At 43.2% G+C, this 243793-nt stretch overlaps 5 protein-coding genes and 1 long non-coding RNA gene across 18 annotated transcripts in view; 5 read left to right on the top strand and 1 right to left on the bottom strand.

Moving 5' to 3' along the window:
* Window positions 1-11958: 11958 nt before the first annotated feature.
* Window positions 11959-19161, bottom strand: LOC133379135 (uncharacterized). Its single transcript, XR_009761122.1, has 2 exons — window positions 18885-19161; window positions 11959-12084 (listed from the first exon to the last, which is right to left on the bottom strand). It is a non-coding gene; the product is annotated as an uncharacterized LOC133379135 (long non-coding RNA).
* Window positions 19162-19268: 107 nt separating this feature from the next.
* CDC37 (cell division cycle 37, HSP90 cochaperone) lies at window positions 19269-44046 on the top strand. Its single transcript, XM_061613766.1, has 8 exons — window positions 19269-19461; window positions 26771-27052; window positions 34003-34111; window positions 36216-36331; window positions 37330-37452; window positions 39489-39671; window positions 40900-40971; window positions 43524-44046. The coding sequence occupies exons 1-8, from the start codon at window positions 19360-19362 to the stop codon at window positions 43674-43676; spliced, it is 1140 nt and encodes a 379-aa protein (XP_061469750.1). The 5' UTR covers window positions 19269-19359; the 3' UTR covers window positions 43677-44046.
* A 7734-nt stretch (window positions 44047-51780) lies between these two features.
* Window positions 51781-133375, top strand: TYK2 (tyrosine kinase 2). Of its 6 annotated transcripts, none has more exons than XR_009761121.1 (25): window positions 51949-52046; window positions 77450-77654; window positions 83928-84051; window positions 92289-92442; window positions 93665-93828; window positions 98594-98978; window positions 105198-105386; window positions 107519-107676; window positions 107775-107892; window positions 109019-109211; window positions 113629-113735; window positions 114196-114372; window positions 117609-117696; window positions 118090-118217; window positions 118938-119073; window positions 120398-120549; window positions 121409-121559; window positions 122828-122925; window positions 124733-124925; window positions 125633-125751; window positions 126017-126189; window positions 126831-126948; window positions 127476-127586; window positions 129840-130779; window positions 132969-133375. XR_009761121.1 is itself a non-coding variant. In XM_061613760.1 (24 exons), the coding sequence occupies exons 2-24, from the start codon at window positions 77471-77473 to the stop codon at window positions 129972-129974; spliced, it is 3555 nt and encodes a 1184-aa protein (XP_061469744.1). In that variant the 5' UTR covers window positions 51781-51891; window positions 77450-77470; the 3' UTR covers window positions 129975-133375. The 6 variants fall into 6 exon arrangements, 3 of the variants coding, with proteins under 3 accessions (XP_061469744.1, XP_061469743.1, XP_061469746.1); XR_009761120.1 differs by having other exon boundaries at window positions 129840-130810; XR_009761119.1 differs by having other exon boundaries at window positions 129840-131333.
* A 22585-nt stretch (window positions 133376-155960) lies between these two features.
* On the top strand, window positions 155961-215989 carry RAVER1 (ribonucleoprotein, PTB binding 1). 3 transcript variants are annotated; one of them, XM_061613764.1, is made up of 15 exons: window positions 155961-156389; window positions 179097-179163; window positions 183080-183549; window positions 185038-185229; window positions 188387-188516; window positions 194774-194874; window positions 195461-195544; window positions 197245-197359; window positions 201878-202113; window positions 203018-203111; window positions 211174-211316; window positions 211576-211653; window positions 212424-212549; window positions 214068-214151; window positions 214259-215989. In XM_061613764.1, exons 1-15 carry the CDS (start codon window positions 156171-156173, stop codon window positions 214403-214405), a joined length of 2286 nt encoding a protein of 761 aa, XP_061469748.1. In that variant the 5' UTR covers window positions 155961-156170; the 3' UTR covers window positions 214406-215989. The 3 variants fall into 3 exon arrangements, with proteins under 3 accessions (XP_061469748.1, XP_061469747.1, XP_061469749.1); XM_061613763.1 differs by having other exon boundaries at window positions 195458-195544; XM_061613765.1 differs by lacking the exon at window positions 195461-195544 and having other exon boundaries at window positions 155966-156389.
* Window positions 215990-229030: 13041 nt separating this feature from the next.
* FDX2 (ferredoxin 2) lies at window positions 229031-235120 on the top strand. 2 transcript variants are annotated; one of them, XM_061621648.1, is made up of 5 exons: window positions 229031-229330; window positions 230437-230476; window positions 231212-231318; window positions 232672-232759; window positions 234360-235120. In XM_061621648.1, exons 1-5 carry the CDS (start codon window positions 229210-229212, stop codon window positions 234514-234516), a joined length of 513 nt encoding a protein of 170 aa, XP_061477632.1. In that variant the 5' UTR covers window positions 229031-229209; the 3' UTR covers window positions 234517-235120. The 2 variants fall into 2 exon arrangements, with proteins under 2 accessions (XP_061477632.1, XP_061477633.1); XM_061621649.1 differs by lacking the exon at window positions 229031-229330 and adding an exon at window positions 229457-229570.
* Window positions 235121-242377: 7257 nt separating this feature from the next.
* The window catches only part of ZGLP1 (zinc finger GATA like protein 1), an 8995-nt gene continuing 7579 nt past the window's right edge, over window positions 242378-243793 (top strand). The window contains exon 1 of one of the 5 annotated variants that reach the window (XM_061613754.1): window positions 242378-242642. In XM_061613754.1, coding sequence (XP_061469738.1) covers window positions 242482-242642 — 161 coding nt within the window. In that variant the 5' untranslated portion in view covers window positions 242378-242481. Of the gene's footprint in view, window positions 242643-243101; window positions 243509-243793 lie in introns of those variants that run through there. The other 4 variants (XM_061613756.1, XM_061613755.1, XM_061613758.1 and 1 more) reach the window with 4 other exon arrangements.

The following is a 243793-nucleotide window of genomic DNA, read 5'->3' as shown; positions in this document are numbered from 1 at the left end:
TAACTTTTCCAAGCTCTGACTTTGGGCTAAATTATATATGACTGTGTAGACACGTGTGCTTAATCTGGCCGTTGTTGTTTCTTTTGGAGAAAAGGCTCCAGTTAGGAATGTGCTCCTTGTGTGGATATGGGCTCCACACTGGTTTTCTGCTGAAAGTCACCCCCTTTTTGATGCCCCCACCCCACAAGTGCTTTTTTTGCTATGAACAGCACCTTCAGGGACAAATTGCAATCAGGTGGGAGGCTATTTTTAGCAGAAAACCAGTGTGGCCTCAATCCAAATCTGGAGCATATTCTGATCAGGGCACTGTGTGGCTGCTTTTGCTCCAAAATAAAAGCATCTAGGTTAAGCATGTTTGCTGAAGCATCTGACTACTGCCATCACATGTACTGTAGCCCTCAGGCTCCTCCATTTCTGAGCCCTTTGGCATGCAAGTATCATATTTTTGTTTTTCCTTTGCAACCATGTGGATGATCGAAACCAGGCTTTCCCAACCTTTGTGCCCCCAGATGTTGCTGGACTACAATTCCCATCATTCCTGACCATTGCCCATGCTGGATGGGGCTGATGGGAATTGTGGTTCATCAATATCTGGGGGCAGAAAGGTTGGGACAGGCTGATCTAGACTAACCTGGTGCCCTCCAGATGTTTTGGACTACAACTCCCATCAGCCGCAGCCAGCACACCTCTTCTATTTAAGATATACAGAGTACTGTAAAATAACATAAAATTAAAAGCAGCAGGAACTCATACAACAATCAGGCACACAATTGCAATTGTAAAATGGGCTTCCCTGGTCAGGAAGTTCCAAGTGTCTCACCTTTGAATTGGAGGGAACCCAGACCACAATCTCTTCTGCTTGCTTCAGACAACAGGAGGACTATGTGGGAGAAGATGCTGCTTCAGACACACAAGGCCAGGTCATTAGGGCTTTAAAAATAACCACCAGCACCTCGAATGGGGCCAGAATCTAGCAGGCAGTTAATATAGATGTGCTAGAATATGTGTTAACAAATGGGACGTGCAACTAAATGTTGCAGTTTAGAGTGCTCCTGTTCAGGGTTCTAGACAGTCAACCATGCTATTTTCCAGAGTACTCTATTCCATCTCTCTCTCACCTCCCATGTTCTTGTGGAATGTAAAGTATTCTTGATTACTGTGGGGGATTTTCCATTTGGCCATTGCTCCTGCTGAGGCCCTCTTAAGCACTTTTCCAATGCTGTGGGCCACCTGGCCTTTCTGGGGAGCTTTGGTAATGAAGCAGGCCAGACAATGATTGGAGCATGAATGGTGCAAGTCTCACAGTAAAGATGATTGAGCAATGTGTTTATCATGTGGTAGTGTATACTGTGTGGTGGTGGCATCAAAAAAGCATATTTTGATGCAACCAGTGTATTCTCAAATAGCCATTCAGCAGAGGTTTTTTAGGGAGGCTAAAGGGCTCGTAAACTCTAGTTCACAGTTAAAGACATCTGCATCCTCTTTCTGCTGTGACAATTTGCTATGCATTTTAAGGATGGAGTCATTAGTCTTCACTCTGGCCTTGATGTCACATTTTGTATAGGACCAGAAGAGATTCCAGAGTACTGTTTGGTTCAGTTATTTGGGATCATTAAGTTATTGTGGCACTATAGGGAGTCCAGTCAACCACCTTGTTCCCTTGACCCTTATCCATCTTGGCTATTAAAAAATAGCTGGAGGGGACTGGTTGGGTGGTTAATGCCTCCTTGAGATATGAGATGGTGCCAGACACCTAGAAGAAGGTAGTGGTCCCCCCCCCCAGTGGATCCTTAGGTATGGGATAACTACCACTAATGTCCCCTTTTGGGGCAAGCTGCTTGAGAGGTTGGTGGCTGTACATCTTCAAACACACTTGAAAGAAACAAATTATCTTGACCCATTTCAGTTTTGCTTCTGGGCCTGTTAAGTAACCAAAAAAAGCTTTGGTCATTCTGGTTTAAGATTTGCAAAGAGAGAGAGAGAGAGGAGGTGTATGAGTGTCCTTGATTTCTGAGTGGCTTATTATACCATTAGCCATGATATCCCCCTGGAGTTATATCTGTTTTGTGTGGTCTGCATTGACTCCATCTATGTGACCGTGCTCAAACTAAGAGGTTAATGTTGACATAAACAGCTCTAAACAGCTTGTGACCCAAGTATCTGTTCGCGTTACCTATCCCTCTACCACATGACCACCACCCTTCCTCTTGTCCCATTGGTGGGGATAGCTCATTGTACAATAACACAGGATAGGGCTTTCTCCATAGTGGGCCCATGGAATTCCCTGTCCTTAGAGCTGCAGTTAGCCTCTGTGTTGATGAGCATCCAGCACCAAGTAAAAACACACTTGTTCAGCCAGGCTTTTGGTGGTACTGATTCAGCTCTGTAAAGTTTCAGAGTTTGGGGTGTATTACGCCTGCTGTTGTATTTTTGCCTGTATTTTCTGCTACTTTTTGTCCTAATGCTTTAAATGGTTGTTTTATAGCTTTGGAGTGAAGGCAAGGGAATAGATAGGATGTGCTACTGAGGGTGGGACTATACATTCATTTTACAAAGGGTGGTCTCCACTTTTCCTTGCAAAGTGGGGCCAAGAGGGTTGATTTCTAGCAGAAAAGCAGTGGGTGATAGAAGGGCACTTAACCCTTCCTTCACTCACTACTTGTCCTTTCCAACTCTTCCCCCTGACTGCTTGATCCTGAGAAGATGTTCCCAATCCATGTTTCCATTGCAAAAAACACATTGGGATCTTGAGCTGATGGAAGAGATCAGGTGGAGGGAAGTTGGAGGAGGAAAACAGTGGGCAAGGAAGAGTTAAGTGCCCATTTCCCACCTGATGCTTCTCCATTGGAAATCGAGATTCTCTGGCTCTACTTTGCAAAGAAGAAGCGGCAGCCAGACTTGAAGGAATGCATTGAAGACAGAAGATATAGTTCCAACCTGAGGACTAAGCCATAGAATCATAGAATAGTAGAGTTGGAAGGGGCCTATAAGGCCATCGAGTCCAACCCCCTGCTCAATGCAGGAATCCAGATCAAAGCATTCCCGACAGATGGCTGTCCAGCTGCCTCTTGAATGCCTCCAGTGTCGGAGAGCCCACTACCTCTCTAGGTAATTGGTTCCATTGTCGTATGGCTCTGTTAGGAAGTTTTTCCTGATGTCCAGTCGAAATCTGGCTTCCTGCAACTTGAGCCCATTATTCCGTGTCCTGCACTCTGGGACGATCGAGAAGAGATCCCGGCCCTCCTCTACGAGACAACCTTTCATGTACTTGAAGAGTGCTATCATATCTCCCCTCGGTCTTCTTTTCTCCAGACTAAACATGCCCAGTTCTTTCAGTCTCTCCTCATAGGGCTTTGTTTCCAGTCTCCTGATCATCTTTGTTGCCCTCCTCTGAACCCGTTCCAGTTTGTCTGCATCCTTCTTGAAGTGTGGAGACCAGAACTGGACACGGTATTCAAGATGAGGCCTAACCAGTACTGAATAGAGGGGAACTAGTACTTCACGCGATTTGGAAACTATACTTCTGTTAATGCACCCTAATATAGCATTTCCCTTTTTTGCAGCCACATCACACTGTTGGCTCATATTCAGCTTGTGATCAATGACAATTCCAGGATCCTTCTCACATGTCGTACTGCTGAGCCAAGTATCCCCCATCTTATAACTGTGCATTTGGTTTCTTTTTCCTAAGTGTTGAACTTTACATTTATCCCTGTTGAATGTCATTCTGTTGTTTTCAGCCCAATGCTCCAGCCCATCAAGGTCCCTTTGAATTTTGTTTCTGTCTTCCACAGTATTAGCTATGCCCCCCAACTTTGTATCATCTGCAGATTTGATAAGCATGCTTTGTACCTCCTCGTCCAAGTCGTTAATAAAAATGTTAAAGAGCACTGGGCCCAGGACCGAGCCCTGTGGTACCCCACTCGTTACTTCTGCCCAGTTTGAGAAGGAACCATGGATAAGCACTTTTTGAGTACGATTCTGGAGCCAACTGTGTTTCATCCAGCCAACATTTAGCTAGTTTGCTAATCAGAATATCATGGGGCACTTTGTCAAAAGCTTTGCTGAAGTCGAGATATATTATGTCCACAGCATTCTCACAGTCTACAAGGGAGGTTAACCGATCAAAAAATGAGATAAGATTAGTTTGGCAGGATTTGTTCTTCATCAATCCATGTTGGTTCCTAGTAATCACTGCATTGTTTTCAAGGTGCTTACAGACTGACTGCTTTATAATCTGCTCCAGGGATTGATGTTAGGCTGACTGGTCTGTAGTTCCCTGGTTCCTCCTTTTTGCCGTTTTTGAAGATAGGGACAACATTAGCTGTCCTCCAGTCATCCGGCACTTCACCAGTCCTCCATGATTTTGCAAAGATAATAGATAGCGGTTTTGAGAATTCTTCAGCCAGTTCCTTCAGTACTCTAGGATGCAGTTTATCGGGCCCTGCCGATTTGGACTTGTTCAAAGTGATTAGATATTCCTTGACCATTTGTCTATCAATCTCAAGCTCCAATCCTGCCCCTTCTATTTCATGTTTCCCGGGAGGCTCATAGACCCTTCTTTGGGAGAAGACTGAGCCAAAGTAGGAAATGAGCACTTCTGCCTTTTCTTTGTCATCTGTTATCATTTTGCCATCCTCATTGAGTAGCTGTGCCACCATTTCTTTTCTCTGTCTTTTACTATGGATGTACCTGAATAAAGCTTTTTATTTGCTTTTAGCATCTCTCGCTAGCCTCAGCTCATTCTCAGCTTTAGCCTTCCTGACACCATCCCTGCAATTCTGTGATACCTGCCTGTACTCTTCCTTTGTGGCCTGGCCTTCTTTCCACTTCCTATATGTGTCCTTTTTGGTTTTCAGGTCATCTGTAAGCTTTTTCTGAAGCCACATTGGCTTCTTCTGTTGTTTCCCCCCCCCCTTTTTTTTCCTTGTTGGAATGGCTGCCATTGTGCTTTTCGAATTTCCTTTTTTAGAAACTCCCACCCTTCTTGGACTCCTTTTCTCCTTAGTGTGGCTTGACATGGAACTGTACTTACATGAGTTTATTAAAATCAGCTTTCCTGAAGTCCAGGGTGCACGTATGGCTACTCTCAGCTGTTGCGTCTGTTAAAATCAATTATTCAAGTATGGTGTGGTCACTTTCCCCCATTGTTGGCTAAATGGCCATTGTGATTAGTATGCTATTCAGAAATTCAGATATTTTGTATTTCCATCGGCGAGAGAGCAGCCACGGGGGTTTTTTTTTTCATTCTTTGGTCTCTTTGTTTGCTGTGATGCTGACAGTTTTTATGAAAGGAAATTTAAAGTGAATTGTTATTTCTTTGAGGGATTGCTTATACAAATTAAAGGTTATGCCTAAAATGTTTCCTGCCTGGCTAGGATAATGGGATATTTAGGTAATCAAGGGTCTGTTTGGGATGAATTTTGAATATCCTTTCCACAATATTGCCTGGTTTCATTATCTACCCATCTGCATATTTAATTAGTTATTTAAGCCTTGGAGAAATCAACTGTGGGAACCACAGGGTCCAAAAGTAAATAGGTTAGGATTGGTTGTAGTCAAATATTTAACTGAATCTTTGATCCTGGGAGGAGGGAACGGCTTTGGTATTGGCTTAAGAAACACTGTAATATTCATTATGTCAGCACCTTACATTTCCAGACAGAGACTTTGAATTTAGCAGAGACTCAGCAGGACTACTAGGCTGTATTTCAGATGATATTCTGAGAGAATGGTGACTGCCAGTCTATCGCAAAGGTCTACAGTACCTTGGACAGCTCCATGTGGTAGTTCTCTGGACAGCAGTGACGTTATTTCAACATCCACAGCTGAAAAATACTTTTGTTAAGACCAACCAAATTGTCACATGATAGTGTGCAAGCTTTTGAGGTCTCCAGAATTCTTCTTCAGGCTGGATCAGGCAACACTGGGAGTGTGCTAACAAAAATTAGCTCACTGTTGTAGCCATGCACTTTATGACATAAAGTCTGACTGAGACTCAGTCTCAAAATGGAGATTGCAGATTAGCTTGGATTAGTCTCTGCTATGTGTTGTAAATCTCAGGATTCTGGGACAAAGAAGCTATGGCTGACCTCCATTTTTGGAAACTTAAGTCCAGCAGTTACCTAAATCTGTCTCCAGCCTTAAGTGAACACACAGGTTCCTTGTTAGGTAGAGAGGTTCCTAACAAGGAGCCTGTATGTTTAAATTGACTAGTGAACTTCAGCCCATCAGTAGAAGACCAATGCTCTAGAGCAGGATAGACAAACATCTTGCTTGTGAAAGTTTATTTTTCACTAGAACTCTTAGGTCCATCAACAGGCACCAAGTACAAAAAGGTGACTCAGAGTGGTAGAGCTTACTTAGAATTAAGCAATAAGGTGCCATTGAACATGTTGGGAAGGACTGTGGCCCAGCAATGGAGTGCCACAGGGTTCTATCCTCTCTCCCATGCTATTTAACATCTATATAAAACCGCTGGGAGCTATCATCAGGAGTTTTGGGCTGCGGTGTCACCAATATGCTGATGACACGCAGCTCTACCTCTCTTTTAAATCCTCACCGGAGTTGGCTGTGGAGACCTTGTCCAAGTGCCTGGAATCCGTGAGTGGGTGGATGGGAAGGAATAGGCTGAAGCTCAACCCTGATAAGACCGAGGTGCTACTTGTGGGTGACAGGGGAAGGTTGGGTGTTGTTGACCTGAAGCTTAATGGGGTGAGTTTACCCCTGAAGGATCAGGTCCGCAGCCTCGGGGTTGTTCTTGATTCCAAGCTGTCCATGGAGGCTCAGATTTCAGCAGTGAGCCGGGCAGCTTGGTATCTACTACACCTCATACGGAGGCTGCAACCCTACCTCCCTATTCATCAGCTCCCACTGGTAGTACATGCCCTGGTCACCTCTCGATTAGACTACTGCAATGCGCTCTATGGGGGGTTACCCTTGAAAACGGTCCGGAAACTACAACTGGTGCAGAATGCGGCGGCTCGGTTGCTTACAAACAGCCGCCGCCGCGATCACATCACACCAGTGTTATCTCATCTACATTGGCTTCCAGTTGTTTTCCAGGCCCAATTCAAGGTGTTGGTGTTAACCTTTAAATCCCTATACGTCTCGGCCCAGTTTACCTGAAGGAGCACCTCCAGTACCACCAATTAAGCCGCCCGACTAGATCAGCCACGCAGGGCCTTCTCTCAGTCCCACCAACGAAAACAGCTAGGTTGGTGGGGACTAGAGAGAGGGCATTTTCAGTGGCGGCCCCCACTCTCTGGAACTCCCTCCCGTTTGATCTCCGCCATGCCCCTTCCCTGGATACATTTCGCCGAGCCTTAAAAACTTGGCTCTTTGGACAGGCCTTTGGGATCTCCGGGGTGGGCTAATTTCTCTGTGATTGTTTATTGTTTTTGTGAAAATTGTTTACTGATTGCCCTACATAGTTTGACGGCTGCATTAGTGTTGACTGCATTGTATTTTATTCTGTATTTATATTGTATTTTATTGAATTTTAATGTGTACGTCGCCTAGAGTGGCTTCGGCCAGATAGGCGACACAAAAATTAAATTTATTTATTATTATTATTATTAAACAGATCCCTTTAAAATATGAGGGATGGGCATCTACAGCTCTCTTGCATGGTGTTCAGACCACACATCCCTGCCTCCCACCTGAGCCTTGCAAGTCTTCCTGTCTTATGATACCATCCCCATGGCAAAAAGGACTGATATTCATTGCTGCCTTTGGTCCCGCAGCTGAAGGGAGTGTCCACTCATCACCAAAGCAATAGAGCTGCTCCTTGTGTCAAACCAGTGCATCCAATAGTCAGCCTTCAATGTCTCATCTCCTATGCCACTGGCATTCTGGGCCTTCTGCAGGCCAGCCAAGGACCTATAGGGCAAGGGTATCCTCTAGTGCTGGCCTTAGTGTTGTCAGCTGAGCCCACAGCCTGACAATGGTCAGCTAGCCTCCTAAACTGGGGTAAGTCATGTAACTCAGCCCTCTGCATATTTACTGTATCCACTATCTGTTTGCAAACACCTACTAAGCCTCCAGGCTCAGGGGCTACATGGTGCAGCTGCTAAATGTTGCTCATCACTTGTTTGTCTCCCACTGACCTCCACGGACTGTTTTCTCCCAGGTACAGGATTTACCCCCATCTCGGCCTTTTATATATATATATATATATATATACACACACACACACACACACATGCAAGTATACATGCAAACATGATAAACATTGTAAATACAAAGAGAAGACATTTCCAAAAAATGTTCAATTTACAGTTCCCCTGTTATCACATAAGGGTGTTACGACACGTGTCCTTGGGAACCTGAGTGCGTAAACCTGCCACCCATGTGTCCCATGAAACACACCTCCTGGAGAGGAGGGGGATCTTTTGCTAGGGATAAAACAAGCGCTTTGCCCTGAAATGTGCCTAAATGGTGCATGTATAACCCAAGAAATGCAGGTCCAAACCAGACTAAAGCAAAGCTTTCTTTTATTGAGAGAAAAAAGAATAGCATTACAAACCTACTGGGTGCGTGGCAGCATTAATCATTAATATCCTAACCCATTCATAACTTTAAAGAGAACAAAGGACCCTATGACTATAAGGAGTGACAGGTAGGAGAGATTACCTATCCTAGGCCCAGGAGTGGGCAGTGGAATGCAGCTGAAGTGATGTGAAAGAGCTCTGACCCAAAATCAGGAAGGAATCTGTTTGCCTCAAGGCGCGTGCTGAGACACAGAATCCCTTCCTGGTTCTGTCCCTGCCATCCTGCGTTGCGTTCTTTGAGAGCATCGTTACACATGTTGGAGCTAAAATTGCCATTACCCCCCTGAACTCAAGCCTCTCTTCTTTAAAAGGCATTTTTTCTCTCTCTGCTCCCCTGAAAAGGAGGGGTCTGGGTATGAGGTGATGTTGTGTGTGTGTGTGCATGTTTCTTGCTGACCCTGAGAAACTCAGGCTACTTTCCTAAAGCTTTCTTTGAACAATTGGATGATTCTGCTAGGCATGAGGAAAGTCTGCCAAGGAAGAAGATAACAATTATTTCCGTTTCTCTTGGTTATATTTGTTCCTCCCAGGATGACCTTGTTGTCCTTTACACGGTACCTGAGGAATGCATACAAGGGGATGTAGGGTGGGAGTTATAGTCCGGCAGGCTCCAGGGCCTTTCACCTCATAACAAGGGTTAACTTCATCTTGCATTTTTGAATTCCAGTAAGAAATAAACAAACTGGTGGTTTGTGTGCTTATTTAGTTGTTTTTATTCCCTGTCCCATTGTGTGCTGGCCATGAGGGAGGACCACCAAGACCAGCCGCAGTAACAAGACTCCTGGCTATATGGTTTCCCCCCGTCTATTTGTTCCAGGCAGAATCCTACATCCTGGCAAACTCCACGACAGACAGTTATGCAACAAGTGAAGGTGTTCCTGTCATGGATCTCCTGTGAGGGACACTGCACTTGCCACCCTACTGCCTGTCAAGCCATTGCCCGAAGAAGAGGAACCCTGCTTGGAGTGACCAGTTGGCAATCCCAAATGTCTTTCACTTTCAGAATACACTCCACCCCAGATACTGTTAAATAAAGGCTTTGACAATGCCACATGTGTTGTTTATTTGTTGCTGGGGTGAGGCAGACAGAGACCCTTTTCCCACACCTTAGTATGATCTGGCTTCATGCAACTTCAGGGGGGAGTGGTGTACTTGCTTGAGATGACATCTTCTAAACTCCAGCTGCCAGGGCCTGCTGGAAGCTGCCCAGGATCCGGATATTTTTGTCTAATCTAACTCAAAATGTTTGAGTCAACTTCCCTTATAAGCCCCAGTAATTGTTTAGATTATGGTGAAGGGAGGTACCCTACTGTCAGGGAGTGTTCCCATCAACTCATTATTGACACTCTCTGCGTATGAGTGTCATATGGGCTTTATCTCTGGCACAGCCCCAATTAATGGGATTTGGTGGTGCTTTCATGGACTCTAAGGGGCATAGTTGCCATGTTTGTGCTGTTCTGGGATTTTCTGACTCTGTGTTTTCTCTTTATTGTGCTGGTATAGTAGCGGTAATGTGTAGGACTAAGCAGCCAATATATTTATACACATTTGTGGAGAATAAGGCTATCCATGGCTACTAGCCAAAATGGCTATGCTCTTCCACCACAGCCAGAGGCAGTATACCTCTGAATACCAGTTGTTGGAGAGCACAATTGGGGAGAATGCGTGTTGTACTTGTGTCGTGCTTGTGAGTTTCCCATATGCATGTGGCTGGCCACTGGGAGAACAGGATACTGGACTAGATGAGACACTGGCTTGATCCAGCAGCATTCTTTTTATAAAGACAAGTAGAGGCCAAACGCAAACCCAACTCAGCTGTACGGCTTCAGGCTACTACCTGCTGGTTCCAGTTAGGATTTAATTTCCAACAGAGCTTTCCATCCACTAGTGCAACCTTTCAGACTCTTTCTGCTAATGAAAGCTTCATCCTTCGCTCTATTTTTAAACATAGGATTGCTTTACCTTGAAGCAGACTTTTAAAATACGTAGCTGGAACCCAAATGAAATGTATTGGCCTCCATAAAATACTGCTCTGGATTTATACATCAAGTATCTGCTGGATATTCCATAGCCAATGTTCAAGGTCCATGAAAACAAAATTTGATTCTAAAGGAACATTAAGCATGCTTAACTCTGTGATGGATTGTGGCGCCTTTGTCAGTATATGATATGCAGCAGTATTTGGTATTTCAGTGTTAGATAGATACTCACAACTCTTTTCAGGCATTATAGTTGTGAAAGAGCAACACTCATAGAACAGGGCTGTGAAAATGCACCTTAAGCTACTCCTACCGCTGTCCCCTTAGTCACACCATGCTGGCTTCTGGTGTAACTTCTGTAATGGGGAACTTTTTCTATTTGCGGAGGCTGCCTGTACAGTTAAGAACCCCGATGTTCCGCAAATAGGGAAAATGTTTCCTGTTGCAGAAGTACACCAATAAACAGGGAAGGCAAAACAAACCTTGCAAAGACAGTGGTCCCATAAAGCTATCTGAAAATGCAAAGAACTGGGCCTGCTGCTATCTGCAGAACCCTACCCCTACCTTGAAGAGCAGCACCCTAGATTCTGTTTCTTGGACCTAGATTTCAATGGGGTAGTAAAAATGCAGGTAGGGATATACCAGTTCCGACTGTAGGTAGGAGAAGCTCACATGATGGAATGCCCCTCTGCAGAAGTTCCTTGCGTATGAAATATAGCTTGATAGGAAGAAGGGTTCTTCCCAATGATATCTTCATTTTCTATGCTAGAGATATATACTTTTGGTTGAGCCTGTGGAGGAGCATTCCATTAGAAGACCCCTGTCTGAAATGGAACAGCCCAGATATTGGTTTATCACCTCAGTAAAACCTATATCATGCTATAGCAACCATTGCCCATAATGGCCGGAGCTGATGGGAACAACTTCTGGAGAGTGCTGTGTTGTCTACACTGCATTTATTGGCTTTTATTTGTATTTTGTGACCTGCCTTGGAAAGAGAAAAGAGACACTGAATACAATTAAAGAAAGTAGTTGTCAGCAGGGGTCAAGCTGTGAAAATTTCTGGGTAAGAAACCTTTATATATCCCTCTCTTGGGTTTTCAAATATTGACATCTAGGATACATATCAGGGATGAAAAACCACCAGTCCCAGGGCCATATAGAGCCCACATGGCCTCTCCATCTAACCAGTCTCCCCTCCCAGGCCCCACCCCCTCTCCTTGGCTCCACCCCTTCTCATGTTCAAGTGCTCTGTGCACATGCTCCTGTGTTGCCCCAGCTTCATCTTAGGATGTGCTCAGGCATTCTTATCAGAAGCAGCTGATCATTCCCAGAAGCATTCATTCTTGGAAGCACAGTTCAACATCAACTCCACTCAGGGATTTTCAAAAGTGCTCTGCTTACCTTGAATGAAGCATTTTTCCCAGTCACAATTTAATTCCTGTTTATTTTTAATCTAAAGCCAGCTTCACATGTGCCTCCAGTAAAAATCATCAGATGAAGGACACACACCTCTGTCCGTGGTCTTGAATCATTTTGTTGCTGTCTTGTCCCTGCATTCAGCCATTATTAAATAAACACAAGATAAATGTTTGTCAAAAGACCAGGCCTCGTCCTTGGTGGGAGACAGAAAGGAGATGCATTTTGTGCCAGAGGGAGCTGCTTCTTACCCAGCAATTCAATTATGAGTAAAACTAGCAACAGACCTATAAAAATTGAAATTATAAAAAAAAGTCAGGAGGCATTTCTCCCAACCCCACCCGAATAATAACCACATAGCAAAATCTTATAGGCAAGATCTAATGAACAAACTAGCTTTGATAGCTAAGTACAATTGTTTGATCATTATGCTAGGCATGGCAGCAAAGCCTCCCACATATAACTGGTCTGTTTGTTTTGAGCAGAGTTCACCAATGCTGCTTTGACAGTTTGGCAGCTGAGGCTGAAGTGGCCTTATTTCTAGGGTTCTTTTTTAAAAAAAATAGTGACAGATTTGATTGACATCGTTTTGGTCTTATGGTGTGTTCCCAGGACAAAAGCAGTTAGGCAGAGATGACAGGCAGTCTGTCTTGCTCTTAATGCCTTGCTCTTAACTGAAATCAATCCAAATACCCTCAGGTGCATCTCTCTGGCAGGAACAGGGTTTTTTTTGTGTGTGTTTTGCAACAAATGCCACAATTTTGCTTGTGAAGGTGATCCTGATCTATCATGCATTGCTCTCAAATACTGGAGACTCTTCCTCTTCCCCTTGCCACAGGGAAGACTCCAAGGGTAGGGAATGGAAGTGGGTGCTCCCTCCAAAGATTTCTCACTCTCCCAGCTTTCAGTCACATTATAGTTGCATTTCATGTATACAGCATGCTATAGTTGGAGGCTTGACTTTTTCCTACAAGGCCTTAGCCAGGACCATCTGGGAGCAGCCAGCTCGGAAGGCTCCAAGTCTTGGGCCGTGGCAACCCTAGTGACCTCAAGCCAGAAAAGGAAGGGGGGGGAAACAAGCCCCCAAAGTTCCACAGCTCCCAAAGATGAGATGGAGTCTCAGACCACCATCCTGCTGTTCAAATAAGAACGTCAGCTGGAGTGTGACATGGAGGGAGGACAGAGATTGACAGCCAGAGATGCCCAAGGGAGACCACAGGTATGGAGGGCTAGTGTCTTGGATGGCTGCCTCTGGGAGGATACTGAGGGGGAGACTGCATTTTGGGGTGAGTGTTTTGTGGATGTTCAGGCTGAAGTCCTAGAGCCTATGTTTTGTTGAGGATAGCAAGGGGAACTAACTGCAGCTGGAATAAAATTATTCTTGACATTATTGTATCCAACATGTAGTTTTATTATTTTATATAGCATTTTATATTTTATATTGTGTTCAATACTCTATATATTATTTTTGTTTTGTATTGGAAGCCGCTTTGAGTATTATTATAATAGAAAAGTGGGGTATAAATATTAACCCTAATCTAACCCTTGCTCTCTTAATAATGGCCCCAAAGTAGTTCTTCTGGAGATGCCCCTGCTTTTCCAGGAATATATTTTGCAATGTGCTTCAGTGACAGTTCTCCTGCTCAAGGTTTGGGGTTACTGTTTCATCTGAGGTTGTTGATTCAGGGTTGCTATTCTGATATAACACCCCTTCTCTACATCCACAGGAAATCACAGGCTACACAGCCCTTTGCTCTATGTATATAGCGAGTGAGCACAAGAATGTGAGCTACAGGAACTGGTAGGCCCTTGGTTCAAGTATCTCCACAGCTATAAACACTCTAGTTCAGGGGTGGCTGAATTTGATGTGGGTGGCAAAAAGTGGAAAAATGGGGTGGGATGGGATGGCAGAACAAGTGAGAAAAGGGGACGGGGAAAAAGGCTTGCCTCACCCACCTTTGGCCCTAACCTGCCCACCCCTGGCTTCATATCCAACAGATTACCCATCAGGGAATGTGACCCACCACAGGAAAATGTTCTCCACACCTGCTCTCACTATCTTAGGTAAGGCACTATTCTTCTTAGCCTGGGGCACCTCCATCTACAACATGGAGGAAAGAAAACTGGCCTACCCTACAGCACCTGCACATGACAAGCTGTGCCTGCTAGAAATTCTGTTTTCTATACAACTGTTAAAGGTACATGAGCCCTCTTTTCCTTTGTGTCTGGCTCTTCAAGTTGGAACAGAAGGACTGCCATGCTGGATCAGATCCAGGTGCTGTCTAGCCAACTAGTCTGTTCCCTATACTTGTCAGCCTGATGCCTCAGGGTTGTATTATTTATTTATTTATTTATTATTATTATTTATTAATTATATTTCTATACCGCCCAATAGCCGAAGCTCTCTGGGCGGTTTACAACGTAAAAACATCCAGTATACAATTAAAACATATATCACGACTTAAAACAATGTATCAAAATAGCTAAACATAAATTAAACAGATAAACAACTACAACACAATCCTAAAAAAAAAAAAATTTAAATATAAAAACATATTAAATCAGTTTAAAAGTATTTAGATGTAAAGATGTTAAAAAGTTAAAAATTGCTAAAATATTAAGATTGTAGTGTTAAATGTAGGTGTAAAAGTAAATAACCCACACAACTGTGACAAAGAGGTTAACTAAAGAACTCAAAGGCTGGAAGAGGAAGGTCTCTGTCCACAGGTCCTGCTCATTCCCAAGTTTCCAGTTTCCAGGGGTTTATACAAAAGACCTTTAGATTCAGCTAACTACAGACTTCAGTAGCCAATAGCACTTAAAGACATATCATCCATAAATTTGCCTAATCTTTTTTTGGGGGGAGGAGCATCTAAACTAATCACCATCATGACATCTTATGGCAGTGAGTTCCATAAAGTTGTTTCTGCCAGATTAATATCCTAGTCAGTAACCCAAGATACACCTCCCACTAGAGTCACCCCCCCCGGATTACCCACCCAGAAACACTTGGGACAGTCAGAGAAAGATTAAGAGCCCCCACCCCAAAGCATACCCCTAGCAATGTCTCCAAGGACAAGCTGGCCACATAAGCTCCTGACAGCAGTAATTGCCCTTTGGTATTAATATATGAAAAGAAAGGAGGAAAACTCTGTGGAGACTTAAAAGCCTAATTGGAATGTCCCCAGATAAGCATGCCTACGACTGCTATAACCCTAGTTTGTCTTCTTTGTGAAAACCATATTATTTATTTATTTATTTATTTATTACATTTATATGCCACCCCATAGCCGAAGCTATCTGGGTGGTTTACAGCGATTAAAAACATTAAAAACAAATATACAAATTTTAAAACACAAAAAACAATTTAAAAACATGATTTTAAAAAAATTAAAAACAATTTAAAAACGCATGCTAAAATGCCTGGGAGAAGAGGGAAGTCTTGACCTGGCGCCAAAAAGTTAACAGTGTTGGCGCCAGGCGCACCTCGTCAAGTGCATCATTCCATAACATTACCGTTCTCTGCACCATATAGCCATGGAAGAGGCTGTTGGTCAACTTCGGAGGAACCTAGCCAATTTTAGGATAAGATAGCTGAAAGTCGGCCAGAGCCTCCTGCCACAACCATTCTGAAAGATGGGGTCTTGGGGCACAATGACCAGATTTCAGTAAGAACTGCAGAATGCGTTTTAACTTCTGTCTTCATCAGCAATTTGTTATTTTTACAGCATGTAGAACTTTGATTTATCATCTGCAGAATATATTCATAAAAGATAATTCATAGGTTCTTTGCCTGCAAAGAAACATTTTTGCTATTCCCAGGAAGCTTAAAAGTGCTAGTGCTTTCAGTTGTAGGTAAAGCATAAAATAAATAAATTCTCTGAATGGCCTTTCCCAACCAGTGTGCCTCCATATGTTGTTGGACCACAACTCCCATCAGCCTCAGCCAGCATTGCCAATGGTCAGGAAAGATGGGAATTGTGGTCCAACAACATATGGAGGCACACTGGTTGGGAAAGGCTTAACCTGAAAGCTCTAGCTTTTCTTTGTAGGAGAAACAGCCATTTTTCTTTGTGGGCAAAGAAGCCCTGAATGTTCCTGCATGCTATAAAATAGCTGCTGATGAAGGTGGAAGTCAAAACATATTCGGCAGCTCTCATTGGATCAAGTGGAATTCTGAAAATTAATTTGACAACTGTTTCATTTGTAAAACCTTTGCTTCAGCAGTTCTTACAGGATCAACCTGACGTTTATGAACCGCCTTTAAGCCACTTTCTGCACAGCAGGAAAGCAAAGCATGTTTGCAAGCAATTAGGTACCACTTAGAAAAAGTAATTTAACAGTGCAATAATCCTGTATATGCATCTACTCAAACATATGCCCCATTGAATTCAGTGGGGCTTACTTCCAGGAAACTAAGTTTGCAGCTTAACTTCAATCCTTGCTAGGGAGTAAGCCCCGCTGAGTTCAATGGCACTTGCTTCTGAATAAGCATGCATAGGATTAGTCTTCATACACATATTCTATGATTTTCCAGTTCTACATTTGAATTTCCTTGACACAGGGTTATGAGGGATAAGGGGTTGTGGGACACTGTGGTTGAATGACTGCATTTATTTTTGTGATAGAGAGAGACCTCCAGTGGCTGCAGACTTAACCAACTTTTTATTGTTAAAAATGTTGATATAGCTGTTGAACTGCTGTAAAATTCACTAACATACTCTTACACTTCCCAGTAGGAAGACTAGGTGTTAAAGAGAACAAGTCTCCTTCTGTACTTTTAACAGTGGTGTAGAACAAAGACAGCAGTGGTAGCTTGCTTGTAGCTTGTTGTTTTTGCTGCAACAGGCTAACACAACTACCTATCCTTCTGGAATATATCAAGTATGTATGCGGTGCAGCAATTGTACAATAAGTACAATGAGATTAAACATTTTCTGTTACATTTTTCTTTATAAAGCATACTTATTATGGTCAGTTTCCCAATATACATTTTTGCACATTGTAAACTTATCAATGTGCAAGATTCTATAATCAATATTTGTTATTTAGAATGTTTGTAGGGATGGGAGGATGCAATTGCACTCTGAGCTTTCTTTTTTAAAAAGCCTCTAGCCCCACTAGAAGGAAGATTATAATACAAAATGTGCACACACCCTTTTAAGTGATTTCTGTGAGATAAGCTAGCCTTGCTGTTCCCACTTTCAATATTTTTAGCCCATAAGTGAAGTCAGAACTGTGATTAATGAGTCAGTTATTTGTATACCAGGCTATAGAGATCGCTGGAGTCCTAGAGCTGAATTCTCAGAGTACTCTGGGAAAAGGGACTGACTGTTAAATAACTCTGGCAATTGTAGCTCCATGAGAGGAAGAGGGGTCTCCTAACAACTCTCAACACCCTTCACAAACTACCCTTCCCAGGATTCTTTGGGGAATGCCATGACTGTTTAAAATGGAGTAACAGCAGAATAAACATATGGTATGAATGTGGCCCTAGGTGTGTGAGAGATTGGACTACCCTGAGAGTTTGGTACTACATGCACCCAAGATCCCAACAGCCAAGTCTTATGAAGTTTATTAAGAATCAAGAAGAAAGGAAGAGGGCAAATGGAAGAGGCAGAATGTTGCTTCAAGAAACTTACAAAAGAACATTTTAGTTAAGTCTAGCTATCCTAATGTTGCTGGTTACAAATAGGATTTCTGATCTCCTCATGTGTAATCACATAGTCAGTTGAGGGACAAAAACTGTATGTCAACAGTCATCTTTTAAAGAGTTTCTGGGCCATGTCAGTCTTGATTGACAGGAAGTTGTATCCACCCAATCGCAAGTTAGGCACATCAAGGTAGACAGTCTAACACCTTTTGGACGTTGGTGCTATCTGTGTTAATTGCCACAGAATTTGGCAGAGAGAGAGAGAAAGAACCCATCCTGTCATTTGTGGATTCAGGGGGAGTCAGGTGTGTGACAGGTGTGTGTTGTTTAGGGAAAATGGCCTTGTGGTCAAATTGGGGAGGCCTGTGGGGCCAAGTATGGCCTGTAAGCTGGAGATTCCCCACTCTTGACTTAAGACCTAGAAAGGCCCAGATTCATAATAAAAGATATTTAGGAACCATCAATGAAAAGGCATACACCCCTTGTTCTTATTAGGTGGTTACTCCAAAGGGCAAACTTAAGATGAAATTATTTCCATTTGCACAAGCCTCCTGAAAAGACAGTGTACAAGGGCATGAAAATGAAAATCCAACTGAGGTTCCACAGGAGGAGGAACTACAAGAATCTTCTCCTTCACTATACAGAACAAGGAATGGAAATGAAATTCAACCACCACAGAGGATGGAATGAAAAAACTCTTTGGGATAGAAAAATGTCAGTAATAATTGAGGAGGAACTTTTGGGCAGCAGGGAGAGAAGTATAGGGGAAATTCTCAGTCCAGGGGCAGGTGATGGAGCATAGAAGAACGAGGTAGATCTTAGGAGTGTGCTACAGTCAGAGCTTTGTTTTGTAGTGGTTATTCACTTTTTGTTTTTGCCCCTCAATTTTTTTTTACCCAAAAAGCACTAGCTATAGTTGTTTGCCCTAATAAATTGTTAAATCTCCTGACAAAAAATTCCTAATACAGTACTTATTTCCAAGTACCTGTGTTTACCACCAGGATAGAAGCTAACCCTGTTGTATTTCTGCAGTAACGATGTTGCTATAAAGTGAGCAAGTTTAAAATACAAAACTGCACATGCTCAGAGTACTAGTTTTTTCAAAAACAAACTGTTTTTGTTTCTTTGCTGTAATATCAGATATAGATTAGCAGTTGTAAAACATCGAATGGGGGGGGAGAGGGAAGAAGATAAATGTGAATTATGTGTTTCAAAACTTAAGTAATACACGTGGCCTTCTATAGGCGTTCCAGTAAGATTAAGCCCTGGGTCTAAAATTACCTGGCTGCATTACTGACCAACAGCTACGTATTCCTCTAGAAAACAGAAATTCAACATTTCTTCTTCAGCAAGCCACTCAGAGAGCAGGATCATTCGGTGTGCAAATAACCTGCCTGGGGTTTGCGCGTGCGTAAGATGCATCATCATCTTCAAAGCATTGCAACCAAAGGGGGGGCTCTCTGAAGACGCTCAGCTCGATTTAAATGTGTTCCTTACATTGTACTTCCCCCACTCTCACTCTACACGCGACAGATTCGGAGAAAGCGGAAGTGACGGCTACGTGGAACTCTTACGGGTGTTTTTTTGTAATCCTCTTTTCGATAGGATTACAGAGATATGAAAACGGCTACGAGGGGGGAGGAGAAAGAGGAGGAGTTAGCGATGATGACGATCATTCCGGAAGTGACGTTAGCGAGAAAGCGGATGTCTGTATAGAAGGAGGCAAAGCAGACAGGCCTGTGGGAGTAACAGTGCCATGGTGGATTACAGCGTCTGGGACCATATCGAGGTGTCCGATGATGAAGACGAGACTCACCCCAATATCGACACACCCAGCCTTTTCCGATGGCGGCACCAGGTGAGGAGAGAGCCGTCCACGCTCGGCCCCGCCCCGCCCCTAGGTCGGCCCTAGCTGCCTCCTCAGCTGCCGCCTCGATCTTGGAACGGCGTGGAGGAGGAGGAGGAGGAGGAGGAGGAGGGCGACCCTGACCCTGACCCTGACCCTGACCCTAGAAGGCAGCGCGGTGTGTGAAACTTCTACAGGTGTAGCTTCTGTCCCTCGAAATCACAGTCGGGGGAAAATGCTCCCGTACCCGTAGAGTTTCTGCCTGTCATCGCCCCCTGGTAAAAAGAATGGGATGTATTGCTCGAAGTCAAACACTGCCTTGCTGTTCTGATAAATTCAAGCCCCTGAAATCTCCTGCACTTCCATTAGCTTTAGAAACCCCTACTATTATTTCGTTGCCGTTGTGAGAACTCCCGCCCAGAACAATTACACAAAGTGTATCCACCTTCTAAAATGCTGTATTGAGTTGTAAATTAACATGTTTTAATAAACAATGATGCAAATCTGATTAAGAAATATGTGAAGAACTGTAAGTGAACAAACTTGATATAAATCAATCCACTCTGATTAGAGGCGTCTAACTTTTAGTTAATCATCTGTTTTTCAACTGATTGGCTGCAATAAAATCCATTTGTGTACTACCTAAACTTCAAAATGCCTTTCTGAGAAAGCTTTTATCTTTTTAAATGTTAAGTTACTCCTCATTTAAAGGTATATCAAAAGTTGTTTTTCATCACTATCACAGTACCAAAAAAGAAGCAAAACAGCACACAAAAAGTGTGCTCTTAGTCCACAATTCCAAACAATTAAAAGCTTTTTTTATCAACCAACTAAAGTCAACATTAATATTTATGTAGCACAATACATGTACACAGTGTTTTACAGAATAAAAATAAGATAGCACCCCCATATCCAAGGAGTTTACAATCTAGAATTTGACTCAGCAGAAGAAACCAAGGAAGAGATAACAGCAAGAAAATATATTCAGTTCAATTGTATTTACTTAGTTTGGGCTTAAAAGGATCGTGCTAAATACTCAAGAAAAAGTGGGTTTGACAGGAGAGAGGCAGCATACAACCTGAAAGTCCAGAACTTCCAAGAAGCATGAGTTTGTAGTTAGGCTGGGCAGAACCATTTTCATGAGATGAAACACTGAAATGAATGCCCATGTTTGACTGTTGGTAACCCAATGTGTATGATTGTGATGGAAATGGAAATGGGCTGCCTTCAAGTTGATCTCGACTTATGGCTACCCTGTGAATAGCATTCTCATGGTAAGCAGTATTCAGAGGGGGTTTACCATGGCCTCCCTCTGAGGCTAGTCCTCCCCAGCTTGCTAGGGCCTGCTCAGCTTGCCACAGCTGCACAAGGCAGCCCCTTCCTTGTACACAACTGTCAGCTGGGGGGCAACTGGGCTCCTTGGGACTATGCAGCTTGCCCACGGCTGCACAGGTGGCAAGGGCACGTAACCCCTGAGCCACTCACTATGGAGGTGATCTTTAGCTGGCCCTTGACACCCAGGAGACGCGAGTGGGGATTTGAACTTGCAGACTCTGGACTCCCAGCCAGGCTCTTAATTCATTTTTATGAGACTGTAAATGTAGGTTTAGCATGTTTGTAATTATATTGAATTCAGTGAGAGAAATTTACTGTTTTATTGCGGATGTACTCTCGGATGTACTCTCGGAACCTCTTGCCATCATCTTTGAGAAATCCTGGAGAACAGGAGAGGTGCTGGAGGATTGGAGATGGGCAAACGTCGTCCCGCTCTTTAAAAAGGGTAAAAAAGAAGATCCGGGGAATTACAGGCCGGTCAGTCTAACTTCAATACCGGGAAAGATATTAGAACGGATAATAAAAGAGTCCATTGGCAACTATCTAGATGACAATGCTGTAATTAGTAGGAGCCAGCATGGGTTTGTCAAGAAAAAATCCTGTCAAACTAATCTCATCTCTTTTTTTGATCGGGTCACTAGCCTAGTAGATGGTGGAAATGCTCTAGATGTCATCTATCTAGATTTCAGCAAAGCGTTTGACAACGTCCCCCACGACCTTTTGATTAGCAAACTGGTCAAATGCGGACTACGTGGAAATACTGTCAGGTGGATTCACAACTGGTTGGAAAACCGTACTCAAAGAGTGGTCGTTGGTGGCTCTGCTTCGGACTGGAAGGAGGTTTCGAGTGGAGTGCCACAGGGTTCTGTCCTGGGGCCGATACTCTTCAACATTTTTATCAATGACTTAGATGACGGGGTGGAGGGAAGCCTTATGAAGTTTGCGGATGATACGAAACTGGGAGGGATAGCTAACACAATGGAAGACAGGAATAAAATCCAAAGGGACCTGGATAGACTAGAAAATTGGGCTGAAATTAATAAAATGACATTCGATAAAGACAAATGCAGGATTGTGCATTTAGGCCACAAAAACAAAATGCATGGGTACAGGATGGGAAATACCCAGCTTAGCAGTAGTGCGTGTGAGAAGGACCTTGGAATTGTAGTGGATCGCAAGTTGAATGTGACCCAGCAGTGTGATGCTGCAGCAAAAAAGGCAAATGCAGTTTTGGGATGCATAAACAGAGATATAGTTTCCAGGTCGAGGGAAGTAATAGTCCCACTATATTCTGTATTAGTCAGGCCTCATCTGGAATACTGCATTCAGTTCTGGGCGCCTCATTTTAAGAAAGATATAGACAAGTTAGAGCGGGTTCAGAAGAGGGCGACGAGGATGATAGCCGGTATGGAGAACAAGTCTTATGAGGAAAGGTTGAAGGAACTTGGCATGTTCAGTCTGGTGAAGAGAAGGCTGAGGGGTGACATGATTGCACTCTTTAAGTACCTGAAGGGCTGTCATATAGAGGAGGGTACAGATTTGTTCTCTGCTGCCCCACAGGGTAGGACTAGGTCTAATGGTTTTAAGTTGCAGGAGCGTAGATTCAGATTGGACATTAGAAGGAACTTCTTGACAGTAAGGGCAGTTCGGCAATGGAACCGACTGCCTAGGGAGGTGGTGGGATCCCCTTCGCTGGATGTCTTCAAGCAGAGGCTGGACAGCTATAATAATAATAATAATTTAATGTGTCGCCTCTCTGGCCAATGGCCTCTCTAGGCGACGTACAAATCAGTAGTAAATGCAGCACAATAAAATACACATAAAATACAATATAACAAGGAAACTATAAATAGGAATGATAACAGTTCAGAGTAATAGGCAATTAGTCCTGAAAATTAACCCTCCCCGGAAGTCCCAAAGGCCTGTCTGAAAAGCCAGGTCTTCAAGGCTATGCAGAATACGTTCAGGGAAGGGGCATGGCGGAGATCAAACGGGAGGGAGTTCCAGAGAGTGGGGGCCGCCACTGAAAATGCCCTCTCTCTAGTCCCCACCAACCTAGCTGTTTTAGTTGGTGGGACTGAGAGAAGGCCCTGCGTGGCTGATCTTGTCGGGCGGCAGAATTGGTGCATAATATCTGCGGGAGATGCTCTAGCTGTGGATTTCCTGCTGTGAGCAGGGGGTTGGACTCGATGGCCTACAAGGCCCCTTCCAACTCTAGGATTCTATGCTTCTATTAAATGTTTAAAAAATAAAAAAATCAATTTAAATAAAAAATCAGATTATTTTTTTAAAGTACTGGGTTTTATCCAGTCTGCCTAATATTTATCCCCAAATAAACCAATATGCCAAAAGAAACAAATAATTTAGTTCATTTAGTATTGTAGATGATACTGCATATAAAACCCTTCACTCTTGCATGTCTGCATCCTTGACAGGTGGTTCATCTGTATAAAGTCCAAAAGCATGTGGACAATGCCAAATCACTACATGTTGTTCAGCATAGTTTGCATTGTGTTGTTTCTGATACTGGCAAAAGTATGCGGACATGAACTTAGAGGCCTCCCAAAATCAATAGTTATGATATGCTATATGTTTCTGCAACTCTCAAACATCTCACAAGTAACTACCCACTCATAAGAAGCCTCCTCTAACACATTTTGTGCCTTTCCTTTATGAACATGGCTGGTTTTCAGCCAAATAAGAAAGTGGAAATCATATTATCCTACCCTAGTTGGCGTCTGCCCAAAAATAATTTGGGTTTTGTATTATGGGCCTATTATGGAAATACTTAATAAGGTTACTGTTTTCCATATGGGAGTGAGTACATTTGGTGTCCAGAAATCATACAGCCATAAAGAATAAATGCCAAAGATATTCTAAATGCCTTGGTATTTTCAGCAGCTCAAATTGTTCCAGTTTCTAGACTCCATTTATAGTCTCAGAAGGCAAGCAGCCCTACCTGTATTAAGACTAATATGTGTTTGCTGCTTTCTAACGAGAAAGTAGAGCAAGTTAAAACGGCAAGAGTGAGCCATAGTTAAAGGCAACCTCACACCAAAAATCCTAGCTTCCGCTATTCATAGCGCATGAGGTCAGACGAGATGATCATCTGTTCTGACCTATGTAGGCTGGGGAATTAATCCCACTAGGCTAAAAGCGTATCTTTTACACACAGGAGCCTCTGTCTAAAGCTTTGCAAGCATGAGCTTCATGTAAAACGCTTGGATTTTGGAAAGGCATATCAAGGAGAGGTTGGTTATTGCAAAAAGAGCCAAGGTCTTGAAATGGTAAATACATGATGACTGTCCCATTTCAAGGAAGAATTACCTCATGCTGCTGCCATGTTTACATTTTGTTTGCCCACTTTAGTTGTAAAACTCTTACATTTGTAATTATGTCTCCTTCCTGTACTGCTAGGAATAGAGGTCCCCATTCCCTTGTAGAGACAAGAATTTGTCAAATGGCATGATGTTGCCTTTAAAACTATGCTTTATTCACTATTTTAACTTCTTCTTGTTCCTCCTTAGAAACTGGCAGACATATTAATCTTAATACTGGCAGGACGGCTTGCCTTCTGAAGCTGCATGAGGGAAGGCTAGAAATTAACAGTTTGAGCTGCTGAGAATACCCAGAGTTTCAGTTACTGGTTTCGTTGGCATTTAGTCCCTGTGGTTGTACACACTGCTTGAAATAATGTAGGCCAATGTTCAGTGAGTGGCATTTTTGGGGATCATATGGAACAACTCCCATATGAAAAATAATATCTGCCAAGGGCTTTTGTTCAGGACACCAGTAGTAAAATTATAGTTAAATAAAATTTAGTGAAAAGATGGGCACAAAATGTCTTATTTGAATGTTTAAGCAACAGTGTCCTCAAAAAAAAAAAAAGGTACTGGTGAGGATTGTAAAGAACTCTATCTGGGAGGACTTAATTACTTTGAGCAGTAAATTCGTGATAAAATGCTAGGATGAATGCACCTTTTGCAAACATGATGTAGTCGACCTGTGAAAGAAAATGTAGATTCTACAGCCAGAGCTTACTCTTCAAAGGATTAAATAGTACCCTTTGGCAGTTTCAAGACTAACATACTTATTTGTGGCATACGTTTTCACGGAGCCCATTATGTCTTGCATGAAGTGTTGTCCTGGATTGTCAGATATGGAGACACACAGATGGGTATACTGCAAGCAGTAACAATAAATCTGTGATATTTTGATACAGAAACAAAATGTGTGCAAGATCAGAATTAGTGGCTCATTAGCAATAGCAATCACTGTTGATATTGCTGTATTTTTTGCTATGGTGGGAAAGATAACTGATAAATCTGCATTGAATATCATGAAATTTGCTGATAAATACTAGTTCAGCAATTTGATGATGGAATTCTCCTTTGACATCTTCCTGTTGTTGAAGTATGATGACTTGAAGATCAGGATTAAGATTAGTATTCTCCCACTAATTACTGAGTACTCCCACTTGTGATATCGGATTTGTGTCAGCAATGCTTGGAAAGCATTGCGGTCTCCCTGCCTGGTCTGCACAACTCCCAGTGACCACCAAAGCAGCTGGGCACAGAGTCAGGCCAGGGATCAAGGTTAGCACAATTGGTGGCTTTGGATCGCTGTGACTCCCAAACGTCTCAAGTGACAAACAGCTTGTGTTGAATTGTAGTGGAAGAAGAGCACTAAGGCTTAGGGGAGAGGCAATGTAAGTCTCTGTCCACAGAGGACTGCTGCGTGCTGTAGCTGGACAAGCAGATGGCTGGAGTGCTGGTGACTGAGCAGATAGCTTGGGATATTGCTGCCATCTCTGCCACCTAGAGTGCCATCCCAATCCTTGCTATCAGGAAACAAACCTGTATGCAAATTCTCTAGCTTGCTTTGCAAAGACAATGTAGTGTATTTTTGTTGGTGGCAGAGGCTCAGATGTCCATTCTGGCTGCTCCACCAACCCTCTTTGTATGGCGCTCAGTGGGAGAGAGAAGTTGTTTGTAGGTATGTGGGCAGCAACTGCTTCCGCTGCCTGCCTTCTTTGTGTGGCACACATTTATTAATACCATTGCAGTTTATTTATATACCACTTTTTTGCCAAAAGGCTCCCATGATGAACATGTTAAACCTAATATGCAGTAGAATACAATAAAATGCATTAATCATCAAGCGAAACAGTACATGACAGCAAAAGCCCAACATAGGAGGGCCAAAAGGGAGACTTCTAAAACTAGAAGATGAAAGGGTGCTCTTAACAGCCCTATTTCCTACACACTTGGAGGCTAGAATCCTGAACAGACAATGATACATTCTCAAAATGCTTATTCCAGCTAGAAGAATTAAGGGTGGTCCCACTAACCCCACCATCCTGTTCTAACTATTCAAGGTGAACAACTAATCTGTGTAACTAATTGCCAAAGAACCTTTTAAAAAACAAAATCCAAAAATAAAAATTCTAATACTCACAATATTAATGGTTGCCACAAAAAGAAAAAGTCCCTATACCTTGCTTTCTGAACAGTTGCAGTCCCCCAGAAACTTAGGATAAGTTTATGTGGTGTGGTGGAAATGGAAAATTGCTCATCAGGCTGCAAGCTGCAGGCTAAGAGCCAAAGGTCATTAGCTTCCATTGTTCAACAGCTTTATGTTACCTTGCAGAGAGGAGAAAACAATTGGGAGATTTAAAAAAAAAATTAAGTACGTCAGCTGTACTGCAGTTGGGGTGATGGGGGGGAGAGAGACTTTGTCTCTTGTTTCTGTGTCAGCTAGCCTTTTTGTGAAGTCCAGTTGACAGCTCTAATCTAAACTAGAAGTGAGGTATGCTTCCTTTTGTATTAAAAGATGCCAGATGGCTATATTTCATACAGGTAACTTGGTATGGCTCATTCTGGGTTGGAGGTGTCCCAATATTAGCTTGAAATACTAAAGAGAGTGAGTGTGTGGTACCAGGGAACCTCAGTTAGACTATACAGATTGAATAGAACCTGTTTTCCAGGCCCGAATCGAGAGGATGGAACAGTTTCAGAAGGAGAAAGAAGAAGTGGACAAAGGGTGTCGGGAGTGCAAGCGGAAGCTAGCTGAGTTTCAGAAGAAGATAAAAGAGCTTGAGTTGGCCAACGAAGATAGCACCAAAAGTGAGCTGCAAAGGCTGCAGGCTGAAGCACAGCAACTCAAGAAAGAAGAGAAGACCTGGGAAGAGAAGGTGGAGGATCTCAGGAAGAAGGAAAAGAACATGCCTTGGAATGTGGACACTCTCAGCCGAGATGGCTTCAGTAAGGTGGGTCTAGTCACTATCCAGCTTTAATGGATATATACTTATTTGCTATGGGAAGACTCAGTGTGACAAGCCTTAAACTAAATTACGTAAATCACACAGATTTGCCCCTTTGTAGTCCTCAGATGACTTTTTCCACAAACCCAAAACTCAGGATGTGCAATGGTAATTTCAAAAGCAAGTTAAAAATCTTGTTTAAGATATAACTTGGGATCCGGTTACTTGAACCCTTTCTCCCGTGTAGACGTGCCCAGACATTATTAAGATCTTTAGGGGAGGTGCTTCTGGTAGTGCTGCAGCCATCTAAGATACTTTGGGAGGGCTGTCTTGATGGTGGTGTTCCATTTACGGAACTCCCTTCCCTCTGAACTTTTCACTTGGGCATTTGCCGGACATTAGTGCCTATGCCTGTTTTTTGGTTGCTGAGAGTGATATGTCATATTTATGTTTTGTTGTATATGTTGTATATTAATTTTTTATGTCGCTCACTCTGGGATTGCTATTGCAATGAAGAATTGGTAATAAATATTTAAAATAAAACCTATGGTATTTCATAGGACATTTTATAACAGACATTTTATAGATAAAAATGGCTAGGATTCAAAGAACCATGAACCCACTGGGCATTTCATCTTTGTTTTTCTCGAACAGCAGTCCCTTCCATGCCACATCGCAAACTGTTTCTGAAATGGAGAGCATTTCAAAAGCATTTTGTGACATGACATGGGATGCTGTTTGGTTGAAGAAGATGGTTCTCGCTGGGTTAGAGCAATCCCCTTGCTGGCATAACTCTTTCCCTTTATGGCTGATTAAGGCAGCTAGAGGAGGCTTAGTTAAGAGGGGTACAGACCGCCAGGACTTAGACTCCAGTGTTATAGCAGGTGAATCAAGCGAGGTATCCAGAGCACAGCCTTGTCCCTATTTTTTGGATGAGTTTCAGTTGGTGCAGCTTGAGGACGTTGACAAGGTGCTTGGACAGGTTCATGCAACCACTTCTGTGCTGGATCCTTGCCCTTCTTGGCTAATAAAAGCTAGCAGGGATGGAACAGCCGGCTGGGCCAGGGAGGTGATTAATGCCTCTCTGCGAGAGGGGGTGGTCCCTGGCTGCCTGAAAGAGGCGGTAGTGAGACCACTCCTGAAGAAACCCTCCCTGGACCCAGAAAATCTTAATAACTATAGGCTGATAGCAAATGTTCCATTCCTGGGCACGGTCCTGAACGAGTGGTTGCGGGCCAGCTCCAGACACTCTTGAATGAGACCGATTATCTGGATCCATTTCAGTCGGGTTTCAGGCCTGGTTTTGGCATGGAAACAGCCTTGGTCGCCCTGTATGATGACCTTTGTTGGGAGAGAGACAGGGGGAGTGTGACTCTGTTGATTCTCCTTGATCTGTCAGAGGCTTTCGATACGATCGACCATGGTATCCTTCTGGGGACACTGGCTGAGTTGGGAGTGGGAGGGACTGCATTGCAGTGGTTCCGCTCCTACTTGACAGGTCGCCTCCAGAAGGTGGTGCTTGGGGAACATCGGCACCCTGGACTCTCCAGTATGGGGTTCTGCAGGGGTCAATTCTGTCCCCCATGCTGTTCAACATCTACATGAAACCATTGGGTGCGGTCATCCAGAGCTTTGGAGTGCGTTGCCACCAGTATGCTGATGACACGCAGCTCTATTTCTCCTTTTCATCTTCTTCAGGTGAGGCTGTCAATGTGCTGTGACAATGGACTGGATGAGGGCTAATAAACTGAGGCTCAATCCAGACAAGACTGAGATGTTGCTAGTGGGTGGTTCTTCTGACTGGATGGTGGATGTCCAACCTGTCCTGGATGGGGTTGCACTCCCCCTGAAGGAGCAGGTTCGTAGCTTGGGGGTTCTCCTAGAATCATCTCTGTCACTTGAGGCTCAGGTAGCCTCAGTGGCACGGAGTGCCTTCTACCAACTTTGGTTGGTGGCCCAGCTAGGTCCCTATCTGGACAGGGATAACCTGGCTTCAGTTGTCCATGCTCTGGTAACCTCTAAATTAGATTACTGCAATGCACTCTACGTGGGGCTGCCTTTGAAGACGGTTCAGAAACTGCAGCTTGTGCAAAATGCAGCAGCCAGATTGGTAACAGGGACCAGACGGTCCGAACATATAAAACCGATTCTGGCCCGCTTGCACTGGCTGCCTTTATGTTTCCGAGCTCGATTCAAGGTGCTGGTTTTGACCTATAAAGCCTTACACGGCTTGGGACCACAATACCTGATGGAACGCCTCTCCCGATACGAACCCACCCGTACACTACATTCAAGATCAAAGGGCCTCCTCCGGGTGCCTACTCCGAGGGAAGCTCAGAGAATGGCAACAAGGGAGAGGGCCTTCTCAGTGGTGGCCCCCAAATTATAGAATGATCTCCCTGACGAGGTGTGCCCGGCACCAACACTGTTATCTTTTCGGCACCAGGTCAAGACTTTTGTCTTCTCCCAGGCATTTTAGCATGTGTTTTATACTGTTTTAAATTTTTTAATTGTGTTTTAAATTGTTTTTTAAAAGATGTATTTTAAATTGTATTTGTTTTTAGTTACTGTAAACCGCCCAGAGAGCTTCAGCTATGGGGCCGTATACAAGTATAATTAATTAATTAATTAATTAATACATAAATAAATAAATACATACATACATACATAAAGAGAATGGTAAATGCCTCGTTAGAAGAAGGTGTAATTCCATGCAGCCTGAAGATGGCTGTTGTCAGATCTTTTTTTGAAAACCGGCCCCCCACAACTTTGTCTGGGTTCCACAATGTTGGATAATTTCTGACCAGTTTCAGATGTGCTGTTCCTGGGTAAAGTGCGTAGTGATGTCTCACTCAATGTCTTGGATGAAGTGGATTATCTGGACTCATTTCAATCTGACTTCAGACCAGATTTGGGGACTGAGACAGCTTTGGTTGTCTTGGTAGACAAAGGGAATACATCCTTGTTGGTTCTGCAGGACCTCTTTGCAGCCTTCGATATCATTGTCTGTGGTGTTCTTCTGGTTTGCTTAGCTTATGAGGCTCAGAATCTTAATACCTCAAGGGCTGCCACATGAACCAACTCACACCCTGCATTATTCATCTGAGAAGAATTGTGGAATGCTCTCCTCGGTGTAGTATACCGGGCACCATCATTATCTATTTACCTTCCTTTTTACCTGGGCTTTTGGCCCTTAATTTGAAGGGTTTTAGGTACCAATGGCCTCTTTTGATGTGGTAGGTCTTGCAAGACCTGTCTTTATTTGTACTGATCTATTTTTAGTTTGTGTTATGTTTGCTTTAATGGGTGTGTTATAATTGGTTTTAATCTTATTATTGTAAGTCTCTTTGCTTTGCAAGGAAAGCGACTAATAAATAATAGTAATAATTCCAGTTTCCATCAGCCCCAGTCAGTGTTGCTGATGGTTAGGGATGATGGGAGTTGTAGTCAGCAACATCTGGAGTAGGGCTGTGTGCCGGATTCAGCTGAGGCCCAAGCCAAATCGGACACATCCAGACATTTCAGGTCCTCAGCCAAGGTGGGTTCTGACAGCCATGCATCACTATGGGTCGGATTCAATGACTCAGAGCCGCTTAGGGCTGTCAGGCAGGGCATCAGGCAGGAAGAAGAGGCAACCACAATTCTACTTCCTGCCTCATGAGCAGAGGTGGTGATTCTAAGGGTGCAGGTGCTGGCTTGCAATAAGCTTTTCTGCAGGAAAACCCTTTTCAAAAACAACATATTGTAGGATAAATTGACCCCACTCTCAGTTGGGGGGGGAGGAGACTTTGTGTGTCCCCTTCTCCCCTCTGTATGTTTAATTAGGGTTTTTTACATTAATTAACCATGTGTCCCCCTACCCTGATTTGGGAGTGGCTCTGAGTTGGGATAGCAGGCCCTGGTCAACACAGAGTGGGTCAGCCTGATGTCCCCTCCTCTGGATTGGAGCCATGGGGGGGAGTGTGTACAGCCCTAATCTGGAGGGTTGAGGTTCTTGATCCCTGATCTACCTGGAACCACTTGGAGACATCACTGGGGATTTTGAATTCAGAGTCTTTAGTCAGCGTGAAAATGCAGTGGACTGTCAAAAGAGAAATGGAGCCTACTGCATTTCTAGCCTGTGCAGTTTTTTTACCAGCCTTCTTTTTACTCAGTAAAAAGCAGGTGAGTAAAACATTTTGCAGGCAAATAACATTTGGGGGCTTAGTATTAGGGCTTCTCCAAGGCCTCTTGTGGGATGAACATCTTTAGAAAATGCTGTTTAACTCTCTTGTGGATGAAAGTGAGCTCTGCAGAAGTATTTGTTACCTCCTAGGTCCTGGGATAGCATCCCAAATGGTGGATCTTCTTCCCAAGTAGTTAAATTGAGGGAAGCAAGAATGGGAATCTGGTCTTAGAAATGTCCTGGAATGGACCTATTTGTTACAGCCCCAGGTTATTATGAGTAGAATTCTAGGTCCTGAACCTGTCTGTTTATATCCCACCCTTCCTCCCAGAAGGAGCCCAAGGCACCAACCCCCCTCCCACTGAAAGCACTTTAAACGTCTTAAAAACAAAAGACATTAAAACATATTAAACAAAACATCTTTTATGTTGTTGTTATGTGCCTTCACGTCGATTAAGACTTATGGCAACCCTATGAATCAGTGACCTCCAAGAGCATCTGTCGTGAAGCACCCTGTTCAGATCTTGTAAGTTCAGGCCTGTGGCTTCCTTCATGGAATGAATCCATCTCTCATTTGGCCTTCCTCTTTTTCTACTCCCTTCTGCTTTTCCCAGCATTACTGTCTCTTCTAGTGAATCATGTCTTCTCATTATGTATCCAGAGTATGATAACCTGAGTTTCATCATTTTAGCTTCTAGTGATAGTTCTGGCTTAATTTCTTCTATCACCCAATTATTTGTCTTTTTTGCACTCCATGGTATGCGCAAAGTTCTCCTCCAACACCACATTACAAATTAGTTGATTTTTAACATAATAAAACAAAACATCTTAAACATCTTCTTAAAAAAAGCTTTAAAAACATTTTAAAAAACAATTCCAACACAGATACAGACTGGGATAAGATATCTACTTGAAAGGGTTGTTGCAGGAGAAGGTCTTCAGTAGGTGTCAAAAAGGTAACAGAGATGGTGCCTGCCTAATATTTAAGGGGAGGGAATTCCAATGTGTCAATGCCACAACACTAAAGTCCGCTTCCTATGTGTGCAGAATGGACATCCTGGTAAGATAGTATCTGCATCTGCAGAGCTCAGTGATCTACTGGGTTAAGATAACTAAACTAATTCCATATACTATCCACTAAATGCTTTACAGCAGTGATGGGCAATTTGTGGCCATCCAGATATTGTGGAAGACTCTTAATTCCGATCCACCTCAGCCAGCATGATCAGGGATGATGGGAATTGTAGTGCAACAACTTCTTCATCCCTGGCTTACTGAATTGCTTTAGGTGTACAGTTGTCCCTGATCTTTTAATTAATTTATTAAAATTATATCCCACCCTTCCTCCCCAAAGGAGCCCAAGGCTGTACTTTTGAAGCTGCTTTGTGTGTCAATTTTTTTGCTGGAGCCTTCCTTTTTTATTGGTATTCCAGTTCTATTCTGATTAGCAAGCTATGATTTGCAATGATATTCTGATTAGCAAGCTAGCTAAATGTGGGCTGGATGGAACAACTATCAGGTGGATCCACAGTTGGCTCCAGAACCGTACTCAAGGAGTGCTTATCAGCTGTTCCTTCTCAGACTGAGCGGAAATAATGAGTGGGGTACCACAGGGCTCAGTCCTGAGCCCTCTTCAACATTTTTATTAACGACTTGGATGAGGAGGTACAGAGCATGCTTATCAAATTTGCAGATGATACAAAGTTGGGGGGCATAGCTAATACCGTGGAAGACAGATTGTGAAATTTGATTTTAGATTGTGATGCTTTTGTATTTTCCTGTATTTTATTGTATTTATGTTCATCGCCCAGAGAGCTATTGCTAGTCGGGCGGTATATAAGTTTTAAAAATAAATAAAATAAATAAACATTCAAAGGGACCTTGATAGGCTGGAGCATTGGGCTGAAAACAACAGAATGACATTCAACAGAGATAAATGCAAAGTTCTACACTTTGGAAAAAGAAACCAAATGCACAGTTATAAGATGGGGGATACTTGGCTCAGCAGTACGATATGAGAGAAGGATCTTGGAATTGTCGTTGATCACAAGCTGAATATCAGCCAACAGTGTGATGTGGCTGCAAAAAAGGCAAATGCTATATCAGGCTGCATTAACAGAAGTATAGTTTCCAAATCATGTGTAGTATTAGTTCCCCTCTATTCAGCACTGGTTAGGCCTCATCTTGAGTACTGTGTCCAGTTCTGGTCTCCGCACTTCAAGAAGGATGCAGACAAACTGGAACAGGTTCAGAGGAGGGCAACAAGGATGATCAGAGGACTGGAAACCAAGCCCTATGAGGAGAGACTGAAAGAACTGGGCATGTTTAGCCTGGAGAAGAGAAGACTGAGGGGAGATATGATAGCACTGTTCAAGTACATGAAAGGTTGTCACATAGAGGAGGGACGGGATCTCTTCTCGATCGTCCCAGAGTGCAGGACACAGAATAATGGGCTCAAGTTGCAGGAAGCCAGATTTCGACTGGACATCAGGAAAAACTTCCTAACAGAGCCATACGACAATGGAACCAATTACCTAGAGAGGTAGTGGGCTCTCCGACAGTGGAGGCATTCAAGAGGCAGCTGGACAGCCACCTGTCGGGAATGCTTTGATCTGGATTCCTGCATTGCGCAGGGGGTTGGGCTTGATGGCCTTGTAGGCCCCTTCCAACTCTCCTATTCCAATATTTCTATTATTGTGTTTCGCCTATCCTGCCCACTCTGTGTTGGTTCGGCCACCCTTGACTGCAGTGAGGTTACGGTTGTGGCTCTGACTTGCCTCCTTTGTTGTAGAGTGTCTTCAATGTCAAGGGTGAGCAGCAGGATGAGGAGTCTGAAGAACAGAAAGAGAAGAAGCATAAAACATTTGTGGAGAAGTATGAACAGCAAATCAAACACTTTGGTAAGTTAAAACTGTGCACTGATCCGAGTGTATTCTGGGTTACACGCTTCTTTTTCTATGGCTAGAAGCACGTAGGATCCGTGGGTCCAGCGGCTGACACAGTCTTTATGGATTGATGCTTATTTGCAGTTGGGTAGATTCAGTGTGACTGCTGGAACCTGCAGTCATGCGTATCAGGAGCCATTCAGTATTTGTACTCAGTATGGTGTCTTTGTTTCTTTTGCATGCAGGAAGGCAAGGTAGCCAAACATTTATTAGTTCAGTGCTCGTGACCCTCTTCAATATGGTCAGATAACTCTCACTGTAGTTAGGAGACTGTGTATAGAATCCTGACTGGTCACTAGGACAAACGCAGAACTAAATACGGGGGTGGCATGTTCCATGCCCCAACTTGTCCCCATATTTTACTACAATCTCTTCTGGTCCACCTATACTAGGGGGACAAGGCTACATCTTAATGTTTGCCTGTCATAGAATTGGATTAGACCGTGTTCTGGGATGGGAGATAGTGTGGAAATCAACATAGCCATGTGGCTGATCCCTTGTCATCTACAGGCTATTGCAAGAGGTAACTGGATCTTTGCCTGGTAATTGCTTACCCCTTCCTAGCAGAGTCTGCATGCCATGATAACAGCAACAGAGTGAGTCAGTAGGAGTGGTCAGTAGTCCAGTTGGCAGCATTGGTTGGATTGGGGGCTGCGAATTGCCAGCTCCCACCCTGTCAGTAATACATTGGAGGAATGTATCTAGAAAAACAAGGACATGAGGATGTAATATTCCATGAGCGGCTTACTTATGGAGCTCTTCTGGATCCCATGATGATGATATGCAAGCATCTGTTTTACTCATCCTGATGTTTGCCTTCCCCCTTGAGTTGCGAAGTTCAAAACAGAAGCGTTCTGAAGGACACAGTCTGCTGACTATTCCGGAGTAAATGAATTCTGCCTCCAGTGGCTGAAGTAGTTTACTCTTTTCTTTTTGAAGATTCTGTTTAGCTCTCCGGTGCTTTTACCTACTGTGAGCTCCTTAAAAATTTGGCACAACTTCTTTCATTACCAAAAGTAATGATTTTTATTTTTTGTAATGAAGACATTTTTACATTAGCATTTGAAGTGAAGCTGAAGGTACTTTGCTCATATATAGTGGCCGGGTTTGCATGTAAATCTAAACAGCAATTTTGCATTATGTGCTTGAGCCTTAGGGCTCATGTGCTGCCCTCCCTTTCTCCAGCTCAGCCTTGAGGAACAGTTTGGATACTTTTGCTCTGGTTTTCAACTAACATCTTGCTTGTTTTGTCCAAAACAGGGCAAAATCTGTTTAGTGTTTCCCTCAAGCAGGGTTAACATCTCACTATAGTTTGTCCTGGTTCACACATAGCAAGTAACTGTGGTTAGTCAAAAGTGGATGCAAAAGCTTCTGATTGCCTCAAAGTCATCCTTGGTGAAGAGAGAGGAGGGGAACATTTGAGCCCTTGCCAAGGGTTGCTCCTTTAGTTCTAAACTGGCTTAGTGCTGCTTTTGAACACAGCCCTACATGTCAAGGACTAACAATCACATTTTGCATTGAGGACTGTGATCACACAAAGGCAAGCCATTCATCAGTCCTTTTTTTAGGGCTGATGTGGAACAAGTTTCTTATATTTAAGAATAGTCCTGCTAGATCATATAAAAATAGCGATAAGGCCTTGCTGCCTGCAGACCTTATGTGAACATCTGCGTCCAGTGTTCAGGTTGTATAAAGTGGGCATTAGAAATAAGAATCCTTTGCCCTGGTTCTCATTGGCCATATACAGTCTTCTTTAATACTCTTTTTATCTATGATATAACTTTAATATTTATTTTTATTTGATGATTATTATTATTTGATTTATATTTATGCATGTTCCCAAGTCAAAAAAGCTATTTCCTTTCCCCTCCATCACAATCCTGGTTGCCCCAGGTGCTTCTCCTGCTGAACACAAGTTAGTTGTTCCATGTTATCTAGCTACAAAATGTCAGAGTTCTTTATAGTGCTGTCATTTGTGTGCCAGTCCAAAAGCCTGGTTAGAAAAAATGTTCCCCTTGGAAACTATCTGACTTGATGCTGCCACTCTTCTGTTTCAAAGGAATGCTGCGGCGCTGGGATGACAGCCAGAAATGTCTGTCTGATCACCCATATCTTGTGTGTGAAGAAACGGCCAATTATTTAGTCATCTGGTGTATTGATCTGGAAGTAGAAGAGGTGAGCGGAACTGATGTAACTACTCCAGAAGCTGCAGTGGAAAAGGCTGAGGACTGCCGTTCTAATAGAATACATTGGTGGTTTGGCTCACTGAAGTGTGTGGAGAGCAACAGTGGCTTCTAAAGACACCTAGTGCAGGGCAATCCTGTCTGGCCTTCAAGTAACTTGTGTGTAGTAACCATATAATTCTGTAAATTCTATCGAACTCCCTCTGTTCATTAGAAAAAACAAAGGGTTTTTATGACTCAATGTAGGACTTAAAAGAAATGAGGACAGTTTGTTGTTTTTTAGAAATGTTAGTGACTGTATGGCAAACCTCCCTGTATTTATTTCAGATGTTATGATATCCAAATGTTGTTTATTTATCAAAGGATATATATACTGCCCTCTCGCAAAACATCAGGGCGGTGCACAGCAATATAACATTGATTTTGAATACTTGGATCTAGCTTATATACTAGCAGTGCTTTTCCTTCAACCTGCAGCAGTCACTTGGTGCAGTTTAATAGCTGGCTACTTTGTAAACAGCTAGCATGGTTCTTCTGCCACATTTAACAAGGTTGCCTGGCCCTGCTTTAATTTTCTCCTGCCTGTGGAATTATTTCAGCTGTCATTTTGTATCTGGTATGGTAGCAGCTTGGGTCTTGCTGAGCCAGCTCACTGTCAGCTATATGCCCAGAGAAAATGCTGACTAGAGATAGCCTCATGAATTTGTTAAAAGACAATGCTGAAGCTTTATACAGCCCTGAGATCTGGAAGGAACAGGGTGGCCAGAAAGGCAGAATGCTGTAGGCTTGATAAACATGGTTCTGGGCCATCAGGCATCCTAGGATGTAGCCTTGGGAGCCTGAAGCTGAGATGGGGGAGAGGCTTGGGAGTGAGTTTCAGGGATAGATAATGTGGATGCCCTTCTTTTTGGGCCAGGCTCAGACAGATTTGATATTGAGGGTGTGTGTGTGTCTTTAAAAGTGCAACTGTTCTTCTGTCACCTTTCTCAGAAACACGCCCTGATGGAGCAGGTGGCGCATCAGACCATAGTGATGCAGTTCATCCTGGAGCTGGCCAAGAGCCTGAAGGTTGACCCCAGAGCATGTTTCAGGCAATTCTTTTCTAAAATCAAGGTAAGACTATTGCCCAGGTAATGGAGGAAAACCTTCCCTTGAATCAGAGATAGGGAAATGGATCTGGCTGGTGGGCCAGATCCTTATCCACCTCACCCACCCCTGAAAAATTTTGACAGGTGAGCAGGACCACCCACCTGGGCTCATAATGACATCAGGTGATTGAAACCGTAACAGTTCAAAGGAGGTTGCTGTAACCACTGATCAGTTGATTGGTGGTTACAGCAACCTCCTTTTGAATATGAATTTTTAACACCAATCAGTTGCTTGGTACTAGTGTGCCTTCAAAGAGGCACCCTGTGATCACCAATCAGCTTTGTTGTTGTTGTTATGTGCCTTCAAGTCGATCACGGCTTATGGCGACCTTATGAATCTTTCGAATATATTCATAGGGTTTTCATGGTAAGAGGTATTCAGAGGTGGTTTACCATTGCCTTTCTCTAAGCCTACAGCACCCAGTATTCCCAGGCGGTGTCCCATCTTTATCAGCCGTTATAGGCAGCCGTGTTAAATCTGCTGAGGGAAAAATGCTTCTAAAAGGGGAGCATTTTCCTCTCTGCAGATAAAGCAGTTTGTATTCAAAGCACCAGCTCCTTGAAGATAAACTGCTTCCTCTCGAAAGAGAAAAATGCTGTTTACAAATGGAGCATTTTTTGTTTCCATTGGAAGCTATTTAAAGTGCTGGAGGAGGCAACATGCTTCTGAATACCAGTTGCTAGAAATCGCAGGAGGGCCGAGTGCTCTTGTGCTCAAGTCCTGCTTGTGGGCTTCCCGTAAGCACCTGGTTGGCCACTGCAAGACCAGGATGCTGGACTAGATGGGCCGCTGACCTGATCCAGCAGGCTCTTCTTATGTTCTTATGTTATGTTCGATCTACACTGGCTTCCAGTTGTTTTCCAGGCCCAATTCAAGGTGTTGGTATTAACCTTTAAATCCCTATACGGTTTCGGCCCAGTTTATCTGACGGAGCGCCTTCAACGCCACCAATTATGCTGCCCGACAAGATCAGCCACGCAGGGCCTTCTCTCAATCCCACTGACAAAAACAGCTAGATTGGCGGGTACTAGAGAGAGGGCATTCTCAGTGGTGGCCCCCACTCTTTGGAACTCCCTCCCACAAGATCTCCAGCATGCCTCTTCCCTAAATGTATTCCGTAAAGCCTTAAAGACCTGGCTCTTTCATCAGGCCTTTGGGATCTCCGGGGAGGGTTAATTGCTATGAATGAAATGCCTCCTACCCTGTTTTAATATTGCTGCTGCTGTATTGTTCTTATAGTGTTTTTATATTGTATGTTGTATTTTATCTATTGTGTTTTAACTGTTTTGTACGTCGCCTAGAGTGGCCATTGGCCAGATAGGCGACACAGAAATTAAATTTATTATTATTATTATTATTATTATTATTATTATTATTATTATTATTATTATTATTATTAACTCCCTTGGCTGCACTAGGGAGTTCCCAGAGGGAAAGCCAATCACAGCTGCTTGTCAGGGCTTTGGTTGTGGGGAGCTCATTTCAAGCACAGACTATCAGCTGATCCACAGGTGGGTTTGTCTTAGCAAAAAAGGCTGGTGGGCCAAATGGGGAGGCCAAGTGGGGTTTACTAGTCTCTGAATAGTAGTCACTTTTGGCTGACTCACCTTACATGCTATCATTGCAGAGCCAGCAGGGTAACACTAAACTTCCTTTTCTTTTTCTTAGCGAAAGCTCTGTTGCAACTGATGAGTTCTAAGTGAAGTCCAGCTTACACCTCACATGTCCTGGAATAATTATTGGCAATAGCTTGCTTAGCTTAGAAAACTTGCTTCCTCTGGCGGTTTACCAGAGTGCTACATTGAATATACTTGAGAAGTCATGGGTGGGCATTTTATAGGCAAAATAAGCAAGGCATGAAGGGGTGGTTTGGACAGAGCAGCTTATTGTGATCCTCTGTTGAAGGGCAAGGTATCAGTTCAATACCTTGTTCTCATGGTGCGTTGGTGTGTGTGTGTTTGTGTTTTCTCCTGTTTGCCACCTTTTCAAATTCCGTCCAGACTGCTGACCAGCAGTACATGGAAGGCTTTAATGATGAACTGGAAGCCTTCAAAGACCGGGTCCGGGGCCGAGCGAAGGCACGCATTGAGAGAGCCATGAAGGAGTATGAAGAAGAAGAACGGCAGAAGCGGCTGGGGCCTGGAGGCCTTGACCCTGTGGACGTGTATGAAGCACTCCCATCTGTGAGTAACTCAGGAAGCTGCTGTGTAGCTGATGCTTCTAACTACTCAGAAATTAGTTACATAAAATAGACACTTTTGTTTCACTATGCCTCTGTGTGCATATGCTTATACCAGGGATGGCTAACTTGTTTTGGGCCTGAGAGTCGCATTCATCCTTGACCTACTCTCTTGGGGGCGGTGGGTGAGCATGCAAAGTGGTGGGTATGGCCACAGGATACTTTCCCATACAGGCACACAGCCTCATCTCCTCAGCTGTTGCATGCACATCACCTTTTCCCAACTCATAAAATGAGCAATCTGATGACTGAGGTGGTGGTGGGCAATTTTCATCTCCATCAGGATGCTGGATCGAGCAGAGAGGTTTAAGTTTCTCTTCCCACCCCAGTGCTGAGTCTGCTTCATTTCCCCCCCTTATTGCTACTGCCACCAAAATCAGTGGGGTCTATGGAGCTCAGAAAATAATTGTTTGGGGAGGTGGGTATGGCCCTCAGACCAGGGATTATCCACCCCGGCTTATATTGATTTTTTTAACCCTATGTTAGCCTAGGGGCTCTAACCATTTGTATTCTTATCTAGCTGCCACTGTGCGACAGAAACTCTTAATCTAGCTATCTAAATATTCCTCCACAGGAAACTCTTCTACAGTCATGCCCTTGCTTGGGAGTATTTGGAGCAGAGCAATTCCTTGAGGGATCAGATTTGCAGCATGTCTGATTCCGTTGGCTCATACTCTGGTGGAGCTTCAGGTTCTGCAGATGAAGGGATATTGATATATGAAGTTGTCTTGTACTTCCTACTATAACTGCCATTAGCTCCCCCAAGTTCTTAGGCAGAAGTTCTTCCCGGCTCAGCTGTCTGAAATCCTTTTAACAGGGGATGCCAGTAATTGAACCCGGGATGTTCTTCTTGCAAAGCTTGCAAGAACTTTGGATAGCCTCTGCTGTTCATGCGACAGGATTACTGTGAAACTTTTCATTCCTTCCCATGTATAAACACTTGCACACACTCTATCTGAATGTGTGTGCTTTGGAGGGGCTTCTCTTGTCTGGTTGGAGGCTCTTGTACAGATGCTATCACAATGGTCTGATGTGCATTCTCCTAATTTATTAATTGATGGAGCTGGCGTGCAACTGTCAGCCTGTGATTGATTGACAAAGTAGTGTTAGGAATGGGTTGCTTGCCGAAACGGATCCCCTTTGCTAACTATACTACCATTTCTTCTTCCCAGGAGCTCCAGAAATGCTTTGATGTGAAAGATGTGCAGATGCTTCAGGATGCTATCAGCAAAATGGATCCTGCTGTGAGTATCCTCAGAGTTGGGTTAAGGATTAGACTTGGAACTGTGCATCTAGATTGGTCTAGGAGATGTTAGTTTGTGTTTTTATACACACAGATATACATTGCTGCTCATCCCTGCTCCAAGGCTTGGAGACATGTTTACACCTCTGTCACAGTTGCTAATTAGCTTAATTCCCTCTCTGCCTTGGAAATCTAAAGTTTCTGTAATTTTCCCAACAACCCACTTTGGGAATTTTGTACTGTTACAACTACTTGTTTGTATTATTTGTACTAATAATAGCATACTGCAGGATCCTGATCAACAAAGATTCTGTAAACATTAATGACCTTACAGTACAGACCTTGGCCCCATTAGCTGTGTTTGGTTCTCTGTTTAAATCTGGCATTGCATCCTGGCTCTAAGCCTCAAAACCTTGTAAGCTACTGAAATACAGGAATACCTCTCATTAACGTACTCAATGGGACCAGAGCGAGTACGTAAACCGAAAATGTCCTTAAAGTGAAGCACTACCTTTTAAAACTCTTTTTACCTCTCCTTCATGCGGAGCCTCAAAGCCCTGCGCTAAAGCCTCTGCTGCTGCACTGCCGTGCCTCTCAGCTGATCGTGATCGCGCCTCCCAGCTGATCTGTGGCGGCGCGATCGCATCTATTTCCAGCCCCACGCACCGTTAAGTGTCCGTAAGTGTGAAGCAAGTGTACGTAAACAGGGGCATGGTGGAGTATGGAGTATGTCCGTAAAAGCAAGTGTACGTTAAGTGAAGGTCCATATAGTGGGGTATTCCTGTAACCACCTGTGTGTTTACATTAGGAATCAGACATGGGGAAAATGTCTTTATCCTTCTAATTAAAATGTCCCCCTTTGAACCAAAATTTCCCTTAAGCGTAGAACCACTGAGAGGAATGTTATCATCACTACTTTAGCAATAAATCCATCCCAGTTGAAGCTTCCCTTTTACTTGTGAAGCATTCCCAGCACCAGCGGTCAGCCAAGTGAGGCCCTGGCTAAGGGCCCCTCCTTAGGTTGGAAAGATGGAGCTCTGGCTCCACAATCCACACCATGCAACCCCCCCCCCACAGGTGGCATGGGTTTAAATAATTCCGCCCACCCCACCTACCTCCTGTGTCAGTACATTGCATGCTGCACGTGCATGCCTGCCATCATTTAGGATGGCAGTGGGGGAGTCCCTAAAGGGTTGATGCCCCCGATGACATCTTGTGTGATGCCAGGTGTGCGCTGATGTAGGTCAGTAAGGCAGGTGGCCTACTTAAGCCCTATGCTAACTGCATCAGGAGAGGTTGTTTGGGAGTATGATGCTGCAGGCCTGGGGCAGGCTGGTGCCAGACCTTCTGTGAAGCACCCGCTGTTTGTTGTGAGTGTACCTCATTCCTATTGCATCTTTTGCCCTTGGAAACTCTACTGCCAATTTGTTAAAACTACTTCCCTTAAAGAGTATTATTGAAGCCCAAGGTCCTGCTTTATTTTCTAACCTTTCATTTTACAATAAAATACGTTCAGAGAGTCTTGCTTAGTAACAGATGAGCTCCTCTCAGCTCAGTTTGGAATCAGAATTTAATCACTTTCATTGCAAACCCTTTTTAAAAGCTTGTCCATTTTCCAAGAGATCTCTCCTAGTTTGTAATGTTAGCCCATCTGCTGCTGATGTTGTGCAGACAATATGCAGTATTGCGTTGCCTTCCAGGAAATTGTAGTTTTGGCTAGATACCGCATATATGGCTCAAATATTCCTCTAGTCTAGGGGTGGTGAACCTGTGGCTCTCCAGATGTTGCTGGGCTATACCTGCTATCATCCCTTATTGCAGCCTTTCCCAACCAGTGTGCCTCCAGATGTTGTTGGACCTCAACTCCCATCAGCCTCAGCCAGCATTGCCAATGGTCAGGAAAGATGGGAATTGTGGTCCAACAACATCTGGAGGCACACTGGTTGGGAAAGGCTGCCTTATTGACTAGGAATGATAGAAGTTGGCAGGCCCTGAATGTTTTGAACAGGCATTTAATTTACAAAATATTTTGCAATTTACATGTCTGTTCAAAAAATTCAGCTAGTTTCAGAGTAATCAGTGTGCTGTTCAGTAAAGGTAAGGGATGAACCTTAGAGAATTTCTGTGCATGTGCCTATGAAGCAGTTGGCTTTGGGTGCTAGGTCTGCTGAATGCTGACAGCAACGCTTGTGCAGAGTTACAGCTTTAAGTTCTGCGTTGGAAAGAACACCTGAGAAAAATAGTGCTTGATTTGTAATACAGATATTATGAGCTGGATAAATATGTATGCTGAACCAGGTAATTGTCAATTTTGGTGCTATCTGTTGGCTGTCTCTATTACTACCTTCCTCCCTGACTACATTTATGCTCTTTAAAAACAACAACAACCTCTTTATGTGTTCCAAGCATTCTGTTAAGCTTTAGGTTATAACGGTCATTTCCATTGCTTAGAAGCTCAAAGTAGGCCCCAAGAATTCATTCAAGTTGTTAGGCCATCTAAAATGCAACATGCATATGATCCTGAAGCGGAATGTGTGTTGTTTCTCATTGTAGGAAGCTAAATACCACATGCGGCGATGCATTGATTCTGGCCTGTGGGTGCCAAATGCCCGAACAGCAGAAGGAGCAGGAAAGGATGACAAGCCAGAAGGTGTCTATGAGGAATTTAAGAAGAAGAGCTGTGAAGAAGACAAAGGGAACCATTGAACCAGATGTCTTTAAAGCAGATTGCTCCTGTCAGCCTCTGTCCCTTATTTCTTTTACACCAAACTGTTCAGCGTTGATGTGCTTTTACACACTTCATGAAGTATATGAGCTGCTTCCTGACTGGCTCTTTTGCTCACCACATCGAAACACACCAAGTCCTGCAGAATTGTCAGGAAGCTGTAGGGAGCCCCAGTGTTACATTTTAGGGGACGGCATGCGGCACAGTGCAGGCTCACAAGGGCTTGGCGTAGCAATTCCACCTTCTCTGTCTTGTGGTAATGCCAGTTGGTGTCATAGTTACAAAACTGCTGTTATATCTTTTTGTTTGGCAAGCAGTTAAGGCTATTGAGCAAATAAAAAGATTGAAATAGCTGAGTGGAATGGAGTCAATGGGCACAATGTGTCTCTTCACTTGGGAGTCAAACCATTCATTTTGTTATTGTTTAGTTCCAGGTCAAGATTGACTGCAAGGAACAGGTGAGGGTGCATAGTCCAGTGGCAGAGCACATGTAAGGTCCAAAGTTTAACCCCTGGCATTCTCCAGTTAAAGGTTCTTGGATGGTAGGGCTGGAATATTGAGAGAGCTGCCGGGCAGTCAAATTAAGCAGTACCAGGCTAGATAGATCTGAATCAGTAAAAAACAGCTTGTGGTACATATCCTGAGTTCCAGTTTGGGCCAGTAAAGGCTTGATAGCTGATTTTGGACTTGTCTAATGACATATTTCTGATGTGCAAAGTGTGGTGGGGCAAGATAACATGTCTAATTTTGGTACTTCCCAATCTGTTAAGAGCTACCTGTAGAACCCATGGAACCTGCTTCTCCTTGCTCTGCATGGCACCCTGCAGACATCTCTACCACAGCCTTGCTGTAAGGAAACTTGCTTTTAGCTATTTATTTATTTATTGCATTTCTGTAACACATTTTTTCCAAGGAGCTCAAGGTGGCATACATGGTTCTCCCTCTTAATTTAAACCCCACAACAACCCTGTGAGGTAGGTTATGCTGAGAGACAGCGACTGGCCCAGGGTTACCCAGTGAGCTTCACATCTGAGTGGGGATTTGAAACCTGGTCTTCCAGGTACTAGTCCAACACTACCCATTATACCACACTGGCTCTCATATGCATATCTTGTCCTTTTAAAAGGTCAAAGTTTAGAAATATAATGCTTCAAACATCTATAAGAGCAACAGAGACTGAGTATTCAACCATAGGGAGGAAGTTTACAGTGCATAGACAGGCCGTTTTCTACCCTTCTAGTTCTCTTCAGTCTGCCACAGTGAACTGGAGCCTTAGGTTAAGAGGCTTTCATCCTGTCTACACTTTCCCAACTCTTGAAATAGCAAAACAGAGAACATTTGGCTACCCCAAGATGTGCAACAATTCTCTCAGATGCTGGTTTTATGTGCTCATGTGTCATTCTAATTGAGACTGGTGGGTGTAATATCAAGTCAGTATTTTAATTGAATCCTTATTCTGAACAGATAATTGATTTTTTTGCTTCATTTTTGTTCTGTTTGTGTCCAACAGCTGGCTTCAAATAATGGTTCATATGGCTTGGGCTAAAAACCTAAAATAAAGATTCAGTCTGGTTCTTGGTACAGGCTGTGTTCAGCCAGCCTCTGCTGCTAACCTAGTGGGAACATGGATTTGGGAAGACCAACCCCCTTCAGCTCAACATCATTCGTTGGAATAAATTGTATTCTTGCTTAAATACATTGTAAACAACTGTTTAGCATTCTACAAAACTTGCAGACCAAAATAACCAGCTGCTAGCACTCCCATGGGGTTTCATACCATAGGACAAGGACTGTAGGCCACTATAGATGCCTGCAAGTTTAGCTACAGGGAATTAAGTAGCTGTTTTGAAATAGAAGCATATTTTAAGTTGTATTGGACATTTTGGGGGGAGGTTGAATATAGATCATATAAATTAATTTGGCAGATCAGTATGGTCATTTTATAAATGCCCCTCTTTTCAGGCACTTTCTTCAAGACCAATTTGCTCTGAGCATGGTTCAAGCATGGGTAGGAGGAAAATGGGAACAGTTTCCTGGAGCCTGGGGAGGGAGCTGGCCTGGGCTGTAACCCTGTTAACATGAGGATAAAAAAAAAGGCCTGACCATGACTGAGGATGTTCATGCAAACATATTTTCCTGCATATACAGATCTTATGACATGTGCTGGAGCCAACCAGTAGCAATCTTAGAGAATACGCAGCTGCTTCCCTAAGCCTTCCAGCAAAGAGAGACCGTTTGTACAGGAAATTCCAGCATCTATGCAACATGCATACTCAAAAACTACAAGTCCCAGCCTTCCTTAATTCCTGCTCATACTTACCATGCACAGCCATGAAAAGCCAGCTGGAGGAAGAGATAATTGGGTGGCATAGAAATCCTACTGACAGTGCTGATGAGATAATATACAGTTCTGGGACTTATGGGAACAAGCGAATTGGGTCTCTGGTCTGCGTAGAAGAACTGACACTATGTCTTAGGGACTGGGGGTACTGTGGAAGGTTGTGTAGTCAATATTTATGTCATGTAGCCGTGTGTAGTTATAAATACATATTGGCCAGCCGGAAACTAAGGTTAAACAAAAGCAACTGAAGTTGAGAGGCACTAAACAGGCCTCCAGTTTTTTAAGGTTAGAGGCTATGGGGAATGTTACAAGTTTGTACTGGGCCCAGAGAAATTATACGTGGGCACTGGCTGTGAGGGGAAGGCAAGAGAAGAATCTCAGGTCAAGAAGCTCATTCAATCAGTGACCTGAGAGATAAGCTGAAGTACCCGCTTCCACATCTGACAAAGGGGAGTGTGTGTGGATAGGCTTGTCATTTCGTTAGGAACTCCGGGCGATGAGGATTCTTTGTTTGGAGAACCTTTTGAATGCATAGGCTCTCCTCTTCAAGTGCCATAAAAAACATGTGGACATGGGGGGGGCAGTGGTGCTGTCCTGCTTCTCCCCACTGCACATTGGATATACATGTGTAGGGGACTTTTCTGAGCAGGACTGCTGTCCATTGAAATACGTGTTGGTTTTTATCAGGAACTGGAATGTGGCAACTATGATTGTCTGCTCTTGTGCTTTTCTGTGCTAAGGATTCACATTTTGTGTGCCAAGCAATAGCAGAGACTGAGATGGAACTGTCAGCCTGGTCTAATTCACCAGCTCATCCTGATAGTATGGTTTTCCTAGACTGTGAATTTGCTAGGCAGATAAAATGAGGTATGAATAGCTAAGAAACAGCCAAATATCTATGTTGTGCACTGTAGTGCCAGAAGTGCCAACATAATGGCATCTTCACAAACACTACTTTGTGCAGTTGTCTCATACCTGTTGTTGCACAGTGAACTGGAGCTGGAGTGGATACTGGCTGTGATTTCTGCTAAATGTAGGTTTGGTCTCAGCCTTTGTTGTCCAGCCTCTAAATTAGGTGTGGGGAACCTTTGGCTCTGTCCAGTTGCTGAACTCCAGCTCCCATCATCCCTGGCCATTGGCCATGCTTCCTGGGGCTGATAGCTGTTGTAGTTTGGCAAAATCTGGATTGCCAAAGGTTCCCCACACCTGCTCTAAACCATTTCAAGGGCACACAAAATCTACTGATGCAACTGCTACCCATCTTCTGCAGCAGGAAACTCATTATGCATTGCCATGAATCTCGGTGGCTGGGCATAATCAGGGCTTAGAGTTCTACTCTGTGCTAAACAAATAAAATGCAAAATAAATAAAATGCAATCCTATGTTCAGAAATACAGTATTCTGTGGCTATGCATAGTTTCTCATTTAGTAGGTGCTAAGGAGTCCAGGAAGTCTGACAGTGATGTTGGTGCAGCATGGTGAGCTGGGAATACAATGAAGCATCCCCCCCCCAAAAAAATACACCCTGTGGACAATACATTGCCTGTATTAACTTATTTGTGTCCAACAGCACTTAAATAACACCAATAATGTACTGAGCATGTTTTAATTATTCATAACCTCAGTTTCACTTTTAATGTCTTCTAGAGGTCACATGCAAAACACTGTCGTTCTCCTTGCTCAGCAAACTACTCCACCAGAAATCCTGCTCCCTTTCAGGCTCTTGAGGCTTGTTCTCCAAAGAATTGCTCCTGTGCTGTCCTCCCAATGAAGCCAAAGTTAATGCTATACTGAGTAATCCTGAATTTTTATATATTTCGGTATGAGAATACAGGAAGCTTTATACTTCATATGGTGACTCTTGATTCTCAAACAGGGATGGTGATTCTCAGACCTGTGCCTGTTCTAGCCTTGGCCTGTTCTTTTTATTATTATTTATTTAATCTATTGCCTCTCCCCACATTGAACACTGAATGTCACCAGTGAAGTTTCTTGGCCTTCATGGGGGGGGGGATGTTAAATCAGTGGATCTAATCAAGGCTCATGCATACCATGCCAAATTCTGGCCAGTGCATCAAATCTCATTGGATCCTTTCAGTCCAAATTCAGTTTGCTCAGTAGCAACCTAGTGGAATAAGGAAGACCAGAGAAAAACCACAAACTCAAAACTAACTGAAATGAATACACTGGTTTATTACACAAAGCTTAATACAAAGGGGTAATAGAAAATAAAACAAATATAATACTTAGAATAAAAGCAAGAAAAGTAACTATATATACCCACACATACACACATATTTGCATAAGATAATGGTTAAAGAAATCAACTAAAAATACAGTAACGGAAATATGAACCAGTAACATTAAAATTCCAATTAAATATAGCATTAATAAACCAAACTTTCTAGATAAATAATTGTTTTCCACCTGAATTCCTCCAGCTCCACGACTTGTATACTGGCTCTTAAATTTCCAAGAATATTAGATTAAAGAAAGTCATAGTTACCTATGAGTGGGTAGGCCTGAAGACTTCAGCTCAGCAAAGCATGTGAAAGCAGGATAGAGCAGATAGCAAGAAAGATTAAAAAGTAATCAAAAAGCAAATCCCCACCCCTAGCCCAAGAAAACCTAACTAACTCAAAATTTGAATACAACTTTTATATTAACCAATAAACTGAATCAGAAGGTAGGAATTAGCCAACAAATGTACATTATTTTCAATGAATGTGGGTGGACCCCCTATACATAATCATTTGTTGATTACCATAATCCAACTGGAGGAGACAAAGTGCAGTCAGGCCTGTTACTCAGTTTTTTTCTGGAAAAAAAATGTTACGCTTTCACTTTTGTTCCATCTTCACACAGCTGTCTACTTCAACTCCTTATCAGGTTGCCAGAGATGCACATTCCTCTGGCTGGTCGCAGTGACAATGCTTTCAGAAATCCAAGCAGCTTGCAAGAATAACACAGACAGAACCATGTGCCTTCCATCTTGATTAATCATGGCTGCTCTATTCTGCACATTCACTTAACTGCCATATGCAGGACTAGCAGGGACCAGTAGAAACCAAAGTAACGGAGGAGGTGTTTGTTTTCTGAGAGAGACTCACTGTATCAGTCTGAGAGTCTCTGTTTTAGCCCACTAACATTTGACTTGCTATTTGTGTTCATTTTCCAGATGGGATATTATAACAGATATAACAACCAGACCACTTTCTCTGCACAATGTCTGGTTTGCTTGATCTTCAGAATCCCTTGTAATTTGTCTACATGGTTAATGGCTCCTCTTGGAGACATGCCCATCTTTCAGTGTGCCTATGCAACACATCCTCACAACCTAGCAAGATTATTTAGCTATGTAGATTCATAACTTTTTTTTAAGTTTTGTTTCCCTTACCATCATTTTGACTTGCAATCATCATCTCTGCTAAGTGCTTGAATATGTTCCCATTGATTTTACAAAGATTCCCCCACAAATTCCCTCTGTCATCATTTCTATGCTTCTTCCCCACCCACGTGCATTGTATAGTGCAGAAGCTACAAGGCCATCAGACAAATGAGAGGAGAATGCAGGGACTTAAGTAATTATTACAAAACCTCTTTGGAATTATCTGCAAGGTCTTTGTGAGCTGTGGGAAGAATAACAGAGCAAAGATCGTAAAATTCTTCACAAGGCTTAATCAAGCCTAGAAACTTCATTTAGGCAGTAGCATGGACAGTTGGCTAAACATACTTTTCTTAAATCCATTGGACAGAGTTTGAGCTCATGCAGCATACTGATTCAAGAGCATGAGCTTTAAGCAAATAACTTTCCAAGCCTACTCTTGCATCTACCATAACTCATTGGTTGGCCTGAAGTCACCCATTATTGGCCTCAGATCTTATCTGCAATATTGGAAGAAGAATGTTTTACACATTTATTTATTTGTAAGGGCTACTGAGGGAATGTATATGAAGTGTTCTGGACATTTAAGTGCTAAATCTTTACCAGCATAACTACATAGATACAAAGAGTTCTGCTGAGACAACCTGAAAGTACTAGCAATTCAGTATTGCACTTAACTAGGATATGGTGGGGAGCCTGGATTGTTAGTTAAAGCTGGTACAGCAAATTATATTTTTGTATCCCAATCCTTTTCATCATCACAGCATGCACCAGCAGAATGGCATGCTCGCTGACTGAGAGCTCTTGTGTGGGTGTAACATTATTGTGCACAGCTTTCATTTGTGCTACTACACAGCATCAATGTTGTTCATGTCCAGCCAAAACTTGGTGATGCTGTACATGTGTATTACCCCACAATTAGGGTGTGATCAACATGATGGTTTCTAGCATGGAAAACTTGAGATGAAGTCTTGTTGCCTTCAGGTTCTTAAGAGAACTTTATCGATTCTACCCTTCCCCATTCAAAACTGTTGTTTGGAGTAGTGGGATGGCCATAGACATTATGTTTTGATTTCTATAGGATACATCAGCTGGCAGGTATATGTTGACTACTCTTAAAAGTATGTTGAGCCCATGTTACTAAGCTGTTTCTATCTCTTAGGCACCTACATTGAGGTAGAGATTGGGTGCTGTATTCTGGCCATTGTAGTAAACATCCGTCCTTATTTTTAAGTGCCTTTTTATGTAGCCTTAACACTGTTAGCCCTTTCCTTTGCAAAGGAGTTATTTGTATTCTGTAGCAACCTATGCATGTTCATTGTGTTGTGTTTTTGTTTTTTTTACAATATGAACAAGATGGCTGTTAGCGGTCCTGCTTGCAGGTCTCCATAGGCATCTGTTTGGCTATTGTGAAAACACGATGCTAGACTAAACCAGCAGGTATTTTCTTATGTGGGGTTTAAACTGGCATCTCTCAGCTGTTGAGAGGCAGTCTGTTTTTCTCTACAGCCAAAAAAGTAATGATGGTGAGGATTAAGGACATGGGGGTTGGTGGGTGGGTTGTAAGTTAACATAAAATAATAAAATCCATACAAGGAGTCTTATTTGATTAAATGAAAAGGCTTTATAGTACTATTTATGTGATTTAAATTATAAGGCTTACTCCTAAATAAGTGTGCACAGAATTGCAATGTTACTTGCTTAAATACGTTTAATAACATTTACATTTAATACATTAAGTGTGAGGTCATTGTCAGTGGAGGGGGGAATCATAGATAAAGCATAGTGTGCAGAATACCGTGAAAACTGGTAGGAAAGTTCAGGATTCATTATACAATTTTAATGTTCTAATGCAAGCTGTATCTCTACAGCTGTTTTAAGAGGTCTAAAGTAAGCAAAGCTCTCAAATCATGACTAATATATATGTGCTGAAAGGTGGTTTATTAACACCAACCATAACAATTATATAGTGTGAGTGACAGAGAGGGCGAAGCCTCCCTCAGATCAGCGCGTGACTGAGGCTACGGATTGCACTGATAAAGATACGTTTCTCCTGCAACTTCTCAGCTGGCACACATCTGCCATGGGTTACAAAGTAGCTGGCAGAACGGTATAGGCAGCAACAAACTACAAGTGCCAAGACCAGATGCTCTCGCTCGCACAACCTCGAAGAGCCAATCATCTTCAAGGTCTCCAATCGGGCGCAAGTTATCTAGCAGCCAATGAAAAGGCACGCGCTCCGGACTCGGCGAAGCCAGTAAGGAAAAAGGAAGGGGGGGGGAAGCACTAAAAAAACACAACTAACGGCAGACAGTGAGCCAATAGGAGAAGACGTCTCATGGAACCAATGGCAAGCTATGACTCGGTCTGACGGTCCAGACGGGATTGGAGGGCGTGGGCTTCAGCTGCCTCTGACGACCTGAGTCAGTTTCGGCAGCAGGAGGGAGGGGAGGCGCCCCCAGCCTGCGAGGTAAGCGGCGGGGGGAGGCGGCGCTGCAGGAAGGAGGGGGCCGGGGGGAGTAGATGAATGGTCATGGAGACTAAGAGCAAGGAAGACGGGCTTTAACACTTAGATGGCTTTTTAAAATGTCTTTTAAACTAAATCCATGGAGGAAGGCAGGAGAGGTCTGTCAGTGTTTCTGCGAGCCGTGATAGGTGATAACGGAACCTCCATATATAGAGGCAGTGTACCTTTGGAAAACCAGCTGCTGGGGGCAACCAATAAGGGGAACCATCGCCAGAGAACTAGCTAAAGGGGTCGGGGCGGGCCAACTGCGATAAAAATACTACCACGATGGCCGGGGGCGGGGGCTGTCACAGCCACTTGAGCTTGGATGGCTTTTGTATTTAAATACAGTGTCAGAAGGAAGGAGCATCAATGGATGAACCCTCTTAAATTATATACTGATACTGTAAACTACACTGGTTGTTTACTGCTATGCAACATTTCTCTGTAATGTTGTAATCTAACTAAAATGTGACTAGATGTTGAACAAAATATGGAGTATCAGAAAAAATAGATCACATTTGCATTAACTGATTTAAGCAAATGAAGACAGTATGTGAGGAAGATTAACTGTTGAGAGTAATGTGAATAATGCAGCAGAAGTTATTTGTTTATGATTCGCTGCTATTCTGAAATGCATTTTAGTAATGTGAAGAACTGATTTTAATATTTATTGAAAATTGTATTTTTTATCTGTTTACACAGTTTATTGTGTTTTGTTTACTTAGAGAGCTGTAATATATTCACTGAGAAAAAGAGTGTGTTCAGGGGAAAGTTTCACACTGAGTTAATGAAAAAGAAGAGATCTTTCAATGTTTCTATTAACCATAATAAGTAAAAGTGGAATATGAATGTTTAGAGGGAGTTTGAAAGCTAGAGGTAGACTATAATTTAAAACAAGACGTCATCTTCTCAGGTATCTCTAGCTGGCTGCTTTCGGAAATCAAATAATGGTCCAAATGGGTCTTTGGTCTGATCCAGCAAAACTGTTCTTATGGGTAAGGTGTGTTGAGGAAGTAGCAATGGTGGTGGTAGCAAAAGGGTTAATGAAGGATAGCTGTGGGGGACATCTGGAGGCTGGAGAGAAGCTGTGAGAAGCAGGAAGCTTTGAAAAGGTGGTGGATTCACCATTCTGTTTTATAAAAACTCTTAATGTTAATTGGTGCTGCTGCAAGACAATACTTACAGTACATCATATGGATCTCAAAGCACTTATTAGTTGTTGTTGTTATATGCCTTCAAGTTGATTGCGACTTATGGCGACCCTATGAATAAGTGACCTCCAATAGCATCTGTTACAAACCACCCTGTTCAGATCTTTTAAGTTCAGGTCTGTGGCTTCCTTCATGGAATCAATCCATCTCTTGTTTGGTCTGCCTCTTTTTCTACTCCCTTTTGTTTTTCCCAGCATTGTTGTCTTTTCTAGTGAATCGTGTCTTCTCATTATGTGTCCCAAGTATGATAACCTCAGTGTCATCATTTTAGCTTCTAGTGATAGTTTTGGTTTAATTTGTTCAAGCACCCAGCTATTTGTCTTTTTCATGGTCCATGGTATCTGCAAAGCTCTTCTCCAACACCATATTTCAAATAAGTTGATTTTTCTCTTACCTGCTTTTTTCACTGTCAAACTTTAACATCCATACGTAGAGATCGGGAATACCATGGTCTGAATGATCCTGACTTTAGTGTTCAGTGATACATCTTTGCATTTGAGGACCTTTTCTACTTCTCTTATAGCTGCCCTCCCCACTCCTAGCCTTCCTCTGATTTCTTGACTATTGTCTCCATTTTGGTTAATGACTGTGCCGAAGTATTGATAATCCTTGACAAGTTCAGTGTCTTCGTTGTCAACTTTAAAGTTACATAAATCTTCTGTTGTCATTACTTTAGTCTTCTTGCTGTTCAGCTGTAGTCCTGCTTTTGTGCTTTTGCCCTGCTTTTGTTCTTTCCTCTTGTAACTTTCAACAGCGTTCGTTTCAAATCAATCCTGGTTTCTGCTAGTAGTATGGTATCATCTTAAATTATTGATATTTCTTCCTCTAGTTTTCACACCTCCTTCATCTTGGTCCAACCCCGCTTTCCATATGATACGTTCTGCGTATAGATTAAAGAAATAGGGTGATAAAATACACCCCTGTCTCACACCCTTTCCAGTTGGGAACCAATTGGTTTCTCCATATTCTGTCCTTACAGTAGCCTCTTGTCCAGAGTATAGGTTGCGCATCAGAACAATCGCATGCTGTGGCATCCCCATTTCTTTTAAAGCATTCCATAGTTTTTCATGATCTACACAGTCAAAGGCTTTGCTGTAATCTATATATAAAGCACAGGGTGATTTCCTTCTGAAATTCCTTGCTCCGTTCCATTATCCAGCGTATGTTTGCGATATGATCTCTGGTGCCTCTTCCCTTTCTAAATCTAGCTTGAACATCTGGCATTTCTCACTCCATATATGGTAAGAGCCTTTGTTGTAGAATCTTGAGCATTACTTTACTTGCATGGGATATTAAGGCAACCGTTCGATAATTACTGCATTTCCTGGGATCCTCTTTCTTTGGAATTGGGATATATATTGAATGCTTCCAGTCTGTGGGCCATTGCTTTCTTTTCCATATTTGTTGACAAATTTTAGTCAAAATTTGGACAGATTCAGTCTCAGTAACTTGTAGCACCTCTATTGGTATGCCATCTATTCCTGGTGATTTGTTTCTTCCAAGTATTTTGAGTGCAGCTTTCACCTCATATTCTGAAATTTCTGGTTCTTCATCATATGGTTCCTCCATGAATGTCATCTTTGCATCTCTTTTATAGAGTTCTTCAGTGTACAGGCGGGCCCCGCTTATACAGCAGGTTCCATTCCGGACTGCTGCCGAAAAGCAGAACCCATTGAAGAGAATGGTGCGCGTTGCGTGAAAATGACTCGAAAATGGCGTGCAATGAGCAAAAACCACCGTAAAAGCGGAAGAAGTGCCTTAAAGTGGGGACTTTCCCTAATTGAAAGCTGCCGCATTAGCGGAATGCCGAAAGGCAAAGTGCTGTAAAGCGGGGCCCGCCTGTATTGCTTCCATCTTCCTTTTATTTCATCTTGGTCAGTCAGTGTGTTCCCCTGTTGATTATTCAACATCCCTACTCTTGGTTTAAATTTCCGTTTAATTTCTCTGATCTTTTGGAATAGGGCTCTTGTTCTACTTTTTTGTTGTCATCTTCTGTTTCTATACAATAACTACTGTAATAGTTGTCATTGTCCCTATGTACTAGTTGCTGTATTATTGCATTTAGGGTTATGTCCGCGTTTCTATCTCCTTTTGTTTTGGTTTTTTTCTTTCATTAACCATTTTCAGAGTTTTGTCAGTCATCTACTGAGGTCTTTCTCTCTGGTTAGCTAGAGCTATTGTCTTTTTGCATTCTTCCCTGATAATGTCTCTGACTTCAATCCATAGTTTTTCTGGTTCTCTGTCAACTAAGTTTAAAGCCTCTGTTCCTTATTTGATCTTTATATTCTTCTGGGATGTTATTTAAATTGTATTTTGGCATTACGATTGCTTTGTTCTTCTTTAGCTTTACTCTGATTTTTGATATTACTAGTTCATGATCTGTACTGCAGATCATGATCACTTATACAGTCTTAATAATCCTGATAATACCAATGCATGATATCCAGTAGCATTATCCTCATATTGCAGATGTGGGTGCAGATGCTAAAAGAATAGTCCACCTAAGGCTATCTGGTGGACTTTCTGACTCAGTGAGTGCACTGCGAGAACCAGGGGATTAATGAGGAAAGTTTTGTATTCAAAATTTAGGTGCCCTTTAACTAAACAAGTTGACAATTAGACTTACAACAAAGTCTTTGGCTAGTTGGTGCACTGGGGGATGATGCAGGATAGAGGAGCTGACTTTGGCAGTTGGAGGCAAGGTAAAAGAGAGAGATTGGTGTTTTGGGAGGTTCTGGATCCAATGGACAATTAATGAGATCCGTGTGCTTAGAGCGTTGTCTGGAAACAAGAGCCAGAGGTCTGAGTCTACTGTATAGAAGAGTGGGTTGATTGAGACAGGGGCTTGACCAGAAAAAGCTTGCCTTTGGTTATTTATTTATTTTATAGGCATTTATAGCTCACCCTTCATCATGCAGTCTCAGGGGAGAATCATAGAATCATAGAATAGTAGAGTTGGAAGGGGCCTATAAGTCAACCGAGTCCAACCCCCTGCTCAATACAGGAATCCAAATCAAAGCATTCCTGACAGATGGCTATCCAGCTGCCTCTTGAATGTCTCCAGTGTCAGACAGCCCACTACATCTCTAGGTAATTGGTTCCATTGTCATATGGCTCTAACAGTTAGGAAGGTTTTCCTGATGTCCAGTCGAAATCTGGCTTCCTGCAACTTGAGCCCATTATTCCGTGTCCTGCACTCTGGGACAATCGCGAAGAGATCCTGCCCTTCCTCTATGTGACAACCTTTCATGTACTTGAAGAGTGCTATCATATCTCCCCTCAGTCTTCTCTTCTCCAGGCTAAACATGCCCAGTTCTTTCAGATGAGGCCTAACCAATGCTGAATAGAGGGGAACTAATACTTCACATGATTTGGAAACTATGCTACTGTTAATGCAGCCTGATATAGCATTTGCCTTTTTTGCAGCCACATCACACTGTTGGCTCATATTCAGCTTGTGATCGACAATTCCAAAATCCTTCTCGCATGTCGTATTGCTGAGCCAAGTATCCCCCATCTTATAACTGTGCATTTGGTTTCTTTTTCCAAAGTGTAGAACTTTTCATTTATCCCTGTTGAATTTCATTCTGTTGTTTTCAGCCCAATGCTCCAGCCTATCAAGGTTCCTTTGAATTTTGTTTCTGTCTACCACAGTATTAGCTATGCCTCCCAATTTTGTATCATCTGCAACTTTGATAAGCATGCTTTGTACCTCCTCATCCAAGTCGTTAATAAAAGTGTTGAAGAGCACTGGGCCCAGGACTGAGCCCTGTGGTACCCCACTCGTTTCTTCCGCCCAGTTTGAGAAGAAACCATTGATAAGCACTCTTTGAGTACGATTCTGGAGCCAAGTGTGGGTCCACCTGATAGTTGTTCCATCCAGCCCACATTTAGCTAGCTTGCTAATCAGAATATCATGGGGCACTTTGGGCTTATCCAAACAGAGCGGGATAATCCACGGTTTCCATATTCAGTTTGTCATCTGATAGTCCTCACTTTGCCTTTTAGTTCACTCTTTCCCAATTAAAAAAAATGCTTTTTTGCACCCGCACATGCAGCAGTAAGACCCCTGCATTCTTTTTGCTTTTTCCAAGCTCCACCTCTAAAACCTCCCCCTATCAACCAATTGGTCAGCAAAAAACATTACGTATGCTCCTCTCCCCCTTTGCAACGAAGCACAATATGGCTGTAAAGAAGGAGTTCTCGCCTGGGAAGGAAAGGCTGCTGGTCGGTTTCAGCCTTCCTTCCTACAGAGAATGAAATTGACAAAGCTTTCTGGAGCAGGCTTGAAACCGACCAGAAGCCCGTATTTGTGATATTACACTTAAACGAATGTATGCTTTTCTGCCTTTATTGATATTTAAGGAGATACACACGCTGGCAATTGCACTTATTTCTCCAAAAAAGCAAGAAACGTGTCACCCCTCCTCCTCCCTTTCCTTCCCACAGAGAATGAAATTGACAAAGCTTTCCAAGCAGGCTTGAAACCGACCAGAAGCCTGTATTTGTGATATTACACTAAACGAATGTATGCTTTTCTGATTTGAAGCAAAAACCCCAGCAAGTAGAATGAAATTGATAAATCTTTTGGAGGCAGGCTGAAACCGACCACCACCCCTTTCTCGCTTGCTGTGCATTGCAGATCTCACCCAGAGCGGCCGCCCAGTTTGCAGGCTGGCAAAAAATAAAATGCATCTGCGCAGTAGTTGCAGACCCCCCCCCCAGCACCCCACCATTGCGATGATTGGTTCAATTTTCCCGGGCTTATTCTCGCACATGCGCAAAAGTGCAGATACGTGATTGGCTGGAATGAGGAGAAGGGGCAAGGGGAAACGCCCAAGAACCGCCCATCAGCTGTAAAGTCTGTGGTATTGCATTCTAACTCCTGAAGGCACAGCGGATGATTCCCGATTTTAAACAGCAAATCGCATTTTTGCCGGTATTGCAAGGAGCGGATTTAACCCGCGAAAATGCGCAACAGTGCGAGACGTCATTTGGACGACCGAAAAATAATGAACACACAGCGGGCGTGTCACACATTTTGCAGTCGTCTGGATGAGCCCTTTGTGAAAAGCTTTGCTGAAGTCGAGATATATCCACAGCATTCCCACAGTCTACAAGGGAAGTTAACCGATAAAAAAATGAGATACGATTAGTTTGGCGGGATTTGTTCTTCATAAATCCATGTTGGCTCCTAGTAATCACTGCATTGTTTTCAAGGTGCTTACAGATTGACTGCTTTATAATCTGCTCCAGAGTTTTTCCAGGGATTGACGTTAGGCTGACTGGTCTGTAGTTCCCCGGTTCCTCCTTTTTGCCCTTTTTGAAGATAGGGACAACTTTAGCTCTTCTCCAGTCACCTGGCACTTCACCAGTCCTCCATGATTTCGCAAAGATAATAGACAGCGGTTTTGAGAATTCTTCAGCCAGTTCCTTCAGTACTCTAGGATGCAGTTTATCGGGCCCTGCCGATTTGAACTCATTCAAAGTGATTAGGTATTCGTTGACCATTTGTCTATCAGTCTCAAGTTCCAATCCTGTCCCTTCTACTTCATGTTTCCTGGGAGGGTCATAGACCCTTTTTTGGGAGAAGACTGAGCCAAAGTAGACTTCTGCCTTTTCTTTGTCATCTGTTATCATTTTGCCATCCTCATTGAGTAGCTGTGCCACCATTTCTTTTCTTTGTCTTTTACTATGGATGTACCTGAAGAAAGCGTTGTTGTTGCTTTTAGCATCCCTCGCTAACCTCAGCTCATTCTCAGCTTTAGCCTTTCTGACACCATCCCTGCAATTCTGTGATACCTGCCTGTACTCTTCCTTTCTGGCCTGGCCTTCTTTCCACTTTCTGTATGTGTCCTTTTTTGTTTTCAAGTCATCTCTAAGCTTTTTGTGAAGCCATGTTGGCTGCTTCTGCCGTTTCCCCCTTTTTTTCCTTCTTGGAATTGCTTCCCATTGTGCTTTTAGAATTTCCTTTTTTAGAAACTCCCACCCATCCTGGATTTCTTTTCTCATTAGGGTCACTTGTCATGAAACCATACTTACAATTGTTCTGAGTTTATTAAAATCAGCTTTTCTGAAGTGCAGGGTGCGCGTATGGCTAGTCCCAGGTTTTGCTTCTGTAAAAAGCAAGAATTCAGGTATGGTGTGGTCACTTCCCCCAGTTCCTGTAACTGCCACTTCATCCACCAAATCATCTCTATTGGTTAGAATCAAGTCCAGGATAGCTGATCCTCTGGTTGCTTCCTCCTCTTTCTGTAGGAGAAAGTTATCTGCAACACAAGTCAGAAATTTCTTGGAGGGGCCATGTTCAGCAGAATTTGTCTGCCAACAGATACTGGGATAATTGAAGTCCCCCATTACTGCTACATCATGCCTCCTCGAAACGTCGGCAATTTGTTTTTCAAAAGTTACATTCTCATCTTCTCCTTGATTGGGTGGTTGGTAGTAGACTCCAGGCACCACATTCTTTTTACTACTTGCCCCATTAATTTTAATCCAGATACTCTCAGTGGAACTACCAAGCTCATCTTCCTGTATTTCTGTGCAGGTATATATATTTTTAACATATAGTGCGACTCCACCTTCCTTTTTATTCCTTCTGTTCTTTTTGAACAAGTTATATCCTTCAGTTGCTGTATTCCAGTCATGGGAGTCATCCCACCAAGTTTCAGTTATACCTATGAAGTCGTAATTACTCTCCTGTATTAAGAGTTCAAGTTCGTCCTGCTTGTTTCCCATGCTCTGTGCATTAGTATACTGACATCGAAGACCATGTGATTTGTGGCTTGGCTTCCTTACTACTTTTTTCTGAGGACTGTTACTGGGCCCTATTAGAGCTGATCTCTCTGTTCCCGTTACTGTGCACAAGCCTTTATCAGTCGTTACCACCAAGTTTACGTCTCCCTCCCCCTTAGGATTCAGTTTAAAGCCCTCCTGATGAACTTCTCCATGCTGTGGGCAAACACATTCTTCCCAGTCCTTGTGAGATGCAACCCATCACTTGCCAGCAGTCCATCTTCTAGGAAGCATAGCCCATGGTCCCAGAATCCAAATCTCTCACGTCGGCACCACCTTCGTAGCCATTCAGTCACACAGAGTATTTTTCTTTCACTTTCTACTCTTCTTCTAATTACTGGAAGGATGGATGAAAAAACTATCTGGGCCCCAAAGTCCTTGAGTTTCCTTCCCAGAGCTTCAAAGTCTGATGTGATTTCTTCATAGCTTCGTTTGGCAGTATCATTTGTTCCCACATGGATGAGGAGAAAGGGATACCTGTCGGTGGGCTTGATGAATGATGGCAACCTTTCTGTCACATCTCTAATCCGTCCTCCTGGTAGACAGCATACCTGTCGAGTCCAGGATCTTCTCGGCATACTTGGGTTTCGATCCCATGCAGTAGGGAGTCTCCCACTACTAGCACTCTTCTCTTTTTGTTGTGGGGCGTGGTTTCATTGCCCCTGTTTGACTGAGCTTCAGCCTCTTGCTCTTTGTCGCACGGGGTCTCCTGTAATTCTTCCACCACAGGCTGTCCTTCAGTGTCATCCTCGAGTAGTTGAAAGTGGTTCCATAAAAGGACACATACAGGTAGGTTACATACAACTCAATACAATTAAACAAGAAAACATCTTCCACCCCCCTCAAAGTCCTGAGCAGGGGAGAGGCCAAATGCATCTCAGAAGGGAGGGGTTTCCACAATATGAGGGACACCATGGAAAAGGCCGCCTCATTCATTTCCACTGCATGAACTTCACATGATGGCAGAACTGTCAGCAGCTCTATATGGGAGGAAAAGCTCCTTCAGATATTTGGGGCCCAATATGACAGCACTGATGCCTCATAAGGGTTGACAAACCAATGAATTGGGAAGCCATGAACTCAGTGGTTTACAGCAAGTGAATTTCTCCCACAACCTCACTTTCCCTTCTGCAATATGGAGATGGTAGTACTGACCTGCCGTATAGGGTTCTTGGAACAAGAGAATGTAATCTGAAGACTTGAACATTCTAAGAGTACTATCTAAATGCTAGGTAGTAATATTGGAAAGAAGGGAATTACTGGGCTGCATAGAGATTTGGGCAGAAAGTTAGTAGGCTGTTTCTGGAAAAGGTTGGTTTACTTTGCAGGATGATGGGTTTGTGGGATGGAAGGCTGGAGAGGTGGGGTCTGAGAGCTGTTTGCTAGAGTTGTTCTAGGACAGGGGTTCCCAAACTGTCATCCATGAGCTTCATTCAGGTGGTCTGCAGTGTGTCTGTAAAAATACAGTTAAAAATCTTACAACATAATCTGACATTTAAAGGGTTGATAACTTTATGTTGATTGCCACCAGAATCACAATTACGCATCACTGGAAGGATGCAGGTAGACTAATTATTGATAGATGGTCTATGAAACTTGGCAGTATTGCCTTATTTGAGAAATGACCTATAAAGTTCGAACCATATGTGGTAAATCATTGTTATTTGGTGTTCCTTTATTGTTTATACTGTGGGTCCTTTTTTTTTTTTCAATAATTTTTATTCAGATTTTCATAAAACATACAAGACGAAATCATAAAACATTCAAAGACAAAAAACAAAATCAAAAATAGTTAAACAAAAAGAAAAAAAGAAAAAAAAAACAAAAATAAAAAATAAAGAGTAAAATATTGACTTCCCATTTGTCAAAGATCAAATCAGTTATAAGTCTATAATATATAACAATCCTGTCTCTTAAGTCATATTATAAAATCACTTTCCTCCAGTAGTTATCTTACTTAATCATCAAATCTCATAAACATTACTTTATTCTTTCCACAAAAAGTCAAAGAGAGGTTTCAATTCTTTAAGAAATATATCTATCAATTTTTTTTTCCAGATAAGCATATCGATTAATCCATCTCATTACTAATTATGATAATCTTATTGTCATAACCATAGTCAAAATAAACATTTCAATTAATCCATCACATCAGAATCTGTTAGGTTCAGTAATTTCAGTAGCCATTGTTCTATTATCCCTATTAGTTCCATTTTCCATCTTCCATCTTCAGTAGTCTTGTTAAGTCCAGTAATTTCAGTATCCAATCTTCCATTATCAGTATTCCATAATAATCTTGCTGTCAAAGCCATAGTCATATAGTAAGAGTCTGATGGGAATTACCTCTATCCCAAATATTTTCTTGCCATCCATTCTGAATAGGTTGCTGAAATACTGCTGTAAAATCATATCTCTGTTCTTTTTTTCAAAATACACTGGGTCATCTCTTGAAAGTTTTTCCATTGTCACATGGCTGCAGTTAATTCCATAGATTTTCTCTATATTGGGCTCCATCACATCATTCCAGTCCAGAAGATTATCCATGCCATTGATAACTTTATCTCTAGAATCTTCATTAATTTCTTCAGAGATAACATTGAGTTCCAAACAATAGATTTTATTTCTAAAGTCCATAGACTCCAAATCTTGTTCCTGTTCCACGTTTGTTCCAATCTCCGGGATCTCCTCTCTCACAGGGACCCCTATTCCAGTCTCCAGGGTCTCCTCTCTCACAGGGACCCCTGTTCCAGTCTCCAGGGTCTCCTCTCTCACAAGGACCCCTATGTCTTTAATCTCCTGTGTCTCCAAACAATAGATTTTGTTTCTAAAGTCCATAGACTCCAAATCTTTTTCCTGTTCCACGTTTGTTCCAATCTCCAGGGTCACCTCTCTCACAGGGACCCCTATATCTTTAATCTCCTGCTTCATTTTACTCAATTCAATTTTCAGCTCCTTACAACCCTGTCGCAGGTTTTGTTTCGTTATCTCAATCTCATCCATTATTTTCTGAAACATAGTTATTTCCAGATTCTCAGCCACTTTCTTAATTGCCATTTTAAAAGAAAAATATAGGAAAACCACTTCTTATTTCAGCAACAATTGGGTTAATACTCCAAACTTGGTGACATCACAGTATAAACAGAGCAGACAGCCTTATCTCTCCATGCTTAAGTAAACAAAATGCAATTCCCAGGATCGAAACAATTAATGGCGGTCGTCAGGAAACAGATTCGTCAAAATAAAATAGACCAAAAAGAGAGTAGTCTCAGACAATATAATATTCTTCAAAATAAAAATCTGGAATAGAAATCCCTCTTCTGTGTATATCTTTAGAATGCAAATCCAGGACAGCTTTTTGCAACAAAAACAGAGATAAGCTATTAATTAGTGAGTAGCAGAGAGAAGTTATGACTCCCCAGTGAGATGTCAAAAACCGATCAATCTGGCAAATCTCTTTTAAACAGCAACAATTTAAGTCAAGTAAAAGAAAAATATAGAAAGAAGGGTGCTTGCCTGTTAGTGCGTTCTCTCTTAGAAGATAAGATGAACGTTCGCTTTATCAGATAGAGCTTGTTGTTGAAAATCCGTCCCACCTTCGTCGGCTGGACCTCGTCCCATAAATTAATGAGATCTGGTCGTCCCAACAAAAATAGGCTTTGAGGTTAATCTCTTCGTTTCTCCCTACCCGGGAGAAGTTTAATCAGTCAAAAAAAAAAAAATCTGACTGATATATCTGAATAAGCTTCTTTTGAGGCAGGAGCCCGTCTCAAAAGCAGGCACAGGCTAAGTCACCCTTCCCGGAAGTCCTTTTATACTGTGGGTCCTGATGCAATGAGGCATCCTCTGTTTCATAATATGGCAGTCTGGATCGCTTGATCTTTTCATTGGTTTTCTTTTGTGGGAACATTAATTATAGTGCTGTCTCCTTCAAGTGTTCTCCCTAGACATACTTGCAAGGTCTGTTGACAGATTTTATGTTATCACAAGTTGTAACCCTATCTTTTTTTATAAGTTCTATTTTTGTTTTGTTAACTATCCATTATTGTGTGTTCTCTTGGTATGTAGAAGTTGTAATGCTTTGTTTTCAAAAATTATTTTTTTAGGAAAAATCTTATCGCATCTAGCACACCTCATTACAATGGCTATAAAAGGCAAACAACAACAACAACATTTAGTGACTCACCAAGACCCTCAACATTCAAGTGGTCCATGGGGGGAAAAGTTTGGGAAGTTCATAAGATTTATAAACGTGTTGAAACTGGTATAGGTTGAGTGGTGTTGTAAAAGGGGCAACACAAGATGTTTTTACAGGCTTTTGTATTACAAGGTTTGGGTTGAAATAAATGGTGTATGCAGGTTGGAGGAACATACTCATGGATCATGCTAGGCTTGCTGTATGGATATGAGAGGCAATTGAAGGGATGTGTAAACTCAGGAACATTACTGCGGAACATTTCTGGGGAGAGGAAAGGAGATGGTCTAGACAGGCTTGTCTTCCATCTCTTGCCTTTAAGGTTGTCGTTTCATTTGCATATGAAGGGGCTGGGCCCGCATAGAGTGGTTTGATCTATTTATTTGTTTATTTATTTATTTATTAAATTTATTAGTCGCCCATCTGGCTGGTTGTCCAGCCACTCTGGGCGACGTACAAGATAAAAAACAATACATTAAAACGTTAAAATTTAAAACTTGTCGAGGTGTTTATAGCTCTTGGTATCTTGGCAAGAGTTTGTTTTTCTTCTTGATCTTCTCCCTTGCCAAATGCTTGGCTCATGGGATTACAATATTTGCTGGGGTGTAATTTTGTATTCTTTAGTTAGCATAGAAGAAGAGCCTTGTAAAATGTGAGGCAAATATCTTAATTTCTTAACTTCTCTGAGGTTATTTTCATTGCCGAAGTATGAGATAGCTAGCTGCTTGACTTCTTGGGTATACAGTAATCTTTATTATATAATAAGGCAAGTGTTGTTCTGGGAAAATATTGAAGGTAGTTTCTTAGTATCTTGCATGTTTCATGCGAGCCTAATAAGAAAAAGGGATCCAGGATGTTTGTTAGGCAAATTCCTCTCACAGATGCACAATTGAAAGACCAAAATTGGTTTTAGAGCATCCTGGACTCCAGTGTGTCTGAAACATAGATAACCTTAATGAGGATGAGAGAGAGAAAGCAATGCTGATGCATGTGTTATGTGGTTCCCCTGTCATAATGCCTTTTTTTGGCAAGCAGTATTCCTAAATAATAATATAGTCTTAGTTTGAATGGTAACTGGTTAGTTACGTTTGTATTCCATTTGCTTTGGGATTAAGTTGGGACCAACAGTTATGTCAGATAGTGTGTTTTTAAATTGCCAGAAATACTTGTATTATGTTGTTGGGTGGAAGAATATCTTCCATTCTTGAAATCTCATTGTGTATGCTAAAATTCTTGTTCAAAAAAATGGAAGTCCTATATTGGCTTCTGAGATGGACTCTGAAATATCAGTTTAATGATCAAAAGCATATCAAACCACAAATTTTGACAGGAGCTGATAGTTTGTCTCCTATTGAAATAGATCAGTCTTTTTAAATTTTATTTTTACTGCCCATTGTAATTCTGGGGATTTCTCTCATTTGTTTGTTTCTTATGATTTGTAGCCTTGTCTTAGAATTTTTTTAAAATAGGGACACTCTGAGCATGGACATTGTAGGATGTCGTAATTAATAGCACTGCATTTTATAGGAAGCTGTAAAAGACAGTGGCTTTACATTGCTTTTTTAAGAGGCAAAATCATCATCATCAATATATCACAGGGCAGATATTATAGCAATAGTTAAAATACTTTCTTTTTTATTTACCACCATAAGATTTTGCTCTTTCTACATCAGACAATGCAGAAACAGTCACTGCCCAGGCCACATTAAGATCCTTGGTGCCACAAGCAATATATAACTTGAAAGGGGTCACAAGAGTAATTCAGCAATCTCTTTGAAAATGTTTCCAGAAAATTCATACTAGCATAAGGGACATTTAAATACCCTAACCTACACTGAAGGTAAAAAAAGAAAAAGAAAAAGAAAGGCATCTGGCCACTGTGAGAACAGAATGCTGGACTAGATGGGCCATTGGCCTGATCCAGCAGGCTCTTTGTGTGATCTTACATTCTTAAAGAAATGAAAAAGAGGGACAGAAAGCCTGCAGGAGTTCAGCTTACTGTACATTAATGTAACTTTTTGTTAGTGTATTGGATGTATTTTCAGTAAATTGCTAGTTGGCAAATGAGGCTGACTGGTTATTAGTTCCCAGTTCCTTATTTGAAGCACAGCTGAGCTGCATGAGCAACCTGAATAAAGAGCTAATTGTTTTATGCCCATGTACCTCAAAGTAAGCCTTGGGCCACCCCATAGCTGCACAGCATATATCTCCATCACTGAGAGATTATCCCCTTCAAAATGTGTAAGTGTTGTCTCTACTTGAAAATATTGTTGCCCAACATGTTTTAACTTGCAATGATCCCTGGTGACAGAAATAAGGAACTGGGGATGTTTCACCCCGCAATGAGTGTTGCGCCAAATGAAGCATCCATATCACCGAGAGAGTGTCCTCTGTGAGACGGCGTAGCATCGTGTCTGGCCCAAAATTTCATTTTGAACGTAAGAGCCCTGCTAGATCTCATCTGTCCAGCATCCTCTTTTCCCCTGTGGTCAACCAGATTGCTGGGTGAAACCTGCAAGTAGGACATGAAAGCAATTGCCTTCTGCTGCTGCTCCTTGACCACTGGCATTCAGAGGTATGGTCCCTCATGACTAGCAGTAACTGATAGCCTTACTAGTTTGCCATCAAGTGTGCTGCGCCCATGGCAATATATGTAGATGTAGAAAATCAATAAGGAACTGGCAAGTGCATCTCACACTAAACTTTCAGCTATTTTAGATCATATATCCACAACTGCAGGAGAGTGTCTTCTTTGAGACGCCCTGTCCTGTAGCATCTGCTCTTGGTACAGGGGCAGTACTTTTGACAGCATCGTGTGCCAAAATGAAGCACTGGGCTGTGCATGATGCTAAGGCACACTCCTGGAGGTGTGGATATAAGGTTTCGGGCAGTTCAGTGCTTATTTTGGGGTTACAGGTGCCTATAAAATTCAGCTCCTTATTCAGACTGGACATGCAGCAGTGTTTCAAATAAGGTTCTGGGAACTAGTAGCCAACATCAGCCTTCTAGCCAGCAATTGGAAGCCCATTAACTTCCTGCCTCCCCGTCCCACCAAGTGAACTGCTGCCAGCAAGCAGCTGCTCTCCAGTCTTCCTTTTCTCCCTGGCCTCTAGTTTTCCTTCCATCTTCTCTTCAGGGATGACAGGAAAGAACAGAGGCGAAAAGCTTTGTTGCCCAAACTTTCTTTCCCTTCCCAAAGAGAGAAAGGGGCATGCAACAGATCCTTTCCCTTCCTGGCGTTGTCTGCCTGCCTGCCTTCCCAGGGGCAAGGAGGAGGGTTCCTCTCATGTGCCATCTGGTCTCTTTCTCTTTGTCCTTGAAGGAAGGATAGAGAAGAGACTGGCACACTACATGCCCAGATTTGGCATGCGGGCTGCCAGGGGCTGATCCTAATATAAGTAGGTGAAGACTCTAAATTAGAAACAAGTTCTCTTGCATTTATCCTAAAGAAAGCCAAGTATTCATTTTCATTTTCATTTCATTTTATTAAATTTATATACTGCCCATAGCCAAAGCTCCCTGGGCGGTTCACAACAATCAGCATAAGATACAATGAAACGCATATCTAAAACAGTTTTTTAAAAGCTTAAAATATAAACTTAAAAACATAAACATTTTTACACATACTAAAATGCCTGGGAAAAGAGGAAAGTTTTAACCTGGCGCCGAAAAGATAGTAATGTCGGCGCCAGGCGTACCTCGTCAGGAAGACTATTCCATAATTCGGGGGCCACCACTGAGAAGGCCCTCTTTCTTGTTGCCACCCTCCAAGCCTCCCTCTGAGTAGGCACCCGGAGGAGGGCCTTCGATGCTGAGCGTAGCGTATGGGTAGGTTCATATCGGGAGAGGTGTTCCATCAGGTATCGTGGTCCCACGCCGTATAAGGCTTTATAGGTTAAAACCAGCACCTTGAACCGGGCCCGGAAACATATAGGCAACCAATGCAAGCGGGCCAGAATCGGTGTTATATGTTCGGACCGCCTGGTCCCTGTTATCAATCTGGCCGCTGCATTTTGCACGAGCTGCAGTTTCCGAACCGTCTTCAAAGGCAGCCCCACATAGAGCGCATTGCAGTAATCTAGTTTAGAGGTTACCAGAGCATGGACAATTGAAGCGAGGTCATCCCTATCCAGATAGGGGTGAAGTTGGACCACCAAACGAAGTTGGTAAAAGGCACTCCGTGCCACCGAGGCTACTTGATCCTCAAGTGACAGTGAAGGTTCTAAAAGAACTCCCAAACTACAAACCTGCTCCTTCAGGGGAAGTGTAACCCCGTCCAGAACAGGTAGAACATCCACCATCCGGTCGGGAGAACCTCCCACTAACAGCATCTCGGTCTTGTCTGGATTAAGCCTCAGTTTATTAGCTCTCATCCAGTCCATTGTCGCAGCCAGGCAACGGTTCAGTACATTGACAGTCTCACCTGAAAAAGATGAAAAGGAGAAATAGAGCTGCGTGTCATCAGCATACTGATGGCAATGCACTCCAAAACTCCTGATGACCGCACCCAGGGGCTTCATATAGATGTTAAAAAGCATGGGGGACAAAACTGACCCCTGTGGGTCCCCATACTGGAGTACCCAGGCTGTCGAGCAGTGCTCCCCAAGCACTACCTTCTGGAGACGACCCACCAAGTAGGAGCAGAACCACTGCCAAGCAGTGCCACCAACTCCCAAATCAGCGAGTCTCCCCAGAAGGATACCGTGGTCGATGGTATCAAAAGCCGCTGAGAGGTCAAGGAGAATCAACGAAGTCACACTCCCCCTGTCTTTCTCCCGACAAAGGTCATCATACAGGGCGACCAAGGCTGTCTCTGTACCAAAACCAGGCCTGAAACCTGATTGAAATGGATCTAGATAATCGGTTTCATCCAAGAGTGTCTGGAGCTGGCTGGCAACCACTCGTTCGAGGACCTTGCTCAGAAATGGGACATTTGCTACCGGCCTGTAATTGTTAAGATTTTCTGGGTCCAAGGACGGTTTCTTCAGAAGTGGTCTTACCACCGCCTCTTTCAGGCAGCTAGGGACCACTCCCTCTCGCAATGAGGCATTTATCACTTCCCTGGCCCAGCCGGCTGTTCCATGCCTGCTAGCTTTTATTAGCCATGAGGGGCAAGGGTCCAACTTAGAAGTGGTTGCACGCACCAATCCAAGCACCTTGTCAACGTCCTCAAGCTGTACCAACTGAAGCTCATCCAAAGAATCAGGACAAGGCTGTGCTCTGGATACCTCATTCGATTCAACTGCTATAACATTGGAGTCTAAGTCCCGACGGATGCAAAAGATTTTATCCTGGAAGTGCCTAGCAAATTCATTACAGCGGGCTTCAGATGATTCCACCGAGTCCCTAGGGCCAGAAGACAATAGCCCACGGACAACTTTAAAGAGCTCCGCTGGACGGCAAATAGATGCTTTAATAGTGGCAGCAAAATATTGCTTTTTTGCTGCCCTTATTGCCTCTGAGTATAACTTAGTATAGGCACTTACCAGTGCATGATTGCATCCATCAGGAGTTCGCCTCCATCTGAAAATAAAAAAACCCACAAACTCTGGCAAAAGAAATGCAAGAAGACAATAAGGGATGCTAAAAAAGAATTTGAGGAGCACATTGCTAAGAACATAAAAACCAACAACAAAAAATTCTATAAATACATTCAAAGCAGGAGACCATCTAGGGAGGCGATTGGATCCTTGGATGATAAGGGAGTCAAAGGTGTACTAAAGAACGATAAGGAGATTGCAGAGAAGCTAAATGAATTCTTGCATCTTTCACAGTGGAAGATATAGGGCAGATCCCTGAACCTGAACTAACATTTCCAGGAAGGGATCCTGAGGAACTAAGACAAATAGTGGTAACGAGAGAGGAAGTTCTAAGCTTAATGGACAATATAAAAACTGACAAATCACCGGGCCTGGATGGCATCCACCCGAGAGTTCTCAAAGAACTCAAAGGTGAAATTGCTGATCTGCTAACTAAAATATGTAACTTGTCCCTCGGGTCCTCCTCCGGGCCTGAGGACTGGAAAGTGGCAAATGTAACGCCAATCTTCAAAAAGGGATCCAGAGGGGATCCCGGAGATTACAGTTAGCTTAACTTCTGTCCCTGGAAAACTGGTAGAAAGTATTATTAAAGCTAGATTAACTAAGCACATAGAAGAACAAGCCTTGCTGAAGCAGAGCCAGCATGGCTTCTGCAAGGGAAAGTCCTGTCTCAGTAACCTATTAGAATTCTTTGAGAGTGTCAACAAGCATATAGATAGAGGTGATCCAGTGGACATAGTGTACTTAGACTTTCAAAAAGCGTTTGACAAGGTACCTCACCAAAGGCTTCTGAGGAAGCTTAGCAGTCATGGAATAAGAGGAGAGGTCCTCTTGTGGATAAGGAATTGGTTAAGAAGCAGAAAGCAGAGAGTAGGAATAAACGGACAGTTCTCCCAATGGAGGGCTGTAGAAAGTGGAGTCCCTCAAGGATCGGTATTGGGACCTGTACTTTTCAACTTGTTCATTAATGACCTAGAATTAGGAGTGAGCAGTGAAGTGGCCAAGTTTGCTGACGACACTAAATTGTTCAGGGTTGTTAAAACAAAAAGGGATTGCGAAGAGCTCCAAAAAGACCTCTCCATACTGAGTGAATGGGCGGAAAAATGGCAAATGCAGTTCAATATAAACAAGTGTAAAATTATGCATATTGGAGCAAAAAAATCTGAATTTCACATATACGCTCATGGGGTCTGAACTGGCGGTGACCGACCAGGAGAGAGACCTCGGGGTTGTAGTGGACAGCACGATGAAAATGTCGACCCAGTGTGCGGCAGCTGTGAAAAAGGCAAATTCCATGCTAGCGATAATTAGGAAAGGTATTGAAAATAAAACAGCCGATATCATAATGCCGTTGTATAAATCTATGGTGTGGCCGCATTTGGAATACTGTGTACAGTTCTGGTCGCCTCATCTCAAAAAGGATATTATAGAGTTGGAAAAGGTTCAGAAGAGGGCAACCAGAATGATCAAGGGGATGGAGCGACTCCCTTACGAGGAAAGGTTGCAGCATTTGGGGCTTTTTAGTTTAGAGAAAAGGCGGGTCAGAGGAGACATGATAGAAGTGTATAAAATTATGCATGGCATTGAGAAAGTGGATAGAGAAAAGTTCTTCTCCCTCTCTCTCATAATACTAGAACTCGTGGACATTCAAAGAAGCTGAATGTTGGAAGATTCAGGACAGACAAAAGGAAGTACTTCTTTACTCAGCGCATAGTTAAACTATGGAATTTGCTTCCACAAGATGCAGTAATGGCCACCAGCTTGGATGGCTTTAAAAGAAGCTTAGACAAATTGATGGAGGACAGGGCTATCAATGGCTACTAGCTGTGCTCTGTGCTCTGCCACCCTAGTCAGAGGCAGCATGCTTCTGAAAACCAGTTGCCGGAAGCCTCAGGAGGGGAGAGTGTTCTTGCACTCGGGTCCTGCTTGCGGGCTTCCCCCAGGCACCTGGTTGGCCACTGTGAGAACAGGATGCTGGACTAGATGGGCCACTGGCCTGATCCAGCAGGCTCTTCTTATGTTCTTATGCACTCCAGCCGTCTCCTATACTGTTCCATCGCTCTCAGTTCTGGAGTATACCACGGGTCTGCATGAGCTCTACACAGGAGAGGGCGCACAGGAGCGATCGTGTCAACTGCCCGGGCCATTTCTGCATTCCACAGTTCAACCAGGGTTTCGACAGGAGCACCGGAAAACTCCCCAGAGCCCTTTGAAAATCATCAGAAGTCATAAGTCTCTTCCCAGAGATTGTATAGCAGCTGCTTCTCTCCCACCCACCCCCCTTTCAGGCACCTCAAGGACAGTAACATAATTAGGGATTAGCTAAAGTTCAGCTTCTACACTTTGTGTGTCAGAAAGAGGGTTGTGAGAGTACACTGTTGTGTATTTTGTTGTGCTTGTTTGTCTTAGCAGCAAGGCAGCCATAGGATGGATTCCTGTTTGTTCTGTCCACGCTTGCTGAGACTGAAAGAACTTCTTGTTTTACGCTTCTTTCCCTCCCTAAAAAGTAAATAGAGCTCAATTTGCCCGCAAGCTGCAGACAATCTATTTATCTGAGTCAACTAGGAGGGTCATTCAGGAGGATAGTCTGGCTTTAAATCCTCTTTTTCTTTAAATAGTCTCCCAAGCACTTAGCCACACGTTATCTAGTACAGCAGATGTGCGGATACTGAATGTAGTCTGTTAACTTTAGTGCCTTGTAGCAAAGTCTTGCTGTTTCTTGTAATACTGATGAAGACATTCTGAAGTTCAGGCCTTATTCCATGACTTGTATTGCCAGGCATGGATAGTGGCTACAAATGCACCTATACGATCCTGTTACATGGAAGATGCACCTGTTTCTCTTGGAGTGGAAACTACCTCTCGGAACTGTTGTGGTGCCCTGGATAAAATAAACTGGCCTTAATCTGAGAGATGTGGCTACAGATTACTGCACAATTGTGAGAGGCTCACTGTTGTTGCTCTGGGCAAACTTCAAACAGCCTAAGATACATTATTTATTACTTTTATGTCTTGCTTTTTTCTCTGAGGAGCTCATGGCAATGTACATTGGTTTATTGTCACAAAAATCCTGAGAGGTAGGTTAGGCTGGGAGACTGACCAGCCTATGCCATCCAGTAGGCTTCATGTGGAGTGACAGTTTGAACCTGGGTTTATCCATGCCTAGCCCACTTTAACCCCTAAACCCTACACATAAGCTTAAATAAGATAAATTAAAATGTGCTTTGCATGCTGAATAAGAAGTGCTATCAGAATAGTGATACACATTAGTTCCTGGCTTTTGGAAGCAGAACCTTTCCTCAAACGTAATTTAAAAAATGCCATTGGGAATGAGGACTTAAGTTGCAGATGGGGAGCTGGGGCTGAGAGGTGACTGCCTAAGGCAACCTGGGAGTTCGCATCTGATGTCAGATTTAAACTGAGATTTTTCCAAGTCCCGCACTTCATCTTACTACATAATGCTGACTCTCCCTGCCCATGATACCTGGTACACGACATAAAAATTGCATGGAAAGAAACTTGGTATCTTTTAAAGCACATTTATTTGCTTTTTCTTGCAGTTAATGGAATGGTTGTGCCTCTGAAACCCTTCTAATTTCTATTGAGGTGAAATCCTTGGAATTGAAAAATGGGGCACCCATAAAAGAGGATGATTTAACTCATCATTGTTCTGCACCCTTCCTCTGGCCTGCATTCCTGCCCAGTGGCCTCTGAAAGTCTACTTTTCAAATTTACCATGGGTTGGAGTCCTCTTCCCCAGTCCCTTTTTTGTGAAAAAATATTGGAATAAAGCTTTCCAGGTTTGGGGAAAGAAACCTAGATAGCAGAACCAATATAATTCTGCAGTTTGATTTTTATTCAATAGTAATAGTAGGAATGTTTGTCAAGAGGAAAAGCCAGGAAGTCTTAATAATAATAATAAATAATAAAATTTTATTTATGAGTCGCCTATCTGGCCGAATTAACGGTCACTCTAGGCGATGTACATTTACATATTAAAATACAATAAAAACCAATGAAAACCAAAACAGTAATTAATGTACCAATATTAAAAGCAACCTACCCCAGAGATCCCATAGGCCTGCCTGAACAGCCACGTCTTCAAGGCCCGGCGGAAACCTGTCAGGGAAGGGGCATGGCGAAGATCAAAAGGAAGGGAATTCCAGAGGGTAGGGGCCATAATCGAAAATGCCCTCTCTCTGGTCCGTACCAGCCTCTCTATCTTAACTGGTGGGACCAAGAGAAGGTCTTGTGTGGCTGATCTTGTCAGGCGGCATAATTGGTGCTGCTGGAAGCGCTCCTTCAGATAAACTGGGCCGAAACCGTATAGGGCTTTGAAGGTCAACACCAACACCTTGAATTGGGCCCGGTAAGCAACTGGTAGCCACTGTAGATCTACTAACATCGGAGTGATAACTAACCTTTGTACCTGTATATGTCCCGCATGAACTGGAGATGAACCCCTTAAGCAACTTTCTTGTAATTTTCAGTGGCAGGATATAAATGAAGATATAGTCCATGTAATCATTAGACCATGCGGATCTTAACAACTTCCGCCCAGTCTCTAATCTCCTCTTTCTGGGCAAGGTGATTGAAAGAGTAGTGGCTGTTCAGCTTCAAGTTTTCCTGAATGAATTGGATTATCTAGACCCTTTTCAATCAGGCTTCAGGCCTGGTCATGGGACAGAGACTGCCTTGGTCACCCTGCTTGATGACCTACGCCAGGCATCAGACAGGGGGAGTGCATCCCTGTTGGTGCTGCTGCACCTCTCGGTGGCCTTCGATACAATCGACCATGGTATCCTTCTGGACCGTCTAGCTGGGATGGGATTGGGATGGACTGTTTTACAGTGGCTGTGGTCCTACCTGATAGACAGGATCCAGAAAGTGGTGGTGGAAGACTACTGCTCGACCCCCTGGCCGTTCGCCTGTGGGGTACCACAAGGTTCCATTTTGTCTCCCATACTCATAAGAACATAAGAAGAGCCTGCTGGATCAGGCCAGTGGCCCATCTAGTCCAGCATCCTGTTCTCACAGTGGCCAACCAGGTGCCTGGAGGAAGCCCGCAAGCAGGACCCGAGTGCAAGAACACTCTCCCCATTTATATGAAACCGCTGGGAGAGGTCATCAGGAAATTTGGAGTACAATGTCATCAATATGCTGATGACACTCAGCTCTATCTCTCCCTACCACCTGATTGCAGGGAGGGAGTGCTCATCCTAAACCGGTGCCTGGAGGCTGTGAAGGGCTGGATGGGGGCTAACAAACTGAAACTTAATCCAGACAAGAGACAGAAGTACTGCTGGTCAAGGGAAAAACGGCACCAGGGATGGGGTTGCAACCTGTTCTGGATGGGGTTGCACTCCCCTTGAAAGAGCAGGTCTGCAATTTGTGAGTCCTCCTGGATCCTGCCCTGCTGCTTGAATATCAGGTGGCTGCGGTAGCCAGGAGTGCTTTTGGCCAACTCAAACTGGTCTATCAGCTGCATCCATTCCTGGAGGCAGTCGACTTGGCCACAGTGACGCATGCACTGGTGACATCGAGGCTTGATTACTATAATGTACTCTATGTGGGGCTTCCTTTGAAAATGGTTCGGAAATTACAGTTGGTTCAAAATGCAGCAGCCAGAATGTTAACTGGAGCATGGCGCAAGGAGCATATCACCCATGTGCTTTATCGACTCCACTGGTTCCCAATTTGCTTCTGGGCCCAATTCAAAGTGCTGGTTCTGACCTTTAAAGCCCTAAACAACCTTGGGCCAATGTACCTGAGAGACCGCTTACACCCATATGTACCTGCCCGGGATTTAAGATCATCTGCCTCTTGTCTCCTCTGCGTGCCTGGAGTGAAAGACGTTAGACTGAGAGGCATGCGGGAGAGAGCTTTTTCAGCTGTGGCCCCCAAACTCTGGAATGCCCTACCCCAAGAAGTTTGCTCTGCTCCCTCCCTGATGGTTTTCCGGAGACTTCTGAAAACGATCTTGTTCCGGAGAGCCTTTGGGAGAGATTGAAGGTAGAACCTGACACTGATTTTATGTCTTCTATGTTAAATTTTACCTTTGTAGGCCCCTTTAGTACCACTCCCTATATGTATATATGTGTGTGTGTATATATATAAAATGTATTTTAATTTGTATTTTATGTATTTTATTTTAATGTTTTTGTGATTTTATTGTTTACAATTTTGTTATGTACATGTCTGATTTTATTTTTGTAAGCCGCCCTGAGTGCCCTATTATAGGGTAGAAGGGCGGGATAGAAATATTTTAAATAAATAAATAATTGGTGACGCTGAAGTGACTCAGCCTCCTCTTTGCAGACGCCAAATAGCAGGACTGTTGTTGTTTTGTTTTGCCAGGAGCAGAGAGAGACAGTTGGGTGGATGGACAGAATTCTGTATGAACAAAGAGTTAGCAAGAAGCTACATTCCAGACTGGAATTTTACTGCTGAGTAGTATAAGTGCCTGGAAGACCTGGCTGCTATTATGATCCATTGGTCTCTTTTTCATGAAAGAAATGAGATTGTTGGCTTGACTGGATTTTTGAGCTGATGTTTGCTATCCCTGCTCAGCTATGATTTCAGTTGGCTTTGGTATGAAGAAACAATTTTTTTTTTGTACCTGAATAGAAAAAGTGTGAGAGCCAGTGTGGTGTAGTGGTTAAGGTGTTGGACTATGACCTGGGAGACCAGGGTTCGAATCCCCACACAGCCATGAGGCTCACTGGGTGACCTTGGGCCAGTCACTGCCTCTCAGCCTCAGAGGGAGGCAATGGTAAACCCCCTCTGAATACCCCTTACCATGAAAACCCTATTCGTAGGGTCGCCATAAGTTGGAATCAACTTGAAGGCAGTCCATTTCCATTTCCAGAAAAAATGTGCCTTGAAACTTTTGGTTTGGGATCACTAGTGAATTGGAATCAGCCTCTGTGTGGTTCACTGTTAAGAAATACTAGAGCTATAGAGTTAGGAAAAGACTTTCTAATTTAGACCATGTTAGCTGACTCAGTATGGAATCTTCTGTTTTTTTGTCTTAGTTTTTTAAGAGAAGAGATGTTGCTGTTCTTTAGAATGGCTTCTGTTTAAGGCATTGTGGTAGATTGAACTGGTTGATGTGTGAAGCCCATTCTAGTTTTTTGATAAGACTCCTGTGTAATGGACCCTTCTCTGGAATAGCTTCTACCAGCTAGAACAGTGCGAAGATGAATTTGGATCTTGTGCCCATTTCTGTCTTGCATGATGGTTGAGAATCTGCTTTCTTTCTCATGTGCTGGTGGGTAACTTAGAATCATAGAATATTTGGCCATCGAGTCCAACCCTCTTCTTAATGCAGGAATCTAACTTGAACCATACCCAACAGGTGGCTGTCCAGCTGCCTCTTGAATGCCTCCAGTGCTGGAGAGCCCACCACCTCCAACTTCACTCTTACCTGTGCTTTGAACCTACTAGCAAGGGCTATAAACTGAACTGGTTGTTTGGAATCTGTGTATGTTGATTCTGGAAGAATGTAACAATTTGTATATGCCCCACTGAACCCTTTGCCTTGAGCTGCCTTTCCTCTACAAACTGAACTCTGACCCCCTGTTCCTCTTGTTTGATTTCATGTGTTTAGAAGGGGCTCTTCCTGATCCTATCAAATAGGAAATGGGACATGTGTGTGTGTGTGTCTCACGCACATTTAAGCTGTTCCTGAGAATATTCTTTGCTGAAAATTAGGTTTGGTTCCTGAAAACATTTTGAGTTTCCTTAATAAGGTATCTGTTTATCTGTTTCCTCCCACCTAGGGACCTAGCAGAATTGGCAAAATGCCGCTGTGCCATTGTGCAGTGAAACACAGTGAATCAGACATGGATGGGTGTCATTTTTCACCTGCTGGAGGGCTGAGGGTGTATCTCCACTGGAAGAGTGAGGAGGAGGAACAGTACCAAACTTATATGCAGGGGACTCCTTGCGCTGAAGAGATCTGCATTGATATTGCACAGAAGATTGGTAAGCATCCAACAGGACCCTGGCTTGTTTAGATATACTGTTATGTGGGAAATATGCAGCCCTTGCTCTTCTAAATAATATCCTGGAGAAATGTCTCAGGGTTCTATCCTGTGCCCCATGTTTGATATCTACATGAAACCACTGGATGAAGTAATCCAGAAGTTTGGGCTGCGGTTTCATATGCAGATGACACATAGCTCTGTATCTCATTTTCATCTAATGCCAGAGAGATTCTGGGAGTCATTTGGGAGTGGAATATCTGGAGGGGTTTTTGGTGAATAAGCTGAAGCTTAATGCAGACAAGACATAGCTGCTGTGGGAGGAAAACTGGCTGATCTGAGTGGAGGCTTGCAACTGGCCTTGGAAGGCGTTGTACGCCCCCTGAAGGACCATGTTTGCTGTTTGAGGGTCCTCTGAGACTCAACGCTCTCTGTGCAAGCGCAGATGGTGGCAGGAGTGCCTTCTATCACCTTAGGGGTTTAGCTGGTATACCAGCTAATCTAGAGATGGCAGACCTTGCCTTGGGTACCCATGCAGTAGTGGGATCCAGACAAGGCTACTGTAATGGTACATGGACACTAGAAGGGTGGAATATAATTTTGTGTATAAATAAATAATATGCTCTATGTGAGGCTGCCTTTAAAAGATGGTTTGGAAACAGTTTGGTGCAAAATGCAGGCATCTAGATACTGGTGGAGGCAGAGCTATTGGAGCATGTAACATCATTCTTATGGTGGTTGCACTAGTTGCCAGTGTATTTTCAAGCCCAATTTAAAGTGCTGCTGTTGACCACTAAAGCTCCCACAGCTTTACAACTGCCATCACCTGTATGAACTTCCCCATGCTTTAAGATGACTTTAGAGGCCCTGTTTATGTGCCCACCAGTAGGATCAATTAGGTTGACAGGCATGAAAGCTAGGGCCTCCTTGGTGGTGGCCCCATCTCAATGGAACTCCATTCCAACTAAGGTACCTATGGCCCATCAATTCAGGCCTTTAAACAAGCTTTAAAGAATTCATTTGTTTCAAGATGCCTTTCTAAAAGATATGATCTTACTGGCTTAAATGGGTACTGGAATAGTGGAAAATATAAATCTTTTATTGCTGTTGAATATAAGCAAAAACTCTGCAAATATTTTACCTCTTTTAATTGGATTATGTTAACCTATTATTGAGAGCCAGTGTGGTGTAGTGGTTAAGGTGCTGGACTACGACCTGGGAGACCAGGGTTCGAATCCCCACACAGCCATGAAGCTCCCTGGGTGACCTTGGGCCAGTCACTGCCCCTCAGCCTCATGAAAACCCTATTCATAGGGTCGCCATAACTCAGAATCAACTTGAGGGCAGTACATTTGCATTTTAAACCTGATTATTGATGTTGTAGTTACTCTAATTATTATTAGATTATGCTATTGTTTTAATGGTGGTTTACAATTTGTATTATGTATATTGTAGATTTTATGGAAGCCACCTTGTAAGTGCTTTTGCTCTAAAAGGTGGCCTAAAGATTCTTAAATAAAATAAATCAAGTTTGAATATTCCTGTTTAGCATCTAGGAAACTGTGGCCCAAAGAGAGAGCGTAAATTGCCTGTACTCACAAAAGTAGGAAGGAAGCCCAACTTTCCTGGGCCCAAACTCTCATTGTAATCACTGTGAATTCTGACCCTGCTATGACCGCTAGTCCCTCTTAAATTCTGCAATGCCAGGCAAAGACAGAGAAACCTCATGGGTAGGGAACTGGATGGCTGTTTGTTTGACTTTTCCAAGGCAGTAGGAGTTCCCTGGTGCCATCTTGGACCAATGGTTGCTTCCTTCCTTCTCCCCCATTTCGTCTTCCTTTTGTATTGTGTTTATTAGTTGTACTGTTTCTGTTAGCCTGCAGGCAGGGTCTGCCTTATCTTTTTATATCTGTACAGTTCTTTATTTTTCATAAGTGTTTAAACAATGATAAATAACAGTGGCTGGGATTTGCTTCATTTGGGGCTAGATCTTTCCTTTCATATTCTTGGAGAACTTCTCATTTATCTCCTGTTGCTGCCTTTAGAAACCTGATATCAAGGTCTGGTTGGATGTGAAAGGTGCTGCTCTGCCTGCCATAATGATCAGGAACAAGTCAGAGAGCAAAACCAAGAATGAGAATCAGAAGTAGGCATTGTTCAGCCAGGAGAGCAGAGTTCAAGTTAAACATGAGGGCTGTGCTTGGACCGAGATCAAGCTAAGAACAGAAGCAAGTGAAGAAACAAGGAAGAAGGATTTCTAAACACAGCTGGGCTTGAGCACAGGGAGCAAGCAGGTTAATGGACGGTCAGCCTCAGTTGCTAGGAAAAGGAAGTCAGACTGGACCTCATGCAAGATGCTTTTTCCTAATCTGAGAATCCCACTCTTCTGCGTCTCCATTTACCTACCCTGATGATATCTCAATACTAGAGTTGTAGCACTTGCCATTCAGGGAATCTTAATTATCTCTGACAGCTGTGGGAGGTGCTTGTCCTAGTGCTAAATTTCTGAAATGAAGCAGTGCGATTCAAACCTTCCTGAAAATCGTATTTTTGCCATAGAAAGCTTTTGCCTCTAATCATAAGAACATAAGAACATAAGAAGAGCCTGCTGGATCAGGCCAGTGGCCCATCTAGTCCAGCATCCTGTTCTCACAGTGGCCAACCAGGTGCCTGGGGGAAGCCCGCAAGCAGGACCCGAGTGCAAGAACACTCTCCCCTCCTGAGGCTTCCGGCAACTGGTTTTCAGAAGCATGCTGCCTCTGACTAGGGTGGTAGAGCACAGCCATCATGGCTAGTAGCCATTGATAGCCCTGTCCTCCATGAATTTGTCTAATCTTCTTTTAAAGCCATCCAAGCTGGTGGCCATTACTGCATCTTGTGGGAGCAAATTCCATAGTTTAACTATGCGCTGAGTAAAGAAGTACTTCCTTTTGTCTGTCCTGAATCTTCCAACATTCAGCTTCTTTGAATGTCCACGAGTTCTAGTATTATGAGAGAGGGAGAAGAACTTTTCTGTATCCACTTTCTCAATGCCATGCATAATTTTATACACTTCTATCATGTCTCCTCTGACCCGCCTTTTCTCTAAACTAAAAAGCCCCAAATGCTGCAACCTTTCCTCGTAAGGGAGTTGCTCCATCCCCTTGATCATTCTGGTTGCCCTCTTCTGAACCTTTTCCAACTCTAGAATATCCTTTTTGAGATGAGGCGACCAGAACTGTACACAGTATTCCAAATGCGGCCGCACCATAGATTTATACAACGGCATTATGATATCGGCTGTTTTATTTTCAATACCTTTCCTAATTATCGCTAGCATGGAATATGTCTTTTTCACAGCTGCCGCACACTGGGTCGACATTTTCATCGTGCTGTCCACTACAACCCACTTACATGATGGCTTGTTGCAGTACGAGGGGGAAAGTATTTGGGAACTACTCTTCATGTTTTCCTGGACTGAGTTCTGACACTGAAAATAGATATCGAGACCTGACACCTAGCATATATTTCATTTCCAGGGTTAAGCTTGGAAAACGCCAGTGCTGCAAACCTGCCATGAACACTGGCTGTGTGTGGCTCTGATTGGCTGGTGGCTATGATATCACTAAGAAACGCCCCTCCCTGCCCAAATAGTTTTGCACTTTAAGAAAAGTTCTCTTTACCGATAGGACAGGGATTCTTAACACATGATCCATGGACTCCCAAGGGCTCCATGGATGGGCTGCAGGGGGTCCATGAACCAGGTGCAAAAACCCCCACCACCATTCAATTTCTAATGAAATAAAATATTTATTTATTTATTTATTTATGGGGGTCCCTATCTTTCATCATATTCTCAGACAGGTCCATGACCTAAAAAAGGTTAAAAGCCACTGTTAAAGGGCAGCAAACAAATGGCTAATCTTACATCTGGAGCTTGAAAAAGCAGTCAGTCAATCTAAACATGGTGGGGTAGGGGACAACAACACAGATGACTCGGCCAGTGTTAGATTAGTTGGTGTGTACACTTGGCATTTCAGGTGCATGCTGAAGGGGCGTGTTTTTATATCAATCTTCTCACAGATTATATTAGAGTATATATTTAGCCTTTAAAAACCTTATGCAAGTTAGCACCCTTCTGCTTACCAAAGCCTGTTTTTTCCTTCTTTTGACCCCTAAGTAGTTCTTGAAAGCTGTCTTCTTTGTTTCAGACCCTGCTACAAAGATTGTTAAGATATAGGGGGAGTCAAATATAGGGGCTGTGCTTCAGCAGTACTGTGGCAGAGCCCATGCTTTGATGCTATAAGCTCCTACGTTCAGTCTCCAGCATCTCTGGGTAAAAAAAGATCTTTGATAACAGCGCTAGAAAACACGTGTGCCTCCTGGGTTAGATTGATCAGTGGTTTCATATGATTTCCTGCAGCTCCTTATCTTCACTGTATGTATACATATAAATATAAAATAACTGTATAAATCTACAGCAAAGATTAATTATGGAGAAGAAGTGTGATAGATAACACTGAAATGCAAACCACATTATTATTATTATTATTATTATTGTTGTTGTTGTTGTTGTTGTTGTTGTTGTTATTATCATTATTTATACCCCGCCCTTTTTCCAAACTGGAACTCAAGGCGGCTTCCAGATAAAAATAAGTACATATCATTAAGAACCTATAAACATATAAAATCAGCATTAAAACAGGATTAAACTATTAAGATGTTAAAACCAATTAGATATACACTTAAAATACTGCAACCCAGTTTAGGAGCATACAAGTAAAACAATAACATGCAGCACCCTCTTCAATCACTACCCTTAAAGCCTTCAGTTCCAAAGGCCTGCCGGAAGAAAAAAGTCTTTAGCTGTCGGCGGAAGGACTACATGGAGGAGGCCATTCTTGCCTCCCTAGGGAGGGAGTTCCAGAGCCTAGGGGCAGCCACCGAAAAGGCCCTATCTCGTGTCCCCACCAGTCGCACTTGTGAAGGTGTTGGGATTGTGAGAAGGGTCTCTCCTGAAGATCTCAGGGCCCGGGCAGGTTCATATAGGGAGATAAGGTCTGACAAATAGCCTGGACCTAAGCCAGCAACATCATCCGGAACTAAAGGTTTGAGAATTCTGCCTGTTTTTTTAGCTTGGCAGGGCCTTATTCTTGACCCCAAAACTTTGGCTTCAATACATTTTGTGGTAGGCTTCTGGTTAAATTTTCTGTGCAATGTTGCCCTTTTTATATTTATTTGTTTTGTTTTTATTTAACAATATTTATATACCACTTGAATGTAAAGATCTCTAAGCGGTTTGCAAATGTATTTGAACTGAAACCTGGTCCACACTTGTCCTGAAAGGAAGATTCTGACATCCTGAAGCCTGAACTTTTTTTAACACCAGCTTTCAGGGACTAGAAGAGTTGCTCCTCTCCCCACCCCCTACATATTTCTAATTATACAGCTGTGGGAGTGGCTGTATACTATAGCCAGCATGGACTTTTTGCATTCTGCAATGTTAAATTGAAAATACTCCCATGCCATTCTGCTGCTTCCCGTAAGCTCATTTCAAAATAAAACCTTACAAACTTATAGTGCTGAACTCAAACGCTTGCTTAACAACCCTCTAAGTGTTCATAACACACAAAATACTCAGAGAGAATCAAGAGTTCAAAGCATAACACGAGAGAAAAAATCCAGACCCCTGTTGGACTTTTTTCTGTCAGTGGTCTCAATTTGTTCAAATTAATTAAAAATCAGCCTTGTTTAGAGAGTACCTGTAATCCTATTACTGACCTTTCCCTATACTCTGGCCTTTATCTTCTGCAGTTTAAAAGTTAAAAAAATGGCTGGCTGATTTTTAATTAATTTAAGAAATTTAACATTGATGTCTATTATAGCATCAGGCATGCTCAGTAAGAACCAACTGTCAGTGTTCTCTGTGAACATGGCTGATTTTTAATTAATTTTGACAAATTGAGACCACTGACAGAAAAAAGTCCAAAAGAGGTCTGTTTTTCTCTCTTTTTACATTTTGAACTCTTGATTCTCTCTGACTATTTTGTGTATCGCCATGAAAATTTAGAGGGTTGTTAAGCAAGCGTTTCTGAGTTCAGGACTATAAGTTTTGTAAGGTTTAGTTTTGAAATGAACTTAGGGCAGCATCAAAATGGCATGGTGGTATTTTCAATTTAACATTGTGGAATGCGAAAATCCATGCTGACTATAGTATACAGCCACTCTCGTAGCTGTATAATAAGGGGAAATGTTTTTCTTCAACATTTCTCAGTAATCTTTTTGTCTTCCACAGGAATTACGCCAATCTGCTACAGCTTGTTTGCACTCTATGATCCACAGGCCAAATTATGGTTCCCTCCTAACCATGTGTTTGACATAGACAATGGGATTAAGTTAACTCTTCATTTTCAGATGAGGTAAGAACGGCATCTCCACGTATGTTCCACCTTCACTTCCTGCAGTTTTGTAATTACAATACTTATTAGAATTTCAAATGTGTGCTTGTAGAGAGTGTTGAAGAATCTGTGTAGCTGGAATGTGCTGGTCCCTGAAATATGATGTTGACCATAAAGAGGAATTATTAGGTCAACAGATTGTTATCAGATAGTGCTTAAAACCAAACCAGGAGCAAAAGCAAGCTGACTCTCCCTGCTTTGTGATTTGAGTTCTGTGCAGAGTTCAGATGACATAATATTTGAATGCTTTCTCTCATTCATTTAGAAAAGTAAGCAGTTGCTACCTGACACAGAGTTAAATATTTTCTGTTAAGTCTGTGTCTACGCTTTGCCAGGGTGCCTCTGTGTCAAAGGGGCCAGGTGAAACATAAGTATTGTCTGCTCCTCATTACCTAGCCCCAACTTTGGAAATCTATACTAAATTTGTATCAGACAGATAGGACATGCCTCAGGATTGAGAGAGCTGCTCAAATGCCGGTCACTTTTCTTGGAATAATTGGTATGTAAGAATCTTCAGTGAGAGAACCAGTCTATTTCTGCCAGATTCTACTTTCATGCATCATGTTGTATCTTTAGGTTAGTTCTCAGCTAAGCTTATAAGAATAAAACCACGGTTGTTAAGTTTTCTTCAATCCTTACTTGATAGCAAAAGCTGTACTAGCTGAATTCTACGTTTCACTGTCTGTCAAGGAGACCAAGAGGGACTTTAATTTCTAATTGATCCTTACTTTAGATCTCCTGTAAGTAGGTCTGAACTAAATGACTTCCTGTGTCATCCTAGGGCATGCATTAAATTAGAAACAGTGATTTGCTTTTTATTTCTTCATCTTAATTTTATGTTCTTTCAGTATGCTAAGCAATAAACACAACCTCTTGTTTAAACAAACCTGTATGTTCTGTTTCAGAGAATTCTTTTTATTATAATACCTTCAGACACATTTTTGTCTTGTTTATTTATTTTATTTATTTATTTTCATTTCTAGACCGCCCATAGCTAATAGCTCTCTGGGCGGTGTACAAAACGAGATTAAAATACAATGTAGAATAAAATCAGTAACAGAAAGGAACACATTAAACTAAAACATTAAACATAAAACATTGAACATTAAAATGCCTGGGAGTACAGCCAGGTCTTAACCTGGCGCCTAAAAGAAAGAACCGTAGGCGCCAGGCATATTTCCTCCGGTAAGCTGTTCCATAATCTTAACGAGGTAAAGAAAACCCCCCAAGAATGATTAAAGACATAAAAGAGAAGTAGAGGTTACAAAAATCCAGTAATTATTTACTCTAAGAGCATATGTTTAATAAAAAGTTCACACATTGCCTCTATATGGTAATTAGATGTAAAAAGATTTACATAGCAAAGAAGGTCACGTAACAGAAGGATCCTCATCCATAATGGGAATAAACAGGTACCATTTTGCATAAAAGGTATCTGGTTCAAGCACTTGAAGTCTAGGGTCTAATCAAACTCATCTAGCATTTTAGGGTTTTTTCATTAGCCCAATTTCACAAATATGCTGATACCAGGCATTCATCTTAAGCAGATTCACTGCTTTCTATTGCCAACAATTTTCAGCTGTGATAAGTGGTACTATGAGTGTAAGTCCTTTTAACTCATCAGGGAAATGCCCAGCCTGCAAGGCTATTCTGAGTATGGAGTTTGCAGCTTTTCCAGAAACTAGTAATATAACAGGACAATTCTGGCCTCAAACTCTGGATATTACCTCATAGTCCAAGCCCCTGTTGTGAGGGGTTCACAGAGGTTTGTACTGTCACCCATTAGAGAGGAGCGTCATCGGTAGTTTGCCAAAGGCTTCAGTGCCTCTTTGCCTGGATCTGCATACTTACAGAGCCACCTCTCCCCATATGTCTCTTCCTATCTCACTGTGTAAAGTCAAGTCAACCTTGTTAAGGAGAAGAGCTTGTTAATGGTGGCCCTGAATCTGTGGAATGGTTTCCTAGAAGAGGGTCACTGAGTCATGCCACTGGTGGGATTCAAAAGAGACTGCACATCCTTATTCAGAAAGATGTTTGAAGACAGTTGAGGTGGGGTACTTGAAACATCAAAAACAGTAGCAGTTATTTGCTGTAATTTTACTTTTGGTAATAGTGGGTGTTTTAACTATGGTTGTAAAGTCCCCCTTTTTATGAGTTGGGGATACATTGCAACATTTTTCTGCAAGTTGTCATAAGCATAATAATTAGCCCAGATAAACCTACTTGAGCATAGCCCTGGAGGCTTTTTGGACACCCTGTAAGAAGGTTTTTATTAAAGAAATGTTTATAAAATCTTAGATAGTTCCAGTAGGTTGAGCGGATGTTTGCATTATTACCAATAGAATATTTGGGGTATTGTTAGTATTAAATGTTTTTTAATGGACTGTTTGCTATATTGAATGTTAGCTTCTTTGGCGTATTGAACGGCAAGACGTGAATGCACTAGATTTTGAATTCATAATAACTTTCCCTTGTTCTAGAAGCATAACATATGTACTTCTCAGTCAGTGTCTTCTACTTTGAATTCTGTGCAAAATAACGATTTTTGAATAAAATTAATACATTGATTTAATAATGGGAAAACACTTTATGCCAGTGCTCTTGGTGTCAAAACTAAGTTGTTTTCTCTTTGCTCTTCAGCACACTTCCTCAAGTTATGTGCATCTGTGTCTTAGTCAGTGTGGTTTGGCTATATAATTTAACAGAGCTGGTTGCTTCTGCTGGAAAGCATCGTACAAGTACAAAAATAGCATCCTGTCTGCTATACCAAAGCAACACTGGTGTTTGAAAGTAGAGGGGGAGATCTTAGCTTGATCTTCTTTCAACATTCTCCAAATTTAATTTTCATAAGCATTTTGTATGCTGAAGCCCTTTGGGCTTCAGAAATATATTCAGAAAAGCAACAGCCATCTCTGTTATCTTTTCGGCACCTACTGAAAGCCTTCCCCTTTCAACAAGCCTTTTAAGTAGAGACCTTATCCCAGTCTGCTTCTGTGTTGGAATTGCTTTTTAATATGTTTTTAAACCTTTTTTTTTTAAATGGTGTTTTTAAAGCTTTAAAAAAAAAAGGTTTTGAAGATGTTTTGTTTTAATATGTTTTTAATGGTTGTTTTCTTTTAATATATTTTAAAGTCTGTTTTTATGATGTGTTAAAAGTGTTTTTAGTGCTTTTGTTTGCTGCCCTGGGCTCCTACTGGGAGGAAGGGCGGGATATAAATCAAACAATGAAATAAACCATACAGATACAGTAACTTTGGCACTGGTAGAGTGGAAGGCAGGGAGATTAACAGTAGGTGGAGCCAGAGCCAATGACAGCCCAAACTGACTGATTCTAGCTTTGCCCCCATGCTCCAACCTGCTGAGTTCTACAAAAGTAACATTGAGAGTCAGGAGGAGGAAGCCGACAGGGGGTGCCCTGGACTGGATGTAAGTCGGTTGGCAGACAGGCTAGCTGTGGGGGACTGAGGCTGGTGGGGTGATTCCCCATTCATCCTAGCCTCCACAGCTAGTAGGGCATGGCTCCCTTCTCACATTTTAATAACACAATTCTAAGCATGTTTACTCAGAAGTAAGCCCCACTTAGTTTAATGAGGCTTGCTCTCTAGTAAGTGGATTTAGAATTACAGTCTCAGTCTACTTGCTGTGTGTATTTTGGTACAGAATACAGTGGATCCTTCAGATACTTTTGCATACATGCAACTGTGATCTAAGAAGGAAGTGAGTAGGAAGGAAGTGGGTAGTACATCAGTGAAGAGAACATGCTTCAGTTTGGTGCCCTGCTGTAAATGCTGGGGTACTTTTGGCCTATTCGCTTGGTTTCTCTGTGGTGTCAAATATAACCAGATCATACTGCTTTAACATCAGAGCAGAATTGCCTTTTCAGGAGATATATAGCCATGTTTTTGAGTAGAAGCTTCCTTTCAATCAAATTTTCCATGACCACATGCTCATTTAGCTTGAAACACATCAGTTTTCCTATATGGTGAAAAAATTCCATTTCTGCACTGTCCCGGAATCATTTTGATGAAGGCTGATATATATATATATATTCCCATAACAAAATGTTTACTCATTTTCTTTCTTTCTTTCTTTCTTTCTTTCTTTCTTTCTTTCTTTCTTTCTTTCTTTCTTTCTTTCTTTCTTTCTTTCTTTCTTTCTTTCTTTCTTTCTTTCTTTCTTTCTTTCTTTCTTGTGTTTGAGTGCCATTCTCTTATTCTGCTGCTGACAAATAGCTAATTGGAATTTACTGCTTTAATATGAGGGTAGGGTTGTAAGGATCGATATTATGTAAAGTGCTTTGATAATATGATTAGGCAAGGACTGAGTAGTGTGACCACAGCAGGAGCCTCCCATGTCCTTGATAGATCAAGGCCTCAAGTGTGTCACTTGGCAGGCAAGCATGCAGTGGTGTACTTGATGGACAGTTGGCATCATTAACTTGTTTTGCCCATGGCAGCTACTACTGAGCAGCTGTTGAGGGAGATCCTGCCGCCTGCTAATCTCCAAGTCTCATTGCCCAGCTATAAATTCCTCAAGATGTTTGCCAGTGTCTGCTGCTAATGACTACTTAATTGCATGTTAGCTTTCGTATATGTGGAAAAATGCCTTTAGGCCAAAAGGCAGTTTCCCATTGCCTACAAATGGATGCTAAAATGCAAGAACCTGTTTTCCTTCATGCAGAGCGGGGCATGGAGATAACTGCTGTATATGACCATAACTGTTAAAGAGCATACAGATAAATGGAAGAATATATATTGCCTTTTGTATTGTTGGATGTGCATGTGCACTGGCCCTGAATTTTCCCCCAGTACAATAGGAAAGAGAGAATACTGGACCCTTTCTGTTTGTGAGTGGAATTGTCAGAGTCTGCAAGTTGTTTGGTGATATGTGCAAGCCTGTTTGATTTGCTGTAGGTGGTTTGAGATTACAGGCTTCTGTAAGCAAGGTTTTGAAGACCAAGAGAATAGCACCATGTGACCACATGAGAGTGTCTGTGAAGGCAGGCTACCCAGATAGGCAATTGCTACAGCACTGGAGTTACTAGCAGAATGAGTCGTTGGTATTCATCATTTGCTTGTCTTGGAGTCTGCCAGGCAAAAATCAATAGATAGCATTGTGCCAAGTCAAATTTTCACAGCAATAGCTATGAGGCTGAAATGGCAGGACAACTACCAAGGGAGCATCTTCTGCTTTCTTGCTTATACATGTACAAGCAGCATCCTTGTTTTTCTTCTTAAGTCATCCCTGCTAAGTGGCCTTAGTTAATCTCTTGGAAGAGTGTCTACATGGCTCCATAGTTCAGGTACAACTTTACCTACATCTATGGCCAGGATAGCGTTGATCACACTTGTTGAGAAAACAGATCTTAGCTGTCAATTGAAGTATCTTGGCAGAGCCTTGACAATGTTTATCTCAAATAAACAAGGAAGACTTGCTATAGCAATTATAATTAGCATTTATCCAGTACTGTTCTTAAGTGCTCAAAACACTTTACAGTCATGATACCAACTGTGCTTACATCAGATATGTTGGGTAGGCCAGTATTATTTCCATGTAATATTGCAGGCTGAGTGAGAGTGGCTTGCCTACGGGTTTTGTGGCTAAATTGCCAGCTGGTCATGAGATTATTTTAAAATCATTAAGATTAGGATTTTGCTGCTATACGGTAGATTTTTATTACTTACATTTCTGATTGTCCTCAGCAAAACCTGCTTCTTGCTAATCAAGACTTTGTATAGAGATTTTTTTTCCCATTTTGGTTAGGGGCTATTGGATTTTTATCTTTCTTATATGATTTTTGATTGTATTTATCTCTCAGTCTTTACTGAATGGGGTACTGAATGGTGCTGAATGGGGTACAACTGCCCCTAAAAGACCAGGTCCGCAGCCTCGGGGTCATTCTTGACTCTCAACTGTTCATGGAAGCTCAGGTCTGGGCTGTGAGCCGGGCAGCGTTGTATCAACTCCATCTGATACGGAGGCTACACCCCTACCTTCCCAGTCATCTGCTCCCATCGGTGGTACATGCCCTGGTCTCCTGTAATGTGCTCTACGTAGGGCTACCCTTGAAAACGGTACAGAAGCTGCAACTGGTACAGAATGCGGTGGCGCGCCTGATTAAAGGCAGCTGCCGGCGAGATCACGTAATTCCAGTGCTCAAAGAGTTGCACTGGCTACCAGTAGCTTGCCGGGCCCAATTCAAGGTGTTGGTTTTGACCTTTAAATCCCTACACGGTTTCAGCCCAGCCTATCTGAAGGAGCGCCTCCAGCATCATCAGCTATGCCGCCTAACAAGATCGGCCTCAAAAGACCTTCTCTCTATCCCACCAGTCAAAACAGCTAGACTGGTGAGGACTAGAGAGGGGGCTTTTTCAATTGTGGCCCCCACCCTATGGAACTCCCTTCCAAATGATCTCCGCCAGGCCCCCTCTACAATGAGTTTCCATCGGGCTGTGAAGATCTGGCTCTTCAGGTAGGCCTTTGGGGTGGGCTAGATTTTAACATCATTGCTTTTAGATTTTAATGTTATTGTATTGATGTGTCATTTTATGCTATTTCGCTTATTTTGTACGTCGCCCAGAGTGACTGGTTAGCCAGCCAGATGGGTGACTAAGAAATCCAATAAATAAATAAATAAATAAATAAATAAATAAATACTTATTTCCTTTCTCCTTAATTTCCCTCTTATGCCTTATTTTCTTGACAGTACAAGATCTTGTCTTTGCTATTTTTGATTACCTTTTGTTCTTGATGTGTATTTTATTAATGTTAAATAAATTAATTTAAAAAAATTCTAGAGGGGTCGCTGTTTTAGTCTTCTGCATGAAAAATAGCAGTCGTGTGGCTCCTTTAAAGACTAAAAAATAATTCATGCATCTGATGAAGTGGACCGTAATCTATGAAAACATATGCCACGATAAATGTGTTTTGTGACCTGTACTGATGGCTTTCCTGTTTGTTCTAACTGCTCTTTTCTCACTGAACTAAAAGTCAGTTGTTATAGATTTCTACCTAGAACTATTGTACTAATGGCTTCCTTCATTAAGTGTGTGAAAAAATCAAAAGGAGATTTGTAAATAGCCATTCAACGCTGGTGATCAGGTTAGGTAACTAATTTTATCTGGGCGATCAGGCAGAGAAGCCCTTTGTAAGAGTTGAGCTCCCCTCCACTCTTGTCAGACTACTGATATTCCTCAAATGTCTAAAATATGTATTTTTGGAAAAGTGGCTTAACAAATTGTGGGCTGATAAGCTTCTGTGAAACTGTTAATTGGGCAACTCAAATGTATAGAGGTAGTTGCCACCAATTAGCAATGGAAGCTGTAATAAAAGAACATCTGCCAACCCTAGGTCTTGCCTTCTTTGAGGAATATGCACCTTGCTTGGGCAAAGTTGTACCATTCTTATCTCTTAGACACCATGTGAGATGTGCATGTTTATTCTCTCTCTCTCTCTCTCTCTCTCTCTCTCTCTCTCTCTCTCTCTCTCTCTCTCTCACACACTCTCTCTCTCTCTCTCTCTCTCTCTCTCACTCACTCACTCACTCACTCTCATACCCGGAAATTGCAACTTACACAGAATGCAGCGGCGCGCTTACTTACCAACAGCCGCCGCCGGGACCACATTACGCCAGTATTATTTGATCTTCACTGGCTGCTGGTTGTTTTCTGGGCCCGATTCAAGGTATTGGTATTAACCTTTAAAACCCTGTACGGTTTTGGCCCAGTTTACCTGAAAGAGCGCCTCCACCGCCACCAATTATGCCGCCCAACTAGATCAGCCACACAAGGCTTTCTCTCAATCCCACCAACCAAAACAGCTAGGTTGGTGGGTACTAGGGAGAGAGCCTTTTCTGTGGTGGCCCCCACTCTCTGGAACTCCCTCCCATATGATCTTTGACACGCCCCTTCCCTGGATGTATTCCGCAAGGCCCTGAAGACGTGGCTATTTCAACAGGCCTTTGAGGTCCTTGGGAAGGGTAAATCTCCATGATTTTGTCATCTATCGTATGCTGCTAAAATAATTGTTTTATATATGTATTGATGACTGTCCAGTATTTATTTTATCTACTGTTATTAATGTGACTGCATTTGATATTATTGTATTTTAATTCATTTTAATGTACGTCGCCTAGAGTGGCTAATTGCCAGATAGGCGACACACAAATTTATTATTATTATTATTATTATTATATACAGATATTATTTCCGAAACTGGCATGGGACAAATGAGAAGGAGCCAGTTGTCTGTCGCAACATTCCTCGCCCAAATGACTTGGAAGACAAGTCACAGAAGGGTGACCAAGGCAGTGCCCTGCTGGATAAATCATCATTTGAGTATCTCTTTGAACAAGTAAGTTGATATTGCTCAGGTGAAATTAAGGCTGCTATGCATCTCGCAGCCCCCTTCCTTCCTTCCTTCCTTCCTTCCTTCCTTCCTTCCTTCCTTCCTTCCTTCCTTCCTTCCTTCCTTCCTTCCTTCCTTCCTTCCTTCCTTCCTTCCTTCCTTCCTTCCTTCCTTCCTTCCTTCCTTCCTTCCAGTTTCTGTAGGATTCCATGGATGTGTCTGGCAACTTGAATAGCTCTTCATTTGTGTTTTCAAAGCTGTAGAGGCCAACCCCACATTGTAAAGTTGTTCCATCAATTCCTTAGCTGTCCCGTGACCAACCTGTGCAATCCAGACCACAGCCTGCTTCCAGTAGAAAGAAGAGGGCAACTGCAGTGAATCTTGCAGAGTGTTGTCTCCAGTGCAGAGTTCAGTCGTGGTCCTGCCAGTGCAAGGATTTTCACTTGTGCAACAGGACTGTTCTAGGAGTTCCCCCAACCCTTTGGGGCAGATTTGGGGAGGGTGTGGGGGAGGAGGGGGGACGTTCTGTTGCAAAAGCAGAAATCTTTCTACTGATGGGATATCATCCAGAACAAATAATTCCAGATGTCGGGCACTTGGCATCTAAGTGTCTGCCAGAATAGGTTTGGTTCTAACTAGTATTTCAGGAGGATAGAACTGCAAGGCAGACACCAAGAAATGTAGGTGGCAGGGCTGCAGGAAGCAGGAGCAGATAGAAATTGTGAAGGTCGTTGGTGAGTTCCACAGATACTAAGCCAACACAAGGGAAGTAATGAAATGGGGCACAGCAAGAAGGGGATTGGCAGACCCCTCAGTCATCAGGTGCCTGACTGTAGGCTGAAGTTTAAACATTCCCCTTCTCCCTAGGGAAATGTGATATAGTAGTCAAACTCCTGCATTCTAGATCTGTCATCAGAGATCTCCATGCAAAAGAAATGAGCCACATTCCACAGAGGAAATTGGATCCCCCCCTTTCAAATATGGTGTCCACTCAAACCCTATACATGAGCAGATCTGAAGAAGCGAGATGGAAATGTTTCTCTTTTGATTGCATGGTTAGACAACTACTAGTAGCTTGCAGCAGGAAGTATGCTTGAGAGTGCAAGTTGGATCCCTGGTATAATTTTAGTTTAAATCTCCAGTAACTGAACAGAAATCACCCCTTGGCCAAAATGCTGGGGAAATTAGTTTGAGAATGCACCCCCATAAATTTGGTTCTTTTTTCCAGGGGAAATATGACTTCATTAATGATGTTGCCTCCCTAAAAGACCTACACACTGAGCAGGAGATCCACCAGTTTAAAAATGAGAGCCTGGGGATGGCAGTCCTGCACCTCTGTCACATTGCCCTCAAGAGAGGAATCTCCCTCGAAGAAGTGGCCGAGAGAACCAGGTGACTTCTGTGGTGTGGGACTAGGAGTTTTGTTTATGGTGTGCTTCTTTTCAGAGGGTTGTGGGTGTGAAACTGCTGAACAGTAGCGCTGCCCCAAGCATGATCTCTGTTGGAACAATTCTCTTAAGATGCTGTTAATGATTGCAACTGTTTCCCCAAAGACAACTACAACAACATGAGGTGTGGTACATCTGTTGCCATTTAGGCCTTTAAGGAGAAACTGACTAGATGGAGTCTATCCCATTGCTGCATCTCACGAATGTCTACTTACTCATCCAATTTAATAGACTTCCCTGCTCCACTAACCCAAGCTATAGTTCATTTGGAAGTAGTGGGGGAGATTTCCCATAATCCTTCCAGCCTATTGTGTATTTGCTATTCTAAGAGATATAAGATCTGCATTACTGTATCACAAAAGGATCCACCTAGTTCAGCATCACGTTTCCAAGAGTAGCTGGCTAGATGAGAAGCTGGCAAGCTTGTCTCATGGCAATTGACGTTTGGAGGTAAATTACTTCTAAAACTAGGTGACAACTGGACAGACTGGGGATTCTGGTGGTGTACCGCCCACCCCACTGCCCAACAGACTCCCTAGCTGAGCTGACGGAGGTGGTCTCGGGTGTACTGTTGACATCCCCCAGACTGTTGGTTCTGGGGGATGTCAACATCCATGCCGAGGCCACCTTATCCGGGGCAGCTCAGGATTTCATGGTCTCCATGACAACCATGGAACTGTCCCAATATGCCATTTGCCAACACATGTAGCAAGGCATACTCTAGATCTGTTTTTTGCAACTGGACATGGAGTTGGTGATCTGAATGGGGGGGCCTTACATCAGTCCCTCTGTCATGGACAGATCACTGCTTGCTGATGTTAGACTCACAGCAGGTTTTCTCCTCTGCAAGGGTGAGGGACCTATTAAGTTGGTCCGCCCCCAGAGACTAATGGATCTGGATGGTTTCCAAAGGGCTCTGGCGAGTTTTCTGGCTGACAGGGCTGGTGCTCCTGTCGAAACCCTGGTCGAGCTGTGGAATACAGAAATGACCCGGGCGGTTGACATGATCGCTCCTGAGCACCCTCTCCTGTGTAGAGCTCGTACGGCTCCATGGCATACCCCAGAGCTGAGATCAATGAAACAATATAGGAGACCGCTTGAGTGCAGATGGAGACGAACTCCTGGTGGATGTAATTACACACTGGTAAGTGCCTATGGTAACCTGTATTTAGGGGCAGTAAGGGCAGCAAAAAAACAATATTTTGCTGCCACTATCGAATCATCACTCTGCCACCCAGCGGAGCTCTTCAGGATTGTCCAGGGGCTATTACACTCTGGCCCCAGGGACAAGGTAGAACCATCTGAGGCCCGCTGTAATGAATTTGCTAGGCACTTCCAGGATAAAATCTTTAACATCCTCCAGGACTTAGACTCCAGTGTTATAGCAGGTGAATCAAGCGAGGTATCCAGAGCACAGCCTTGTCCCGATTTCTTGGATGAGTTTCAGTTGGTGCAGCTTGAGGACGTTGACAAGGTGCTTGGACAGGTTCATGCAACCACTTCTGTGCTGGATCCTTGCCCTTCTTGGCTAATAAAAGCTAGCAGGGATGGAACAGCCGGCTGGGCCAGGGAGGTGATTAATGCCTCTCTGCGAGAGGGGGTGGTCCCTGGCTGCCTGAAAGAGGCAGTAGTGAGACCACTCCTGAAGAGGCCCTCCCTGGACCCAGAAAATCTTAATAACTATAGGCTGGTAGCAAATGTTCCATTCCTGGGCAAGGTCCTTAACGAGTGGTTGCTCTTGGATGAGACCCATTATCTGGATCCATTTCAGTCGGGTTTCAGGCCTGGTTTTGGCACAGAAACAGCCGTGGTCGCCCTGTATGATGACCTTTGTTGGGAGGGAGACGGGGGGAGTGTGATTCTGCTGATTCTCCTTGATCTCTCAGCGGCTTTCCATACCATCGACCATGGTATCCTTCTGGGGACACTGGCTGAGTTGGGAGTGGGAAGTACTGCATTGCGGTGGTTCCACTCCTACTTGGCAGGTAGCCTCCAGAAGGTGGTGCTTGGGGAACATTGCTCGGCACCCTGGACTCTCCAGTATGGGGTTCTGCAGGGGTCAGTTCTGTCCCCCATGCTGTTCAACATCTACATGAAACCGTTGGGTGAGGTCATCAGGAGCTTTGGGATGCGTTGCCACCAGTATGCTGATGACACGCAGCTCTATTTCTCCTTTTCATCTTCTTCAGGTGAGGCTGTCAATATGCTGAACCGGTGCCTGGCTGCGACAATGGACTGGATGAGGGCTAATAAACTGAGGCTCAATCCAGACAAGACTGAGATGCTGCTAGTGGGTGGTTCTTCTGATGGGATGGTGGATGTCCAACCTGTCCTGGATGGGGTTGCACTCCCCCTGAAGGAGCAGGTTCGTAGCTTGGGGGTTCTCCTAGAACCATCTCTGTCACTTGAGGCTCAGGTAGCCTCGGTGGCACAGAGTGCCTTCTACCACCTTCGGTTGGTGGCCCAACTATGTCCCTATCTGGACAGGGATAACCTGGCTTCAGTTGTCCATGCTCTGGTAACCTCTAAATTAGATTACTGCAATGCACTCTACGTGGGGCTGCCTTTGAAGACAGTTTGGAAACTGCAGCTTATGCAAAATGCAGCGGCCAGATTGGTAACAGGGACCAGATGGTCCGAACATATAAAACCAATTCTGGCCCACTTGCACTGGCTGCCTTTATGTTTCCGAGCTCGATTCAAGGTGTTGGTTTTATTTATTTATTGTATTTATTGTATTTATTGTATTTATATACCGCCCCATAGCTGAAGCTCTCTGGGAGGTTTACAGTAACTAAAAACAAATACAATTTAAAATACATCTTTTTAAAAAAAATTTAAAACACAATTTAAAGATTTAAAACAATATTTTGACCTATAATGCTTTACACGGGTTGGGACCACAATACCTGATGGAACGCCTCTCCCCATACGAACCCACCTGTACACTATGTTCAAGATCAAAGGCCCTCCTCCGGGTGCCTACTCCGAGGGAAGCTTGGAGGGTGGCAACAAGGGAGAGAGCCTTCCCAGTGGTGGCCCCCAAATTATGGAATGATATACCTGACGAGGTGCACCTGGCGCCAACACTGTTATCTTTTCGGCACCAGGTCAAGACTTTCCTCTTCTCCCAGGCATTTTAGCATGTGTTTTATATTGTTTTAAATTTTTAAATTGTGTTTTAAATTGTTTTTATAAGATCTGTTTTAAATTGTATTTCTTTTAATGTTTTTAGTTACTGTAAACTGCCCAGAGAGCTTTGGCTATGGGGCGGTATACAAGTATAATAAATAAAACAAATAAATAAAAATAAAATAAATTATTTTAGCTATCATGAATTTTTCTAGCACTATTCAAATGTGAAGAGGACTCCACACAGTGGAAATGTTCCAAATCTGGTTCCCAGTGCGATGCCCTTGAGCATTTGTGGGCCTGTGTCTCCCCTTCACATTTTGCATTGGCCTTCTACGTACACCCTTTGGAACATAGGAAGCAGCGTTATAGCAAGCCACACTCTTGGCCCGTCTAGCTTGCTATTGCTAGTAGTGGCTCAGCAAAGTTTCAGACAGGAGCCTTTCCCAGCCTTGCCTGGAGATGCCAGGGATTGAACGTGGAACCTTTGGAAGGTAAAGTGTGTGCTCTACCACTGACCTATGACTCTTCCCTGATGGGATGCCTTCACATTCATGAATCTGAGCTGCTGTGTGAAGAAACGTTGAGACTCCCCAGCATAGGAAATATAGAGAACAAACTTCATTTTGTGATGGCGGTAACAACCTTGCCCTTTTATTAGCAACGTGGTGCACATGGATTGTAGGTATTGGAACGTTTGCCATTATGTAATTTTTATCTTTTCACATCCTCAGTAGGTTAACTCCTGATTTTGTAGAGGCTGTTGACCCAGTGGTCAAGAGCTGAAGTCCAGAATATATGTCCTTGGACTATGCTGGATGGGCATTTGTTGAATTTAAAAAAGAGTTTCCTTTTGGTGTTAGTCCTTCCAAGCTAAGTCCTGAACTTGAAGGCATGCTGGTTGGGTTTTACGGCAGCTAGAATCATAGGTCTGGTTTCAGAATGGATTGGCTGTGTGCATTCCAGAGATACAGCTTACTGAGTAGAATACGTTAGACTGAGAATCAGAGCTATTATTTCAAACTGTGGAAAGAGTGGGCACTAGGTATCAAAGTTAGGTGACAGAACTAGGAGAGGAGGTTTCTGCTTCTGCTTTACCTCTGTATAGTGGCAAAGTGAAGTGGCAGAGTACATACTCCAGATGCAGAAGGTCCTGGATTCAGTCCCTAGCTTTTCACTTGAGTGAAGAGACCCTGGCAGTCAGAGCAGCAGTTCCAAAAGACTGGAACAAATGGGCTGATTCTGTGCAAGGCAGCTTCATGTGTTCACGTAAGATATGAGTTACATGGTTTTTAACAGAGAAAATCAGAGGAAGGGATTTTGAAACCCTTATTTATTTATTTATTTATTTAAGGCACTTATGACTGCTTTTCAGGCAGACCTCACAAAGTGTTTTATATAAAATTACTACAACAATTTTTTTTTTAAAGTACAATAGTTAGATTCATAGGTGGCTTGCAGCTGGAGCAATCACCATAGTAGGTCTGTGTCATCCTTGTTTTCTCATGTATTTCGTTTGAAGCGTGGCATTAATGTACATGAAAGCTGGTCCTGCTAACTGTCTGTGTCCCTTGCAGCTTTAAGGAGTGCATCCCCCGCTCCTTTTGTCGGCAGATTCAGCAAAACAATTATCTGACTAAGTTCCGCATGAGGAATGTTTTCAAGAAATTCTTACAGCGTTTCCAGCGGCACACAATGAGCACTGGCAAGCTGACAGAGCAGGACATCATGCACAAGTACCTGGCAACCTTGGAGAACCTGGCTCCATGTTTTGGGAGTGAGCAGTTCACGGTCCTCTCACTGGAAACAGTTTCAGAGGGTGAGAAGGTGCCTCTTTACATCAACGGCAGGCACCCTCATCTGGAGAACTCCCATGCCTGTTCTCCCAGCAACAGGCCTGCCACCCACGAGGTCCTGGTCACAGGCACAGATGGTATTCATTGGCGTCCCATCTCTACTGAGGTAGGTTCACTTGTGAAGTCATCACCATCTCTCGATCATGGCCATCATTATCAAGCTTTCTATCCTTAGGGCATTTGGATTCTCTTCTTCCTCAATTGGGATCTTGGGTACTTAACTTTGTTCAGTATAATATATTTATTTTGCTTTGGCTTATAGCTCACTTTTCAAGGGTTCAGGACCAGTTAATAAGTTAACTAAAACCCCAAATTACCAATATTTAAGAAAAAGTCAGGTCAAGCCAACCTGAATTACAGAGTTATCCTTCTCTTGTACTGGAACAGAAAAAAAGAAGAAAAGGTTACCAGTTCAAAATAAAGGTTTGACCAAATAAAACCTGATACTTGGCAGGAATGGCAGTTGAGGGGACTCTTCCGTATTCGAGACTTTTTCACTAACAACCAACTAATAACAGAGCAATCTTTTAGAGATACGCTGGGTGACATGAATTTTACTTGGATCCAATGGTGTCAGATGCATGATTTTTTATCAAGGACCCGAATCAAAGAACAGGCTTGTTGCCAATTAAACCCTTTTGAACAACTGATTGTAGCTGCAAATTAATGGTGAGAGAGGCATTGTTTCTCAAATATACTCAGTGCTGCTATCACTTGAAGGCTGTGACTTATCCAGTCTCAAGATGCAATGAGAGAATGACTGTAATATTTTCATAGATGAAGGGGTGTGGCGTACTTACTGGCAAAAACCTATAATAAAATCAGCCTCCAGCCAACTACACGAACATATGCTAAAATTGGTGCATAGATGGTATGTCACTCCGGTGTGGCTGTCCCGAATAAACCCAGCAATGTCTGGACTTTGTTGGAAGGACTGTGGGGAGCGGGGCACATATTTACACATGTGGTGGTCTTGCCCTCGGGCCCTGTCATTTTGGAATCTGGTATTTGAAGAAATCCAATTGACTGTGCCTGGGCCCGTGGCCAGGACTCCGCAAGTGGCACTCCTTAATCTCCTCACCGATGTAGATGTGGATGAGAGGGACAAACCATTAATTGGACATCTACTTATGGCGGCCCGTCTAACAATAGCAAAACATTGGAAAGACCTAAAAGGTGCAACGATACAATATCGGTATCACAATATCTGGTTCCTTGCCTTTATGGAAAAACTAACATACAAACTAAGGGCTGCCCGTGGTATTTCTAAAACTGACAAATTTACCTCAATATGGTTTTCTTTTATCCAATATGTTAACAATAAAGAGCACAATCAAAATCCGCCATCTTATTATGCTAAAATTTGGAGCGACTAACGTTAAAACATCTTCTCCAGGAGAAGGGCAAAGCATAAATGGCAGATCAATAATCATCCCATTGAATAGGTTGCATCTTATGTCTATCTGGGTGTAACTTTCCATGCATTGGGCTCCTGGAGAGCACAATCAAAAGATGCTACTGGGAATGCTCAGAGGAGTATAAAGGCCTTGCTCCGGTTCTTTTACACAAAGAGGGACCAATATGTGCCTTCAGCCCTCCAGGTGTTTATAGCAAAGGTTATTTCAAAGGTGTTATATGGCGCCCAGTTATGTGCATATGATAACTTTGCCCCCTTTGAAGTCGCAGAGACTAAGTTTCTGAGAGCGGTGCTGGGAGTTCCAAGCTGTGTGCCTAATGTGCTGCTTCGTTTAGAAGCGGGGCTAATCTCTATTGAAGCTCGTGCTTGGATTCTTAGGCTTCATTATTGGTTGAAGGTGATTTTTTCTCCTATGGGTTTGGCCCCTTTGATTGTTGCACATCAGTCAAGATGGAAAAGCTCGCTGTTTAAGAAATGGCAAAATCTGGGATTCACCGCTTGTGCTCTTCTCGCTCTTGGATATGCTAAAGCAAAAACCACTATCCAACAGCAAATTTGGGATATAGAACTGCATTTGAGTCTTGCTGGTAGGCATCCGGAGTTCAGGGATAATGGTAGGGCACTGGTGCCTATGCATTACTTAACAAATTTGAATGTTCCCAAATATAGAAGAGCTTTTACAGCTGCCAGGTTTAATGTACTTCCATCCGCCCTCTTGGAGGGAAGATATAGAAGGGTACCTTACTGCTAACGGGTCTGTCCATGTGGAATGGAGGAAGTGGAAACTGTAGGTCACGTTTTATTGTACTGTACCTTTTATAGGGATCTCTGCCACTCTTTTATTACCCCAATTTTACTAAGCAACCCAGACTTACCTAGTGAGCTGTACCTAACACACTTATTGGCAGACAGGAGCCCACAGGTTACAGGAAGAGCAGCTAGCTTCTGTGCTGCTGCTATCACATGTCGGAAAACTGTTGCGCTGTGTGTAGTTGTGTTGCTTAATTTCATTTAAAAGCAGCACCACAGCAGCAGAGGGTAACAGCAGATGTTGAAATGCGAGTATGCCAGCGTGTGCGTGTGTTTGCCTAAGAAAGCAGGCTTTTACCCTGCATCAGCATCACTGAGACTGGAGACTTAGTAAAATAAGAAAAGCTACTTTATTTAGAGAAATACATTGCAGATAGAAAAGGCAAACCTAGTTCTAACTAACTAGCTAAGTTGGAGGCATAACTCCCAGGTGTAGGAGTCAGCCCCATGCTTGGAGAGAGAGCAGAGACAAAGGGATGTCTCCTCTCTCCTGGACAGCCGGAGGACAAAGGAATGGAAAGGGCGGAAGGAGGAGGGGCAGGTAAGCTTCCCTAAAGGTGTCACAGTCTAACAACAGAAGGAAGTCAGTCAGAGCATCCCAGGTAAAGGTAAACAAGCCTATCCATCTGGAGGACGCTAGCTCTATCTTCCTTCTGGAGCACAAACAAAAGAACAAAACAGGAGTTGCTCTTGCCCCACTTCCAACAAAAACAATGATAAATGATCTTACATAGGAAATTTGAGACTGATTTTAATTTTGTACTTTTTATTCATTTATGGCTTTATGTATTCTATATGATCTTGTCTAACCACACTTTTTATGTACTGATCTTTGATTGAAATAAATTCTAACGTTAAAACAAATTTAGAATTGTTTTTGCTCACCTGTTTCATCCACCATTGTTTCTCCCCCTTTCCCCCTTTCTGTTTCCCCTTTTTTCTTTTCTTTTTCCTGTCCCCCCCCCACATCCCCTTATTCCTTAAGTAATACCACCTGGTGGGGTGGAGGGGGGTTGTTTGAGGGGCTTGTAATTAGTTGCATTGAAGTTGACATTTGTGTAAAAGATGCATGTTCTCAATTAACTACAATGTGTGTTTTACCCTCTTAGAAGAAACAACAAAAACGTCTGTTACATCATATTGTAAATTTTATTTGGAAAATCAATAAAACATTATATACAAATAAAAACAAAACCTGATGTAGTAGTATACCCCAACTACAACAAATCATGAGCAGGTGAAATTAAAGTCTAGAAGGGTTTTGTGCATTTTGAGTTTGTCTAGACTAATTTGTCTTTTTTGAGAATCATAGAATCATAGAATAGTAGAATTGGAAGGGGCCTATAAGTCCAACCCCCTGCTCAACGCAGGGATCCAAATCAAAGCATTGTGTGCAGGACACAAAGCCACACACTTTGGCTGTCGTTACTAACCAGCCAGAATTTGTTCGTGCTGTTGATCCTCCATTTTCTCTTGACTTTGGAGGCAAGAAGGTGTTTCATCCTGACATCATGCTTAGCTTCAGAGGTGCTTGGAAAGGAGCCTGAAGACTTTGTGCTGAGCTTCTGGTTTCCCATCATGTACTCACCAGTAGTGAACAAGTGCAGTGTAGTTGACTCAATAGTTGAAGATACATACGCTGGTGGTATGACTGCCTGCTTCTGATTGGATAGCAGCCAGAAACTGCAGTCTTCAGGCTGACTCAGCCTTTGAAGAGCAATCCCAGCTTCTCAGGGCAATAAAAAAGAATGTCTAAGTAGCAGTAAAATCTAACACTGAAGGCAGCCACAGTGGATGCATTTCTGTGTGCCTTCACGCAGTTGATAACAAAGGCATGTAGTAGAGGATGTAGTTGAGCACAAGGACAGAGGCATGTCCCTTAGGTACACTGGACCTGAGCTATTTAGGGCTTTGGCTGTAATCAACACCATGAATTGAACTAGAAAGTCACTAGAGAACCAGCACAGATGCTGGTGTGCTGGTGCAATGTGCTCTCTAATGACCGACCCACAGAAGAAGGCAGGCCACAGCAGACTGCTGCCACGGAAGCTTTCAAGTACTCACCAAGGGCAGCCCTATGTGTAGAATTCATTACAGTGGGCCAAATTATTATCTGCCTCCCCCCACAGGCCAAGTTTGACGGGGGTGGCTGCACCAACCTGGCAGTCACCTGGTGTCACAATGACATCACATGATCCTTTTTAGCCCGCAGAGTTTGAAATGAAACCATGTGGGCAAAGGCACAGCCTATAAAGGCTCTGACAATCAACTGATTGTCCAGTCTTGCGGAGCTCCTTGAAAAGTGCTTTTGGCTGAGCCAAGTCTTTACCTGCCCCACACCTGGTGGCATATACGATGTAAGGTGTAACTTGGCTGAAACAGCCTCGTGAGCCAAATGAGGAGGTCTGGTAGGCCTCATTAGGCCTGCGGGCTTTAAGTTCCCCACTATTGACTTAAACATTCCAGCAGTTTCCAGCTCTCTCAGCGTTGAGCATTTCTGTATTTAGGATTTTGGATCCACTGCAGCCTTCCAGTTTCTTTCAGCTCTTTCTTAACAGAACTTTAACTCTATCTAAAATTTCGGTGTGTACACATATTCTTGCATGCTCTCTTAAAAAGTCTATCTAAAGAACTCATTCAATGGTTACATGCAGTTATCACACATGCAACTGTCTCATTGGATAAATGGTATGATTATGTGTGACATCTCATTTTATTAAAGAAGCTGACTCATAAATTTTCAGTAGTACAAGATCACAGCAGGAGAGACACTTTGTTTTTACTGTTCGGTTTGATTTTCCTGATTACACAACCTGGAGGGAACACAGATGATTGCCACCGTTTGCTTATCTGAGGCAATGGATCCTGTCACCCGCCCTGCTTCTTTATTTTGGGATGGTTAAATAGATTATTGTTGCCAACTTGGATATATCCTCAAATTGTATGTTCCCCCCCCCTTTCCCTCTTGTTATGATAGCTGAAATTAGTGTTTACTTTGTATGTTTATATATGTTGGGAAATTTTCAGTAAATATTTTTAGAAGTCTCACCTTTACTTATACAGTAGGGCCCCACTCATACAGCGGGTTATGTTCCAGAACCCCACGTAAAGCGGTACTCATTGAATAGAATGGCACGTGATGCCCGAAAACCGCCGTAAAAGCGGAACCAGCACCGTATGAGTGGGGCTTGCATCTAATTGAGACCGCTGTATTAGCGAATCGCTGTAAAGCAAAGCGCCATAAAGCGGGGCCCTACTGTACACAGTTTCTTCTCCCCCTCCCAATCTCATGGCCATTTAGAAAGGCAATCGAGTTCTGGTTATTAAGTTTCTCTCTTCTATAATTTTTGGTATAATTTCCCCCTTTTGGTTTTAAGGAGAAAATGAAACCTAAAATGAAACCTCAGTTCTTGGGAATTTGAGCCTCCTGGCCAGAACCAAGGACGGTATTCAACAAAGTGCTTCCATGAGCGCAAGGATTTCTGCTTGTGCAACAAAACTTCTCCTTCTCCTCTCTCTGCACCCCACTGTGCCCTTCCTGTATTTGCTCCAGCGGGAAACCCTAGAACAGATTTGGGGGGGCAGGAAGAGCGGGGGAAGTTCTGTTGTGCAACCGAAAGCTTTTGTGCTAGTTACAAACAACAAAGAAGAAACAAACATTGAATGGTGGAGCAAATGCATTCCTTCATGGGTATTATGCTACCATTGCTGTTCTGTACTTTCCCTCCCCAGGCTGTGATGGACCAACATGGCTACCTGCATGTTTTGTCTCAGCGGTAGGACATGAACAGTGGCCAAAAGGATTCAGAGGCTTGGAAATCTTCAGCTTCTGGAAAATGCTAGTCAGCCAAACATTGCGGGTCCACTCGGTGTATAGCATGACCTATGTGGCCTTAAAATCCTCAAAGTTCTGTAGTAGGATTTTTTCCCTGTCTTTAATCCTGAAGCTGTCATTGGAGTATAAACATAGTTATCTATCTGTTGATTGATGGGACAGATGATCCAGGATCCTTCTGCCATGTTGTGGCATGGTAAGTAAGCCATGCTGTAATGTAGGAGTCCAGACTGTTTGGCTTTAATTCTGTCTTTCTCTTGCAGAGATTGGAAGGCCATCCCCATAGAGGTTATTTGGGAAGAAAGGCCAGGGCTAAAGACCACAAGCAGCCTTACCAGCCAGTGGAACGACATGACTCCAAATGGGTACACTTCTGTGACTTCCAGGAGATCACACACGTTGTTGTTAAAGACTGCAAAGTCAGCATCCACCGTCAAGACAATAAGTGCCTGGTAGGTGGGAATGTGTCCCTCTGCTACTCATTTCTGTTATTTTACACTTATTTGTATCAACTGGCAGTGACTGACCAGGAATGAGACCTTGGGGTGGTAGCAGATAGCTTGATGAAGATGTTGACTGTGAACAAGGTATATTCCATGTTAGGGTTGGTTAGGAAAAGGTTTGAAATTAAAACTGGCAATATCATAATGCCTTTATGGTGCAATTGCACTTGGAATGCTGTGTACAGTTCTGGTCATCTCACCTCAAAAGGGATATTGCAGAACTGGAAAAGGATCAGAAAAGGGCAATGGAAATGAGCAAAGGGACGGAGCAACTTCTCTATGAGAAAAGATTACAACATCTGGGCCTTTTCAGTTTAGAGAAAAAGTTGGTAATGGGGAGAGGACATGACAGAGGTTTATAGGTTTATGCATGGTGTGGAAAAGGTGGATAGGGAGATGTTTTTTAATAATACTGAAACTCGGGGCCATCTAATGACCCGGAATGTTGGAAGATTCAGGAAAGACAAAAGTGAATACTTCTTCACACAGTGCATAGCTAATCTATTTGTGGGAATTCAGTCCCTCAAGAATTAGTGCTGGCTACCAGCTTGGATGGTTTTAAAAGAGGGTTAGGAAAATTCATGCTGGGTAAAGCTATACTTTGTTTTCACTGTCAGAGGCAGTATGCCTCTGAATAGACAGTTGCTGTGAATTACGAACAGGGAGAAGGCTGTTGCCCTCAGGTCCTTTGTTTGGGCTTCCCAGAGGCATCTGGTTGGTCACTGTGAGCACTGGGTGCTGAACTAGATGGGCCATTGGCCTGATCCAGCAGGGCTTCTCTTCTGTCCTTAAATGAGATTTCTAAGAATTATGTGCATATGGAGTCTCAAGGCCATGATTCCTGTTTATTAGGCTATAGTTAGACATTGGGGGTTTGCATGCATGTTTGATCGCCCTATCCACGTGTCCTGATGCCATGACAATGTATGCTGCACATCACTGGCTGTCACTGAGGGCAGGGCTGGGCTGAGGGCAGGGGAACACACAGTGCCATGACATCAATTGCCCCAGATGTTTCAGAGGGAGAAAAGGGAATTAGACTGCTACATGTTTAATATCTTGTTCTGATTTTACTTTTTTATATTTTTAACATAGTTTTCCTCACAATCCTCACAACAGTCCTGTGATGTATGTTAGGATGAGGGGTAGTGACGGATTCACGGTCACCCAGTGAACTTCTTGCCTGTGTGTGGATGAGAGACTGGGCCTCCCTAGCCAAAGTCTAGCACTCCCTTATCTACCCCACACACTGGCTTTCTAAGAATCACAGCTATTTTGGCTAGTATGGTACAGTATTTGGATGTGGGAGATCAGTTCCCTGCTCAGCAACAAAGCTCTTATGGTCAGGAATCTTCAGCAAGTCACTCTTTTTCAGTCTCTGAGTTTTGAATCTCAAATGACAGAGTGTTTGCAAAGTGCTTTATACTCTGAGTATCATGTAAAATCAGGTGTTCCTATCTGGAGAAAAATTGCACGATAGGCAAGGCTTGTTTCATTGTGTAGCTGATCTGCTGCTTCTGGAGCTGCTGGGTACCGACCCGTATAGAGTCAAGAAGCTGAGCTGGGTAGATTAGCTGTACCAGGAAGAAGCTCATGATAGAGCATCTGCTTTGCATGCAGGAGGTCCCAGGTTCAATCCCCATCATCTCTAGGGCAATGTCCCCTGTCTGAAACCCTGGAGGGCTGCTGCCAGTCAAAGTCGACAGTGCTCAGCTAGATGGACCAGTGGTCTGGCTCTATATAAGAGAGCTCCCGATGCTTCAGAAAAAAAGCTGTGCTGTGCTCTCTTAGCTTCTCAATCAGGTAGACCCTATTTATAGTGCTTTGTGTATACCCTTCTACAGTATGTGTCCTCTTCTTTACTCTGAGCCTCTTTTAAACCTTTTGCAACTTGGGATATGGTGGCTTTGTGTGAGCTACAGTGTAGTATTAATGGTACAGGGTGGAATTAGTAAATGGCGGTAGAGCAGTCACATAGCTGAGAGCAGCATAGCTTTCCCAAGGGCCTTCAGCCCAGCATTGTGGCTCAGGATTAATGCCTAATGCTTAATGACTATGCTTTTAAAAACATTTCTATCTAGGATCTGACTCTTTCCTCCTACGAGGCTGCCCTCTCCTTGATTTCACTGGTGGATGGTTATTTCAGATTGACAGCTGACTCTAGTCATTACCTGTGTCATGAAGTAGCCCCGCCACGGTTGGTTATGAGCATTCAGAATGGTATTCATGGACCCATGCAGTAAGTGGCCTCTATTTATGTCACCCAATTTCTCTTCTCAGAACACTTTTGGAACAAGGATCACTACAGGTTGTATCTAAAATGTGTTGTTTTCCTAGGGAGGAATTCATTTTGGCTAAACTGAAGCGGGAAGAACAGGAGGATGGCCTGTATGTCCTCCGCTGGAGCGTCCTTGACTTCAATAGATTGATCTTGTTGATACTGAAGAGAGGCCAGGTGAGGTTTCGGGGAGTAGCTAAGGGCTAATTGTGTAGATTCTCCCCAAACAGTGGCCTGGTCCTGATGCTCTGTGGAGGAGTCTTTTCCAAGTATGAGCATGCAGCTCTTGATTCCAAGCAATGTGATGAAAGTCTGGATGGGCCTTTATGTTAAATGTGTGCTGGGCTGCAGGCAGGGTTTTGTCCAATCATAAAGATAACGGAAAACCCCTTGAGAAATGGGCCTGAGCTTGCTTTTAGTATATTATCTATAAAATGGAGTTGAGCAAATGAAAAATGAAAGCAGATAGCAGCTTTAAACCATGGTTTTCCTGTTGTGTGCCTGGCAGCTCAGATTGGCTTGGTGTGCTGTCTCAATGGATTCACTTAATGGTTGCATCAATAAGTCAACTAAAATTACTTGCCTACTTTCCCGCAACAGAATTATATTAGTCACATGTGTCCTAAAAGGCTGGGCTGATGGTGGAATGTTAGTTTTTTTTCTCCCATGACTCATCATTTGGGGGCGGTTCTTACTCGCTGCAGGCAACTGGAGGAGTTGTTATTTACAAAACTTAATTAGCATGAATGTACTTCTAGGTAACTTTAGAGATCATTAATGCTATTGAATGAGCAGTACTTTTAACTAATTATAATGTATAAATACTGTATAATATAATCTGTACATTATTATATTTGATAAAATGTATTGGTTGGATCCAGAGTTAAGCACATGTCACAGGGTTATCAGAAGCTGACTTTCTCAATTCATGCTCCCCACTGCAGCCTCCCAGAAATGCTCCTCAGAGAGTCGATAAATCCTGCTGAATGGGGTGGGCTTTTGCATGGGGAAGGAAGAGATCTCCCAAAATCAGATGGATCCAACTTTTGCAAGCGAGAGCTCTGCTCTTGGAATGTGCTTTGGGCTGATCCAGCTGGGCTCATGTTTGTCATGAAGATGGAAAGAGTAAGAAGTATGTTCCTGTCTTCCACTGACTTGTGATCAGTGGGACAATAGGAGGCTATAAAGTCTGAAATATCTAAGTGGCATGCTTCGTGGTCTGCTTGCTTCATGCACTGCTACTGGTTGGTCATGCAGTTAGTGTCAGTCTCTTTTTCTCTCTCTTGCTGCTTGTTTGCAACAGACCTTCCGGATCCAGGATGCCACAAGCTACAGACAGTTCCGAATCCAGAAGAAGGGGAATTCCTTTGTGTTAGATGGCTGGGAGCAAAAGTTTCCTAGTGTCCAAGAACTGATGAATGCTCTCAAAGGCTGCACGCTGAGATCTGGAAATGAGATCTTCATTTTACGGAGGTGTTGTCTCCCAAAGCCAGGAGGTATAAACAAGGCCACATGTAAAGGCAGTTCCTTTCACTGTGACATAGCTCAATAGTAAAATTCTTTCTAGAGAAGGAAAAGATGAACTGGCTATATGAATACTGTATAGGAAGAGAGGTGGGTCTGCCACACAGCACAGGGCCTTTTTCCGGCCACAAGGCCTGTAATTATTTAGCATTTTGCTGCATATCCTACACTTTGGTGGATCCAAATGTTCAGAGCATACTTGGTGCTGAAGTTGTAACTCACAGTCATATATAATCTAGACTCCACCTTAAACAGAAGGGATATGTGGCCACAGTAACCTGGTGATGTTCAGCCGTATCTATGCCGAGGGCACTTACTACTTTTGGATACCAGTGGAAACAGTAGGTGTAGTCTGCGGTCTTCACTGTGGGTTAAGAATAAATGTTTTTTATATGTTAGGTATGTTTAGGTAACAATCAGCAAATAAGTTTAATAACTAACAATAATAAAATTGGACTTCTAGTATATTTATAGAGATATAACATCAAGAACAAGCAACCACAAACCTTAGGCTTATGTGCTTCCCTTGCCCGTGAGGAAAAGACCTAAAGCTTCCAGTCATCATTTCATTTTTTACAAAACTGCAGTTTCTCATTCTCCCAAATAGAGGAAACTGTGGTTTATACAAACTATAATAGTGAAGAAACTAGGATTTCAAACCAGGATCACACTTTGGTTTGATATCAAGGTTTCTTGACTATGGTTTGCATAAACCAGTTTTCCAGATTCAGATTTATTTATTTATTTATTAAATGTTTATCCCATCCTTACTCCCAAAGGCGTCCGGGGTGGCAAACATATTTGTGATAAACCAATAGCATTAAAAATAAAAATAAAACATATTTAAAAACAATTAAAACCATCTGAAAGCTAATTGTTCCTAAACAATTAAGGGATTCATGTACCAATAGTAACAACTTGAACTTTATCTGGTAGCAAACTGGCAGAGGGGTATATGCTGATAGACTCCTTCCTTCTGTCAGTAATCTTGCTTCAGCTTACTGCAGTTTCTGGATTCAAGTGTGGGCAGACCCACATAGAGTGCCTTGCAGTAATCTAGTCTTGAAGTTACCAATGCCTGAACCACACTGGTCAAGCTGTCCTGGTCCAGGAACAGTTGCAGCTGTCTTACCAGCCAAAGCCTGTGAAAGGCACTCCAAGCTATTGAGGCCAGCTGGGCCTTCACTGACAAAGCTGGATCCAAGAACACCCCTTGGCTGCGTACTTGCGCCTTCAGGGAGAGTGTAACCTCAAACAGACAAGGCAATTGACCAGTTTCCCAAACATGAGAACCACTCCTTCACAGAGCCTCTGTCTTGCCACGATTCAAATTCAGCTTATTTCCCTTCATCCAGTCCACCACTTCATCCAGACACCAGTCCAAAGCCTGCACAGCCTCTGCTGATTCAGAGGTTATGGAGAAGTAGAGCTGAGTGTCATCAGCATACTGATGACACCTTGCCTTGAAACTCCTAATGACTGCTCCCAGCGGCTTCATGTAGATGTCAAACCGCATTTGGGGATAAAATAGTGTCCCACAGCACTCCAAGCATAACTGCCAGGGCCCTCTCCCCAAACCGCCTCTCTGAACTCTGCCCATAGGTGTGACTGTGGAACCATTGTCACACTATGCCCCCAAAACCCAACTAACATGGTTAGTGGTGTCAAAAGCAACAAAAAGATACAAAAAGAGAAGAAGGAACAAAGTTGTACTCTTTTGGTCTCCCCATGGCTTGTTCTGTCTGTCAGGCCACTGTATGAGAGTGTAGCAAGGGTTGCCCATTCTTTCTTGCCTCAGTGTTTTCCAGAACTAAAACCTCTTCATTAGTTGTGGATTCACAGTGCCATGCACAAGTAATCAAACCCCTGACCAATGCTCTCATATTACTGAATTATAAATGGTACATGACCACTGTTGTCCATGCACTGTTAACCTCCAGGCTGGATTACTGTAACGCACTCTATGTGGGGCTACCCTTGAGGTTGGTCCAGAAGCTGCAGCTGGTGCAAAATGCAGTGGTGAGACTACTCACTGGGGCAGGGTATCGCCAACATGTCACCCCGCTGCTGAAAGAATTGCACTGGCTACCTATTAGCTACCGGGCTAGTAGAGACCTTATCTCAGTATGCAACTGTGTTGGAATTGCTTTTTAATACATTTTTGAACCCTTTTTTTTTTAAAAAAAGATGTTTTTAAAGCTTTTAAAAATGTTTAAAGATGTTTTAAAATAATATATTTTAAAGTCTATTTTTATGATGTGTTAAAGTGATTTTAGTGATTTTGTAGGCGCCTACTGGGAGAAAGGGCGGGATATAAATCTAATAAATAAATAAATTCGTTCTGTATAATTTATTTTGAAACACTGAAACTCAAAATCAATTATTGTTTTTATGTTGGGAAATTTTTGTAAGAAACTTAAAAAATTAAAACATGTTGCTTGCCAAGTATTCAGCCCCCACACATTAATATTTGGCAGAGCCACCTTTTGCTGCAATAACAGCTTTAAGTCTTTTGGGGTAGGTATGTACCAGCTTTGCACACAGTGTCGGAAGGATTTTGGTCCATTCTTCTTGGCAGATTTGCTCCAGGTTGTTTGGATGTCACTTGTGGACTGCAATTTTCAACAAGTGCCACAGATTCTCAATGGGATTGAGATCAGGACTATGACTGAGCCACCTTTTTGTTCTTGAGCCACTCCAATGTTGCTTTGGCCTTGTGCTTGGGATCATTGTCTTGCTGAAAAGTGAATTTTCTCCCAAGCTTCTATTTTTTAGTGTACTGAAGCAGGTTCTCTTGCAGTATTTCCCTGTATTTTGCTCCATCCATTCTTCCTTCGATTTTAACAAGATGCCCAGTCCCTGCTGATGAGAAGCATCCCCACAGCATGATGCTGCCACCACCATACTTCACTGTAGGGATAGTGTGTCTTGAGGCATGGGAAGTGTTAGGCTTGCGCCACAGATAGCACTCTGAGCTTGGGCCAAAAAGCTCTATCTTGGTCTCATCTGACCACAAATTGTTCCCCACATCGCAGCTGGGGCTCTCTCATGCTTTCTAGCAAACTCTAGACATGGTTTCAGATGGTACTTTTTGAGTAACGGCTTCCTTCTTGCCACCCTCCCATACAGGCCAGTGTTATGCAGAGCTCTTGATATGGTTGACTGGTGCACCATTACTCCTCTCCCAGCCACTGAACTCTGTAGCTCCTTCAAAGTGATTATTGCCTCTCTGGCTTCTCTCACAAGACTCCTTCTTGTTCGAGCGCTGAGTTTTGAGGGACAGCCTTTTCTTGGCAGTGCCTGGGTGGTGTGATGCAGCATCCACTTCCTGATTATTGATCCAACCATGCTCACTGGGATATCCAAACACTTGGATATTAGTTTGTACCCTTTTCCTAATCTATGCCTTTGTATTACATGATCTCTTACTTCTGTAGAATGCTCTTTGGTCTTCATTTTCCTTCACATCTGCAGCCTGACCAGTGATCCTTCAACAGTGGGGTTTTTGTCCTGACAATGTGACAGCAACTTGAATGGTTCACAGGTGGAGGCCAATGGTAAATTAATTGTGTCCTGGATAGGGCAATTTCTTTCCTCTGTGTAAACTGGGAGCTTCCACAACACAGGGGCTGAATCCTTATGCAAGCAACATGTGTCAGTTTTGTATGTTTCTTACAAACATTTCCCAACATAAAACCAATGTCACCTTACAGTAATTGATTTTGAGTTTCAGTGTTTCAAAATAAACTATCATACAGAATGAAATTACAATGTACCATTTGTAATTCAGTAATATGAGAGCATTGGTCAGGCGTCTGATTACTTTTGCAAGGCACTGTATCTTATTTCACAGTCAAGCGGCATACAGGACATTGCCTGACCTTTTCAGGTTCTTTGTCTTAGCATCATCCCTTTCAAGGCACTCTGTCTGGGAAAGCTTTAAAGCATCTCGACTTCTGCATTAAGATAGTTCCCAGTAATTCTTATTTTTTTCTCAGAAACTGCACATGCCCATCACTTCTCTTCTGCTGAGCTATTAATTGAAGTTAATTTATGGGTATGTTGAAGTGGCTTGCTACACGAGAAGGCAAGGTTGCTAATTCTCAGCAGCAGTGTCTTGAAAGAAACACTGTTTGTTATCAAAAAGAAGCTCTCTTCAGGGAGGCCGACTGATTGAACTCATTTATGGAATGCCATCATTTAATAAGATTCTAAACCTCGTAAGTTTCCCTGGGCTACAGCACATCATAATTATTATACTTTACCAAATATAGTGTTAGTGAACAAAGTTGCCAAATATTTTCTTATAAATAGTCTGCTTCTGTGCAATTTTTTTTTTTTAGTGTGATTTCCTAGATCTGAACTTTTGGGCTAATCTCTCTTGTACAGAGGTCTCAGATCTGCTGATCACACGAAAAGTGAAGGACAGCACCCGACAAATTCTGAACTTGACCCAGCTGAGCTTCCATCAAATCCGAAAGAATGAAATCACCCAGGTCAGCATATGGCTTGTACCTTTTTGGGGGATGAAGGATTAGGATTACAAAGGTGTATCAGTTTGGAAAGGATTTAGCATTCTCTCTTCATGCAAGGAACTTTAAGCCCCAATCTCATGTCCATGGAATGTACTGATTCTGATGTGATGCCAAACCGTGGCTTAGCCTATTGGACAGGTGGCTTAGATGTTACTAACATGTCTAGTCTGGTCACTTCCTGTTTGACTTCTGTGCCTCCCAGGGGGTGGAAATGGACTTTACTGGATGCCTAACAAGGAGGATTACTGGCTGCTTTCCCCAACTCTGGGAGACAAAAATAAGATTTACTGATTTATAGGAGAGCTGTGAATCCTGACCTTAGTTCTTGGTGGAATGAAAGATTCAGAGGAAACCAAGGTGAGTTGTAGGACTGGGAAGATGGGATGTTTTAGATAACAGGCATGTCTTAAACTTCCTCCAGAGAGCCCACTTGGGACAAGGAACATGCACCAACATTTATGATGGTGTGCTGTGTGTGTGCGGTGCAGCTAATGGGGATGACGAAACAGAGTACTTCTCCACTGAGCAGAACAACAACAATCGTGAGATGCACGTAGTACTCAAGGTGCTTGACCCTAGCCACAGGGACATTGTCCTGGTAAGTAGGCATCTGGAAACAGTAGAGGGGGAGCCAGTAGGCATTCTGAAAGGACAGCATCCTAACGATGTGCCAGTTACTTGAGTGAAGGGTGAGCTTGCTGGCTCCAGAGGCCATAGGCTATGCCAGCAGCCTCCTTTGGCTGTGTCCCGTTGTTTTCTCAAACATAAAATCTAATTCAGGCCAATGGTGGAAAGTGAGAATGGCTTTGAAGACCATTCATCAAGGCCGCTTCTCACACAACACAATCTTCACAAACGTGGCTTCCCACATGTGTATTTGTGGTAAAATAGGCACTTGCATGTTCTTTCCATGTGCTGATGTATCCCATTTTTGTCTATATAATCCTAGAGACACGGTAGAACCATCTGAGGCCCGCTGTAACGAATTTGCTAAGCACTTCCAGAAAAAAATCTTTTGCATCCGCCAGGACTTGGACTCCAATGTTATAGCAGTTGAATCAAAGGAGGTATCCAGAGCACAGCCTTGTCCTGATTGTTTGGATGAGTTTCAGTTGGTGCAGCTCGAGGACGTTGACAAGGTGCTTGGACAGGTGCGCGCAACCACTTCTGTTCTGGACCCTTGCCCCTCATGGCTAATAAAAGCTAGCAGGGATGGAACAGCCGGTTGGGCCAGGGAGGTGATTAATGCCTCATTACGAGAAGGAGTGGTCCCTGGCTGCCTAAAAGAGGCGGTAGTGAGACCACTTCTGAAAAAATCTTCCCTAGACCCAGAAGATCTTAATAACTATAGACCGGTGGCAAATGTCCCATTCCTGGGCAAGGTCCTAGAACGAGTGGTTGCTAGCCAGCTCCAGACACTCTTGGATGAGACCGATTATCTGGATCCATTTCAGTCGGGTTTCAGGCCTGGTTTTGGCACGGAGACAGCCTTGGTCGCCCTGTATGATGACCTTTGTCAGGAGAAAGACAGGGAGAGTGTGACTCTGCTGATTCTCCTTGATCTCTCAGCGGCTTTTGATACCATCGACCATGGTACCCTTCTGGGGAGACTCGCTGATCTGGGAGTAGGAGGCACTGCTTGGCGGTGGTTCTGCTCCTACTTGGTGGGTCGTCTCCAGAAGGTAGTGCTTGGGGAACACTGTTTGGCACCCTGGGTTCTCCAGTATGGAGTGCCGCAGGGGTCAGTTCTGTCCCCCATGCTTTTTAACATCTACATGAAGCCGTTGGGTACGGTCATCCGGAGCTTTGGAGTGCGTTGCCATCAGTATGCTGATGACACGCAGCTCTATTTCTCCTTTTCATCTTCAGGTGAGGCTGTCAATGTGCCGAACCGTTGCCTGGCTGCGACAATGGACTGGATGAGAGCTAATAAACTGAGGCTTAATCCAGACAAGACTGAGATGCTGCTAGTAGGAGGTTCTTCTGACCGGATGGTGGATGTTCAACCTGTTCTGGATGGGGTTGCACTCCCCCTGAAGGAGCAGGTTCGCAGCCTGGGAGTTTTCCTAGATTCATCCCTGTCACTCGAGGCTCAGGTAGCCACGGTGGCCCGGAATGCTTTCTACCAACTTCGGTTGGTGGCCCAGCTGCGCCCCTATCTGGACAGGGAAAATCTCGCTGCAGTTGTCCATGCGCTGGTAACCTCCAAATTAGATTACTGCAATGCGCTCTACGTGGGGCTGCCTTTGAAGACGGTCCGGAAATTGCAGCTCGTGCAAAATGCAGCAGCCAGACTGTTGATAGGGACAAGGCGGTCTGAACATATAACACCGATTCTGGCCCGCCTGCATTGGCTGCCTATATTATTTATTTATTTATTTGGTTGCATTTATATACCGCCCATAGCAAGTAGCTCTCAGGGCGGTAAACAGCATAGGATAAAATACATACATCGTAATAATAAAATCACAAAACATATATGACATAAAGAAAAACAAAATACAGTTAAACAGAATATAAAAGATAAAGGCTTAGTATACAAGATTAAAAAGCTAAAAAGATTAGAGTGATTAAAATGCCTGGGAGCATAAGAAGGTCTTTACCTGGCGCCGAAAAGATAATAGTGTAGGCGCCAGGCGTACCTCTTCGGGGAGGCTATTCCACAACTTGGGGGCCACCACAGAAAAGGCCCTATGTTTCCGGGCTCGATTCAAAGTGTTGATTTTAACCTATAAAGCCTTACACGGCTTGGGACCACACTACCTGATGGAACGCCTCTGCCGATATAAACCTACCCATACACTGCGTTCAACATCGAAGGCCCTCCTCCGGGTGCCTCCTCAGAGGGAGGCTCGGAGGATGACAACAAGAAAGAGGGCCTTCTCAGTGGTGGCCCCCGAATTGTGGAACGATCTTCCTGATGAGGCACGCCTGGTGCCAAGATTACTATCCTTTCGGCGCCAGGTTAAAACTTTCCTCTTCTCCCAGGCATTTTAGCATTTTAGTATTTTAATATGTGTTTTGTCTGTTTTAAACTGTTTAAAATTTTGAAATTTTGGATGTTGTTTTAAATTGTTTAAATATGGGTTTTAATTGTAGATGGAAGTTTTAGTTTGTGCACCGCCCAGAGAGCTTCGGCTACGGGGTGGTATAGAAATTTAATAAAATAAATAAATAAATAAATAGAGAAAACAATTTGCCTTTCAAATCTGAGTTTCTTTGCTAACCAGCTCTTACTGTGTTTTCATCTGTATACTGTCTTGTGATACTTTATATGAAAATGCAGTTTATAAATATTTATATTGCTATTTCTACTACTGCTACTGCTGTCAGTATTATTATTATTAGTAGTAGTACAAGAGCAACTTTTAATTTTATTACTTAGTTGCAAAGTTGATGGGGTGTTTTTGTTTCCTGAATTGCTGTCCCCTCTTGCTAAAATAAATAGGGCAGCAACTCTAAAGATATATTTATGTAATAATATCAAAAATATTACAAAAATGTAAATGCAAAACACATTTGAACAAGAACAGATATCTAGTTAGCTCTATTACAAAAATGTGTGGGTTTACGAAGTTTATCTTGACAACAATACATTTTAGAAGTCATAGTGAAAACAAAATCGTAGATAAGAAATTAATTTTTGGTGCATAGCAGTGAATTATTATTTTTAAATGAGTGGAGAAGGTAGCAAAAGCCATACAGTGGCATTCCCTCCTCTATTTTCAGAGCCCAGCCACTAGTTGTAGGAATCCTGTGCTTGGATTAAAGTGTCCCAGTTGAGTTACTTGGATGACAATCCTCATGTGATGGCCTCCTTGCTATTTTCTGCAGGCATTCTTTGAAACAGCCAGTCTGATGAGCCAGGTCTCCCACATCCACTTGGCTTTTGTGCATGGGGTTTGTGTACGGGGCTTGGAGAGTGAGTATTAAAAACTTCATGCTGCATGGCTTCTCCCTGCCTTGTTTGGCTCTCTGAAATATAATTGTCTTGCCTTCTAGGCTGCCCCTCAGGTTTCAGTATTTTATTCTTGCAGTTCTGTACTTTATTTTTGTCTCATTTTTAATTTGGGAAAACAGTTCCAAACTGACACCACTTACCCATGTTTAATCATGTCTCGACAGATACCTTTGGAGGTCACTTGCCTTCCATTCCCAGCCTATGGTTCATCTTCCTTTTGTGGCTATCTTAGATGAGAGCAATCAAAATAGCCCTTTCCCAATCATGTTTTACAGCCTGTAACCCACTGTTGTGGAGCAAGGATTCTAAACCTATTATGTTTCAGGTTTATCACCTTCTTTGTCCTGCTTTCAGATATAATGGTGGAAGAGTACATTGAGCATGGCCCCTTGGATGTCTTCTTGAGAAAGAACAAAGGGCAGATAACAGTGGGCTGGAAATTTACTGTTGCTGCACAGTTAGCTAGTGCCCTGAATTACTTGGTAAGTCTCCTGTGATAGGTTTGGAGCTGACCTCCTAAGGGTGTCTGAAGGTTGTTTGGGCCAGATCTCAAGTGTATATCTGTCTTATACCACTTTAATTGCTAGGGCTTCCCTTAAAGCAGGGATGCGGAGTCTGTGGCCCTCCAGTTGTTGTTGAACTCAGTCCCGTCAGCCCCAGCCAGCATGGTCAATAGTCAGGAATGACTAGAGTTGGGAATTCATGGTTATGTGGCATGCCACAGGTTCCTCACTCTTGCCCTAAAGAATCCTGGGAATTGTGGTTTAATGAGGGTATTTGGTTAGACTGAGATCCTTCCCTCGCCGCCCAGAACTGCAGTGCTCTGAGGAGATGAATAACCATTAAACTAATCCTGCCTTGTAAATTATGACCTTGAAAACCACCTTGAGAGGAGCAGGAGGGGCAGAATTGTACACTAGGGATCACTTTTAAGTTCCACAACTAGATAGATGATGATCACAGAACTGGAGATGGTTATCCATTGTGAAACTATTTAAAACTTGAACTTGTTTCTGTTAACATGGTGATTCTGAGGCACAGAGTTCAGACAGAAGTCTTGCACAGACTGGAGTTGGAAGCTCCAACTTCCTGCTATTAAATTAACTCTTCCTTTTAGAAATGACTTCTGAAATCTGTCTGACACAGGCGTGTCAAAGACATGAGGTTTTTCACAGACTTCCTTTTTGTATTTGTCTAAACAGGAAGGCAAAAACCTGGTGCATGGCAACGTATGTGCCAAGAACATTCTGTTGGCCAGGAAAGGTTTGGAAGACGGCTTGATGCCCTTCATTAAGCTCAGTGACCCTGGAGTCAGTTTCACTGTCCTCTCCCAAGAAGGTAGACCTTTCCCTTCAGTACCTGGGGGCTGGTTCCCTTTCCATGGTTGCTTTCATTGAAGGTACATGGCTTTGGGGTTGGGTAGAAGGGATTAATTTGGACACATTGGCCCCATCTGCATGTCATGGTAAGCCATAATCTGCCGTTTCCTATGAACAAGCATTGTGCTAGTTCATGTTGCTATTTCACACTGCCCTTCTTGGAGCTAGTAATAACAAACCCTGAGTGTCAGCTTACCATGGTGTGTGTACTGTGCTCGTGGTTTGTTTCTAAACTATGATGATAAGCCAAGAACAAACCATGCTCACAAATGATCCAGTAGACACCATTCCCTGAGAGCAGCACAGCATTCAAAAGCAGCATAGAGGTGGTGGTGGGGTTCAAGACAGGGAGCAATTGATTGCCTGTGGCCTGCTTCCAGTGTCGGGCAGCTGCACCCTAAGTCTTATGCTGCATCTCTTGCCAGTCTTTTGGGGATTATTCATTTTATTTATAAATAAATAGCTTTTAGTTTAGTCCTAAGTTGCATTTGTCTTAATTAAAATATACAGTGATACATTTCTTTAAAAACCTATAGACAGTGCTAAAGACAGCAGCTGCATGATTTCCATTAAAACTCAATCTTATTTGCAGCATTGCATCTAATATGTGAGGAATATGTCCTCTGTTTGTCTATTCATCTTCTTCGGCTTGGCATTATAGCTGACCCCTTTGCAGTTTTCCAAGTAAGTCTTCAGAGGCCCCTTGACAGGTGAAAAAGGCATCCCAGAGAAATTCCATAGATGCCTGCCCAGCTTTGTCAAGTTTAGTAATACTGAACTGTATCTTGTAACAGCCAAAGCAAGTGTCTAGTTAAGACTCTTCCTTGGATAAGAATAGTCATTTTGTATTGGAGGAACAGGAGTGTACCCTTCCCTCTAAGGCTGAGGCTTCCTGTGCTAGCCCAGCCTTCCCCAACCTCAGGTCCACATATATTGTTGGACTACAGCCACTGTCTTCCCAAACCATTGGCCGTGATGTCTGGGGATGATTGGGGAAGGCTTGGCTAGCCCATGCAATTTTCATTCCCATATTTGAGGGCAAAGAATTGCACACATTAACTAGCTAGGTGTACAGGCCTCCACATGGAGTGCCCACACTGCACGTTACATCCAATAGCAGCTCATATGAACATTGCCTAGGTAAGTGTCTGAACTACCCTTTCAGGGTAGTTCATATCTTTAGCAGAACTCACATTACACATGCCAGATGCTGCCTGCCGTTTGTGTTTACTTGTATCTTTTCCACAGAAAGATTTCTAACTCTTGACTTTCCTCCTTGAAAGAGCGAGTTGACCGGATTCCATGGATTGCTCCAGAGTGTGTCAAAGATGTAAGCAACCTCAGTACAGCAGCTGACAAGTGGAGCTTTGGAACCACATTGCTGGAGATATGCTTTGATGCGGATGTGCCACTAAAAGAACGGACCCCTTCAGAGGTAGCATTCTCCTTCTGCTTTTGTACCTATGAAAGGCTGCCCCATCTTGTTGCAAGGTTTTGAACAGGCTGCCTGTAGAAAGCAGAGTCCAGAGCCTAGTCAAATTCTGGGATGTATCTGCTGGGCAGGAAACAGATGTGCAGAGAGTGAGCTGTGGCTCTTCCATAGGAATGTTGTGCCAGTTTGCTGTTGGGTTTGGTTTCCTCAACTTACAGATACATAATTTTTATACCCAAAAGCAAAGCAAAATCTGTGACCAAAATACATACATTAAATTAGTCTTAAGGTTGTGAGTCACGTAGGCCCCCAGTTGTGAACTTGCCTTATGTAAGCTACTATTCTTTCACCCTCATCTGCAATAGGGTGCTTACAGGATTGTTGTAAGGGTTACTAAGATTAAAGCTTCATGTACGTTAACACTTCAATAGCAAGTCCTATTGAATTTAATGGAAATGACTCCCAGGTACATGCTCTAGGATTGTATAGATGCTAAGTATTATTGGGTAGAGAAATAGAAAATTGCTGAGTTTGCATTCTGTTTTCTGATTGCAAATCTAGTTGGGGTTGTGTGGCTTTTTATGTCCCCGCCCCCATAACATACAGTGGGGAGATTCCATCAGAGACTCGAATAACAGAGGGTAATGGAGGGCCAGGATGCCTGGAACGGTTCTCATGGCCATAAGAAGCAAAGCCATGGAACTCTGTCAGCTCTTTGGACCTTAGATATGCACTTCCCATTTTAGGTGTGAGAGCCCAAAATATATTTTTCTGAAGAGTTTGAAGATTTTCCATTTGTAGCCTGGCTTCACTTTGCAACTTAGACTCCTTTGTCCATAAATGGCTGGACTTCTTTTTGCAGAAAGAGCGTTTCTATGAGAAGAAACATCGCCTTCCAGAACCATCTTTCAAAGAACTTGCTACCTTAATTAGCCAGTGCCTGAACTATGCTCCTGGAGAGCGGCCTTCCTTTCGGACCATCTTGCGAGACCTCACCCAACTCCAGCCACATAGTAAGGATTCCAGAAGCCTCTAGGATGCTGAGATAGCAGTTGTTTAAACATATGAAAAAGTGTGTCTTCTTCCCCCCCTCCCCAGGAGTCTCAGAGTGCCATAGAAGGGGTTGATCGTAAACCAGGGCCAGTTAAGGTGTGATCAGGATAAACAATCCCGCTGTTTGTTGCCTCATCACAGTTGATTAAGTCTGAGTACCAGTGCAGACTGGGAATGCAGAAATTAAAATGTAAAACTTTTAAACACAAACCTCAGAATAAAATGTTGAATATGGAGCAAGGTATAAAATTCAAGAAAAGAAAAGGTAACAGTTAAATGTAGTGACTGCACTAGAAGTACAATATTATTTATTTATATATATATATATTTATTAGATTTATGTCTCACCCTTCCTCCCAGTAGGAGTCCAAGGCGGCAAACAAAAGCACTAAAAACACTCTAAAACACCATAAATATTACAAAACATCTTTAAAAACATATTAAAACAAAACATCTTTAAAAACATCTTTAAAAAAAAGCTTTAAAAACATATTAAAGAATAATTCCAACACAGATGCAGTCTGTTTTATATAAGGCACCATGAAGAAGCGTACAATTGCCTGGTTGTCACATGACCAAACCATGGCTTAGCTTGAGTGTATGGGCTCCAGAGGAGGAGATTGTGGCTGCTGTACTCCTCCCTGGTTATTTTGCTGCTGTGCTGAGCAAAGCCATTGCTTTCCCTAGCTTGTTGTTCAAACCTGGACTCATGGTTTAACTCTCTCCAGATAACCACGAGCTGTAACCTATGTTTGTTCTGTGGTTTATGGCTCATGGCTTGTCTGGGAGAGCTAAAGCATGAGCCTGGGTTTGGACAACACTGTAAGCTAAACCACAGCTTAGCATGGTGCAGCAGCAAAATGACCCAGGAGGAACAAAGCAGCTGCCATCTCCTCTCTAGGAGCCCATGCATTCCCACCAAGCCATGGTTTGGCTTAACATAACGTGATAACCTAGGGTAAAACTAACCTAAGAACTTGATGCTTGACTCAAATGGGGAACAAAAAAGTTGTGAGACAACAAAATCTAGTGCCGCTCAAATATTAGACTCCAATAAGGATCGCTTATGACTTGCATGACACAGTGTGCAATCTTGTTACCTTTGCTCTCTCTCCAACCTTTGTGCAGGTCTCCTGAGATCAACCGGTGCATTTTGCTGTTTGAATCTATTACCTTCTAGCTAGTGTACATCTCACTTTGTGTTTCTCAACTCCTTCTTGTTTTTCAGACCTCCTTGACATCACCTCTGTGAACCCTGAATTCCCTGTATCTGATCCTACTATCTTTCAGAAGCGCTACCTGAAGAAGATTCGAGATCTGGGTGAGGTAATTCACCCTTGTTAGTGAAACATCATCACTAATTTTCTTTCTTCAGTTCTTATCAAGTAAGAACTGAAACAGAAGAACAAAGCCCTTTGTAATTTATCTGTTCCCTGGCTGTACCATTTCCAATGGCAAGTGCAGAATCAAATATTTGAATCCTCACCACACGTCAAAAAAATGCATACAAAACTAGTCTATCAGGCAAAAGCTGACACAGAACCTTCTCCCTGACATGGTGGGCTTGTATGTATAGGGAGCATTTCAGATGGGGGATCATTCAAACATCCAATCCCAAACCTGCAACCCAGCACAAATTCAGATGGGGGTCTGACACCATATTTCAGCTATTGTAAGGGATGTGCAGACATACCCACACATTCGGTGAACACATGAGGAAGAGTGGGATGACACCCTTTAGCCAAGCCAGTGTGGCAACATATCCTGTTAGTTCAGATATATAGCTGTATGCGCCTAAGGGTCCTCTGTTTGTTCATCCCCTTCACACTAACACTGAATATGCAGTCACTGGGGGATGAAATGCTGGTGTTGGGGGGCATGGCTAGCAAGTATAGTCTCATTCACTCTTCACGCATTCCTTGAAGGGGTGGGTGGGGTTCTGAACACCCTGGTAATGAAAATAGTGAAAACCCTGGTGTGAGAACAGATGTGTGTCCTGCAACATAGATGCTCAATTTGTATCATGGTAGACCATGGTTTGGAAGCCAAGTGGTCTGGCAAACCGTGGTTTAGGACTGCTTGGTTGTTTTCATTTTCTTTTGAGAATAGTATTCCCATCTATAGGAGCAGTACCCTCCAGAGGCAGAACAGTAACTATAGTTTTTCAATTCAAACATCATGCCAAACCATGATTTGCAAACCCACTTCACACCATGTGTTTTTAATCTGACTTGCTGGCCAATCACAAACCATGGCTTAGTCAATTTGGACACCATGCCAAACTATTGTTAAGCTTCGCTTATATTCAGGATGATTTTTGTTTTTTGCAAGTCATAAACTATCTTTCCGAGAATAAGTGCACACTATGTCCTTTTTAGGAGGTGTTGCCACTTTTTGTCAATCCACCTCCTTAGTGCCATCCGAATGCTATATTGGGCTCATCTGGCTTGATTATTCCATTGGTAGAACAACAAGTCAAGCCCACTTTGCCTGAAGAGGCTGTGTGGAACATGAAGTAGGATAGCAAATGGAGAAGATTGGTTTTAGCCAGAGAAAAATCTAAAGACAAAAAAAGATGCAGATAGATATGGTTCCCAATGCATTTTGAAGTAAGTTTTTATCAAGGGAAATACAAAAAGACAACATCCATTGTAATAAACTGTATTAAATGTACTACAGTATTTAGCCTATATGTGTGTGTCTTAAAAACTCAAATATTTAAACAATATTTAACAGCCAGACATTACTTCTAGATAGTTTCCTAAAACTCCATCTGGAACCATATCTACTTGTGAAGCTGTCTTTTTGCTTTTGTTGCTAGCAATGGAATCTTTGGGAAATGTTGCTCAGTTCAGACTTGCTTGTGAAATCCAGTCTTTGGCTTATGCCAGTATGTCAGCAGAGCTGATAGGGATATTGGGCAAAGTGATCTTGTTCTCAGATTAATTCCTGCCCTGGTTTGTGGCAAGGGATTGTTCCACCGGAGAATGTTCTTGGAGATGAGTCCTCCCCCTGGAGAAAGTGACGTGCCCTAGCCAAATGCAGTGTAGGCTCTGACGAAGTAAAAGCTGGAATGGTTTTTCTTTTGAAATATCAAATCCTTGGCTTGCTTGTTTTTCTCTCATTCCACTAGGGTCACTTTGGCAAAGTGAGCTTGTACTGCTATGATCCCACCAATGATGGCACTGGTGAGATGGTAGCAGTGAAGTCATTGAAATCGGGCTGCAGCCAGCAGCTGCTGACCAGCTGGAAAAAGGAAATTGAGATCTTGAAGACCCTCTACCATGAGAATATTGTCAAATACAAGGGTTGTTGCAGTGAGCAAGGTATGGGATCTGCTAAATTGGCTCCTCAAGGGCTGGATGATGGTTAATTAAGCATAGGAGTGCATTGGGGGGAAATGCGAGAGAGGATATGACAATGGGATCATGTTCTCTTCTATGACATTCCTTTCTCAGTTACCTTCAGAACTCTCACAGCTTGATGGACCTTACAGAGTGCATCTCCTCTTCTCCTACTCTCCTCCCAAAGTTTCTGTTTTAATCCTAGCATCAGGGGAATTACTGCTTGAGAAGTTTCTAGGAATTGTGGGAAATCAGTTGCAGAATCAGTTCAGATGAGAGAGTTGCATTGCTTCTGTCTATCTAAGGAGAGGTGACATGGAGTCACAGTAGGGACTCGAAGAACCCTCTCTTGTAGAACTAATCAGGGTGGAATAATAGAAGGGGACAATATATGAATATTTTTAAGAGGTTGGGAATGTAAAGAATGTAAAGCAAAAGTTCCTGTTCCATCCCTGCACATTGTATTTCACCATACAGCTACATCTGCTGTGTGTGATCCTACTGATAGACTGGACTTGGACCCCAAGAGTCCTTGGTTCATATTCCACCTCAGCCACAGGCATACACCGTGGCCTTGGTCATCACTATCTGTCATGCTCCCATGTCAGGGCTTCTAAAGACAGTGAAGTATCGGCAGGTAATGACATTTCCTTTTGGAGTAATATAATTGTCTGAAATTTCAATTCCAGGGGAAAAGGTTGTGCAGCTTATCATGGAGTATGTGCCTTTGGGGAGCCTGAGAGATTATTTGCCCAAGCACAATGTCAGCCTGGCTCATATTCTCCTCTTTGCCCAGCAGATTTGTGAGGTAAAGTTTATCAGCTTTGGACACAAAATTCATGTGGCTGCTTTGTTTTGGAATTATATTCTTATGGTTGAAGCAGGTTAGGGGATTGCTTAAATGGCTGCTGCCTGGCTCCGGGAAGAGAATGTGTGTGCTCTTAAATTAAATCAGTGTAAGCTGAGATTCAAGATTCCTCCTTTGATTCTGAGTATAGCCCTTAACTGTTGGACGTTTTGGCTTCCTTGGCTGCAAGGTTGGTGGGAAGTAACACTGTATGTGTTCTCCGCAGGGAATGGCTTATCTGCACTCCTTGCGCTACATCCACAGAGATCTGGCAGCCAGAAACGTACTTCTAGAGAACGAGAATGTAGTGAAGATTGGAGACTTTGGCCTTGCCAAAGCCATCCCTGAAGGACATGAATATTACCGTGTCTGTGAAGATGGAGACAGCCCCGTCTTTTGGTAAGACAGTATTTGCAAATGTTCATGGCTTTCAGAGATTAGAGGGGTTTAACTGCATTGTAATCCAGTGGTGAAACATGGCAAGTTGTTCTTCTGAATACACCCATAAACGTCTCTTAAGAGAATTAGCTGCCCTTCTACTTTGTTATCCTTTCTTCTGGTTAATATTGCCATGCGTTTACCTTCTTCCCCTAATACATGCAGGACATGGCAGCAGCGGTGTGCTTCAGTAGTTTCCATGAGTGAACTCTAAAATGGAGCTCTGAAAAATAAGGACTTTAGTCTTACATTGTATAGAAGAATGTCAAAAGTACATGGCCTGTTTGTGAGCTCTCAGAGGCATCTGGCTAGTTGCTGTTGGAGACAGAAATTGGACTGAATGAACCTTGACTTGATCTAGCAAGGCGGGCCATGATATATATCTGCCAGGAAACCATGATACCTAAACTGTACTTACATGTTCAAGAGGTAGCATTCTCCCTGGGGGATAACCTTCACGCCCTTGTTGTAAGCTTTTCAGAAGCTACACATGTTCCTGTTGGGACATGGATTGCTAGACTAGATGGACCTTTAATTGAATTTTACATTTCTTAATTTGCTTTTCATCAGCTCGGTTTTGTTGTTTTTCCATGTGCTTGCAGGTATGCTGTGGAGTGCCTGAAGGAGTGTAAATTCTACTATGCTTCTGATGTTTGGTCCTTTGGGGTTACTTTATATGAACTTCTGACACGTTGTGATTCTAGTCAAAGCCCCCCAACGGTGAGTCCAGTTACTGGGGTTACAAGGGAGCTTAAAACATCTGTTTAGCAGTGCTGTGGCATGTAAGGCTCCAAGCCTATGAATATCCATTGTGTGTTGAGATGCAATCGAATAGTTCCACATCAGGAGACTGGCTATGCTGTTTCATTTGCAGTTCAGTTGTCCAGGGTGCTTTGGCCCATGCTGGCCCTGCGGCTAACTGCAATTAGAGCAGAGCCTGTGTACACTATACAGTTCCTACGTGTATATAAGGATATTCAAGGGGATTAAGCAATATCTGCTTTATCCTGGTAAGCTTCTTGCACTCCTGATTAAATCCTCCTGTATCCAGCTGAAAGTATGAGATGCTACTGCATAGCCACGCATCTGGAGGTTTTTTTCTGGAAAATCTGCCTACAGTTCCTCTGTTGTGTACATCTGTTATGTACATTATGGATTCCTTTGAAGAACAAAGAACTTGCTATGTATGGCATCTCCCTGTCTCTTTGCTAAAGTGCTCATTAACAGATTTCTTCCTGTTGTCTTAGAAATTCATTGAGATGATTGGAGCAACTCAGGGTCAAATGACGGTGCTGAGGCTTATAGAGCTACTGGATAGAGGGAAAAGTCTGCCCATCCCAAAGGACTGCCCTTGTGAGGTAAGTCTGGTTCTCCCTTGTATCTTCCTCTGATTACTATTTCTTGCAGAATCTGTAGCCCAGGGATCATTTGGCTACATGTGTGTGTGCATGTGTGTAATCTCTCAGACAGAATTTAGAAGCTCTTTAAAAGTTTGTTTCTAGCCTTCATTATTTCTATTAAAGCTCTCTGGCCCACAGAGCTAATTAAGTCCACCAGGCCTCTGAATTTGATCCAGAAGGCCATTTTGGGCAAACCACAGCCACCTCATCTCCTATGTCAGATGGGGAGATCTATTTTCTCCAATCTTAGCTCTAAGCACCACAGAACTAAAATTGGAGATAAGACTCTCTTTTTAATAGGCAGAAATCTATTTCTGATCTTAGCACCTTTGCACCACATTGTGAGGATCAGAGATAAGCCTCTGTCTGCTTCTTTGGCTTGAAATTTAATCATCTGATGTTATGTTTGATTGACAGGTGTGTGACCCCACCCACTTCTCAAAATGGTCCACAGAGGTGGACCCAGTTCTGGATCTGGCCCTCCTGATATAGCAGAAACATTTGTTTGTTAAATGGAACTGGAATTTGACCCTGAGCTCCATTACATACAAAATACAATAGTCAAAATTAATATTTCATGAAAGATACCTCAACATTAATTTATGTCTCTAGTTGTAATTCATTTCTAGAGTACAATAACAGGTTGTGAGGGTCAGAGTCATCCATTCCCAATTGCTAAAGGAGGTTGGCAGAAGACCAGTGGATACAACATCTGGGACTAACATTTCCATGGGGTGACCTGAGAAGTCCCAAAAAGATTTAAGTTCTTCCCTGACCTGTGGCAGTAAGAAAAGGAGAGGTTCTGTATTGCTTTGAAAGCTAACTGGTTCCTAAGACTAACCCCTTTGTGGGCATGAGCCTAATCCATCCAGTGTTGCAAATGCTCTCGTTCCTACCCCTTTAAGTTCAGCAAGAGTTGCTATAGCACTGCTTACAACACAATCCCAGTCATGTCTACTTGGAAGTATTACTGAGTTCATTGGGTTGGAAGTGATTGCAGCCATAGTATTGCTCACATTCTTTCACAGGCTACAGCACAGGTCATGTTAGACTTCTGGTGCTTAAAGAAGATGGCAAACATCTGAAGACGTTCCCAGTCTGTCATAAGTTCTGGATTGCTTCCTGTTCTAAACAGAGCAGTACTAAGAAGGGTTGATTATGTTTTATAATTAGAAAAAAATGAATTCTGGAAGAATATAATAAGAGCAATTGAAATAATTACATTACCAGTGGGCCCTTTAAATATTATTTGGGTTGTATCAAAGACTTAGTATTTGTAATGGGCAGGGAATTAGTACCACATTTACTGACTGCTGCCAGCATAGCTATTTGTTAGAACTGGAAAAAATGAGAACACCAACTTTGGAAGAATGGGTAACTAAAGTATGCCCTAGAGCAGCCTTTCCCAGCCAGTTGTTGGGCCACAATCCCCATCTTTCCTGACCATTGGCAATGCTGGCTGAGGCTGATGGGAGTTGTGGTCCAACAACATCTGGAGGCACACAGGTTGGGAAAGGCTGCACTAGACTATTGTATGGATGGTTAAATTAAAAAATATGGTCAGAGTTAGAGAGGGAAGCAAAATCCTTCCTTAATGGAAAAATTGAGTGTTTTCATTATTTATTGGTGTAAGAAGGCACAATATAACACAGACCCACACAAGTTATTGGGGGCATTAGGAGATCTATATACCTCATTAGATTATATATTGGTAATTTAATGATTGTTTGTATATATGGTTGCCTGTTTTATGTATATTGGATTGACTCTTATATTTACTTAAATTTTAAAAAAAGAATGAAAACCTATATACTAAACATATATTAACCACTGTATAGTTTTCTATAAATGTGATATACAAAGGATACTTGCTAGCTGTGAGGACTTTGTGCCCTGCGGCAGTTAATGATGTAAACTTGAGTCAGAGATATAAGAGAATTGTAGCGGCTTTTGATTGCTGCTGTTTTACACCTCTCCATCTCCCAGCAATGGCTCTTAGAGCAAAAGCCATAGAGCTGTCCACCTGTTTTGTTTTTACCATCCTTAGAATAGCTCAAAATGGCTTACATATACATTCCCATCCACAAAACTGATGACAGGGCCAGAGCAGCTTCAGCGGTAGAACTCCAACTTGTATTTTTAGACCATTCTCTGGGGTAACTTTCTCTTATTGTTCTGTGTGGCATTCTAAATGTGTGTCTTTTTCTGCAGATTTACCGCCTAATGAAAAACTGTTGGGAATCGGAAGCTTCATTCCGCCCAGCCTTCACAAACCTCGTGCCTGTCCTCAGAGCCTTCCATGAAAAGTACAGGTCCCAGGCCCCCTCAGTTTTCAGTGTGTGTTGAACATGATGCAGAGGATCTTGGTCAAATACCATGTTCTTCTATGTACTCAGTGTCTTGATGCTGTTTCTGTGTGCCTAGAAAGCCACAGTGCCATGGACGCTGTGTCAAAGGGTTGGCACACTTTGAGACTCCTGCTGTTTTGGTATCTAGAGCCAGCATAGAGCATTTCTGCCTTTTTGCCCTAACCAAATGTGATGGAACTTGGGTACAAAGTTTCTGTCCTGAACAAAGGCAGAGGCTGTTTATGAAACAGAGTCTGTTGCTGTACCCAGCCCATGCCTGAGTAGTCTGGAAGGCCAAGGGACTTGGTCTGAGTATGTGACATCACAGGTATAGAAAAGTGAGTGACACTTGAGTTCTTCACTGTCTTTTAATGGACTCCTGGGCCTACTGGTCTAGTGCAGAGAGAGAGAGTATGCAGCTTGGATTAAAAGGACACTGGGAAGGAGGCTAAAGTTAGTCAAGCGCAATGCTCTGGCTTACTATAGGAAATAATTGTCTTGGACAGAATGTTAAGTGCTGCATCTGCTTACTGAAGAGACGGAGGCCATCTGGTCCTTTCATGTTCCTTGGAAAAACGTTGCAAGAAAATGTTCTTTTTCTGAGACTTGCCTTTGGCCTTTTTTCAAAGTAACTGCTTTTGACTCCCAAAGATGTATGAACTACTCTTTCCCCCACCACCACCTGGTTTCTAGGTATTTCAGAATTTCTGGAGCCTTTAGATATCACCATCTTCCACCTTTAGTATAACCATCTTTGCACTTCCTCTTTGGACAAGGCCCTCATCTACCCATTGTGGAGCCAGGTATGGGCTCAGCTGATTGGATACTAGAGAGGTGAATGTCTTATCATATGTAAGTTGTCATACCTCTACACTGAGGGGATTGCTGCCAAAAAGCTAACTTTGCTTCATCCCAAATGAAGAAAAGGTTCTTCTTGTTGTCCAGATATACACCCCCACTAATGAGAACTCACCCCATACAGTAAACACCTCACTTGTTCTCTTGGAACGCCCTCAGAGCCTGCTGTCAAGGTTATAAACAGACCTGCCTTTTTGTTGTACCAAGACCCATTCTCTTTGTTGTTGGTTTTGAGCAACCAACCAATACTCTGTCCGTGCACAACCCGTCCTCAGATGTTGCCAATCAGAAGCTGTACATTTAAAGTGAGGAGGAGGTGAAAAGGAAGCCTCAAATTGTATTGAAATTGAAGATGATTAATGCGTTTTGGCCACTAACTTGGTTACCGTTGCCCAATAACCAAACATGTAGTGAAGTAACAGTGGCTTCTGCTGGCAAGGCCACATCCTGGAAAAGCCAGCTGTCGCATACGCCTCAGAGGGACTCAGATGTGACCCTGGTCAGTTTTTTAAAATGCCTTCTTTCTAAGCCATAGGAGCTATTATTTTCATTCCAAGTCTTCAGGGTCATTCTTACCAAATCTGTTTTGAGCAGAGCCAACTCTATTTCCATAGATGCATTTCAGATCCTGTTTGAGAGGTGCTCTTGGCTCCAAGTTATGGGCATGCTCTGTAGGGTGCTACATGGCCGTTATGCTAGTTTGCCTTCAATACTAATTCCTCCATTGACAACCTGCATTCTCAGGCAGCGGTGTCTTCTCCATATTGGGGACTGGTGCTGACTGCATTTGGTTAACCTGAGACTGTAGAATATTGATGAGCCTGTCCCACACTGGTTCTCTTCTGACAGAGCCAAGGGAGGTGGAACCAGGCAGTTGTTGACACACTTGCCTCTTATGTGGCTCTTTATATCGTTAAAGACTGCCTTTAAGAATGAGCGGGTTCTGCAGTATAATCTCCTTTTGGAGGGGATGGGCATATAATATAAAGGAACAATATGTCCAGATTGTTTAAAATCCTTCATGCATTGCTACCTGTGCTGTGAAAGCCAGTTGTGCATTTGGACATAAATCAATATGATGCAACTGCTTATTTCTTCATCGGTCCAGTTCTCCAAAGGCTAAAAGGAACCCCTACCCTGCTTCTAGATGGCCACTTAGCTGAGGTATAACACTTAAAAGGAGGTGATGTAGAGGAAGGGAATGCAAAAGGAGCCAGCAAGGCCCCTGAGTATATTGCCCATTTTACCTAAGCAATTTAGGTCTTCAAACTCTTTGGCTGGTGTCCAAGTTGATGCACAGCTCTTAATACCAAATGTCCAGAACTGGAGGTGGGATGTGTGTCTTAAAATGCTTCATACAATGTGTTTATTCTCGGGGGCTTTAATCGGCTACCTTTGTACCAAATAGGGTGTGATATGCATGATTATGTCTGGGTTTTTGATGGGTACACCTGGCAATCCCAGATGTAGACTGACCAAAAAACCCCTTTGTTTGACCTATCTTGGTGGCCTGCTCTTAATCACCCAATGATGTTTGGCAGAATATATTATTGCATGAGTATGCCTTTCTTTTTTGGCTTGAAGGCCAAATATATGCCAGAATAGTTCAGAGATGGCAAGTGGAGCACTGCTAGGATTTTTGAGCCAAAGGTAAAACAAGTCAAATGTACCTATCAGGAACTCCTAGAAGGTAGGTAAGGGATATGTAAATCCTGTCCTGTCCCACCGCTGGCAGACATGGGCAAGACCCAGAAAACTGTGACAGTAGAGCCTAAGGGAGCAGGGCAGCACGCTCCTGTGCCTGCTTGCTTAGACGTCTGTCCTCTTGAGCTTAATAGGGTGACATACAAATAAAGTTCTATAGGACTGCAGCCTTAGGTTTGTTTTTATTGAACATTATCCCCCATGTTCTTTAAAGTGTGTGTAGCATTAAGGGGATGTGGTTTTCCTTTCAACTGTGACTTTATAAAGACTTGTATGTTAGTTCTCAAGTCTGTGGGACCACTTGGCATAAAAAACAAGAGAGGTGTTTGGTGTTACATCACTTTTTATTCTTTTGGAGGACTGCATGCACAACTATGGGTAAACATGTTTTAAAACTTGTCTTATCTCTCTCTCCCTCATTGCACCCAAGCCTGCACTACCAGCCCTGTCTCTGGAGTGTGGAACAATGCCACCTGTCTTAGCTAGCAAGTTATCTTTGGCCTACAAAGCTAAACTGGAAAACTTTACAGCATTGTGCCTTTTGCATCTGGAGCTGCACTGAAGATTTGAGGCAAGGACTCCTCCCTCCACAGGAGCGTGGGCAAGCTTCAGCTCCGTCTCCCTTGCTTTTTCTGCATCCAAAGCTGCTCTGTGTGTGTATGGGTGTGTGTGAACGTATATGTACAGAGAGAATGAATGTGAGTTCTCTATTGGAAACCTTGCTCTAATGTGAATGTATTCTGTACTAGTCTAGCAGCAGCTAGAGTCATCAACCAAAAGTAATATGCTGGTAATGCCCTTTAAATTTTCTTCAATTAAACAGTGTGTAACTTTTAATGGCGCTATGGAGTCTTGATTACAGTAGGCTGTTTGCATAAAACTTACTGTTACTAGAAAACTACAATCTAGAGTATATAATCAAAATGTGACGTTGAAAGCACACACTGAGAGGTTATAAGGGTTTTTGTTTATAGCACCATCAACAAACATAAACAATCTTGTGGCACCTTAAAGCCTCTATGATTTATTATGCACAAATTCTCGAACATGGATTCCACTTCATCAAATGAGGTAGATCCTAGTCAACAAAATCGTATGTCATAATAAATCCATTAGTTTTTAAGTTGACATGAGACTCCTTTTGGTTTTTTATTTTTAACTGAGTTTTTTCATTGATAAACAGTGAATAACAAATAATCCACTTCACCCCCTTCCCCACCAGGCTGTTGTTGTGATGTGCCTTCAAGTTGATTACGACTTGAGGAGGCCTATGAATCAGCAACCTCCAGTAGCATCTGTCGTGAACCACCCTGTTCAGATCTTATAAGTTCAGGTCTGTGGCTTCCTTTCTGGAATGAATCCATCTCTTGTTTGGTCTTCCTCTTTTTCTACTCCCTTCTGTTTTTCCCAGCATTATTGTCTTTTCTAGTGAATCATGTCTTCTCATTATGTGTCCAAAGTATGATTACCCCAGTTTCATCATTTTAGCTTCTAGTGATAGTTCTGGTTTAATTTGGTCTGACACCCCACTATTTGTCTTTATCGCGGTCCATGGTATCCGCAAAGCTCTCCTCCAACACCACATTTCAAATGAGTGGATTTTTCTCTTATCCACTTTTTTCACTGTCCAACTTTCACATCCATACATAGAGATCAGGAATACCATGGTCTGAATGATCCTGACTTTAGTGTTCAGTGATCCATCTTTGTATTTGGGGACCTTTTCCAGTTCTCTCACAGCTGCCCTCCCCAGTCCTAGCCTTCTTCTGATTTCTTGTCCAGAGTATAGGTTGACCATCAGGACAATCAGATATTGTGGCACCCCCATTTCTTTTAAAGCATTCCATAGTTTTCCATGATCTACACAGTCAAAGGCTTTGCTGTAATCTATAAAGCACAGGGTGATTTTCTTCTGAAATTCCTTGGTCCGTTCCATTATCCAACGTATGTTTGCGATATGATCTCTGGTGCCTCTTCCCTTTCTAAATCTACCTTGAACATCTGGCATTTCTCACTCCATATATGGTAAGAGCCTTTGTTGTAGAATCTTGAGCATTACTTTACTTGCATGGAGTATTAAGGCAATAGTTTGATAATTATTGCATTCCCTAGGATCCCCTTTCTTTGGAATTGGGATATATATTGAACGCTTCCAGTCTGTGGGCCATTGTTTAGTTTTCCATGTTTGTTGACAAATTTTAGTCAAAATTTGGACAGATTCAGTCTCAGTAACAGAGCTTGGAAGATTACTTTTAAAAAGTAATAAATTACAGTTACAATTACATGGCCAAAAAAAGTAGTAATTACCGTTACAATTACAATTGCTCTGAAAGTAACTGATTACTTTGCTTTTTCTCAAAAGTAATCACTACAGTTACATTTCAGTTACTTTTTTAAAAAAACTGCCTACAAGGTGCTGGCTTTGGCGGCTGCATATCTAAGTAACCTAAAACAACATTAAAAACAAACACACAGAGAGAAGATAGTAGAATCATACTTTTACGAATTCTTCAAAACTCAGTTTCATGGTATCCTAGAACATTTGCAGCTCCCATTTTATTCTAAATCAGGCCCAAAGTATTAGTGCTGGCAAGTCTGAGCTTAAGCTGACAATGAACGTAACTTTGTCACAGTCTAACAGAACTGTATGTCCTTGTGCAAATGTTATATTCAGAAAGAAGATGACTCTAAAAACTCCTATTTAAAGTATTTAGGCAGCTACTATGTCTTTACTGCCCAAACGCAGAACAAAACCTATTAATTCTGACAGTGTCCTATATTAACTTATCAGTAGTTCAGGGATAATATGCTAAGCAAAAAATAGCCAATTAATCTCAGCTATGGAATCAATTCCCGACCTAACTTCAGAGCTCTATACTATACACATATGCATTTGCATTGCTCAGTGTGCTTACAATTAATTCAAAATGTTACAAAGAATGTGGAGGCACACACAAGCTTAGTTAGGATCAAACCTCTTTAAACACAAGCTAAAACAAAAGACAAATATTTACTTTCAGAACATTATTTTCATTATAATTGCTTTTATATACAGTTCATCAGAAAATTAGAAGAGTAGTGAATGTGATCCCTTCAGCACTTCACAGTGAAATGTTCCCCTCTTCCTACAGGCAGCTAGAAGTCAGCATGACCATAAAACCACTTCTGCATATCATCAATGATTTACAGCCAATTCTGGACAACAATACACCCCTCCCACAGGCCCTGGGTGCTACACCTGTCCTTGCTTAGAAACAGCCCTGTAACCTTAAACAGCTTCTTACCAGCAATAACAGAGATACAAATGGAGGGACCAGATCCTGTGGCAGACCCAGATGCCAGTTCTGACCTCAGTGCTGTTTTATCTAGCGGCACTATTGCAGGACCTAACAATGTCACCCACAACGTAAACATCAATAGGACTATTACTGGCTGGGAGGTAGACACCAACCGTAACCTCCCTAACCTTTTTCTGCTGCACCTCAAGAACAGCAACCTGTTGCCACAGCTGTAGCTGGTTTCCAAGGGGCAAGCCTATTTGGCAGTAGCCAGCAGGACAGCCCCAGCCCAGGGAAACGCCAAAGGAGAGTGTCACTCCTTTGATTTGTTCCCTGAGGTAGTGATGAGAGTGAGGGAACCTCATGTGGATCATTGGCTGTGGATGAATTTGCTTCTAGCTGAGAGATTGGAGAGGGGCAGGGGAATGTGACTTAACCAGACTTACCAGTAAAAGATGGATTGTTGGCTTCTCCAACAGGCTGCTGCTCTTGAGGTGCAGCAGATTTTGATTACCACAACCATTACCAGCCCAGAGAAAGGTGGTTGAACTATATCTACCTATACAATTCAATGTGACACAGACAGAATATGTTCTTTGTAGTTAGGAACTGCTTTGTCAAATCTTGAGTAATGACTTCTGAAGCTCTCTAACAAGAGCACTGTCTGGGCTATAGCTCAGTGGTCAAGCACATGTTTTACATATGAAATGCCCTAGGTTCAATACCCAGCATCTCCAGGTAGGATTGAGAAAGCCCCCTGCCTAAGATCCTGGAGATACACTGATAGTCAATGTGATATGATAGCTGACTAATAGCCTGACTTATTATAAGGCAGGATCCCCTGAAGATCTGGATCTGCTTTACTATCTACAGGCCCATGTTGCCAGTTTAAACCTTGAAAAGTTTCATTGATGAGTACATCTGTTCACGCTCTGCCTATGACAGTTACTATTTAGTTATAGCCTAGCTATGTGAAATAACCTTATGCCTATTTAATGGTAAACTAATAAGCTATTTGAACAAAATTTAATAATTTCATGTTAAATATTTCAGATCAGAAAACACTTTAAATTAATGTTAGATAAAAGTAATCCTGTTTAAACTGAAATGTGTTTCCAAAAACTTGAAATTAGTACATCATCTGTTATTTTTGTCCATTTAACATAATTATTAAAGCATTCACCACAGGTCTCCGAAGAGGGATGGATATAAAGGAGGACAAAAGGAAATACACACACAGTCTTTCAGGAGTTATTGTTTCTCATGTTATATGAAGTCATAAAAAAATCCAGAAAAAGTCATAAAAACAGAGAGAGAAAAAACCCTGTCTCTGCCATTTGGGCTCCTGCTGGGAGGAAGGGCGGGATATAAATCAAATAATAAATAAATAAATAAATAAATAAAATCTCTGTAATTCAAGAGTTTGCTGCCAAGGACAAATTGTGGTTTGGGGTATGATGCTACCTTTAATTCCTCTACAGCAAGACTGATAAATGCCCAGTTATTCTACACACACGAAATCTTTCCTTCTTACAAGACAGCTTATACAGCATCATTACATCCTTGTAGAACAAAACAAAAATGTTCTTTTTTAAGTGAAACAAAAATGTTCTTTTTTAAGTGAAACAAAAATGGGCAGAAAACCAACACAGCAGCTTCAACACTTTCCAAGAAGGGAAAGAAATGATTAGAGAAGAAAGTGGAAATTAAAGCAAAAGAAGCCAGCCTACAAGATCAAGCCAACGAAATCTAAAACTGACCAGCTCTGGCTACAGTTCTCTCAGTTTGTTAAGTGGTCAGCTTGGCTTCTGATACAAGATCAAACAAAGCTCTTTGTAATTACAGATATATATGAACGTAATTGTGATTAACCAAACAGAGGTTTTTATTGTATTAACAAAACGTTTCAGCTTCCGCCTTCATCAGCTGCCAACATACAAATGCTGTTACCAAGGTGGCAGTTATAGAGCTTTGAGGATGGAATGCTCAGAGGGGCTTCATTTGCAGAAGCTAAGTAGTGGTGGTTCTGTCCTCCAGGTTCAGGCCATGTGGGGCCAATGTGTCCAGAGAGTATATCCAAAAGTTTGGAACAATTTAAAAATTACATCAACTCTATCCATCCCTCTATTAAGTTTACATTTAATAGTACAAATGACAATCCGCACATCCCTTTTCTGGATGCCTTTCTCACCACTGAAAACAACAAAATAGCCACTGATCTCTACAGCAAACTCACTGATGCCCACACCTATTTAAACTGGAAATCCTGCCATCCTAGGCATATAAAGAAGAACACTGTGTATAGCTTAGCTCTGAGAATCAAACTTATTTGCAACACTGAAGATAAATACCAGAGAAGGATCAGTGAACTTAAAGAACACCTTCTTCTAAGAGGATATTCTCCACATATTATCAATTGCAACATCCACCGAGCCTCCATTCTGTCCAGAGAAAACCTCCTCAATCATCCTGAGGTGTCAAAGGGCAGACAGCAACGGATTTCATTTGTGGTAGATTTCCATCCAGCATCTCCTAACTATCACCGAGCAATCAGGAAGAGCTACCCATTGCTAGCAAACTCTGAACATCTTACCAGAGCCATCAGCAGGCCTCCTGTTATAGCATTTCGCCAATCTCCTAATTTGCGCAGACTGTTGGTGAGAGCTGTGCTTAAGCCACCTATCACCAATCCAGGGTCTCATCCTTGCCACTCCAAACGCTGTATCACCTGTGTGTACCTCAGGGAGACAGCCACTTTTACAAGCACTAGGACAGGCAGGACATATTACATCAAACAGAACATCACCTGCAGGTCCTGCAATATAGTTTACATCATCGAGTGCAAAAGACCAGGATGTCATATCCAATATGTAGGAAAGACCACAACTGACCTGTGCACGCGCTTCAGGAACCACAAGTCAGCAATCTTGACAAAAAAAGTGGAGCAACCAGTTGCAAAGCATTTTAACATCGAGGGTCACAGCCTGTTGGACTTTTCCATAACAGCGATAGAGATGCCAGCAGATCCAGCCGCATTGACCAAAAGGGAGAACTTTTGGATTTACTCTCTGGACACATTGGCCCCACATGGCCTGAACCTGGAGGACAGTACCACCACTACTTAGCTTCTGCAAATGAAGCCCCTCTGAGCATTCCATCCTCAAAGCTCTATAACTGCCACCTTGGTAACAGCATTTGTATGTTGGCAGCTGATGAAGGCGGAAGCTGAAACGTGTTGTTAATATAATAATAATAATAATAATTTTATTTATTGGTCGCCTATCTGTCCAGGTTAATGGACACTCTAGGCGACTTGCAATAAAAAACAATACATCATATACAATATACAAAATAAAAAACAGTTACAGTCAATTTAAAATCAGTTTCCAATTAAAACATCATAAAACTAACCCTCCCCAATCCCATAGACCTGCCTGAATAGCCAGGTTTTTAAGGCTCGGCGAAAACCTGTCAGGGAGGGAGTATGTCGAAGATCAAGAGGAAGGGAGTTCCAGAGGGTGGAGGCCACAATCGAGAAAGCCCTCTCTCTGGTCCGCACCAGCCTAGCTATTTTAACCGGTGGGACCGAGAGAAGGTCTTGTGAGGCTGATCTTGTCAGGTGGCATAATTGGTGACTCTGGAGGCGCTCCTTCAGATAAACTGGGCCAAAACCGTTTAGGGTTTTAAAGGTCAATACCAACACCTTGAATTGGGCCCGGTAGACAACTGGTAGCCAGTGAAGATCCATTAACACTGGAGTGATGTGATCACGGCGACGGCTGTCCTTGATCAAGTGCGCCGCCGCATTCTGTACCAGCTATAACTTCCGGACTGTTTTCAAGGGTAACCCCACATAGAGCGCATTACAGTAGTCCAAGTGAGAGGAGACCAGGGCATGTATCACTTGTGGGAGCAGATGAACAGGAAGTTAGGGACGCAGCCTTTGTATCAGACGTAATTGATACCAAGCTGCCCGACTCACTGCTGACACCTGAGCTTCCATGGACAGCTGGGAGTCAAGAATGACCCCAAGGCTGCGGACCTGGTCTTTCAGGGGTAATCTCACCCCATTAAGCATCAGGTCTGTAATACCCAGCCTCCCTTTGTCTCCCACAAGCAACACCTCGGTCTTGTCAGGATTCAGCTTCAGCCTGTTCTCTCCCATCCATCCACTTACGGATTCCAGGCACTTGGACATGGTATCTACAGCCAACTCTGGTGAGGACTTAAATGAGAGATAGAGCTGAGTGTCATCCGCATATTGGTGACGTAAAAACCTCTGTTTGGTTAATCAGAATTACATCTATATAAGACAGTTTTGAAAGCAACAAACAGCAACATTTGATACGTATGATTTGAAGAACATACATTCGCCAGGAACTGCAGCAAATCGATACCTGCTGTTTGATCAGTGCAGGAAGGACAGGGGTTGGTGGGCAGGGGGTGTATCTTCAGCAATGGGCACTCTGACTCCAGCCCCCCAAATATTTATTTTCATACAACTACATCTGCAGCGCATTTTCCTGAAGAGATGGCTTAACATTTCAACCACTGCAAAAGAAGGCTTTTGTCATTATTGCTTGTTTAGTACCGAGGGAGGGTTTGTTAATTCCTAAAGTTTTCAGAGTTTTGCTGAGATCATGGGAATCTGGCCTCACTGGAACTGGCTAGAAGAAAATTGGTTTAATTATCAAAGCCAGAGATCACATCTAGGGGTGTAGTCATCAGGGGTCTTGGGGGTCTTAGACCCTTTACTTTTTTAGTAGCAGGGTCCCAATGTCTCCAGCATCCTTAGTCAAGTATATCAGGATGCCGACAGTTTGATCATGATTCTCTAAATGCATCCCATTTGTCAAAATTGTTCAACACCACCACGGTCCAATTCCTTTTACTTTCCATAGAAAGACGGGCTGAAAGGCGACACTTAATAATCATACTACTTATCCTAATACCGAGGAGGAGAAAAAACACCCACGAGGGAAGCAGCAAAGGGAGAGTGTTGGGAGGGAGTGCCCAGATGCGGTGGCGATGAGCACAGAGGAGGAGGAGGAGGGCAGTGGTGGCAGCAGCAGCGGAGGCAAGCGAAGGTATCAGGACAAGTGAGGGAGTGTGTCAGTGCGGGCAAGAGAGGCGGTGGGGGTGTTAGAAGGAGTGAGGGAGTGTGCAAGAGGGGGTGGCTGAGACAGCGCGGGCAAGAGAGTGGGGGTGGGAGTGTTAGCAGGAGTGAGGGAGTGCAAAGGGGTGGCTGAGAGCGCAGGCAAGAGAGTGGGGTGGGGGTGTTAGGAGGAGTGAGGGAGTATGCAAGAGGGGGTGGCTGAGCGAGTGTGGGGAAGAGAGTGGGGTGGGGGTGTTAGGACGAGTGAGTGGGGGTAAGGCCAGTGTGCTAGCAGGCAGGTGGCAGGGGGAGTAAGTCCGGAGATCACCCCTGAAAGCCAGAAAGGTCTGGTAACCCTCACACATACACAGCTCCAGTCCTCACCTCCATTCCTCTAATTAGTCCTCTAATTAGTCCTCTGATCACTCCAAAATGGCGATTAGTCTCAGACGTGTTTTTCAGTAGCTCTACTTGCAATTTGTTTACTTTGGTTTTTTACTGACTGCAAAACCCTAATTTACTAGAACTAATTCACTTAGATATTTCTAAGCCTTCAAGACTATTTTCTGTGCCAAAAACGAATGGATTTGTGCTTCTGAAGGTCATAATACAAGATAAAACCCTGCAGTATCAGCAACAAGCTCAACAAGCCTACGGAAAATCCTGCTACGGCAGCATTGAAAAAGCCTTGGAAAAGCCTTGAAAAACTTTGAAAAACACTTTGGTTATCTGCAGCTGATTCTCCGATAAAAACCTCCCGGTAATGACTTTCATTATTTGAGAAAAAAATGGTTTTAACTAGAAATTCATATAAAGTGTTGGGTATTTTACCTACTAACCCTACTGCATTTACCTCAGAGAGGAAAGAGAGGAAAGTTATGAATGACTATGGGCAGTCAAAGATTACGCAATATTATAAAAAGAGAGAAGCAACACCACCTATTCCAATCAGAACTTTTAATCTAGAAGAAAATTTGGATGGGACAACTTTAAATAAATCCTCTTCATGCTTACAGGCTACTACAGATATTTCCCCTTTAAGAGCACAAACTTCGGAAATACCTTGTTTAAATCTTTCCCAAGAGATAAGAACGGTAGAGGAATCGGAGACAGTCCCTTCTGGACTTGTTATAATTACTAAAGAACCAATAATGAATTTGTCTACCCCAAGCTCTATGCCAACATTGGAATCTTCATATACTGACCAAGTTATTGACTCATTATGCCATATAGAAGGGGTTGAAAGTACAATAAACCAATTAGAATCATCTCTACAAGGAACTCCTTTGGATATGAATGCTCTTAATTTTACACAGTTTATGGATAAAATTCTTAAAGAAACCGTAGTAGGAAATATTTCTCCTTTTAAGTCTTTTAATTCTACTGCAAATAAATTTAATTATGATACAACTACCACTCAGAAAACCCATTATATAGAGGGGACCTGGGCAACAGCGGTCACTCAATCCCTCTCACAAATATCGAATTTTGTGGCGGAGTCGATTTCTTTATTATCAACCTTGACAGATCTAATTTTAAAAGCTCAACCCCACCCGAAGTTTGAGAAAACGTATCCAACTCGAGCATCCCAGAGTTCTCAAACTGTGATTATGGGATCAAAATTCTGTATGTGCAGCAACACCACTAAGAAACAACAAAAAAAGTTACACGAAAACAAGGGCAAAAAGACTAAGAATTTCAGACCATAATGTAAATCACATATGAATTTTGGGAAGCTTTTTACTTTACTGGATACTCCAAGACTTTCAGGAAAAGCGAAAAAGAAAAAGAAAAAAGAGAAAACCCAAACAGCTAAAAACACAAAATATGAGCGACAATCTTTCAGTGGATATGACCATTGTCTCCCCTATTAATGATGTATGCTGCGAAACTCTCCTGAAGCCTATCCGAGAGGAAAGTCCAGATCAATTGGATCCCTCCCAATATACTCCAAAATCTGTAAGTGGAGATATAAAATCGTCAGTAGAGGCAACCCATGATCAATTTGACTTCTCCCAATATCTACAACAACCTGTTAATGGAGACACAACAATAAAATCAAATATAGACCAATGGAAACTTGTTTTAAATAAAGAAAAACTGGTTATATTGAACCTCTCAAAACCTACCAATTGGCTTAACCATAGAGGTCGAAGGCAACATCTTTGGGAGTTCTTTGAATCCTTACTGCCGGGTATGATTGAATTTAATAAAATAAAATCGGTACACTATCTTTCTTCTAGCTATACGGCGATTAAAGCGTTAGTAACTTTTCATACTCCCACTGCAGCAAACCTTTTATATGAAGAAAGACTCTTTTTAGCATCTCATCATATTGAATTAATAAGAGTCTTTGAAAATCAGGCACCACCTCAAAGCCTTTGTCTACCTTATTCAAAGACATCTATTCGACAAATTTTGACAAAGAAAGTTGGAAAACCAGAGAACACCTCTCAAACAAATTTACAGAAAACAAAGACGTGTTCTCGTTTGTCGGAGAATTTAATTTATAGACCAACCAACAACGCTGCCAACCAAAGGAAATACGACAACTTACCTGAGGAGCAAACAAATGTACAGAAAGTAAAGACATATTTGCGTCTGCCGGAGAATTTAGTTCACACACCAATCAACAACATCGTTAATCAAAGGAAATATGATAATTTACCTGAGGAGCTTTTCCTCCTCGATTCCTACAAAGATTTTACTGCAGATGAGCAGACTGAACTAACCACCAGATTAAAGCAACTATTGATCGCTCTGGGAAAGATCTCAGAACCTTGACTAGAAACAGTCCCTGAGAATGATGGAAGCCAATTGTTTATATGTGTGAATGAGGGAATAGTGGAAGAGACCCATGGGACGGCCATCGAAGTTTTGAAGGACCGAGGGAGATACGCCGTTGGGAGACACTTATCTAATCAAACTAGGGAAGAATCCAACAGAATGTTGGTAATCCCTAAGTTGCTCTCTCATTCAGATACCCTGGATAGCCGTGGTGACTATTCCCCCGGGTTGAAAATGCTGCTCGTGAACGCCAGGTCAGTGAATGGTAAATCTAGTGCTATCCAGGAATTGATTCTGGATGAGTGCGCTGACCTGGCGTGTATTACAGAGACCTGGTTGGATGAGGCTGGAGGAGTTAATCTCTCTCAGCTTTGTCCCCCTGGTTTCTCTGTACACCAGCAGGCTAGACCTGGGGGACGGGGAGGTGGAGTCGCAGTGATCTTTCGAAATACCATCTACCTGACCAGGTACCCTCTTCCACAGTCCTCAGGGTTCGAATGCGTTTTTTTGAAGCTGGGTGCTCAGGACAAAATAGGGATTCTGTTGGTGTACCGCCCACTCCGCTGCCCAACTGTCTCCCTTCCTGAGCTAACTGAGGTAATCTCGGGGTTGATACTGGAGTCTACCAGGCTTGTGGTACTGGGCGACTTCAATGTCCACACCGATGTTGCCCTTTCTGGAGTGGCTCAGGAGTTCATGGGCTCCATGACAACCATGGGTTTGTCCCAAATAATATCTGGCCCCACTCACACTGCTGGTCATACTTTGGACCTTGTCTTCTGTGCTAGACGAGATGTTTGTGATCTTGGTGTGGAGGAACTTTCATTAGTTCCGTTGTCATGGACAGATCACTACCTGGTTAGTTTTCGACTCACTACAACTCAGACACTCCGCAGGGGTGGGGGACCAATTAGAATGGTCCGCCCCAGGAGACTGATGGATCCGGATGGTTTTCTGATGGCCCTTGGGGATTTTCCGGTCACCTCGGTAGGTGATTCTGTCGAAGCCTTGGTCGACCTTTGGAATGAAGAAATGACCAGGGCGGTGGACACAATCACCCCTAAGCGCCTCCTTTCGCGGATTGGAACCAAATCGGCTCCTTGGTTTACTGGAGAACTGGTGATGATGAAACGCGAAAGACGGAGACTAGAGCGACGTTGGCGGAAAACTCTGAACAAATCTGATCGAACACGGGCTAGAACCTACTTAAAAACCTATTCCATAGCAGTGAGGACCCAGGAGAAACTCTTCTTCTCTGCCTCTATTGCATCCGCTGAATCTCGCCCGGCGGAATTGTTTCGAGTTGTAATGGGTCTTTTAAATTCTGACCCTCATGAATATGTTGACCACTCTATAACCCGTTGTCATGAGTTTGCATGTTATTTTGCAAACAAAGTCGCTCAGATTCGTTCTGACTTAGACGCCAAGATTAATACAGTCTCTATGGATGTAACTTCGGCTCCTGCTTGCTTAATTAGAATGGATTCTTGTTCAACCCGAGGATGTGGACAGAATCCTTGGAGAAGTACGTCCCACCACGTGCATGTTAGATCCTTGCCCTTCCTGGCTTATAAAAACTGCCAGAGAGGGACTGGTTAAGTGGGTCATGGAAGTGATTAATGCCTCTTTGGGACAGGGCAGCATACCGTCCTGTCTAAAGGAGGCAGTAATAAGACCTTTACTGAAAAAACCTTCCTTGGACCCCCTATTATTAGGTAATTACCGCCCAGTATCTAATATTCCTTTTCTTGGCAAGACAATAGAGCGGGTGGTGACTGCTCAGCTCCAGGGATTTTTGGATGAGACGGACTATCTAGATCCAGCTCAGTCTGGTTTCAGGCCAGGTTGTGGAACTGAGACGGCCTTGGTCGCCTTGGTGGATGACCTTCGCAGAGAGCTGGACAGGGGGAGTGTGTCCCTGTTGGTTTTACTGGATCTCTCAGCTGCTTTCGATGCCATCGACCATGGTATCCTTCTGGGCCGCCTCGCTGGGATGGGACTTGGAGGCACGGTAATACGGTGGCTCCGGTCCTTCCTGGAGGAACGAACCCAGAAGGTGGTTATGGGGGACTCCTGTTTGACCACCTGGCCATTGACCTATGGGGTCCCACAGGGTTCAGTTTTGTCCCCCATGTTATTTAATATCTACATGAAACCGCTGGGAGAGGTTATCCGGAGTTTTGGGGTTCGGTGCCACCAATATGCAGATGACACCCAACTCTATCTCTCCTTTCCACCTGATGAAACCAAGGAAGCCGTCCAGGTTCTCAACCGATGCCTGGTATCAGTGATGGACTAGATGGGAGCGAACAAGCTGAAATTAAATCCTGACAAGACAGAGGTGCTCCTCGTCAGTCGGAAGGCGGAGCAGGGAATAGGGATTCAACTTGTGCTGGATGGGGTTACACTCCCCCTGAAATCACAGGTTTGCAGTTTGGGAGTGCTCCTGGACTCGGCTCTGACTCTGGAGGCACAGGTCTCGGCTGTGGCTAGGAGTGCTTTCGCTCAATTAAGATTGGTGTGCCAACTGCGCCCGTTCCTTGACCAGTCAGACTTGACCACGGTGACACATGCCTTAGTTACATCCCGATTAGACTACTGTAACGCGCTCTATGTGGGGCTGCCCCTGAAGACTGCTCGGAAACTGAAATTGGTACAAAGAGCTGCAGCCAGGATGTTAACTGGGGCGGGATATAGAGAACATACAACCCCGCTGTTGTATCAGCTCCACTGGTTGCCCATTTGTTTCCGGGCACAATTCAAGGTGCTGGTTTTGACCTATAAAGCCTTATACGGCTTAGGTCCAGGCTATCTGTCAGAGCGCCTCTCCCTCTATGAACCTGCTCGGACTTTAAGATCCTCCAGCGAGACTCTACTTATTACCCCCTCCTTCCTGCAAGTTCATCTTGCAGAGACACAGAATAGGGCTTTTTCGGTGGCCGCCCCTAGACTGTGGAACTCTCTCCCTATTGAGGTCGCTTCCTCATTATCAAATTTTCGTGCACAGGTGAAGACTGTTCTATTTAGACGGGCTTTTAACCAATGTAGTTAGTTTTAACCTATGTTTATTTAATTCCATTTTAAATTGCTTAAACTGAATATCATGTTTATTAATTATTGCTGTTTTAATGTTTTAATGTAAGCCGCCCTGAGTTCCTCGGAAAAAGGGCGGGGTATAAATATTTTAAATAAATAAATAAATAAATAAATTCTGCTGCTGCCTCCTCCATCCTTGCCCTCAGGCTTTCACCCTCTTCTCCTTTCTTGTCCACCACCATCCATTCTTGAAGCAATTTTTTTCTCTCTCTCTACTTCCTCCCTAGTGCCTCCTAACACAGAGCACGAGGGAAGAGCAGCACTGTGCAGAAGCCCAGTATAAGGCACATATCTTTCGTCCACCAATCACAGCAGCAGAAGACTTCCCCTGCTTCCCTCCCCGTAATGTCCAAACGTAATGGAGGAAACGTTACAGTTACAGCTGAAAAGTAATGAAATTACCACTCGTTATGTTACAAGCAAAATGTAACAAAGTTACCCACTCATTACGTAAAAAAGTAATGAATTACAAGTAACTCGTTATTTCTAACGAGTTACTTCAAAGCTGTGCTCAGTAGCTTGCGGCAATTCTATTGGTATGCCATCTGTTCCTGGTGATTTGTTTCTTCCAAGTATTTTAAGATCAGCTTTCACCTCACATTCTAAAATTTCTGGTTCTTCATCATACGGTTCTTCCATGAATGAATCTGTCATCCTTGCATCTCTTTTATCGAGTTCTTTGGGGTATTGCTTTCATCTTCCTTGTATTTCATCTCAGTCAGTCAGTCTGTTCCCGTTGATTAAATTTCCCTTTAATTTCTCTAATCTTTTGGAATAGGGCTCTTGTTCTACCCTTTTTGTCGTCTTCTATTTCTAGACAATAATTATTGTAATAATTCCCTTTGTCCCTACGTACTAGTCTCCATATTGATGCACTTAGGGTTCTGACTGTTTCTATCTCCTTTTTCTTTTCCTTCTCTAACAATTTTAACAGTTTCTTCAGTCATCCATTGAGGTCTTTCTCTCTTTCTAACTAGAGGTATTGTCTTTTTGCATTCTTGCCTGATAATGTCTCTGACTTCACTCCATAGTTCTTCTGGTTCTCTGTCAACTAAGTTTAAAACCTCAAACCTGTTCCTTATTTGATCTTTATATTCTTCTGGGATGTTATTTAAATTGTAATTTGGCATTATGATGGTTTTGTTGTTCTTCTTTAGCTTTTCTTCTTTTAGATTTTCGATATGACCAATTCACGATCTGTACCGCAGTCTGCTCCTGATCTTGCTTTTGCAGAAAGTATGGAACTTCTCCATCTTCTGCTACCAATTATATAATAAATTTGATTCCTATATTGACCATTTGGTGATGGCTACATGTACAGTTGTCTTTTCGGTTGCTTAAAAAATACGTTTGCAAGAAACAAATTATTGGCTTCACAGAATTCAATAAGTCTTTCTCCTGCTTCATTTCTGTCTCCTAAGCCCCATTTTCCCACACTTCCTAGTTCTTCTGTTTCCTACTTTTGCATTCCAGTCCCCGTGATTATCAGCACATCTTGGTTTCGTGTGTGATCAATTTCTTCCTGTACTTCTGCGTAAAATCTCTCCAATTCCTCTTCTGCATTTGCCGTTGGAGCATAGACTTGGATGATGGTTATGTTAATAGGTTTCCTGTTTAATCTCATTGACATCACTTGCTCAGACCTTGCGTTGTAACTCCTAATTGCTTTTGCTTCATCACTTCTCACTATTAAAGCAACCCCATTTCTTCTTAATTTCTCATTTCCTACATAAAATATTTTGTAGTTGCCTGACTGAAAATGTCCCATTCCTGTCCATTTTAATTCACTCACGCCAAGTATTGTAATGTTGACACATTCCATTTCTTGCTTGACAATTCCTAACTTTCCCTGGTTCATGTTTCTCATGTTCCATGTTCCTATTGTGTGCGTTATACAACTCCAGACTCTCCTTTTGCATCTGTGCGCATCAGCCTCTAGGCTTCCTTTCGGCTGTGATGCAGCTGCGTCATTAGTCACAGCACTACTCGTACTTGTCCTTTGTTCTTCCCCAGTAGCTCATTGAGTGCCTTCTGACCTGGGGGGGGTCTCATCTTTCAGCACTATCTCATGTTGAATTTTGGATACTCTGTTCATAGGGTTTGCATAGTAAGAGGTATTCAGAGGTGGTTTACCATCGCCTTCCTCTGAGTTTGGATGCATCTTAGTCTGGTGTCTCAGCTTTGACCATTCCACCTTGGGTGCCCCTGCTAGGAGCCTAGCCTCTTGGTCTAGACTCCTGATGGCATTGCTCTCAGAAGGAGCGCATCCTAGAGGGGTCCACCAGGATGGACATAAAGACAAGGACCATTAAACAATAAGACCAACCCAAAGCTGTTCATGCTTCAGAGATGGAGACCAGTTCTGTCCGTCCTCAGATGCAAAAGTAATAAATGGGTACCATGTCTCTAAGAAGTCATCTTTACTTCTGTGGTCATTCACAGCCTTAACTTGCTTCATCAGTTTCTCCATTAGGGCAACAGACGATACTGTTTGTCTTCATCTGTGTATATTCACACTGTCCAACATTTTCTAGTGTTGAACGATAACTTGTCTGGCTACTATGAGAAGGAAAAGTATCCTTTTGGTTTTCATGAAAAATTGTCAAGAAAGCCAGCTGGGGTAAGCAAGCTATGGTTTGCCTTGTTTTGCTAAAAATAATCTTCCAATATTGAGCACTAGATCACATGTCCACAATATATGAAACACAGTTCCAATAGCATTACAGCCCCTCCAACACAGGTGAGAAGCCTGCAGGTTCATCCTATGGAATTTTTGCAGAGTTAAGTGCCACCTGTGTAGAGTTTTAATAATATTTTCACAGACTTTAGCTGAAACAGACATCATAGGTTTTTTAGCCCATATATTGCACCAGTCACCTTGACTACTAATTTCAGTCCCAAATTCAGATTCCCATAGGTATTGTATATGTTATAGACAACTTTTCTTTGTGTTTGAAGATGTATTTGGATTAAAATAGATTGCAGAGATGAAGTGGATTATTCGGTGCAACTTTGATCCACTGGGGGTGTTCTATATCAAATTTGGTTGCCAATTGTTTCCCTAACAGAGAAGTCTGGCCTGCATATAGATCCCATGAATGATCCCACTGTTCTCCATCCATCTACAGAAAGCCAGATGCCTGTCTTGGTGTACAAAAAGAGAATGAAATATAAAGGAGATTAATGGTGAAATTGGTGGTGCTAATCTTGAGAGCCAGGATTTCCAGACCCTGAAATCAGCAGCAGTGGAAGGATTATCAATGCCTTTGAGTAATGTCTGTTTAGGACCTTAAAAAGGTAAAGTGGAATAAGCGGCAGTGGTCCTTTTTGACATATTCCATTGGTAGCCAAAGAAAAATATCAGAGTCTTGAGCCATTTTCACAACATTTTGAATATGGCCATCATCATGGTTCTATTGGATGTTCGGTATACCAACATCCCATTGACTTGAATGTCTAAATGGTATGGACGAGCCCAATCCCTGGGGCTTGTGGGAGCTTTAGTTCCAAAAAGTAACTTTTCCAAGCTCTGGATTCACGTGGTGGTGATGAAATGCCTTGTGCTACCATTTTACTACAGTAAATTTGTTATTACTAGTTAATATACATTTGCCATTTATGAAGGAGTCGGAGTCGGACAGTAGAGAAATAGAGGAGTTGGAGTCGAAGGTCTGGCGTACCGACTCCACAGCCCTGGTGCTCCTTGATAAAGTGCTTGGGACATAGTTTGAAACCAGTTAACTGATGCAGTCTGAGCTGGGCTGATGGTGAGACATTTATGCAGAGCATCTCTGATTTGCTAATTAAAGCAGCCATTGCAAACTGCAATCACCCTGATGGCCTCTGACAATGAGGTCACTGGGTTGGAGACCATCAGGACAAGGTCATTGGTGAGTAAGTTCAACTCGTAAGATACACCATGCCTCCAAATCCCACTTATATACATTTGCTCTAAGGGTCTTGGCTAAGGGTTCCGTGCTTAGTGCAAATAGCAGGGGTGGCAAAGGGCACCCCTGCTTAGTGCCCGTCTGTATCTGAAAACTTTGATTCCTGACCATTTACACCAACTACCACCTGACTACCTAAGTATAGTTTCTTAAGAACTGCTATGAAGTCTAATCCAAAATTCAGGTTTTGGAAAAGAGCAAAGTCCCTGTGCACCTTGTTGAGGCTTTATGAGCATCTGAAGATGCTACAACATAGGATTCTCCAGAAATTCTATTGTAGTAGTGGATGACATTGATCAGTCGGCTAATGGGATCTGAAATTTGTTCCACACAAACCCAGACTGATCTTTGTGTACCAGTGTCAGTAGAAAGATGGCCAGCCAATCAGCCAGGATGCCAATGAATAGCTTGGCATCCTGTCCTATCAGCAAAATGGGATGATAGGATTCCAGATTCTCTGGATGCTTGCCTGGCTTGAATAAAACCACAATCTGTGACATCTTCTAAGACTGGGATATGGTATCTCCCCCCCAAAATTTTGTTAAATAAGTGCACAAGGTGTGGAGAAAGCATGTCTACAAGGTATTTTATTTTTTAAAATCCTGTCAGCCCATCACTGCCTGGAGCCTTTAAAGGTTTAATGTATTTAATGGCCTGCGCTAATTCGTCTTCTGAGATTGAAACTAGCCAAAATTATTTTTTATCAGCATTAATTTTTTAAAACTCTTTAGAATGTAAATAATCCTAAATTTTTACTGAACCCACCATCTGCGATGTATAGATTTTTATTGTTGTTGTTATGTACCTTCAAGTCGATTACAACTTATGGCGACCCTATGAATCAGCAACCTCCAAGAGCATCTGTCATGAACCACCCTGTTCAGATCTTGTAAGTTCAGGTCTGTGGCTTCCTTTATGGAATCAATCCAGCTCTTGTTTCCCTTCTTTTTCTACTCCCTTCTGCTTTTCCCAGAGTTATTGTCTTTTCTAGCGAATCATGTCTTCTCATTATTATCACAATTTCAGTATGTTGCAGGAGGACTGGATGCCGTCTGCATACATACTGTTGCTTGGGCTCCAGGTTAAACTGTAACTTGGAGAGCACTGGTTCAGACTAGGCCCATGGTGGAGTGTACAATAGCTCCAGAAAGTGCATCGCTACATAGCAAGTAATCTTATGCTTAAATAGAATCCACGAGGCCTGAAAAAAAGAAGAAAAATCCACTTCTGTGGGGTGTAAGAAGCACCATGAATCCACCAAGCCATAGTCATGCAGCAATGGCTGCAAATCACCTGGGTCATGAACGTTCAGTTGCTTAACGTGGCCCTTCCTATCCTCCTTTGAGGCAAGGGCCCAATTCAAGTCCCCACCAATAATGAGCCCCCCTTCCTGAAACCCTTGCAGGGTCTGTAGTGTGGTGCGAAGGAAAAATTCCTGGCCAGAATTGGGACAATATATAGAGCCCATAGTGATCATTCTATCGCACAATAAACCTTTTCAGAAAGCGACCTTCTGGGTCCTATGTGAGTTCCTATTTCTTGAAATTGGAAGTGCTGCAATATCCACACACATACACACAGCTTTGGATGTCCCAAGTGCAGAATATCAAGTGCCTTTTCTGCCACTAATTAATGGATTGGAACCTGATAGTTCTCTGGTGTGTTTCTTGTAAATAAATCTCATTTGGGTTTTCTTTTTTCAGAATTCCCCAGACTCTCCTGCGCTTAACTGCATTCCCAAGGCCATTCACATTCCATGAGCAGATGTTAACGCTCATTTACATTTGTGAAAACAATGCTGCAATACAATGCTCAAGAGAACCCTTGGGTCAGTGTACCAAAGAGTAGCTGGTATGAGAAACCCTGTCCATCTTTCCCATCCCATAAGTCCCTCCCCTCCCCTCCAACCAACAATTGATAACCATAATAATGTCGTCTCAAAACAACTAAAAAATCCCCCTGCAGAAGCATCCTAACCAAGATGCCTGCATAGATCCACAGCAGTGGACCATATATGGGGAAGATTAGAAAAGGGATGTTTTTGCCCTAACACCCCACCCCGAACAGACATATACAAACGGTATATAGTGAACTTATTCTTCAGAACTATAACAGAGAAACCTTAACAATTAAAGGGGAACGTCATGTCGAGCAGGATTCACGTTGGTATCAGGAAAGAGATGATTTCTCTTTTTTGTTACTCTTCCCCTTCCCTTCTTGTGTTCTTTTTTTGCAGCCAGCTGGATTAAGTATAGGTAATAGAAATTAGGTTATGTGTGACTTAGATCCTTGTTTTCCCAGCAGGTTCTTTGGGGTTTTTTTGTCCTTCGTTTTGCATTGCCAGTCATGTAAATTATCAAAGGGCAGTTCCTCTTCACTGTGGACCTCTTCTTCAGTGTTGTCCTCCTTTTTCATCCCGAAGCTTTAAGTCTGACATCATACATTTAGCTTCAGCAAGGGTAGCCACCATTCATGTGACACTTCCACGCACAACAATGAGCTTAAAATGAAAGACCCATTTATAACTAATTCCAGCTTCCTGTAACATGGCAATGTAGGGCTTAAAGTTTCTCCACTTTTGTAACATTTCAGCGCACAATTCATGGCAGATTGATACCCAGGTATCCCCTACTTTCACCACAAGGTTGTCTCTAGTTGCTCACACTCCTTCAGGAAGAAGCGCACCATTTTAGCAATAATGTCTCTAGGTCTTTGATTTGGTGATGGTTTTGGTTGCAGTGCACAGTGTACCCATTCTATATCTGCAGCGTCTGGGAAGATCTTCCTCCAGAAGTTCTTGTTTAAATAGCTCCATAATAGGTTTACAATCAGAGAGGCGTGAAGATTTTTCTAGTCATGCTGGGGCCTACCTCTGTGTTGTCCGCACGCTCATTGATGGCCATGCCAAGTTCAGAACTCCTTTTGTTCCAGAGGACAAGAGTGTCTCCCACTTGGGGCAGGACAGTGTGTGTGGTTTCTCTTGTTAATGTTTGCTCAATAGTCCCTATAAAGATTGGTTGGGTTCAGAGCTAAAGAGCTATTCCACCATCTTGGTGATGACATCACCAACCAACCAACCCCCGACTCATTTTGTTTATGTACCCTTGGCAATTGTCTTGGTCTTCCTAGGGAGGCCCAACTCTTACTTTTGGAACTGGTGCCCTTGATTTAGACATCCTGAAAGATACCATTAGCATGGAAAGGTGATTCCATAGTTTCCTTGTGCAACTTCTACTTTTTTTGTTAGATATAAAGAGTGTTTCCTGACAGACTGCCTAAATCTATAGCAGAACCTCTTGTCCTTCTCATAATCACCCTGCAAACGTTGGTGTAATTGAGATATTTGAGAAGTACTGTACCAAAGAATTCAAATTATTACTATTATTATTGTTATTATTGGAGCTAGCTTTGATGAAGGAAGAAGCATTAAAGTGCAAAGAGGAAACTTTCTCAGTGTCCTCCCCATTTCTGGATCTAAACAGGCTGTGTAAAAGGAAGAATCAACAATGAAAATAGTTGTGGAGAAAATAAAGAACAGTATAGTACATGGGATGAGAAGGAAGAGATGTACAGAAAACAAGTGGATGGGTAAACAGATTAGGATAATGATCAGTGTGTCAGACAAAGAAAGGTGAAGAATCAAAGGAGCTGAGGAATAGAAGGAGGAAAAAAGCAAAGGCTTAATTTTTAAGTATTTGTTTTCTCATATGACAGGTTGTCTGAGCGTTTGTTTCTCTTGAACCAATTCCTCTGGGGGAGAGAAGGAAGACTTCAAACTCCAAATTTTCTTATAAAAATAAATGGGGCTGGATAAGGTATAGGAACAGGAATTACAGAAATCTCTATACCCTAAGAAATCCAGGGAGCCAGGGGCGGGGAAGAAAAGCCATGCAGGGAAAATGACACTCTTAAATCAGAAACACTGCATGGCACTTTCAAGATGATACCATTGTGCCAGTTACAAGAGCCATTCCCAAGTCTTACTTTGGCCGCTGCTAGTACTCTATCTTGACAGTGGGGAAGGGTGTTGAGAATGGCATAAAACAAGTAACGAGTGTGATTGGACTGAAGAGATAGGGGCCAGATCCTACGTATATTAGAAAACCTAAGAGGAGAAACCTGTTTCCCTCCTGACTTTCCAGCAACTCAAGTGCCAGGAGGCCCACTTGAATTTGTTGATGGCTGCTGCTAGCCATGAGGACAAAGTTCAGAAGTAGTAAGCTGCTGAGCTCCAGTTCCTAGTGGACAGCAACAATGGGAGGAAACTGTTGTCTTCACGTCCTGCTTTGGAGCTTCCTCAAGGGAGCTGGTCAGCCACAAGGAAATGGGACAATGGATGTTTGGTCTGATCCAGCCAGGCTTCTTGTGTTTTTAACATGTCCAGTGGTTATTTTACCGTACCTTGCTGTAGTGCATTTTCCTACATTCCCTCTTTGTGAACAGACAAGTAGCTTCTGTAAGGTGTATTTTAAATTCCAATGTCAACAGCAGCGGTTACATTTAGAAACCTGCCTCTAACCTAGGGTAACAGGTGCATTCTAGAAGAACAACTGGATTAATCTTTAGCAATCAAAAAACACAAACCAACCACGCCACGGCTTTTTCTAGACTTGCTGCTTTTCAGAGACTTCAGTTCCTCTCGTCCCACACCGCTTATTTTAATCAGTCACGTTGAAGCAGACGGAAGATATATATACATGCCCTTGAGTTAAGGGCAGAAACTTAGCTTGAAATGTGCTGATACGGCTCATGGCTATTGTGGGAGATGAATATTGTAATGTGAAACATCAAACGCTGAAATACAAGTAATCTAATATGCGTTGAAAATTAAATTATTTTAATAAAAATAAATTCTGTCATGTGACCACGCGCTTGGCAAGTCATGCAAGGGCAAGATGCTCAAGTTGGTTACTGGTTCCCATGGAACTTCGCACTCATGCACCAATTGCAGGCAGCTATCAAATGCCATTTCTAAACATGCATACTAAATAAAAATAGAAAATAGGTTTAGGGTATAAAATAAACCACTATTTCTCTTTGAGGAATCTAACATGTGAGACAAAGCTGTCTCACCCCCAAAATACTCTTTGCTCCTTCTGAACTCAACCTACCCCAACTTACTTGTTTGGTGCCGCCCCTGCCGGCTTTTCTTCAGATTTAAACCACCATCCTCACCCTTCGGCTCACACCACCTAGTTACGGAAGCAGCAACTGCTGCTGCTCCGGCCGATGAAGGCTTAACTAATTCCCACCAGTTCCGTCTCATTGGACCGCACGTCTAACGGCTGCCCGAGAGGTGGGCGGTGTTCTTCCAGACCAATGGGCTGCTGGCGTGGCGCGCCGCCGCCAGCGCCGCTCTTTCCCGCCTCTCCCTCTCGCGGCTCTTAGCCGGAGAGCAGCAAGAGGAAGAAGGGGAGCTGGTTCCCAAGATGGCGGCGGGAGCGGCTGTGGCTGGGCTCTCGATGGGGGCGGCCGCGGCTGCCTTGTCGGCTCCTAGCCCAGAGCCGGGGTCGGCCAACGCGTCCGAAGAGGAGCTGCCCCCGCTAGAGCCGGCCGAAGTGAGGAGCCGCCTGGAGAGGAGCGCCCGGCAGTTCCGCAATCGACGCAAGGTGATCATTCGGGGACTGCCCTCCGATGTAGCTAACCAGGTAATGGAGGGGACTGAAGTTGGGCGGATCGTGGCGTGGAGGGATGTCTGGTGCATCCGTGCGGGGCGCGCGTGGGCCCTCTGGTAGAGGGGAGCATGTAAACAAGCACACTGGATGTAGAAGATCATAATTCATAATCTCTCGACATTGACAGAGAACACCAGTACTGTAGTGCATTGGGGGGCGTACAAGGATATATGTAATCTCTTCTTTTCACATCAGGCCTTTTACCAAACCCCCTGTCGCTTTTATTCATTACCTTTTGCGTGGGTTCTTCTGAACTTTTAAAGTCTACAAGCTACATCTGATGAAGTGCGTTCTAGTCCTTGAAAGGTTATGCTATAATAAATATGTCTCCAAAAAGGATTTTGATTTAATGTACTCTAAAGACATAGTGAAAATAGGTTAAGAGTTCTTTGGTAACCTTTTAGACTAGCAGGTTCTGTGGGCTAGAGTCAACTTCTCAATTGTATGGAATGTTTATCCTCAGTTGGAGACTATGTATTGTTATAGGATTGGAGGCTTGGTCTGGATGATTTCTGGGTACCGTCCAACTCTGGAAGAATTCTTCGTCTGGAAGAATCTGCTGAACAGGTCAAGCCAGCTATATCCTTTGTTAGGGTAATGGGTTCTGACCAATCCTGTCAAGTACCCAACGTCAAGAGCAGATATGTTGCCAACTGGGGTGGTGCTCTTTCAGGAGAGTAACCCTTCCCCCTCACCTGGCTAAGGCCAGGACCTAGCCTGTGTGTTTAGTTAGTTTGACGTGGTTCTGGAAAGAGAAAGAGAACCCTGGTTGGTCTCTCTGTCTGAATCCTAAGCTATGGCTTTGGGATGCCTCCCTAGAAATCTAATGGAGGGGCTAGATCTGATAGAGTGTTAATGCTGTGAGCCCTTCTATCTCATGGTAATCTTGTACATTTGTGTAAATAAAACTGTGTTTCATAAAGACACCACAATCTCCAGTCACCTTCATTCTAAGGAAACAACTCTGGATAAGCTCTGGAACCCTTGGAATCCTGTCACTGCTCGAAGACTGGAGTGCATGCAATAGTATATGCTTAATGTTACAAAGAGACTCATGTAATTAAAAAAAGACGATTGCCAGCAGTGGGTCCAAAAGGGCAAGACATGCAAGGGGCATTAGTAGATATATAACACTTCTATGCAGAGTCCAAATGTATGCAAGATAACCGTGATCCATTCACAGCAGCAGTCTCTGGTGATAGCCATTCATGTTAGTGAAAATATACTTACTGTTATCTTATTAACATTGGAGCTTTCCAGAGAACTCTGACACACCTACTGCTACTTCCTTGTACTTGATGGCATTTTGGTCCTACTCTTTTTTCCTCTATAGCGCTATCACCTGCCAACTGAGTGACATGATGCATCTGCTGAAGTGACTTTTCCTCTGTGAAAGCTTATGCAGTAAGAAATATCCGATTATCTGGATCCATTTCAGTCGGGTTTCAGGCCTGCTTTTGGCACGGAAACAGCCTTGGTTGTCCTGTATGATGACCTTTGTCGGGAGAGAGACAGGGGGAGTGTGACTCTGTTGATTCCCCTTGATCTCTCGGTGGCTTTTGATACCATCAACCATGTTATCCTTCTGGGAAGACTGGCTGAGTTGGGAGTGGGATGGCCGTGGTTCCACAACATTGTTCGGCATCCTGGACTCTCCAGTATGGGGTTCTGCAGGGATCAGTTCTGTCCCCCATGCTGTTCAACATCTACATGAAACCGTTGGGTGCGGTCATCCGGAGCTTTGGAGTGCACTGCCATCAGTCTGCTGATGACACGCAGCTCTATTTCTCCTATTCATCTCTTCAGGTGAGGCTGTCAATGTGCTGAACCGGTGTCTGGCTGCGTCAGTGGACTGGATGAGAGCTAATAAACTGAGGCTCAATCCAGACAAGACTGAGATGCTGCTAGTGGGTGGTTCTGACCGGATGGTGGATGTCCAACCTGTCCTGGATGGGGTTGCACTCCCCCTGAAGGAGCAGGTTTGTAGCTTGGGGGTTCTTCTAGAAGCATCTCTGTCACTTGAGGCTCAGGTAGCCTCGGTGGCATGGAGTGCCTTCTACCAACTTCGGTTGGTGGCCCAGCTACGCCCCTTTCTGGACAGGGATAACCTGGCTTCAGTTGTCCATGCTCTGGTAACCTCCAAGTTAGATTACTGCAATGCACTCTACGTGGGGCTGCCTTTGAAGATGGTTCGGAAGCGGCAGCTTATGCAAAATGCAGCGACCAGATTGGTAACAGGGACCAGACAGTTTGAACATATAAAACCGATTCTGGCCTGCTTGTATTGGCTGCCTGTATGTTTCCGAGCTCGATTCAAGGTGCTAATTTTAACCTATAAAGCCTTACATGGCTTGGGACCACAATACCTGATGGAACGCCTCTTCCTACACGAACTCACCTGTACACTGCGTTCAACATCCAAGGCCCTCCTCTGGGTGCCTACTCCGAGGAAAGCTGGGACTCTGGCAACAAGGGAGAGGGTCTTCTCAGTGGTGGCCCCCAAATTATGGAATGATCTTTGTGATGAGGTGTGCCTGGCGCCATCACTGTTATCTTTTTGGCGCTAGGTCAAGACTTTCCTCTTCTCCCAGGCATTTTAGCAGGTGTTTTTAAATTGTTTTCTAAAAAATGTGCTTTTAAATTTGTATATTTGTTTTTAATAATAATAATAATAATATATTTAATTTATGTGTCGCCTATCTGGCCAGTGGCCACTCTAGGCGACGTACAAGTAGGCAATTAAAACACAATACAAAATACAATAATACAATATAAAACAATACAGCAGCGAGACAATAATAATATCGGGTACGAGGCATTTCAATCATAGCAATTAACCCTCCCCGGAAATCCCAAAGGCCTGATGAAAGAGCCAGGTCTTTAAGGCTTTACGGAATACATTTAGGGAAGAGACGTGCCGTAGATCTTGTGGGAGGGAGTTCCAGAAGGTGGGGGCCGCCACTGAGAATGCCCTCTCTCTAGTACCCGCCAATCTAGCTGTTTTTGTCGGCTGGGTTGAGAGAAGGCCCTGCGTGGCTGATCGTGTCGAGCAGCATAATTGGTGGCGTTGAAGGTGCTCCTTTAGATAAACTGGGCCGAAACCGTATAGGGATTTAAAGGTTAATACCAACACCTTGAATTGGGCCTGGAAAACAATTGGAAGCCAGTGTAGATCGAACAGCACAGGCGTGATGTGATCCCGGCGGCGGCTATTCGTAAGTAATCGAGCCGCTGCGTTTTGTATAAGTTGTAATTTCTGGACCGTTTTCAGGGGTAACCCCACGTAGAGCGCATTACAGTAATCTAATCGAGAGGTGACCAGGGCGTGTACTACCAGTGGGAGCTGATGAACAGGAAGGTAGGGTTGCAGCCTTCTTATGAGGTGTAGTTGATACCAGGCTGCCCAGCTCACTGCCGAGATCTGAGCCTCCATGGACAGCCTGGAATCAAGTACCACCCCAAGGCTGCGGACCTGGTCCTTCAGGGGTAAACTCACCCCATTGAACTTCAGGGCAACATCTCCCAACCTTCTTTTGTCCCCCACGAGTAGCACCTCGGTCTTATCGGGGTTCAACTTCAGCTTGTTCCTTCCCATCCATCCACTCACGGATTCCAGGCACTTGGACAAGGTCTCCACAGCCAACTCTGGTGAAGATTTAAACGAGAGATAGAGTTGAGTGTCATCCGCATATTGGTGACACTGCAGCCCAAATCTCCTAATGATAGTCCCCAGCGGCTTCATATAGATGTTAAATAGCATGGGAGAGAGGATAGAGCCCTGTGGCACACCACAATTGAGAGGCCAAGGGTCTGAAACCTCCTCCCCCAATGCTACCTGTTGGTACCTATCAGAGAGAAAGGAACGGAACCACTGCAATACAGTACCTCCAATTCCCAATCCCTCCAGGCGATGTAAAAGGATACTGTGGTCAACAGTATCAAAAGCCGCTGAGAGATCGAGGAGGACAAGAAAGGTGAATTCTCCCCTATCTAATGCCCTCCTCATAACATCTACCAGAGCGACCAAGGCTGTTTCCGTTCCGTGACCAGTCCTGAAACCCAATTGGTATGGATCCAAATAATCCGTTTCATCCAAGTGTGCTGATAACTGGTTGGCCACCACTCGCTCAATGATCTTGCCCAAAAATGGAAGGTTCGAAACTGGGCAAAAGTTATTAAAAACTTGGGGATCCAAGGAGGGCTTCTTTAAGATGGGCTTTACAATTGCCTCCTTGAAGGCTGATGGCATCACACCCTCTTGCAAGGATGTTTTTAATTGTTGTAAACTGCCCAGAGAGCTTCAGCTACGGGGCGGTATACAAATGCAATAAATAATAAATAAATAAATATGTTGGCTTTTAAGTGCCACTGGACTCCTCCTTTGCTGGCATGTGATATACTGGTGTATTTATTGCGTACATGAAGAGTTCTGTTTTTGTGTGGTTGTCACTCACTGCCACAATATGGAGAGTGGATAGAGAGAGAGAATTGTTTCTTCTCATAACCGCTTGAGTGAGTAGGGGTCGCCCAGTGAAGTTGATTAGCAGCAGTTTCAGCCAAGAAGGGAAAAAAAGAAATTATTCATGCAACACACTATTACACATTGTTGACAGCTTTTCTCTGTGAACTTTAAATGAAACTGGTTATAGTTGTCTACTTCTAAGGAAACAAATGTGTATTATTATCATTAGCATCATCATCATCATCTTCCCTTCACCCATAAGTCTCAGGATGAGTTACAACGATTTTAAAATGTAGCATTAAAAACAATCTAAAATCACAAAATAGGGTGGGCCCTAAAATGTACCTCTCTGGTGTCAAATGTCAAGGTAAAGGGGTGCAATCCAGCAGGGCTAATGAGGGGAATGAAATGGTAAGCAATTAGTGCACTGGCATTTTGTCTGTGTGCTTACATATATCATTTCTGTCAAGATATATACCAGGGTACATGATGCAGTAACTGTGCTGAAGCTTAGCAAGTGTGGCTCTGGTCATTGCACTGAAGAGAAACTACCTTAAGTTGGTGGAAGGAAGGTGGGTTAAAAATATAATGAATCTGCATGCATGAACTCATTCAGATTTAATTTATAGAGAGCTGAAACCAGAAGAGCTCTATTCAGGGTGTGTGTACATGAACAACACTTTAAAAAGCCATCCCTGCTATTTTTTTAACAAGGTGGAAAATAGCGATTGTCTTGGTGAACAGTGACAATTGGGCTATAAGTAAACACTTCTATAGTGCACATCAAGTATTTAAAAGGTTCTATTTATACTATCTTGGTAATAACTTTCACTTTCCCCATTTTCTACACCATTCATCTCCTTCATAATCTTAGTTGGAGAAGAAGGTTAGGTCAGTCACTGTAGCTGATAGGCAGCAGTCTCATTACAGGTGTTTTGGCCTCAACACACATTGAGCTGTTTGTGTGTATCCAGGCAGATAGACTCAAGTCCAATCCACACTTTACGTGACTTAAATCTTCTATTTTTTATTGATGAACAATCTTGGACAGCAACCAATAAACACTTAACTGCACACAGTTGATTAGAGGATTCAGTTGAACAAACTAGATGGAATGGGTGCGTGGTGACAAGATAATGCACAGCCAAGCCCTCCGAGCTGAGGAGAACCAGGCCTGGGGGAGGTTGTCTGCCTTCTAGAAAGAACCACCACAAAACATACAACTAAAGACCTTTCTCAGGGGCAGCCAATCGAGGCATGATCACAGACAATCAGACCTAATCGCTTGCTAACAGATTTCCGGAAGAGAATTCTGCCTACTAGCCTGCTGTCATGGCCCCGTCAGAGGACTCCTCCAATGAGGACGACTCGGGAGTAACAGCAGCAGGCCCAGGAGCAGCAGACCCAGAAGGAGACATGGAGGAGACTCCTGAGAATCCAGCTCCTTCTCCCCCTCAGCTGCAGAGCACCCCAGATACAGTAGAGGCCCTGCAGCCAGACGCAGCCAGTGAACAGGATACTCCCCCCTCACCTGCAGAACATAGACAGCAGAAGGTCAGGCAGAAGAGAGGCAGGCCTGGCCCCTTAAGGCCCAAACGCTGAGGGCTCACACCTGCTGTCAAACCTGCTCCTTATAAGGCACACATTGGCCTCAGCTTGTTGCTGACTGCAACGTCAGGCGTGGCTTTGTGTATTCCTAGTTTCCCTGCAGCATCTCTTGGACTGACCCCTTGGCAATTGATCCCAGACCTCTACTGACCTCGCTTCTGGACTTCTGACTTGGCAAGTACGCTTCAGACAGGCCTGGCCCTTATCAGGTTCCCTCCTCCTAGACCTGGCAGATTTATGGCCAGACTGCCGGCTAAGGACTTTGCTTCCCTGCCAACAACCCAGGAATTTCCAGCCCCCACCGGCACTGCTGACGCAGTGTAGAGCTGACACCTGCAAGCAGTATATTAAACAACATAATGCTTAATTGGGGCAGAACAACAGGGAAAAGGAAATGATGCTTCTTCACACAGTACATCATTAACTTAGGGCAGTGGTTCTCAGCCTTTTTTGCTCCATTTCCCCCTTTCACTATCGTTCAGAATATAATTCCCCCCTTCCCAAGATAGTCTCTCATAGCGTGTTGACGTTTCGCGAGTGACGGTGGTGTTTCTCGTGAGAGAAAAATTTCTTAGTTTATATTATAACAGAATTTCTTGGAGCACTTTCTGGTCTTTAAATAATAATTTAATTTTGCAAATGAAAATAATGCTGCATGTTCAAGAATCGATTTTAATCTGACATTCAATAAACTTTATTGAATGTCGCAGATTAAATTAAAAACAAACTACAATTTTACAGATTGTACATAATCTACAGGACATCACACTTTGCTGAATAGTGGTCTCAATTCCCCCCCTGGAACCCTAAAATCCCGCCAGGGGGGAATTCCCCCCTTGTTGAGAACCCATGACTTAGGGAGTTCACCACTGCAAGAGTGTTGATAGGTAGTTGTTTAAAGGTAAAGGTGTGTCCCCGCACTTGTAGTGTGAGTTGTTTCCGACTCTTAGGGTGACGTCTTGTGACATTTACTAGGCAGACCGTATATATGGGGTGGGATTGCCAGTTCCTTCCCCGGCCTTTCTTTGCCCCCCAGCGTATGCCGGGTACTCATTTTACCAACCACAGATGGATGGAAGGCTGAGTGGACCTCGACCCCTTTTACTGGAGATTCGACTTCCTCCTTCTGTTGGAATTGAACTCTGGCCGTGAGTAGAGCTTCGGCTGCGTTACCGCCGCTTACCACTCTGTGCCACGGGGGGTCTTAGGTAGTTGTTTAGTGGATTAAAAAAGATTAGACCAATTCATTAAAGATAAGTGTATCTATGAATTTATTTTAAATACTTGTATCATACTTTGTCATCTATTGGTAAGGTACTTGAGGCAGCCAGAACTTGAGGCAGTGACTGGCTCAAGGTCACCCAGTGAGCTTCATGGCTGTGTGGGGATTTGAACCCTGGTCTCCCAGGCTGTAGTCCAACACCTTAACCACTACCTTAAACTATGCTTGGAAACAATACAGATCAGGAGCCAGTGCAGCTCATACATGGAGTCCTGTGTACCAAAAAGCTCACCCTGGTATATGCTCTAGCATTTTGTGCCAGCTGGCCATTTTCAGAGACAGCTTCCTGGGTGATCCACCAGCCTAAACTCTGCCAAAGCTGCAAAAGCTGTAGAATCCCTTCCGTTGTAGGAGGGGAGGAATGAGGTTCTGTAAACCCAGAAGGAAATATGGAGTGGTGCAAATAGTATAGTTTATTATAGCACACAAAATACACAAAAATATTGATCATCAAATGCAAGTCCCTGCCCCAATTAGCTTAGTCTGCATTTTTGGCTGTAGGAAAAGGTAGGACATGAGGAAGGGGCAAAGCTCTAGTGGCAGATCTATAGACTAAATATACTGATCCTTGAGGGACTCCACTTTCTACAGCCCTCCATTGGGAGAACTGTCCGTTTATTCCTACTCTCTGCTTTCTGCTTCTTAACCAATTCCTTATCCACAAGAAGACCTCTCCTCTTATTCCATGACTGCTAAGCTTCCTCAGAAGTCTTTGGTGAGGTACCTTGTCAAACGCTTTTTGAAAGTCTAAGTACACTATGTCCACTGGATCACCTCTATCTATATGCTTGTCGACACTCTCACAGAATCGTAATAAGTTACTGAGACAGGACTTTCCCTTGCAGAAGCCATGCTGGCTGTGCTTCAGCAAAGCTTGTTCTTCTATGTGCTTAGTTAATCTGGCTTTAATAATACTTTCTACCAGTTTTCCAGGGACAGAAGTTAAGCTAACTGGCCTGTAATTTCCGGGATCCCCTCTGGATCCCTTTTTGAATATTGGCATTACATTTGGCACTTTCCAGTCCTCAGGTACGGAGGAGGACCTGAGGGACAAGTTACGTATTTTAGTTAGCAGATCAGCAATTTCACATTTGAGTTTTTTGAGAACTCTCGGGTGGATGCCATCCGGGCCCGGTGATTTGTCAGTTTTTATATTGTCCATTAAGCCTAGAACTTCCTCTCTCGTTACCACTATTTGTCTCAGTTCCTCAGAATCCCTTCCTGCAAATGTTAGTTCAGGTTCAGAGATCTGCCCTATATCTTCCACTGTGAAGAAAGATGCAAAGAATTCATTTAGCTTCTCTGCAATCTCTTTATCGTTCTTTAGTACTCCTTTGACTCCCTTATCATCCAAGGGTCCAATCGCCTCCCTAGATGGTCTCCTGCTTTGAATGTATTTATAGAATTTTTTGTTGTTGGTTTTTATGTTCTTAGCAATGTGCTCCTCAAATTCTTTTTTAGCATCCTTTATTGTCTTCTTGCATTTCTTTTACCAGAGTTTGTGTTCTTTTTTATTTTCTTCATTCGGACAAGACTTCCATTTTCTGAAGGAAGACTTTTTGCCTCTAAGAGCTTCCTTGACTTTGCTCGTTAACCATGCTGGCATCTTCTTGGCCCTGGCGGTACCTTTTCTGATCTGCGGTATGCACTCCAGTTGAGCTTCTAATATAGTGTTTTTAAACAACTTCCAAGCATTTTCGAGTGATGTGACCCTCTGGACTTTGTTTTTCAGCTTTCTTTTTACCAATCCCCTCATTTTTGTGAAGTTTCCTCTTTTGAAGTCAAATGTGACCGTGTTGGATTTTCTTGGCAATTGGCCATTTACATGTATGTTTAATTTAATAGCACTGTGGTCACTGCTCCCAATCGGTTCAACGACACTTACATCTTGCACCAGGTCCCGGTCCCCACTGAGGATTAAGTCCAGGGTTGCCGTCCCTCTGGTCGGTTCCATGACCAGCTGGTCTAGGGAATAGTCATTTAGAATATCTAGAAATTTTGCTTCTTTGTCATGACTGGAACATTTATTTTATTTATTTATTTATTGCACTTTTAGACCGCCCTATAGCGACAGGCTCTCAGGGCGGTATACAACATATATGCGGCCAGTCTATGTCCGGGTAGTTGAAGTCACTCATTACTACCACATTTCCTAGTTTGGTTGCTTCCTCAATTTCATATCTCATCTCAAGGTCTCCCTGAGCATTTTGATCAGGGGGACGATAGATCGTTCCCAGTATTAAGTCCCTCCTGGGGCATGGTATCACCACCCACAACGATTCTGTGGAGGAGTCCGCCTCTTTTGGGGTTTCGAGCTTGCTGGATTCAATGTTTATGTTTATGTTTATTTAAAATGTGATGTATTGTTTTTCCTTGTAATTGTACCAAATATGAATTGTATATCGTATATTGATTTTTATGTTGTACACCGCCCAGAGAGCTTTGGCTATGGGGCGGTATAGAAATTTAATAAATAAATAAATAAATAAAATAAATAAATAAATCCGATATCTTTGCTCTCTGGTTACCCCCCCCCTCCAAAAAAAACCCTTGTGTAATCTGACCCTTAGTGTTTATGCAAAAGCTAACTACATGCTCAGGTTCCTTGCACATTGGGCAGCATGCTTCTTGTTTATGCCACTGGGGGTTTGCTCTGTCTTTGGGCACCTGTTCTCGCCCTACTACAGATTAGCTGGGTGTGTTGGTAACTATGTTGAGTCATGTGCTCAGTGTGGCAACAAACTAATTTTGAATGTCCTTACAAAGTCCATTCGTATTACTGTTTCTCATGGTGCTATAACTATGTAACATTGTATCCATACATGTGAACTGGCTGGCTTTTTTTCTTCTGGAGTAGAAAAGAATACTACCAGAGAGGAATTAGCGGGAGTCATGCTCTTTGCTCAGCAAAGCAAGCAAGCTACTTTTGGGAAAGGTTAAGGAAGCAAAGGGGCGTTCCATGTACTTGGACCAAGGAGAGGCTTAGGCATTGTTTACCTGGTGAAGGGGCTACTGTGTGCGAGGTTAAGACAGGCTAGTATGTTGCTAGATCCTGTTTTGGGGGGCAGGGATTGGTGAGGAAGCTGAGTAAGAATTTGACTAGCACAGGGATGGTGTTACTATACTTATGATTTGTTAGTTGCTTGTTACCTAGAGGTAAAAAGAGGAAGGAATGGATATGGAGAAAGGTCACATGAACAAAGTTTACCCAGACAGAAATGGGGTGGGGAGAAGACTTCTGTGGGATGTGGAGATTTGGTAGGTATGTCATCAGGAAAGGGATGATGGGATGGAAGGAAAGCAAAGATGGATGCCTGGTCATGAACTAACCAAGCAACAATGAAGGGTAATTTGCAATACCCAAGAATGCAACCAGGATAATCAATAGAGTAGAGATGGGGCAGATGGCACCATCCAGGCACTAAGATGTAGGGCGGTATGATGATTTCAACTCCCCAAGTGTTAGTGTGGTAGGAGATGGCTGATAGAGCAAGGGGACATGAGTTAATTCACTTTGGTGGGAGTTTATAGTTGGGGTTATATTTATTCTGTGCTTTGGCAGGTACAAGTATAGAACTCAGTATCCTGAGTATGTTTGGGTGAAAAAGCATATTAGACTTGTCATTGTGTAAACCACTGAAATTTGGAATAAATTGTGCAAAAATGTACATGAATACAGATTTTATTTGCATACTTTGTACAGGCCTCAAAGTTCTTATTTTGGCACAAAATATATTTCATTTCTGTGGCACAGAGTCTACTTCAAATGCATAGTTTTTGTGTATTTGGTGCCAATAAAATCATTCTGCAAATGGAAATGATGTAAATGCCCCTGTTCTGCACGCTTTATGGTAATGTTTCATTCTGATTTCTGTTTGCATGGTAAAATGCAAAGCCTCAGTAGTTTGTATAGATCTGTGGCTAAAACCTGAATGTTATTACTTGATCCAGTGATTTCAGTTATTACTTGATCCAGTATCAACTTACAGCCTCTAGCTGTTTCTCTGTCTTTCCTTGCCATTCCAGCTGCCTATCCTTACACATCTAAGAAAGAAGATATATGTTAAAAGGATTGTAAGTTGAGTGGTTACTGTACATAACAACCGACTGTTGTGCACATGCCGCAGGTGTCATGGAGAATGTGCACATAATCCATCTGTGAAGAGGGAATTGTGTCCATTTCTTGGTCAGTATACATAATCTCCAACAGGCCTTGGGAAATGTATGGCTTTTACGGAGTAATTCTCCCCCCCCCCACTGGAAGCTGCAATGTTTGGGAGTGCATGGGGGAGCCCCCCTCCCTTCTTTCCATACTTTCTATACTGCCTCCCTTGTTATTGGACCTGAATTGGACACTAGCTACCGGCATGTCCCAGAGACTTTACCTACATCAGGCCGCCGCTGCCACTGCTGCCTCTCACGGTGGAGAGCGCTGAGCCGGGCTGGACGCAGAAGCAGGCGGGAGCCGGAGACTGGCGGGTCGGGTGTTGCAGCCTGACCTTGGAAGATGCCGTTGCTGTGATCATCTTTCGGCTGCTGAGGAGTGGGAGGCGCCCCTGTGGCGGCTGTCGTTTTGCCATGCGGCCTCTGTTTGTTTTGCCTGTTATCAGTCGCGTTTACACCCTGGCTCCTCTGCCTTGGCTTCCTTGAGAACTGCCCTGTTGGTTTTGATTTCGAGGGGCCTGTTGTCCCGCCCTTCTCTTTCTTGGAGCTGCTGGATGTTAAGATCAGGGGAGGATGTTGCTTTACATCTTGCAAATGAACTATTACCACACTGGTTCTATGCTTACACCAGTTACACCTCCGGACTATACAGGAGAGAAGCCCTGTTTATTTATTTATTTATTTATTTTTAAAACTTATATACCGCCCGACTAGCAACAGCTCTCTGGGCGGTGAACATAAATTTATTTATTTTGTTGCATTTATATACCGCCCATAGCAAGTAGCTCTCAGGGCGGTAAACAGCATAGGGTAAAATACATACATCATAATAGTAAAATCACAAAACATATACAACACAAAAACAAAATACAATTAGACAAAATGTAAGAAAATAAAAAGGATTAGTATGATAAGATTAAAGCTAAAAAGATTAAAATGATTAAAATGCCTGGGAGCATAAAAAGGTCTTTACCTGGCGCCGAAAATATAATAATGTAGGCGCCAGGCGTACCTCTTCGGGGAGGCTATTCCACAACTCAGGGGCCACCACAGAAAAGGCCCTAGTTCTAGTAACCACCCTCCGGGCTTCACAATGAGTTGGTACCCGGAGGAGGGCCTTAGATGACGAACGAAGTGAACGGGTAGGTTCATAGTGGGAGAGGCGTTCCACCAGGTATTGCGGTCCCACGCCATGTAAGGCTTTATAGGTCATAACCAGCACCTTGAATCGCGCCCGGAAGCAAATAGGTAGCCAGTGCAGGCGAGCCAGAACAGGAGTTATGTGCGAAGACCGACTGGTCCTCGTCAATAGTCTAGCTGCCGCATTCTGCACTAGCTGAAGCTTCCGAACTGTCTTCGAGGGCAGCCCTATGTAGAGCACATTACAGTAATCCAATCTCGAAGTTACCAGAGCGTGAACAACTGAGGCGAGGTCGTCGCCATCCAGATAGTGGCGTAGTTGGGCTACCAAACGAAGATGGTAAAACGCATTTCGTGCCACCGAGGCCACTTGAGCCTCAAGAGACAAGGAAGGGTCAAAAAGCACCCCCAAACTACGAACCTGTTCTTTCAGGGGGAGTGTAACCCCATCCAAAACAGGATGCACATCCACCATCTGAGTGGGAAAGGCGTTCACCAACAGTGTCTCAGTCTTGTCTGGATTGAGTCTCAGTTTATTAGCTCTCATCCAGTCCATTATCGCGGTCAGGCAACGGTTCAGCACATCAACAGACTCACCTGAAGAAGATGAAAAGGAGAAATAAAGTTGCGTGTCATCAGCATACTGATGACAACGCACTCCAAAACTCCTGATGACCGCACCCAGAGGCTTCATGTAGATGTTAAAAAGCATGGGGGACAAAACCGCCCCCTGAGGGACTCCACAATGGAGAGTCCAGGGTGTCAAGTAATATTCCCCAAGCACTACCTTCTGGTGACGATCCGCGAAGTAGGAGCGGAACCACTGCCAAGCAGTACCCCCAACTCCCAACTCCGCAAGTCTCGCCAGAAAGATACCATGGTCGATGGTATCTAACGCCGCTGAGAGATCAAGGAGAATCAACAAACTCACACTCCACCTGTCCCTCTCCCGACAAACGTCATCATACAGGGCGACCAAGGCTCTTTCAGTGCCGAAACCGGGCCTGAAACCAGATTGAAACGGATCCAGAAATACAATAAAATACAGGAAAATACAAAAGCATCACAATCTAAAATCAAATTTCACAATCTAAAAACTGCATAACTAAGATCAAATTACAAACATTACCATCATTAACAAAAAATTAAAATGCCTCGGAGAAGAGAAAGGTTTTAACTTGGCGCCGAAAGGATGATAGGGTCGGCGCCAAGCGCACCTCCTCGGGGAGACTATTCCATAGTTCGGGGGCCACCACTGAGAAGGCCCTTGATCTTGTCACCACCCTCCGGGCCTCCCTATAGGTCCAGACCCGGAGGAGGGCCTTCATAGCAGACCGTAGTGTACGAGCCGGTTCATAACGGGAGAGGCGTTCCGACAGATATCGTGGTCCCGCGCCGTATAAGGCTTTGTAGGTTAATACCAACACTTTGAATCTGGCCCGGAAGCATATTGGAAGCCCGTGCAAGCGGGCCAGAACAGGTGTTATATGGTCCGATCGCTTCGTTCTTGTTAGCAGTCTGGCCGCCGCATTTTGCACCAGCTGTAGCTTCCGAACCATCTTCAGAGGTAGCCCTACGTAGAGCGCATTACAGTAATCCAAACGTGAGGTTACCAGAGCATGTACTACTGATGTAAGATCCTCCTTACTCAGGTAGGGACGTAGCTGGGCTACCAACCGAAGTTGGTAGAATGCATTCCGTGCCACCGAGGCTACATGAGCCTCAAGTGACAGGGAAGAGTCTAGAATGACTCCCAGACTACGAACCTGTTCCTTTAGGGGGAGTGTAACCCCGTCCAGGACAGGATATGTATCCACCATCTGATTGGAGAAACCATCCACCAGCAGCAACTCAGTCTTATCAGGATTGAGTCTCAGTTTGTTAGTTCTCATCCAGTCCATTGTCGCGGCCAGGCAACAGTTCAGCACATCGACCGCCTCACCTGAAGAGGATGAAAAGGAGAAGTAGAGCTGCGTGTCATCAGCGTACTGGTGACAACGCACTCCAAAACTCCTGATGACCGCACCCAACGGCTTCATATAGATGTTAAAAAGCATGGGAGACAAAACCGAACCCTGCGGGACCCCACATTGGAGTGCCCATGGTGTCGAGCAATGTTCCCCAAGCACTATCTTCTGGAGACGGCCCGCCAAGTAGGAGTGGAACCACTGCCACGCAGTGCCTCCAACTCCGCAAGCCTCTCCAGAAGGATACCATGGTCGATGGTATCAAAAGCCGCTGAGAGGTCAAGGAGGATCAACAGAGTTACACTCCCTCTGTCTCTCTCCCGGCATAGGTCATCAAACAGGGCGACCAAGGCCGTCTCAGTGCCAAAACCAGGCCTGAAACCCGATTGAAATGGATCTAGATAATCGGTTTCATCCAATAGCGCCTGGAGCTGGTCAGCAACCACTCGTTCCAAGATCTTGCCCAGGAATGGAACGTTCGCCACTGGTTTGTAGCTGCTGAAATCCTCTGGGTCCAGGGAAGGCTTTTTCAGGAGTGGTCTCACTGCTGCCTCTTTCAGACAACCGGGGACCACTCCCTCTCGCAAAGAGGCATTTATCACTTCCTTGGCCCAGCCAACTGTTCCCTCCTTGCTAGTTTTTATTAGCCAAGAGGGGCAAGGATCTAGTACCGAAGTGGTTGCACGTACCTGTCCGAGCACCTTGTCCACGTCCTCGAACTGAACCGACTGAAACTCATCCAACAAAACATGACAAGACTGTGCTCCGGACACCTCATTAGGACTAACTGCTATTAAATGGGAGTCTAGGTCCCGGCGAATGCAGAAGATCTTGTGCTGGAAGTGCTCAGCAAACTCATTGCAGCGGGCCACCGATGTATCTACAGTGGCCTGAAGGCCTAGATGGAGTAGCCCTCGGACAACTCTAAAAAGCTCCGCTGGGCGGGAGAGAGATGCCTTAATAGTGGCGGCGAAGTGTTGTTTTTTCGCCACCCTCACCGCTCCTACATACCGCTTGGTGAAAGCACAGACCAGCGTATAATTGCATTCATCTGGAGTTCGTCTCCATCTCCGCTCAAGCCGTCTCCTATCTTGCTTCATAGCTCTCAACTCTGGAGTATACCAAGGAGCTGAATGAGCTCTGCAAAGGAGAGGGCACGCAGGAGCTATCGTGTCGACAGCCCGGGCCATCTCTGCATTCCACAGATTAACCAGGGCTTTGACAGGAGCGCTGGTCCTATCAGCCGGAAAACCCCCCAGAGCCCTTTGAAAACCTTCAGGATTCATTAGTCTCCGGGGGCGGACCAATTTAATAGGTCCCCCACCCTTGCGGAGGGAAAAGGTCACTGAAAGTCTAAACTTCAGCAAGCAGTGATCTGTCCATGACAAAGGGAGAGATGTAAAACTCCCTACGTCCAGATCACTATCCCCATGTCCAGTAACAAAAATAAGGTCGAGAGTATGCCCCGATATATGTGTTGGGCCACTAACATATTGGGACAGCCCCATGGTTGTCATGGAGTCCATGAAGTCCTGAGCTGCCCCAGACAAAGTAGCCTCGGCATGAATGTTGACATCTCCCAGTACTAATAGTCTGGGGGATCTCAACAATACCTCCGAGACCACTTCCGTCAACTCAGTTAGGGAAGCCATTGGGCAGCAAGGTGGGCGGTACACCAAAAGGATTCCCAGTCTGTCCCTCTGGCCCAACACAAGGTGCAAACACTCCAGACCAGTAGTTGTATGGACATGGTGCTTGGTGAGTGAGATGGAACTCTTATAGACCACAGCAACCCCACCTCCCCGACCCTCAGATCTACCATGATGCTGAACCGAATACCCCGGTGGGCAGATCTGGGAGAGACTAACTCCTCCCTGTTCGCCCACCCAGGTCTCGGTTATGCATGCCAGATCGGCTGCCTCGTCCATAATCAAATTATTGGAACTTGTTGCGTCTACGTTATTGTTTAGTTTTTATTGTTAGTCTCTTAATGTTTTGATGTTTACATGTTCTGCTTTGTACGTCGCTTAGAGTGGCTGACAATTCAGTCAGATAAGCGACTAATAAGTCGAATAAATAAATAAATAAATAAATATGTATACTGACTGAATTTCATACATTCTCCAGCTATTATGCATAATATCCAACAGGAAATGTGCATATCTCAGCTGAATTTTGTACATTATCCAGGCAATATGCACATTCTTTGGTCAGTATGTATAGTCTCCAAGAAGCATGCTTTTTTTCTATCTCTTGTTCCAAAGTGAGCAATCTGCACCCCCCAAGCGTCTGGTCCACTACCTAATCTTACGTGGCCCACAACATATGCTTCCACTGATTAGCCATTAACTTTTTTTCTGCCGTCCTTTTAACCACTCTCATCTGTTTCCCAGTCAGATGAGTAGCGTAAGCAGGATCACAGGGAAACAAAAACTTTCAACCTTCCCTCCCCCTCCATGATTCTGATGGAAATCTCCCCCCCCCGACTGCTATTAAGCTTAGGAAAAAGCATCATAGCAGCATGGGTTCAATCACGACTTGAAATTAGGGTTGCCAGGTCAGAAGCATCCCAAACGCTGAGATTTCAGGGGTGGGCCCTAGTGATGCCATTAAGCATGATACATTGAGCATTAACCACAGTTGCTTGGTGCATACCACTCAAACAAAAAAAAATATCTGATTGGAAATTAAGATAGAAATCTTAGCTAAATGAGGGTGTTCCCAGGTCCAGCTAAAGTGATAGGATCATTTTGTCTCACCTGCTTAGGGAGCCTGTGCAGGGAACATTTAATCTAGCCTACTTGCTTCTGGCAAGAAGGGTTTAAGTGCTGTCAGGCCAGGCCAGTCACCAGAAGGCCACTGTAGGAAAAAAGGAGCCTAATGTTGTGGAGATGTTGGATGGGAGCACTCAGGAGTAAAGATGGATGGTCCTGAATGCTGCAATTCTAAGCACACTTACTAAGGGACTAAGCCCCATAGAACTCAACAGGACTTACTTCTGAGTCGATAGGATTGTGCTGTTGGTAAGGCTTGACTAGGGATCCTCTGCAAAGACATCCATATCCAAGCAGGGTTGGCAACCCCCTGCCTGGGATGCTCTGTCTGCCTTTTAATGTGGCTGCTCCAAAGACACTTGAGCCTTCACTGCAGAGAGAGGTTTGAGAAATGAGTAAGAGTTAAGAAGATTCTCTAGCCTTTTCTACCTACCCTGTGGGCTGCTATAAACTCACTTTGGTAGCAACCCAATTCCAGTGAGCAATAAATGACAGAGAAAACACACATGGTTTGGTCTACCTTCATGGGCAGCAGCTAGGGAACAACAGCAATTGAAGCCACACTTTGCAGTATGTGAATTCTCTTTTACCGCTATTGGGCAAGAAACAAACCATCATACAATCAACAAGGTGCATCATCAATGGTTTAAGGGGGTTGAGCTGAGCACTTAGAGCCACTGTTGTTGCTTCTATGGATGTGAGGGAGTGATGTCAGAGGTAAATTAAATGCAAGTAGAAAAAGAACAAAAGCCAGTGATAAGTTCCTAAATGCAATACCATGCCAACCACAATGAGACTCCTGTGAGTAAGGCAGAAAACTCAGCATCCCACAACCATTCAGGTTTCCTAATCATAACTGAAAAAATCCTGGCAGCCAGTTAGACAAGTTCATAGAAATCCCTATGCAGCACAACCTGATCGGGGGGCTGCAGTTAGTGAAAAATGCTGTGGCACGATTGAGACCCTATCAGCACATAATACATGTGCTCTGGAATCTGCATTGGTTGCTGATTTGCTGCCAGACCAAGTTCAAGGTGTTCTTTCCATGTTACGGGTGCCACATAGTACTTGTTCTGCTCTTGTAAGAAACCAATCCTTTAGTATGACAGTACCTACACTTTGGAACTCCCTGCCTATTGACATTAGACAGGGGCCTTCACTGTACTCTTTTTGACACCTGCTAAAAATGTATTTTTTTTAGGTTAGCCTACCCAGGCATGTAGAAGCTATTACGTTCTTTATCTGTTTTTAACTCATTGTTGGTTTTATTATTTTGAATGTTTTTAAATACCTGTCTTTAACTGTTTTTGCTAATCATTTCGTTGTTTTAATTCTTTCTGTAAACTGCTTTGAGGTTTTTTGCAATAAATGTTGTAAATAAATAAATTTTGGAGTCACTGTGGCCCCTGGATCTCTTTCCTTTTTTAGGGATAAAGGAATATCTCTTATACCGAGTCGGGCCATTTAGTGCCATCTAGCTCAGGACTGATGACATGGACTAGCACTGGATCTCCAGGATTCCAGGCAATAGTCTTTTCCAGGAAGTGGATTTTGGACCTTTGCATGCAAAGCATATGCCCTACCAATGAGCTACAACCCTTCCCCTGTTTAAAAAAGTATCTTTTAAAATTGTTCTTTTCAATTTACTAATGAATGCACAGCACACCTAGGGCAGATTCACACTACCCATTTAAAGCACATTCAACACACATTTGAAGCACATGAATCCCACCCCAGAATCATGTGAACTGTAGTTTGTTATGGGTGGTGGGAACTATAACTGTAAGGAAGAAACTACACTTCCTAAGATTTTTGGGGGGACGTCATGTGCTTTAAATGCGAGTTGAATATGCTTCAAATGTCTTGTGTGGATCTACTTAATAAACTTTTCCTCCTTGTAAATCATTTTAATTATTTTTTTTTAAGTGGAAATAAGCTACAAAGTTTACTGGGTGACCATGGACTACTCACCATCTCTCAGCCTAATCTGTCCCTCAGAGTGAAAACCACAGAGGGGACCATGACCACCCCAAGGAAGAAGGACACAAAATGTAGAAGAAATAATAATATACAACCATAGTGTGAAATCAGATACTTATTGAGACACAGTATGAAGAAATATTTATATAAGCATGACTGTCAAAAATGTTTATTATTTACACAACCTGTAAAGATATCAATAGTGCAATCCTGTGCATGTTTACTCAGAAGCACCCAACCAAAAATTCAGAATCATGCCTGTTTAAGCTGTTTTGCAACTGTTTCATTATTGTTTTATGGTTATTGGTTTTTAAATGGATTTATATCTTGTTGTGAGCTGCCTTGGTTTCCAACCCTACCTCACAGGGTTGTAGGAAAGATTCCATATGCACACACACACTGGAGATTTAAAAACACATACATCCTATATAATAGTTTGTTATCAAAACCAATTGGTCATTGCAGAACATTTAAAAAAAATTAAAATCAGTATTGGTTTCCTACAAAATAAAAGCAGTGACACCTAAGTAAAAATGTATTGCCTTCAAGTTGATTCCGACTTATGGCAACCCTATGAATATGGTTTTCGTGGTAAGCAGTGTTCAGAGGTGGTTTACCATTGCCTTCCTCTGAGACTGAGAGGCAGTGACTGGCCCAAAGTCACCCAGTGAGCTTCATGGCTGTGTGGGGATTCGAACCCTGGTCTCCCAGGTCGTAGTCCAACACTCTAACCACTACACCACACAGGCTCTCAGACACCTAAGTAAGCCCTGCCTAATTGCTTTAAAAAATAGGATTGGAGTGGGAGAGAAAGATTTACAATGCAAACACAATCCTTTTCTATGTTCACTCAGAAGTCCCATTGATTTACAGCACAGTCCTAACCATGTCTACACAAAAGTAAGTCCTATGGAATTCAGTGGTGTTTACTCTCGGTATGTGGGATTAGCATTGCAACTTTACTACCAGAAAATCGAGTATAGGATGAAAACTTAAAATTGGGAAGGTTTTCAAAACGGGCTATGAATTAGACAAATAAACTGCCCTATTGAGCAGCCCAGAAAAATGTAAACAAGTTGCATGTACACTTCTTTAAATTTCTGTTCAAAAATATACAATATGCTGTTTTAGCAAGCAATTTTAAAAAACCCTGCATGTAATATAATCATAATTGAAATTGTTTCCAGTAACCAATTGCCTACTAAGATTCTTCTGTAATTTTTTGTTCTACATCTCCTGGGGCTTTTGCTACTGCTGAAAGCTATAACCAGGAAAAGACAACAGTTTTCTGCCCTTACAGTGGGTTCTAGCTATTGCCTGGAGGTCAACAAATCCCTTGTCAATCAGAACTCTGATTTTACTTATTGGCTACAAACCTGAAAGGGAGAGGTTAGAGCAGCTCATTTAACAGAAGTTGGGCGGGGCAACTGACATTTTGGTGTGTATCTCTTGAACCAGACCACCTAGAAACTATTTTAAATGAAAGCTGAAAGTCTGGAGATTGGGGTGACTTACCCAGAGACCCAGAGAGGACCCCAAAAATCCAGAGTCTCCAAGTGAAAACTGGAGACCTGGCAACCATAATCGAAAGGAAGTGTTACCCAGCAGGAAAAGGGGAGCTGGAAGAGAGAGAGGGTGTGTCCATGTCCATCTGTAGCCCCTAGAGAAGCCAACCCTTGATGGAAGAAAGAGTGCCCACTCCTGCCCTCATTGGTATAGTCTTTTCAAGGCTTTAGGACTGGATATTGACAGGTCAGAAACACAGCATGCATGCATAGTCCAAACTCGAGCCGGGGAACATCATGCTTAACAGAGTGGAAGGGCCACGGCAACATCCACAGCCGTGCTATTCACATCAGCTATGTCAGAATATAGCTGAGATACGCCTGTTAGGAATTCTGCATAATGGCTGGAGAATGTACACAATTCAGTCGATACACACACATTTCCAAGGCCTGTTGGAGATTATGTGTATTTACTGGGAATGTGCACAATTTTCTCTTCATGGATAGCTTATGTGCACATTCTCCATGAGGCCTGAGATGTGCCCATTGGCTGGTTTTGTGCACAGTAACCGCTCAGCTTTTATTTACCTTAACATATATGCTATATTCTTAGAGTGTTAAGAGCAAGGTACAATATGAATTGCCTTGTCACACAATGCATATTGAATTTCCCTATGTGAGCTGGTTGGTGCAGTGATGCTGAACATTCATTGGCCTGAACTAAAAGAAAACTTTTATTATTTTAATCAGAGCTTTGAACCTAAATGAAAGTGGAGCTGATTTTAAGAACGTAAAGGTCTGACTCCCTAATCCCAATTCCTTTTGAAGGTGAACAAGCTGAGATGAGCATTTGGCAGGCAGTATCTAATACTGTCTGGCTTTATGCCATAATTGTTAATTACAGATGGGTTGAAACTCATAAGCGGGTGAATACAGTTTCTTAGGAATATAGATTTTTTACTTTCTCTGTAATAAAAATGCATCTGGAACTCTCGGGTTCTCTAGTCGTACCCTCACAACTGGTTGGAGATCTTTACATCCCATTTACTGAGGTGCTTGCTAACAACAAAGCTTTTAAGAGTAGCCTTAGCAGACCAGAGAGGGACTTTAGCTTCCCACCACTGCCATTTTCGAAGGTTTCAAGCAATTAAGTGTGTTTGGGATGACTTTCCAAATAACTTATTTGCTTGTTCTGGGCCTTTGAGGGTCTTAAGACCAGAATATGTATCTGATTACTTTATCTGGGCTGGGACAGTAATATTTCTGAGTTTGAATCCAGATAGGGGATTTCTAACAGCAAGGCCAGTTCTGTGTTGAGGTTTCTCAGTTCGTGCATGCTGAATATTGCCAAACTTTTAGTCTTCTGTTCAACAAAAGGGAGCTGTTCTAACCAGTCCTGGGACAATATGAAGCATTGTGGGGCATGTTCAGTTCGTCTTTATTTGTTCAAGCCTGTAAGCTAAATCTGCAGGTAAGAATTCCGTAAGTAGGAAGTGCTCAAAGGATTGAATAAACTTTGCTGGAACTGCTGCCAAGATCTGGGTTCAGCTGTCTGTCTTCGGTTCACTATAAAATGAAATGCTCATTTCATGCTATCAAGTTTAGCAGTAGGGCTTGACTGTCTCCAGGACTGAGGGCTGGGTGTATTTTGCAGGATTTTTGTCTTCTGGGGAGATTGTGTATTCTGTGGACTCTACTGGAGTGGTGAGGGTGGGGAGGTGGCTGGGATTCCTTTGGTTGAAAGAGCTTATGTTTCATACTCTGGCTTAACTGGATTTCTTCTGTTGACTTTAATCAGGAAGTTCATGATCTGCTGAGTGACTACGAACTTAAGTACTGTTTCGTGGACAAATACAAGGGGACTGGTAAGTAAAATTGCATTACAGGGTTCTCTTTGCTGTCATAGGAAGGGGGGGCCCTCAGTGGAACTCTTGACAGACAGATTACTGAACCCAGCTGAATGGATAGCCCCATTTCAATTAGTCTGCCTTGAATGACCAATGTAGCCTTTCAGGGCTGAGGGGTGGGTGGGATGATGCACATGTTTTTTTGGGGAGAGGGGGCTCTTCTAATGCTACTTCTTGATTGCTCTCACTGGTGTGATCATCTTGTTTGTGTTGGTCTTACTGTCCTCTGTGTGTGATCTTCCTTCAGTTTTGCACATTGGACCATATTTGAGGTGGCTAGTGACTTCGTTTGGAAATTAGGAGCCGAGGGGTGTAAAGCCCCATGAAGTCTTGTATATGCCGCATGGGAGTGTCTGTGTTTGAGCTGGAAACAATCCCATTGGCCATTCCTGTTTGTTGCTGAATATCTGTAACTCGCTTTCTACAGATTGAACAAGGCTGCACATTGTATCTTCTGCCTCATTTAAACAGTGTAGTATTTTTGTGCATTAGAAATTGTTCATGATCAGGAAGAGCTTCTGGCATGCATGCATGAAGGTTGGTTGGTTCTAATGCTGGGCCATTCTTTCCATCAATCCTAACATCCATAGAATCAGTGAGATGGAATGCCGTGGGTAACCTAGTTGGGCCCCTCATCTTAAGGCAGAATTCATTGTACTGGTAACGTCATTAGTAAATATCCCTCCTGCCTTTCTGTAGAAAACCTCCAAAAATCCAATAGCCTTCCTAGGAAATATGTGGGGGTGGGGAAGGGGAAGACGCTTTAGTGGGAATTACTTTGTTTTGGTGGAATTCACTGCCAGAGGGACATCATTATCCATACTCTACTAGGCCTTTTCTCAAAAGTGGAGGGCATGACTGAGGCCAAGATATTTCACACTCAGCATGAGTCCATATCACTGAATTTGGAAAGCACTGTGAGCAGTTGTCCTCTGAATCTGAGTTAACACTCTGGTTATGCTGTTCCCATGAACACATCAGTTACCTTAACTCATCACAAAGAAAGCGTGAGTGCATGCAGTTCCTGATAAGATGTTCTGCTCGGCTCCCGCAAACAAGCTGACTGTATGATTAATGCTTATTGGGATCCAGAGTATAAACAAGCTGTTGATCATGAGGAAACACAACTGATTAGTATTTTATCTCTGGATATCATATGGTTACTACTAATTCTGCTCAGCAGCCAGTTATACTGTGTCTTGCAATATGATTACAGAGGTTAGTATTCTGAAGGGAAACAATGAACTGAAGGCCTGCCTTTTTGGCTTCCATAAGTGACCTGGAAGTTGCTTGATGAATCTTTTCTTCAATAAAAAAGTTGCTGCAGAATGATTTGACTAAAATATTTAAGAAATGAAAACTTAGTGAATTATAGCAGAGGTGCAGCATCTAAAAATGGATCAAGAGTGGAGCGTTAGGAAGATTGGAAGCTGCCTTCTACTCAGTCAGACTATTGGTCCATCTAGGGTTGTCTGACTGGTAGAGGCTCTCCAGAGTGTCAGACTGGAGTCTGTCTATACTTGGAAATGCCAGGGACTGAACTTGGGAACTTCTGTGTGTAAACCAGATACTCTGCCACTGAGCTGTGGCCCTTCCCTAACTCAATTAGGGAAGTTAGGGAAATTTGAACCATTGATGTAATATATTTTAATATTTCATTTATTTAGTACATTTATACTCTACCTATCTTCCATCATGGAACTCAAGATGGCATTTGTGGAATTCAAGCACTGGCCAGATGTCTAGTTAATCATGGCTATGTTGCAGTAACTTATTGGTTTCAGTGGAAACTCTGGTTTGGGTGAGTCTCCATTGCAGAGTCTCTTTGCTAAAAAAATGTGGATTTTTTTCAACCCTTCCTTCTCATTGTGGGGCATTGCAGAGGAAGAAAAAGAAAGTAGCTTGGTTGTATCAACCTTTTTAGGCCCAAGAGAGTACTCCTGGAATATGCCAAATCCAGAATTATGTTATGTTTATAAATTGGCTTCAGCAAGGTGGGTTCATTGATGTGTCTTCAGACCATGCCTTGGCACCAACCTTTGGGTCAGCTGAGGAAAGAGGAAAGAGTGCCACTGCTATGAACAGGTCCAGCTAGACAGTTGTGAGGGTCTCAGTGTGTGGATGAAAGGGACTAGGGACTAGGGAGGATCTCGGAATATGGATGAAGTGGACTAGGGAGAAGAGCTTTAGATCTAATAGTTGCTGAGAATCAGCTGTATCTGAAAGATAAGGTTCACCCGAGCTAGAAATGGAATCAGCTTTTGAACTAACTACTTGGGTGAAGGTTGATGGGCACTGGGGAATATTTAGTTCAAGGTTACTTTTTCCATTGGGAGATAGTTACACATCTTCTGTGGCTTCCAAGTGGGGCTAGGATGAAAGCTGATGGTGACCATACAAACCAAGGAGCCAAACAAATAATTAGTGTCATGGGGGGAAAAATCCAGACACAGCCACAAACCTAAAAATGCAGGTGTGTGTTGGTTAGTGCTAGAAGCCCAAGATTGTATCCTAATTTATCACCTTATCAAACAAGCAGCTGAGCATCACAGGACAATTCAGGGCAAGCATAACATTTAACGTGGCAAGCACATTTGTGGAAAGTGCAAAGAGATAAGCAGGGGCTCATCTCTGAACTCACTGGGTTTCAGAGGCACTCAGCAGTGGGATTTCTCATTGTTTCCAATTGTCTTAAATTGAAGTGTGAGTGTAGGCACATGGGTGCCAGTGGGCACTTTTGCTGCACTTAAAATGTAGCTCAGTTGAAAAAATGGGTTCTGGTCATTCAGTAGATATTGTATGTCAGTTTTCAAAAGCCTTTTGACAAAGTAAGGCTGATAAGAGTTTAGCAGCTGAATGTTAAAAATTTGGTAGTCTTTAAAAAGCTAGAGGGTAAGAATAAAGGACAGTGTTCTCATAATGGAAGAAGCTAAACAGTGTGATTCCCCAAGGATGCGTATTCAGATTTATACTAGTCTGACTTGTATAGTACCATCCGTGTGCAGGCTGCTTTATAGTGTAACCAGAGTAAAGACAAGACCCTGCCCTGAACTTGCAACTGACACTGAATGAGGCGGCAGACTCAGCAGATGATGCAAGAGCCCTTGTTGAATCTGAGCAGCTTGTGTCTGGACGTGAAACTTTCTGTGAACCCCATGCACAGTCTTTGATTTTCATCATGGAGGAAAGGCAGGATATAAATGTGTGTATAAATGCATAAATAAAACAAGAGGGAGGAAAGCCAAAGGTAGCAAGGGATAAACATGAGCAAATTTATGTAATTTGTAAACTATGAAATTATTAAACAGAAGTTACTGAGCTTACAGCTTTGTTCAATCTAGGACAGCCTTTCTCAACTAGTGTGCCACCAGATGTTGTTGGACCGCAATTCCCATCTTTCCTGACCATTGGCAATGCTGGCTGAGGCTGATGGGAGTTGTGGTCCAACAACATCTGGTGGCACACTAGTTGGGAAAGGCTGATCTAGGAAAATACTAAGAAAATTCTTAAGAGCTCCCAAAGATGTGCTCTTAAGCTGGATGTGTAGCTCACTCCATGCACACCTAATGGCAATGGTAAACAATATTATCCCTGGCCATCAAAAGCCAGTTTTATTAAAACATCTTCTACCTCTGAACATCAGGTTCTGGTGATAATTAGGAAATGGCTGTCTCTCATGCCTATGCTTGACATCTTCCTCAAGGCATCTGTTGCCTGGCTGCTGCTGAAGACAGAATGCTGAACGAGGTAGACTTTCTCTCCGGTCCAGCAAGGCAATTCTTTGTTATGTATACATTTTCTGATTGAAATCTATACAGAGGTCTGTAGGTCTGTTTTTTGTCAATAGCTTTTATATAACCTCCATCTCTTGCAGCTTTCGTCACCTTATTGAATGGGGAACAGGCAGAATCGGCCATTAAGCAATTCCACCTGAGCAAACTAAGAGACAAGGAGATCACAGTGCAGTTGCAACCCACAGATGCCCTGCTGTGCATTGCCAACCTGCCCCAGCTTTATACACAGCAACAGTTTGAGGACCTGGTTCGGCCCTTTGGGAATCTGGAGCGTTGCTTTCTGGTGTATAGTGAGAAAACAGGGCACTCGAAAGGCTATGGCTTTGTTGAGTACATGAAGAAGGATTCAGCAGCCAGAGCAAAATCTGACCTGCTGGGCAAACAGCTGGGAACACGGACGCTATATGTTCACTGGACAGATGTCAATCAGTTGACCCTAGATCTTATTCATTCAAAGTGCTTATGTGTAGATAAACTGCCGCACAATTATAGTGATATAGAAGAACTGAGACAGACCTTCTCTGCCATCTGCCCTCCAACATACTGCCAGGTGAGCACCTTGGGGCTGCTGGAAAGTGGGATGCCCTTCAGCTGCTCGGTGCAACATTCATATCAGCCTCACATGAAAGGCTCATTGCACTTGTTTTAGAATCCCTTTCCCAGGATGTTTGTGAAGCAACAAACGGTTAGGCTGCCATCCCTTCCCAAGTTGCAAACAAGTCCAGTTTGCTTCTGTGAATAGTGTATTGGAGTGGTGTAACAAATTTCTTCAAGGATGAAGTTTAAAAATTTACTGCTGGTCACAAGTGCTTTGGCGCTCATTGCCAGTGGGTTAACATTCAGAACCCTTTTCAGCGAGAAGAAAATTGCTTGCTTGAATCACACAACTTACTCCAAGAGCAAAACATTTGTTTCTGTGTGTTCAACATGCTGACTAGAATGTGCTTCTGATCAGGGAAACGTGTAGGATGCGGAAGCAGAATTCTACATCCACAGATATTCCTATATAATTTTAACCTGTTAGCATCTGTCTGTCTCCATATTTTTATGGCTTCCTCCAAACATGAGACAGGATGTATCCTTTTTGCCACCTGATAGTAGCTGTAGCAACAGAAGCAGCTACACTTAACAACCAGATTGCTTGTCACATCAATTTCTTTGTTAATATTAATGTCAAAGACTCTGGTCAAGAAGTTGTGTATAAAAAAGGCGACCAATTTCCATTTGATCAAATGAGATATAATTATCTAAACAGAGCTAACCTGATTGTAACAGTCTGGTAATGCTGATGGCAAGGCTATTGGCTACAGAGGCCCAGTGTCCATACGTCAAGTTGCTTCTGCAACAAAGTTCCTCACCACACCACACCCCAAATATTCCCTTTAACAAAACATTGTGATTTGCAATAGTTAGAGGCTGCTTTGGCTGCATTATTGGACTTTTTGAGAAACAAAGTATGAGTTGGTTGCCAACCCCAAGGCAAAAGAGGGATGGGCCAGTAGCTGTAATCATGCTAGTGAGGCTCTTGTGGGGGATTGCTGTGATATTGTCCTGTTACTCGCACCCTCTTTGAGCAGTTCCTTTGTGATAGCTCAGTTCTCTAGACAAAATGAGGTCCGGATAAGAGAACTTACTGCTTATCCTATGTGCATTTAGTCAATATGTCCCACTAAGCCAAAGGTAACCAATGTGGTGCCCCCAAATGTTGCTGGACTATAGCTCCCATCATTCCTGACTATTGGCCATGCTGGCTGGGGCTGAATGGAGTTGGAGTTCAACAACATCTGGAGGGCGCCACATTGGCTACTCCAGCACTAAGCTGAGTAGGATTCACTAATACTGAATTCTGCTGGGATTCACTGAGGCTGTAGGCTCTTCAACTTTGGTTGGCTCTAAGCACATACGGCAAACCTCTGTAAACCACTTAAAGATCTTTGTTATATATTGAGTGGTATAGAAATGATCTAAATCAGTCAATCAACAATGTTCTCTTTTGTGCTAAGTGACCTTCTTACTGCCTTTCTTTCCTTTTGCGTAGTTGGCATATGGTCAGGATGGGCAACTGAAGGGCTTTGCAGTCCTGGAGTATGAGTCTGCTGAGATAGCAGAGATGGTTCAACAGGCCACCAATGGCTTGCCACTTGCTGGGAACCACATCAGAGTGTCCTTCTGTGCTCCAGGCCCTCCTGGGCGAAGTATGCTAGCTGCTCTGATAGCTGCCCAGGCAACAGTAAGATTAAACTCACAATAATTAATGTATGGTTTTAAGTTGTAAACCACTCTGACATTTTCTTAATACTGAGTGGTATAAAAATGCTGCAAGGATTATACAGCCATGACAGTGGCTGTATACTATAGCCACCGTGGATTTTTCACATTCTGCAATGTTAAATTGAAAATAACCCCCATGCCATTCTGAGGCTTCCCATAAGCTCATTTTTTAAAAAAAAAACCTTACAAAACATAGTCCTGAACTCAGAAACGCTTGCTTAACAACCCTCTCAATTTTCATGGCGATACACAAAACAGTCAGAGAGAATCGAGAGTTCAAAGTCTAAAAAGAGAGAAAAAAACCCAGAGCCCATTTGGACTTTTTTCTCCGAGTTCCCATAATCTGTTGAAATTCATTAAAAATCAGCCATGTTCATAGAGTACCTGTAATCTAGTTACTGACCTGGCCCCATACTCTGACCTTCATCTTCTGCAGTTTAAAAGTTTAAAAAATGCCTGGCTGATTTTTAATTAATTTAAGAAATTTTGGCTGGAACCCTATGATAATGCGGGGCATGCTCAGTAAGAACCAACTGTCAGAGTTCTAAAAGCCAGACTCACAGCTGCTGGGCTTGGCTAATCAGGGGGCCACACCCACACCAGACTTTGATTTCCCTTGAGACAGTCATGGCTTCCCTCAGGGAATCCTGGGAAGTGTAGTTTGTGAAGAGTGCTGAGATGAGATTCCTATCCCACTGACAGAGCTCCAGTGGCCAGACTGGTTTAACAGCCAGTCTGACTGAAGGTCTGTGAGGGGAACAGGGTGTCTCCTAGCAACTCTCAGCACCACTAACTGCACTTCCCAGGATTCTTTGAGAGAAGCCATGACTGTTCAAAGTGAAATAAAGGCCTGGTGTGGATGTGGCCAGGGACAGCTTTGGTTTAAATTTGGGTGGGAGGCTACATGTGTCTGCTGTAGAATAAAAAGGTGGGGGAAACACTGAAAAGCAGTGATACTGTTCACAATGTTTTCCTTTTGAAAAGGAAAGGGTCTTCCCTTCTGCCCATTGCCCACCCACTCAATCTCCTCCCCTCCTTGCCCCTCCCCTGGGTCAGTGTTGGACTATGACATGGGAGACCTGGGTTCGAATCCCCACACCACCATGATGCTGACTGGGTGACCTTGGGCCAGTCACTGCCTCTCAGCCTCAGAGGAAGGCAATGGTAAAACCACCTCTGAATACCGTTTACCATGAAAACCCTATTCATAAGGTCAACATAAGTCGGGATTGACTTGAAGGCAGTCCATTTCCATTTTCAAACATGATTGCACAGAAATAAATCCCATTGAACTCAAAAAGTATGCAGATGTTCAAACCCACCCTCCCTTCTCCTCCCTATCCCCTCCTCCCCCTTCCCCCTCCTCTCCATGGTTAGTTTTACCTATCCTAAGCATGATTGCACGGAAGTAAATACCATTGAACTCTATAAGCATGCAAATGATCAAACCTGCTTTTCCCCTCCTTCCCCTCTCCTCTCCCTTCCTCCTCCCCTCCCCTCTTCCTTCTTCCTCCTCCCCTGCCCATGCCAGCCCTCCTTCCCTCTTCCCCTGGTCAGTTTTACCTATCCTTAGCATGATTGCAAGGGAGTAAATCGTACTGAATTCAATAAACATGCAAATGATCGAACCTGTCCTTCTCCTCCCCTCCCCGTCCTGCCTGCTGCCATCTCAGTCCTCCCCCTGCGTTTCCTCCCCTCCCTCCTCCTCCCTTCCCCATCCCCTTTGGTCGTTCACCTATCCTAAGCGTGATTGCAAGGGAGTAAATCCCACTGAACTCAATAAGCATGCAATGATCAATCCATTCTCAGCAAACTTGCACAAGATCCCATTTCTTATCTCCCGGATTAAAAAGCAGGGAAATTCACTAATAGGCAAAAAATCTTGCGCTTTAAGAACGTACCTATAGCTCACATATATTTCTATCAAACTTTAAAAGGCAGGGAAATTGGGCAGCTATAGTGAATGCACCAGGGGAGCAGGAGACCTGACCTCCTCTCTGAGATACTGTACTGCCCTACAAATTGGTCAAAATGCAAACTCAATTTGGGTTGGTCTTTCACAGTCCAATCCACTTGCTGTGTAGCTTGGAAGGATTTGGTAACATGTGCCTCTGAGCATATGGTGAGTGGTGGCAACACCTGTAATCAGCCCAAATAATAAAACTATAACTATATCAACTGCCTTAATAATGTTGCTTCCTCCCTGCTAAAACAAGATCAGCACAGCACATGTCTTCTTTCTATTATTTGGGCTGATTGCAGGTGTTGCCACCACTCACCATATGCTCAGAGGCACATGTTACCAAATCCTTCCAAGCTACACAGCAAGTGGATTGGACTGTGAAAGACCAACCCAAATTGAGTTTGCATTTTGACCAATTTGTAGGGCAGTACAGTATCTCAGAGAGGAGGTCAGGTTTCCTGCTCCCCTGGTGCATTCACTATAGCTGCCCAACATACCTGCTTTTTACAGTTTGATAGAAATATCTGTTGGCTCTAGGTATGTTCTTAAGCCGCAAGGTTTTTTGCCTATTAATGAATTGTCTCTTATTGTGTGAAGTTTGAAACGGCCCTCTCACCAGTACTGCTTTTTGTTCATTTGACCACCTTATTCCCTGTGCCTCCATCTTTCTATGAGTTCTATATTTTGGCCTAGAACTGGGTGTTGCAGCTCAGGGGACTGGCACAATGCCTCCTTTGCTTTTGCTTTGAGCAAACTTCCCTCCCTCTGCACATCAGCAAGGCTTGCTCCTGTAGCCATTATCTGCTCTATATGGTTATCCACTGTATTGTGCAAATACCTTGGTACTGACAGAGCCATTAAACTGAAGGAAGGGCAGCTTAATTACATTTTCAGCCCACCTCATCACAAGGGTACAACATTTGAATTAAAGCAAAATACTACACACAGAAGCCAGATGTTACTCCTTGCAATAGCCCAAAGTGGCAGAAGGTCTGTCTAAATGTTCTGTATATTGCAAGTTAAAAAATGCTATGTAAATTGAAGCCTCAATTCCCTTCCTGCATGATTGGAGTAATGATTGCAAAAAAGTTCTTTTGCTATTAGAGAACTCAGATGCCACTTGATGCCTGTTTTGCTGCTGTTGCTTTTGCAGGCACTTAACCGTGGGAAAGGGCTTCTTCCTGAGCCTAATCTTCTTCAGATTCTGAACAGTTTAGGCAATCCCACATCAATCCAGCTCTTACTCAACCCCCTTCTTCATGGAGCTATTGGAGGAAAGCAAGGCAAGTGTGGATAAATGGCCCTATAATGGAACATCTCTGAAAGCACTTTTGGCATTGGCCTATGTGATCAATGTTTCCTTCCACTCTGAGCCCACTGAGCATGTTGGATCTCCTTGGCCCTGGTGCCATCTGCTAATGCCTAGATGTGTTATCGCTGACTTGGTTGAAGTTGCAATATGACGGATAGTTTATGCTCATGAGCTAGATCTGACAGTTTTTGATCTTAGCCTGCATCAGAAGAGTACCGTTTACCAAGCTTTAAAAAGAGTGGCCTATATTCAGTGGTCATTATGTGGTATGTTCACTTGTGAGGTACTGTAAACAAAGCAAGTAGGATGGAACCTTAATGAATACCAAAGGTAAAAATAAAAAATAAAAAATTAAGGTGAATCTAGCAGTATAAATCCTGAAAATATTTATTATAATAAGGTGAAATAAACCAAGAATGCATCAATATAACAGAATATATCTAAATTTAAACATGAAAAGTTTTTTACAAAAATGTATGTCAAGAACAATATATAAGTATGAATATTGTTTCTGATATGGAACAAGATTAGTAGGAGAAATCAAATTCTGATGTGGTGAGGATGTTTTCAAGATGGTCCAGCCAGACGTGTTTCGACACAAAATGTCTTTTTCAATGGCCTTAAAGATAGAAAGAGTATACAGCACAATATAATTATGTCTTAATATAAAAAAATATTTTTATAGAAAGAATCTAATCTAATATAAAATATACATACTATAAAACTGGCTCACAACATGAATCAAATATAATTCAGTATCCAATGAATTCTGTAAAATATATAGATATACACATAAATAAAAGAAATAATACAAAGAAATATCACAGAATTTTTTACACATAAAAAAGAAAAAATATTATTTTTAAAAGACTTACATTGCAATTAATGCTTTTAACACATTGTCCTTGCCCACAATTTTTTTTATATAAGGGTTTGGCAAAGTTGATGCTCTTTTTATACTAATTAAAACCTGGAGGCCTAATTACTAAACACCAGGACATCTGTGTGAGTTTTCTTAAAGAAATATAACAAAGGGTAATACTGCATACTGATTTTTTTTAAAAAACCAAACAAGTGCTAAGTATAATACATACATCAATTATATTCCTGCTTTAATACTCTGTCATGAAATTGTAATCATCTTAAATGAAAAAGAAAAACTGATAAACATAAAATAAGTTTAGATTATAAGACAGGCAGCCAACTAATTTCTTCATTGAGACCATATGGACTTATGGTTTTTAAAGTATGAATCCAAAATAACTCCCTTCTTAACAGAAAATTGTTCAAATTTTTACCTATTCCTTTACCTTTTTCTATAATCCAAAATTTTAAATCAAATTCAGTATGACCTTGATTGATGAAATGATTGAGTAAGGGGGCATTACGTCTCATATTTCTGATACAACTTTTATGTTCACATATCCTGATCTTGATTTTCCTGGTAGTCATACCTACATAAAAAAGGTTACAAGGGTATGTGATATCACAGATAACCCCTTGTGTGTTACAATTAAAAAATTCTCTAACCTGGAATTTCCTATTTTTTGACAAATTAAATAAATATTTGGTCTTATTGTTATTATTGCACACACTGCAATTACCACATGGAAAGTTTCCTGCTGGTGGATTTGATATAAAGGAGGAGGTAGTGGTCCTGGGTATCACCTGAGTATTTGAATGTATTTATTTATTTTATTTATTATTTCAATTTATATACCGCCCTTAGCAGAATAGCTCTCAGGGCGGTGAACAAACAAGATAAAATACAATATATCATAATAAAAATCATAAAAACATATACAAACAAACAACAAAAAACACTACAAAAACACAATACGACAAAAATTAAAAATACGGATTAAAAGATTAAAATGGTTAAGAAAATTAAAATGCCTGGGAGCATAAAAAGGTCTTTACCTGGCGCCGAAAAGATAAAAGTGTAGGCGCCAGGCGTACCTCTTCGGGGAGGCTGTTCCACAACTCAGGGGCCACCACAGAAAAGGCCCTAGATCTAGTAACCACCCTCCGGGCTTCCCGATGGGTTGGTACCCAGAGGAGGGCCTTAGATTCTGAACGAAGTGAACGGGTAGGTTCGTATCGAGAGAGGCGTTCCACAAGGTATTGAGGTCCCACGCCGTGTAAGGCTTTATAGGTAAGAACCAGCACCTTGAATCTCGCCCGGAAGCAAATAGGAAGCCAGTGCAGACGCGCCAAGACAGGTGTTATATGCGAAGACCGACTGGTCCTCGTCAGTAGTCTGGCAGCTGCGTTCTGCACCAGCTGAAGCTTCCGAATTGTCTTCAGGGGCAGCCCTACGTAGAGCGCATTACAGTAATCCAATCTTGAAGTTACCAGAGCGTGAACAACAGAGGCGAGGTCGTCCCTCTCTAGATAGGGGCGTAGTTGGGCTACCAGACGAAGATGGTAAAACGCATTCCGTGCCGCCGAGGCCACTTGGGCCTCGAGAGACAGGGAAGAGTCGAGAAGAACCCCCAAACTAAGTACCTGTTCCTTCAGGGGGAGTGTAACCCCATCCAGAACAGGGTTAACATCCACCATCTGAGCAGGGAAGGCATTCACCAACAATGTCTCGGTCTTGTCTGGATTGAGTCTCAGTTTATTAGCTCTCATCCAGTCCATTATTGCGGTCAGGCAACGGTTCAGCACATCAACAGACTCACCTGAAGAAGATGAAAAGGAGAAATAGAGCTGCGTGTCATCAGCATACTGATGGCAACGCACTCCAAAACTCCTGATGACTGCACCCAGCGGCTGCATGTAGATGTTGAAAAGCATGGGAGATAAAACCGACCCCTGAGGGACTCCGCAATGGAGAGTCCATGGTGTCGAGTGATGTTCCCCAAGCACTACCTTCTGGTGACGATCCGCGAAGTAGGAGCGGAACCACTGCCAAGCAGTGCCCCCGACACCCAACTCCGCGAGTCTCCTCAGAAGGATACCATGGTCGATGGTATCAAACGCCGCTGAGAGATCAAGGAGAATCAACAGAGTCACACTCCCTCTGTCCCTCTCCCGACACAGGTCATCATACAGGGCGACCAAGGCTGTTTCGGTGCCAAAACCGGGCCTGAAACCAGATTGAAACGGATCTAGATAATCGGTTTCATCCAAGAGCGCCTGGAGTTGGCTGGCCAAAAGATCCTGCAAATTTGGTGCACGTTTAAAAACAAATCTGGGTTTTTCCCTACACTTGGGTATGTTTTCCAATAAATGACAATGTTTTAAAATAATATTCTGTATCTTCCCATTAAAACCATCAAAGGTTAATGGTATAAGTAATTTGTTGTCTCTTGTTTCTTTATTATTTTTCTCACAGCTGATACTAGTTGATGGTAAGTCCTTTCTATCCAGTCCTTTCTATCCCTGGCAGACCCATCATCTCAGGTTGTGGTTCTATTTTAGAACCATTATCTGAATATGTAGATTATTTTTTAAAACCATTTATACCAATGATAGGATCATATATTAAAGGTTCAGGGGACTTTTTGTCCCATTTAAATAAGATTAACACCTTGGAATATCATTCCTTTTTTGTTACAATGGATGTCATATCACTTTATACTAACATTCCACAAAATGAGGCGTTACATATTATTGAAACCACTTTAAATAATAGAGAAGATCCTTTCTTACCACCGACCAATTTTATTTGTAATTTAGCAGAAATTGCTTTGACAAAAAACTTTTTCAGTTTTCAATCAAATCTGTACTGGCAGATATCTGGGACAGCTATGGGATGCAAGTTTGCCCCAGAATTGGCAAATCTCTATATGGATTATTTTGAAAATATGTACATTTTAACATCAAAAAATTTATTTTTTAAATATATTTCGGCTTATAAAAGATATTTGGATGATTTTTTTTCATTTGGAAAGGGGACGAAGCTGATCTACATAAGTTCCATACATATGTCAATTCTCAACATCCATCTATTAAATTTGAAATTAACTATAGTAAGTCTCATATTAATTTTTTGGATATCTTATTAAAAAAAGAGAACAATACACTTATAACATCTGTTTTTACAAAACCTACTGATGCCAACTCATATCTTTTTTATGATAGCTTTCATTCCAAATATATTAAGAGTAATTTACCCTTTTCTCTTATGAAAAGAATTCGAAGGAATTGCAGTGATCTGAAGAATTTTGATGATCAGGCTAATTCTCTCATACAACAACTGCAACAGAGGGGTTATCCAAAGAAGATTTTAAAAAAGGCTAAGTATAGAGCAAGAATTAAGGATAGAAAGGACTTACTATCAACTAGTATCAGCTGTGAGAAAAATAATAAAGAAAAAAGAGACAACAAATTACTTATACCATTAACCTTTGATGGTTTTAATGGGAAGATACAGAATATTATTTTAAAACATTGTCATTTATTGGAAAACATACCCAAGTGTAGGGAAAAACCCAGATTTGTTTTTAAACGTGCACCAAATTTGCAGGATCTTTTGGTACATTCAAATACTCAGGTGATACCCAGGACCACTACCTCCTCCTTTATATCAAATCCACCAGCAGGAAACTTTCCATGTGGTAATTGCAGTGTGTGCAATAATAACAATAAGACCAAATATTTATTTAATTTGTCAAAAAATAGGAAATTCCAGGTTAGAGAATTTTTTAATTGTAACACACAAGGGGTTATCTGTGATATCACATACCCTTGTAACCTTTTTTATGTAGGTATGACTACCAGGAAAATCAAGATCAGGATATGTGAACATAAAAGTTGTATCAGAAATATGAGACGTAATGCCCCCTTACTCAATCATTTCATCAATCAAGGTCATACTGAATTTGATTTAAAATTTTGGATTATAGAAAAAGGTAAAGGAATAGGTAAAAATTTGAACAATTTTCTGTTAAGAAGGGAGTTATTTTGGATTCATACTTTAAAAACCATAAGTCCATATGGTCTCAATGAAGAAATTAGTTGGCTGCCTGTCTTATAATCTAAACTTATTTTATGTTTATCAGTTTTTCTTTTTCATTTAAGATGATTACAATTTCATGACAGAGTATTAAAGCAGGAATATAATTGATGTATGTATTATACTTAGCACTTGTTTGGTTTTTTAAAAAAATTCAGTATGCAGGATTACCCTTTGTTATATTTCTTTAAGAAAACTCACACAGATGTCCTGGTGTTTAGTAATTAGGCCTCCAGGTTTTAATTAGTATAAAAAGAGCATCAACTTTGCCAAACCCTTATATAAAAAAAATTGTGGGCAAGGACAATGTGTTAAAAGCATTAATTGCAATGTAAGTCTTTTAAAAATAATATTTTTTCTTTTTTATGTGTAAAAAATTCTGTGATATTTCTTTGTATTATTTCTTTTATTTATGTGTATATCTATATATTTTACAGAATTCATTGGATACTGAATTATATTTGATTCATGTTGTGAGCCAGTTTTATAGTATGTATATTTTATATTAGATTAGATTCTTTCTATAAAAATATTTTTTTATATTAAGACATAATTATATTGTGCTGTATACTCTTTCTATCTTTAAGGCCATTGAAAAAGACATTTTGTGTCGAAACACGTCTGGCTGGACCATCTTGAAAACATCCTCACCACATCAGAATTTGATTTCTCCTACTAATCTTGTTCCATATCAGAAACAATATTCATACTTATATATTGTTCTTGACATACATTTTTGTAAAAAACTTTTCATGTATAAATTTAGATATATTCTGTTATATTGATGCATTCTTGGTTTATTTCACCTTATTATAATAAATATTTTCAGGATTTATACTGCTACATTCACCTTAATTTTTTATTTTTTATTTTTACACTTGTGAGGTAAACTATCCTCAGATCATGAAGAGCTTGAATTCTTCCATAATATTATTGCTGAATACCAGATGGGGAAAGTGACACTTCTGTGGATCTGGTATATGCTTCAGAGTTCTTCATGAGGCAACCTAGAATGATACTAATTCTTACTCTTCACTTACCCAGTGTGAGGGTTTGTACCTACCTAGTGTAGTCAAGTAAAATAAAATAAAAACTAGCTTCACCTCATTCATCAAAAGCCAAACTGAATAAAGTATTCTGATTCTTTAAAAGTTATGTAGGGTTTCACACTTTGTGCTGTTCTCTCTGGTTCCGCTCGCAATACTGCAGTATTTGATAGGATGGGATTCCCCCCCCCCATTAAACGTCTTGTTTTTCTTTTATAGGACTCCTGGGAGCCCCTCCATCGGTGCCTCTGCTAACCAACCCTGCCCTGTCCACAGCTCTACTCCAGCTAGCACTTCAGAATCAAACACAAGCACAGCAGGTAATAATAATTACAGAATAATCATGATGCTAATTTTTGCCCTGTCCAAGGATGGGCTGTTGTTCCATAGCTCATGTATTGTTTTTTCAGTCGCTCCTCTTCTCTCCTCCCCCCCAAAAGAAAAACTGTATCCCAGATGCACATCTCAGCTCTGCAACGGGAGCGATTGCTGTCAAAAGCAAGTGCTTTGGGGCTATACATGCAGCGGGGGCATTCCCCCCTGGCTTTGGGGAACCTTCCACTGTCCATCTCTACCCTAACGCGTTAGCCTTGCACTTAAGAGAATCTAGTTGTATCTCTTCTTTCATTCTTCTCTGGAGCTTCTCTGTGTACTGTTGCAATGCTGTCCTGAATGAGCATTGCAGAGGAAACTTTAGCAGATGTGGCTTCTTCCAATCCCTGCAGTGCAAGGGTCCAGTCTGGTTTATCTTCTGGTGATAGAAATGTCCTTGTAATACTTACCTTTGTATATAGCAAGAGTTTGAAGAAGGCTCTTGCTCTCCAACCTCCTTTTTTGTGTGTGTTTTTATTCTTTTGGCTTTTAATCACCCTGTCTCTGGTCTCTCTTTGCTTTCTGCTCCAGAAGGCATTTTTGGGGAACTTGCTCTTAGTCCAAAATCAGGTCTGGACGCAACTCCTGCAGAACAAGGAAAACCAGGCCATTTTCCATGTGAGTGGTAGGCCTGACCTGTGTGTGACAATCATGCTGCTTATGTGTGAGTGTTTAAAGCTTGTATGCTCCCTGAAGGTGCATTGCAGTGACCATTCTCCAGCTTTAACAATATTCTAGTCTCACTGGGGGGAATGTGCTATGTACGACAATCCTCTAGATGTAGGACTTCACTCTGTTCAAACATTTAAACCCCATAATTGCAGGACTGGCTGGGAGGTTAATGTGTATGGTAGATCCAGGGACTTGAAGTAGCCTTTAGCATAGCTGTACCATAAGGCCAAGCATAGTGGCTCTTAGAGGTAAAGGGAGGGTACTGGTTGATGAGGAGCTCTCATCCCAGTAGCCGGGCCCACATTACTTCGTCTGCACCCGCTGCTGCTGCTTCCTTCCTTAAGGCTGGATTGGAGCATATTAATTCCAGAGAGTGTTGTATGTCTATGTGTCATCAAGGGAGCTGTACTGTTGTGGAGCAAAATTAATTGTCCATGACAGAGTGGGCCAGTTTGCCAATATTTTGGTCCTTTCCTCTGTGCATGGTGATCTGAGGTTTTGCAAAAATCTAGCTGTTTGGCGAGGATCAGTGGGGCAGTGGGATAAGGGGTGAGAGTTGTACAGTCACACACAAAAATGAAGCAGGCCTGTTTTCCACATCTCTGTTTCACAAATTGCTGCTTGAGGTATACCCAAATGGGTTGATGCAGGACCTCTGAATTTGGGCGGAGCAAACCTTCCTGATACCTCCTTGGGCACCCTGTTCCAAGAGTGTTGCATAAAATAATGTGGCTTTTCTGTGGCGGTGTGTGCTTGGGCTTGTTTGGAGACCACCGCTTATTCAGTCTTCTTCTGTCCTGAAAAATTTGGGTTTCAGAACATGGCTTTTTTGGCTTCTATTCTGCTTTCCTGCCTCCAATCATTGATGGAAGAATCTGGGGCAAATTGCTATTAGAAATTGCAGTGGTTGGAGTGGAGTTGCATGGGAATTAAATAACATTGAATGTTGTGGTTTTGGCTGGTGTTAAAATTGTCATTGTTGCAGCTGAACAGCAAAATCCATCCTAGTTACCTGTGTTGGATCTTAACAGTTTGAAGCTAAGTTTCAAATAGGACTTACGTGTTTACTCAGAACAGTGATGTAAGGAAACTGGCAGCCAGGGCTTTCCTTGTTGGCTGCTGTGAGGGTTCACTTTGAAATGCAAAAACTGCCGTAGGAGAACTGCTGGAGAATGGCAAAAGGCAGCAAGTGTGCTGGAGCTTAAGCTAACAGTCTGTGCAGTAGAAACCTGTTTGTGATGTTCTGTGTTTGAGCCACTTCTGACAGCTAAACTCACTGCTAGGTCTTTGCTGCAAAGGGCTTAGACCAATCCTCTGATCATCTAAAAGACATTGGGGCATTTGTCTCCTTGCTATCTACAATGCTCTACCTCCCTCAGGTTATTCTTTATCTGAACATGACTTAACAGGAGACTGGTGATACTTTTGTCCTAGAGCATCTCGGGTCTGGTGATGTGTCTGTAGGTAGTTGATCCTCTTTCTCCTTAGCACCCTATGCCATTCAGACCATTTCACTTCAGTACGCCCTTGAGATTGCCTTTGCTTGAGATTAGCTGCTTGTAGTGGGCTAATGGCTTGGGTGCATTGGATTTTTATCATGAACAACCTTGCCTTCTAATTGCCGAAACCTATTAATTTGTTTGCAGAAACCAGGGATCTTGGGTGAGTCTCCACTGGGTTCCTTGCAGCATGGTACTCTGGGAATGCCAAATACACCAGCTTCTCAGGCAGGAAATCAGTTACTGGGTGAGATGTCCTCAGGTAAGTGCTTTGTAGTGTAGGGTTATAATCAGCAACCTCTCCAGAATACAATATTTGAGCAATGATTTCTACTAGAAGCAAGGAAAATGTTGTTCTATAAAGTGAGTACCTGGGCAGTGAAAAGATGGAAACACTCATGGAATAAGGAGACAGACTGAAAGAACTTCCTGCTTCTTCTTGCTAAAATTGGCTGACCACAAAACGTAGCTTATCTGTTCTTCATTTTCTCATTTAACTTATTTTGCAGATTTCAATTCAATTCAGCTAATTCAGTTCAGGAGCTTTTTCCATTATAACTGAATGGAGAATATTTACTTAGGTTGAGTTACTCTCCCTCAAATAGGAGAAAGCCTTGGGTTTGATGAGAGTTTGAGACCTCAGGAGAACTTTTGCTGCACTTCACAACAACTTTATTTGAAATCCCTTCAGGCACAGGCTTGCCCTCTCTTCTCTCCCCCCTCCCCATTTTTTTAAAATACAAGCTTGTAGAAAACAGACACAGCACTTTCTGAGCACAATGACTCAGGTGAGTTATAAATTCAAACAAAATTGTGGGTGACTATGTAATGCAACTTAGAGCAAAAAGCAGGGTGGAAGAAGTACAATAGATTCTGAGCAGTGTACAAGGCAATGTGATGAGCATTAATATGCCACTTTTTGGACAGCTGAATTGCATTTACTTGTGGACATTTGGAACTGTGTGTTCTATATTTTATGTATTACATTTGTAGCCCATATTTCCTCAAAGGAGTTCAAGGTGGTGTACGTGGTTTTCCCACGCCCCATTTTATTCTCACAGCACCACTGTGAGGTGGGATAGGCTGAGAGACAGTGACTGGCCCAGGTCACCCAATGAGCTTCATGGCTGAGTGGGAATTTGAACCCTGGTCTCCCAGGTTCTAGTCCAACACTCTAACCGCTACACCACAACTTTACATATATTGTCAGTTCTTTTCATAGAGGGTTTTACATAAGTGGACATGCTGGGTGCCAAAATAAACCCAGAGAAGGAGTTAGCAAGAAATATGTCTGCCTCCCAAAATGTAAGAAAATACCAGATTTCTAAGACCACCTATGCTTCCCTCTTACTGTTATCAGTTATTCTGTTTGCTTTATTCAGGGGGTAATCTCTAGATGACTTACAAGCCAAGTTAACAACATATTAAAAGTTTAAAACATAGCAATTATGAATAATTAAACATCATAATATTAAAAAACATCACTAACAATATGAAAACAGCAGTATCCAAAAGACAAACCCAGCCCTCAAAAGCATCACCAGCACATGGCCAATTCACCATAGCAACTACCTTAGCATCTTCCATCAAATGCCTAGCAGAAAAGGATGGTCTTAACCTGACACTAAAAAGATATTGATGGTGGTGCATTCTGTAGAAAGGGGCCACAGTCTGAAATATAAAACGTTTTCATGAGTCTCTGTCATTTTCTAATAATTTAACATGTATTGCCATAGATGAATTGTTATTGCTAGATGTCTTAATACAATTAGTTAGGGATTGTTATTTTCTCATTCTGTGTAATCAGGGTTTACCAATTTGTTATTTCTGTATAGGGGAAGAAGCACCTTGATAAAAGGGAAAAGTTATTTGGGAACTCCTCTTTTTGGTGGTTTGCACTGAGCTTCTCGGAGTACAGTAAAAGTTGTGTGACTTTTTCCCAACTCGAATGGAGGCAGCTCTTTGTATCTTATTTACAATAAAGAAAGTAGAGAGGATTGCACGTAGAAAATTATTTCTTAGCCTGGCCTTGCAAATAAGAGGGGTGGTTTATTTTTATTATTACTCTGCCTACTAGCACTGCTGGGAGCTCACTCCTACAGGAAGTGACATTGGTGGAAGCAATTGTTTGATCTGCAGCATTTTTGGGGAGGTTCAGGTCCTAATCTGAGGATTTAGAAGAGTCTTGCCAAGGAGTACGTAACTTCATTTCTCACTTTTATTTTGTTTGAGGCATCTCATGTTAGAGTGCTTTTTTTAATGAGCAAGTTTCTAGCACTCATGAATGTGCAGGAAAATCTCCACATAAGCAGTTCCTGCTAAAGGCTTAGGAACCAAAAAAGGATGTTGATATATTGGTAGTTAACATAGTCGCATGTGATGTGTAGTGTTCTCTTGCCTCTGTATCCTTTTTAATGTAGTGTTCTAACCTTGCCATTCCCCTCAAAAGATGCAACACATAATTCCAAATTCAAACCTCACAAAATCTGAAACTGGAACAATGTTAAATATACATACTTCTGTATATCATGGGAGAATATTAAGATTCTGGCAACAGAATTCCGGATTTCACTGTGACGGCATTGTAGAATCTTTCTCCACACCTCTGAAAGAGTTCATTTTAGCCGTTTCCTAAGCATGTGTCCCCTTGTTACCATCTAGACGTTCTTGACTGTTTGAGCAGTTAGTGTAAGGAAAGGTAGTTGGTGGCTTAGCTATTGTCTTGGAACGCTTTTGCATGTGTAGCTTTGTTGAAAGCTTATCATTGTGAATAGCAATTCTACACTCATCGCCTGTCAACTTGGCAATAGCCTGCTTGTTCCTTGGATTTATAAATAGAGAATCTATATTGGTTGCAGCTTCCACCAGCTAGGATCTGAATTTGCATTCTAGCACTGCTATTGAATCAATATGGAACTTTGTTTAGGCAGTTTGGCTGCTTTTTTAAAAAAAGACCAGCATACATGATCAGTTAGCCCCAAAACCTTTTTGGCTGGCTTTGATCTATGATTTGTTTATAGAGATGATCAGAGGTTTAAGCAAAGAAAAAGAGTCCCTGCATGCCTAGGGGAGGCAGGAGCCACAATTAGCTGCAAACCTGTATTGACCGCTTAATGTACTAAAATAAATAAGCTGGTAAGGAAGAGGTGGTGTCTAGGATTTGTAGGCAGCTTGCTATTGGTATCTTGAATCTACATGTTTGAGATTACTTGGTGTAAAAAGACTACAGGCATACCCCGCTTAACGTCGCCTCGGTGTAATGGACATGCTCCATACGCCAGCATATCCCCTCTTCGCAATTACGGACACTTAATGGCATGATGCCGCTGCCATCTAGTGGCGATTGCAGTGTAGTACATGCATAGATAATTGCTTCACTTTAAGTACATTTTCACTTTACATACACGTTCCGGTCCCATTGCGTATGTTAAAGCGGGGTATGCCTGTACTTGCGAGCCTTCTGTCTGCTGATTAAATAAAATTACTGCATCCTTGCCTGCTGGGGGCTACCTATTACTAGCTGGCTCATTGCCCAAAACCAAACTTAAGCCTGTCTCAGCTGTTTGGTGGATGTTGAGCATTTGACCAAAAAGAATGGGTTAAATATTTAAAGCTTAGATTATAGAGAGACTTGGCTGACTGTAGAAAAGCCAAATTAATATACTGTATTGGCGAACATCAAGATCTATTCCTGCAGCAGCTGCACTGACTCTGTGATGATCATGATTCCTGAGCACTGGTGGCTTCTGCCACAGTGATATCTACTGTGTTGTTCATGTGTTACGTTCTGCGTGACGATGCTTAGAGCCCAGGAGAAGTCTTTTTATGCATCTTGTTCTTATTCCTCTCCCACTCAAAAGTAGCTCCTGCAGCCCTGGGGAGCTTAATTGGTTTGGCAGGGAGAAAAGAGAACAGTTGGGAATTGTGTGTGTGGTGCAGGAAGAAAAGAAGATGCTGCCTCCTCTCCGTGAGCTGTTTGTCGATTTTGAGGGAGGGCTTAAGCCTGCCTGGGAAGAGGTGAGGGAGGGTCTTAGGGGTCTCCCCCCCTGACTGAACAAGAGATCAAGGGATGGTTAACCCCCACGCTCCATACTGTATCCTCAGGCCTAGAGTTGTCGTGGGAGGGGGAGATTTCAAGGCTGCTGGCACAGCAAGTTGTTCAGCGAGCCCTCGTCTCGAGGAGCATGGCATGGAAAGCAAGAAATGAACTCCCCTTCTCTATATGGTTGGAAAGTTTGAAGTTGAATGTGCACAAAGGTTTGCAGTGAGCCTGACAGTACAGTAGATTAATGAAGGGATGTTTTGGGTCTAGCTGCACAGCAAACCCTCAATGTTAGCAAAAGAGTGAGATGAGCAGGGTTGACCTTCCTTCTCGCATTGTCTGGGGGAGTTCCTCCCCCTCCCCTCGCTGCTCTTATTGAAGATGGTGTTAGAAGGAAACTTCAGCGCTAATGTCATTCCACCCACCTACATATTTCACTTTTGTACCTGTAGAAGGGATTTAGACCAGAAGAGCCTACCCCCAAAGTTGTGTAAAAATCCCTGCCTTGTAGCGCGGCCTGTTTCACTTCCTTACTCATTTGCAGAAGGCCACAGAATTTACGATTAAAGGAGTCCACCTACAGAGCAGCATTCTGTTCCTCACAGAATATTTTAACCACGGTGAAATAAAAAAGTGGTCAGTTAACATTTGATCGATAAATTAACTGTCACAATCTGATGATTTGGTTCCAAAACTGTTTTATTTTACAATTTATCTGGGTGCATGTTCTTTCCCCAGGTGGCTCTCTACCTGCTGATTTGGCTCCAGGACCTGTCAAGTCTCCAATCTTGCCTTCAGGAAATCTGGCTTTGCCATCATTTCTAGGACCATTGGGAATGGAGAGGGAGACCTCTGTGATGGGACCCCAGCTGGCGCCAGCTGGCCTGCAAGGCCTCACCACCTCCATCCTGGGATCTGGGATCAGTGGCCTTCAGAAGCCAAAGCAGACAGAAAATGGGCCTCCCTCATCTGGGGTAAGTGTGAGGCCATCAATAAAATTATGCGAGGAATCCAGTACTAAGTGCATGTTGGCATTAGTGAATATCTGAGTATGTGTTTATGGTGCATTGCTAGCCTTTAATACTGTGGTTTAAAACATGCAAAGAAGAGGGACTTGTAGGGAATGTTTTAATCTACATGGCAGCTGAGCCTTCAGTCATGTTCTCCCTTCCTGTACACTCCCCTCACTGCTCTTCTTCTACTTCAAAAGTCTTTAATTTCTAATATCTACATAAACTGAAATACTAGGTGGGGTTGTCTGCATCATAGCACTAACTCATGGTCCCATCAGTGCCAGGATTTCCACTTGCACAGTGGGACTCCCCTTCCCTGGTACCCCTCCTAAAAAAATTTCTAGGGGTTCTCCAACCCTCTGCAGCAGATTTGGGGAGGTCATCCAGGAGGAGAGGGTGGAAGTCCCTTTGCACAAACAGAAATCCTGGCAGTGATGGAGCATGTTAGTTGAATACCACCCCTGGATTCCAAATTTTGTAACTGGATGAAAAAATAACCAGTTTCATATGGACTTTTAACTAGCATAACTGGCATTGATTTTTTTAATGAGCTGTAAGGTGTTCAATGTAGTGTAGTTGCTGTGTTTAGCCTATGAGCCCTTCTGTAATTAATCAGTATGTCAGAAGTATGTAGATCTTCTTGTGCTTTTTTTTTAAAAAAAAAACCTGCCAAGTGTGTGTTGCTGGGATTCTCTTTATAACTTTAAGATCACTCAACATTTTTGTAGCAAGAACCCATCTTTAACCCCAACATGGGACTCAATGTTATTTTTTTTATACAGTGTGCATCCATCTTCTGTAAAATAAACTGTTTAACCAACTGAAGAACTCCAGGAAATGGTTCTTGCTATTACTTTTCTTACAGGTCTCTCTGCTAGGAGAACCACCAAAAGATTTCAAGATTCCACTCAATCCTTACTTAAATCTGCACAGTCTTCTCCCTACGAGCAAGCCTGGAGGTGAGATGGCCACAGCTTGGGGCATCTTACTTGGCACAACGATCCAAAATTGTGTTGGCCAACACTTGTTAGAAAATCGAATTCCTAGAGCATTTTGAACAAAATCTCTTCAGGGCAGGGTGATGATTATGAGGGTTGCATCTGGCCCACAAAGCTGCTTCAATGCCCTTCTCCCAAATTATACACCTCTTTCCCTTGCTCCCAGCTGAAGTACAAAGGCACTTCTTCTCCCTCTGGCACCACACCATTGCTGGAAGGTCTTCAAGCACAAGAAACAGGAAGGAGCAAGTTTGTCCTCAGAGAGGACCACAGGCCAAACCAAAGGTGCCAGAGACACTTGAAGAGAGACACGATATATAAGAGTTTATATGCTAATGCTAGAAGCCCCCAAGCCAAGATGGGAGAACTGGTGTGTTTGGTCATAAATAAATAAATAAAATTTTATTTATGAGTCGCCTATCTGGCCGAATTAACGGTCACTCTAGGCGACATACACTGACATAATAAAATACAATATAAAACCAAAAACCACATTCAATAATTAAGCTAAACAGTATTAAAAGCAACCCACCCCAGAGATCCCATAGGCCTGCCTGAACAGCCAGGTCTTCAAGGCCCGACGGAAACTTATCAGGGAGGGGGCATGACGAAGATCGAAAGGAAGGGGATTCCAGAGGGTGGGGGCCACAATCGAAAATGCCCTCTCTCTAGTCCGCACCAGCCTAGCTGTTTTGACTGGTGGGACCGAGAGAAGGTCTTGTGTGGCTGATCTTGTCGGGCGGCATAATTGGTGATGCTGGTGGCGCTCCTTCAGATAAACTGGGCCGAAACCGTATAGGGCTTTAAAGGTCAGCACCAACACCTTGAATTGGGCCCGGTAGACAACTGGTAACCAGTGTAGATCTACTAACACCGGAGTGATATAGAGTTGAAACCTGGTGGAATGGAGAAAACCAGTGGGATACGGTTATCCCTGGATATAAACTATATCGGAAGGACAGGGAAGGACGTATTGATGGCGGAGTCACTCTATACGTGAACGAAGGCATTGAATCCAGCAAGCTGGAAACCCCAAAAGAGGCAGACTCCTCCACAGAATCGTTGTGGGTGGTGATACCATGCCCCAGGAGGGATTTAATACTGGGAACGATCTATCGTCCCCCTAATCAAAATGCTCTGGGAGATCTTGTGATGACAAATGAAATCGGGTGTATCCCAACTAGGAAGTGTTGTAGTAATGGGTAGATTGGCTACATATGTGGTCATCATGACTAAGAGGTTAAATTTCTAGATACCCTAAATGACTGGCCCCTTGAACAGTTGGTTATGGAACCGACGAGAGAAGTGGCGACCCTAGATTTAATCTTAAGTGGCACCCAGGTCCTGATGTGAAATGTAAGCATTGTCAAACCGACTGGGAGCAGTGACCATAGTGCTATTAAATTAAATATACATGTAAATAACTAAGGCTGTGCCTTTTTCCGGTCCTTCTCATACCCGCAGGGTTGTTGGTTGTCCTATCAGCCAACTCTCAGATCTCCAGCTGCTGCTTTTTAATGCCAGATCGGTACATAATAAAACCTCCCTCGTCCATGATTTGATTATGGACGAGGCAGCCGATCTGGCATGCATAACCGAGACCTGGGTGGGTGAACAGGGAGGAGTTAGTCTCTCCCAGCTCTGCCCACCGGGGTATTAGGTTCAGCATCATGGTAGATCTGAGGGTCGGGGAGGCGGGGTTGCTGTGGTCTATAAGAGTTCCATCTCACTCACCAAGCACCATGTCCATGCAGTTACTGGTCTGGAGTGTCTGCACCTTGTGCTGGGCCAGAGGGACAGTCTGGGAATCCTTTTGGTGTACCGCCCACCTTGCTGCCCAATGGCTTCCCTAACTGAGCTGACGGAAGTGGTCTCGGAGGTATTGTTGAGATCCCCCAGACTTTTAGTACTGGGGGATGTCAACATCCATGCCGAGGCGACTTTGTCTGGGGCAGCTCAGGACTTCATGGCCGCCATGACAACCATGGGGCTGTCTCAATATGTTAGTGGCCCAACACATACATCGGGGCATACTCTTGACCTGGTCTTTGCTACCGGACATGGGGATAGTAATCTGGATGTGGGGAGTTTTACATCTCTCCCTTTGTCATGGACAGATCACTGCTTGCTGAAGTTTAGACTTTCAGTGGCCTCTTCCCTCTGCAAAGGTGGGGGACCTATTAAATTGGTCCGCCCCCGGAGACTTATGAATCCTGAAGGTTTTCTGAGGGCTCTGGGGGATTTCCCGGCTGATAGGACTGGTGCTCCTGCCAAAGCCCTGGCTAATCTGTGGAATGCAGAGATGACCCGGGCTGTTGACACGATCGCTCCTGCGCGCCCTCTCCTCTGTAGAGCTCATACAGCTCCTTGGTACACGCCAGAGCTGAGAGCGATGAAACAAGATAGGAGACGGCTTGAGCGGAGATGGAGACGAACTCCCGACGAATGCAATTATGCGCTGGTTTGTGCTTCTACCAAGCGGTATGTAGGTGCGGTGAGGGCGGCGAAGAAACAACATTTCGCCGCCACTATTCAGTCATCTCTCTCCCGCCCAGCGGAGCTTTTTAGAGTGGTCCGAGGTCTACTCCATCCAGGCCTACAGGACATTGTAAATACATCGGTGGCCCGCTGCAATGAGTTTGCTGAGCACTTCCAGCACAAGATCTTCTGCATTCGCCGGGACCTAGACTCCCATTTAATAGCAGTTAGTCCTAATGAGGTGTCTGGAGCACAGTCTTGTCATGTTTTGTTGGATGAGTTTCAGTCGGTTCAGTTCGAGGACGTGGACAAGGTGCTTGGACAGGTACGTGCAACCACTTCGGTACTAGATCCTTGCCCCTCTTGGCTAATAAAAACTAGCAGGGATGGAACAGTTGGCTGGGCCAAGGAAGTGATTAATGCCTCTTTACGAGAGGGAGTGGTCCCTGGCTGCCTGAAAGAGGCGGCGGTAAGACCACTTCTGAAAAAACCTTCCTTGGACCCAGAGGATTTCAGCAGCTACAGACCAGTGGTGAATGTTCCATTCCTGGGCAAGATCTTGGAGCGAGTGGTTGCTGACCAGCTCCAGGTGTTATTGGATGAAATCGATTATCTAGATCCATTTCAATCGGGTTTCAGGCCTGGTTTTGGCACTGAGACAGCGTTGGTCGCCCTGTTTGATGACCTATGTCGGGAGAGAGACAGAGGGGAGTGTAACTGTTGATCCTCCTTGACCTCTCAGCGGCTTTTGATACCATCGACCATGGCATCCTTCTGGAGAGGCTTGTGGAGTTGGAAGTTGGAGGCACTGCTTGGCAGTGGTTCCGCTCCTACTTAGCGGGCCGTCTCCAGAAGATAATGCTTGGGGAACATTGCTCGACACCGTGGGTTCTCCAGTGTGGGGTCCCGCAGGGTTCAGTTTTGTCTCCCATGATTTTTAACATCTATATGAAGCCGTTGGGTGCGGTCATCAGGAGTTTTGGAGTGCGTTGTCATCAGTACGCTGATGACACGCAGCTCTACTTCTCCTTTTCATCTTCCTCAGGTGAGGCGGTCGATGTGCTGAACCGTTGCCTGGCCGCGACAATGGACTGGATGAGAACTAACAAACTGAGACTCAATCCTGATAAGACTGAGATGCTGTTGGTGGATGGTTTCTCTGATCGGATGGTGGATATATACCCTGTCCTGGATGGGGTTACACTCCCCCTAAAGGAGCAGGTTCGTAGTTTGGGAGTCGTTTTAGACTCTTCCCTTTCACTTGAGGCTCATGTAGCCTCGGTGGCTCGGAATGCATTCTACCAACTTCGGTTGGTAGCCCAGCTACGTCCCTACCTGAGTAAGGAGGATCTTACATCAGTAGTACATGCTCTGGTAACCTCACGTTTGGATTACTGTAATGCGCTCTACGTAGGGCTACCTCTGAAGATGGTTCGGAAGCTACAGCTGGTGCAAAATGCGGCGGCCAGATTGCTAACAAGAACGAAGCGGTCTGACCATATAACAACTGTTTTGGCCTGCTTGCACTGGCTTCCAATACGCTTCCGGGCCAAATTCAAAGTGTTGGTATTAACCTATAAAGCCTTATACGGCGCGGGACCACGATATCTGTCGGAACGCCTCTCCCGATATGAACCCGCCCGTACACTACGGTCTACTACGAAGGCCCTCCTCTGGGTCCCGACTCATAGGGAGGCCCGGAGGGTGCTGACAAGATCTAGGGCCTTCTCAGTGGTGGCCCCCGAATTATGGAATAGTCTCCCCGAGGAGGTGCGCTTGGCTCCGACACTACCATCTTTTCAGCGCCAAGTTAAGACCTTATTTAAATAAATATAAATAAATAAATGAATTCTTTGTATCTGTCTTCACAGTGGAGAATATAGGGCAGATCCCTGTGCCTAAACTAACTTTTGCAGGAAGGGAGTCTGAGGAACTGAGGCAAATAGTAGTGACGAGAGATGAAGTTCTTGGTTAATAGACAAAATAAAAACTAACAAATTGCCGGGTCCAGATGGCATCTCCCAAGAGTTCTCAAAGAACTCAAATGTAAAAATTCTGATCTTCTAACTAAAATATGTAATTTATTCGTCAGATCTGCCTCCATACTGGAGGACTGGAAAGTGGCCGATGTAACACCAATCTTTAAAAAGGGATCCTGGGGGATCCTGGAAATTAAGTGCAGGTTAGCTTAACATCTGTCCCGGGAAAACTGGTAGAAAGTATTGTTAAAGATAAAATAACCAAGCATACAGAAGAGCGAGCCTTGCTGAGGCAGAACCAGCATGGCTTCCAAAAGGGTAAGTCTTGTTTCACTAACCTACCAGAGTTCTTTGAGAGTATCAGCAAACACATTGATCGAGGTGATCCAGCTGACATAGTGTACTTGGACATTCAAAAGGTTTTCGACAAGGTACCTCACTAAAGACTTCTGACTAAGCTTAGCAGTCATGGAATAAGAGGAGAGATCCTCTTGTGGATGAGGAACTGGTGGGGAACAGAAAGCAGAAAGTAGGAATAAATGGACAGTTCTCTTACTGGAGGGTTGTAGAAAGTGGAATCCCCCGAGGATTGGTATTGGGACCTGTGCTTTTTAAGTTCATAAATGATCTAGAGCAGCCTTTCCCAACTAGTGGGCCACCAGATGTTGTTGGACCACAACTCCCATCAGCCTCAGCCAGCATTGCCAATGGTCAGGAAAGATGGGAATTGTGGTCCAACAACATCTGGTGGCCCAGTAGTTGGGAAAGGCTGGTCTAGAGTTACGGATGAGCAATGAGGTGGCCAAGTTTTCTGATGATACTAAATTGTTCAGGGTTGTTAAAGCAAAGAGGGGTTGCGAAGAGCTCCGAAAGGACTTCTCCAGACTGTTTATAGTTTATTTATATACCACTTTTTGGCCAAAAGGCCTCCAAAGTGGTGAACAACATATTAAAACATATTACAAAAAAAAGAAATTACACAAGAAATAACCAGTAAAAAATATATAGTAAAAATACAATACAACAAGAACAATACAAATACAATGCAACAAATTTATTTTCAAACGATGCACACAGTTACCCCAGTAGACATGGTCTTAGGAGGGACATTCCTTCTTTTCTTGGAAGCGCATAATGTCGCTGGCCAAGTTGGCCCTCTCCACCTCCACGCGGCCCTTGTTGGTGAACTGGTCCACCTGCCCAGGCTGCGGGGTGAATGGGTGATAAAATGGCAAATGCAGTTCACTGTAAACAAGTGTAAACTTGTGCATATTGGAGCAAAAAACCTTACTTTCCCATATACACTCATGGGGTCTGAACTGGTGATGACTGACCAGGAATGAGACCTTGAGATTGTAGTGGATAGCTCAATGAAGATGTTGACCCAGTATGTGGCAGCTGTGGAAAAGGAAAATTCCATGTTAGGGATCATTAGGAAAAATATTGAAACTGAAACAGTCAATATCATAATGCTGTTATAGTTCAAAGAAAAGATGAGTAAGAGGTGACATGAGAGAAGTGTATAAAATTATGTATGACATGGAGAAATTGGATAGAGAAAAGTTTGTCTCCCTCTCTCATAACACTAGAACTTGTGGACATCCAATGAAGCTAAGTGTTGGAAGATTCAAGACTGACAAAATAAAGTACTTCATATAGCCAGGTCAGACACTGGCCAAGGGCCTCTGCAGATGAGAGGGGCTGGGGCAGGGAGGGTGGAGGTCAACATCTGTGCCAACATCGGGGCATGAATGCAAATTATAGCCTGCGACACAACACTGGCCTGGATTGCCTCCAGGGCAACACTCCTCTGTGCAGCTGGTGTGGGCTTACCTAGGCCTGGCCGTGTGACCTCCCACATCGCCGTGGCCATCATCAGCCAAGATGGCATGCATTTGCATGCACTCAGTGTGCTGATCCGGTGGCGTGGGAAGTGATGTGGTCTTAAATAGGCCCAACCATGCGGCCGCTGCATCAGCACGTTGGTGCTCTGTATGTGCATGCCTGCCGTCACCCAACTGGCAGCGGGAGCGTGTTGACACTCCTGCCACCCTCTTGAGAGATGGTGTGCATGTGCACACAGCACACTAGCACAGCAATGCAGAAGTTCACATGGCTGGGCCTATTTAAGCTTGCGCCAACTGCGTGGGGTGCTGAGAGCCCACTGCAGTCTGGTGCCAGCCCTGCCCACAGCACTTAGTTAAGCTAGTGATGGCCATCAGATTGGATGGAGATTTAAGAGGATTCGACAAATTCATGGAGATTAAGGCTATCAGTGGCTATTAGCCATGATGACTATTCTCTTCCTCCATAGAGGCGGTATGCTTCCGAATACCAGTTGCTGGAAACCACAGGAAGGGAGACTTCTCTTTGCACCCAGGTCCTGCTTGTGGGCTTCCCATGGGCATCTGGTTGGCCACTGTGAGCACAAGATGCTAAACTAGACCAGCCTTTGGCTTTTCCTATGTTCTTAAGTTGAGGCCTTTCCTCACTGCAGAGCTGAGAGCAGAGATTCGTCTTTAGCCCAGCGCTGTCCTGGCAAGAAGAGAAAATGCTGTCTCTTGCTCTTCATTGATCTTTCCACAAAGAGCAAGGGGCAGTGTTTCTTCCCACCCCCATTGCAGCCACCAATGAAAGGTGGTTGGGTTGGAAATGTCTCTTGATTTTCAGGGAACAATCTATGAAAATCAAGAGACAGAGTTTCATCTTCTCCCAATGGCAGTAGGTAGGAGAGGAAACTCTGTTCTTCAGAGAGAATGGGCGAGAGTGGTTGTGTGTGTATGAGAGAGTGAGAGATACCTGTGCACCTCCATGTGTGGTGAGTCTGTGCACTGTTGTGTGTGGGTGTTTGTTCACATGTGGAAGTGAACAATGTGCCCTTTATCAAGATAAATTACAACTAAATAGTACTTGAAGATAGATCATAAGCTTCTCCACATCGTGCTTGCTCCTTGGAGGAAATTGCATATCGTAAATTGGACAAGTATGTGTTGGACAACATCAGTTATGTCAATTTTTTTTTTAACTTTCTGTCTATCTTGATAATGGAGGAACTTCCATTTTCTAAAGCTCCAACCTAAGCATAATGATTAAGAAGTAAGTCCTGTTGAACTCACTGGCACATGTGAATCAGAGTGTGATATTTCACAGCAATGTAGAGCCTCTGGCTGGTGTGATTATTTAAATATTGGAGCAAGAAACAACCTCAGAGCACCCTAGCTAGGCATCCTTGGTTTCACCTCATTGCCCTCTTTTTAGTTCTGTCCACTCCTGATGCTGCAAAAAGCTGTCGATGTCATTGTTGCAGTCTGCCAGCAATAAGGGAAGATACGGAACTCTCTCACAGACTTGGGATGGTAATACCAGGACAGATGCATTACTATTTTTGGTGCACATAACTTCTGAGGGACAGAGCGTTTCTGCCTGTAGCTATAGGTCTTGCATGGTTAGATAATGAGGGTGTTTCCTGCAGCCCTGGGGCTAGTTTAAAGTGGGAGGAAGCCTAATCTATCCTTGGTCCTTCCACCACACTGCCTGCATGCTAATAATCAACTCTGTCTTTGCAGGTGGGGCCAATAAAGCATTCAGCCTGAAGACTGGTGTACTTGGCAATGTTTCAAATCCCAGAATTCCACAGACCTCCATGTCTGAACCTGTAGTGCCCACTTCTGGGCTGACAGGAGACAGTTGTGCATTTGAGTATCAACCAGTGAGTACTACAAATTTTATTGTTGTGGCTTTCTGAATATGAACAACGAGGTTAAAGCATTGGAGCTGTTTGTGTTTATCCTAATACTCTTAAGGCTCTGTTTCTTCTGGGGAAGTTATGTACTATGTTCCTATATGCACAGATTTCTGGCTCTCATTGATGATTATATAAACTCAAATTACATGAGTAGTTGCGGCATAATTATATTGTCTATAAAACTCAGAATGAAAGAGATATTGTCTCTCTTTTCTGTCAAAAGGACTTAGGAACACGAATGTATCCCCAGGCCAGAGAGATAACGTCCCAGCTAGGTGGATTTGCACACAACAAGCACAAGGTAAATATCCACTATATTAAATGTCTCTACCCAGCGTGGATGAGCCATGTCAGAGACAACCAACATGGTGCCTCCAGATCCCATCATTGCTGACAACTGCCCATACTTGTGGGGGGTGATGGAATTGGGAGACTCTGCAACATCTGGAGGGCACCATGTTGACTACCATTGGGGACTAGACTCAAGTGAGCTGCCAAGAAGGTGCTCGCTTGTGCTTCTGTAGTATTTATATTCCTAAATGTCAAGTATTGATTTCATTGTATGGCACTATAAAAAATATCATATCCTGAAAGATTGTTCCTGACCTCGACCACTGAAGGGCAGCAGAATTACAGTCCTACAATACATAATTATGGCATTTGTTGCCATAAGATGTTGTGATGAACACTAGTTTAAATGTCTTTAATGTGCATTGAAGATAGTCCATTAAGGAACATCCACAAATTCGGTATTTAAAATTGAGCCATCCCTGAAATAGCCACTAACACTGTAGCAAAATGCACATGGATGACACACAGCTATGGAAGATGGGGGCATGCGTGGGGAACAGAATGCATCTCCTGCCCGTACTGCACTGCTGAACTAGTGACCAGCTCCCATTGCTATCCTCCTTTCTCTCTCTAGCAATCATGTCAAGTGCAAAGTGTTACTGTGGAGTGCTGCATCGCCTGGTAGGCTCAGTACTGCCTTGGATCATTTTCAGTTGTTGTACCGACAGTGAGAAGCACTGCATACAAGTAGCTGGTGTGAATCCTGCTTCTCTGTTTCAGGTGTCATCACCTGGGTTTGAACAGAACAATCTGGCCCCTCCTCTGCCTCCATTCTATTCAGGATCACCAACCTCCTATTTCACCAGTGGCCTTCAAGCTGGACTCAGACAGAGCCACCTAAACAAAGTAAGTTTGTGTGCTGTTGTTGTCATAGTGCTGGTTGTTCTTTGCATTTAGAAGCAACATGAAATAGGTTTGGATGTTGTAGTCATTTGCACATTCCCTCATTCAGCATTTCATCTGCCACCACTCCAGAGTTGCTTGCTGCTGTGGTCTAATTCATGGGTTGTTTGGAACTGTACCCATCCCCCATACTTTTCACTTGAGTTTATGTCCACCACTTTCCTGTATGACAACAGCTTGCTTGCTTACACACACAGCTAAAGACAGAAGTGGCCAAACCTCAGTAGAATGTGATCAAGGGAGATGGCAAACACTTTCAGATACAATCTGCCAAGGATATGAATTGCAAGTCTGGTAAAAGAAAAGTGAACAAATAATGGAGTTGTTGAGATACCACTTTATTTATAGTGGATCTCAAGAACCTGTGGCTCTCCATACATTTTTTGACTGCAGCTCCTGTGGGCGTCAGCCAGAATGGCTTGATGATCTGGTATGATGGAGTTGGAGACCATCAAGGGGCAGTATTCAACTGATGTGTCCCATTAGTGCAAGGCTTACTGCTAATGCAGCAGAACTTTCCCCTGCTCCACCCCCCCCACGTGTGCCATGCACCCTCCCCAAACATTATCTGCAGGGTTGGGTTAACTCCTAGAACAGATGGAAGGGAGGCAGGGAGGCTCATGGTGCTGGCAGTAACCCTTGTGCTAATAGGACCATGACTTAATGCTACACTGGATACAATCTAATAATCTGGAGGGCAAGAGGTTCCCCATTCCTGGTTTATAGGAATAAGCAGGGGGAAATTTTCAGACCCTCTTCCAAGACTGGGAAGATTGGCTGGGATCCAAATAGCAAAACTTTCTGTGTGCCCATAGGCTGCTCTGGGCTTTGTTTCTCCAACAGCAGTGGATATACGGTAAACCCTTTTGAAAGCAACGATGATACTTTTTCAAAAGCACTCTGATCTTGCATTGCTGGGGGGCGGGATGGGACAGGGCTCTATTTAAAGTGCAAGATCCTAATGGGTGTGCCTTAGATATGTGTGGTGGTCTGTACTCTTACAACTAAGAATCCGAAAAGATGAAACTGCAGTCTCTTCTATAGATTGAGCTGAATGGTATAAATGAAATTCACTAAATTTATTCTATTCTTTTGCAGAGTGGGTTTTTGTCCTTGTTAGTAGTGTTGAATTTTTGGGAGCTTTTCTTAGGGGACTTTAAAGGAAACACATTTGGGGGAATATAGCTCAGGAAGACCAGAAAGTATGGGAACTTACAGTCATGCTCAGCAAACAAGTCCAAACTCCACAAAGCCAACACTCTGACCACTAAAACTTAGTAGAAAATGCCTATTTGTTTGCAACTATGAGACCTGGTCTTCCCTCTGTATCCATGAAGGATTGACATCTTGCCTGTATTAGTGTAGCATTTCTCATAGGATCATCCTGGATAGTGGAAGGGTGTGTCAGAGAAGCCTCCCAGTCAAAAATGATACTTGTTCTACTTGTGGCTTTTCTTCCAGACAGTTGGGATGCCACCTGTGGGTGCAGGAGACAGTATCATGGGACTAGGACCAACCAGTCACTCACATGGCACCTACTCAAAGGTGAGATGGTACAATCAAGAAGGAACTCTGAAACTTTTAGCTGTTTCATGTCTTGCTGTTGTTCCACTAACACTGCCTCTCTTCCCCCTCCTCCACTGGTTTTGCAGACTCCGGTTGGTGGCCAGAAAAGGGCCTTTTCCCACCTGCTTCCATCCCCAGAACCTAGCCCGGAAGGCAGCTATGTTGGTCAGCATTCTCAGGGCCTGGGAGGGCACTACGCAGACTCATATATGAAGCGAAAGAGGATATTTTAATCAATTTCCTACTGAAGCACTCACTTTTCTTCTCCCTCCTTCTCCAAATGTGTAAAGTTTTGTAAAAATGTTTTTAATGTTTTGCTTTAGATGTGTTTTTTAAGCCTCTGTATAAAGGACTTGGCTTTTGAACTTGGGTAAGATACAAGTGCATCCTGGACTTTGAAGATGGACCCTAGGTGCTTTCTGGAGCAAGCTGCCCCTTTTTCCTATGTGAGGTTATTTTAGGCAGTCAAGGGATGTATCACCAAGCTGCAGATAGCCCCTTGCTGCCTGTCGGTCAGCTGGCCCAAAATGGAACTGAACACATTTTCCCCACTCAGGCTTCTTCCTGTACTGTGTTCTGATTGCAATATATTCTACCTGCACAGGTTGAGCAAGGGCCTTGTCTTTTAAAGAGATAGGAGTTCCCTGCCTTAACACTTCTTCCTGCAAAAGAATGTACTTTGATTCAGTAGGTGCCTCTGGATGCTGCAGTTTTCACTCTTAACTGCTAAAGAGGAAGGAGATAGGATTAGAGGACCCTTGTGTCACTTTGGGAAACTGGGCTCCAGTCAGCTGCAGCCTGTCACCACCACCACGCTCCTTGGCCTCCCCAACAGAAACATTTCTCTGTTTCCCCACAATCTTCCTGCTTTTATTTCATTTTTAAATGTTAAGTCTCTTACATATTTTGGTAACGATAAATTTGTAAATGATCTTTTTTAAATTTGTATGCTTTTAGTTACTTTTTAAAATAGTTTTAGAAGTGTGTGAACTTGGTAAACATGTGAACTTTACTAACTTGTTTTTTTTAAATCCTCTTCCCCCTGAGTGTAGGTTTTTTTAAAAAATATATATTTTGGTCTAGACCAATTCTTTCTTTGGGTGCAGAGGTTTTTATTTTTGTTTTTTGAGAGAGTGTGGGTTTTTGGTAACTATCTTAATGCTGATCCTGCAGTCTGATAACTCTCAGGCCAAACGACTGTGACTGGGACAATCTTTGGGCATTTTTCGCTAGGGTGAATTAGAATTTTGTGCAGCAGTTATTTGCATCTAGGTAGCAACAGGAGTCCTCATTTGGCTTTTTGAGAGCACCCAGCTTTGGAGCTGCACCAGTGCTTTTTGCAGAGCTAAGATTTTAAAGCTGGTTTCACTGATCTGGGATTTTGACCTCCAGTCCTAACTTAATGGGTTCTGAATGTCTCTTTCCCCTTATGGTGGGCTGAGGGAGAACAGATAGAAAGCACAACCTCCTTATACCAGGGCATTTTCTGAACAAGACCCAAGTTTAGCTTGCTACAGAGATGAATAAAAGGCTCTACCAGTTGCTTACACCAACTTAGGTTCTGGATGGGAGATATTTCTATATTGCCCATTCTCAGTGAAAAGCTGTGGAGTTTGCTTTGAGACATAGTAAGGGTCTGTGGCCTTCTCCCTGGGGGATCTGTAGTTTTGCCTATATACAATACACTTTCTGTTTTATAAACATGCAATGATGATTCTACTGTAGATACTGGCTGGTTTGCTGTATTTGTTGTGGGATTTGAAATCCCTTGGCAGCTGGATACCAACTTTCCAAAGTAAAGCTATATTTATATCAAACTGTGTCATGCTTTTAACTTTTCCTACAAAAGTGTGCTTGGGGCTCTAAGAATAATGATGAGTGGAAACAGATACTGGACTAAGACTCATGCCAGTCTCTGTAGCATGTCTTAAAACTGTGTCTACAAAGATAAAAATACTCTGTAGAGCTACAGTTGGGAACCTTCAGGCCCAGAGGCCAAATGCAGCCTCCAGGCTTCTCTGTTCAGCTGTTGGGACTCCACCCAGGCCCTGCTCCAGGTCACACCACCCACGGACCCGGCTTGCTCCATCTTCAAGTGCTGATGCCTGGCTGGAATGTGTCCTTGCCTAGATGCAGGATGGGGAGGCGAGTGTGTGTGTCAGACCTCATTGTAGTCAGAGGGTTCTATGTACAAAGATAAGAGTCGCATCCATTGCTTTGTCTACTGTTGCCTCTGGCACTGTCTGCCACTAGAATGCGACCCCTAGAAGGTTGTCCACAAGGGAATGTGACCTGCTGGCTGAAAAAGATTCCCCCTCCCCTGCTCTAGAGTCTCCTAACTGCACAACAAACAGGTCCAATAATATCCAAATAGTACCTGTATTGCACTAATGTACAAAAATGCTAGCATAAAATACCAACAACTGTGGATATAGTATGTCTCAGCAAATGCTCCTCCAAATGCTCCTCTAAATGAATCACTTCTAATTCCTTTGGGGAAAGTTCATATTTATTTTATTATTTAATTTATATCCTGCCCAGGCAGGAGCCCAGGGTGGCAAACGAAAGCAGTAAAACACTTTAAAACATCATAAAAACAGACCTTAAAATACATTAAAACAAAACAGCTTTAAAAGCATCTTAAATAAAAAGGGTTAAAAAAACATATAGTTAAGGGGGGGAAAGGTTTTAAGAAAACATACTAAAAGCAATTCCAACACAGACACAGACTGGGATAGGTCTTAACTTAAAAGGCTTGTTGACAGAGGAAAGTCTTCAATAGGCACCGAAAAGATAGCAGAGTTGGCGCCTGCCTAATATTCAAAGGGAGGGAATTCCACAGGGTAGGTGCCGCCACACTAAAGGTCCGTTTCCTATATTGTGCAGAACGGACCTCCTGATAAGATGGTATCTGCAGGAGGCCCTCACCTGCAGAGCGCAGTGATTGACTAGGTATATAAGGGGTAAGATGGTCTTTCAGGTACCCTGGTCCCAAGCTGTATAGGGCTTTGTACACCAAGACTAGAACCTTGAACTTGGCCCAGTAGTAAATGGGCAGCCAGTGCAATTCTTTCAGCAGCAGAGTGACATGTTGGTGATACCCTGCCCCAGTGAGCAGTCTCACCGCCGCATTTTGCACCAGCTGCAACTTCCGGACCAACCTCAAGGGCAGCCCCACATACAGCGTATTACAGTAACCCAGCCTGGAAGTTACCAGTGTGTGGACAAGAGTGGTCAGGCTATCCCGATCCAGAAACGGACGCAGCTGTCTTAGCCAAAGCTGGTAAGAGGCAGTCCTAGCCACAGAGGTCACCTGTGCCTCTAGTGACAAAGATGGATCCAGGAGCACCCCCAGACTACAAACCTGTTCTTTCAGAGGGAGTACGGCCCCATCCAAAGGCAACTGACCAATCATCTGAACTCGGGAACCACCAACCCACAGCGCCTCTGTCTTGCTAGGATTCAGACTCAGTTCATAGTTGGATTCCCGCTTGAATGGTGAAGAGCACTATTTCCAGGATAGTTTTGTGTTAGATCTAATACTTCTAACTTGCTGTGTCTTTTTCTTTTGGAAATAACATCTTGTATAACATAAAGATATCAAAAACAAAATTATCCATGCACTTAATGGTTACCAACTGTGCTTCTGTATACAATGCAAGCTGTCTGAGGTACTGTCCTCACTCCACTGGTCCAAGGAAAGAATGAATTCACCCAAGGTCTCTCCTCAGTTTGTAACAGCTGTGTCAGCCTTCAACCACTCATAGAGGGACCATGTCTCCATTTTTGCCATACTTTAAAATACCCATCAAAATATTCTTAAAAATCCATTAACATTGGCCTTGCTACAAAAATGCTAATAAACCTTTTGTTGAAACCACTGCTGGCAAATATGGTATATAAATCCTATATGCTTCTTGTTGAAAAAGGCCAAGATCCTTATATTTATTTATTTTTAGTTGGTAACATGAACTTGCTCAATTGCTAAAAACTTCACATCCTCATGTATGACTGTATTTCAAAAAATAAGAGGTTAATGGAGCTTCAAGTGTCCTAGTTCTGGCCTTATTCTTCTGTTCATTGATCTGTGACTTTAAAGCTCTGCTTCAAGTGCGGTTAGGTGTTTTCACCTCTTCAAGAGCTGCACTGCAGTTTGGCCACTCCTCCGAGGACTGCGTGCCAGCAGGCACACACATTTGCTGCTCATGGAGCACATTTATATACATACAAACATACATCAACAGACCACACACACTCTTGCCATTAGAGATGTGAAGGCCTGGGGGGGAGGAATGGGGAAAAATGGGGGGGATGTTTTTTTCTATTTCCTTCTGAAGCCTTTTTTTTAATGGAGGAAAACATCAGCCCCCCAAATGTTTCCATTTGTTCCAGGCTTCCATATCTCTACTCACCACACAATTCAATTCATTCTCTTCTATTCACACCACTTTTTTATTTCAGTCTTTTCCTCATAATGCATTTCACTGCCTTCCATTCACATACCCCCTTTTCTCTCTCTACCTGTTTTCCTCATAATTAATGTTCCCTTCCACACAAAACCTTTTTTTGTCTTTCCACCATTAGTTTCCTCTTATTTAATTGATTTCATTGCCTTCCCTTCCCTACACTTCTGCCCCCCTCTTTCCCCCCCAAGACCACAACCATTTCCATCCCTTTCCTGGATGCTCACCAATAACTTTTTCTTTTCCAATTGGCCTTTCGTTCTTGGCTGCTGGCTGTGGTCTTAGGCTAAGATGTTTGGGATTCTTCTGATTAGCTGTGGTGCCTTCAGCAGCACTGGAGAACAATGGTCAGAGAACTGACATCTTTGTCAGCCGATGTCACTGTCAGAACCAGCATCAACTGAAAAAGCCAACTGTTGCTGAACACTCAAGGAAGAGGTGCAACAGTGGACGTAAAGAGTAAAACCAAAATGAATCTGAGGCAGTTCAGTGTGGATCCAAGCAAAACTAAGAACAGAGCACCTGGACAAGAGTGGAAACACCCAAGGTAGACAATAACAAAAGGTGCCTTTTTTGATGGGTGGTCTTTGGGAGCCACATAAAGGCTTCAGGGATGCTGTATGTGTGCTATGAGCTAACCACCCTTGCTCTACTTGTGTGTCCCATGTACATATATGGACAGGGTTATATAATCACATAAATTATGTTTGTGAACTGCAGGCATGAAGAGGAAGGAGATGCTAGCCACATTTCTCCATTCCTCTGCTTATCCTCAATCTACAGGTTGAGAGGTGGAACAGGACAGGTAGGGGGAGGAAGCAATAGTACAGCTAGGGCTAGGGTGAAGTCCCACCTAGAGCCAAGTGATGGGCCAGTGGCAAACAGGAGCAACATCAGCACTTAGGCCAGGATGGGCATGCCAGAGAGCAATGAGGATTGCACTGGTTGCTGCAACATCAAATTTTTAAAATCATTTTTTAAAAACTTTATAATTGGGCTTGGCTGACCAGACGTGTCTAGTTACAGGTACTCATTTCATATATTTTTTTAAAAAAATACATTAGCTTTTTCCATGATAAAATATTGCTTATTCCAAAGTAAATGTGCTTAGTATCAGGGCAACCAAAACAAATGCTGTTTTATTCCTGTAATCATGATGGTGCTATGAGTTAAGTGAGTTTACGAAACTGCATATTGGCAAAAAAAAAAATACAGTATTCTACTATATCAGGAATGTAGAAGCAGTATATATCCCTCCCCGACAACTGCGCTCCTTAGATGGGGCACTGCTGAGATTACCACATGCTCCAGAGGTACACTTAATTTATACTAGAAACCAGGCTTTTAGTGTTGCAGCTCCTCTGGAATCAATTACCAGCCCAAATTAGACGGGGACCTATTAACCACATGGAAACCACAAAAGAAACCAAATGCACAGTTATAAGATGGGGGATACTTGGCTCAGCAGTACGACATGTGAGAAGGATCTTGGAATTGTCGTTGATCACAAGCTAAATATGAGCCAACAGTGTGATGTGGCTGCAAAAAAGGCAAATGCTATATTAGACTGCATTAACAGAAGTATAGTTTCCAAATTGTGTGAAGTATTAGTTCCCCTCTGGTTAGGCCTCATCTTGAATACTGCATCCAGTTCTGGTCTCCGCACTTCAAGAAGGATGCAGACAAACTGGAACAGGTTCAGAGGAGGACAACAAGGATGATCAGGGGACTGGAAACCAAGCCCTATGAGGAGAGACTGAAAGAACTGGGCATGTTTAGCCTGGAGAAAAGAAGACCGAGGGGAGATATGATAGCACTCTTCAAGTACATGAAAGGTTGTCACATAGAGGAGGGCCGGGATCTCTTCTCGATCGTCCCAGAGTGCAGGACACAGAATAATGGGCTCAAGTTGCAGGAAGCCAGATTTCAACTGGACATCAGGAAAACCTTCCTAACTGTTACAGCCATATGACAATGGAATCAGTTACCTAGAGAGGCAGTGGGCTCTCTGACAGTGGAGGCATTCAAGAGGCAGCTGGACAGCCATCTGTCAGGAATGCTTTGATTTGGATTCCTGCATTGAACAGGGGGTTGGACTCGATAGCCTTGTAGGCCCCTTCCAATTCTACTATGATTCTATGGCCTACTGAAGATGTTTTTGTTTAAGAAGTTTTTCCCTGAGGTGTGACTTGCTCATTTATGAAATATTTACTGTGGCTTTATTATTTTTAGAGTTTGTAGAAATTGCTTTCTTTGTATTTGGAATTTTTTATTTCATTTTTATTTTGTATACCACTTTGATGGTCTCAAACTGTGAAGCAGTTTATAAATTTTTGCCTAGTTGCACCACTGAGACAAAGGTGGCCAGTACCTCCTGTTCTGCTAAGAGCAGCCTCTTCCAGCTTTCTTTGCCTGTTGAAGTGGATGGAGCTTCAGAATTCTCAACAGTAAAAGCCTGACTTGCATATGGGCAACCCTGAAGGTAATGAAGGTAACATCTAGCCAAACTTTTACAATTAGGAAGCAGGAGACATTGTTGATTCTCCTTTTCATATTAAAGGTCAGTTACAGGAAAATAAGAAGTTGGGGGTGGTGGTGGCACACATGCCCTCAATCCAGATGTGGAATTATGTAGTGGGTAAATTAAGCTTGATCGTTGTCAAATGAGAAATGCCTCAAATCCAGCCTCATGCATCTGTTTAAAAGACCTGTTCTGTCTTTCAGAACCCACTCTGCAACCTCATTGCCAGTTAAATATATGCATCAGCTAGGTGATACAATCTGTGCTATGGTGTAGGAGGAGGAATATACAGGCATACCCCGCTTTAACATACGCAATGGGACCGGAGCGTTATGTAAAGTGAAAATGTACTTAAAGTGAAGCAATTATCTATGCATGTACTGCACTGCAATCGCCACTAGATGGCAGCGACATCATGCTATTAAGTGTCCGTAAGTGCGAAGTGCGTGTACATTAAGCGGGGTATGCTGGCGTATGGAGCATGTGCATTATAGCGAGGCGACGTTAAGTGAAGCGACGTTAAGCGGGGTATGCCTGTATGTGACCTCCAGATTACCCTGGGCTACAATTCCCATCATCGCTGGTCATTGGCTGAGGTTGATGGAAGCTGCAGTCTAAAAACATCTGGGAGGCCAAGGGTTCCCCACCCCCTGCTCCAGGATTATCAAGGAAATGGGATAGAGCATGGCCATGCTGGCCATGTTACATACTTTAAGTTTAAGGCCTTGACATACCCTGAATGATAGGTTGTGTATGACCTAGTCTCATAGCTGTCTTGCCTTGTGTTCATTATATGCTTCAATGAGGACATGTACAACTAGAATCTGACATGGACAGCAAAAGCCTGTTTTCTGTGGGGGGTGCTGGTGTCCATCAACACCCACAGCATGGCTACCCTTTTGCATGAATGCCATCATATAGAGATATTTTAAGTGAATAAAAAATAGTATCTTCTCTTATTTTTAATAGCTACATTATTGATTAACCAGTTTTGTACATATGCAGTATCAGAAAATATCCTTTCCTCGTACAAACCCATCAGTAGAGTTTTGTTCCAGAAGAAAGTGAGGAGGCTTGTACCATAGGTGCTGTTGCAGGTGCCACATAATACTCATTCCACACTTGTAAGAAATTATACAGCCATGAGAGTGGCTGTATACTATAGTTAGCATGGATTTTTCGCATTTAGCAATGTTAAATTGAAAATACCCCCATGCCATTCTGATCCTTCCCATAAGCTCATTTCAAAACAAAACCTTACAAAACTTATAGTCCTGAACTCAGAAACGCTTGCTTAACAATCCTCTAAATTTTCATGGCAATACACAAAACAGTCAGAGAGAATAGAGTGTTCAAAGTCTAAAAAGAGAGAGAAACCCCCAGAGCCCTTTTGGACTTTTTTCTGTCAGAGTTCTCATAATCTGTTGAAATTCATTAAAAATCAGCCATGTTCACAGAGTACCTGTAATCCTTTTACTGACCTTGCCCCATACTCTGACCTTCATCTTCTGCAGGTTAAATGTTAAAAAAATGCCTGGCTGCTTTTTAATTAATTTAATTTTTTTTTACTTGAACTCAATGATAGTGTCGGGCATGCTCAGTAAGAACCAACTATCAGTGTTCTAAAAGCCACCCTTGTAGCTGCTTGGCTTGCCTAATCAGGGGACCACAGCCACACCAGACTTTGATTTCACTTGGGACAGTCATGGCTTCCCCCAAAGAACCCTGGGAAGTGTAGTTTGTGAAGGGTGTTGAGAGGAGACTCCTATTACCCTGACAGAGCTCCAGTGGCCAGAGTGGTTTGACAGTCAGCCGCTCTGATTAAAGTTCTGTGAGGGGAACAGGGCGCCTCCTAGCAACTCTCAGCACCCTTCACTAACTACACTTCCCAGGATTCTTTGGGAGAAGCCATGACTGCCTAAAGTGAAATAAAGGTCTGGTGTGGATGCCGCCAGGGACAGCTTTGGTTTAAATTTGGGTGGGAGGCTACATGTGTCTGCTGTAGAATATAAAGGTGGGTGAAACCCTGAAAAAGAATATTCATAATGTTTTCCTTCTGGAAAGGAAAGGGGCTTCCCCTCTGCCCAGCACCCACCCATCCAATCCCCTCCCCTCCCTGCCCTCTACCCCCCCCACCCCTCCTCCAGGTCACTTTCACCTATCCTAAGCATGATTGCACAAGAGTAAATCCCACTGAACTCAAAAAGCATGCAAATAATCAAACCTGTCCTCCCCTCCTCTCTCCTATTCCCTTCCTCTTGCCCCTTCCCTTCCCCTTCCTTCACCCCTTCCTTCACCCTCCTCCTCCTCCCCTCCACCCTCCTCCTCCCCTATGGTCAGTTCTACCTACCCTAGGACTACAACCTGGGAGACCAGGATTCGAATCTCCACACAGCCATGAAGCTCACTGGGGGACCTTGGGCCAGTCACTGCCTCTCAGCTTCAGGGGAAGGCAGTGGTAAATGACCTCTGGATACCGCTTACCATGAAAACCCTATTCATACGGTTGCCATAAGTCGGAATCGACTTGAAGGCAGTAGCATGATTGTGCGGGAGTAAATCCCATTAAACTCAGTAAGTATGCAAATGATCAAACTTGCCCTCCCCTCTTTCCTCCCATCACCGCTTCCCTCCCCCTTCTTGCTGCTTCCCTTCCCCTTCCTTCACCACTTCCCCTTCCAATCCCCTCCTTCCCCCTCCCACTCCTTCTGCTCCCCTCTCCCCCTTCTTCCTTGCTTCTACTCTCCCCTCCCCCTCCTCTCCCCTCATGGTCATTTTACCTATCCTAGCCATGATTGTACAGGAGTAAATCCCATTTAACTCAATAAGCATGCAAATAATCAGACCTGCCTTTCCCCTCCTCCCCCTCTCCTCCCCCTTCCTTCTCCCTTCTTCCTCTCCTTCCCTGCCCATGGTCACTTTTACCTATCCTAAGCATGATTGCATGGGAGTAAATCCCACTGGACTCAATAAAAATGCAAATGATCAAACCTGTCCTCCTCCCCCTCCTGCCTGCTCCCATCTTCCTCCTCCGCTCCCTATCCCTTTTGGTCAGTTTCACCTATCCTAAGCATGATTACAGGGGAGTAAATCCCACTGAACTCAGTAAGCATGCAAATAATCCATTCTCAGCAAACTTGCACAGGATCCCATTCTTATCTCCCAGACTAAAAAGCAGGGAAATTCACTAATAGGCAAAAAAACCCCTTGCGTTTTAAGAATGTACCTATAGCTAACAGATATATTGATCAAACTTTAAAAAGCAGGGAAATTGGGCAGCAGTAGTAAATGCACCAGGGGAGCAAGAAACCTGACCTCTGAGATATTGGACTGCCCTACAAATTTGTAAAAATGCAAACACAATTTGGGTTTGTCTTTCACAGTTCAATCCACTTCCTGTGTAGCTTGGAAGAATTTGGTAACGTGCCTCTGAGTATATGGGGAGTGCTGGCAACACCTGCAGTCAGCTAGGGTTGCCTGGTCCATGGCCTGAGACTGATCCTGTATCTTTAGGAGAAGAGAAAATAATAGAATCATATAATAGTAGCGTTGGAAGGGGCCTATAAGGCCATCAAGCCCAACCCCCTGTTCAGTGCAGGAATCCAAATCAAAGCATTCCCGACAGATGGCTGTCCAGCTGCCTCTTGAATGCCTCCAGTGTCGGAGAGCCCACTACCTCTCTAGGTAATTGGTTCCATTGTCGTATGGCTCTAACAGTTAGGAAGGTTTTCCTGATGTCCAGTTGAAATCTGGCTTCCTGCAACTTGAGCCCATTATTCTGTGTCCTGCACTCTGGGACGATCGAGAAGAGATCCCGTCCCTCCTCTATGTGACAACCTTTCATGTACCTGAAGAGTGCTATCATATCTCCCCTCAGTCTTCTCTTCAGGCTAAACATGCCCAGTTCTTTCAGTCTCTCCTCATAGGGCTTTGTTTCCAGTCCCCTGATCATCTTTGTTGCCCTCCTCTGAACTTGTTCCAGTTTGTCTGCATCCTTCTTGAAGTGCGGAGACCAGAACTGGATGCAGTATTCAAGATGAGGCCTAACCAGTGCTGAGTAGAGGGGAACTAATACTTCACGCAATTTGGAAACTATACTTCTGTTAATGCAGCCTAATATAGCACATCATTTAAAGATACAGAAGACATTTTGGTTGCCAGGCCTGGCCTCCAATAGGTCTTCTGTGTCTTTAAAAGTTGTGCAGGGGGAAGGGAGAATTCCACTTTGCGGTTTTTCCCATTACAGAGTTGCAGAAACACCTGCACTTGGCTGACTTTCTCTTCTCCTAAATATACAGGATCAGTCTCAGGCCATGGACCTGGCAACCCTACAGTCAGCCCAAATAACAGAAACAAGGTATGTGCTGTGCTGATCTTGTTTTAGCAGGGAGGAAGCAACTATATTAAAGCAGTTGATATCGTTCAGATAGTCACTTTAAATATGTTTGACTTACTTTGCAATTTTAGTGAAGTTTCCTATAGTAAATCATTTTATTTTGCTTCTGTTTCTTTTAATATGTGAACTACAGCAACACTTTGCAACTCTAAAAAAAGCACCAAAAACAATTGTGGAATCATGGCACTCTCTGTTCTGCAGAATAGTTTCTGATGGACATGTCTCAGTTTGCACAAGAAAAACAGTGGGAGGCGAAATATATTCTAGCAAAATTCTAGGTGTGCTCTATGTTTTTAATTGACCATGCCCACCTTTCCTTAAGTGGAATAGTTTAAGCATAGCAGGCTGAAAATATGCATATTGGGTCACACTGTTTGTTTTTTCCAACAGCTAGAGTCATTGCTTAAGTAGCAACATATTGTGATCCATCTGATTTTACATCAAACTGCAGTTTCAGATTCAACTGTTAATGAGCCCGAAATAGAGCATAACCTCCAGTTTGAAACAAAAAAGGCTATCTTCAACATCATATGACATTGATCAATAAAAAGGCTTTGAAATTAATAAAAATAAATTTGACACAGGTTTCTAGGATGAATAATGTTTTAATTACTTGTTTTTAACTGCTTTATTGATAATTTTCATTTTTTTGTAAACCGCTTAGAGATTGTTACATTCAAGCAGTAAAACTTGTTAAATAAAAATAAAATAGTGGTGTCCCAAAAAGAAAAAAAGTAAGAGTTAATGGTAGATAATCATGAGGCAAGATGGAGTAGGGTTACCATTGGCTAATGGTTAAAATAGTTGAAGAGCAATTCTCCAGAGCTGGGGGTGCTACCATGGTGAAGCAGAACTGTAGTTTTTGTTGCCTCTCAGATCACTTTTTGGCCACTTCCTCTGCTGCTGTTATACTCCTCTGCTTTATTTTTATGTGGAATTCAAACATAAATGTAAATGTACTGCCTTCCAGTCGATTCCGACTTATGGCAGCCCTATGAATAGGGTTTTCATGAGGCTGAGAGGCAGTGACTGGCCCAAGGTCACCCAGTGAGCTTCATGGCTGTGTGGGAATTCGAACCCTGGTCTCCCAGGTCATAGTCCAACACCTTAACCACTATGCCACACTGGCTCTCGCACGGAATTCAAACATAGGAAGAGAATAAAGTCCAAAAGGGATGAAAGTTCACTTCATCCCTTTTGGACTTTATTCTCTTCTTGTGTTTCAATATGCCTGACTGCTCTATTTGTATCCCAGCCAAGACTATAATTAAATGAAATGCCTTACTACTCTGCCTTGCCCATGTGTAAATGGTTATTCTACTCCTACCTGCTTTCAGCATCTGAACTTTGGAGGTGGGGAATATCCTGCATTTGTAAAATGGTGAACAAGAAATCCTGGAAATTCTCAAGCAGCCAAATCCTGTGTTGTGGCCAAGCCACTTGTTATAAACAAACCTGACAGGATCTCCTGATTTTTCGCTTAAGAGTAGCGTGGGATAGGGTGTGTGCGGGCTGATATTAACTGAAAGCAGAAGTGTTTGGAGGATTCTCATGGGCAAATAGCTTCAAGGATGTGATCTGGGGAAATGATGTTGAACAAGGGTTAAACATATGTCTCTGCATGATAGGGAAGATACCTGTTCTGGATGGGGTTCTGAAGGAGCAGGTCCATAGCTTGGGGGTATGCCTTGATACATCTCTGTCACTAGAGGCTCAAGTGCCCTCTGTGGCTAGAAGTGCCTTTTACCAGCTTTGTGTGGTTCACCAGCTATGGTTCTTCCTGGACAGGGATAGCCTGACCACTGTAGTCCATGCATTGATTACTGCAATGTGCTCTATGTGGGGCTGCCCTTGGGCCTGGTTTGGAAGCTTCAGCTGGTGCAGAATGCAGCAGCCAGACTGCTGATGGGGGCACATGGCAAACAACATGTGACACCATTGTTAAAACATTTGCATCCACTACCAAGCTAGGTTCAAGGTCCTTGTGTTAATTTACAAAGCTCTGAACAACTTAGGTCCAGGATAATAATATGTATTATTGTATGTTGTACACCGCCCAGGGAGCCACTGGCTATGGGCGGTTTATAAATGAAATTAAATAAATAAATAAATAAATAAATAAATACCTTAGGGACCACCTAAACCCTTATATCCCAGCTCGATCACTAAGATCATCTGCTGGAACATCACTGGTCATCCCAAGTTTTCATCTGACAACACCAAGAAGCAGAGCCTTTATTGTCATTGGCCCAGTCCTGTGGAATGGTCTGCCAGGCGCTTTGTTATGATTTTTAAATGCCTGCTGAAAAATTTTCTGTCACCATACTTATGCAGGCAATTGCGACAATATCATTCTACAATACAATAGTCAATTAATTGATTTCTGATTTAAATTTTGATATGGTTTTATTCTGTGTTTATATGTGTAATGTAAACCACTTTGTCAGGTCTGCCTGAAAAGTGATATATAAATGTCATAAAATAAGTAAATAAATTTCCCAGTACCATAGCTCTGATTAAAATCCAATTCCTCTCCCCCAAGCTATTTTTAAACATAAATAAGTATAGTGGGAGATCTGATCACTGATCTCCTATGCTACTTTCTCAGTAAAACCCTTTTCTGCTTTTAAAATATGTATTTGATCATCAGTCTCCTGCTTCTTGTGTAAATTGGCTGTTGGCTAGTAACTATTTCAGACTTTTAGCATCAAGTTAGGGCAGAACCAACAGGCTTAGCAAGACATTTCTCCCTTGGTATCATATTCTGGAAACAAAGATGTTGTAATGAGACATGATAGCATTGTTATGTACTTTGGAGTACTGTCCTCCTAACAGTATCAAAGTATTAATATTTTACCCAAGGCTAGAGCAGTTTGTGATGCTAACTTACAGGGACATCACACAGCTACCATACAAAATTCTACATATTATGTAAATATGCTTACATTATTTATCTTACATCTAGTAATTATAGAGAAGGACAGCGAATTAGGTAGGATGATGCCCTTTTGAAATGTTACTCAATCAGCTCTTCTATCCTCCCCCCAGCTTCTGAGATCTCACCAATAGGTTGCCAACAACTCTTCCTGTCTTATAAGTACTATAAGTATTAGTAGAAAGTCTGTCCGAGCTGCTTGGAGTTTACTTAAAATCATGATGGCAGAAGTATGAAAAAACAAATGGAAAGTTGGTTATAAAGAAAGTAAAAACAAAGAATCTGAGGAACCCATTGCTAAAAACATCAAGACCACAAATAAATTATTTAAATGCATCAGACGCAGAAATTAGCCAGGTAGGTGATAGATGACAGAAATGAATATATTGTTAAAGGAGGAGCTGCGTGGAGTCTCTGTCCGGGAAATGTTTTTAAAAGGGCATTCGAGATCTCGGAGAGGGAGGGACATGCAACTTGTTAAAATTGGCTTCTTTCACGGAGGACTGGAAAGTAGCCGATGTAATGCCAACTTTTAGAAAGCGCTCTGGGGGTGGGGGAGCACCCTGGAGAAAATGCAGGCTAGTTAGTGTGGTCTAGTTTCTAAACTGTAGGAAAGCTCCGCACCGCTTCCTCCTTTTCTCTTTCAGCCTAGTTTTGTTTTTTGTTTCCATGGAAACGACTGCTGCCCTCTGACCCCGCCCGGCAGTCACGTGGAGCCTGTCATGGCGGCCTCCTGGGCGGCGGGTGGCGGCGTGGGTGTCACCCAGTGCGGGGGTCGTCGTCGGCTGCGGCTGCTCCTCGGGGCTGCCGGAAGGTTCCTGCTTCGGGGGTTCCGTACTGCAGGTGGGCAGGCAGCTGGAGCTGGTGGCCTTTTTCTCTCTCTCATCGTCCTTGCTCCAAACATGGTGGAGGGAGCATTCCCCGTCAGCCGGCGTCTGGTTTCAACTTGGGTCGAAAAAGAGGTAGCCAGGATGGACCCCGGTTTTTCCCCCGTTTGAGAGGGGTTTGGACGCCTTCAAGACCGGGGGCATGATTCCTCCGATATGTATATTTTTATAATGATGTCTATGATCCTGAAACAAGGTTTCCCCCTCTATCCTTTGTTATTCGTATTTGTTGTAATTTTGATACGAATTGCTTTAGTTGCCAGGGTTATGTCATTTTTTAAAATATGACTTCGCCACTCCATTTCTTCACCTAAATTTTTATCCTCCCCTTCCTCCCAAGGAGCCCAGTGTAAATCGGTGTCCTCTTCCCGCTCTCTGCCCAGCTTCCTCAAGGTCACCCAAGGCTTTATGGATGATTTGAGGGTATAAACTTGGTTCTCTATTCTCCAAGAATACCACGTTTAAACTTTCTATAGGAGAAGTAGAGGAGAAAAGCAAAGTATTTGAGCACCTTAAAGACTGATAAATATGTAAACAAGCGCATTGTTGAGTAGTTATGTACATGATACGTTGTAATAGAACTTTGTATGAAGTGAGTGCTGTGTTAAACTTTAAGGTGCCACAGGATTCTTTGGCACTGTTTTTTACAACATACAGTACTGAATGGGTCTTTGTCCTGCAATTTGTAACTGTAGGAGTCTCTTATTCTGGAGCCAACAGCTCCAAAATGCCCTTAGTAAGAAGTCTGATTTGGCAGGACTGGCCCAAAAAACCCTTCCCCCTATGTTGAAGAATTCAGAGTATGACTCTCTCTGCTGTATTGCTTGCTGCTTAATGTGGTCTAATTTAGGCTTCCCCCAACCTGGTGCTTTCCAGATGTTTTAGGCACCTGTACAGCCCAGCCTGATAGCACCAGTTTGAGGGAAGGCTGGTCTAACTGATTATTTAGACTCTACATGGCTTGCTTATTATTTTAAGCTGTAGGTAACCAGCCTTGAGATTGCATGGTGAAGGGCTAGCTCTTAATGCACATAAGTAGGTAAATGATGTTTTTCCCCCCAGTGGCTTTTCAAGCAGAAGATGAGAGATCTGCAGCAGAAGTGTGAGTACCACAAAATGTGGTTTTGGGTGGGCAGGGGATCAAACTCTTGGATTTCTTTGGGTGGGTAGGAGCATCTTCTGTGTTGTTGACAATATAGGCTCTACAAGAAGCTATCCCATAAAATATTGATTAACAATTGTAGGTGGTGTAGTTAGACTATGTGGCTGCAAGAGTCCTGTTAGGGTAATTTCTGTAATAGTGTGACCAGGTAACAGTGTCCCATACACTTGGGGTGTTAACCAGAAATACAGGAAGCAAGACAAAGTGAGTACAATTGTTTCTTTAGCTCACAGTGTAACTTTTACTGTGCTAGCTGTTCAGTTTATACTAGTCTCACAGTTACCACTTGCTATTTGTAACATTCTTTGGCAGGACCAAGTTTGGAGGGGGGGAAATCTGTTTTGTTCATGTGGGCTGTATGTTAGATGTTCATCTGTCTCCCTTCAAAACTGCTGTATGAATGCACACCTATTCGAAAGTGTGAACATTTAAAACTCAGTTGGCTAGATGAGCTCTTTGTTCATTTGAGGGCTAAACACTTACAGTTTGTTTCTCTGTAACATTAAAAAAAATTGGGACTCAAAACCTGTGTCAACTATTAGATGTTGCTTGGTAATTTGTAACTTTATTCAGAATTACAGAAGACATTTAACCATCGTGGCTTTTCAGGGACCTGACAAATTATGGATGGTCCATTGATTGAGGATGTTTCTATTCTGTTTTTTTTCACCTCAGAGTGAATGTGGTGTTTGTAGACCGATCTGGGCAAAGGATCCCAGTGCAAGGTAGAGTTGGGGATGATGTGCTGCGCTTGGCTCAGAGACATGGCATTGAGCTAGAAGGTAAGTCATAAGTGCGCTGCTGTGTCACATTAAGTAGCAATCTAGTCCAGCATCCTCTTTCCTTTAGTGGCCAACCAAATACCTTTGGGAGGCCCACAAAGAGGGCACAAAGATACCCCCATCTGCACTTTTTGTTCCAAATCAATTGATATACTGCCTCTGTACATGGAAGTACCATTTCGCCATCATGGCTATAGCATGCACAGGAAATAAGGCCTTCTTGGTAATGGCCCCAGATCTATGAACTTCCTTCCTATTGACTTGCACTTTGCCCCATCTGTACAGGAATTTAGGCAAGCATTGAACAGTAAGCTCCTTGATGCTTCTTTTATTTGAGATTGTAAATAACTTGGGTGTTACAGAGTAGCTTCTTAATTATGCTATGTGCTTGCTAGTGTGGCTATTATATCATGCCTTGCTCCTGTCTGTTGTTTTGTGAGGGCATACCCCTAAAAAGTGACTAAAATACATTAGATAATTAAATATGACAAATTGATGACGGAAGGCGCTAACCTGGTGGCCGTCATGGTAGCTTGTCACAGTGGACTCTTCAAATTGCTTATGTGTTGTGCTTTCCCTCCTATACCTATGCTCAATGGGTGAGCCTTTTATTTATTAATTTATTAACTGTATTTATATAACCACCCCATAACAAGAGACTTTTGAGTAACTCTCAAAGTAACTTGCCCCCCCAAATAATTAAAATGCAGTACAAAGCAGTAAAAAAACCCACATTAATTATAAAGTTAAAACATGATTAAAAACTCAACTTAAAACAGAGGCCCAGGAAGTAAAACATAAGTTATTTAAAAGGCCTTGGTAGTGAAAGGTGCCCAAAAGAATGTAAATATGGCACCGGGTGACCCTCTCTTTGAATGCTATCCATTAACTGTGGTGTCATTACCAAAAAGGCCCTCTCCCTAGAGATTACCTATCTTACTTCATGTGGTAGGGACTTTCAGAAAAGGCCTAATATCAAGTTCTAGTATTATAAGAGAGGGAGTAAAACGTATCCCCTTCCACTACACTGTTCATAAGTGTATAAATCTCTCTCTCATCTCCCCTCTTAGTTAGGGGGAAAATATCACAAGTCCCAAATGCTTCAGCATTTCCTCATAACAGAGATGCCACAACTTCATCATTTGGTTGCCCTTTTCTAGCTTTATGATATAATTTTTGAGAGGCCAGGTGATTGGAATAATACACACTGCTTTGCTTTTGCATGGTGCCTTCGTTTGACTTAGTGGCAAAAATCACTTGGGGACGGTATAGACTGTGCTGAGTCAGTCTGTGAGTATCTGGATAGTTTTCTGCTGGCCTCCCTCTGACTGCCTTTGCCTCTTGTCTTCACAGGTGCCTGTGAAGCTTCCCTAGCTTGCTCCACTTGTCATGTCTATGTGAGTTATGATGTCGTGGACAAGCTTCCCTCCCCTGAGGAACGGTAAGGATAACCCTGGTGCTCTCCTTGTAGCAGAAATTGCCGAATTCTGGACCCTAATTAGCCAAACTGTTTGGGGGCCAGGCTTCTTGCTGATGTCCTTCCCCAGACTCCTCAGTATGGTTGAGAGGGCCCTGCAACCTCGGCCTTAAGAAACTGGCAGGTCAGATATACTTCCAGTGTAAAAGAAGAGACAATATCCCAGAGAGAGAGAGGGAGAGGGAGACACCCCCGTTGGGCATCTTGCCTTTTTACACAGGAATGTTACTATTACAGTATTTCTACAACATTCATTATCGTCAGTAAAGTATAAAGTCACAGTGTGACGGTGGAAGTGAGCTGAGCCAGCGAACTACATATAGCGGTCACAGCCTACACGGGAGGCCTGGTGAGAGGCATGGGGCTGGGCCAGAAACCGGGCGGGGCGGGAGGTTGGTGGCAGCGGCAGTAGCAGCAACAGCTACATGGAGGCCGGGTGGCAGGTTTGGTGACCCATAGGGGGGAGCTTTGGCAACAGTAGGTGGGGCTGGCAAGCAAAGTGAGCAGGGGCAGAGCCCCGAGAGAAAGAGAGAGGATATATACATACATACACACACAAACCTATTGAAATTTTACTGCATTAGTACTGGCAGAAGCTTCTGGTGCTCACTGAATGTGATTTTCTGACTGCTCACCACATATAGCTGGGAAGAATTCCCTGCTTCTCATCCCCAGTTAGCTGGTGTTTCAGGGCGAGATGAGTATTTTGATTCACTTGATACACTTCAGGTTCTTTGTAAGGCACCTGCTCTTTGCTTGTAGTGTTGCTGGCAGGTTGATAGTCATGTCTTGTACCAGGAGGAGTAGCAGCATTGTGCAGCCTGACGATGTGGACAGGATTCTTAGAGATAAAATCTACCATGTGTATGTTCAACCCCTGTCCTTCCTGGCTTGTAAAATTTGCTGAAGAGGGACTAGCCAAGTGGACAAAGTGATGTGGGGCACCGCACTTAAAGGTTCATACTTTGAGCATTCTCCTGGATCTCTTCGTGAGCGTGGATATTCAGCTCTGTGTGGTAGCTGGGGGTACTGTTGGACAGCTGACTCTGGTGCACCCAACTATGCTAGTTCCTAGAGATGTCTGGACTGGCCTTTGTCACTCATACTTTGGTTTGCTGCTTATGTTCTGTAATGCTATGAACAGCTTAGGACCAGGCCTTCTCCTGTAGAAGCCTGTCCACGTCTTGAAATCTTACGGAGAGGCTCATCTCTCAGTCTACCAGCATCTGAGATTTATTATATGTAGACATAAGAGGGCCTTCTCAGTGGCTGCACCCAAGCTTTGGAACTTCTGCCCTAGGAAAGTCTGATGTCTTTCCACCTCCAGGCAAAGACTTTATTTAGAAAGGTCTTTGTCACATTAAGCGGCTTTGTTTTTTTGTTTGCTTTTTTGTTTAAAACATGTTCAGATGAGCTATATAAATGTGGATTTTGGTGTTTCATTGTGGGTTTTATTGGCTCTTTTTCACCTTATTGTTACATAGTTATTGTCTACCTTGGTCAGAAGTCAGGATTTAAATTGTAATAAATAAATTCACTCTTCTTGCCTCTCTTATCTTCTTAGAGAGGAGGATATGTTGGACATGGCACCGCTGCTTCGGGAGAACTCTCGCCTGGGCTGCCAGATTATTCTCAGCAAAGAATTGGAAGGAGCAGAATTCACCCTTCCCAAGATCACAAGGAACTTTTATGTGGATGGGCATGTCCCCAAACCCCACTGAGTGCAACGGATCCAAGGGCTGGACCAATCTTCAAAGTGAGGCTGTTCTGTTAAGCATGCTTCAGAGAGCAAGACAAGGATGTGGTTGAAGCAGGCACAATTCTTTTTTTTAAAATTGTGCTCTGTGAACAAGAGGATGATGCAGAGGAAGGAATTTTGGATCAACCAGGGAGCCACTCATATGATTAAGGCCAGAGCTTCTTCTCTCACTACCTCCCATAAGCCATTGCTGGGTCAAGCATAGCCTCGTTCATGGCTCAAGAAGGATGCTGGGGAAAATACCTCCCTCTTACCTAACAACACTTCTCCCACCCCCAAACCATGCAGGCAGCAAAATGGGAACTGTTTCAAGGGAATAAGAAAAGTTCCTGCACAGTAGCTGCACTCTTTTAAGAGAGGTGCAGGGTTCTACACAGTAAAGATTGGCTGCATGGAGGGAAGGGACCAGGGGGGGGGTGTGCAAGTTACTCTCTCCAAGCATTTTGGTTGTATTCTTTCTCTGCTGTTGTGTTTTCTCTTGTTACACAAGCAGTGTTTTAATCTACATTGCAGCCTTCTTGTCCCTCATCTGCACTTTGACTGTATAAAAGGACAGTGAAAATGTCTTTGATGTCTTTGTACCATCAAATAAGCAGGAGGAGGGAGGGCACTTACCCCATGCCCTCTCTGGTTTTTATCCAGAGGCACATGTTACCAAATTCTTCCAAGCTACACAGGAAGTGGATTGGACTGTGAAACATCAACCCAAATTGTGTTTGTATTTTTACATATTTGTAGTTCGGTACAATATATCAGAAAGGTGGTCAGATCTCCTGCTCCCCTGGTGCATTTGCTATAGCTGTCCAATTTCCCTACTTTTTAAAGTTTGATGGAAATATCTGTTGGCTATAGGTACGTTCTTAAACTGCAAAGATTTTTTGCCTATAAGAATATTTTAGACTGGATTCTGGGATAGCGTTTTGCATCTAGGTGCAAGGGTTCAAGAACATTTCCCGTCTTACTTTTCCAATGTCCACACTGAGCACTGTTTTGTATAGTGAACAAAATCATTTCTGCAAGCATGGCTATATAATGCCTATTTTCTTTGATAAGTTCTTTATGAGCATCACTCAATTGTTCTAAAACTGAGCCTCCTTTGAATTTCTCTGTTTGTTTATAACTCTCCCATGCCACCATACTTTCTTTGTGGATTGCATTTCCGTTGCACAGCTTCAGTCCTGAATCATTATCAGTAGCCTTTTTCCAGTTGTTTGTGAGTAAAGGCATTTTCACCATGCCCTGAAAAAAAAGGGAGGGCACATTAATTCTCCCTCCCTTCCAAGTGAGGCCAGCAGAGCTTGGACAGAGAGGAAAGGCCTGGAAAGTGCCCTATAGGCTGGTCCTATTCAGTCCTAGAAGGTGGCCATAGATATCCCAAGGGGCTGCAGAGGCCCTGAGAGTGTGAAATTAGGGGAGGAGGGATTACCTAATCTTCTGGTGTTTCATTCATGATCCTGATTTCCAGCCACCCCACTGGAGACTCTTTGGGATCAAACAGGCCTCTTTATTAAGATGACAACATTAGAACTTCTTAGTCCTCAACAAACACACACACACACACACGCATTGAGGGAGTGACCCCACCCACACAGGCCACAAAGGGGAAAATGCAACTAGAATCTAACAAGCCCTTTTCACAGGGGCAATGCTGACTGACCTTTTGCCCTTCTGCAGCCCTTGGGAACCTCTTTCACTCCAGGCTTGAGTTTGTTCCTTTTTGGCTTGAGCTTCTTGCAGTCCTCCTCCACCACCTCTCTTCTCCTTTCCCTTGAGGCTTCTTCAGCAGTCTTCTCTCTCTTCTCACTCCTGTGTGCTGCTGCCCTATGCCCAGGGGCATTGTTAGTTCCTAAGAAGATCCGGAGTTCAGCCCCATTTCATTTTTATCCCACCCTTCTTGCAAAGCAGTCTGACTTCCTCACAACAACAATCCTCCAAGGTAGGCTATGTGGAGTGTTGTTGGCTGGGCCGCGATCACCCTGAAAATTTTGTGGCTGAGCAAAGATGTGCTCTCAGGTCTCCTTGGACTAAGTCCAACACTACCCATTACACCTCATTGCCCTTTATTTTAAGAAGATATTAACTAGTCCACACACAAGAAGTTGCAATGATACCTATTTAACCCTTTGCATGAATATGTATGCCTCAGCCAATATGTCACCTGCATTTGAAAAAAAGAGTTGGGGTCCTCCAGACTATTGTAACAATAAGGGGAAATGGAGGAATCAGATGTACTTTGAAAAAAGGGCAGAGGTGTGTGTGAGTGTAATGGATCTGAGGATGTGAATCACAGGACTCCAAGCTCTTTGCTCTTTTCATACTGCCCTTCCTCCAAGGAGTTCAAGGTAATGTGCTTGCTTCTTCCTTTTCCTTTCTCATCACAACAACATCTCTGTGAGGACGTTTAGTCAGAGATGGTGACTGTGGACACCTTGCTTTCACTAATAGGATGTAGGCATCATACCTCTAAGTATGTACGTTCTCTGCAGTGCGGAGGATTGAGTGCAGGGCTCCCGGTCTGCAATGCAGCTGCCAGCAACTGAAGAGTGCAATACTGCCTAGCCATTGGCCTCTAGTCTGCTCCCCAAGTTGCTCCATTTTAGTGGTTCCCTACCATCACATGGCACTTCATTTTTTCCACCTTTATTTTATGTGCAGATTCTTCATTCTGCCTCCCCCCATTTTTTTAGGATGCATAGGGGACTAGCCTTACGATGCAGAGGTAAAATCAAGAAGGAGCTCTTGATGCCTGTGACGTCCTTCCCTGGTTCTCCCTGTCAGGTTCCCACCTGCATGTGGCTACTGCCTTTCACTAGGCACCACCAGGGACACCACCAGTCCGGACCGTCCTTTATATGGTTTATCACTCCGTTCCAGCACAGATCTCACTAGATCCCACTGCTAGGCAGCACCACCAGTCACTTCCTGTAACCAATACTCCCAGAGACTTTGCCTAAGTCTCTCTATAGCTTGTTACTTCGTGACTGTGTGCCTATGCTGTGCCCAACCCCCTTGTATCTTTATATATAAAGCATACAACTCTGGGTTGCTCTGGGTACTTGACTTGTTACAATATCTCCCTTCACCGCTGCCACCATTAGATACAGTTTCTGTTCAGCCTTGCCCTCCCTTCTGGTCTGTATATTCCCCCAGCCAAGGATCAGGCCTTTGGTAAACCAAATAAGTATTTATTTACTAACAACAGGAAATAACAAGATTACTTTAGGAATGTTTCACAAGCGTATGGTTTCATATATGGTCACTCTTTATGTTTCTGTTCATACATATACTCTTTAAATATCAGCCAAATACAATCCAAACTTCCCTTAGAACTCTGCCAGCCAACCCTCACCAAACGACCTCACTCCAACCAACTCAACAACTTCTCCCCCCATCACTCACAAACCTCCATTTATACCTTCAGCCAGCCAGCCACTCAGCCAATCATCATCCAGCATACTTCAGCTTCTCACCCATGTACCCCCCTTTCTCTCTCAGTCAATTACCATACATCACCTAATAGACCCGCACTTACCATATTTACAGATGCTTAACCTACAGGAACATCACAATGCCCCCCTCCCATAGTGGCATTCACATCTCCCAAGCCACACTCCAGTAAGACAAATACAATTAAAAAAATCAATTTTAATATTTGTTCCTTACATATAGGATTAGGTTTGTCTCCCTCCAGATGATATTTATACAGATGCAATTCTATGCCCACTTTCCTAACACTGAGTAATAAACATGCATAGGAGGATGACCCTGTAAAGGCAACAGAGATTGAGAAACTGGGATTCAAGGAGTTATCCCACCAGGCTTGGCGCTAACACATAGTCAGGTAGGGCACTGGCCCGAGGCCCCAGGGGGCACTCCTGGGATAAGCGCAGGCCAGCAGCAGAGGAGGGAATTGGCGGGCGGCAGTGCAAGCAAGCCTTGCCAGCTCTACAGCAACAGAGTGACCTGCTCAGCTGTGCCAATGCCAGGGAAGAGAAGTACCAGGACGGTTGCTAAGGTGCTGCCTGGCCCTGCCCTGAGTTTCAGGCGTGGGAGGAGGAGGGGAGCTTACCGGCCTGCAGCAGCAGAAGTGAGACAATGCTGAGGGGAGGGACTGAAAAATAACCTAACTATGTCTATTTGAATGTCTGCTCAGAAGTAAGCCCTGTTGAATTCAGAAAGGCTTTCTCCCAGGTACATGTAGTTAGAATTGCAGCCTAAGAATGGGCTGTGGAGCTTGGAAGGAAGGGAAGAAATCTTTCCTGGTTTTCTTAGCCTGCAAACCAATAACATCTACTCAGATGTAAGCTCCATTGGGTTCAATGGGACTTACTCCCAGGTAAATGCATTGCATTGCAGCCTTAATTATATAAGAATTATTGCCTCCCCCTCGTTCCCTTTGCCACACTGATTAGAGAGAGAGTGTGTTAAGAGCTTCTCTCTCGGGCAAACTTCCATTGTTCAGGTCTGTCTTGGGGCTTTTGTATATTAATTCCCTCCCTCTCTCTTCCCCCCCCCCCGCCTCCTACCCACCTTAGTTGTAGCTGGGAAGCTCCTATTATTATTTTCATTTTCCTATAAGGAGCTCAAAGATGGTTCTTCCCCTCCCCATTTTATCCTCTCAACATCCCTGTGAGGTAGGTTAGACAGAGACAGGTACTGGCCCAAGGCCACCCAGTGAGCTTCATGGCTGAGCAGGGATTTGAAACCAGGTCTGTCAAGAGGTCCTAGTTATCATCTCTTTAACTTGGAAACTTGTACATTTATGATGCTTGATGATAACAGCAGGTTCAGAGACTAATAGTTTGTCCCTAGAAAGGCCTTTTTTTTCAGTCCTTCATACAAAGAGCTATATTAGTAATACTAATAGCATTAAATCTGCACCAGTGCTGTGTTTATTCTGCACTAGACATCAAAGGTGATTCCTCTTATCAGACATTTTTATGGGGGTTTCTGATGGACTGAGGCATGCTGGAGTAAATTTACCCCAAGAAATTAAAATAAATCAAAATTTTGTATTTTTATTTTATAAGAGGGGGTTGCAATATTGGTAAGGATTTGTTTTCTTTGAAAGGAGGGGGGCCACAAGGGGGGAGGAGTGTGGTTTGTGGAGGAAAGGGAGGGGACAAAGGCCCACTGATGCCCTGTGCCTGAAGGCCCCAGAAACCTGGAGTTGGTCCTGATCCCACTCTTTCATCCAGGTGATTGGAGGAAGGGCTGTGATTGCATAATAAAGCAGTAAGCAATTCCCAGCCTGGCTGACACCAAGGGAGGCTGAAGTCCCCCTCAGTTGCCCCCTGCAATACATCTGCCTATGCCTCTTCAATGACTCCTCTCTGCTGCATGTCAGATTCTTTCCCTTTCCCCTCAGTGGATCGCCACTGAATTGAAGAGTGCGTCAGTAGCTACAAAATGCATAGGCTTTGTTGGATCAAGAGATGCAGCTGAATGTACAAGAGCTACAAAAATTATAATGTATGAATGCACTTGTACTGTATAGGTGAAAAGTGCTTTTCCTTCAAGTAATGACAATACTTGAATATTGAGCCCAACAGTAGGAGGCAAGGCAGGATGATCTCCATGTTTGAGGGTGCTTGTCCCTCCTGTCTCACCACCACAACTTGCAGAAAAAGCAGGGAATGAATGCATGAAGTGAAATAATAAAATAAACCATAAACCTGCAGGTCAACCCAGTGTATGGCTTGGGATGAAGTAGGTAATTGGCTCCTCCCCCTGGCCCACCATCTTGACTTAGAATCATAGAATAGTAGAGTTGGAAGGGGCCTATAAGGCCATCAAGTCCAACCCCCTGCGCAATGCAGGAATCCAAATCAAAAGCATTCCCGACAGATGGCTGTCCAGCTGCCTCTTGAATGCCTCCAGTGTCAGAAAGCCTCTCTAGGTAATTGGTTCCATTGTCGTATGGCTCTAACAGGACGTTTTTCCTGATGTCCAGTCGAAATCTGGCTTCCTGCAACTTGAGCCCATTATTCCATGTCCTGCACTCGGATGATCGAGAAGAGATCCCAGCCCTCCTCTATGTGACAACCTTTCATGCACTTGAAGAGTGCTATCATATCTCCCCTCGGTCTTCTCTTCTCCAGGCTGAACATGCCCAGTTCTTTCAGTCTCTCCTCATAGGGCTTTGTTTCCAGTTCCCTGATCATCCTTGTTGCCCTCCTCTGAACTTGTTCGTTTGTCTGCATCCTTCTTGAAGTGTGGAGACCAGAACTGGACGCAGTATTCAAGATGAGGCCTAACCAGTGCTGAATAGAGGGGAACTAATACTCCACACGATTTGGAAAGTATACTTCTGTTAATGCAGCCTAATATAGCATTTGCCTTTTTTGCAGCCACATTGCACTGTTGGCTGATATTCAGTTTGTGATCAACGACAATTCCAAGATCCTTCTCACATGTCGTATTGCTGAGCCAGGTATCTCCCACCTTATAACTGTGCATTTGGTTTCTTTTTCCTAAGTGCAGAACTTTGCATTTATCTCTGTTGAATTTCATTCTGTTGTTTTTCAGCCCAATGCTCCAGCCTATCAAGGTCCCTTTGAATTTTGTTTCTGTCTTCCACGGTATTAGCTATGCCCCCCAATTTTGTATCATCTGCAAATCTGATAAGCATGCTCTGTACCTCCTCATAACAAAAATGTTGAAGAGCATTGTACTGATTTTAGATTGTTCTTATTGTATTATATTGTGTATTTTATTGTACTCTTGTTGTTCACCGCCCAGAGAGCTATTGCTAGTCGGGCGGTATAAAAGTCTAATAAATAATAAATAATAATAATAAATAAATTGGGCCCAGGACCCCACTCATTACTTCTGCAGAAGGAACCATTGATAAGCACTCTTTGAGTACAATGCATGAAATGCTGAAGAGCGTCTCAAAGCATGTACAAAGTGGTTTTTTCTCCACATATGGGACTAGCAGCCCCTATATAGCCATACTAGAAGGAAGAGCAATGCTACCAGATAGGTTTGCACTCCTGCACTTTGTTTAATAAGCGCAGCAGCAGCAGAATGTGTACCCACTGGGAATTTAAAACAAGGTACATTTCAAGCTGGGGGTTCATTATAATTTTAGGTGGATTGAGCAGAAAAGAGCATGAAGGCTAGTGGCTAGAATCCAGCCCCAAACGTCTAGCTTTTGAAACACTGTTTTGCCACATCAGACCCAGGTCCAACAAACCAAACTCGGAAGCAGCACATAGAGGCCCCAATATCTGCTTTTCACAGGTACACTGCCTTTGAAGATGGCTCCTTTTAGGTATAGCTGTTAACAACCCCACATGGAACCATCCTCCATTATCTTATTTTTCTGTACAGCCTTTCCTGCTGAGCCACAATTGCTGCTTCAGTTTCCCCCTCTGTAAAAGAAGACGTCACAGAGCTACTATGTAGTGGCCCAGTTGGGCAATTTTAGCTTTTGAACAATGATCTACTGGGACGGGGTGCTTCTTCATTCGCTTACTTCAAAACCTGGAAACATAGCCTTGCTACGCCTTGGGGGGGGTCTTCTCCTTCGGCTGAGCAGGTCCTAGACTTACATCTCAAAGTCGCACCCTGATGGCATCACTGCTACTGTGGAAGAGACCCAGCATTTTGCACTTTAACGGGGGCCCCAGATGTAAAGGGCCTCTCTCAGGCAGGCTAACCCGGCCTCCTGCCTCTCCCCCGCCACTTCTGGGGCATCTACACTCCTCGGGGCCTGCTCCGGCTCTCTCTGCGCCCGTCGCCTAAAGGCTAGTAGGGGCTGGACCCCCCCTCCCTTTATGGCTGCCGGCCCTGGGCTCCCAGGTGCGTTCAGTTAAGCGCCCTCGCTCGCCCACTGGGCAAGCTGCGTTTGACCCTCCCCTGCGCCCGCTATCGGGTGGGGTGGAGAGATCAGAGCCGCCCCCGTCCCTCTGGACCGCTCAGCATGGAGGGGGAGCTTTTCGTGGACGGGCAACCCCCGGATTTTTCCGTCCTGCAGGAGTTGCTGTGCCCCCCCTGCCTGGAATACGAACCGAGCTGCAGCCCAGGCCCCAATCCAGGGGTCAGGGCCCCAGAAACCACCTCCACCACCCTCAGAGGATCCAGGTTAGCTATTCTGACTGACATCTCGTGAGAACGGGGAAATCCATATCAGTCCCCCCTGAAAGAAGGGAGGATCCGGAGCAGCGGCTCCTGCTAAATTGACCCTCGGGCATCCCTGGCTGTAGGCAGGAGATGCGAATTAACTTTGTGTACCCATCGGAAACAAATGAAGGCTGAAACCTATGGACACTAATTTAGAAGTAAATTCAGTGAGACTGACGTTCGAGTAGCATGCAAAGCATTAGTCTGTGCTAGCTGATCTGCTTTAATCCTACGCGTGCTGATTTGGGAATAGGTCCCATTTACTTCAGAGGGATTCATTTCGGGATAAAACTGCTTAAGCTCGAGATACTGGGCTGCAAAGTCGATCCTTTGCACGTTTACTCGACAGTAAGCCTCCGATTTTGTATAATAAAGCTTAGTCCCAAGCAGAATGAGCTCGCACTGAAGTCAATGGGACTGACTTCCAAGTAAGCAAGCAGAGTCCGGCCTTTAGCCCATTTCCAGGCGCCGGGGTTAACTACTTTATCGGATCGAGGTCAGATCCACGAGAGATTCCGAAGTGCCTCCCTTCCCCCGCTTTGAAGCGCGCACCTTGCAGATTGATCAGCTCCTTTTGCGCGCGCCAGTCCACATGAGCGTTTGGCTCGCGCGAGTCCCGCAAGAGGCAGCGGCAGCTCTCATTGGCCAAGAACATGAACGCGGGAGCCCGGGCTGGGGAAGACACCTGTGGGATGCTGAGAGCGCGGGAAATGTGCTGTGGTCGCTTTTGCAGAACTTGAGGGGACATGCGCGCACGTGGAGGGTGCCTCCAGTCTGCAGGAAAGACAAAAGAGTGAGGGTGCTGTTTCCAAAGCAGCAGGAAGTTGGTGGGTGGGGGAGATTAATGGTGAAGGGCAGGGTGGGTGTGGCAGTAGCGTTGCCTGAGGCCATGGAAGCGCCAACAAATATGGATGGTTGGCAGGGCTGCTGGGAGAAAGAGAGGCACCGATTATTGGTCCAGTTCCGGAGATGACGGGAGACATACTTCCCCTTAAGGGGATCGCCTTCTTGGACTGATGCTATAGGGGCGGCGCTAAAAGTTTACAAGAAGCGTTGAAGAAGTGCTCGCCCCCACTGGGCGATTCTAGGCAGGGCCGCCATTGGCCCCCCAA

This window comes from Rhineura floridana, chromosome 3 (assembly GCF_030035675.1).
Source record: "Rhineura floridana isolate rRhiFlo1 chromosome 3, rRhiFlo1.hap2, whole genome shotgun sequence".
Lineage (NCBI taxonomy): Eukaryota > Metazoa > Chordata > Lepidosauria > Squamata > Rhineuridae > Rhineura > Rhineura floridana.
The sequence above is the reverse complement of the archived record's forward strand: the minus strand, read 5'-3'. Positions and strand labels throughout refer to the sequence as shown.

Bases quoted from the DNA above. Each gene is read 5' to 3' on its own strand.
- CDC37 (XM_061613766.1), top strand. From the start codon at position 19,360: ATGGTGGATTACAGCGTCTGGGACCATATCGAGGTGTCCGATGATGAA. The intron at 19,462-26,770 runs GTGAGGAGAGAG...CCTGTTTTCCAG, and splicing joins TTTTCCGATGGCGGCACCAG to GCCCGAATCGAGAGGATGGA. The intron at 27,053-34,002 runs GTGGGTCTAGTC...CCTTTGTTGTAG, and splicing joins GCCGAGATGGCTTCAGTAAG to AGTGTCTTCAATGTCAAGGG.
- TYK2 (XM_061613759.1), top strand. From the start codon at position 52,008: ATGTCTTTTAAACTAAATCCATGGAGGAAGGCAGGAGAG. The intron at 93,829-98,593 runs GTGACTTCTGTG...TGTCCCTTGCAG, and splicing joins GAAGTGGCCGAGAGAACCAG to CTTTAAGGAGTGCATCCCCC. The intron at 98,979-105,197 runs GTAGGTTCACTT...TTTCTCTTGCAG, and splicing joins GGCGTCCCATCTCTACTGAG to AGATTGGAAGGCCATCCCCA.
- RAVER1 (XM_061613763.1), top strand. From the start codon at position 156,171: ATGGCGGCGGGAGCGGCTGTGGCTGGGCTCTCGATGGGGGCGGCCGCG. The intron at 194,875-195,457 runs GTAATAATAATT...TTTCTGCTCCAG, and splicing joins ATCAAACACAAGCACAGCAG to AAGGCATTTTTGGGGAACTT. The intron at 214,152-214,258 runs GTGAGATGGTAC...CTGGTTTTGCAG, and splicing joins CACATGGCACCTACTCAAAG to ACTCCGGTTGGTGGCCAGAA.
- FDX2 (XM_061621648.1), top strand. From the start codon at position 229,210: ATGGCGGCCTCCTGGGCGGCGGGTGGCGGCGTGGGTGTCACCCAGTGC. The intron at 229,331-230,436 runs GTGGGCAGGCAG...TTTTCCCCCCAG, and splicing joins TCGGGGGTTCCGTACTGCAG to TGGCTTTTCAAGCAGAAGAT. The intron at 231,319-232,671 runs GTAAGTCATAAG...TTGTCTTCACAG, and splicing joins ACATGGCATTGAGCTAGAAG to GTGCCTGTGAAGCTTCCCTA.